At 28.4% G+C, this 288,358-nt stretch overlaps 15 protein-coding genes and 3 long non-coding RNA genes across 43 annotated transcripts; 6 read left to right on the top strand and 12 right to left on the bottom strand.

Moving 5' to 3' along the window:
* Positions 1-3,452: 3,452 nt before the first annotated feature.
* On the bottom strand, positions 3,453-4,333 carry SmF (small ribonucleoprotein particle protein SmF). The gene is made up of 3 exons (XM_015522904.2): positions 4,174-4,333; positions 3,825-4,048; positions 3,453-3,670 (listed from the first exon to the last, which is right to left on the bottom strand). Exons 2-3 carry the CDS (start codon positions 4,019-4,021, stop codon positions 3,598-3,600), a joined length of 270 nt encoding a protein of 89 aa, XP_015378390.1. The 5' UTR covers positions 4,022-4,048; positions 4,174-4,333; the 3' UTR covers positions 3,453-3,597.
* Positions 4,334-7,383: 3,050 nt separating this feature from the next.
* On the top strand, positions 7,384-11,312 carry LOC107172497 (E3 ubiquitin-protein ligase RNF185-like). 5 transcript variants are annotated; one of them, XM_015522786.2, is made up of 6 exons: positions 7,384-7,533; positions 8,186-8,343; positions 9,816-9,947; positions 10,292-10,346; positions 10,414-10,525; positions 10,594-11,312. In XM_015522786.2, the coding sequence occupies exons 1-6, from the start codon at positions 7,531-7,533 to the stop codon at positions 10,689-10,691; spliced, it is 558 nt and encodes a 185-aa protein (XP_015378272.1). In that variant the 5' UTR covers positions 7,384-7,530; the 3' UTR covers positions 10,692-11,312. The 5 variants fall into 5 exon arrangements, with proteins under 5 accessions (XP_015378272.1, XP_015378291.1, XP_015378279.1 ...); XM_015522805.2 differs by lacking the exon at positions 7,384-7,533 and adding an exon at positions 7,584-7,892; XM_015522793.2 differs by lacking the exon at positions 7,384-7,533 and adding an exon at positions 7,584-7,892 and having other exon boundaries at positions 8,078-8,343.
* Positions 11,313-12,360: 1,048 nt separating this feature from the next.
* On the top strand, positions 12,361-16,123 carry LOC107172554 (tRNA (uracil-5-)-methyltransferase homolog B-like). 2 transcript variants are annotated; one of them, XM_015522848.2, is made up of 8 exons: positions 12,361-13,287; positions 13,348-13,578; positions 13,671-13,841; positions 13,907-14,139; positions 15,218-15,429; positions 15,523-15,665; positions 15,729-15,807; positions 15,871-16,123. In XM_015522848.2, exons 1-8 carry the CDS (start codon positions 13,180-13,182, stop codon positions 16,083-16,085), a joined length of 1,392 nt encoding a protein of 463 aa, XP_015378334.1. In that variant the 5' UTR covers positions 12,361-13,179; the 3' UTR covers positions 16,086-16,123. The 2 variants fall into 2 exon arrangements, with proteins under 2 accessions (XP_015378334.1, XP_089076816.1); XM_089220690.1 differs by having other exon boundaries at positions 12,364-13,287; positions 13,355-13,578.
* Positions 16,124-18,563: 2,440 nt separating this feature from the next.
* Positions 18,564-22,100, bottom strand: LOC107172580 (uncharacterized). Its single transcript, XM_015522875.2, has 2 exons — positions 21,951-22,100; positions 18,564-19,597 (listed from the first exon to the last, which is right to left on the bottom strand). Exons 1-2 carry the CDS (start codon positions 22,002-22,004, stop codon positions 18,938-18,940), a joined length of 714 nt encoding a protein of 237 aa, XP_015378361.1. The 5' UTR covers positions 22,005-22,100; the 3' UTR covers positions 18,564-18,937.
* A 7,043-nt stretch (positions 22,101-29,143) lies between these two features.
* LOC107172741 (ribosomal protein S6 kinase beta-2-like) lies at positions 29,144-42,134 on the bottom strand. The gene is made up of 13 exons (XM_015523042.2): positions 41,691-42,134; positions 36,356-36,399; positions 35,368-35,626; positions 35,084-35,217; positions 34,066-34,128; positions 33,049-33,177; positions 32,888-32,978; positions 32,698-32,814; positions 32,348-32,479; positions 32,170-32,283; positions 31,340-31,594; positions 30,885-31,270; positions 29,144-30,825 (listed from the first exon to the last, which is right to left on the bottom strand). The coding sequence occupies exons 1-12, from the start codon at positions 41,799-41,801 to the stop codon at positions 30,893-30,895; spliced, it is 1,827 nt and encodes a 608-aa protein (XP_015378528.1). The 5' UTR covers positions 41,802-42,134; the 3' UTR covers positions 29,144-30,825; positions 30,885-30,892.
* An 8,278-nt stretch (positions 42,135-50,412) lies between these two features.
* LOC107172357 (uncharacterized) lies at positions 50,413-55,840 on the bottom strand. The gene is made up of 10 exons (XM_015522649.2): positions 55,440-55,840; positions 54,576-54,743; positions 54,280-54,507; positions 52,621-52,821; positions 52,380-52,562; positions 52,137-52,316; positions 51,553-51,742; positions 51,310-51,431; positions 51,085-51,235; positions 50,413-50,747 (listed from the first exon to the last, which is right to left on the bottom strand). The coding sequence occupies exons 1-10, from the start codon at positions 55,500-55,502 to the stop codon at positions 50,596-50,598; spliced, it is 1,638 nt and encodes a 545-aa protein (XP_015378135.2). The 5' UTR covers positions 55,503-55,840; the 3' UTR covers positions 50,413-50,595.
* Positions 55,841-58,221: 2,381 nt separating this feature from the next.
* LOC149058853 (uncharacterized) lies at positions 58,222-67,335 on the top strand. 2 transcript variants are annotated; one of them, XR_016190461.1, is made up of 2 exons: positions 58,222-58,495; positions 64,460-65,205. It is a non-coding gene; the product is annotated as an uncharacterized LOC149058853 (long non-coding RNA). The 2 variants fall into 2 exon arrangements; XR_016190460.1 differs by lacking the exon at positions 64,460-65,205 and adding an exon at positions 67,126-67,335 and having other exon boundaries at positions 58,225-58,495.
* Positions 67,336-74,242: 6,907 nt separating this feature from the next.
* LOC107172347 (scoloptoxin SSD14-like) lies at positions 74,243-89,088 on the bottom strand. The gene is made up of 10 exons (XM_089220683.1): positions 88,720-89,088; positions 79,675-79,890; positions 78,899-79,119; positions 76,677-76,872; positions 76,282-76,482; positions 75,901-76,129; positions 75,632-75,822; positions 75,299-75,539; positions 74,895-75,008; positions 74,243-74,810 (listed from the first exon to the last, which is right to left on the bottom strand). Exons 1-10 carry the CDS (start codon positions 88,821-88,823, stop codon positions 74,649-74,651), a joined length of 1,875 nt encoding a protein of 624 aa, XP_089076809.1. The 5' UTR covers positions 88,824-89,088; the 3' UTR covers positions 74,243-74,648.
* A 7,002-nt stretch (positions 89,089-96,090) lies between these two features.
* LOC107172336 (scoloptoxin SSD14-like) lies at positions 96,091-108,228 on the bottom strand. 6 transcript variants are annotated; one of them, XM_089220685.1, is made up of 13 exons: positions 108,019-108,228; positions 103,585-103,656; positions 103,317-103,390; positions 103,202-103,249; positions 102,572-102,775; positions 100,321-100,541; positions 99,894-100,089; positions 99,268-99,468; positions 98,793-99,021; positions 98,516-98,706; positions 98,162-98,402; positions 96,392-96,505; positions 96,091-96,313 (listed from the first exon to the last, which is right to left on the bottom strand). In XM_089220685.1, exons 4-13 carry the CDS (start codon positions 103,213-103,215, stop codon positions 96,161-96,163), a joined length of 1,764 nt encoding a protein of 587 aa, XP_089076811.1. In that variant the 5' UTR covers positions 103,216-103,249; positions 103,317-103,390; positions 103,585-103,656; positions 108,019-108,228; the 3' UTR covers positions 96,091-96,160. The 6 variants fall into 6 exon arrangements, with proteins under 6 accessions (XP_089076811.1, XP_089076813.1, XP_089076814.1 ...); XM_089220687.1 differs by having other exon boundaries at positions 103,585-103,653; XM_089220688.1 differs by lacking the exon at positions 103,317-103,390.
* Positions 108,229-109,135: 907 nt separating this feature from the next.
* Positions 109,136-119,627, bottom strand: LOC107172325 (scoloptoxin SSD14-like). The gene is made up of 11 exons (XM_089221144.1): positions 119,238-119,627; positions 119,032-119,142; positions 117,558-117,755; positions 116,345-116,565; positions 115,203-115,395; positions 114,472-114,672; positions 113,503-113,731; positions 113,238-113,428; positions 111,817-112,057; positions 110,846-110,959; positions 109,136-110,754 (listed from the first exon to the last, which is right to left on the bottom strand). The coding sequence occupies exons 2-11, from the start codon at positions 119,040-119,042 to the stop codon at positions 110,602-110,604; spliced, it is 1,752 nt and encodes a 583-aa protein (XP_089077270.1). The 5' UTR covers positions 119,043-119,142; positions 119,238-119,627; the 3' UTR covers positions 109,136-110,601.
* A 1,409-nt stretch (positions 119,628-121,036) lies between these two features.
* Positions 121,037-133,029, bottom strand: LOC107172651 (glutathione hydrolase 1 proenzyme-like). 2 transcript variants are annotated; one of them, XM_015522947.2, is made up of 11 exons: positions 132,782-133,029; positions 131,863-132,054; positions 131,550-131,759; positions 131,155-131,375; positions 130,232-130,427; positions 128,013-128,213; positions 123,161-123,389; positions 122,435-122,625; positions 122,101-122,341; positions 121,506-121,619; positions 121,037-121,397 (listed from the first exon to the last, which is right to left on the bottom strand). In XM_015522947.2, the coding sequence occupies exons 1-11, from the start codon at positions 132,793-132,795 to the stop codon at positions 121,248-121,250; spliced, it is 1,959 nt and encodes a 652-aa protein (XP_015378433.2). In that variant the 5' UTR covers positions 132,796-133,029; the 3' UTR covers positions 121,037-121,247. The 2 variants fall into 2 exon arrangements, with proteins under 2 accessions (XP_015378433.2, XP_089076426.1); XM_089220300.1 differs by having other exon boundaries at positions 130,232-130,403.
* Positions 133,030-137,757: 4,728 nt separating this feature from the next.
* Positions 137,758-158,901, bottom strand: LOC107172315 (scoloptoxin SSD14-like). Of its 7 annotated transcripts, none has more exons than XM_089220671.1 (12): positions 158,714-158,901; positions 149,745-149,806; positions 149,169-149,359; positions 143,509-143,712; positions 142,856-143,076; positions 142,127-142,322; positions 141,830-142,030; positions 141,174-141,402; positions 140,918-141,108; positions 140,587-140,827; positions 138,663-138,776; positions 137,758-138,571 (listed from the first exon to the last, which is right to left on the bottom strand). In XM_089220671.1, the coding sequence occupies exons 3-12, from the start codon at positions 149,288-149,290 to the stop codon at positions 138,419-138,421; spliced, it is 1,872 nt and encodes a 623-aa protein (XP_089076797.1). In that variant the 5' UTR covers positions 149,291-149,359; positions 149,745-149,806; positions 158,714-158,901; the 3' UTR covers positions 137,758-138,418. The 7 variants fall into 7 exon arrangements, with proteins under 7 accessions (XP_089076797.1, XP_089076799.1, XP_089076796.1 ...); XM_089220673.1 differs by lacking the exon at positions 149,169-149,359 and adding an exon at positions 149,917-149,985 and having other exon boundaries at positions 158,714-158,899; XM_089220670.1 differs by lacking the exon at positions 158,714-158,901 and adding an exon at positions 149,917-149,985.
* LOC149058852 (uncharacterized) lies at positions 158,256-163,304 on the top strand. The gene is made up of 3 exons (XR_016190459.1): positions 158,256-158,412; positions 161,583-161,811; positions 163,285-163,304. It is a non-coding gene; the product is annotated as an uncharacterized LOC149058852 (long non-coding RNA).
* Positions 163,305-163,380: 76 nt separating this feature from the next.
* On the bottom strand, positions 163,381-174,152 carry LOC107172667 (scoloptoxin SSD14-like). 2 transcript variants are annotated; one of them, XM_015522969.2, is made up of 11 exons: positions 173,701-174,152; positions 170,104-170,159; positions 168,377-168,583; positions 167,745-167,965; positions 166,957-167,152; positions 166,422-166,622; positions 165,217-165,445; positions 164,964-165,154; positions 164,640-164,880; positions 163,910-164,023; positions 163,381-163,821 (listed from the first exon to the last, which is right to left on the bottom strand). In XM_015522969.2, exons 1-11 carry the CDS (start codon positions 173,731-173,733, stop codon positions 163,672-163,674), a joined length of 1,839 nt encoding a protein of 612 aa, XP_015378455.1. In that variant the 5' UTR covers positions 173,734-174,152; the 3' UTR covers positions 163,381-163,671. The 2 variants fall into 2 exon arrangements, with proteins under 2 accessions (XP_015378455.1, XP_089076803.1); XM_089220677.1 differs by lacking the exon at positions 173,701-174,152 and adding an exon at positions 170,236-170,377.
* Positions 174,153-174,289: 137 nt separating this feature from the next.
* Positions 174,290-178,341, top strand: LOC107172599 (SREBP regulating gene protein). The gene is made up of 4 exons (XM_015522894.2): positions 174,290-174,689; positions 174,781-174,931; positions 177,170-177,312; positions 177,463-178,341. Exons 1-4 carry the CDS (start codon positions 174,588-174,590, stop codon positions 177,646-177,648), a joined length of 582 nt encoding a protein of 193 aa, XP_015378380.1. The 5' UTR covers positions 174,290-174,587; the 3' UTR covers positions 177,649-178,341.
* Positions 178,342-178,978: 637 nt separating this feature from the next.
* LOC107172425 (metabotropic glutamate receptor 3) lies at positions 178,979-256,756 on the bottom strand. 5 transcript variants are annotated; one of them, XM_089220680.1, is made up of 8 exons: positions 256,472-256,756; positions 228,970-229,074; positions 228,082-228,178; positions 189,106-189,384; positions 187,321-187,665; positions 186,061-186,508; positions 181,560-181,712; positions 178,979-180,944 (listed from the first exon to the last, which is right to left on the bottom strand). In XM_089220680.1, exons 4-8 carry the CDS (start codon positions 189,355-189,357, stop codon positions 180,826-180,828), a joined length of 1,317 nt encoding a protein of 438 aa, XP_089076806.1. In that variant the 5' UTR covers positions 189,358-189,384; positions 228,082-228,178; positions 228,970-229,074; positions 256,472-256,756; the 3' UTR covers positions 178,979-180,825. The 5 variants fall into 5 exon arrangements, with proteins under 5 accessions (XP_089076806.1, XP_089076805.1, XP_089076807.1 ...); XM_089220679.1 differs by having other exon boundaries at positions 228,126-228,178; XM_089220681.1 differs by lacking the exon at positions 228,082-228,178 and adding an exon at positions 217,327-217,416.
* A 10,328-nt stretch (positions 256,757-267,084) lies between these two features.
* LOC107172462 (5-taurinomethyluridine-[tRNA] synthase subunit MTO1, mitochondrial) lies at positions 267,085-271,239 on the top strand. 2 transcript variants are annotated; one of them, XM_015522753.2, is made up of 12 exons: positions 267,085-267,524; positions 267,596-267,714; positions 267,764-267,944; positions 269,094-269,383; positions 269,449-269,594; positions 269,665-269,822; positions 269,873-270,036; positions 270,098-270,269; positions 270,333-270,495; positions 270,710-270,931; positions 271,007-271,067; positions 271,134-271,239. In XM_015522753.2, the coding sequence occupies exons 1-12, from the start codon at positions 267,326-267,328 to the stop codon at positions 271,230-271,232; spliced, it is 1,974 nt and encodes a 657-aa protein (XP_015378239.2). In that variant the 5' UTR covers positions 267,085-267,325; the 3' UTR covers positions 271,233-271,239. The 2 variants fall into 2 exon arrangements, with proteins under 2 accessions (XP_015378239.2, XP_015378245.2); XM_015522759.2 differs by having other exon boundaries at positions 267,384-267,524; positions 267,778-267,944.
* Positions 271,240-272,960: 1,721 nt separating this feature from the next.
* LOC149058851 (uncharacterized) lies at positions 272,961-286,996 on the bottom strand. 2 transcript variants are annotated; one of them, XR_016190274.1, is made up of 5 exons: positions 285,370-286,996; positions 276,341-276,461; positions 276,053-276,232; positions 275,842-275,973; positions 272,961-274,391 (listed from the first exon to the last, which is right to left on the bottom strand). It is a non-coding gene; the product is annotated as an uncharacterized LOC149058851 (long non-coding RNA). The 2 variants fall into 2 exon arrangements; XR_016190275.1 differs by lacking the exon at positions 276,341-276,461 and having other exon boundaries at positions 276,053-276,127; positions 285,324-286,996.
* Positions 286,997-288,358: the final 1,362 nt, after the last annotated feature.

The following is a 288,358-nucleotide window of genomic DNA, read 5'->3' as shown; positions in this document are numbered from 1 at the left end:
ATTATTATTATTTTTTTTTTGTAGTACGGTAATAGTAGTAACTATATAACGACAGTAGCATCTAAACGATCTATCTCAAATCCTTAACTATGAACTATAATAGTTATTATCTATTAAATCATGACTTATAGCTTAATATAAATTTAATAATATGTTCTGTGTCCATACGGTTCATTTATTTAATCTATGATACTTAATTCTTTGACTGTGGTGAAAACTGTAGACAGTTAGCATTCTGATATAGTTTTATTATGGTTTTAATTTATTAATAGTAAGTAATATTTACAAATTGTAGATAATCAATAAATATCGAACTTACAGGCTACGGCTACACATGGCAAAATAAAAAAACATTGTCATAAGGTTACAGTCAAGATTATGAATAGAGATATTACGATTCAAACTATATTGTAAGTGTGTAAGTGTAACTGATTATCTATGATCTATTGGTCTAATTAATTATAACTAGGTACTCTGTACTGTGTTTACTGTAGTGTATTCTGGCACGGCATATCTCATTTTTAAATATGAACTAGATAATATATGGTCTTATGATTTTATTGCATTTCGGTTTGAGGGTTATTCGGTGTTAGAAAATTTACATATTAAACATTATTGATTGGTACATTAAAAATAGAATTAATAATTTATTAATGTCATTTGAAAATCAAAATCAAATTATAGTGGGAGTAACTTTTTGCTCCATGAAACATTGTCCGTCGGAACAAGTGTTTCGTGGAACAATATGTGATGTCCCGCTATATTTTAGCCAAGATCTATAATCTTTATAGATCTTGCAATTATGACGTAGCCATCATGTTTAATGATATGACGTCACGTTTGGGCAAAACAGTTTCGAGTTATTATTAATTTGTTTATTTCTTGTTCATTTTAACATATAATTCAATCATGTGTCATCAGCAGGACTCGAGACTTATAGTATTTATTTATTCTTATGATTTTACATAAAATCTAGCAGATTGAGATGTGTATCGTGTATGTCACATACTCTTATATTAATAGAATATATCATCCCACTATTTGTTTTCGCTCCCCCGGCCAACACAGAACATAGACAAAACGCATTTACACAAAATAATTTTTTCTATGTTTTTAAGTAATCTTGGGATAAAATCACCCTTGACCAAAAATATAGACAAATAATAGTTTTGAGGGAATGACTTATTGACTTATCTAAATATCATATTAAAACCATTTGAAAATCACTTAAATTTACATTTTTTATGTATATAAAAAGTCGAACACAAAATCAATGTCAATAAAATATAATATCGATAATAGTCATTCCCTCAAAAATATGACTCTCTATCTTTTTTGTAATAGTTGATTTTACTTTAAGATTATTTAAAAACATAAAAAAAATTATTCTGTGTAAACGCGTTTTGACTATTTTACGCGTTGGCCAGAGAGAAAACAAATAGTGTGCTAACACTGTTAACATTCTTTTAAGCACATTCTATTATGAAATTTTAAGAATTTTTTTTAGAATATCTCAATTTATATAATGAACTAAGATACATGCTACTGACAATAACCAATGAAAGTCAGATAACATCTGTTGTTGTTTTTTTTTTTTTGTTCAAGAGGTAAATCTAGAACTAAAAATAATTGTTCTCCTTAGGATTATAACTCCTATTCTATTTTTTTTGTTATTTTGATTATAGTAGTTTACATTAAAACTTGAGTTATTTGCTTCTTATCAACTAATCAATTTTATTCAAAATATTTATAAAAAGTATAATAAAGAACATTTTTAAAATTCAAAAAGGCCAAGTTTTTTATTACTTTAAAGATGAGATTTTTTTAAAGTTTTTTAATTTAAAATTTAAATGATTGTATTAATAGTTGTTGTGGAGCTTTTTTTTGTCAATTATTTTAATACTTTTAAATACTAATTTGTGTGCTTATATAAGTTATAATGAAGTATTTAATGACTTATTTTGTGTATTCCAAACCCAGATTATCAGTATATTCATGCAAGGTTTGGGAACAAGATGTAAACCTAAATAATAGTTTTTAAAATATTTTTATGTATTTATATTTTTTTGTTGGGATTTCTTCCCAGTAATTTTTATCTCTTAACAATTTGAAGCTGATCCTATTTGCTAACAGAAACCTCTTTTAATGTTGAAAATCAAAACATTTTCGCAATTATTTTTTATGTATACACACAAAACAAAACATATTAGTTGTGACTGAATAATCATATTATGGTATTCGTTTAGTATGAGACCTACCATTATATTGGATATTTGCTTAGTGTTTTTAGTAAAATTAAAAATTGTAAAACTATGTTGTTTTATTTATTAATAACTAATAACTAATACAAATATAAAATAATACAAGATTATGTCATATTTTGGTAATGTCAAAATCGGTAAAAAAAAATATGAATATTGAATGTAAGGTACACGCCATGCTATTACCTATTATAGCAATATGTCAAGATTATTCAAAAGGTATCATAAAACTTATTTATTATAAAAATATTGTTTAATTTAAAAAAATGTTCAGCAATACACTTTTTGTATTTCACTTAAAAATATTTATTTTAATGTACCTGTTAATAGATTGATACGGCTGTACGTTGTCTGTACATAATACCCATATTATGATAAACAATTACAAAAGTGATACAATGTAGTTCCAAGTTTAATATGATGATTGATGAGCGCAATTTTATTTACCTGAATGAAATAGACAATAGTTATGGAGGGGGCTAAGTCCCCCATTAAATACTCCATGCAACCAATTATGTTCCTACTTCATATGTTGTCTTCGTCTTACAAATGTACATTCAGCCTGTAGTGATATTTATAAAAACACTAAACGATTAACAATACAGCCGAGAACACTTGACTGTGAAATATTGTTTTCATTTTTTTGGTATCCCTTAAACAATAAAGTTCTTATTAGAACTCAAAATCCATTATTTTTTAAACTTGAACAACTTTTATTATAGTTTATATTTTGTTACTCAAAAAAATAAAAATGTTATTTAACTGTCGAACTTAGCCTTTTAAGTGTTAAAAACGTTTCACAGTTATGACCGAAGGCTTTTCAGTTCTTTCCCACCCAATTTAGTTTTTGCTATGTTTTACATTTGTAAGGTGGAATCAGGTCACTAACTATCTAGAATCAATACATTTTTTAAACCAAACAATATAAAAAAAAGGCCAAATCATAATAATATTAGTTTTCAAATACGCAAACGTATACTTTGCGTGATCCATATCAGACCACTGAACAGCACATTTTTTAAAGATTATAAATAAATTATACCGCAAGTCTATAAGTAATTATTTAATGTTGATTGACATGAATAAATCGTTTATGACTGTATTACAGTAACATATGAGGGGCTTTGCCACTGGATATGTACCTAATACCTATATATGTTTATTATTTACACAAATATAAACAGAAAAACATACAAACAAAAGTATTTTATTTTATTTATAATCTAATACTAATGTCTTAGTTTATACAAAAAATTATTTTAATTTTAAATATATATATATTTAAAAATAAAGTTAAATTTATTTTGAAAATTTGGTTGAGTTTTTATTACCTAATTCATTCTTTCATCTCAGTATCAGCCTCTTCATTTTCATCATCAACTGATCTAATGTACAGAACATTATTACACCTAGAATTTAAAAAATGTATTTATTTGCAGTTTATAAAATATACTTTGATACACTATGAATAATTCTTTTTGAATTATTACATATAAAATGAATGGTAAAAAGAATATTTTTATCAGTTTGAAAAAACATAATAATATTTTGCGAATGACTTACCTAATCATAATTTCGCCCAATAGAGCTGGTTCACTACCCTCCACAAATTCTGTAGCACTAGCTAATTGTATATTCATATAATTGTCAGTGGACACCAAAAATCCTTTATATTCGTGACCCCATTTAAGCTTAACGATTATGGTTTTACCCATAAGACCATTAAGGTATGGTTTTGGATTTACTGGCATAGTAGCCATGGTTATGTTTGTTATTTGATTATAGTTCTGTGAACATATTTTGTAATTAAGATACAATTATTGAAATTCAAATACAGGAAGATTTCTAAATAATATTATCTAAATATGAGTTTTACCTAAGGAAATGACTATTCTAATGAAAATATTATTACCTTTTACAATAATTATTGAATTCACGCGCCTGCTTGAAAGTTGAAAAGTTAAGATTATCAAAATCAAACTAATATATAAACAAATAAACAATATATTTTCATTTTTCACGTTCTGCCGGCTGCCATCATCTTTTCTATGCATTCTGCCCTCCGATTGGTCGTAATCATGATTCATAAACGCTTTGAATCACCAGCAGGCAGCAGGCTACATTCTGTGGTTCAATATCACGACGCTAAAATATAGCGGGACATCACATATTGTTCCACGAAATACTTGTTCCGACGGACAATGTTTCATGGAGCAAAAAGTTACTCCCACTATAATTTGATTTTGATTTTCAAATGACATTAATAAATTATTAATTCTATTTTTAATGTACCAATCAATAATGTTTAATATGTTAATTTTCTAACACCGAATAACCCTCAAACCGAAATGCAATAAAATCATAAGACCATATATTATCTAGTTCATATTTAAAAATGAGATATGCCGTGCCAGAATTCACAGTAAACACAGTACAGAGTACCTAGTTATAATTAATTAGACCAATAGATCATAGATAATCAGTTACACTTACACACTTACAATATAGTTTGAATCGTAATATCTCTATTCATAATCTTGACTGTAACCTTATGACAATGTTTTTTTTATTTTGCCATGTGTAGCCGTAGCCTGTAAGTTCGATATTTATTGATTATCTACAATTTGTAAATATTACTTACTATTAATAAATTAAAACCATAATAAAACTATATCAGAATGCTAACTGTCTACAGTTTTCACCACAGTCAAAGAATTAAGTATCATAGATTAAATAAATGAACCGTATGGACACAGAACATATTATTAAATTTATATTAAGCTATAAGTCATGATTTAATAGATAATAACTATTATAGTTCATAGTTAAGGATTTGAGATAGATCGTTTAGATGCTACTGTCGTTATATAGTTACTACTATTACCGTACTACAAAAAAAAAATAATAATAATAATAATGTAGTATATTATTTTCAAATAGGTAGTTACTGGTGTATAGGTATATAGTGAATAGTTATGTTGGATGAAAATATGGAATACATTAAGGACGAGGACAAACATTTCAAGGAGTTTGATATTTTATATAAATTTAATTACAGAATCGAAACTTTCTGGGATTCAATTTTCTGTATACCTAATAACCATAGACATCGTTAGGAAGACGTTTCACCCGCATGTGTTGTCTCCGTCTTACAAGTGCGTAACATTGCAAAAACTGTTTCGCGCGGGAAAGAACCGAGAAAGATACACTTATAACTAAGAAACGAAATGTTCACCACATAAAAAGGGGAATTTTGTCTGTGCAACATCGTTTTTATTTTTTCGATATCACTTATACAAAAAAATTTTTTATTGTTTTATAATACATTAATTTTGTGTTTTTTAAGCATGAATAACTTTTTTGTAGTTCTGATATCGAAAAAATAAAAAATAAATATTGCACCGACAAAATTGAAAATTCTCCTTTTTATGTGGTGAAAATTTCGTTTCTTAGTTATAACTGTATCTTTCTCGGTTCTTTCCCGTGCGAAACAGTTTTTGCAATGTTACGCACTTGTAAGACGGAGACAACACATGCGGGTGAAACGTCCTCTTAAGTTAGGGCCAGTTAAGAGTATTATCAGTTTATCGCAGAATATAATAATATTATGTATAATAAGTACTACTTTTGTCTTTTTTTTATAAGGTTACGTTGTTAGTTGTTACGAAACATGATTAATTTAATTTAATTTAATATGTTACGAAAATGATGACGGTCTGTGCCATCAATTTTTGTACACAGATATACCCGTTAAGGAATCCCGGAATAAAGATTTTAGAAAAAAAATCCAAATATTACATTATATTAGACGATTATTACTCACATAAAAATTAAAAATGATTTATATAAATATTTTTTACAAATTGGTATATTATATTATATTACACTTATCGTTCAAAAAATTAATATATTTAGTACCCTGAAAATGTAGATAGCCATAGGCTAGGAACGTTTTATTATTAATTTAAAAATAAAGTACCCTGAAATAAAATATTACTTTTCTATAATATTTTGATGATTATGTATTTATGTATAATAAAAACTTCAAATGTTCGATATAGGTAATTATTATAGATATTTAACTTCAATTCAATAACTATAAGTATAATTATTATCATGATATCATTATTATTAGGTATTATAAAAATATTTTTATAGGAATACTATTTTTTTAACAATTAAAAATCTACTGTGGATATAGATGTATTATTAATTATTATTACCCACCTATATTTTACAAACATATTGACTCGACTCTAGACTCGATCATTCGAAATATTCATATAAATATATAAGAGGTATATTAAGAATTTATTTGAAATTATTTATAATATTATATAATATATTAATTTTTTGAACAATAAGTATAATGTATAATAAAAATTTAATATTAAAAATTAAAATCATCTTCATGCGATTGTGTGTAATATAATATTTTGGTCAAGGAATTTTTTTTGGATCTTTCGTAGGGAGATTTATTTCGATTACTATAGATACAAATGATTAACTTATTACTATTATTTTCACAGTTATAACTGTGTGTTATTGTGTTGGGTGTTGTTAGCTTGTTATCTATGCATATATTCTGTGTTTAGTGTTTCTGTCATTGAACTATATGTTTATATACCATATAATTACTTATAATCACAGGCGTATATAACTATACACGTCTATGCTTAATACTTATAGCTATATAATTATTATATTTATACAGTTCAATGGTTTCTGACGTAAAATATAAAAACTACATTTCGTATTTTCGTGATAGTGTGAATGTGTGATTATAATTTCAGGCTTTCAACTTCCTGGAATCAAAATTTTATACGTAAAATATCTTATTTTCATTTTGAATAATTTGAAAGATTGAAAGAAATTCTGCCAATTCTGAAACATTATGAACTTTTAACCAACTTTTAACTTACTATAGTTTTGTTAGTTTTAGTAGTTAATAGTTATTACTTATTACTACGGACTAAAATATATTACATATTTTGTTTGCAGTAAATTCTAATTATTTTATTTTACTTTCTATTAAATACATTTTATAGGTAACTAACGCTTGGCTAATATAATATTATGGAAATTAAATAAATTCATTATCATTCAGTGTCCATCACGAATTAAGATATCTTAATTCTTAATTCGTAGTGGCCTTAGTCCATACCACGATTATAGATAAGATATAATCGTGGTCCATACATCCCATCACATATACCTGTAAGATCAGCCTGCTGAAGTGCTGACCCAGTGCCATTTCTTCTGCGCATCTATGGTATTGAAATTTGAAATAGATTATTAGATAATGTTATCTAAAAAGTAAAAACCTTGGGTAGTATGATTGATTATTATGATATAAAATGTAAATGCATTACACTTAAAAAACAAGATTAATAAATAATTATAATACTGTCGATAGGTGGTTTGTCCCCGCGTTCTAATTTTGTGCTATTTTATTTCTATTTCGCTCTAACTTTTGGGTCTGTCGGCCATAAGTCTGTTTCCGAACCTCGAAGTGCATGTCCGACAATCGACATACATCATATTATTATTTTACCCATTGAAACCTGTAACCTAACGGACTTATAAAATGTAAGATCAGTCTGAGCAAATACGTCATACATTCATCTAGTCGTAAGTTTAAAAAACAATGTTACATCATTTTTCGTTAATCACATATGACGGTCATGTGTGTGTAGTAGTTGTTAACGTTTTCATAAGAGATAATCATAACCAAAATTATAAAACTGTTTACATCAATTACAATCAATTACCATACATTTAATATTAATTATTCGAGATCTATTTTTTATTTTCAGGTGTGTGTATGACGTGTTTGTCTACTGTATGAAATATTACATAGGACTAATGCTACAATATTATTAATTATTACATTCCAATATTAAGTCTGTTTTTGAATGTGTTAGAACGCAATGGCAACCACTAGCAACGGGTCAGATTCTTCACGAAAGAACACAGACAAAGATAATGATAACAAAGATGAACAGAATAACATGTTTGAATGTAACATATGCTTGGATTATGCAAAGGATGCGGTTGTCAGTGTTTGTGGCCATTTATTCTGGTTAGTACCAATGATAAATTAAAACTTGAGTACCAATTAAATTTATTAGTATTTGTAAATTGTTCAATTTCTCTTATTGACAAAATATTGAGTGCATTAAAAATAGTGATTGAAATTTAGTTAAGTCCCTACCTACCTAACCCAACACATTTTCATAAATTATGAAATATAATTTCAGGAAAGCTCTGTTTGATAATTTGTTCTAGTAAAATATATATTAATTGAACATAAAGAAAAATTATAGCACTATTTTGTAATATGGTTTCCATCACTCTTTAAACTCTTTTCAAGACTGGTCGATAATTTCTGTGTTCGTAATCTTTGATCAAGCAAGATGTGGCCTACAATTATCATGCAACAGAATTTTAAATTTCTTCAATTAAAAAAAATCATAATCTGGTGTATGTACTCACTACTCCTTAGTTAAAAAATGGTTTTTACCTTTGTAGTATTTAATTTAAATAATAGCTAATAATCAAAACTATAATAACATTGCTGACGTGATAACAATAGAAATCGCAACCAACTTTCATGATATATCTTGTATGCAAAAAGTAATTAAATAATTATAAATTAGAATAGTAATTAATAAATAATAAAGACTAAATTAGGTACTTAATCGTTCTGCCAATAGTGAAACAAACCTAAAATTGACCCACCAACCTACTACTAATAATTAGTAAATAAAACAAGTATAGGTCTGGATTGAAGCGGCGAGCTAATGCGAAAATCTCAGATCTCTAAAAAAAAAAGACTGATTGTTAGTGTTTAGGCAATTATTTTAAAATACAAATTTAAAAACATTTATTTAACTTGATACACTGTGTAAAATCTAGGTCAATTTAGAAATGTTCACTTGAAAATGTTCCTTTTAGGAACGGTTAAAAATCTAAAACTCGGTAGATCAATACCTAGTCTATCTGGCGCTGCACAAAAAGTAACATTAGCATTACTATTACTATTTGTGCCTCCTATTATTATTATTTAGTAATTGTTTTTTGCTTTCATATTGAGTCACCATCCATCCCTTAACATTAAAAAAGAATAAAAAGAAAATGCTTCTCATAGATCATGTTTGATCTGCCATTACATTCTGCTCATTTGCTTGCAAAAAAAATTAGAACTATTCATTTAAAACATTTAATTAATTTCACATTGGTGAGTAATTAGTTATCATTCAGTTTATGGCTTGCAAGTTATAGAGGCTATAATAGTCAAAATATATACTACAGAAAATATGCAAAGAAAAAAATGTATACATTTATTAGGTATTTATTATTATTATTGTACTGTTAGTATATTATTACATTAAACATTGTTTTATTAAATTAATTAAAAATGATTGACAAAAATCTGATTAATTTTTAAACCCACCATTGTATATGATGGATTTTTAAACTGGATCTGAGTTATTACTATTATTCAGTAATTTAATATTAATTTGTTAAAACCTAAAACTTTTAATGTTATAGCTGGCCATGCTTGCATCAATGGTTAGAAACTCGTTCAAGTCGACAAGTATGCCCTGTGTGTAAAGCTGTTATAAGTAAAGATAAAGTAATACCAATCTATGGACGTGGAAATACCAAACAAGAAGATCCCAGGTAAGTTAAAATTGAAGTTTTTTCACCCTTAAATTAATACAACATATTTTATTAAAATACACATGATGAATTGAATGTTTACTTTTAAATTGAATATTTTATTAATTATAATGTAAAATAAATATAAATAATATAAATCTAATATAATATAATAATATATTATCTTAGATTAATAATATTAAAAATGTTTTAAAAAATAAGTTTTATTACTGGAACCTATACCAACGCTCACATTAATACAAACAATTTTAATTCATTATTTATAGTAAAAATTGTACTCATAAGAGTCTATTTAAATATCAGGTTGTTACTTCCTATTTTTAAAATTATTTTTCTGGTTTCAGAAATAAAGTGCCACCTAGGCCTGCTGGTCAAAGAACTGAACCTGATGCTAATACTGTAAGCTATTGATTAGTAAAAATTTTATTTGAAGAATTCTAATTAGAATCGGTTTAAATTTTGTTAGGGTTTCCCTGGTTTTAACTTTGGAGATGGTGGTTTCCATTTGTCATTTGGAATAGGAGCATTTCCTTTTGGATTTTTAACATCTTTTAATTTCTCTGATCGTCCACATGGAGGTAAGTATAAATTAATAATAGTTTCATTTATGAATTCTTACTTTCAATGACGGATTTAATTTAATTAGTTCCAGTTGGTGGTCAATTACCACAAGATGATCATTACTTATCTAAACTTTTCTTATGGATTGCAGTGGTATTTATTATATGGCTATTGTTGGCATGATTTACTTTTACAGTACGTTCTTTTATATTATTATTTTATTATTCATTGAATTACTTAAGTAAGCACTTCACGGTGGCTTCTTTTTTTATGTTATTATTCACTATCTAGTTAAACCTATTGGCATTAAAACTTTTCAAATTGTCTTCAATTTTTATTATCTGGTGCTTAGTCTGAAATCCTTACTGTGATTGTTAGTTTCATTATTTTTTTATGATACAAAAAACTTAGATTATAGTTTAACTATACAATTTTTACAGTTTGAGAAATATTTGACCAGTTTCACTAATAAGAATATTTTTAGAACAGATAATGATTTAGTTCTGTATTAAATATACTTAATTTGCAAAACAAATATTAATTTTTATATTGTATTATGTTTATTATAACTAAAAATATTTATTTTTACTTCTCTGTCTAATTCTGTATTTAATTACTATTTATGAATATTGTTTTACTAATTATTATTATGATGGTTTTGTTTTGAGTTAATTATAATATTTTAATGATTCTTTATTATTTGTTATGTTAAAACGATATTCGTTTTTATTATATTCATCCCATTTATAATTATAAGGTTATTCAACACATAGTCTGTTATTCATTAAACCTATATCTATTTAATTGTGAATATAAATTTTTTTCTTTATTGAATAATTTAATTATTATCTAATTCAATCAACTAGAAAAAAACATTTGAGATTAGATAGCTTACAATAATGTTGTTAAGTATATTTGATAATGAATCTTTCTTTTAGTTAGTAAACTACCACTGAAAACTAAAAAAGGTTGTATACCAAAAGTGTATTAATTGATTAGGTACCAGTCATCAAATTAAGCATTTCTATTTACAAATATCTGTGGTGTGTATATTATAAACTATACTGGAAAGTGCACTGTGTATAACTACTATGTTATGAAAAACAAGCCGACGTATTCAAACGTTTCCTCCACCACTGCAGGGCAACTAAAAGTTATAAATAAGAAATAAGTATTATTACGTTTAAAAATGATTAAACGGAACCAATAAAAACAATTTAATATAAAATATTTTTTAATAACAGAATTATAATTTATAAGGATACTCTTATAAAATAGAAACAGTACATACAAACTACATGTGTATAAATTATAGTCAACATAACTATACATATTATACAAATGTAAATAGGTACTTATTATTTACTTTAAAAATATTAATAACATATATAATATTACATACATTTACATACACTAATATAATATAATACGATCAAAGTATAAATTATACAAAATAATTTTAAAAAACCAAACACTTTCAATTTGTACACTTAATGAGCAGTTCTAAATATTGTTAAATAAAATCAATTTTGTTAATTTTTGCCTTAATGATGAATTATTTTTAAAAACTTGTCTGGAATTTATTTCTTTAGCATGTTCTTATATTTACAAACTTAACTAAGTGCAGTGAGCCAGTGAATAGGCTATACTCATAGCTGGGGCTAGGTAAATTGAGTCCGAGATAAGTTTGGTACATTTTGAAAGCGGTAAATTGAGTCCCGGGGAAAAATAGGAAGTAGGTAAGTTGAGTCCAGGAAAAAATAAGGTAGTAGGTAATTTGAGTTCCAGGGAAAAACAATTTATATGTATTTAAAATTTAAAAATTTTTATAGAGTATATTTTTAAATTTTAAATGCATATAAATTGTTTTTCCCTGGAACTCAAATTACCTTCTACCTTATTTTTTCTGGGACTCAACTTACCTACTACCTATTTTTCCCCGGGACTCAATTTACCGAGTTAGGGTCATTTGGGACTCAATTTACCAACCCCGTCATAGCTTGGGGAACCAATATTGACATTTATAGGGTGTGAAGATAAATATGCAGGTATTGGGTATACAATATCATTTATCAACTATATAATATCATTATCATAATACAAGAGTATCAAAGCATTGGAGTCATTTAAAATCAATGATAAATAATACATGTATTTTCAGAATCAAGCTAAAATAAATATGGTTTTCAAAACATTAACTTTGATCAATAACTAAAAATGTTTTTATATTAACCCAGATTAGTTCATAATTATTAGCATATTATGTAATATTGAATCGCAGACGTTTCGCCCCCGATAAAAAAGCCATTGTAATCACTCTTATCAGACTTATCACTCTTCTAAACTAGTCCATAGGTCCATTGATAATAATTTATGTTATAGATTACAAAGTTTTATTGCTTTTATAGTTAAGTTCAATTTTCAAACTTTCAATTCTGTGGTTCAATCGCGATGTAGAAAACCCTGTTTATTATATCGTTGACAACGTTGACCAGTGACCACCGTTTTTGGCGCCCAATCTATCTAAAAGTGTATCTGTTTTTGTTTTTTTATTATTGAACACTACTTCTGCACCTACCCGCTGTTTTAAAAATTTTAACAGTATACTAGATACCTATATTGGCAACTTTTGAAGACATATAAAAATAATATTATTTTGGTTTTATTTAAAATGTATTCACCTTATTATAATAATAATTTACACAACATTGTAAACATTAAAAGGCCCATATACCTGACGTACTCGTTTATTAATCATTGGATGCAAATTCGTAAAAAGGTATACTAATAATTTTGTTAAATAGTTAATATCACTTTACTATAAATGATTTATTATTAGAGTTCAGTTATTACCAACAAAGTTGAAGTGTCCAATTCGGATATACTTACTGACGAAACCCAATTTCGTGCGTTGGAAAAATCTGTAACTCCATTATGTCGAATGCCTTATGAGAAACAATTGGTTTTGAAACAACAGTGGACAAATACTGTATGCAAAGAAGTTCGCAGTCGACTACACAGTGCAAAAACCTTGATTACACTACCTAAAATCTTCCCCATCTCGTCATCTGTATGTATTTATTATTACAATAATATTGTATATTTTTTGATTACCTACATAGGTACTTTTATAATTTTTATTTTTTCGTGTGTATGTATTAGCCACAAATAAATGAATACCGCAATAAAGATGAATTTAATTTTCGACCTGGTATCGATGGTGACCCTAAAACCCTTGGATTTTTTGTCAACAATCCATCTGAAGGAAATATCTATTGTGTGTCTGCCATGAAATTAATTAATATGAAACAGTCACATAAAGATATTGCTCAGGTAGTTTATATTTTTGTCTTAATCATGTCTACCAGATGTATTGATATAATTTTTTTCATTTTAAGGTTTTTGAAGCTTTTGTTAGAAAATCTGAATTGCCCGCTAGTTATGATCACATGGATGGTGGTTTTTGGCGAGGAATCATTGTGCGTAGTAATTTAAAAGGTGACAAAATGGCCATTGTGGTTGCTAATCCTAGAGGTTATACCAATGAAATTATGTTAGATGAACAGCGTAAATTTAATGACTACTTGAAGAGTATTAATATTGATTTACAATCTTTGTATTTTCATCCCAGGTAATTATTAATACGTTGACTGCCATGTAGCCGCCGGTGGCCTCAAGAATATTTATCATGGATAAGCCAAAGATATTTTTCAGTGTCATTATAAATTTGTATTTGTATACAAGGTGATTCTTTTAAGTGGGTACACTAATTATCTTGAAAAGTATTGACTTTTTTCAAAATATTTTGAAAGTTGTTAAAAAACCAACGTTTTTATTAAAAAATTATATTTTTAAATATTTTTTATCCTTATCATTTTTAAGTTTTTTACTTTTTTAAATGACAACATAGAGTTTTAATTTCATATTCCAAAGCAGAATATTTTTCTAAGTATTTTAATTCATAAAAATCGAATTTAGGGCTAGTAGTTTTTGAGTTATAAGTATTTAAAGTTTAGATTGGCAGAGTGGAGTGGTACGTTGTTACCCCGCAAAATGTTTTTCCACAACTTCGCTTGTCTAAACTTTAAATACATATAACTCATTAACTACTCGTCCTAAACTCGATTTTTATGAATCAAAATACTTAGAAAAATATTCTGGTTTGGAATATGAAATTAAAACTCTATGTTGTCATTCAAAAAAGTAAAAAACTTAAAAAATGATAAGGATAAAAATTATTTAAAAATATAATTTTTTAATAAAAACGTTGGTTTTTTAACAAGTTGAAACCATGTAAAAAAATATTTTGAAAAAAGTAAATACTTTTCGAGATAATTAGTGCACTCACTTAAAAGAATCACCCTGTATATACTATTGAATTTGAAAAAAAAAATGTTAAAATTATGTTTATTACATTTAAAAAATTGCAATTATTCGCACTACGCCACAGCGTATTTTTAAGATCATTATTGTAGTGCCATGGAAAAGTTAACAATATAAATCCAAATTAACTTACTGCAGCCTGCGGCCGTATGGCCTCCTACGAATGCTATGGTGCTGCAGCCAGCAGTCTAAAAATTATCAATACCTAATTATTTTTATACGGATGCTGGCGGCCGCATGGCAGTCAACGTGTTAACTTATTGTTGTATATGATATGTTAATTGAGACATTTTGTATTAAATATAGATTTTGTTCAACTCGTTTAGTTTGCACACTAGAAGTTCAAAAGATTCAACATTCATTCTTGTTGATGGAGATAAATATATTTATGAGGATTTATGCAGTTTTAAGTTTAGAATATCTCCAGACTCATTTTTTCAAATTAACACATTAGCTGCTGAAGTTTTATACAACGAATTGTTCAAATTGATTAATCCAACCAAGACATCTACCCTGCTTGATTTGTGTTCAGGCACTGGTATAATTTCTTAAAAATACAATCATAATAAACAATTAAAGATAAATATTGAATTATTTTTGAGATGTTAAACAAATTAATTTAATTTCATAGGTACAGTAAGTATAATAGGCAGTCAACGTGTACAGTCATGTGTTGGTATTGAATCTGTGGCACAGGCCGTTAATGACGCTAAAGAGACTGCAAAAATAAATAATGTACACAATTGTGATTTTATTGAAGGAAAAGTAGAAGTGGTAATTACACAAGTGTTCCCTTTACTAACAAACTGAAGCAATTCATAATATATTTTTTTAAAGGTATTAAAACAAATTTTGAGTGAATTGAGCATGACCAGTGATTTATGTGCTGTATTAAATCCCGGTCGAGCAGGCGTGCGTAAGTTGATATATATATTATACATAGCATGTTAAATGTTTTATTAATTGTCTATGTTTTTAGATCCAAAAGTCATAAATGCTATTAGAAATAACAGGTTGATCAACAGTCTTGCATATGTGTCATGTAAAGCGGACAGTCCAATAACTATGAAAAACCTTGTGGAATTAGTTGTTAAAAACAAAAAATCTCGTCCTTTTACATTGAATTCCATAAAACCAGTTGATATGTTTCCTCATACAAAACATTGTGAATTAATTTTCTTGTTTAAACGTTAAATTATGATTGAAATAAAAAGATTATAATTATAAATGAATTTACATTTGTTTCTAGTAAATTATTGTTGTACTAAAGATTGAATCACTAAACAAATATTTTAAATATAAATAATAAATATTATATGAGCTGTCTGGTCTAGAAAAAAATGATTTTAGTTTGTCTAAAAGTATATGAGATTTAATTTTTTATATAGGCTTACAAAACTTATGTTGCATGTTATTTAAAGATAATTCCAAAATATTCACCTCAAGACAAAATGCAATAATCCTAATAATATTACCATATTTCAAAAGGTTTTTGAAAGTATTTTGAAGTTGAGATTTTATGTTCTGTTGCAATATTTACTTTTAACTTACTTAACTAAAAAAAAAAATCACATGTGGAATATTTTTATGAGACAAAAATTCATGAACACTGAACAGAGTTGCATATGCTGGCACATTTTTATGATACAGAACCAATTTTTCAGTCACTCTTCTCAGTTATCAATAGTACATTTTCTCTTAAAATTGTATGACAAAACCTAATAAATATTTATATTTATATTCTGTTAATTGTTGGTTATTTTGGAATTTTTTTACACATTTTCACCACAACATCATTCCATAACATGAGTTATCTTCAGTTGACTGCTGACCATCTTTAAAAACATTCATTCAAAAGTCTTTGAACAACATAAAGAATTATCTCCAAAAAAAGTATAGTATAAAAGGTATAAGCTGGAGATTAAAGTCTAATCCGATTTTTGATCATAAAAAATTACTTATACACTAAACAAGTTAGTGGATGAAGAAAAGAAATCCATTTACAAGCCAACTGTCTCTTTCTTTAACGAAAAATACCATGTAAGCAATTGGGAAGTTCATAGCCTATGGTTCTGGGCACGCGAGACTGCATCGCCTCTGCTCAGAGACTTAAAAAAAAAAATGCATTAGAATTAAGAAAACTTAAAGAAATGTGCTTAGTTGTCATGAGAGACACACTTAACATTATTCATAAGCATTTATACTCTTAATATTATACACATCCATATTATAAAACTTTTATTTTACTTATAATCTTATTCACCATGTTTAAAACATAATGATTTCTCATTTATATTCTATGATCACTCCGTAATTTATTGTATGCTTTACTTTTTAAAATTTTTTAACCCCATTTATATACTATTTTTATCCATTTTTTACAGTTACAAATATGTTTGATTTTTACACTGTGTCACTGTGTTTACCTTGTATAGGCAAGGGCAACCTGATAGACGGGCAGTTCACTATGAATAAAGTTGTTTCTCTCTATAATAATATAACGTATATTTATTTATTTTATACAGACTCTGGGTTTTACGCTTGGCGACCCTAGGATAAATGTAAAATATTTTAAAAAAAAATGTTTACTAAAAAATTAACTTAGGCAGCGGTGCTTAACCGGTGTTCCGTGGAACACCGGAGCTTCATAAACTTGGCTAAAGTGTTCCGACAACATTTCGAAATATGCGAAAAAATCATAAAATTATTGGGATAATTTAATTTTTGGTTTAATCGTTTTAAATAATTGTACTTAATACAACACAATACGAGTATATGTATATAATTTTAGTAAAAAAAAAATGAAAAGTACCTATTGTTTTATTTTACGTCTTTACGACCTAGTGCTCTTCAAAAATCTTAAAAAATTATAAGTGTTCCGTGGTTCTAAAAAGGTTAAGAACCACTGCTCTAAGGCTTAATTTATGTACGACGATTTTAGAAGGTACCTATTGTGTAATCATAATAATTGCTTCTAACTTACAAGAAAGTAAAAAGTTGTTATCTTTAGTTCATTGTGCTAGGTAGATATTATTTTTCTATTACCTACTGTTGAGGGCCAAAGGGGATATTTAATATTATGAATCCGAACTTTGGTGTATTATCTGTGATTTTATTTAATATAGTAAATAGCAGCATGTAACGCGTCGAAACGGTGTGTTTGGTTGGATAGCTATGACGCATTGACGCTACTAATGATAGGTATAAGAAATAATATGCGACGAAGTCCCCTGAACGACGTTATATTAATAATATATATATATATATATATATATATAATTAATATATTATATTACGTTATCGCTCGCTTAATTTTACCGGCTCCAACAATATTACTATAGTAGAATACTTTTCCAGTATTTCTGCTGAAGTTATTTTATAAGCTGCAACATCTTTTTCATTTTTTTTCAATATTTAATATTGATAGGCAAGTCGAGGTATTTCTATTATAGTCTGTATAGATATTTATAGTTAACGATAATGTTCCCAAAGTGTATCAGGTATCCCGAGATCCTGTTTCGCCACTGTAGCAACACCCCAAACGTACAAAACTACAAAATATGTACCTTTATGGACTATGTTATAGTTGCAGGGTCGTGTATATAGAAATGTTGAAGTCTCTTGGAACAAAATTCACGACTGTGATCATATGATTTAAAAAAACAAATGGAGTTTAATGTCAATATAATATTTTATTCCATAATAGTTGCACAGGTATTTTATATGATATATGATATTGAAATAATGTACTTACGTAAGTGATGATTACTGTAATAATTAAAAGTTAACAAAATAATATTATATTAGGTATAACATAATATTTGTCGCTGCTCAGATGTATAGGTATATCTAAATAATATAAAGTAATTAATTAGGTATCATAAATCATAATATAATATTATGGTTTGTCACTTACACTCAAATATTTAAAGTACGCGTATTATACACATGCACAAAAATGACATTTTAATTATCATACAGCGTTTACGCGATGATTATATATATTTGATAACTACATATTATATAATAACACGCGCGGAATCGCTCTACTTGAAATTGGACGAGAATGAAATTAGGCCCTTGGACATGTTATTGTTCATTTTCATGGAGCCTAACATGTTGAGCGTCATGTGGATAAAATCGAAATCCTTGATCAAATGTTTAGGGCACCAATCGATTTTGTTCACGATGCCAGTGATCGCGTCCAGATCCCTGATCATGCTGCCGCTGTTGACCATATTAGTGACCTTCTGTACGGCGTTCGAGTCAACGTCCATCCGGATGCTGGACACCGTGTTGTACAACTCGTTGGTAATATCCTCAAAGCCCTGTACGGCAGTCGGGTTGGTGATGATGGAGGTAAACGTGTTGTACAGCTGGATCTTGCGGTCGGCCCGTTTACTGTCAAAAGTCACAGAGGCATACTTCTTCATCAGCCTCACCAGTGATGACCAGAACACATCGTCTCTGAGCACGTTATTCATCGTGTTCCTCAACGCCCTAATTTCCAGCTTGCCGTTCTCGTTGGCCCGGTTGATGTTCTCAATCGTGTCCCAGAACATGTCTTTCACGGCGGTCAAGTTCGGGTACTTTTTGGATGGCGACGGAGACGATTCTGGTGCCTCGTTCACTTCTTCAATGGTCTGCATCATCTGGTCGTCAGATTCATTGGATTGAACTCCATTATAGCGGACTGAAAACGCGTCCTGCAACAACACGATAACGTCCAAGTGTACAGTTATATAACGTCCGAGAAACGAACAAAATTCGCTGATGGACTAGGTAGGTAGTCGTTTGACAAAAAAACACAAACATCCTAATAAAACGATGAAAAGCTGTGTTGGTACTCTGATATAGATTTGATATACATAATTATGAGTCTGGGCATTGGCGAGTTAAAAGTTAAAATTATTAGTTAAAACGTTAAGTAAATTAACTCGTTACTTTTTTATTCAAATTAATTATTCTTAACTTAATAATTTATTTTTTTAAGATTAACGTGTTAATTTCAAATTAATATTATTCAAAAGTATCTAAATTAAGTTCATATTTTTGTCCGAATAACATGTATACCACTTTTCGGATAGATGGAGTCAAGTATGAATTCAGAATTCAGAATTTCATGATTTTTTTTTAGACAAGTAGATTTTTTGATAGATGGTGCTTATTGATGTAGCATTTTAAATTTCTCCAGTAATTTTCTTGAGCGTGGGAAAAGAAAACTGAAAAGCTATCTAATAAACCATTTTATGTGCTTGGATTTTTTTTTTTTTGCAAATTAGAAAATTTTTATAATAAACTGAGTCTAAGTTACTTTTTTTTCAATGTTAACTTTTAAATTAACGAGGTAACGAAAAAATATATGAATAACATTTAACTAAACTTTATTATTTTAGTATAACTTATAACATAACGAGTAAAAAATCTTGAAATTGGGATCTTTGAAATCCCAGCCTTGCACTTATATTTTATATTTGTATGTAGCTATGTCTTAATATAATAAGACTAAAGACTACTAAGACTAATAAGGGAAATATTGAACTAGCAATTAATTTTATACATCTACTATAAATTGGAAAATCCAAATTGTACTTTTTAATTTACATAGTATTATTCATATCCATAATACTATGGTCGGATCAACCGGAGCGGCGGACTAGCAGAGGGCGTACGAGAGGGGTTCTACTGTATCATACTTAGGTATTTAGGCAAATAGAGATATTTAGTTTTTTTGTTTTAGTTAAACGGGTTAAAAAACCTAGTTGCATATTGTAAGAAACAGACTTGACGCAGTGCACTTACGGACGATAATTGATTACCTATAGTACTTACACTGTAATAATTCATGAAATATATTAGAGGACAAAACAAAACATATAGAACAAACAATAAACAATGAGTTAGGATTTTAACATTAGAAAAAAAAAATTGAAATGCAATGTAATTTTATTGTATCTATAAAGTCACATAGAAACCTTGAAATTAAGCTTTTGTATTTGGGTATACTGCTACTGCTGGACGTTGGTCAGATATAACAGTTACGGTATGGAGGTCATTTGGCGTGCGCAGATTTCTTTCGAAAGGTATTCCGGTGTTTTTAAAATGTATACCATAAACCTAACTAAATATACGAAAATAACTTCTCAATACCTATCAATATAAAATAATTCATCTAATAAATAATGTAAATACGAATCTAAATGAAAATATAACAATGAAATCGAATTAATATATTTTGGTTTCTTCTGAATATCCAATATGTTTATAAGAAAAAAAAATTATCAAAATATTCAAGTTCTAATCATGAGCTAAGATGTTATATTACTATGAGTCCATGAAATATCTTAGTAGTTTATGATTCTAATCAAAAAATTTACAAATAAAAACTACGATTATAATAACTCTACGGGAGATGCCATATTGCGATTGCATTCATGCCGGATCCCCCGCGCACGCCTATATTATATAGGTCCTTTTGTATAAACTTTATTTAGAAGGCGTGGCCTGAAGATATCTCATTCAGGTCTATAGGATACGCAACAATGTGTATATAAAAAAAAAGCTCATAGTAATGATAAATGATTTATTGTAAAATACCTCGCGAATATACTTCAACAATCATCTACATAGATTTTGAAGTCGTCTACATAACAAAGGCACAAGAGAAGGTGGATTATATTAATTTACAGTTGTTTGCTTAATTATTTATATGATATTGATATGGGTACCATAAACTTGTGTTTCTAGAAAATAATACTATATAGTTCTATACAAATAAACTTACTACCTACACTATAATATAAAACGTAGGTTTTAGATAACTATAGGTATATTATACACAGACAATCTAAGTATAAGAACTGAATTTTTGAATATAGAACTGATCGACACGATTCCTGAATAATATACAATAGTCAATAAGTCATAATATATGATGAAGGTAAAACCTAGTAGGTACCAAATACTGAAATATCAGCTATATAGGTACTATTATATAGTCTTCACGTTTTATATATTTAGATACCTACCTAATATTGATTTTATTCTATTTGAATTTACCTGTAAGAAGAAAGAGCACAGCACGAACGCCAATATTTGGATGCAAGCCATCATTGAGCTTTTTTGTATAACAATCGCAGGTTAACACAAGTTCTGTATTTTTATACCCGAATACTGTGACTTGTGCTGGTTATTTACGTTAACAATACCCAACACCTGGCACGTTAAATACCGTAATTACTGTTGTGCTGTGGAAATTGTGTGAAAAAATCCGTAGACAGGTAATCCGCATACGTTTGCATTTATATCTACAGGATGTCTCACAGTTCAGGATAACACTCCTGCAGGCGCGTAGCCAGGAATATTCAACGACGGGTGTTTCAATTTAATATCATAATACGATTTGGGGAGAAGGGGCCTGTATACTGTACATTTAACATATTTTTGGATTATACGGCCGAGAGTGGAGTGATTTAACATAAAACAAAATTCTCCCCCCCCCCCTCCCCCAGGGACACTGTGTTTATAGATGTACATCTAAATGTATAATAATATAAATATACGATCATCATCTGTATCAGGGACAGATAATAACTGGCGGCTCATGGTTCTAAAATTCAATTTTTTTTAACAATTATCTTTGAAAATGTGCGAAAAAAAGGTCTTTTGAAGGACGGGTCGTAAGACTAAAATGTTTGAGACTAACCCTTAATTTTGAGTTTACCTTCCCCGCTACAAAGGTTAAACCTCTTTTTTCGTCTAAATTGTATGAGTCTTCTGAATAATAAAGATGATATCTATTCTGTACACCATCTAGAACTATAAGATAATATCATTTCGCTTGTTAGAAATAACTTAATACATCAACTACCTATTTATAAATATTAATTCGCATACAACTATATGATAATATATATACAAGTTGCATATCATCTCAGCATTTTTCAAGATAACGTCTTGAAACTTATTTTTTTATAAATGTTGGAAAACGAAAAATTTCAAAAATTATTATTAACATATGAAATTATAATTACGGTTAACAACGGTTAAGTTTTAATGAATTGTTAATAAATAAAATGAGTGTTGACGAAAACGGTAGACACCCTCTATATACACATCATCGAAAATAATAATAGAGAGAACGCAAAACCCAGTCTATTATGGAAACCATACATTGTATACGCTTACAAATTTGTTCATTATAATTTTTTTTGTTGAATAAATTGTTTTTCGTAGTCATTTATACTCAAATTTACTTAAGGCCGTCATTATTAACGAGCAATTAACACATGCAAAAAAAAATAACAAAACGTTATTTTATTATACATGGCATAATATATAAGTATTAGGTACCTAGCTGTTTATTTAATATTCAAAGGTGAGCGTGATTGTTATGAATATATAATTTTAACCTAATTATTATAGTTAGTTAATTTTATAGTTAATTTAAGAACTTAACTAATTTAATTGGCTGTTGAGATTATTGAAATAGGTAATTCCACTTTTTTCAGTTGAATTGAATCAACTAAGACCAAGTACCTACCTATCACGTCAAAATTTAAATTATTTTTGAAAATGTTGCTTTTAATGGGTCCAATGGTTTAATATATTAATTACCAAACATTTTTTAAGATAAATACGAAGTACCTATATTAGTTATTAAATATTTAAACTAAAAAAGATAACAACTTTAGTTATTTTGTTATATTTCACAAGATATAAATCGCAGGGACTTAAAATATCATAACCATTTGTAATAACATCAGTGCTGTAGTCCAGTAGTCCTAAAAAAATCAGAGGGTATAATATTAAACATTTATACTATCATTAGGTATCACTTTGGTAGAGGGTAAACAACACAACACACATGCATTAATAATTGTACAAATTAAATTCTAAATAAATTTATTGAAAAATATTCTACAGTACATTGTCGTCAATCGCTCAATATATAATATATTTAATTATATACATATATATATATATATATATATATATAAATTATGTCTAATACAAATTGTCTATCTTAAGTGATTCTTAACATTCTTAGTTTTTCTATCAAAAATATTAATTATAATCTAATGACTTTTATCTTTCTATTATTTGGTAATTTCACTACAACAGAGAGTATACGACCTTAATCAGAAGGTATACGGAGTTTATTAGAAATAACCAGAAACTATATACCGCCGTATATACCCTCCACTACATCACTGAATAACATATTATAATTATTTTTTTTAAGCACAGCAATTTTCAAAACGTTAGACACATTATATTTATATAATTATATCATTAACCTATAGGTTATACACTTATACCTACATCATCATATCGGTATCGATTCATAATAATACAGTATAGAAATCGGTTATAATAACGAATTTCAAGGGACAGCTCTTTGTATGCTTGTTGTAACCGATTAAAAACGGGAAATACAAAAATAAAATCGACTTTTTTATTTTACTTATAATCGAGATTATAATACTAAATTTATACACGTATGTACATAGGTACATTATTTATACATTAATACATAAATTTATTAATAATTATTATAATTGGAGATTTAATACTTTATTTATCAATACATTTGTTACTTAAACATTTGAATTTAATTTCTTAAAATAATCTTTGATCGAACTTTGCTTCATGTATTTAGTGTTAATTGATGTTTCTAATAAAAACTAAGCTTTTTTTTCAGCATCTGTACCTTCATATTTTGTGTAATAAAATCTTTCTAGTGTCCTCGATGCAGAATGAGCTTCGGATATTGACGGCACAGTTTCAAGCTCATCTAGGTATATCAGTATCATCTTGCTCAACTTGTTGGCTAGCTATGACATTGTAGACTAAATCTTCATCCATTTGAATTGCTGACGTTATGAGGTCATCATCAATCTATACGTAGTTCTCATTGATGTAATTAATCAACTGCTTATAACAGTGAAGTATTGATTGAAACGTCACAAAAACCTGCATGCCGAAAGCAATTAGCAATACCCGTCGATGTTACATTACGCCAAGCTTTATCCAGCATTATTATGGCATCCAAAACAGTCGTTTTTGATTCCAATTGATTCTCAATATCCTCAATCATTTTCAGTACCAACTGATTCCAGCAATGAGCTTTAATGGTCCTTATAACGTCCTGGTCCATTGGTTGAAACTTGAAGTACAGTATAGTAGTGTATGCGAGCAAAAATACGAGTTTAATACATTTCAAATGCTGGACCTGGTGTGCAGGACAGTTGTCCACCAATAGTAGATTTTTTTTACGGCGTAATTCATCATCCCAATAATTAAGAGTTTTTTCATAAATTGCTGAAGCCATCCAAGCTTTGGTACTATATTCATTAAATACTGGAAGTGAAGAAACTCCTTTAAAACATCGAGGGCTTTTCGACTTTCCAATAATAAGGAGTATTCTATTATCAGTTCCGGACGTTCCGTTCATGTCGGCTACCACTGAAACTATTATTTTGTCTTTGGATAATTTTTCACGCGAGCATTTTTCCCGCTTGAAGCGAAGAGTATTAACGGAAGTTAATTTGGAAAAAAGGCCTGCTTCATCGGCATTATAAATTTCATCATCACAGTAACCAGCTCGAAGGAATGGCCAAATGTCAGCCAGCCAATTAGAACAGATATACTTATAATATGCAGTATTAACTGCAGATGGCTCACCTGAGATCTTTCCGAAACCAATGTTGTGCCGTTATCGAAAACGCTGAATTCAAGATGCAGAACATTTGAAATTTTCTATTTTCATTTTTTGCTTGAAAAATAGGACCACTTATAGACACATTCAATAACCGTTGTTGTTTGAACCATACTAGTACAGCTTCTTCAAGGTCCTTATGGCCTTATATTGTGCAGTGCGCAGTCGTTTTGCAATATAAGTGACGTGGATTGAAACATATTTTTCAAAGTATCCCGATTCTTCCATATGATTGTGCAACACACCTCCTTCGTTTATTAAATCTAAGTGGTTGTCGATATTTATACCAAATCCTATCAAGTTAAGGAGTAGTCCGCGGTTAGCTATTCCTACTACACGAACCGATCTTGAGAACCGGGTAGTTGGATCGATACAAAAAAAGTTTCCTAAGTTATATTTTACAGGTCCTAGGAACTTATGACCTGCGTTTATAGACTAACACAATGGAACACGATATAGTAATGTAAAACGAGATTTATTAAATGATTGAATAATATTAATATTATATGTATAGTACACTATCACCCGAGTTACCCTGTTCTTGAGAGTAGTATATTGAACATTGAAGATCACAGGAGTAGCGGAGTACGAGCTGAACAATTGAAAAAGTGATTTTTTAAAGTAGGCTTGACTGTGTTTTAGACACGTCCGTGGTTTAAACTCGACTGTCTGGCTATATTTTATAATATACATATATGCTCGTACTCTACGTTCCTGTGTTCTGTTAACCTAAGCAAAATTGCCGAGCGTGACATAAATTACAAGTCAGTAATCTGTAAATCGTTACAATTGAAACTGTCGAACGAAAGTGATGCCAAATTCTTATGCGATTACGCTGTTTTTCTCACCATATTCTAAACGCCTGATTATTCCGATTATTTTGTCCAACGTAAACTAACGAAACGACATGGTGGAACGTCTTCACTGAACTTACTAACGAGTAACGTTTACCACTATTTATAATTTTAATCAACTTGAAAACACCAGAATTTGTAGGAATAACGTTTTTTATTAATAAACAATCCATATCAACATAACTAAAGATAATGTACGTCAATGATTAATCGACCTAAATAATAGCCAAGTTCGTTTTATTTTACTCGTTATTATAGCCGATAACGCTTATAATAACGATTATAATAACCATATACTCATTATAGACGTATATTTTAACATACAATCATATGGGCTCGTGCTGGGACCAAACGTTTTGCTTGTTGTACGCAGTATCTCGTTCTAGGCAATGCTTATTATAGTGATACTGTATGTATAGCCGTATAGGTACCTGGTGCCTACTTTAGGAATTAACGAAGGGAAAATTTTAAGCTTTTAAACATTAAGATAGGTGTATGTATAAATGTATTATAGCGCAGAGGGCCGTCGCACTCCGCATAACACGTGCCTACAGGACAGTCTCGGCCGACGCTTCGTCAGTATTGGCCTCAATGCTACCTGCACACCTGCTAGCAACAGAAAGGGCTAGAGTTCGGGTTCGCCTGGACGACCAGACTGACGTCGTCCCGAACACTGTTAAAAACCAAGAGAGAATAATCAGCATTGCAGCTTGGCAAGCTCGGTGGGACCGGTCTGATAAAGGCAGATGGACTAACCGGCTCCTCCCTGACGTTGGGCGCTGGTTAGCAAAGCCACCGCTAACCCTGACTTTCCGACTGACGCAGGTGCTTTCGGGGCACGGGTGCTTCCGGAGCTACCTGAAGAGGTTTAATCGGGCGGACGACAGTTATTGCGTATACTGCGTCAACCCCGACGACACTGCTGAGCACACGGTTTTTACCTGCCCGAGATGGATTGACGACCGCGTTCGAACGACTGAGATTATGAGGCGACCTCCGAACGCGGGGGACGACGTTGAGGAAATCCTGTGTGGTCCCCTGTCACATGACTTGCCAGAAGATGCCCAAGCCCGAAGGAGAATTATCAAACAGTTCGAAACCAATCGCCTGAAGTGCATCCGCATGGTCGAGACGATTCTGTCGACCAAGGAAAAAAATGAACGCGAGGAAGAGGCCTGGCGAAGGGCACAGGGGAATGTGCGACCGCCCTGATGGAGAACGAAACATCCAGAGTGGTGGACTCCAGTCGGCTCGCCAATCGGATGACAGGCACGCGAATTCAAGGGCGGCGGACTCCGGTCGGCCCGAGAAGGACAGGAAGAAGTCAAGTAAAACTTGTAATGCATAAAATTCAGATTGACCTTTGTTAATGTAAAATTTAATTGTTAAAGCAAAACTTTGAAATGCTTGAACGAGGTAAGTCAGGGAGCTGTCCCGTCTGCCTCCCACGTATGTATTAATATTTGATACTGTCAATAAACGATGGCGGCGCCGCGGAAGCAATGCGAAAGCAGATCCCGCGGCTTCGTCGGTTAAAACGAAAAAAAAAAAAAAATAAGGTGCATGTATTATTCACCTACAAGCTACAGGCATTTATGCTGATTAATAGATTAGATATTTGGCAACACTAATTGAAAAAGTGGAATATTTTTTTGCCTTGATATCATGAATTAATGAACTATATAAAGGCTCCAAGTTACCACAAATTCAAAAAAAAACTGCCCATTTTATAGTTACTTTTAATAATATACTAGAAAAAACTATTTTTAAATTTGTTAAGCTTTGAAAACATGAGAGAAATTCAAAATTTTAAAAATAAAACAAATTCTAAGAATTATAGTTTTCACACCTTTAAGAACATATACTTTTGAGGTATCAATATATACCTAACACAATTTGGTTCATCCGCCTGTGAGACAATAGAGCATTTGATTATATGGTATTTGATTAGTACTATGATTTTCTGTCCAAGTCTAATACACGGGCAGCATAGAATTTTAGATGTGTTATTTTATTTTTTATAAATGTAATAATTGATTTAATACGATTTTATAGATAAAATTCTAAGAGAATAAGAATAGATTTGAATTTAATGTCAAGACTATTTAAGATCAACTTTCCCAAATGTTTGATATTATCCTCCAAATTCTTGAATTTTTCTTGTGGGATAGTCAATTCCAAGTAGACGGTATAAAAAATCGAGATAATTTTGAGAACTTTATCGCTTAACCATATCAATTGGTTCGTTAGTCAAATAATATGGCTAAAATCCTGTCGTATGTGTTAGACTCAATCAGAAAATCTGGTATCGATTACCCTTAATGCAATTATGCTCTGTGAATCTGTGAATCAAAACACAACACACATAGAAGTCAAGACATTTTAAATCAGTGTCTTCGATTTGGAAGTTTTATTTAATACTTCAATATTCCTTGAACACTGTCACACCAGATACATATTTTTGCTCAGGGGTAAATGTCTTATGACTATCAAATAGCATATAGAAATTATGAAAGTTAACAAGGAACCAGAAGTACAAACATACTAATTAATATAATTATAATTCAGTATTCTGTAATAATTTACATAGTAATTAGTTCAATTTTTAATCTTCAGAATTTGATTTTCTCAAAATATTAAGCAACAGTATATATATCATGTGTAATTTATAGAAATAATTTGTAATAAAAACAATCATTTATTATCAATAATTATACATTAAATCAACACCATTTAACTGGCACTTGATAATAGGCTACAGTACAGCCTTTTAAAGTAACTTTATTATAATCCGCATTATTAATATATGATTCTCTATATTGAACACAGTAGTTTCATTTCAAAATTCATTAAAATATCTGAACACTAAAATTACACAAGTTTTATGCATATGGTTTTTAATGCTGTATTATTGATTATACATCATTTTCACATTCATACATTTGTATTTTATAATATATGATTTAGTAAAAATATTAACATTAATATAAAAATATGGAGTTTGGAAAATCACAAAATTTAAAGTATTACAACTATGAGAGACTGATAATCATCATCTTAAAAACAACAATAACATCAGTTATTGTTGTCAAAATTATCTTTTAACCTTACTTCCCTTCGGTACGGATTTTTAACTTGATATAAATTAGATGAAACTACAATATTATGTTCATTAATTGTTTGCAATTTTTCTTAAACACTTGTATCCAATTTCAAAACTCTAATTAATAATTATATATAAGTTTAGTCCACTAAAACAATATTAATGCCGACACATAGCGTAATAGAAAAAAAAGAAAAATTATTCTAGATTATAAAAGTAGCAACCTAATATTTCATATTAGTACAAAATGTTTGCAATTAATTTATAATGTGTTTAATTAGAGATTAGAAAAATATATATATAAACGTAATATTGCATGACTGTAACAGTATGTATTATTAGTACATAATAATAATAATAATAATAAAATAGATTGTTGATAAATATTTAAAGTCTATTCAAGATATTAAGAACTATGGTTTGGTTTATAGATATATTTTCCTATCAACACAGAAGCTTGGTATTTATAGAAAAATAACTTACCTAACCTAGTTCAAAATTTTATTCTAATATCTGGTTTAAACATTTTTTTGGAGGAAATATTACTAAATAATGAATTAATTTCATACAATTATCTAGTTTTCACTATTTACATTGTAATAGGAGAATAAATCTACTTAAATAAAAATAATAACTAAAATAAAACACTCAATTACTAATTTAGCTAAATAACAATAACCTTAACATAATAAGATAATTAAACCAAATAAACAGAATATATTTCTATTACAATAGAAATAAAATGGTCACATTAATATCATAGTAATATTTAAAAAGAGAACTATTTCCTTGTCTGCCAGAAAAAAATATCAAAATATTGTCACCCCAACCACACACTTTTTAAATTGAATGTTGTCCAAGATCAGATAAACCTTGGCTAATAATAATTTACAATTAATACATATAATATAATATATTAGAAATTAAAAAATTTCAAAAACTTATTGGAAAAAAACATAAACATTCAATTTAAATTGTAGTATAACTTAATTATAAAGTTAGAAAATTTCCTTCATTATTGGGAATTTAGACATTTATAACAACTATTGTAAATAACCTTAAATACTATAAAATTTGTAAAAATTATCACTTTAAATCAAGCCAATGAATTAACATAAAAAATTTGTTTTTATAAAATTAGCTGATCTTTAAGGCCACAAGTTAAAAGTAGCCAAGATCTACTAGAAATAGCATTATAACCAACAAGGTAACTATGATTGGTTTGGAAACAGGTCTCTTCTAAACACATTGATTAGCCTATAATAAAAATGTCAAGTGTCAATAATCAGTGAAAATAAAATTAAGCCTTCACTAACCTAATTAATTAAATTTGAGCCGGTATACTAGACGAGGAAGCAACTTCCATCATCTCATCTTGATTCTGATTCAGGAAATTACTACTGTTGACTGTAGTCAACACATGAGGTCTATATGGTTTCCTAGCAGAGTGATTGTTGAATGGTCGAGCACATGCATCAAACAACCTCGATTGGTCTATTTCCCTGTGATTTGTGGTGCTAGCTTGCACAATTCGGGGTTGATCTACTGGTACTGGATTGGATCTCGCTACATTTGGATACCTTGATGGTGAAGATGATTTATCAGTTTCCATTTCTTCATCAATTCGGGTAGCAGAAAGCTGAGCACATGTTGATGCTATTGGTTCAAAATCACTGAATGGATTAAGATTCCGTGGAACATGCTGATTTCACAAAAAAACAATGTATGAACATTTTTGTTTAGACATGATTTGTTAAACATAAATAAGTACCCCTCTTTGAAATTGGTCAACCGGTCTTCTAGATTCACATATACCAGCTTGAACCACAGGTGTGGGTGCCGATTTTTGTATTCTCATTTCGAGTTTTGGTTTCTTTGGCATTACGTTCTTATGGAAAACATCTTCGTCATCCATTTGCTTTTCCATTTCATCTGTTCTACAATTTTGATGAGCATTTAATGCTTGTTCTCGACTCGTACTTGTGCCAAGGGTGTCTAATAATGATGGAGCTATATAAGTAAAACCCTAAAAATAAAAATAAAATGTATGATGAAGTAGAAGATAAATATACTAATTACTAAGTTTACACTTAAAATAAATAGTGACACATTATTAAATATTAATAATGCACAATTCTTATACCTCGTTGAGCGATCAGATTTTTATTTATTTTTTTATTAGAAAGAGGTATACTTCTTACAAGGCGTGTTGAACTTTACAAAATTATAATTTTTGTTTTACGTAATGTAATCAAAAATATAAGTTCAATGCCTTGTAATAGGATTTCCTCTTTCTAAAAAAATTTTTGTTATCAAAACTTAACAATTCTACAGGCCTGAGAAATATTCTTGAGAAGTCATTTTTTTTAAATAATAGTATCAACTACCTGCCAAATAATTATCAAGCAGTAAATTAGCAGAAAAGTATTATAATTAGGGTGACAACTAAAATATAATTTTAAAATTTTATGGAATAGCGAAAAATTTGAAAAACTGAGAATAGGCCTTTTAATGTAAATGATAAATGTTACGTTATAATTTATACTGAATAATATCAATACCACAATAAATTAATATAAAAACAAAACAGTCAGTATTTACATCAAATTTAAATTCATCATTATCATGTGGCATAAATGAATCTTCTACAGGTGAATCAACTGGAAGCTGATTGGTAAATCTGGAATCAAATTGTGTTGTATCGTCTGCACCGTTCTAAATAATAATACCTCAATAAATAAACGATAAAATCAAAAAAATTAATATAAATTTTATTTACTAATTTCGGTTTATATGGAGCTTCACAAGAACGGTTTATTATGTCTTTCCAGACAATTTTTTGGAAAAAACGATGATTTTTTATATCTTCTCCTTGATTAACACCAGATCCCAGTCTATGGCTAACTTGTCTCTGTCAATTTAAAAACAATGTTTACTTAATTGCAATCAATTTAAATAATTATAAGCAATGTATAACAAAATATATCTATTATTTATGACATATTTTTTTTTTCAAGATTACTTTTCAATATTTTTATTTATATAGCATTTAAAATAGAAGTAGATACAAACATATATTATATAATGAGTTTAAAAAATTAAATCATAACAAATTTGCTTTTTACTTACTTTAAGTAATTTTCTCATAAGATCTTTAGCTTCAGGCGATACATATGGTGGCATAATAAGTTTTCCTCTAAGTATTTTTTCAATAGTTTTTTTTCTATTATCAGCACTAAAAGGGGGCTTGAAGGTAAACACAAATGTCATGACGTTCAAATTGCAATACTCATAATAATTAATTAACAACATTACTCACAGTTCCTGTTAACATGTCAAACATAAGAGCTCCAAGTGACCACCAATCAACTGGTTTTCCATGACCGCTTCTAGTTAAAATTTCTGGTGCCCTGATATCATAGATTAATGTTTTTTTAGCTAAATTATCATTTAATTTGATAAATGCTTGAAATTTCTTACATGTATTCAATAGTACCGCAAAATGTATGAGTAACACTAACCCCATGAACATGTTCTTTACATAAACCAAAATCGGTCAGTTTTAAATGACCGTCTTGGTCTAGTAATACATTTTCTGGTTTTAAATCTCTAAATACACAAATACAGGAAAATCAATTTAAGTCATAGCTTATATATTTAAACAATATTAGTATACAAGAATACTTTGTAATCCTTAGTTATAAAAAAATGTATTAATTACTATAAATATTGTATTAAATATCACATTACTTAAAGTTAACATTTAGGACATTCATAAATAAAAATCATAATAAATTTTTTTTTTTTATTGATGTTGAGGCATCAACAGCAAGCATCATTAGCCTGTGGGTTAGAACTATTGGTTGAAACATTTGGATGTTTGGCAGAATTTAGAATGGGCATCCGTAGGTTTCTAGCATACCCAGGGGGTGGGCGGCCTCTCTTTTCAGACCGTGAACTGCCCGGAAAGCGATGCCGACAATGACAGGGATTCAAATTGGCGACGGTGTGCATCTGAACCGACGCCTTAATCCGCCCAGCAACTACACCCCCCTATTTTATTTTTATTTGAGACAGAATTTTTTTTTTTAACTATCAAATAATATTTAAAAAGATCATGATTCAACAGAATATGAAAATGGTATAAAATAACAAGTCTTTCCCGCCATTTATCATTTGTTGGTTTCCATTTATTAGCCAAATACTTTTAAAGGCTTAGGGATGTATTGTTTTATAGTGAAATAAAACAAGTACATGTGCAAAAATATCAAAATCCTAATAATAATTTGTTATTATAATTTTTCAATAAAAATAATAAATATCCAAATACTTTTAATGGCATTATGCCTCAATACTGTATGTATTATGTATGTAAAACATTTTTCATACTTGAAATATTTGAAAATTTAAAAATAATTTATAATAGGTATATTAAATAAATATAATAAATAAATATACTTAAGAATGTTAATGAGATATTTTTAGATAAATTAATACCTGTAAACTATGCCTTGACTGTGTAAATGCTGTATTGCAATAATAATTTCTGCCAGATAAAAGCTGTAATATTAAAATTATAATAGTGTCAATACATAATAAGAAAATTATATTGGTTTATCTTAAACCAACTTTTAGTTTAATTAAATCAGTAGTTAACTGTGAAACCTAAAAAAAAGTGCAAGAAATATTGTATTTATATTTTAGAATGTATGTTATAATAAAAGTTAAAACTCAATTTGTACAAAAAATAATAAAAAAAATGTTATATTTTATAACTTCTTTTTAACCATTATTAATATTTAATACAAATCTAAACAGAAATTACTAACTATTCAATTTTAGAATCTGAACGGAGCAAGGAATGTATCGGTTTTACAATGATGTTTATTTCTTTTTTTAGTATATTTCTGCAGTAATCATTATGTATTCAAACATTACACACACAACCAGATACTTCAAGATATGCTTTGGAAGTATTGTATTTAGGAGTGCACCCACCTACCTTCCAACCCAATCACATAATAGAAGTTATGATAAAAATAACTTTTAACTGATAATAAAAATAATTTTAAACTCAATTAAATTATTGAAAATTAAAATTATACATTATGGACAGTAAATGGTCAACATACCATCTAGTTCACAATATATTGGTGGTTAAATTGACTCTGGATACTATTAATAGAATTGTATAAAATATAAAAATGCAGCTCAAGGTTGAGTTACTTTAGTAGGCCAATTTAGCATGGAATGACCTATTTCTTCCATTCATGATAAAATGTAATATTATAATTTATTACAACACATTTAGTGTTTACACTTGTCATAGTATGAACCATATTGCATACTATTACAATAAAATATAATATCATGAAATAAATCTTTTATCAATAATAAAAATAACAGTTAAATACTCTGTATTACTTTTGTGTAGAGATTTGGGTTCCACAGTCATTACTACCCAATTCATATATGATAACAATTAATAACAAAAATAAAAAACAATTTATAATACCATGCTGTGTCTTCTAGAAATATTCCTTCTCGTTCTAAATGCATGAATAGTTCACCACCACTTAAATATTCTAAAATAAGATAAAGTTTTCCATTTGTTTGAAATGCATAGAACAAACTGACTATAAAGGGATGCTAAAAATATAAAAATATAAAAACATATTAATTATATCCATATTTAAACTCAAAACTTGAAAATAAAATATCCAAGTATTGAGTATTTTGTAAATTTATTTGTGTACAGCTCTAAATAATCATATTGTATAAACAAAATTGAACTTGAACCTTTACAGCCTCGAGTATATTACGTTCTGCTTTAGTATGAGCCATATCCTTGGAATTCCTGACAATTGTGGCCTTACGTAAGACTTTCATGGCAAAAACTTTATTGGTATCATTACCAGTTTTTTTGCGAACCTGAAATACTTTTCCATAACCTCCTTTTCCTAATACTTTTAATATCTCAAAACAATCTGGAGTTAATTTTTCCTTGGTAAGGTTTACAGTTCTGTCTGATAATTTTAATGTTTCTACATCACTGGATCTATAATATAAAAATATATTTTTAGTACCAATTTTAATTAAAATAGGCTCTATTACTTATAAATAAGGCCAGAAACTTGATGCATTTGCACCTTTTTTTCTAATGCTCACATTCAATGCTTTTCTATACAGAAATATTTGATTCATGAAAATTAGAATTTAATAGTACAATTTTTATTCTGCATTTTTAAGGAATTTTTTGCTTAATAGCCATTTTTTAGTATTTTTGGTGTATGTTTTTCATTTTTACACTTTTTTTTACACATATTTACATTTTTTTTTTTGAAAGTTACACATGCAGATTCCATTAGTTTTGTGGATTATCAACATTTACTATCTTTTTTTTGCAACAGAAAATTTTACTAAAAGAAGTATTTTGTAATACCTATATAGTTTTATTTAGTTGAATAAATATAATTTTAATAATAAATAATAATAATTTTAATATTTTTTTTGTATCAAAACTATATTTATCAATTTTTACAGTAAAATATTTTTCATGTATTTTAAAAATATTTTTAGGTCATCAAGTTCCAGGCCCTACTTATGAAGTATATGTATTATAAAATTTGGCTGATAATTTTTTTATTTGAAAGTTCAATGAACTATGAATTATCTTTCCCTATGAATAATAAATAAAAATAATTTATTTTGAATATACAAGTTAGGTATAATAGCATACTACATGCACTTAATAAATTTAAAGACAAATACAAACAAATCATCTTACTTTTCATCATAATCATAAATGTTGGGTTCTTGAGCATAACATGCCTAAAAAAAAACAAAAATTAAAATTATCTCCATTATTTATTATCTATATAATTTTCATATGTTTAATGAGTATATATTTTTCATTTTTCAGGTATTTCTGTTATACCCTGTATAGTGTATATGTATTTTAACTATTAAGAAGTGCCTAAAGTTAAACTCAGTGGCATGGTCATACACTCAACCACTTAATTGTGGAAACACTCGGAGTGTACTTACTGGCCATAGTTGCTAGCTCCCAGATGGGTGACCACTTAGATTTTTAGCAACAAATCTTTGCCACATATACAATACATGTTTCAAACCAACCATTTTCTTCTACAAAAACAACTAATGGCCATAGTTGCCAGTCTTGTGATCAATAAACAAAACTAATTTTTTTTTTACAATTAAGAGCTTTGGAAACTACCTTATTGAAAAATTTGAGATACCATTATTAAGTTTAAAATATTAGTTGTGGGTAGTGGTGTACTTAAAGAGATTTTGATTGGAGGATCAAAATTAGTAGTTTGGTCCTGTCTGAAAATTGATCCAAGACCACTTTTTTACTTTTTTGTTAGAATTTTCAATCATTAGGATATTTATATTTTAAATTTTAATTAATTAAATAAAAGAAAAATGCAAGTTATATTATTATATATGAAAAAAATACCGATTAACATTTAATTATAAAAAATGTGGTCAAGTGGTATTGTTCTGCTATACATACAGGTTTTTAAATGGGTTACATGATAGGGTATGTACTGTATTGGATGTGTAAAATATGAATTCAACTAAATAAAATCATTATGAACAAAACATGATTTTGAGCAAAGAAAGTTTGTCAGTCTATATTACTAAATATATTTCACTATATCATTTCCATTAAAATAATTTATTTTGTTATTAGTAGTAATACAGTAAATTGAATTAATTTTTTTTAGAAATCATTGCATTTAAAAACATTTATGTGTGTATGAAATAAAATTTATATTAAAAACTTCAAGTATTCATATTTTAAAACTACAACAAAATAACTTAAGTTGTTAATCTTTGTTTTAATTTCTTTTGTCCAAATTTGAACTGTTTTTTATGAGAAATCTTGTTTAAAATTTTCATTTTTAGCCATAAAAATCAAACATTTAGTAATTTTTAACTACAAAATAATTTGCATATTTTTGTAATTTTAATGAACTTAGTCAAATTTGAACTCAATTGCTTATAAAAACTGATTTATTTCCAATATTTTTTATAGGAGTATGAATAATCTTGTATGAAAAATGGTCATATAAATATTTGGTGAAAGTACTCATCCATGGTTATTTGTTTTTGAATTACTACAAAAAAAAAAACAATAATTGATTTTGTTAAAAACCAGTTTTGCATAAAAATTCATGGTTTTTGGTTTTTCTTAATTTTTCTATTTTAGTCCTTAAATATAGTAAATTAATTACATAGGGCATATCAAGAGAATTATGGTTGGCTAGTACCTACCTATTTATTTTACTAACATTGGGATTGATAATCCTACTCACCCATAACTTTTAATCAACTTCAGTATCATAAATATTTTAAAATTAAATGGTCATTATGTATAGTTAACCAGTTTTTCATGAATGACCAATAGAAAAACAAATGAAACAAATTTTTTTTGTAGGGGAAGGTATGATGACTACCTTACCAATAACACCCACCAAGTTTACCTTGGCTATATGAAATTATTGATATTGTTATAAATAATTGCTTATATTTGAGATAAATATTAGAAGCTCTTTCTAAAATGTTTACATACAAAATCGGGTACAAAATACTTGTTATAATATATTATGCACAAATGTAATGTTTTCTTTTAATAATAATCTAGTCTTACAATAGTAAAATAAATATTTTACTAACCATTTAAATTATATAAAATTAATTAACATTTAAATAATTGAGTCATAATAGTAAGTAGAATGTTCAATTGTTTTTGTTAAATTATCTTGAAATTATAATTATTATTATGGGCAATCAACATTCAATGTGCATGTGAATAAAAACAATTACCTACATATTTTTAAAAATAAAATGTTGCACAAATAAAAAAATATTGATAAATTAATATTATATTAACTTTAAATAGTAACAACTAACAATATTGTTACAACTAAAATATACTTCTAAAAAATTTACCTACCAAATAAAAATTATTGAAAAACTCAAGTTAATGATTTGTTTATAGGTATCTAGTAGATTATGATGTCAAGTAATTAATCATAAAAAATTTGATATTTCTTATAACACCTACCTAATAATTATTTATTTATACCAATATAAGTCAAACATAGATATATAATCCTACATGAGTAATAATTATATTATTGGTAAATTGGATGAAAATGTCCCTACCATATTAGTTAATTTTTAATATAAAAAAGATAATGTTATCAACTAACTGTAAAATCTACTAATTTAGGTTTTTAAATAAAAGGAAAAATTGAATGATTTTATTATCATTAAAAAATGTAACTAAAATATTTTTAAAGTATTTTATAAGTAAAACCTACATACAGGTATTTATTTAATTTCAAAATCTGAGTTTTAATGAAACTAATGTGTTTTTAAATGAATTCTTTGATTTTATAGAAGTTCAATAAATATATTGGTCAACCAATATCTTCCATTATTTTATTAACAAATTTCAGTTGCTAAACAGAAGATGTAAAAATACAGAAAGGCCACTCTGTTTCTTTTTAATAACATATCATAAATAGAAAAACAAAATTTAACAAAATAGGTATTAAGCACATAATATTCTAAACTAAAAGTATTCAAATAGTTGAAATACTGATTTACTATTTTACTATTCATATTTTATTACAGTGTATATTAGAATAGATATTACATATTGTATTTTATTTAATAATTATAAGTTTTAAGTACCTACCTAATATAACAAGGTACAAATGTACGATATGTAGAGAAGTAAAAAAAATGTCAACAGTACCTAATAGGTAATTGTTATTAACAACATTCAAGGTCAATAAGGTTATAATTCATATTGATAGTGTTTTTAATTTTGAAAGTTTTAATAATTGGTAACTTATCAGTAATCCATTCTCAAATTATTTAATACTAATACCATCTAAGTGCAAAACAGATAGGGCGCTTATACTACAATATTTTGTTCAACAATCTTATCTTATATATTTAGAAGCTTGTACCATTGTAGTATATAGTACCAACATAATATTTAAGTATACCTACTTAAAAAATGTATATTACAACTGTATTTGACTTTGTTATCTATTCAATGTACTAGGAAAATTCAAATGGCTATGAAATAAAGAAGTAATAACAGGGATAATAACTTTAATATTGAATGATATTATGATAAAAGTGAAGACCTAAATATTTTATAAAAAAAAGTAGTATACCTAGGTACCTACTTAGTTGAGTTATAAATTTAAGGATGTAAGATTAAGAAGTAGTATCCCCAACAAATATGCACAAATAATATTTATGATATAAATAATAATTTAAGAAGAAAAATCTTGTTAATATGATATAGAATTTTGTTGTAGCAGCTAGTACGTATAAATTAGAGTACAGAATACCTTATATCATTTATTTTAGTTTATACAAGATACCTAAAAAAAACCAATTGATAATTTTAAATTTTTTTAAATGGAATTAAGGTATAAAAACTTTTTCATTTAATTTTAACTCATTTAATTTTTCTATTAACGAAATGTACTTTATTTTTAAAATTTCATTACCAAAGTCATAATAAATTATTGATTAACTTATATCTAATGGTTTTTGAAATGTTGGGAAACAATAAAACTAAATAGGTACACACATTGAATAAAATTCATAAATGATATAGGTAGGTTGGCACTTACTTTGCTTAGGTTAATTAAGACTTAACATACAGCTGATATAGAAATCTTGAATAATTATAAATGTAATAAAAATATTTTTTTAATATTATTAAAATGTATTAGTTATACCTAGGTACCTAGATAAAATAAGAATTTACCAAAATAGTTAAAAAAAATTTTAAAGTCAATATTTACTGATATTTAATAAAAATCATTTTATTGAATTGTAAAAATGTATAAGAACATATAAGTATCATTTTAAATATATAGGTAGGTATGCACAATTTTATTCTAGAAGTCACAAGTGAAATAATTCTGGCAACATCTTAACACTTATATGAACACAAAAATATTTATTGAATGCTATGAAATAAATACTACAAATAATTTGTATTGTACTGTACTGTAATACTATTTTGGAGGTAGGTACAATAAATTACAGTAACATATATACATAGCAGAAAAAAAGAACCAATATTATTTTAGACTAAGTACATTTTATTCTATATATACCTTACTACCCACTTAACTACTAGTAAGCTGAAAGGTCAATTTTTCTGATTCAAACAAAATTATATGTAACATGCATATATGTACCAAGTGTAAATTACATACTAAATAATAAATAAATTAAGCTAAAGAATTTAAAGTTGATTTTAATAAGTAGCAAGGTACTTATCAATTTGATAAATTCGCAACATATTTAAGATAGTAGGTAATCTTTAAAGATCAATATTTGCAAAAATAAACACGTTTTATCAAATCTTTCAAACAACAAATAATGTGTCTTAAAAGAAGGTACCTACTTAGGTTATTTTATTTTTTTAATTATCCTCAAAATTAAGTTGAAAGTGCAGAATATGTGTTTAGAGTTAAAATTGCAATACAATAGCTAAGTACTGAGAATACATACACCTATTAATATTATATTCAAATAAAGGCCTAATAATAGCATATAATATATTTAATTAATTAATTTTTGTTTCTAATTGATGTAGGTATCATAAGACAATACTACACAAAATGAAACAATACACATGTTAAACACATGTAAGTGATCCTAAGTGATGGTCATGTGGCAAGTACTTAAGTATGGATAAGCATAAGCATAAGGAAATTGAAATATCACGGTATACAAACCAAGTGTGCATATAAGAGTTAGTAGGTTACTAGTTAATCCACAAGTGGGAAACTGTGAGACCCAGTAATTATTGATTTCTGAACAAGTGACAAGGAGAAAAATAAATGGATCCAAAAAGTTGTATACCTATGATCCTAAGCACAACATACACAATTAGGCTAACAGATGAGTGTTTGTCAATCAATGCAGCACAGACATCAACAAAATCGTAACACGAAATTGGTACCTAAATATAATTATTACACCTCACCTTTTCGATTTCGAATAATTCCGAAACAGTTACCTCTCTAAATATAATCATTACGTCTCACCTCTTCAATTTCGAGTACTTCGTCGTCGGAATCGCTGTTGTTCTTCGGCCCGTTGCCGTGATTAGCCTCATTGTTTTGTAATTCCAAGTCGAAAACTACGACCTCGGCCATGGCTTTGGTACGGAAGTGCGATTTCGTTCAATTAAATATTATTTTTTTACGTTTTATACGATTAGATTGTCTTCTACGCGTATTCCGTGGCGGCGCAGGCGACGAGGGTGCTAATAATAATGTGCCGTATATCAAATGCGCGGCGCTTGTAAAACGGACGGCATTATACAATAAATAATATTATTATAGCTCCGTTGGAGCGGGCAAAAAGGAAAATAGGACGAAACGCGAAATCGAAACGAACGACAATATTTTTAGGTATATAAATCGTCTAATAAAACATGTCCGATCGTGGCATAATCGTCATACACTACACTGAGACACACAGCCTTGTAGGTATTTATTTAAATAATAATTTGATATATTTTTATTTTTTACAACAATAATAGTAATAGTAATATTATTATTATTATTATTATTATTATTATTACAGACGACGACGATGATACCGTTTTACGATCAGATCATTCAATCAACGTAGTCACTGGACGGCGAGCGCGCACACGTAGAATGTTCCCGTCGTTCCTGATGAAGATGAACGGATCGCGAGTAGAACGTGTGACGTGGGTGGGGTGGTATAGGTGGTGGTTCCGACGAATTTAATAATTCTATAGTAAAAGTCGTGTATAATATAGTCCATAGTCGTAGTATCACAGATTCACAGCACATGGGCGGTGTAGTTATAATAGTAAATCTGCAGTCGTGGTGGTGGTAGTAATTGTAGTTGGCAATAGTGCACCATGCGATAATAATATTTATCATTATTGCAAAACCCCGGCTGACGGCCATATTAGTGGGAGATGGGTGGAGGGGAACTGGCGTTCAGGGGTCTGCGATAGTGGCAATCGGATCGGAATGCGCCGCGGAATGCAGCCCGCGTACCGCGTACGTCCTGCTTAGAATGTAGAACGACGCGACACGTGAGGTTAGCGAGTGGTTACTGATTGGTTACCGAACGCTGTTATGTAAGTATCCATAATAATAATATATCGCGATGGCGGCCACTATCGAGTACCGACCAATAACAGCACGCTTAACCCTCGATTATATCGACTTTTTGCGCAGTAGATAATATAATCAACATAATAAATTTTATTCGATACTTCGATAGTTGTTGTGATCCGTACAATCGAATGTTCCGGTTATCGTGATCAAAATTTTGACTTTCCGAATTCCGAGTTCGATCTTGTTTGGCAGGCCGAGGTTACTGTAAGAAGTAAGAACGTTTCGTCAGCCTATATATCTTCCAAAATTATTATATTATATTTATATTTGTAGGTAGTTGGTACTGTATAAGTGAATTTATTTTTCCACGAGTAATGGCTCAATTTGTTTAAGCGAATCTCTGATTCTCGTCATGGGCATCTTTTTTTTTCTTGTTAAAAAGTGAATCTAGCTAGTATTTTTGAGAGGTTGTCACTAATAATTTAAAATTCTTAGAAATTTTTGAAAGCGTCTTGAAAAATAAATAAGTGAAAATATTAAATTGTATGCAAAAACATTTCTTGAATAAATCGATTTTATGTAACTAAAAATTAAAATACTATATAATAACCGTAATCATTTTAAATTTTCACTAAATTCTTACAGTAGCATTTTCCATAATATATTACCACATTTCCCAAAACTGTTGATTAATTTTGAACTATTTTTAGCCTTGAGAAATTTTTCGAATTTTGTAAAAAAAATTGAAATTATTCTGGATAAAAACTTTTTCTTCAAGTAAAAACACTTGAAAATTTAAAGCAAGGTTTTTTCATAATTTTTTTAATGGAATTTCATAAATATTAAAGCTAAGTATAGGCTCTATTATTTTTTATATGCATTTAAAGTTCAAACTTTAATAAAACTCATCAATTATCAAACATTTTCGAATTATTTTTCAGTTAGAAATTTTTTGAATTTTTTTCCCTATATTTAACATTAAATATTTTAGTGGAAGATTTTTCATAACATTTTTTTCCTTTAACAAAAATAAATAAAAAATAATGCAAATAATTTTTTACACATCTTAGTTCAGATTTGGACGAAATTTAATAGGTATTAAAACGAAAAAATAACGATCTTAAATTTTTGCACAGTTATATATTAATAATACAGGTACCTCCACATGACTTATTAATTTATTATAGTATTTTAAATTAAAAACTTAGAAACTCTAGGGTCTGAAACAGACGAATTTTAAAGATAAATTCTAGAATCGCGAAGATTCAAGAACAGTGACTGTAGTGAGTATGTGGTGGGCTATAACGTCAATATATTCTTAAAGCCATTAGTCGAGTAAGAAGAAGATTATTAATACTTAACAACCGCGTCCATTATGTTATATTCTTGTTCACCAATATTGGATTTTAAAATATTATTTTCCAAATTTAGGAGGTAACTAGTAGTGACACAAGTTTTATTATCTCAAAATAAAAAAATTATAAAAAACAGGATGATTGAGACATTTTGATGACGAGTTGCGGGACTTGGGACAACAGGATAAACATTTTAAATATATTAATTAATAGGTATTGTAATAAAATTATGAATTCGACGTGCAATACAAGTGGCAAAAGTGCGACCACTTGTGGTCATGTAATGACGAAAACAAGCTTGCAAGCTCGAAGAATTAAAATAGTACTATCATACTAAGGGTTGGGCCTAAGACAAGGAGATTCCCTATCACTAATATTGTTCAACCTAATATTAGAGAAGGTAATTTGAGAAACAAATTATTACAACGGAATAGTATTGGGAAACTTGAACATAAATATCTTAGCATACTTTGACGATATAGCGATACTTAGGCGATATTTAAGAAACGGTTAGGTTAATTATGTAGGAAACTCATCATGATGCCTAGTAAGGTTGGATTGGAAATAAACGATGAAAAGACAGAGTACATAGTATTACCTAAGTCTCCAGGACAGAGATTATCAACGAGGACAATGTATGAATGTTAAGAGGCATATATTTAAAAGAGTCACGCATTTGAAATATTTAGGGCACTTGCTAACACAAGATAATTACCTATAAAGATTAAATATAGAAATCAGCTCTAGGATACAAAAAGGCAACAATAGTTTTTTTGGCCTGGGAAGAGTACTGAACTTAAGAACCTTATTAACAAACCTGAAAATACAAATGTATATGACCCATAGTACTGTATGCCACGGAAACATGACCAGAAAAGTAGAAGAAACAGGACTAAAAGTATTTGAAAGGAGAATCTTACGAAAAATCTATGACGCATGCATCGACATTCGACACACACACACAGGTGAATGGTGTAAACGTCATAATGAAGAACTAGAGGAATTATTCCTAAGACCGAACATTGCGAATGCAATTAAACAAAAAAGGTTGTTTTGGGCAGGATTGCATGGCGTAGAGTGGGATCTATAGTCAGAACAACCATTGAGGAGAACCCGGTTGGTAAGAGATCCTTAGGAAGATCACGCTTACGTTGAGAAGACTGCGCAAAAAAGGACGTAGAAACGTCAAACCAAAGATGTCATGGAGAGTTAGTAGTGGCAGTGAATAGAGACGGGTGGAGAGAAATTTGGCGTCATAGTCTCAATGATCGAATACCGAAAAAAAAAAATCGTAATTCATGCTTGACAGTAAGAGAAAGAAACGATGAAATGTGTGCTAAATGTTTGTTATCACTCCCTATGTCGAGGGGGTGACCGCTGTTTTGGTCGAAAAGTAGATTAGATGGTTTTTAAATTAACTCACGCATCACCAATCCGCACTCTCTCACCAACTGTTCGCCTGCCCCACAGAATTATTATTTATTATAATTGACGGGAACGATGTGCTCGTTGACTATAATGTGGCTATATATACTATAATTATTACAACGCTATTTAGTTGTTTACTTTACTTTACAAAAAAAAAAATATATTAATATTAGTAAAGATAATATTTACAATATATAAATGACAAAAATAAAGTGGTATACCTACTTTATAAATTATAATCATATAATATCTACTAATAAAATTAATTGTGATCCTAGTCTAAGATTTTCCTATATATAGTTATTTAGTTACCACTTATATTACTAAGTCTAAATGTCTGTAGTCTATGAGAGTATGAATCAATTATATGTATTTTCGTTACACAACATTTTCAAATAGTTTTACAATATTCATAATGAACCTTATATCTATCATTTTCTTCCTAGTATAACTTTCTAGATTAACCAGATTCTAAATTTCGGAAAATAGCTTTTATATTATAGTCATTGAGAAGGATTCACCGTAACAAGCATGGTTAATTTTTAAAACAAACAGCAAAATAAAAAATGTATGTGACTTAGCTACACTCAATTTGTCGACAAAAAAAAATAGTTTTTAATGGTTTTGCACAAATTTCAAATTCACCGACAACATTTTTTTAAGGTTCACTGAAGCATAAAAATGTATCACGAGACACATATTAAGCTATTTTTTGAAACCTAATATTAATAAATTAATATAAGCACGATTTTATTTTCATAAGCTTTTCAACGTAAAATTCAGATAAAATCACGAATATCTGTAAATTATTTTGTTGTTAAAATTTTATAAAATAACATTTTATTAGGCTTGAAAAACGAATACAAGGTTACTATTAAAGTTATAACAATTTTAATACAAATGTACATCGTAGATGAAAATTTATAGTGATATACTGATAAATTTACTATAGTTAAATATTTAAATAACCATTTTTATAATTAATGCATTCTTTATAACAATTATAATATGATATCAATGATATAATGTAATTACATAATATCTACTATACACGAGACTATGAGAATTGAGAGTTTGAATTATTTGAACTCAATAATCTAAGCTTTTATTTTACACAATAATCGTTTTTTTTTTGTTTATTATAATGACAATTTATTATGAACAGTTAATATCAGAAAAAAACTTATAATATCGTAGTTTAACTCAATGGTTACTTTTAAGTACTTTAGCTATTGCAGTGAATAGTTGTATCATTCAATTATAAATTAGTTGTTATAGTATTTCAAGTTGATACATATTTTGTATAGTTCAGATTAGGTACACCGCAGTATTCAGTACCTATACATGACCTGCAGAATTCCATCGTGTGTTTTTTTGTATATCTTGGATATTAACTTAGACTTATGTTTTAGTCATTATTTCTAGAACTTGACATTTATTTAAAAAAATTGTATTTCTAAAAGTTTTATTTACATAATTGATTAATGAAAGTAAGATTGTATTTCATTTTCTATGCATTAAATATTTGTCGCACTGTAGCTGAGATCCAGCCTTCATGCAGACCATAATTTAATATCTAAATATCTAATCACTTTTTATTTACATATTTCAAATTTGGGTTTTATTGTATCCTCTTCAACTTAAGGGGTTAATTATGTAACTTCAGTAATCATTTTTAAATAATCAATCGTTCTAATCTTTATTCTATTAGTATATAAATTAATTTTTTTTTAGTTTATTTCTATACATTTTTATAAAACTTTTCGATATAAGGTTCTTCAAAAGCTGTTTCAATAGCAATTTAAAAATATTGAAGATAAGTATATTTTTTTTAAAATTAATTCGATTATCATGAATTAGGCATTTAAAGGGGGGGAGGGGGAGGGTTAGAGACAGAGCGCTCACGAAATGCTATATTGAAATATAATGAGTCTTCAACTCTCTTAATATATTTGATCATCCTATTCCGATGAACCTACATTAAATATGTAATTTTTCTGCATCATGGTATTTATATAATTATACCTACATAATATGTTACCTAGTATCTACTCATATTCCTTTTTTAAAAAATAAAAATAATAGAGAGTATTGTATGTGCAATTTTGTTCTTTGCATCTGTAATGCATACAATTATTTAATTTCTTACAAATATCATTATAGACACTTTTTACCAACGTTTTCATGTTCGTTAGAAAAAATAGCAAATTTATGCTCAGCAGATCACGTTTAACTTTGTTTTATTTTTTTAAATTTGTGTGAATTGACTTTTATGAAACTTAATTATAACAACATTTAATATCTGTGTTTGTGTGGGGTTTTCACGATAATTCAGTTTTTTAGTAAGTTATGAACATTTTTGATTTACGTTATACTATTATAATATACACAAAACTTGCTAAAAAATTTAACTATCGTAAAAAAATAACCGATATACAAATTGTATAATACAATCACAATTCACAGATTAATATTCTCATTATCAAGATTCATAATAGGTCGATTCTATCAAAATTTTAAACTAATGTAACTAAATGTGATCTGCTGAACAAAAATTTGTTGTTTTATGCACTTGTAAGATAAAAACAACAAATGCTTGTGTAGCATCCTCTTAAGATTATTTTTTTTTTATGATTTAGTGAACGAGTAGAGTGAAAAAAAGGATTTTTAAATTAAACTATTAAAATAATAAAAATTCTTATGAGTATATTAATACTTAAAAATATTACCTGGTCTATACAATATTCTCGAAACAACTATTTATGAGTTAATGTATTCGTTTACAAACAAGTTATGCTACAAGTACAAAGTACAAAATAAATGTTCTAAATAAAATAAAAACACATCATGTGAACTAAATAGTATGTTTTAATTAATAAGTGAAAGTAAATTTACTTACTATTGTGTATAGTATAGTGTATATAAATATTTTATTAAATTAATTAATTTTGTTATTATAAGTTACATAAGTCATGAAAATACTTCATATTATATTACCTAACTTGATATTTTACAGCAATTTATTTATTTATTGTGATGTAGAAATATTTTGAAGCAATCCCAACACGTGAAATTTAAAACTCTGTTCAAAATTCTGCTTTTATTGGAATATTTATCATTGCTTTCAAATTTAAAATATTAATACACCACTGAACTGGGTGAAAGCAAAACGTGTGCTCAACGCACTTTCATGAAAGAACTTTCAATTTTTTCTTTTAAGATCTGCATATAGTTCAAGGTTAATCGGAAGTATTAGTTGCACCATACATACAAATTTAGATAAGACTTTTTTTTTTATTATAAAAGTGTAATATTAAATATTATGTTGAAATCATTGTACAAATAATTCAATTGATTTCCAATATGAGTATTATATTTATATAATATATATATATTTATATATTTATATACCGGCATATCAATAGAATGTTACACTTGTTAAACCAAATTTAATCTACCATTTACCTTTTTCAGCTTACTTATTTTCACTACCTAATATCCATTACTTACTTATATCTACTTTACTGTATTTTTAATCAAACGCTCCTCAGGCGTATAATTATCAAATAAATAAAATAAATATTTATTTATTTCCAATTCAAACAAGTTTAAGTAATATTTTTTAGGTACCTATGTAGGTAAATATCGTATATGTTTGTATGGTAAGCATATTGTAACATTTTATATATGTAGCCATTTAGGACGTTTAGTATATGATTTCGTTAATATGGATTAAATCTAAAAACAATAAATAAACCTATTTACTGAAAATTAAATACATTTAGTAGGTGGTATTTTAAAATAAAATAATTTTGATTTTAATATAATCAGTGCTTAAAATATAATAAAAAGCTAAATTTTAGTATAAGCCACTTTCAAATGTTATGTAAAAAATCAAATTTCTGAATCAATCTCGGCTGTTAAACATTTTTAAAAATGTTTTATATATTTTATCTAGTTACTTGACTTAATTAAACTAGAAATTAGCCAAAAATTAGACTATTTGTAAATATTTATTTTATATATAATAAAAAATAAAAAATATGTTTACGAATAGCTTGTACTTTTGATAGTATATGAATTATAATGTATACATTTAATGAATTTGAGCGTGAAAAGTAAATTTTGTTACATAAATTAGTTATGATAATTTTATACTAACTGTTTGGTTTTAAATGGATAATATAACATGTATTACTTTTTACATAATTGTAATATGATGAACTAATGAGGCATAATTTAGATTCAGAGTGGAACCATCAATGTATTAATTTTACGATTATGTGGGATTTTGTGTCTTTACACGAAAATCAGAAGAAAAATGCATCAATTTCAAATTTTGAGAGTATTTTTGTCTAGATCTAGATGTTACTCGTAACAGATTAAAATTGAAAACTTCCAAATACTTTTCAAAATAATTGGGTGGGTGTGGGGGGGAGGGGGTAAATAAAGAAAATCGATAATTTTTGTCTGAAACTAGATTTTGGTAACATACTAGTTTTTTAGGCGTACCTAACTAAAAAAAGAAAATAAATCAAGTTACTTGAAAATATTCACCAAATGTTTAAATTAGCATCCCCATACATACTAAGTAAAACCCTTCTTATGCTATTTATACAATTAGGAATTTTTTTCTAATGTTGTCGTTAAAAATATATCCCTCAATCAAAAAGCTTAAAAATTAAATTCAAGGTTCCATATAAATGTTACTATAGCAATTTAAAATATTAAAGATATATAAGCACAATATTCTTCCATTAGCATTTGAAGTTCAAATGTTGGTGTATTACCCACTTGCTCACCTTTTTTAATATTAATTATTAGGACGTGTTATTATGTAAGATGCCCCTTGGTTTTACAATATACCTCACAAATAACTCGAATGTATGCATATAGTCTCATTGATAGGCTATTGATAGACTATTGTATTCTATTTATTTATTGAAATTGATACTTAATACATTACTTTAAACTTATGAAATAATTTTGAACACAGAAAAATGTAAGAAGTTGTAAACATTGTGATGTTGTATTGAAAATCAACACAATTAATTTTACATAATTACTTAAGTGGTTTTAATCAGAGTTAATAATTTATAAAGTGAATTATTTGGTGACAAATCTTGAAGCCACCTGTCTAACAACGCAAAATCAGCGTTTTCCACCTCATTACAGGGATCTTGGGCTTTACTCAATGGTTGCGGAACAAAACGATATCCTGTAAAAATTTTTTTCATAATTATTAAATTAACTAATCAAATATTTTATGTTGACATTATACTACAATCTTGAATATAAATACATAATAAGAAACTTATTACTTATGTTTATTATGGTTTAATTTATTGCAATACGAAGGAAAATATTTTGAACAAAAGAATTTATATTATTTAACTAACATTTTTTTTAAAATTAAATGTACACGTACCTATTTTATAATTATAAAACAAAAACAAATAATACAAAATTAATCAAAATGTTAGTTATAAAAATTTGAATAATTTGAAAGACAAATTACGCATAAAATATTCATAAAAATAAATAAATATATTTACCTAATAGACGTTCTGTCACGCCACACAAACCACACCACTCACGATATGTCAGAATTTGACCACTTGACCATTCAATCATCTGATGTAAATCTGTAGCTTCCTGGTTAGAAAATTGTCTACCCATCACTTCACCTAATGCAGATATGAGTTTCTATAAAAAGTATAACATTGATTAGAATAATTAGTATAAGTAACATTCGCCATAATGAAAATATTATCATATACATTTTCATGAATCGTTCTCGTCTCTGAGTTTGTCTTATATTTTTCAAAAACTCTCGAGTATAGGATTAGACAACTCCCAATGATACTTGTGTTACTTTTCAAATAATCTAACGGTTTCATATCTGAAATATGCATGAGCGCATATCACATATTTTAATAGAAGACCTAGGCGTACTATCATAGCATTAAATATATATTAAACTATTAAATAATTGTAATTAGCTTAAACTAAAATATTATAACCTTTTAAGCTTTTCCTGTCTAATGGTAATTCGAACCTTATGTTCTTTCTAGAAAATGTTCTTGGTAAACCTGGTAAAATTACTTCAGCGTTCATTCCTAATTTACGTTTTAATGTCTCTAACTCATTATTTACTTCTTGATTGATTAATATTGGTTGCATTTTGTATGCTTCTTGTAATGCCATGTGTTTCTAAAAAATAATTAAAATCAATTAATAATATCTAAATAATTTTAATATTAATTTTATACATTTTTGTATCATAAAATTATCACTAAGTTTTTGAATTTAATATTCAATAATATAAATTTAATTGTGTGATTTATATTTTGTAATAACTAATAGATATATCATGATAGGTTTTCTGAATTATCTTAGGAATAAAATGTAATTTCAACTAAAGAATATTATATAGTAAATATACATATAATGAGATGTAAGACTGATTGCCTTAATTTTATTGTATGTATGTATTTTTAAGTATCCGACATTTTAATTGAAAAAATTATTATTCAATTAAAAATAAATTTGCCGAGGTTTAAAAGTTTGTCAGTTATATTTAATTATATTAGAATTATATTGTAACCTTCACATCAAATTCATTTTCGACGTCAAGTAAGTGTAATTCTCTTTGAAGCTCTTTTAAAATATCCATGTCTATAAACGAACTTGTTTTTGGTTCATCGTTAGTTTCTTCTTCAATTTGTTGAGCATCATTTTCAGCAATTATACTACCATTCAATGAATTTTGATTTATGGTAGACACCTATTAATTGAACCAAAAAAATTATAAAATTGTATAAAATGTATCCTTGTTAGAAATTATGACTTGAGTTTCTAATTGGTCTTGAACTCCTTTAAATTCTTTATTATGTTGCCCAGATTTCTTTTTTTCTGATTTTTTTTTATTTTGTTTTCCTGGTTTAATAGGTTTTCCTCTTCTCCAAGTTACTTCTTTGTTTTCTTCTGTATCTTTTTGTACATCATAAGCACCAGGTAAATCTAAATGCCGCTAAGAAAAAAATTAAATTTTTTACAGTGGTTTTTGCTTATTAATAATAATCACTTACCAAATTAACGGCGATGTTGTCTGCTTGTTTTTCTGTAATAGTGATTTGATGTCGAGGTCTTCTTTTTATTACATTTTTCTTAACTTGTACTTTTCGAGCTGAAATACGGGTTGTATAATTTGGACGACAATAATGTGGTATATGAAGTACAGAACCATGACATAAAGATAACGCTTCGCAAAACTCTTGACCTACAACACCCTAAAATCAGTGTTACATCTGTTACCTATATTACAATATAATGTTTTATTAAATAAAAATATTAATAGTACCTTACGTTACACCATATACATTAGACAGTAAAACGTAAAATACGCCATGAATAAACAATAATTATAATTAATTAAACATATTATAATGTGGAGTGATGCGTGACATAACATCTAAATTTTAAATTATATTCTTAGATAAAAATACAACGACTTTAAATTAATTCATTACAAAAGTATTGTACTGCAAAATACGCTTAAATTGATTATTATTTTCGAATCATAAAAAGATTTTTTTTTCTATTCATAAAAATGTCATTGTATTTAATAAGATTATAAATACTTATTATAAATTCAATTATTTTCATATATTCTGATCATTGATCAATAATGATATTTGTATGTTTCAAACATCACATTTAAAAGTTAAGACTTTGAAGATAGTTCTGGAGAACACTGGAGGGTCAAGATGTAAAAATACTCAGTACTTCTCAAAATAGTCAGAGAAAACAAAAACAAAAAAAATAACTGATAACGTGAAAGAAACCACTTTTGTTTTTAATATTGACAGAATTTTTACAAACATTTTTACCAAATGCTTATAATATTATTATAATTTCTTATACCTAATACTATTTAAAATATATTTTGGCTCTTTTTGTTCTATTGGCATAATTCTAAAAATTTGAAATTTTAGATTTATAATTCTAAAATTTTTGTTTGTGAATTAAAATGCTTGAAAATGTACTGCAATAGTACATAGGTCCATCGTGAGTTTTCTTACAGTAATTAAAAATTATCAAAAATAAATGATCAACATTTTTTAAAAGCTATTTGAAATTTTAATTTTAATTTTGACATATTTCGTTAAAATCACAAAAAATATTATCCTTATTTTGTATTTAAAAATCCATAATTTTTATAAAAGTTGTGGGTAATATCTTACATTTGAAAATGTAATTCAAGTTTTCTCATAAGTTGTTCTTGTAGAAATTTAAATATTTCGATGTATTTGTTAAAAATAAATTCTATTTACTAATAATTTATACTATTTTGTTTTCGTATTAATAGAAAAATAAATAAATAACTACCTAATAATTAAAAAGCTTATAATAAGCTTAGAAATATTAATAGATGCCATCTCTGAACTGTTTTTTGTATGCAATGATATTCCATTAAATTTAAATTTTAAATTGACCTCTTTTATTAAAGTGATGACAGTCACTGAATGATTTATACTAGTCAAATTCAGTAAGTAGTAATAAGAAATTCGAGTAATCGAGTGTACATAGTCAGGTACATTTGAAACGCTATATTATATACCTAGCAGTAGAGTGACTTCTGTAGATTCTTATTTTAAAACGTCACAAAAGATTTGGTTTACGGTTTTTTTTTCATTAAAAAAAATTAATATTTATTTAATATTGCCTCACTCAGCTGTGTGTCTAACCGAAAATTTTATCGATGACTGTTGACTTCTACTTCGATTTAAGTCCAATACAAGTCGAGATTTGTCGATTGCTAATTCAGCTGGTGTTTTTTTTTGCACTACTGTTGTAGGCATAGGACTGGTAGCTCTGGAGTCTGTTTCTGTGTATTTCCTGAATAGCTCCTCTGGTACGATAATATTAATTGCATCGACATCGGGATAGCGATGTGGTGACTTAGGGTCCAATGCCTAAAAAGTAAACAAAAATAGAATGGTTTTCCTAACCTATTTTATAATTTATTATATATTAATTATACCAAAGCGTCCTTAGCCTTTTTTACAAGATCCTTAATTTCACTATCCAGTGGATGATTGCACAATACTGAACAACCATATGGATATGGATTGTACAACGATGCCAATGGTTTCAATACAATTGGCGCTGGATTACACGATACTCCGCTAATATCAATCGTTTCATCTTTCTACATTTTAACAATTTAACAAAACTATGAATTAATCATGGATGATTGTTTAATTATATAAAATAATCAAAGTTTTGGTAAAGCAGTTATTTGAATGATTTAAATGCTTTTTTTGTTTTAATAACATACGTGAAATGTGTTAAAAGTTACAGCAGCTTATTAAAAATATTGTGATTGATGTTTGTACAAATATGAAAAACCGGGGATTTGTATAGGCAATTTAGTTACTTTTATGAATATCCAACTGTAATTTTATTATCTTGTATAGGAATTTTAAATTAGACAGTATAATTTAGGAGTTAAAATTAAGATAGGTATTAGATTAGGTATAAGTTAACACGTATAATATACACGATATGGTAATAAATAGTAGAAAAAAAATAAAGAGAGTATATTATGCAACTATTTGCTAAAAAATGAACTCAAATAGTTTTATTTTATAGCCATTGTTGTAAATTTTAAATTATTTATCCAAACGAATAACGTTACATTCAATCGTTAATAGTTACAAAAAAAGGACATTGTAACATAAATTATTATAATATTATTTAAACATACATTTTCAGTTAAACACTTAAATGTATTGGCACATCAGTTTCGAAATATTTTACAGCTACTACAATAATCCACTATACTGAGTCGATAAGTGGAGTGCATTAACCGAGTAATTTGTGTAAGTAATAATTATAACTCTACCTGATTTATATCTTTGAAATCATCCTTCACCACGCTGGCATAAAGCCCAGTCCTACTTACCATGGTTATTATATATAATTTTGGTCTGTAATGAGTGTTATAATAATTGTTATTAATAGGTAAAAAAAAAAAAAAATAGTACGACCGATAGTTTTTGCTTTAGCCGCTTGCTTTGTTTTTATTTACATTACAATATTACGTTACGGTTATATAATACTTAGCTATAGCGAGTTATACCACGTCATATCTCTGATCGGGTGGTGTTTTATATATTATAAGACATCGTGCTTTGAACCAACGCCGTAACCTCGGCAACTCTATGGTTTTATCATTATGATAAGAATATTTTTTTTTCAATCGTTTACGATTTGCTTGAAATAGAAACTCATGTTAAAACAGTTCATTGTTGTCATACATTTTTAATGAATACGAAAACTTAATGATTGCACATTACGACTGAAACATTTATTTTATTATTCGTACAATTATGTATAGGGAATCATAATCGATCTTGTAGACTACCTATATATGTTACTCAACAAAAATAAAGAAATCGATAACAATAATTTATAACACGTTACTTAACCATAATACTATATATATACCTATATATATATAACCGTACAAATTGTATAAGGTGTAAACAGCACCGATTGTATCGAAATTTTGTTACAAAATTCTCAATATAGGCAATATAATTATACCATTTATACCGACATTCCTCACCGAGTATTTTTATTTTGAATATTCTCTTTTTTTTAAATAGTATTCCAAAATTGACTAAAAATAAAAATCATCTGCTGGTTTTATAATCTTAGTTACGTATTAACAAATGTTAACTACGTAGGTAGTTGTTACGCGTCACGCGTATATCTATAATTTGTTAAGACTAATTTCTTTGACTCTTAAAGTATTTTGGTTGTTGTCGTTTTCTTACACGTATATAATATATACTAAAATAAGAAAGCATTTTCGGCTTGTATATTTGTATTTTTTTCATACTAATATTAAGTTATGCTTAATAAAATAAGTATGAAAAAGAAAGCATGTGATATTCAAAAACATTAAAATAATATTATTATTTACATCAGTGTTTGATGTTTCTAAACCTTTTTTAAACGACGACGTCCTACTTTTGATCCATAAAAATGACAATTTACTTAATTGATTAAAAATAGATGGCCCATTTTCATCCAATTCATAATGATAATTTGATAGATTTTGTAAGAACATAATATAAAATTTAAATACTGAATAAACAGTAATGCTTAACCGTTAAAATTTATATTTAAGAAACTTATTAATTTTTTAATAAGTACATATTTTTCTTGTCATTTTTGTCGTAGAACAAGAGTCTAGACGTTTCATAAAAAAAATTTTTTTATTGCCTTTGTCAGAAGATCTTAATAATATAATAATCGAACAGATTTGTAAAATATTCAAAGTTCAAGCGGTATTGAAGTTTCAGAGTTCGAGACCGTCCTCATTTTTCACTACATTTAGGAACAAAATAATAGTGTCGTACTAATTGTCATGATACTGTTTTATTTAATCATATAATATTTAGATGGATAATTATTATTATTGCAAAATAATACTCTAAAGAAATATATCAATTCATGACATTTTGTTGAATTATACATTATACAGGGTGTAACAGAAACATATGACAGATTTGTGTAAGATTTACATGTAAATCTGTCATATCTTTCTGTTACACCCTGTATAGTATTAAACCATAATATGCTTGGTTATATACATTTATAGACTAAAAGGGCCGGTACTGCTCTTTTTTTCTATTTAACATATAGTTTATAATTAAGTATGCAAGAAAATGTGTACGTATGTATATTGTATAACGATAATATTCTGTAGAAAAAATGTTCGTCTATTTAGTTTTGAAATAATTTTACCCGGTAGATAAATTCGATAACATTTGTTAGTAAATCGAAAAAAAGTTTATTTAATTAGTTAGATTTATTACTAATACATCACGAACTGCGTTCAATATGTAATATAGTAGATATATAAAACAGAGGTTCTTATTTTTTAATGATCATTAAAGTTATGTATTAAAATGTATTCAATTAAAAAAAATAGCTATCAACATGTAAACAAGGTACCTAAAAACACATTAATCATTGTTACCTTATTTGATTAATAAACTGGTTATCAAGATTTCTAATACGCTTGCATGATGTGTTATTGTCAAGATGATAGTATGCAACTGGAGTAGTATTTTATTCAGAAATATCATATTATAATATAATTGAATGCATTATTATGTATAATATGTTTTTGACACGTTATAATAGCAGTAAAACAATAATATTATTATTGTTAAAACAAAATTAATCATATCTATATCAATCACATAAATGGGACTTCTTGTTTTTACTTTTACATATCATTGGGCTAACCATAAATATGTGGTTGTATATTTCTGTTTTAATAATAAATAAATAACGTAAAATATTATAATCGTTGCAGTACGCTCGAGTAAAAACAATAATTATTCTAAGTAGGTAACATAATATTACCAATGATATATTGCTGCTGATTAATAATGATATTAATTATAAACGATAAAAAAAATAACTCTCAATTTAGCAATGTTTTTCATTATTCAGATCGAGAGTATTACACAACTATTAAGCATTTTGTTCGAGTTGTCCACTGAAACATCGTTAGCAAGTGAAAACCGCGTAGTGCTGAGTGTGTTGGTTATAAGGGCGGTGGGAGATGGTGGGTCAGACGGAGTGCATCTGTACCATCGATATACATTTCATAACAATATAAGAACCGGTGTTTTGAGGTCGCCGCGTGTAGTTCGCAATTATCATTTGTCGAGCGCACTTCGGCCTAGACTCGGGTTTACTTGTTTGATTTTACACTGAATACAGGCTGAATAAATCATCCGAAATGATGAACGAGAGGAGTAGCTTGACAAAAATAGCTGGCAAGACCAAGGGAGTTTTTAAAAACATTAAGTCGTACGGATCGACTAACGACCAGATAAAAGTCATCGACACCAAACAGAAATACCAGAAATTAAAGTAAGTCTTGTGCGGTATTGCTTGAGTTTTGTTTATGCCGTTTTTGACGCTTTTTATGTTGCTTTGTATACACACGTGTTTGTTTGGGCTAATATATACTAATATAGTAGTATAATTGTAAAATAATGGACATTTATTTTTATTTTTTATTAACAACTTTATCTTGCGTCGGGAAAAAGCGATCACGTTAGGAAACAATTCAAAATACTAATCGTAATAGTAAAAAAATTTTAAAATCATCCAACAATTTTTTTTAAATTTCATTAATTTTACATAATATATAGTTATTATAGTAAACAATATCCTGTACAGTGGTTTGTCGATTAATACATTTTAAAATATACTAATAGATATTGAGGATTAATATAAGTATATAATTTATAAGAAATAAGGTTTTCTTTTGAGTATCAATCAAATAAGTATTTCTAATTTTTATATTAATTTATATTTTCATATTTTATTTTAAATGTTGATTACTTTCTTTATTTTAGCATTTGAGGCGAATTTTCTTTTTTAATTATTTTCTTTTTCGTCCAAATATCTATGTGTATTTTTTCAGTTTACAGTTTTTCGGATTTGAAAATCTCAAAGTTTATATTATTATACAGCACTTTTGATAGAGAAATAAACACGTTTTGTAATAAATAAACTTAAAAAAAACATATTTTTTATTACTACATATCTTAGATAAATCATTTAAACAAACTTCTACTTAAAAAAAAATGTACAATATACATGATGTGTTGTATTATAGCAACCTGTATTGTTAGGCCCTATCATTTAAGTTTAAAATGTAATTTGCTCCCTTAGATGACCTTAAATAGTTTAAGCACAGAATACAGATTGAGAGTATACCTATGAAGAACAATTAAAAAAAAATTGTTATGTAACACCTAATCACAAAATGAATCACCTAATACACACTGCACAACGCTAGAAATTGTTTTGAACTAATTTTGTCTTAAGATTCGTTGTTTTATCTAAGTGACTTTAAAAAAAGACAGCGCATATTGGTATATAATGTTTTCCTATATAATTTTACATAATTATATAATATAACACTGTCATGAATGACACATTTAAATAAGACTAAATTATATTTTCTCGCGTTGAATATTTACATATTACCTACATTAAATCGAATTTATATGTACTTTATAATGTATTTTAAATTCTGAAGATCTGTTTCTGAATGATCTTCATGTGTTTCATGTAATCAAATTATTGAATTTTCTATATTCTATGTAACTATGTTACTTGTTGTATATAGTTATGTAAAAGAGGTTGTAACAATATATATTATAATACAAACAAACATATTAATGTATTAAAATAATAGTGAAGAATTATCTAAGAAATAGTTAATAGTGAGACCTAAAAGTAAAAAGGAAAATTATATGTTGTATTTATAAAATAATATAACGTTTTGAAAAATATTTTGTTGTTTTTACATTTATTATAATATAAAACATTTCCGTAAGTGTACTTGGAAAAAAATTATAAAGGTATCTATTATAATGTTTGTCTAATGTTTTTATTGTGTATAAACCGGATGTGAAACGATTGTTAGTTAAATTGTCAACGGACGTAAAATTAGGTTCAATGAACAAAGTTATATTGGTAAAATAATTTATTATTCTGTCTATTAAAAATCGCATCCTTTAACCCACTTTCTGTTAAGATACTTTTAGTATTTTTCTATTCTTTAGGTAGAGTACCAAGTTACGACTAGCAAAGTATATAAAGTTGAGCTTATAAGAGTACAATTTATTTATGGAAAATACTGTGAGATAAATTTTCAGTTTTTACATTGATTAAGTGTACTTAATGTATATTAAATCAATGTTTTTTTTATCTAATTATTTAATATATTATTTCATTTAACACTTTAAAAAAAATCTCAAGAGATAAAAATTATAATAACACGTTGTACCAATATGAGCGTTGTGTAAATGAAATCGATAAATTAACGTATAGGTACCTTATATATTTCAATCGTAAAAGGTTCAATTGCTTAAATTATAAAAATATGGTATATTAATTATATATAATTAACACCTAATATGATATGTACTTGAGTATAACTAAAATACTATGATATATAGATTTATTTGAACATTGTGCGTTGTTATAAATAGTTTTAAAAATGGGTTTTTGTTCTATTTTATAAAAATTATTAGGTATATAAATGATGTTAGAGTTTACTTTGTAGTTATACATAACATGCAAAGTATCTATAAATTATGTTATCAGATATACATATACCATATAATTACTTATTAATTAAAAAAATATGAATTTGTTGTGAATACTTAATTTCTTATTTTTCACTATTATGCTTTGTTTAAAAAATAAATTACATTCGAAAAAAAAAAATATAAAGAACAATTCACAGAAAGTATTGTAATTGTATTGTTTTATTTATTTTACTATCACAAGCTGGTTAATATAGCGATTCATTATTAATCCTATTGTTTTATTTTGTAATAAAAAAGAAACATATACATGATTTGAAAACGGCCTTGAAAATTGTTTTTCTCGTTTTCATTCAAACAAACTTAATATCGAATTTTCTGTTGAGTGCAATTAATTGTATCTAAAACATAACAACGATAAATGATAATGATAATCTTCTGTTATAACGTCATCCTGTTAAAAATATTATATTAAATATTAATTGATTTCATAAAAATTAATAATAAAAAACTATATTTAAATATATAAATAACTATGATATTTTTGCATTTACGAATGTTATGTAATACTAATGTTTTTGTTACTTATATTGTTATTTTCATAAAATATATTTAATCGCCATGTGAATAATAATATTTAGAATATCAGATAGGTAGGTAATTTAATATAAATTTACTTTTATGTTGTTATAAGATTAGGTATAGTAGGCTAAAAACCTGTGTTGTTGAAGCCTTAATAAACTTATATAAAAAAAAAAAGATTTGGTATATCTAAGTTGTTTTAGTATTTTGAATATCCAAAAGGATTCAATTATCATACTATTATATAATATAATATGATATATCTTGTACAGAAAAATGTATTGAATATAAAATAATTTTTTTTTTTTTTTTGAAATTAATTAAATTAAATATAATAATTTATCAGGAATGTGAATATTTTGATTAAACATTTAAACACACAATATTATTTTGGCGTTTCATTGAATTTTAAACTGATGGTTAACGAGTAATGATTAGGGTCAGAATGCTTATGATTTCGCATATTTTTTTTTGGTTATCCTATTGCATGTAATATTATATAAAAATTTGATTTTTTATGTATAGATTCAAATGTCAATATTTTATTTTGTATTTAGCATATTAGTGCATATTTTGGCGATGTAAAACATAAAATAATGTAATGTACAATAATTGTAAATTTTAACTTTTTATACATTTAAAAATTTGTCATTTAAGACATTTCATCTAATGGCCCTGTTATCCAATTTTTATTTAACATTAATAATATGTATATTCAAAGAAAGAAAAACGCTATTAACAAAATCTGAATCTAAGTTTGTGATTTGTTTACATATAACTGTATATTATGATTATGCAAAAATTATCATTTATCACTTATTTGAGTTATTTATGGAAATGAATTCTGAATTGAAATTCGACGATATCGATAGAATGTTTGATAAAGCTTGTAATTAAAATGTTTTTTAAACAACTTTTATGATATTGTCATTAATTAGTTAAATTATAAAAAAAATAATGCATATTTTTAAAATTTATCCGAGCATACTTGACTATTTCTTAGTGCATAAGCATACATATTTATACATATTTATTCATTTTTTAGAGCATAAACATCCTTACCATAGTTTATTGAATATTGTAAGATATGCTATAAATGTAATAAAAATGAAAAATATCTAGTGAAAATTTCTGAAATAATTTTAGGTACCTACTTGTGATACAAACTGATAGTTTAATTTATTATCCTAATCTATTTACATTTTTACTAATTACACCAATCGCGGATAAACTGGTATAAATAGTATAATTATAATTTTCTATGAATTGAATGGGATCAATGTTCAAAAAGGTTTAATCTTGTATTCTCGTTAATACGTTGTACATAATATGTATGATTTCACTATAAAGCCCTATTAGGCGTTTAGATTTTAATATTTTGCTCCCATTAAGGAGTAGCGGAAACGTATCGAAATGAATTTATGTGATTTGATAATTTTTCTTATTATTTGTATTGAGTCTATAATATGTTTTATTTGTTATTTATGTATTATGTTGTATTACTTATGTAGGGACCTAGTATATTTTAGTGATTGCTGATTTAGCTTTGGTATTTATGTCCTGTACATTGTTAAGTAATTGTACCAATTTATTATTTAATACAATGTAATAAAAAATTAACTGTGATGATGAAAAGCTTATACCTGCAACTCGCAGCTAGCGCTTTGCACTAGAACTAACCTGATATCCGTTATATTATTATAATATCCAAAATAATGATGCCATCCAATAATATCTGAAATTAAAAATCCCATACCAAAAATAAATTATGGGTATTTGAACTCTTTTCCCATGCTGGGATTTAAAAACTGTAAATTATTATTTATTCTATATAACAATAAAGAATATATTTTTAATAATTCATAGTCAAAAGAGTGTGGATATGATTAGACGTTTGGTGTAGGTACACAATGTATAATAATTAAGTAGAATGTGTAGATAGGTGATAGGTATATATATTATGTAATTGTTATAGTTACATCTTACATAATTGAACACAAAACATGATAGTTTGGTGATAACAATTTTATCACAATGTTGGTTAACATTCAGCTTAATTTTAAATATAGCAGTATAGATCATAATTTATTTTTGCTATCGACTATAAAAAATCTAAAGGCTTCAATTGATAGGCGACTATTGAAATATCTTATTATATTTTAAGTAGGTACTGAGAAATAAAAGCGAATATTTTTATTTGTTTAATGACAATTGACAATACAATATTTTTGTACACGACTAATGAATTTAATATTTTTCAATTAATCTTCTAGTACCCAATTACTTATTATTGTTTTAAATTTTAATATCGTTAAAAGCATTTTTTATTAACATTTTGTTACAGTGTAATATATATATATATATATATAACATTATTTAAATTTTGAAGTTTTAAGATTTTAATTTGGTGACTAGTTAAGTAGATACTCATCGTATATCTGTATATTAATTATAGATCCATTTCTAAAGCTAAAACTCCCGAATAAGTGTTAATAATTATTAATTAATTATACTGGTTTTTAAATAGGTATACCTACTATTGAATATCGATATTTGACTGACACACTAAATAAAATAACTGGTGCCTATCACTTAGCCACAATCGTCAGTTAAATAAATTAACAGTATGAGAGTTCAATGGTTCCTAATTGACAAATACTAATATAACCGTTAGTTAAAAATATTGCAAAAACATACATTGCTGTGGGCTGCAATGCAAAGATCATAATTAAGACATTTTTTTTAACTAGGTACAACAATTCTATGCTCAATTTTTTTTGAGTAAATATGTACCAAATACGATATAACTTAGATATAGGTACTAGATTTACTTATAATATATCATATTATAATTATACCAATAATGCTGAAGTATTTATTATGCTACAATTTGTTCTATTTTACATTTAGAAACTAAGGAAAGTTGATGATGCCATTGCTATCAATAATACATTAAATAAGCATTTTTTTTTTTTTTTTTGATGAAATATTATTAACCAAACACATTTTTATATAGCTTTGTCAGTGAAAATCATGGATATAAAATACATTCGAATGCACTTATTGCATTGGGAAATTATCACGGATGCAACGAATGACGCATGCCACATGGGCTAAAATAAAATAATTATTTATTGGGATTTTTAGATTTTCATTGTTAGGCTATCGTGTGATTTGTATGTTTCAGTGAAGATGATATGTATTATAATTATGAGGCGGATTTGATGTTAGATTCAGTAAACCATAGGTACAAGAAAATCGTGTTCACAACATATTCCATTGGCATGGCTATGACCATTATTGGATGTTTATTGGTGCTTTGAGTTTAATCTAAAATTCAAATAAAACTGTATACGAACAATATTATAGTATGGCGTCTAAGGAAAATGTTAACATTTAATTTTTTAGCAATGTATCGAAACTATTATAATATAATATGACAATGTGTTTTATATGTATGAAGTAAAGCGAGGCAAGGGAGGTATGTTCGTGATACATGTGCAAAATATCTTATATTACATTCTCGATATTTTAGAAATTATTAGACCTACGTATTCCGTGCATCCATTGAACGTACGTCAATCGATATAGTGGCATCACAAATAATGTTAGGCACTTAACTTAATTTGAGGTTCGTATAAAAGTACCACCTATAAAGAATTATACTAAACATAGTCTTGATCACGAATATGCCTAACTTTAACCATCGCAATTGAATATCTTACGTTATTTAATATGTAACTTTTACATATAAAAATTGCCAAAATAAATTGTCTGATAAAAACATTTTTCTACACTTGTTTCCTTATGTTATTTATACATACCATGTGCCATATTGGTTTTATTATAAAATGTTGTTTCATTCTTTAAATTAAATTTGATTTTTTGTTATTTACGTTTTTATAATAAACTGTATTTATTTTATTTATAATATTTAATAATTTGTTTTTTTTTCTTCTGTTCGTTTCACTAAGTTATATATTGATTAATGGTTATATTTATTTAATATCCATTGCTTTGTCACGCTTAATTCCGCCCGGAAATGAAACAATAACACCTCCATTATTTATGTTAGTATGACGATAGTAGGAAAATATTAGAACTATTAATTACTGATGTAGTTCTTCCAAACAACTAAATTTAAAATAAATTAATACAAATCATCCTAAAATAATGTTATGCCAGTGAAATTGCTCCCTTTGCTACCAACTCCCTTTAGAAGGCACTGATGTTATTTGACAACATCTAATTCTAGTTCTATACATATAATATTATCATAATTATCATGATTATTAATTCAAAAATTGTTTACGATTTTTGTTTATTTATAAACCAAAATCAAAAAATAAGGTTTTAATGTAAACATTATTATAATAATATATGCTTTAATAATTTATTACTAATGACTAAAAAGTAATATCCAACTTCAACAGGTGTAGGTAGGTGTATGCTATGAATTATGATTTGCTGTTTTAAAAATATATTGATATGTAACAGTATATACCTATCTAGGTAATAAGCATTATTTTAAAGATGTAAAAGTTCAAATTATTGAAATACAAATTTATTGTCTTTATAAATCTTGTTTTTATTTTTAAGGTTTCGTAAATTTACTATGATTATTATAAATAGAAATTAAACTGCATCAGACTGCTTTTAAAAAATTAACAAATATAACCATTATACTATTGTCAAATCAAATAAATAATTAACTAACTTTAATTGTCATACTAAAATATGTACCTAATACCTATACGATATTTACTTCGGTTAGTGTAGTCTGTCTTGTAAAACATGAATGCTTGTGGTTAATACGTTATAAAAAAATATCAAATAATCAATACAAGATAAATTGATTTAGAATTTAATGACTTATTATGGACAGTATAATATGTGCAATTTACAAAAAATTTATACATTTTGAGGTTCTTGATACAATATAATATTTTTAGTTACTTTATATTCATGAATTCATTCAACTGTCCCATCGACCATCAATGTCATAATATCAAAACTATAATGTTATCCTTGAACATGAAAATCAAAATACGAACATTTATTAGCCTTGAATTGGACATAGTTACAATGCACCGTAGAAATATTGTGTATTGGATGTATAGGGTATTGATAATAATTAGTGGTGCAGTATATTGTGTGGTTGACCACATTATTCTGTATAATATACCATAATATTTTGTTATTATACGTGTTCAACGTATGGGTTATCTTTAGTTCAAAAGATCATTTTTATAATATCATTATGTAAAAAACATATACTTGTGTATTATGTTTTTACTATTTATAATATCGTAAATTATTATTATTTGTTAAAAACATTAAAACATCTTTTACAGTAGATAAAACTATAAGGTTTCTTCTATTGATACGTCGAAGGCAACAAAATATATGTATTCACTTGCAGCTGTACCTATATTTTGTTATTCCATTGCACTGGATGTAAATAAAGATTAAAAATGAGACTAACATCAAGCTAATACTTTGATATTTGTGGCTCGGGTATTCTTACATGGCTTAAGATTTCATTACGTCTATAGAACAATGTGATCTTTTTGAGTGAGAAAAATCATTCAAGGTTCTTCATTTTGTAGGTATTAACAATGTCTCCGCTAACTATACGTTTAAACTTTTAAATAATTATATTTTTCTGTTTGTTTATGCTTATTTTTATCCATGTGTATCTACTACCTATATATAATTGTATAATATAATATATAATATATGAGCTACTAGATTTTATAATTAATGTGTTTAATATCTATTGATTAAATATGTATAGAGTAGTCAATATTTTATGCAATATATAGATATGCATGATGTTTTATTTGGTTTTAGATTTTTAAAGAAGTTGTGGAGTCGGTGGTTGAATTCAGAAAAGAAAACCAAAGAAGAATTGTTGGAAGACGGTCCAACTATTGAACAGAACAAAGTGACGGTAACCACATACGCACTTTGTTTTATCATGATGCTGGCTGGTCTGTCAGTAAAAATGGATTGATCTCAGATCACCTATTATAAAACCTATTATAAAAATTTACATTTACATTTTTTTTTTTTAATACGGGTACACATATTATTATGCAATGTGTGTGTGAACTCAAAGGCTGATTTTAGCCAGGGGTGCATTTTAGTTATGATAATATTTTGATGCATTTTAAGTGGCCGGGTGACTCGATATTGTTGTTGTGTTGTGTAGTGTCTTACCTACGTAATGAATCAACGAAATTTGAACAACGATAATATTATTATATTATTACGCAATGATTACTATAATTGTTATTTTACATGATAAATTCCCCAAAATTCTTGTTAGACGTTTTTGACTTTAAACTTTAATTGAATCTCGAATTAAATTCGAATTTTGATAAATGCAAAAACATAATTGTGTACTCTAACTAGATATCAAAATCATTTAATTTTGATTAACGCTTGAATACTTGCTCAGTTTTTATAAAACAATGATTCCAATAATGATTTTATCCATCTAAAATAATTTCTCATAGTATTATAATATTAAATAATTAAATATCAATAAAATCTAATATTCCGTCTCATGCAAGACATTTTTTATCTTAAAACTTACCAAGTTTTCCATTTCATTACATAGGTACTATACTCTATACTAGTGTGTTATATATTTTTTGGGATCAAAAACATGATTCGTGTTTTCAAAAGTCACCCTTAAATATTAACTATTAATTTGTACTTAAATAGCTTAATGGAGTAATAAATAAATAGTGGACTATAATATAACTGATCATAATAATTTATGATGGTAATTATTGTTATTATTGTAAATATATTAATTAATACTATATTGAAACTCGTTTAAGAACACTTATTATGGTAAATTATATATTAAGCGTATATTTATTTTTAACTGTTATAATTAGTACACAGATTTACATAACATTACTAAAATAATGAGAAAAGAGATACACTGATATACGATTATAAATTATACCTATAACAGTTAATAAGACATTTATTATTAAATTGTGTGTTATATTATAGGTATTTATATTATTTTTATATTATTTAATTGTTATACTAAATAATCATAAATATAAATTCTTGTAATAATGATTTATATTTAAAAATGTATTTGCTGTTTAATGAATTATCTATAGAAAAAAGATTTTTGTTTAATAGTGAATAATTTTGTTATTTTATACTTTTTTTTGTTTTTAATTTTTATTGATTTTCGTCTACCTATTTGAAATTAAAAAATTGAACTCATATTTTGAATATTAAGGCACATTTTTCGTAGGAATATACTTAATATACTTAAAGGTGATCAAATACAAATTACAAGGTGTTTATGAGGCAAAAACATACAAACAGTTGAAATGTTTTCACAATCTTAAATTAAATTAATTTGGTAAAAGTTTTAAGTAAATGCGGATTTTCGCGTTTGACGCAAAAAAAAAATACATATATAGGTAACTGAAGTTGTTGAAAGCTGGTTTAAAGTAAAAATTCCTGTTTTCTGATTTTTTTTTGTCTTTGACGCTTTTGAAAGTGAAACTATTGAGAAATTAAATGTTGACCTCTCGAATGCATCAGTGACAATTAATTTCCCTCCAAAAAAAATGTTGAAGTTTAACTTGAACCAGTATTTTGACTATCATGTAAATCTGTACATGTCATAAACAAAAACATACAAACATCATTGGATATGTTGTGTTATGTAACCCACGTAAAAATGAAATACAATCACTAATTGAGAATCAATGCAGTTTTTTTAACTGTAAATAATATAATACCGTCTATTGATTATTTTAATTTATAGAATACAATATAAATTTCAGTTTCACTACTACACTTTCACCAGTATATTTTAAACACAGAACGTCATCGAACATAAATCGAAAACAATAAGCATCTATAGGTGGATAGTTTACAAAAATCTCCGGGAAATATAAATACAATATTATGGTTGATTTAATAACAAACGTGGTGACGTGGTAAAATTGAGATGACGCAGATACAAAGGTTCTTTGGTACATACTCTAATGAATCGTGTGAGCTTAGAGTTGTTTAGTAAAATAAAAGTATTAAATGAAAAAATAATGTATATTTTTTTAGAAATTATTCGTGTTTTATATTTTTGACTTGAGAAACAATAAATTACTGTCTATTTTCTTTATCAAAAATCAAATTATATTAAAAATGTAAACATACTATATTTATTATTGGTAGTTACTTCCAGTAGTGTGGAAAGCTATTTTAGTACAAGATTTTTGTCTACCCACCAATTCAATATTTTACAGATCTTATATAAAAAAAAAATGTATAAAACGTATTATATATAAAATAAAATAAACATTAAACACTTTAGCGTCAAATTAAATTATGTATTCATTTATAATTTGTTAAATAACAATTAACGATACATTTTTTAAAACTTTGAAGTTAACGCTAATCTATTGATAGTTTTTTCTAGATACTTAAATCATCATATTTCTAATTATTATTTTATTTATATTGGCGTTTGATTACTTAAAAAGTTATAGTTAGTACATATATGTTAATAAAATAAATATAGCCTATTAATATGTTTTTTTTTTTGTTCTGTGCACCTTTTATTACAGGGAAATTTCATCAATTTCTACATACTCCACTGTGTAATACACAATTGTCGAATTTAAAAAAAAAGAAAGGTTTTTTAAGGTAATAATATTATTCGTTAAATTGTTTAATGTGAAACAAACCATTTCCAGCATATTATCCGGAATAATATACTTTATTTACATCCAGATTAAAAATGTATGGATTATTATCACCAACTATACCTCAAAAGTAAAAAAAATATTTTTTGTCACGCCTGCACCGAAAGTTTGGTTTTCGACAACGGTTGAAGCGTTCGAAAGCGTCCTTTTTCCGTCCAGCGGGCGGTAAAGTGGAAATCCCCAAAGTGCCGGGTGGAAAAGAGGAAATCCCCAAAAGTGCCGGGCGGAAAAGAGGAAATCCCCAAAAGTGCCGGGCGGAAAAGAGGAAATCCCCAAAAGTGCCGGGCGGAAAAGAAGAAATCCCCAAAAATGCCGACCGCCGGGCGCGTATCCCCTGCACAACCAGAAATTAAAATGTATACCTACCACGGTTCTTACAAAACATAAACTTTTGGTTACATCTTAAATGTATAGTATAACCTCCTTGCATGACGCATAAACATTTAAACATATTTAATTTGCACTGTTCCTAGATAAGTGCGTCGAACGATGCGTTAGTAAATGTCTTCCATGAAATTGTTTTTGTAGAATAGTCTATAATTGTTGCATAGATCCCTGCATAACCTTTTCCATGAACGCAGGGGCGTGACAAAAAATAGTATGTGTGGCTCGCGCGGGAAAGCCATTTCAGTCTTGGGCGAAATGCGGCACTCGCCTACGGCTCGTGCCGTACACGACGCCCGCGACTGAAATGGCTCACTTCCCGCCCTTGCCACACAATATAATATATTAGCTGATTGTGGCTTTATATACAGAGAACCGAAAGGATTTTATGTTACATGGTGGAAGCGTGTACAAATGATCGCTGAAATTGATGAAATCTCCTTGTAAAAAAATGTGATCAGAACATACAAGAACATACGATTTACCTACCCACCTATCCAAAATTTGGAGAAAAAGATCCTCTAGACCATCTTCACCTCGCCATGGGTAGTCCTCATTAATTTACTACAACTAATTGTTTGAATTAAATATACACTATACTATTGTACTGTGTGTCTGTGTACAGTGTATAAAGTGATACAATTAATAAATAAGTTTTAAAAAAAATGTATGATATTTATTATATCGAAAATTTCATTTTAAAATAAATTACCTGAATATACACCCAAAGTAACTCCGTATTTCAGATACGAGCTTAGTATATATTATCAACTCTTATTCTATAATTTTCCATAATATGTTATTGAATAATGCTGAAATAAATAAATAAATGTTGATTTGACATCGAGTTTAATAAATAATAATAATATGTTTTATGTAGACTGTAAACTTATTGTTGGACACTGCATAAAATAGTAGGACGAATGGACACGTTAAAATAAACGAAAGCGATGTATACCAAACTGTTATGAAATTGATTATTTATATTGGTATGTGATATGAATAATATTATAAGTTTTATTTTGCGATGAACAAATTACTAAGTCTCGTCTTTACTGAGGTTGTATTATTTTCAATAGTTTTAAGATTGATTATATTTTTACAACGTATATATAATATTATTATAACGTTAATATATTTCTAGCCCTAGTTTTAATGTTTCTATACAAATATACAGTATAACTGTTGGTTAAAATGGTACTTTGAAAAAAAAAAATACTTATCTGTATTCGGAAAACACCAACTAATAATTTATTATTTCTAGAAACATCAATAATTAGGTCAGCTTTATTATTTTATTCATTAGAGTAACGAGTGGCTTTTAATATTAATGGAACTCTTATGTAAAAATATTCGTTACAGCCTGAATAAAAATATGATCGTATATTGAGTACAACTTTTATAGCAACTACCTATATAAAGTAAAACGTAAAAAGTATCAAAATACGTGATCGTAGTTGTATAAGACTTCAGTAACACTACCTTCATCAGTTTAGGTATCATGTATCAGGTACTTTTACATTGTAAGTTATGGGCAATGGAAATTCCTAAGCCTGATATTCATTCATATAATATTTGTTTATGTGATATATATATATATATAATATATGATATAGGTAAGTGTGTTCATTTTGTAACAATATTTGTCTGCATTTAAACCTGAAAGTACACAATATTTAAAAAAATTCATAACAATTGAGTTGTGTTAAATAATTATGTATTATTTGAGAATACGTTATGAAATACTTATTTTTTTTGACCCAATTTTGACCATATAATGATATAGGCAGTAGCTCTAAACAAATTAATAATTAGCGTTCGTATAATGGATATGGGGGGATTTGTAAGTGTTTTATGTGAATATTTTAAATTATTTAATTATTACATTATGCAGACATGTTCCTGTTGTCTATATGACAGGATTTTAAGTGTATGGTTTATAATTGTGTAATATATTATGAACTAAGTTGTAATAACCGGGTTTGGTAAATTGGGTTCCTAATTACCCTTAAACGATAAATTGGGTCCCCGGAAAAAAAGGTGGGAGGTAAGTTGGGTCCCGTGAAAAAAAGATTGTAAGCCCCTGCTATACTAATTAAAACAGTGATATTATTTATAAAATATTATAAATTATATAATTGTTTATTTCCAAATATAAAATAACGATACACTCATTAAAAGTCAATAATTTTGTAATATCGTACCTTTAATTAAATGTGAGGAAGATACGGATAAGTAGTGCTTGTTCGGGTAAAACACGATTGCGTACGTTCGTTATCAGCGATACCTTTTTAAGCTACACGATTCCGTATGATTTTACCTGATTTTTAACTACCTACAGGATTGCGTACGAAGTCTTAGGCGTTGTTTCTAATTTTTATACCGGTATATACCATATATGACCAGGGTTGAGATTTTATAGCATTTACATATTTCTTATGAGATGCTTCAAAAATAGCAGAGTAAGCTAAAAATGTGTTTCATGATACAGAGAATTCAAATTAAACATTTTATTTTGCTTTTTTGGATTTTTTGAGACTTTTTGCATTTTTACCTATTTTTGAATCAAAGTCGGTCTTATTTTATGAAATTAAATTTTTTTTATCAATCGAATTATCAAGTATTTTTAGTACAACAAATGGTCCTGAAAAATTTCATAGGACTTAAAATGGAAAATTTCACACTGCTCATCCTCCAACACATATTGTTATTCAAATATTGAAAGACCAGATCAATTATGCAATTGGTGAATAGAGAGAGTTGGATATGTGGTTGGATATGAGAGTAAAGAAAATGGCAAAAAAGAATTAAACAGAATTCGAATTACAATAAAGGATATTGATGAGTATAAAATCCATAAAAATGTAATTCAATATTTAAAATTAGTAAGCTATAGATGTCAAGAAATTTAAATTCAAGCATCTAAAAAAAATTTTATTACGATAATTTTATTTGTTTACTAATTACTTTTTTATTATTTAGTTAACCTCATTCTATTTATTTTTTTTAATTAATATATATTATATTATATTATTATTTATTTTATATACGATGAAATTAGTAAATTTGACAACGTTGCATAAAGTTTCATATGCAATTGTGTTTATTTATTTTTTCTTAAAGGTACTTTAACCCGCATCTAAATACGCAATCGTGTTGCAAAAAATTTATGTATAGTAATGAAATTTTTGTAATCTTTATTCAATATAAATGTATACAATAATTTAATGTAATATATTATGTAATAATAATAAATTTATTTTTTATCATTTTAATTAGTAGCCGGGATCTAAAATCTTCTTTTCCCGGGACTCAATTTACCGCTTTCAAAATGTATCAAACTTATCTCGCACCCAATTTACCCATTCCCGTAATAACTATGAATGAAAAATCTATATTATTATACATAGATCTTCACCATGTATAAATTATACGAAATCTTTAAATTAATGCCGATAAAATCGTGTAAGAAATTGTATTTGCAACTGCCAACTACTGATAGTAATTTACCCACAGCTATTCATAATACAAGTAGAATAATATTTTTATTTAGATACCTACCTAATATATTTTTATTTTACTTATATTGTTGGCTTTCGAGAAAATTTAAGTGTTTACATATTATTGTCATTTTTTATGAATACTTACATATCATGGTTATATTATTATTATTTTCTAACATTCACAAAGCGACTAACACCCCATGTTCTCTTTAAAAATAAATTTATTAAAATAATAATTTTTGGAATCTCAAGGATATCAAAGGACCATATTTTTAAACGCTTATATATACATAGTAGAAGGTTTGATGCTTATTCAACTAATAATGAAACCAATTTTAGATTTCTAGAATAATTTATTTCTTAAAAAATACACTAGCTTATCAGTTGTTAAATCGTTGGTACAAAAAAAAAATTATGGAAAGGGCTACACATTTACACAAACACGATGCTGTAGTACAAAGCAAAGACCTATAATATAGAAAAGAACCATTCATTGTGATTATAAATATTTACAATACGTCAATACTTATATTTCAATGCATTTGAAATTATCAATTATTATACTATTATAGTGGTTCGCTTAAATATAATATATTACATAGGTACAGATATAAATAACTTATAAAAATAAGTAATGCTATATATTTCAAATTACTTTTTGATCAACATATATTAAATAAGCAAGTAATATTGAGCACACACATAATCACGATCGGTACGATAATTTAATATCTTCGTATTAATATCCAGATGAATTGCCTTTCCGCCGAAAATCAGGCATAACCTCGATCATTCCTGACGAAGACCTGGCAATAGCTGATGCTGCTGAACCACCTGAACCACCATTATCTTTCAATCTAACTACTGTGTGACCGATATCTTTAAGTTTTTGCACTACATCCTGAAAATATAAAAATATGACTTTAATAATAATTTTATATAATTTAAGACGAAGAATATAATATCTATCATAATTATATTCTACCTTAGTCGTTCCGTATTCGTATTGAACTTGCATAGGCATAAGTTGGTGATAAATTCTAGGTTTGTCTATTACTTCTTTCAATGTTTTATTGTACCATAGTTTTAGAGCGGAGGCCTGTAAAAAAAACATTTTTTTTTTGTTGTTGTTGTTACGGTGGTCATATTGAACTAATATCGATTTTTTAATAACAACATATCAAATTAGAAATAATTACTATCAAAATCAATACATTTTCCTAAAACTGCCTGAGCTAATATTTTATGTCTTATTAAAGTATAATGAACAATTATTTTAACAGTAAACCCTATTTTTCTTAAAAGAATCGTGTTGTATAAGATTGCACGCATACATTATAAATATTGAAAACTTTTTAAAACCAAATTAATAAATCAAAAAAATCTTACATAAGAAGTAGCAAGAGTGATTTTCGAACCCCCTGCTGCTCCTGCTGCGAGAACAAAATCACCATTTTTGTCGGTAAATATAGTTGGACACATAGAAGACATTGGTCGTTTTCCTGGTTTTATGAAATTGGACGGTGACGATGGAATTCCGTAATGGTTGGAGACTCCCGGGGTGGAAAAATCGTTCATTTGGTTATTAAAAATAATACCTGTGTTAGGGGACATGAAACCACTGCCGAAACTAAAATAAAATATACAAAATACGACATGTTAATACATTATTTAATTTTTATACGTAATCAATTTCGGGAAATTCAGAAAATCTATACTCACTGTGTGTTGATTGTGTTGGTACATACGACAACGTTTCCCATCGAATCAATTGTGGCTAAGTTGGCGGTTCCATGATTGTCTGGCATAACAAAATCTGCACCATAGTATTTAGGGTCTGGCGAAGTGAAATTATCGGATATTTTTTTTTGTATGCTGTCCATGTAAGTATCCGACTTTACTTTATTGTAAATCTGAAAAATTAAATTTATTCAAATGTATTATATCATAATATTGCACTTTATTCGATGGGACTGCTAGATAAAACACACTTGAGACACGTTTACAAATTTATGATCTCCTAAATGGGTTCTTTCGCCGTATCCAAATTTAAATGCTTCCACCAAACGATGTGCGTCTAAGCCAGTATTGGGTGCAGGTAAAATTCCGTCCAATATACGGAGAATGAATGCTAATATTATGCCAGAACCCGGAGGTGGCCCGGCATGTATTGTATATCCACTCTTCAATTTTACGGAAAAAGATTCTTCGATTTCAACACTGTAAATTATGGAATTTATTTTTATTAGTTTTTTATTTAAGAAATGAGTAAATAGTATTTTTATGTAAAAATAATTAAAAATGTATTGTAATTGTAAATATATGATGACAATAACACTGTACAACATTTTATTTGAATAATATAAACTTACTAATAATTTGCTAAATCTTCTTTTGTGATTATACCATTGACATTTTTCAGATCGTCTACTAATATTGATGTTAATGATCCATTATATATGGCATCTACTCCTTCTTTTGCTACGGTTCTTAACGTTTCTGCTAGCTTTGGTAATTTATAAATTTCTCCAACTTTCTTCGAATGTCCGGTATTTTCATCAAAGAATGTTAGTCTACAAACAAATTATGAATATTTTTTCATCTAATCAAACAATAGGTATTATAGGATACATTGAAATATATCTAAATATTTTTATTTATTTATTTTAATGTATATAATTTAACTCGTATATAAAAAAAAAAACATATAACTTAAGATATAAATTATAAATATATAAATGAATATTCTCGTTATATATTATTATACCTGAGCATTGGATCAGCTTTTATTATTTCTACATCATCTTTCAAACTTATTTCTAGATGTTTACTGATCTTTATGCCATCTTCACATAATTTGATTGTTGGTTCAAAAAGTGATTCCCATGAAACTCCACCACCGTATAATTTATAAATATCTGAATAACCCTTAAATGCCCCTAGAACTCCAACAGCCAAACCTCCTGAAATGTTTTAAGTAAATATAAAAATTAGTGTGTAATTGAATGAATATTTATAATTTGTTTATTTTAGATTCTGAACAATGGTGTATTTTTTTTAAACACTTTTTTTTTGTTTTTGTCATTATGTTTTGGAGTAGAAATAATGCTTTGGTTTTTTACTTAAATCCCTCTTTGAAAAAGAAAATCCATCTTGTTGGTACTTTGGAGGGGATCAAAAATAAAAAATTTTCAGAAGTTTTCAAAAGCGACAGCAAAAACCCTAAAAAAGTAACGAAAAACAGGAATTTTTACGCATAATCAATTTCGACAAGAATGATTTTTTTATTTTTCTGTAACTCAAAAATGAATCATTGTAAATACTTAAAATTTTCACCAAATGTTTATAGTAGCGTTATCTATTTACGATTAAATTTTCAAAATATAATTTTGAGTATAAGTTAGTATAAGTATACTCGTAAGTTAATTTTATTGAAATGTCTATAAAACAAATTTGGCTATCCAAAAAATCTTTAAAATTGAATACAAGGTTTATTATAAGTTGTAATTATGAAGTAGAAAATTCATAAAATCGTTGTGATTTATACCTAAGGTTAAAAAACCTAACACAAGATTATCCATAACTTTTTCTTTAAATAACTGTAAAAAAAAAACTCCAGAGTCAACATAGAAAACATTTTGTGAGCGTATAAAAATTAACTATAATTTAAATATACGTAGGTAATATAATATATATGTTAGATTAACAATTCATCTCCGTTCAGAATTGTTTTTCGTATACAATGATACCTGTCATTGAATTCAAATTTAACACATCCATTATAGTGACCTACTCTTCATCTCTACTATACAACAGAGCGATACCCACTTGTCCACTTTTTAAATTTTTTATAGACATCTTATTTATAAAGAGCAAATAGCTGAAAATCATTGTTCACACATGCTAATTTCCTTTATTGATTTATTGATAAGCTACGAATGTAAGTACATTTTGATAAGCATATCTTAAAACTTTACAGCCGCGAAATTACGGGGGGGGGGGGGATTTGGATATCGTCGTCCCTACCCCTCACAAAATACTATTTTTTAAGCTGCCAAATCATATTGAAGTACTTATTTAACCATAAATAATATTATATTTACATATATTAGGTACTATAATATATTTTGTAGAAATAACAATACATAAAACCCGACTCCTCTTTGCTAGCTGCATGTAACTGAGATAATATTAATTTGTAATAAACACTGTAAATTTCACAATTATATTAAAACGTGATATAATAATGTAGTTGAGATAGGTACCAATCGATTTTTAAAATTTTTGTTTTTTGTTTGTCACTGAAACCTTATCATTCAAATATAGTATATACAATAAACTTATGTTTGAATTTACATTATTAATAGGTTGGTTGTAGATAACCATTAATTAATTTATGATACGAATATTGAATGTCTATAAACACTTAACGACTAATAAACACATTTTATTTTACACACACATATACACATGTACATAGTAATACACTGTAATTTAGTAAGAATTTAAAAAAATTAAAGGTAATTGTGTATAGTATATTAGATAATTTACAGTAATAATTGTATTTGATTTTTTTTAAATTTGTAAAATCGTCTAGTTAATTTGTTTAAGATAGGTATATAGAAACTCTTATATTTATCAAATTAATTCGCTATTAACTATTTCCTTGGAAAATAATCAGGCAATTCTCAATATGCTTTTAATTTTGACTATATTTTATAAAACTATGCAATAAAGAACTTATATTGAAATCAAAACATAATAATATAATGCAATTTGGTATAATATTGTTAATGCAAATGCATAATATGTTGAGTAACAAATAAATAGACTTACAATTATATTAGATAATATCAAATTCAAAATTTCAAAGAATAAACTAGAGGTACTAATTAAACTAAAGCCATCAACCATTACCCCTCCCAATTAAAAAATCTAGTTTATATTGCTTTATGTGAGATTAAAATTTGTATTTTTTGTAATACATACCGTTTATAGAACTCATTGGATCTTTTACAAACATGTTCGTAGTCGCTGCGGCTGGAGCTGTTTCACGTGCATTGATTGACATTACTTTTTTGGTTGTGGCATTGTAAAAACTCATTATAAATCCTCCACCAACACCCATTTGATGAGGACATACGACACCGTCACATAAAATTGTAGCTATTGCGGCATCTATGGCATTTCCACCTTTTGACATCACATCCCTGTTTAAAAAAAACAATCGAAAATGCAGGGATTTATTATTGACAAGCATCTCAAATGTTTGAAATCTTAAAAAAATAATAACGAAATTGTATGATTATTTTTACTCTAGGTTGTGCAGTATGCGACTGACAGCTGAAATATAAAATACTACAATGTCCTAAATTTGTTTTTATAGATGTAATAAACGTGAAAGTTTTGCAAAAAAGGCAAGTTAAAATTTAAAGTAGAAAAAAAATTACATGGTTTTATGGTATTTATTATTAATAAATAAAAACACATTTTTTTAAATAAAAACAAAATTGAAAGTTTATTATTATTCACAATATTTTACTCTATAGATTATTTTGAAAATAAATAGGGAGGTAGATATTCTAAGTAATACACACGATATCGTGATCGCCTGTTTAAAACTATATAGATATGTACATAAATATAAGTAGTTAACATGCAAATACTATCTTCTTTAGGATAATTTAAGCCATCAAAAATCAAAATATTGTATCTGATCAAATTATTATTATGCTTAAAATTAATAATTTATTGATTTGCATTACACTCCGATTTGTGCACATGGTCCACCGTTTGATACGACACCGACATTATGGTACAAGCCCATTGGCATACTTGACGGTGGCAACGGGAATTCCGGGTCAGGGGTTCTGGTGTTGAAGCCAAAGTATTTTGAGTATAATATTATGGATGTAACTGAAACACCGAACAATAGCACCACTCCAACTAGAACTAGAATAACACATCGTTTTGATAGTAATCTGAAAATAAACAATACAGTTCCACAGATTGATTTATCAGGTGTAATACAATTAAAAGTATTTAATAAAAAATAATGTATGATAGAATGAGAAATAATAATTACAATTTGATTTCATTAGAAAAAAATCAATGTAGGTGTACGAAACACAGTTCTGAACGAAAATTTTTTTATATTATATTAATATAAGTATATTTCATGATATTGCTGCTATTAAAATATTTTATTTTAATGTTATTATACGTAAATTGAATTAATTTACTTAAATACTTAAAATATATTTGTGTATTTTGTAGTTTTGTTTGTATGTAGTTAACTAATTATTTACCAGAACTATGTTTTAAATTTACAATCCCTAGCCTTATGAAATTTGTTAAAATTTAAAATTAAAATGCTAATAAAAAAAATAAATAAAAATTGTGTCTATGTATCTGTATCTTTTAATTGTTTTTATAAAAACATATGAGGAACCTTGTGTTAAATTGGTTATTTAGTCAAGCTTTTGTCTAGATAAAAACTTTTCTTCAATACTCATTACTCATAGAAACAAATTAAAATTTTCTCATGCCTATCAATAGCTCAAAAATTGTTAAAATATTTTGAAAATTTGAAGTATTTTTTTTTTGAGTTAAACCAAAAATATTTTGCAAAAATTTTGTTTTTTTTTTGATTCTATTGCTTTTGAAAATTTCTGGGAATGTTTTATTTTTGACTCTCTTTCCCTATCAAAAATAAACAAAATCTAAATTCACTTTCCTACCAAAAAATATATTTAAGTGGAAAATCTAAGCATTTTTACTGCCCTAAAAGGTGATTAATGACAGAAAAAAAACACAAACATCGATGATCTGGAAATTATTCGCAATTATTCGCAAGCCATAAAAATTGCTGACGCCAATGAAAACCGATGAACAAAAATGATAAATTACACTTCTGGTGTTAGGAAAATATTAACAGTTTTTAGTTTTTTTTCTTATCTGCTGGCCGCTATTTGTTGACCCCTTATATAAAAATGGATTTCTGTCTGTGTATTTTTCCTTTATGCATTCCTAAACGGCTGGACCAATTGCTACGAAATTTGGTACAGAGATATATTAGATCTATGGTCAGAAGATAGGCTTAATTAAAAGTGTTAGGCCCAAATATCATTCAATCGAATAATCAGTTTTGACGAAATCAATTTTTTTATCTTGCTTTAACTCAAAAATGAAACATTGTAAATACTTGAAATTTTCGCCAAATGTTGATACGGTCAAATTTGTATATAACGATGACGTATACTCGTATACTATATAACGATATTCCGGGTAAAACGATTCCAAGCAATGTATTTGGTTGGTTTTATATATGATGTGTAGTACTTTTATTGGTTTATAACGACATCGATTATAACAATAATCTGGATATAGCGATGTCATTTTAAAACGAAAATTGGAAAATAACTTAACCTAACCTAACCTAGCCTACATTGTATAGTAAATTTGATTTATCGATAATTCTTAATCTTATCTGTAACAAATAATGTGTCTTGTACGGCCGTATTATATATATACAGCATACGTTAGGTTAGGTTAGGTTATTAGGTTTACCCTACCCGCTCAAGAAACAAATTTTTTTTTCGAGGAAAAGCTACGATAACCGCGAGTTCTATGAAATCTTCGTCATCTGTCAAATTATCATCATCATCTTCGTAATACGACATAGTTATATAGGTACTAATTAATACTTAGTTAAAAATTTATATAATAATAATTTAGGAGTTAAGATTTAAGAACAATATTCTAAACTTCAAAAGCGAAAAACCACAAACGCGAGAACCAATTTCTTATCATAAATTACCTTATCAGGCAAGATTTAACCTTATCAATTGTAGAAAATTATCTATTAACCACAGTTCAACTGAACCGACAAAAACCTGAGATTGTGAAACCGCCGATAACTTAAACTAAGATCAGTTGATGAACCAAGTTTCGCTGAACACGAGTTAAATTAGCTATTGTAAAACGGGCCCTTAGAGCCTGCATTACAATAGTTGAACTCCGGTTAAACGACGGAATTCGGCCGGTAAAATCAGTGGTTCAAGCATAACCGAGGTTTAAACTATGATTGTAAAACGGGTCTTTAGTCGCCGTTTTGATTGGTATCCGTTTAGACACGTTCCGATTAAGTTAAAAATGTCAAATAAAAGAAAACACTGTTTCACTATTGCTGAAAAAGTGAAGATAATTGAACGTTTAGAAAGTGGTGTTTCTAATAAAGATCTTTGCCAAGAGCTAGGAATCAGTCAATCAACACTATCTACCATATGGAAATCAAAAGACCAAATAAAAAGCGTTTTTCAAAAGACGTGACATCTAATAAAAGATTACAATTTAGCCAACATCAAGTCGTCGATCAGGCTCTCTTGGAATGGTTCAAAATACAACGATCTAAAAATATTCCAAATTATAAGCAAACTACTATTATAGATTATTTTTCAAAAAAAATCGTTAACATATATTATATATTATATTATATACTTTTATTAAAATTTATATAAATACCTTGAATGTTAAAACATGTAATCTTAAATAAAATTAAAAAGTAAAAAATGTGTTTGATAAATGAATTTTTAAAAAATTCATGTTACTTGTTTATGATCCGGATATAATGAAGTTCGGTTAAAACTATCAAATTTCCTAAGTCACCAGAAGATCGTTATAAGCGAATTTGACTAAATTAGCGTTATCTGTTTACGATTAAGTTTTTAAAATATTTTGAGTATAAGTTAGTATAAGTGTAAGGTTTTTTTTATTGAAATGCTTATGGAAAAAAATTGGCTATCCAAAAATCTGTAAAATTTAATACAAGGTTTATTATAAGTTGTACTTATTGTAGTAAAAAAAATCAAAATCTTTCTTTACAATTTTTGTTTATAAGCATTTAAAGTTAAAATGTTTACGAAATATGTCAAAATCACGAAAATTTGCATGGAATTATAAAGTTGAAAATTCATAAAATCGTTGTGATACCTAAGTTTAAAAAAACCTAACACAAGGTTCTCCATAACTTGACTTAACTTAAATAACCGTAAACTCCAGAGTTAATATAGAAAATAGTTTGTGAGCGTATAAAAATATATTATAATTTAAATATAGATAATATAATATATCCTAGACTAACAATTCATCTCCGTTCAGAATCGTTTTTCATATACAATGATACCTGTCATTGTATTCAAATTTAATACATCCATTAAGAATTGTTAGTGACCTACTCTCCATCTCTACTATATAACAGAGCGATAGGTACCCACTTATGCACTTTTTTTTAATTTAAACTCTTGTTATAACAATTAATTACAACAATTATTTACAATATATAATTTTATATTTTTGATTTGTGCGCATTCATAAAATCGTGGTTCCAATTTGTAAGTAAGTTCCCTAATAAATCTGTGCTAAAATCAGTATGTACACCAAAAATTATCAGGCTACCTAGTAGGCTACCCTGATAAATTAAATAAAAATTATAATCAATGAACAAAATTAAGTACATAGAAATAAGTTTTGAATAATAATATCGAGTAATTTGGGCGAACATTTATTAAAAAAACGAAATTCAATAATTATTTATTTGAATAATCAATAATTAATGATTTTAAATAATGTCGAATGTGTTACATAATTTTAATTATAGGTCCAATTAGTCTAGTTCAAAAAATAATCGATCATACATGGAGTGGAAATAGAACCATATATTGGTTTTTTTTTCAAATCCATAGGTGGAATAAGTAATCAACAAGTAATCGGGTCAATCGTGCATTTATCAGTATAAACTAAGTGATAAATCCAATTAACATTGAAGAATACATTTTGATATTATGTATATATAATCTAAATCTAAATTTAAAATGTTATATGTATTTACAATTAAAAACCTCTTTCTTAAAAGTCTGAAGTTATAATATAACAATATCATTGAAAGAGGTACGCGTTATTATTAACTTATTAAATAAACGTAAAATATAACATATGGATTAATTATAAAACTATATAAATATTAAATAGGTATTGGATAGTCAAAAAATGAAAAAATTAACTACAGTGCGAGACAGAAATTTAATTTCTTCCTAGGTATAGTAATTCATTAATATTCAATGAACCTAAAAGTATTAAGCTAGGTTGCTAGGTAGTAGTTGTAATGGGATGGGAGAAACCAAATTCAATGTTCATTGTTAAAATTGTATGTTATCTGAATATAATTATGAAATTATTAATAAGCCACAAGAAGATCGATTTAAATTTTCAACGAGTAATATATAGAAATGTATAAAATACATACAGTAACAAATAATAATACAATAATTATAATATTTATCACCATCTAAAGTCTAGAGTATACTTACCTATTATACCTATAATCTATACTAAATAACGAATAAAACATAAACTATAATTTTCAATTAATATATTTATCAATCTGGTAGTACAAATGAAAACGTGGATAAATAATAGTATAAATAATTATATTTACTATCAATATACCTACAATTAATTTTCGTATTTAAATTACTAATTAAGAAGATGTTGTACCCTCATGTGTTGACAGTTGTAGTTGACTCCGTTTTACCAACGCATAATGTAGAACATTTTACGTTCAGAAGAATCCATATTAATCTATAATTTTCAACACTATAGAATGAATTCACCTGATGTGAAACTTACAAGTAAAGGTAAAAATATTATCTGAAGCTTCGCTTAGGTTTTTATTGATATTTAATTTTCAAATAAGTTAAGAGCATTTAAAACTGTCAATTTTATACACAGGTACGACGCGCAACTTTTCTTTAGTCAAGCCGTATAAATTAATTTTCAATAAGTATCTATGAAATATTAAACCAATTTTTTATAATAAACTATAAATATATTGTACAATATACGACTTAGTTATAAGTTATCATTATACATTTAAAAAAAAATTTCTAATTCTACAATTGCTTATACGTACAAAACTGTTGATTTCAAAATAATGCATTATGATGAAGTTTAAAAAACAAATTATTATTATACCTAAGTCATAATTGCAAATATCATAATCAAATAATAGTATATGATGAAATAAACTACCTACAAGAATTATAATAAAAAAGGATATTTAGGTGTTTAAATAATTCATGCGAAATGTATCTTCTTTAAATTCATATAATACAAAAATTGTAATAAAATATGTAACCCATAAAATAAACTTTTATAGTTTTATTATATCTTGTTTAAATTTAATTCAAAATAAAACATTGAGTTATATGAATAAATCAGTTTTTAAATGATATAAATAATTGCTAATAATAGGAATTATTAAAAAAATTCAGAATCAATTTAAGATGTAGATACAACTCATATTGTTGAAACTCGTCTAAAAGAAAAGAAAATAGGGAATTGATTATTTTCGTTAGTATGTGGTGTTATCAATGTATAATTAGAACATTAATATTTCTAATCGATTACAATAATTGCACTTTGTACTTATACGTGTTATATAGTCACGTAATAACATGCCAAACTACAAAAGTATACATATTAATATAAATTACAGCTAAGTAGGTAGTTACTATATTTGTACAATAAATGAATGGACAAATTTTATACAATTTACTTTTTAGTTTTTAATTAGGTTTTTCGTAGAATTGGTGTTTTGTAGTAAAAAAAAAAAACAGATTTAATTGTTATAAAAATAGTCAAATATTACAATTCTGTAATAATTTATTACTAATAAGTATCCAAGTCATTTCATAATCAAATGTACAAAATATCTGTGTACCTGTACCGGCTGTACCAATTTAAACATATTTTATAGTTATGGTGATATTCTGTAGGGGAACACAATAAATAAGATAAAATATTTTGTTAAACAAATCAATCAATCGGGTTATCAATAATTGGTCATTTAATTAGTTGACTACAACATTTGAGTAAGTATAGGTATATTATTTGTAATTTTTACAAGGTAGATCAGGTCCAAGACTGATAAAATGAATCTAAAATATGCCACGTGTATTTTTCACAACATGTAATTTTATCACGTGAATGTTCACATCATTTAAAAAACTCAATGTCTTATAGGTTAATAAAAATGCACGACGGTATAAAACATTAATTATTTAATTATTACCTATTGTTTTGTTTTTAATAAAAATAATATCATGTTAATAACGTCGATTCTTATAAGCGGCCAGTTGTACATTTATTTTTCATAGGTAAATACTGAATTGTTCAAAGCAAATTAAATTAGTTTTGCAATATATACTGTATAGTCTTATGTTGCAGAAACTTCATTAATAAGAACTATATCGAAAATAGAAATTGTTTATTAAAATTACTGTCGAATATCAACTTGCCATATGCCTGTATATAGGTAGTTCCTTAGCTTTGTTGTTTTTATTTGGAATTTTGGACGTAAGCCAACGAGTTTAAATTATAAAATATACCAGGCGTAAACTAATAATGTTTTCATTTTTTCAAGACTATTATAAGTAACATGGTGACAACAATGGCGTTTACACAACATAAGTTTATTTTTATAAATTTAGCAGAAATATGAAATAAATTGTATAACATTTTATAACTACGTACATATATTTGGATTATTATTACTTATAACGATTATTTCTTATGAAAATTATGAATTTATATTATCTAACTATATTATATAAATTGTTTACTCTTAGCGGTTTGTAATTTTGATTTACTTTTGGATTGTTTTTGATATATTTTATTTAATATTCATTATTTACCTAACTATTATATTTTAATGTGAACTAATACTAAAATTATGATTTTTTTTAAAATAATAAATAGTATTAATTTTATACGGCTACTTGATTTTCTTCACTGGCGGAGATCAGTACCGTAACTAGCTTTATGTGCGCCCTTGGCAACCAACCAATGTTATAAATTTATAATGAATTTTTAGTATTTAAATTACATAAAAATTGCGCCCCTAGTGCGATCATTTTAAACTGCGCCCTTGGCCACCGCCCACCTTGCCAATGCCTAGATACGGCACTGGCGGAGATTATATGAACATATTTTTATCTGTTTTTTTTCTGGCGGAGTTGACTTGTGCCCATGTAAAAATATAATACCGATGGGTAGAATTTATTTATGTTCATAAACACTACACAATTTTCTAAACATTTTAAAAGAACGATTGGAGATATAAATATCATACGAAATTATTTGAAACTTGTCAAAGACAAATTAATTTGTGATATTCTGTTAATGTGATGGATGTCTGAAGGAATAATGAAGCATAATGAAATCTTAATTATCTTATTTTATTGCAAATCGTAAAGAATCATAATCACATGAAATTTTTCCCGAATATTAGCATTTTTATGCATTTAATAATTTTTGAAACATATTGTTTTCTCTTTTCAAGCTATTTATAAACATTTGAAATATATAATCTATAATTATCGATAAAAAAATATTCGTTTGGTCGAAATTCTGGAAAATGTAATACAAGATTCCTAACGAGCCAATGTAACCAAATAATCAAAAAATTAAATTAATACGGTTTTTTTTTAAAGACATTTGATAATTATGACAAAATCATAGATATTTAGACGAAGAATAATGAAAAAAATTTTTTTTAGATATTTGATTATAATTTAATAATATTGAATGAAACATTTAAATTGGGTATATCATTATATTTTAAAATCACAATATATTTTTCAAATACGTTTTCTCTTTTCCATACTATATAGTTACATGTCTCTACTTAGTGTAACAACTAACAATGTATCCCTAAATGTATAACTATGTAAAATTTGTAATAACCAATGACTTCAGTCTCCGAAACAGTTATAATCAATCAAATTAAATGCATTAATTTCGGCGAAAATTAATTTAATCTACTGTGTATAAATAGACAATAGAAAAGTAAATTACTTTATAGAAATATTATTATAAAATATATTTAGTAATCATTATAGGTACCAAATTCACTCCCAACTGGTTTTTGGCCAGTAGTTATTTTCCTATAGTTAAATGAGATACCATATTTCTCCACTGTCCACAATTTCCTCGAAAAAATAAAAATAAATTTTGACCGTTTTCCCCATTTTCCATTTTCCTCCAATAAAGAATGTATTAAGAATATAATAATAATATTTGTAAGTCATTTTATAAAAATATAAATAAATTACCTTGATAATTAATTAACAATTAAATTATTTTATAATTATCTAAATTATCTTTTTGTTTGGTAATTTATGTTTGATTCAAATAAAAAACTGAAATAATGACTGAATAGTTTAATATTTGGAGGGACAAGAAGTTAATCTATTTTTAAGAGTAAAACTTTATCGTATTATTAAGGAAAACGGACCCACTCTTTTTTCTTAAGCAATGATTAATCGTTAATTTCAAATTAAACATATCTATAACAGTAGAAAACATGACACCCAAATTTACAGTGGAGCGGTATCCTCGTGCCCGTCTTTTTTTTCTTTCTATATTCGAATGATAAAAAACAAAGTATTTTTGGGCGATTATCAATATAAACAATATACTTTTATGTTAAATTAAAATATATATTCCTGCAAAAGCAAAAAAGCTAGGAACAAACGAAATTACAAGATGTTTTATTAAATAGTATTAAATAATAATATGTAATACGGAGAAACCACAATAATAAATATAAAAAAATTATGATTGAGTTGATAAAATTAACGACGTCAACCAACAATCAAAAAATAACAAACATTTATTTTATCTAAATTTAATGATAACTATTTAAACTCGTTCCAAGCATAAAGTGTATAAAAACGTCTCTGTCAACTCACCTAGAACGGTTGTCATGCGGAGATCCTAATATCGGCGTCTTGTCATTTACGTCGAAGGATGATATATTTACGTCGGAATTGGCATCATAGCGATTTTTATCCATTTGATATTATTTAATGAAAAAATAATTATGATTATGAAGTGTGAAACAAAATAATAATTATCACAAAAATCAAACGGACAGCCAAAACCTGACGACCGTTACTGTGTGGTTTTCACAATCAATTACTTATTAATCATTTAGCTAAGTTCTGCGATAGTGATTATAGTAGTAGACGTCGCAAGTAAAATTATTTTTCATTATTACCCGAATAATTTATTATTATTATTACTATTCATTAGATAAATTCTACTGCCATGTTGCTCGTGGTTGTGCATATTACGCGAATGTATAACATACCTACAACTGATACTAATTAATGCTCAATAATCGAATGTTACCTGATAAGTGATAACCAATGACCATACTACCTATTAAATTTTCGAGCATGATGCTAAGAATATGACCGTTTAATATATAGAAAAATAAAACAATGACAATAAATACAGTATTAGTAAATGAAAGTTATTGTTCATAATGAAATTTAAATATTTAATTGTTTGCTCTATTCTGATGATTTATTCGGAAATTTACTCGGGTGCAACTTATTTATGTAGGCGTACAAAAATAAATTTAATTTTTTTTAGTGTATAATTTCTCAACTATTCTCATTTAATGATTACATATTATCCAAAATCCATTGCTGAATTTTTAATATAGGAATATGAGATCGAGATACACAAATCCCAATAATATCTGATTTCAGATATCTGGGTATTATACTCATAATAAAATAAAACTAACTTAAAGCCCCCACTTTGAACTAAAAAGAAAAACCACTGCTGACTACATTTACTTTATCCTATTTTAAAATCATAGCTTCCAATCCACACTCATCTATATAATTTATTTAATGTAAAGCTAAAATTACAACAATGATAGAAAAAACGATAACCTGAAGGTAAAATAAACTTTTTTGGGGGGGAGGGGAATGTTTTGCACACCTCCTTGAGTTTATGAAATACCTTTAAAACTGAAATCTGAGTTTGTATGCAATGTTGATTCTAATGATACTAATTCGTATAAATTGAGTACCTTGTAAACCAAAATGCTAAGTATTGACAAAAAAAAATTGCTAAAATACAATGGGTTTCCTAATTTTTTAAAACTATTATAAGTTATAACTTTATAAAAATTGTATCTCAAACCTATTAATTTTTGATATGGATGCTGTATATATCTCCGCTAATGCTACCAACACAACCTTTAACGCAATCATATTTTAGATTCTGAGCGGAGCGATGAATGTATTGATTTTACCATGATGTGTTTTTTTTTTTTTTTGTGTCTGTCATCACGTTTTGGGGCAGTAAAAGTGTTCGATTTTTGACTTCAGTTGGTACTTTGGGGTGAAAAAGTGAAAAACGGGAAATTTTACACACACTCATTTTTCGACAAAATCGATTTTGGTTTTTGATATAACTTTAAAACAAATGACCATAGATACATGAAATTTTCACCGAATGTTTATATAAGTATATTATATCTACCATGCAATTTTCAAAAATTTTCGACTTAAGTTGAACTATTCATAGGCATTTGAAATTTTCGATCATTATTAGTTTTTTTAAAATTAATATCGATAAAAATTTATTTGTTAAGCAGAAAAGCTTTAAAATATAATACAAGGCTCTTAACATATTGCTACAATAGCAGTTGAAAAATAAAAGAAATTCATAGTCACAATTTTTTTTTACAAGCATTAAAAGTTTGAATTTTGACAAAATACGTAAAAATCACAAAAATTCGCAAATTATTTTAAGCTAGAAATTCATAAAAAAATTTCTTTTTAAATCTAAAATTTAAAAATTTAATACAAGATTCCTAACAAGTTTTTCAATCTTTATCACAAATAAAAAGTCCACTGGAGATTCAAATTAAATTTTTATGAGCATTTAAATTTAAATTTTTACAACATTGGATTTTCACTTTTAGCAATTTCCTTATTTTGGTGTAACTCTAAAACAAATGACCGCAGATACTTGAAATTTTGACTGATTGTTTATATAGGCATTTTATATATTTTATTGTTTTGAGCTGTTTACTGACATTTTAATTTTTCAACTTTTTTAGTTTTTTTTTTTCTATAAATCTCGATAAAAATGTATGTGTTCGGTAGACAATCTTAAAAATTTAATACAAGGCTTCTAGCACATTGTAACAATAGCAGTTAAAAAATATTAAAAATACATAGGTACGATTTTTTTTTATAAGCATTTAAAGTTCAAATTTTAACTAAATACGTAAAAATCACAAAAATTCGCAAATTGTTTTAAGCTAGAAATTCATAAAAAATTTTCTTTTTAAATCTAAGATTTGAAAATTTAATACAAGGCGCCTAACATATTTTTACAATAGCAGTTGAAAGTTAAAAGAAATACATAGTCACAATTTTTTTTTATAAGCATTTAAAGTTTGAATTTTGACAACATATTATGTAAAAATCACAAAAATTCATAAATTATTTTATGCTAGAAATTATTAAAAATTTTTCTTTTTAAATCTAAGATTTGAAATTTTTTAATAATCTATAATATATCCTAGACAGATAAACCGTCATCTTCGCTCAGAATCGTTTTTCGTATACAATGATATAATATCATTGGATTAAAATTTAATTCCATCCATTACAGTAACCCACTTGTAACCTACTGTACAGCAGAGCGACATTCACGACTTACCCGCCTTTTTTTTAATACTAATAATTATTATAATCTATGTCTACGTAAAATGTACAATATGTAATTTTAATTGAAAGGTCAATGTAATGATACTCCCAACATTTAAAATAATTTTTTTACTAATGTTACACCTATATTTATTTTCTAAATTAATACATCAAAATAACGTATAATGCTATAACACAATATCTATGTGATTATAATATTACTCTAAAATCTAAATTAAAGTGCCCTTGAATTGCCTATCCAAAGCGCCGTCCAAAATATTTATCATGTTATGAATAACGACGATGATAAGTTTGAGATTTAAGTTTTACAAACCACTATATATGTTATAATTTTATATATTGCCAAATTTAAGCACTAGTTCGTAACAATCCCCATTTACTTAGTTTACGATTGAATTATGAATTCTATTATTATCACATACACAAAGGTTAAAAATATATGAGTAATATAGATAAAACTACAGAAGGTAATATCAAATATCATAGAAGTTTAGAAATTATTTTTGATTAAATTTGTCATGACTATAAGTCTTTAATTTGGTTTGATACATTTCATATTATTATGTTGTATATTTCCAATTATTTTTAAAATGTTAAAAATAAAAATACGATTTATAAGAATGTTTCACACAAATTTATCTTATATACCAAGAAAACAATTTCGTAATTTTGTCACAAATAGATGCTGTACATTTGTATTTTTCAACACCAGACTCTAATATTCGAAATAAAGAGTTTAATTAATAACAACCACCAACATAATGCGAGTATAATATTATGAAATCGGTAACAACTAATCAAAAAAATCAAACAAATAAATTCAAAGTTTAAGAAAATTAAAGTGATTTACGTAAACTTCTATGAAACATGAAAAATAAAAAAAGCGGGAAAGTGGGTATCGCTCTGCTGTACATTAGGTGGTGGGGTGGACCTCTGACTAGGGTAGGTTAGATTTGAATGCAATGATAGGTATCATTGTATACCTACGAAAAACGATTCTGAACGGAGATGATTTGTCAGTCTAGGATATATTATATTTAAATATTGTCATATATTCTATTTTGAACTAATATTTTATTTTTCAATTAAGACGCGTTTTGCATAAGGCATGGTTAATCAATTTTTCCAAAAACATTGCATGTAGTTATCATAATTCTTGGGGGCTGGAGGAGAAGTATTGGCAACATAGTTCCTTCTCCGGTCCTCGATACCATAAGGAAAAAAAAAAAAAAAGTTATCATAATTCATAATACTTTATATTATCATAGATATACATATACCTGGTTTGAGAATAAATCGTTATCATTACACGATTTCATAAAAGTTTAAAACTCAAACGCTCAAAACATTTTTCCTATAATGACGCTTCAAATTTTCTTTATAACTATTTAAAGCAAAACTTATGGAAAACTTAGTGTTGAATTTTATAACCTTAGATATAAATACAAACAATATTATGAATTTTGAACTACAAAATAATTTGCAAATATTCATGGTTTTGACGAATTTTTGTCAATATTTGAATATTTGTATTTTTAATCCTTAGTTATAAACACAAAAAATTTTATGATTTTTCAACTTCAAAATTACTTGAAAATTTTCAAGTTTTGATAGATTTCTTAAAAATTTGAACTATTATAAACGCTTATAAAAAAAAGTTGTGACTAACGATTTTTAATTTTTTTTAGCTACAATAAGAACAACTTATAAGGAACCTTGTATTAAATTTTCAAATTTTTTTTGGTCATCCGACATTTTTTTACCAACACTTCAAAAAAAATTCTCAAAAAAATCGAAAATTTCAGAAAATTAAACTGTATATATATATCACTAACATAAACATTTGACGAAAATTTCAAGTATTTATAGTGATTAGTTTTGAATTAAAACCATATAAAAAAATCGATTTGGTCGAAAAATGGTTTTGCGTAAAAATTTCCGGTTTTCTGTCATTTTTAGATTCTGAACGAAGTGATGAATGTCTTGATTTTACAATAATGTGTGTTTTTTTTTTGTGTCTGTGTACATCATAACTAGTCGAAATAATGCTTCAATTCCAAACTTTGGGGGTGGTTTCCGATGTAAAAGTGAATATCCTTGGTGCATTATAAAGGTCAAAAGTAAACATTTTCCAACAGTTTTCAAAAAAATCGAGAAAAACAAAAAAAAAATGACAGAAAAACGGGAATTTTTACGCAAAACCAGTTTTCGACCAAATCGATTTTTTTATATGGTTGTAATTCAAAAACTTATCACTGTAAATACTTGAAATTTTCACCAAATGTGTATGTTAGTGTTATCTATATACAGTTTAATTTTCAAAAATTTTTGATTTTTTTTTGAGTTATATATAGACAACTGAAATTTTCAATTTTTTTGAGAATTTTTTTTTGAAGTTCCGGTAAAAAAATGTTGGACGACCAAAAAACCTTGAAAATTTAATTTAATACAAGGTTCCTTTTGAGTTATTCTTATCGTAGTTAAAAAAAATTAAAAATCGTAAGTCACAATTTTTTTTAATAAGCGTTTACAGTTCAAAATTTTACGAAATCTGTCGAAAACGCGAAAATTTGCAAGTAATTTTGAAGTTGAAAAATCATAAAAATGTTTGCGTTTATAACTAAGGATTAAAAATACAACACTAAGTTTTCTTTCAAGTAGCTATAGAGAAAACTCGAAGCATCCTTATTAGGAAAAATTTTAAGTGCGTTTGAATTTAAAATTTTTATGAAATAGCATTACGATAACGATTTATCCTCAAACGAATTTAAATATTTGTTATTATTCAAAAAGTATAAGTCGCAAATACTTGAAAATTTTATCAGTTATTTAGATTGGCATTTCCTTTACACGATTTAATTTTCAAAATATTTTGACTTTTTTTGAGATATTTATAGACGACTGAAATTTTCAATTTGTCTGAAAAATTTTTTTTGAAGTGTCGATAAAAATATTTTGGCCCTATCAAAATACTTGAAAATTTAATACAAAGTTCCTCATAAGTTATTCTTATAGTGATTAAAAAATTATAAGAATACATAGGCACGATTTTTTTTTATTAGCATTTGAAGTTCAAATATTGACTTAATACGTAAATTACGGCAATTTTCAAATTATTTTAGATCGAAATTCATAAAAGTTTTTCTTTTTAATTCTAAGATTTGAGAATTTAATACAAGGCTCATAATATATTTTTACAATAGCAGTTGAAAAATAAAAGAAATATATAGCCACATTTTTTTTACATGCATTCAAATTTTAATTTTGACAATATACGTAAAAATCACGAAAATTCGTAAATTATTTTATTCTAGAAATTCATAAAAAATTTTCCTTTTATACCTAAGATTTGAAAATTGAATACATTGCTCCTAAAATAGTTTTGCAATAGCAGTTGAAAAATACAAGAAATGTATAGTCACATTTTCTTTTTACAAGCATTTAAATTTAAATTTTTACAACATATGTAAAAATCACGAAAATTTGCAAATTATTATAAGCTAGAAATTCATAAAAAATGTTCTTTTTAAATTTAAGATTTGAAAATTTAATACAAGATTCCTTTCAAATTTTTCAATCTTTAATCACAAAAAAAATTTCCACCGGAAATTCAAATTAAATTTTTATTAGCATTTGAATTTCAAATATTGACAAAAATTTGTCAAAACCATGAATATTTTCAAATTATTTTGTAGTTCAAAATTCATAATATTGTTTGTATTTATATCTAAGGTTATAAAATTTAACTCCAAGTTTTCCACTAGTTTTGCTTCAAATAGCTATAGAGAAAATTTGAAGCATCATTATAGGAAAAATGTTTTGAGCGTTTGAGTTTTAAATTTTTATGAAATCGCGTAATGATAACGATTTATCCTCAAACCAGGTATTCGTATATATAAGGTATTATGAATTATGATAACTACATGATAACTACACTAATTGATTAACCATGCCATATGCAAAATGCGTCTTAATTGAAAAATAAAATATTTGTTTCAAAATAGAATATATGACAATATTTAAATATAATATAATATAATATTATATAATATTATAATATTATATCCTAGACTGACAAATCATCTCCGTTCAGAATCGTTTTTCGTATACAATGATACCTATCATTGCATTCTAATTTAATCCCATCCATTACAGTAACCTACAGTACAGCAGAGCGACATCCACGACTTACCTGCTTTTTTTTGTTGTTTTTCTCGATTTTTTTGAAAACTGTTGGAAAATGTTTACTTTTGACCTCTATAATGCACCAAGGATATTCACTTTTACATCGGAAATCATTCCCTAATGTTTGAAATTGAAGCATTATTTCGACTAGTTATGCTGTACACAGACAAAAAAAAAACACACACACATCATTGTAAACTCAATACATTCATCACTTCGTTCAGAATCTAAAAATAATAATAAATTATTGTCAATATCAGTCTTACTTTTTGAATGTGTTATACTCATAATATAAGATTATATTTATAGTTTTTATTAACTATATTATGTTAGTATTTTTTTGACTTACAAATTATTTATTAGATTTTATTCAATGAAAAAAAATATTTCAAATAGTTAAGTGTTGATATTATTAAAGTTTATTATACAAAAATGTACAAAAATATTCAAAATTCTTAGTATGGTTTTAATATCCAGATGAATTTCCTGGTCGTCGAAAATCTGGCATAGCTTCTATCATTCCGGATGCCGATTTGGCGATAGCTGTTGCTGCTGAAGACCCGATACTCGACAGTCGGATCACTGGATGGCCAATATCTTTAAGTTGTTGTATTACATCCTAAGCAATAAAACAAGGTAGGCAAGTAAATAATATAATCAGTAAAATGTTTTGTAAAATGTAATATTTCAATATTACTCTAGTTGTTCCGTATTCATATTGAACTTGCATAGGTACAAGTTGATGGAAAATTCTTGGTTTGTCTATTACTTCTTTCAACGTTTTGTTATACCATAATTTAAGAGCAATCACCTTAAAATAATAACATCTTATTATTTGAAATCATGTACCATTCAGAATAACATTGTATTTAATTTAATATTTATAATAGAATGATAAACTTGGTTCTTGTATTCGTATATATTTTTAGTTGTTATACACTTATACAATACCAATGCTATAATATTTAAAATTTCTTTTTTTTTTAATATATAATCGAAAAATACATAAATACATACATTATTATTGAGTAACATTTTCGATTATATTTCTCCTTTAAGCAAAGCTTGTTTTGGAGAAAGAGAGTTATTATATAATATATGATACAATTATTAAAATTATAGAATTTAAAAGATATAGAGTATAAGTTCTAAATGCATATAAGCTAAATATACAAATGTAGTTTAGAAATATTATCAAGAAAATGTACATGATAAAGAAAGAAATATAAAATAAACATATTAATCTAAGATACACAAATAAAACCTCATAGATTAATATTTATAAAGCTTAGATATAAAATAAAATTATAGCAACTCATTATTTAACTCAAGAAATAAATATTTATATACCAAGTCTTTACTATTAATCCTTTCATCCCTAAGTATTTTTTTTTAAATTCAAAAGGCATAGAATTGAAAAACGTTGGTCCAAGATAATCTACAAAACATTGACTAAAAGATTTATTTGTATAATTAACAGTCAAATCAAATTTCCTCAATGCTTAACTCTTTATGATATTTATCTAAGTTAAATTTCTTAACCAAGTACATAATAGCAAATTTTTTATACAAAAACCTTATCGGCAATACACCATGTTCTTTATAGTTGGCTTTCGTAGATCCTTCTAGAGTGAATTTATTTAGGCAAATTCTGACTATATTATTTTGATTAACTACTAGTACATTTAACATGTTATCCCGAAGGCCACCCCATACCAATAGACCATATTAGCAATTTGATTGATATAGTTCAAAATATACTATATTTGTCATTGTTTGTTTAGGTACCATGTTTTTGAGTTTGATCAATTTAAATGTAATCATAATTACTTCCATAGGTTTAATATCCATTTTAATTTTTAAGACGACAATATTGAAATCTATAAAATATCATTTAAGATTAAAATAAATGACTTTAAATACATTACAGGAGAACTATAACAAGCGTTACAAAAGAACGTCAATAACATTCGTGATGTAAAAAGAACATTCCATGTGAGTGTAGAATTTAAGATTTTAACACGTCGACATCATGAGTTCAAAAGAACATTTTTAATTTAATCTATAATATTAATGTTTTACAGCCCAATCAATCTCGCAATATTTCAATTAACTTATAATGAAAACCACATCTTAGCTGCACGTGATTATAGTAACATTTTCGTACAAAATATACATTTAATTATATACAAGAAAAAAAATATTTCAAAAGTTGTATAATACGTACAAATATAATCGTATATGTTAATAAAACAATAAAGCTATTAAATTGATAAAGACAATGGTTAGAATTAACCTACGAGTTTAGGACAAAAAATATTGTGAAATGGTATTTGAATGTTATTTTGAGAACAAAAATAGTAAGTACTTAGAGTACGAGGAAATAAAGTTAGGATGGATGTGATGAGTAATACAATAGAAATTTAAAACTAAATTACTATTATGATATAAAGTAACATAATCTTACGTAGGCGGTTGCGAGCGTGATTTTTGATCCTCCCGCTGCTCCTGCTGCGAGAACAAAATCTTGATTTTTGTCTGTAATTATAGTCGGACACATTGAAGACATTGGTCGTTTGCCCGGTTCTATGTAATTGGCCGGCGAAGACGGGATTCCATAATAGTTGATGACTCCTGGAGTAGAAAAATCGTCCATTTCGTTATTCAAAAGAATACCGGTGCTAGGAGACATGAAACCACAACCAAAGCTAAAATAAAAACGAAATCAGTACGTTAGAACGGTCGTGAGTAGTCGTGTAATGTGTAATTTATATCTCATGTTATATTATAAATGCTGTGTAGATCATAGATTGGTGCTCACTATGTGTTTATTGTACTAGTACTTATGACGGCGTTTCCCATCGAATCAATCACGACCATATTGGCGGTTCCATGATTTTCTGGCATATCAAAATCACCTCCATAGTACTTAGGGTCTAACGATGTGAAATTATCGAATATCTGACTGCGTATTTTATCTATGTAGCTATCCGATTTCACTTTGTCGTAAATCTACGAAACAAATTCAAAAATTTGTAAACATTATACGTCAACGGCATATGGTCGTAATGTAGGTAGTTCATCGATAAAATACATACTTGAGACATGTTTATGAATTTGTGATCTCCTAAATGGGTTCGCTCACCGTAACCAAATTTAAATGCCTCCACCAAACGATGTGCATCTAAGCCGGCGCTGGGTGCCGGTAATATACCGTCCAACACTCTGAGTATGTACGCTAAAATTATACCAGAACCAGGCGGTGGCCCAGCGTGTATTGAATGACCACTTTTTAATTCCACAGAAAATGATTCTTTGACTTCAACCCTGAAAATGTTTAATGTTTAGTTTCGTTTGGTTTTTGAACTATTTCGTACATTCTATCAATGGGATCTAATTCGTTCAAGACTGAAATAGCCTCAAACTTTTAATTTTGTTCCAATTAGTCATAAGTAATTAATTTAACTGATAATATTATGTATATTTATATTGACTAATTAAGATAATCAAAAATATTACCAAAAGTTTAAATTAATAATTAGAAAGCATATAAAATCTTATTATCATACTCACTTATAATTGGCTAAATCTTCTTCTGTGATTATTCCATTTATTGTTTTTAAGTCTTCTAATAATTGTTTCGTTAACGAACCATTGTATATAGCATCTCCACCTTCTTTTGCTATGACTTTCATAGTTTCTGCTAATTCTGGTAACGTGTACATTTCTCCAGCTATCTTTACATTTCCAGTATGTTCGTTAAAGAACGATTTTCTAAGAAACCGTTTTTTCAATTATTTGATTTTGCAATTTAGAACATATGTGTTTAATGTCTACTAGTAAATGTATGATAGTAAATGAATGGTTTTCCTCAATAATTATATCAAATTTACTAATGGCTAATTAATAACAATCATCGAATCTGTCAAAAATATAGAAAGCTTGGAATTCAATTGAAAATACGAACCAATGGTATCGGGGCAATAAGCTCTGGCATCTGTAATCTGTATCCTAATTTTTTTTCTGAATCACTTTAATGTTATTTAAATATCTAACAATATTCAATGATTCATTTTAAGACCATAAGTCCAAATACAATTAAATGTTTGTATTAGTTAGTTTGATAGTTGGTTTTGTTAAGAATTAATAGGTATTTACATAGGTAAGCACATAACAAATAGTATTGGCTTTCATTGTACCTGAGCATGGGATCATTTTTGATTAAATCTTCTTCATTCTTTAAACTTGACCCTAAGCGTTCGTTGATTACCATGCCCTCTTCACATAATTTTATAGTTGGTTCAAATAGTGATGACCATGATACTTGGCCACCATATAATTTATAGATGGTCGAATAACCTTTAAGTTCTCCCGGAATTGCAACTGCCAAACCACCTACATATTTTTTAGTTTAAAAATGAATACAATTATCCAAATAAGATGTTTAAAAACTTGCATATTTAATATACATAGTTTTTAGAAACATTAATTTAATTTTAAAATAATGAACACAAATTTGTATGCTTAATATTTATTTTCATATTGATTGATAATATCGGTATTAACATAGATAAAATATAGATTTTTATTTTTTATTCATGTTCATAACTTTTATAAGGTACCTACCGTAAACAGAATTTTTAGGTTCTTTTACAAACATCGACTGAGTTGCCCCTGATGGTGCTGTTTCACGTGCGTCAATTGACATTACTTTTTTGGTTGTAGCATTGTATATACTCATTAAAAATCCTCCACCTAAACCCTTAAATTGAGGACATAGAGCACCGTCACATATCATCGTAGCTATAGCAGCATCAACAGCATTTCCTCCACTAGACATCACATCCCTTTTACAGAACGAACGAAATATTAAAATTTTCATATTAATCGAGGAACTATACATTTTATTTTAAGTAATTAGGTGCTCAAAGTCAAGTAAATCAAGCACATAAATAATATAAAGCTATTTTCTATAGACTATGGTAAATAGGTACCACATAACGTCCTTTTACAAAACAATTCAGAAAACAAATAAAAGCGTTTGCTATTATTTTTAAATGCTATAAGTTTCAGATGGACTTTATGTATGGATATGACGTAATTAATAATTATCTTATGTAAAAACCGTTTTATAGTTAAAATGTTAGATTATGAATAAAGTTTAAAGTTTAAAACCTAAAAGTTCTTTGTGGGCAATGGGCGATTTACAGAATCTTAAAAGTTTAAAATGATAAAAAAATAAAATGTATAAACTATATGAATCGTTAAACATTTAAATGTTATATGGCTGTATAATATTATTTTAATTGCTATAAAAATAATCATATTAATGTTAATATTATTTTATAAGCTGTTACAATATTATTGTTCAATTGAAAGGACTTACGATCAAGTTGGGTCGTTAACAATTTTTAATTATTAAACAATATAATAAATAGTAAAAAAGCGGGTAAGTCGTGTATGTCGCTCTGCTGTACAGTAGGTTACAAGTGGGTTACTGTGATGGATGGAATTAAATTTTAATCCAATGATATTATATCATTGTATACGAAAAACGATTCTGAGCGAAGACGATTTATCTGTCTAGGATATATTATAGATTATTAAAAATTTTCAAATCTTAGATATAAAAGGAAATTTTTTTATGAATTTCTAGCTTAAAATAATTTGTGAATTTTCGTGATTTTTACGTATTTTGTCAAAATTCAAACTTTAAATGCTTATAAAAAAAATTGTGACTATGTATTACTTTTATTTTTCAACTTCTATTGTAAAAATATGTTAGGAGCCTTGTATTAAATTTTCAAATCTTAGAATTAAAAAGGAAAACTTTTATGAATTTCTATCTAAGATAATTTGAATATTGCCGTAATTTTTACGTATTTTGTCAAAATTTGAACTTTAAATGCTTATAAAAAAAAATTGTGCCTATGAATTTTTAATATTTTTTAACTTCTATTGTTACAATGTATTAGAAGCCTTGTATTAAATTTTCAAGCTTTTCTACCGAACAAATACATTTTATCGATATTTATAGAAAAAAAAACTAAAAAAGTTGAAAAATTAAAATGTCAGTAAACAGCTCAAAACAATAGAAAATGCCTATATAAACATTCAGTCAAAATTTCAAGCATCTGCGGTCATTTGTTTTAGAGTTACACCAAAATAAGGAAATCGCTAAAAGTGAAAATCCAATGTTGTAAAAATTTAAATTTCAAATGCTCATAAATTATTAATTAATTTAAAAAAAACTAATAATGATCGAAAATTTCAAATGCCTATGAATATTTCAACTTAAGTCGAAATTTTTTGAAAATTGCATGGTGGATAGAATATACTTATATAAACATTTGGTGAAAATTTCATGTATCTACGATCATTTGTTTTAAAGTTACATCAAAAACCAAAATCGATTTTGTTGAAAAATGAGTGTCCTTAAAATTTCCCATTTTTCCCTTAATTTTTAGTTTGTTTTTCTCGATTATTTAGAAAAGTAATAAGAAGCATTTTTACTGCCCCAAAACGTGATGACAGACACAAAAAAAAAAAAAAAAAAAAAAAAAAAAAACACACATCATGGTAAAATCAATACATTCATCGCTCCGCTCAGAATCTAAAATGTGTTTCATTCAATTATACTAAGGAAGTAAATCAATCACGTATCAATAATATTATAGTAATCACAGTAAATCCACGATTAACGATTGGTATGTTTTTATACATCAATACAAGATAGTGTTTATTAACCACCATTTTCTTCTTTCTGAAATATATATCGCGAAAAATTGATAAAAATTGGTCGTGAGTCCAACAAGGTTGAAGACACTGCGCTAATAAAATAAATCACATTATAGATAATGTCATTGCATATAATTACACTCCGATTTGTGCACAAGGTCCACCGTTTGACACTACTCCGACTTTATTGTACAAGCCCATCGGCATACTCGACGGGGGCAACTCGAATTCCGGGTCAGAGATTTCGTTTTCAACGTCATGTTGCGAGAATACGAACAAAAGTGAAACTATAGCGATCAATATCGCCAGTCCTACAAGAAAGAGAGAACGGTTTGATTGTAATCTGAAATAGAAACAATATTAATAATATTATCCTTCCGCATGAGTGATGAACGTCTATGACTATAATATTATTTAAATTATTCGGTTTTTTTTTTAGCTTGTGAAATTTTAATAATATTATACACTATATACGATTATGTCGTTAGTGAAATGGTTTTATAAAAATATAAAATAATTTTATTATAAATAAAATGAAATAAACCATACAATTAATAACTTCAGTTAAATAAACACTAATTATTTTATCATCATTAGATGAGTGTAATTTTTTATAAGAAATTGTATTTTTTTTTTTTTTTCCAAATAAAATATAGTATTTACATCCGTCTTATAGTATCAACATATACATTTCAAATTATATGGTATCCTTAATAGACAATAATAGCTGGTGAGATAATTAAGTAATACACCAACTTAAATAACGTACCTGCAAATAGCCATGTTTTGGTCTGTCGTCTAAATGTTTTTCATAAAGCTAAAACAAAAATTAATGTTCTTACTTAAATTGTATTACTAAGATCATTCGTCAGACAAATTTTTACCTAATATAAGCGTATTACCATTGGTGCTACCAAATGTCAACTGAATATGTAACTGTCTTTATGATTATGACAAACTAGAAAATACACATTTGTCGTATAAATTCTGTGTATGTGTTGTAATACTTTCAACTTAATTATTCACTTCACACTTGTCTGTGTTTAGCACTTTTACAGGATTTACATTCACTTTTTATGTGATAAGTATTATAAAACGATATAGATAACGAAAATTAAGACTAAGTAATAACTAATAAAGTATTATATGTACCTATACTTAGGAAGACGTCACACTCGCATCCCGTGTGTGTTGTCTCATCCGTCTTTTGTATTTATCAGCCTTCTTGAAATATTGAAAAATATAATATTTTATTTTTTATTTTTTGATATATTTGACAAAATCATCACTAAGTTACGCTGATTTCATAGCTGATTAGTGATTATCGGTTCACGATTATGTTTTTCTTTAATATTTATATATTATAATGATAATTGATGATACTAATATTATATTTATATTCATAATATATCAATATACAAATATGATATTAGCCCTATTATAGGCTGCAAATTATAAATTATAAAAATACTATTATACTTAGGATTTAATAAATGTAAAATTTTAATTTTATTTAAATTTAAACAGGAATACTATAAAAGGTTTTAATTCATAGATCATTATAAAAGGGACTCTGGTTATTTATAACTATATCTAATTAACAATTATAAAATATTAAATAAACATGAATTAAGAAATTTATACAAGTATGTAATTCATGTGTTTTGAAACTTTTTTAAATATGTTTATATGAATCTTTTGTAATTTTTATAATGTAGGTCTAGGTATGTAAAAAAATTAATTTCATGAAATTTTAAAACCCTAGCTATATTATAGCAATTTTTTAATATTAATTATTAATGAAATATTAAAATTTTGTAATAACCAAATTCACAAACTAACGAGACAAAAGCAATAAGGAACAGAGGTTCTCAATATTTATGAACGAAAAAATGTTTACATAAAATACTATAATAATTTTATATTATATATTAAAATATGTATTTTTTTTATAAAATGTTTTTTATTGCAAATAATTTTAAATAAAGTAGTTAAGTAAGTGGATGTCGCTTTGCTGTACAGTGGGAACCTCCAAGTGGGTCACTGTAATGGATGATATTACATTTGAATCCAATGAATAATGAAATAATATAATATCATTGTATACGAAAAACGATTCTGAGTGGAGACGGTTGATCAGTCTAGGATATGTTATACTCTTATACTATATTAATTTATTAGATTATTTAAAAAAAAAAAAATTTAGATACCTATAAAATAAATTCTAAATTAATCAAATCTTATTTATTAATCCCAATAACCCAACTCACTCAGTCATTCATAGTAGGTATATAGAAATTAATATTTATTATAAAGTATTAATATAAGTCATTAACGACATTAGCTATTAATATTAGAATGTAAAGTATACTTTAGAAATTTAAGTGCCCACGAATGATATTTTTAAATTACAACTATCACTAAAATTATTATTCTTTATTATTTAAAATGTGATTTCATCCAAATTTGAACTTAAAATATCTATAAAGAGAACTGTGTTTGAATAGTTTTTCTTTTTTTGCAGCAGCAGCAGCAGCAGAATTAACTACTTACGTGGAACCTTGTTTTAAATTTTCAACCCTTAGCCATAAAATTTAAACGTTTTATAAATTAAAACTGTAGTAAATTTTAAATGCATTAAGTTTTGTCAAAATTAGAAGTTTAAATTGTTATATATATGGAAAAAAAAACATGCCTATGTATTATTAATATTTTTCCACTGCTATTATATCAACTTACGGGGAACCTTGTTTTAAATTTTTAAGTTTTTTTACCCACTGAATATAATTTTATAGATATTTATAATACAAAAAACTAAAAACGGACAATTTCAAATGTCTATAAATAACTTAAAAATTGTTGGAATATTTTTAAAATATTATCAAGTATAGGAATAGATAAAATAAACATATGGTGTAAATTTAAAGTTTTACAGTTATTCGTTTTTGAATAACAAAAAAATAAGAATATCGGGTCAAGAGAAATTGAGTGAATATCCATTGTTGTAATTCAAATGCTCATAAAAATTTAATTTGACTTTCTGGTAGACATTTTTTATTAGATAAAAATATACGAACCTGTGAAGAATCTTGAATTGAATTTCCAAATCTTAGATTTAAAAAGATAAATTTCTATGAATTTCTAACTTGAAATAAATTGCAAATTATCGTGATTTTTACGTTTTTTCTTAAGCCACCCCTATCAATATCAAACTTCTCTTGTATAAAACCTTATTAAAACCCATTTGGACATACGGATTGCAGCTATGGGGAAATGCTAAAAATTCAAACCTGAATAAGATTCAAGCTTTCCAAAATATGACCTTAAGGAAATTATTTAATGCCCCTTCATACATATTCGACCATACCCTACATTTAGATTGTAACTTAAATACTATTATTATATTATTATAATAATTATAATTATTATTATTATTATTATTATTATTATTATTATTATAATTACTATTATAAATACTATATTCATGACGAAGCTAAACGTTTTTATAAAAAATTTCATAACTGTCTATCCTCTCATTTAAATCCACTCATTAAAAACTTATCATCCCTCACAATCCCAGGTAGCTCTCCAAGGCGACTTAAACGTAAATGGTGCAGAGATTTATTACTTTAAATAATAACATATAAGATATAACTAAATTTATAATATAAATACTAACATATAACTAAAACACTAATATGATTAAACCAAGACGAAAGTGTTATCAGTGGGTGGCTTCTTTCCTCAAATTTATGTAAATCACCCTATTGATTGTTTCTCTTATCGCACATATACTTATTATGTCTAAGATATAGATCGTATATTTTCTTCTAAAAAAAAAAATTTTTTACGTTTTTTCTCAATATTCAAACTTTAAATGCTTATTAAAAACAATATGAATGTATTTATTATATTTTTTAACTGTCGTTGTAGAGCCTTGTTTTGAAGCTTTTTTACGAAATGAATACAATTTAAGTGTCATTTATAAAAAAAAAAAATAATGCTATAAAGATCGACAATTTAAAATGTCTATAAATAATTTATAATGTTTTGAAATATTTTGAAAGTTTTATCATATTTAGAAATTGTCAGTATAAACATTCAGTGAAAATTTTATGTGTATTCAATACTTAAAAGTTGCACCAATATCAAAACTAGTTTTTCTCAAAAATTGATTTTGCGTGAAAATTCCCATTTTTCATAAATTTTTTTTCCTGGTGCTTGTAATAACTACTAGGAATTTCAAAATTTCTTTCAACCAAGGTACCGACAAGTTACCATGTACACAGACACACAAAAAAAAACTAAATAAATAACACATATCATTGTAAAATCAATACAAATCTAATAAAATGTAAAATATCTATAAGAAGGTAACTCAAAATGGAAAATTCTTTATTTATAAAAGCTATTTCATGTCCACAATGTGTTATCATAAATATTTGCTTTAAAATTTCAAGAATTATTCAATATTATATCGTTACTAAATTACAACAAATAATTATCGAAAACCAGTTTTTGCTCGAATTGATTATGTTTTTTATTTGGTATAACTCAAAAACGAATAACTGTAGATCCTTGAGATTTTCTCTCAATGTTTATATGATCATTTTCTATACATGATACAGTTTCAAAATATGTTGACACTACTTTGTAATATATACGGTATTCGAAGTGAAGAGGTGGAGTTCCCATTTTCATTTATAGTAATATTATGCGTCCTCTTTCATTTATGCCTCCAAATTTCGGGGGGACGTTATAGAAGAATTTCATAGTAAATCAACGTGGCAGCTAATTTTAATAAGTTTTTAGAGTTATTACTCGGTCACTTGTATAACCCGATACGCGGCAATACCGAAGCACATAAGGTAACGTGTATAGTAAGTTATTAGTATCAAGTAATTTTGTTTTTTGTATAAATAATATTTGATAACGAATATATTCTGTTAATTATCGATTACACTGACACTTTAATATCGTTAAGCATGTGATATTTAAGCAAAATTAGTTTTTATTCGTATTTTTAGCGAAGTATTTAAAACTTAACTTAAAAATTTAAATAAGTTTATTTATAAAAAAATTCAGACATGTATTGCAATTTATTTTTAATCATCAGTGATAATTATATATTATACTATAATAATTAATAGCAACAACATATGTATATGATAACAGGCTTACAAATGATAACGTAGACTAACTCTTAAAATTGTTTTTTGCGATGTATTATTGAATTCAAATTCAACACAATATCTATTATAGTTAACAACACGATGACGAGGTTTGCCTGATTCTTACTAAACAGCTGAATGGTTACCTATTTTTCTCTTTTTTTCAGATTGTATACAGCTCTCTAAATTGTCGTTTTATCTAAGTTACGTTTATTTAGTTTTGTGTTATTGCAAAAATTAATTTTCCATCAACAATTTTATTACATTGCTTGCACCGTTAATTTAAATTTTTTTAAATTATTAGACTAATAATACTCTATGATATTTTTTTTCGAAAACATTCAGAGTTTTAAATGTATGAAAAGGCAAATTTTGTGAAACTATTATGATAAATATAAAAATAATAATATTTTACCTTTGCTGTAGACTACTATTTAATCTGCGACAGTTATATTCTGTGGAATGAAATAGGTATCTATTGTATTTAACATCGTAAAAATGTTGTTTGTAAAGATTCAACTGATAGTCTGTTAAATATTTTGACCTATAGCGTCTAAGAGTTTTCTTTGACAAATATAAATCATCTTGAATACGTTGAAACTGTTGAAAGGTTCATATGAAAGTATGGTGGACGTATACGTCATTTTAAATCTATACTGTACTATAGCATAGGCATAATCTTTGACCCACTGATATGATTGTTATTTGTATTTCATTAGAACAGACTTGAGTAGTTATCATAGACAAATTATTTCGGTGAGATAAAAAAACTAATTATTTTAAATTTATGTTCAAGGTGGACATACATAATTCGATTACAATTATATATTAATATATATGAATAACCGAAGTGACTGATGTAAAACCAATGTGCCAATATGGTAAATAATATTTGTGAAAAATTGTTGGTGAATCAAAACTAGGAAAAAAAAACAAATAAATTGTATTCAATTATGACATGATACCTATATACCTATATAATTTTTTTTTTTATTATTACCTATTTATAATAATAAGACATTCCTAGCCTATAAGGCTATCTACAACTATTTGTATCATGATTTTTTTTTAGTTTTTTTTCCATCAATGTCAATGAATATTTAATTTTTTAAATGTAATACATAATCCTATATACGCTTAATTTTAAAATATTAAAAATATATAGTCACAATTTTCCTATAACGTAATTAATATTATACACTTGTATTATACCAGAGAATTGTGATGTTATATATTAATTTTTCGTCAAATTTCAAGGAATATTCTAGATGATCACTGACAGTTATACCCCATTCGCATAGTTTTATGGTTGGACCAAACAACATTTCCCATCCAACTCCGTTAATATACAAGTTATACGTATATAGTCGAGTAGCCTTTAAGGGCCCCTGGAATTGCGACCACCATTTCTCTTAGATTTTCAAAATTAAAATTGATAAAAATAAATTTTATAAACTACTTAATATATTATTTTATTGGATATTTATTTAATTCAAACTATGACATTTATAATACGGATTTACCACTATTAAATTTAATAATATATGTATTATGTATTATATTGTCAGTATTCATGAGATATTCGAGTACAATTTGTCAAATGTATAATATGTACTTAATTCACTATTTATCTTAAAACATTATCCACATCAACTATTTGATTTTATATAATGTGATATTTCTACTTAAAACTGTTTTAAAAGTTATAGTATTTTATTAAAATATATTAAAGTAGATATTTTTCATTGATGAGATGTAATAATTAAGCTCTCTATTAATAAAAAAATCATTTTCTAATACAATTAATTAAGAATAACAGCACCGTAAGTATGTATGTATCTGTCACAGCATGAAATAGATATTACAATAGTTGTGTAGTTGTGTACCAAGAAATATTTTAATCTAACCTATTCGAGCTTAAAACCGATTTTAAAAAAAAATCTGTTACATTTTACAACCGGTTAAAACCTCCGGCTTTCATAATTTTAATTGTTAACCAATTAATGCGTAACCAAAACTGATTGCCATAGAAATTTAAATAAATTGTATGAAAAACCCAAACGAAAACTAATAAACTCAATATTGGTTTTAACTCTCCATCATTATTGCATTAAATTATTTTAGCCATCTTACGATTTCATGTTTAGTATTTAAGAAAATAAATTGAAAAATGTATAGTTTTTTATGAAACAAACCCAATCTAAATTTAAAGCGGGTCAATTTGTAATTTTGATTTTTTTCTATGGTTTCATCTATGCCTAAATTTAGTCCTCGATTACAAATTCTGGAAAATATGTTTTACATTATTGTACCTTAAGCTTATTAATACAATTCTTGATTTTTAAAGATTATTACTCATAATATAAGTTATTTGCTCTTTTAAATCATTATATTGTTGTTAGTGAAGTTCATTTTCGAACGTGGGTCCGTATTGTTTGATATCTATTGGATTTTTGAGACTATCTAATCTAATGATTCAACGAATTCTAAAAAAATTGAGACTGTGTCAGAGAGAAAAAAACGAATATAATATTGCACTGAAACCCTCTTAAAATCTTAGATTATTAAATTAGTAATTTATTAGACTAATTTTATAGTATCTATTTCAAACTTAGAAATTGAAATGTTTGATATTTTAAGATGTTTTAGACCCGATCGTGGTAGTACAATTTTCTTTATAATAGGTAACCAATTATTTATTATTTAGTTCTGATCCTTTTTTCATTTTAGTTGTATCAAATTATGAAATATACATATAATACATTACGTATATTCAGTGACATAGTCTGTGATGTGTTATTTATAATTATTTCCCATATTAGTATTATTATTACTATCACTTGTTCCAAAGAACAAAACTGGACATTTGAATTGTTTAAAATAGCATTGTAAATACTTTTTTTTATAGCTGAAATATTTAGATTTTAAAATACAGTCAAAGTATTTAAATTAGTATGTATAAAGTAAACATAAAGTTACTAAAATTAAATTTATAAAGTCAATATCCAGATATGTTCCCTTGTTGTCTGAAATCAGACATTGCCGTTATTATTCCTTCAGGTGTCTTGAAAATTCCAGTTACAGCCGATTGATCTTTTTTCATCATTCTTCTCACTTTGTGACCAACATATTTAAGTTTTTCAACAACAGGCTATAAATTAATAATAAGCCGAATGTGTGAGCATATTATTAATTATAATGCATAGACATAAAATTAATTTAATTAATATTTTATAATCGACCTTAAGCACTCCGTATTCGTAATCGACCTGCATAGGGATCAACTGATGGTATAATCTTGGTTCTTCAATCGCTTCTTTCAGTGTTTTGTTATACCATAAGACAAGGGCAGATACCTATTTTAATGCAATAAATCCAAAATTATTTTATGTATATAAAAGCTTATATAATTGCTTATTATGGATATCATATTGGCACTTATAAAACCTATATGGTATATATTATTCATTTAAGAAATCGTTGTACACTTAACATTTTTGAAATTAAAAGGTGAATTTTAGTTACTTATTATATATATACAGGATGATTCACCAAGCATGCTCACCCTTTTTTTCTTTAATAACGAAGTTATTCAAAATCTAATTTTTGGAATTTCTAAATATACTCAAGACCATATTTTCAATTTCTTGAGATTTTTTGTAACACTTAACTTTTGTTTTCCAAATGAGAACTCCAATTTTTTACTATAAATTATATTGATACTTACTAAATAAAATACAATTCACAATATTTCAGACTGGGGACTTATGTGAAATGATCATTTATTGATGGTTTATACAATATTACAACGTTAGTAAAATAATAATTGGAAATTTCTAAGGTATAATTAAGTAAGTATATTATAATACGTACAAACTTTCATAAAAATGTATAGTTAAAAGAAAATATTAAAATATGATAATTCTGTAAATTGTAATGCACAACTATTTAAAATGCAATAAACCTTTAAAATTGTATTGGAACGAAGTTCTGTATTTCAATTAACAATTACAGCTATATAAACAATAAGTATCACGGCAAAAAACTTAAATAATTCGATAACATATTGATACGATCAAAACTGTTATAAATTTATTTTAATTAGTTTATATTTTTTGATATGTTGATGAAATTAAGATACATCTTGACTCTACAATAAAATATTATTGTGGTTGTCTAAAAATAATTAGATAATTATTTGATGTCGACTCACGTATGCTGTAGCGAGTGGGCTTTTTGATCCTCCAGTACCTCCTATAACCAAAACTGTGTTCCCTTTGGAATCAGTTATTACCGTAGGACACATAGACGACATTGGTCGCTTATAAGGTTGAATAAGGTTAGACGGCGATGGTGGAAACCCGTAGAAATTAGTAGAGCCTGAAGTTGAAAAGTCGTTCATTTCATTATTAAAAATAATTCCCGTACTTTCTGATACAAAACCGCTACCAAATCTAAAGATAAAATATTATTTAATTTAACACAATCATTGATTTAATCCGAATCATTATCATATTATTACATATTTATATAACTTTTTAATAACAAATGATAATGATAGCATAGTATACTATTTAAATTATTATGAATGATTTGTTTAAGACGTTTAAGTATGTAATCAAAATGTTTGGACATTAACATTATTTTTAGTTAACTAAAAACTAACTCTTCAAATAATTTTTAAATTATCATCATCATGAAGCTATATTAATAAAAGACAATGATTGTGTGTGTTTATGTATATTCAACAACTATAAGTCTACCACACTTGTGGTTCTAAAATTTGGTATATCATATTGGTACCTTGGAAAGTGCACCAGGAAGCTAATTTTGAAAATTTTGCATTTTAAGGGAATTCAATTTAAGGAAAGCTACACAGGACTTTATTGGCTCACGAAAACCTATCATATTTCATTTATATATTGTTGTCGTCGGATACAAAAAATAAAATAGTTATTATGGAGCAATAACTTTGACTGTATCTTATTTCTGGTCGAAACAACCCAAATAACTCTGTTAAAAAAAAATTTGCTGTTTACATTTTAACGCTGTACAGTTCAGGATTAGATATTAAATAACATTAAAATATTATGAACCTTTAATTATTTAAATTCCAATTCAATTTAATTTAAAAAATGTACTCGATATAATAATGTAAGTAGGAAATTTCTATGAAAAATATTTGTTATTATTTATATTTATTTTGTTGAGATAAAATAATAACACTGCGATGAAATGTGCAAATAATAAAGGTATCGGCAGTTTTTTTTATCCTAAACATACCAATATTTTCTTCTTCATATACCTACTAATCGAAATTGTAATGCAATAAAACTTTGATTTTAATTCGTTATTATGTCTACTTGAGATTGATCAGTCGACTAGAACCAATTTCACCCCCCACTCACTAAGAACAATAAATTTAGTTTAAAATTAACTAAAGTTAGTGCTTCCGCTTATTAAGCCCAAGTTGAAAAAAACTGTTATGTATGTACTTTATGAAATAGCTTAATGCACCAGCTATACATAATAATATTATATAGAAAACAAAATGTTATTGATTATATGAACATTAAATTTAATATAAAGCTACCTATTTATGGTAGGTATGATAATTTGATAACTTAGACTCACTCAGTGTTTATAGTACTGGTGACCGCCACTGCGTTTCCAAATGAATCTAAAACAGCTATGTTTCCTGCTCCGTGGTCTTCAGACCAACTGAAATCGGCTCCGTAGAACTTAGGATCTTTCGATGTATATTCATTAGAAATGCTGTTTTGTACACTATTCATGTACATATCTGAGGTCACTTTTTTCAAAATCTAAAAACGTATGTGAATTACATCATTGTCAAGTCCTTATTAAATAGTAATTATTTTGGGCACGATAGACTAACTTCAGATGTGTCTACAAACATATGGTCGCCCAAATGAATTCTTTCACCATATGCAAATTTGAAAGTTTCTACCAATCGGACAGCGTCCAAATCGGCATTGGGCGTAGGTAACTGTCCGTCTAACGCTCGAAGAATATAAGCTAATATAATACCAGAACCAGCTGGTAAGCCCGAATATAATTTGTAACCATTTTTAAGACTTATTTCAAAACTCTCTTCTACAAGAACACTACATATAACATGAAAACATACATTATGTAACACTATAATAATATAGTATATACGTTATAATTTTATGGTTTTTTTTATATGGTTTTAGATGTAGGTATACATGAATTATTAATTATTTTGTAATTATTACAGCCTAATGAACCCAATTTTTGAAGCCTTGTTAAACCAATAAAAAAAAATGAATTTACTATTAAGTATACTATATAGCAGGGGTCACCAACTAATTTCTATGGGGGTCCGTTTTGAAACTTACCAAACTTTACGCGGTCCAAACAGTTTCAATGACATAATTTATAAATTTGTGATTATATTTATTTATCTATTCACATTGTATTTTACACACATTAATAAATAGGTATATACATTTTAAAATTTGTATTTGTATTTATTTATTTATTTAAATTGAATTTACAAAAAAAAAGATTATGTTTGAAATATTTCATTTTTAATGTGAAAAATTGGTCAAATTCATACGCGTCACTCCGACGACGGCGCGTTTCCCTCGCCGGTTTGGCGCGTATGAACTTAATCAATGTAAAATGAAAACGAGCTCGCGGTCCATAAAAAAAGTGCTCGAGGTCCGTATCCGGACCGCGGTCCGCCAGTTGGTGACCCCTGATATATAGTATACTATACTAAGTACGACTATTGTTTATATAGTATACAAGAAATTTAAATGTCTTGAGGTTGTGTAAAAGATTATTTTTTTAAGTTGTATTATGCTTTTATATAACTCACGAGTAATCGTTGAAGTCTTTTTCTGTTATAATTCCGCCTGCACTCTGTATATCATTGGCCAATTTTTGCGTTAGTGCGCCATCGTATATAGCATTTGCACCCTTGTTTGCTATAACTCGTAAAGTTTGACCCAGTATTGGCATTGTATAAATATCACCTGGCTTCATTAAATTCCCCGTTTTATTATTGAAAAAATATTTCCTGGAAAAAAATTGTATTTCGTTATGTAATGCGGTCAAATTCCTAAATTTAGTTATATTACATGTATGAAAATTATAAGCAAAATAACCTATCATCGAATTTAGGAACATATTTGAATGCATGTCTTTTTTTTTAAACAAAATTATAATTTAGTTACCAAAAGTAAATTTAATATCTAAAACAAATATTTAACAACATGAATTACGCTAGGAGGAAGGTCTACCAGTGCATAAACTCTCTGACTTGATGGTAGAGAAGTTTTTAGTTATCCAATACCGGTTGGGATTCAAGAGATCACGACACTATTGTCTTTTTTATCGAGATAGTTTACTTGGGATGAATTCACTAAAGTTGGATGCTGCTAATGATATAATGTGGAATTTTTTGTATTAATTTTTAGTTGTATTAGAGACTATTTCAATTTTTAGATATTTGCGTAGTGAGATGTTTGAGACGTACCATGGCCATGAAATGTTATAATCTCATTATTTAATGTATTTAAAAAAACCACTGTTTTGAAATAAGCTTACTTCAATCCAGTTTTAAAAATAAGATCCCTCGCTGCATTAATATTGGCCCCTAAACGTTTATTTACAACGATTCCTTCTTCGCATAGCTGTATTGTTGGTTTGATCAGAGAAGCCCAAGAAACTCCTCCTCCGTATAAATTGTATGATACCCAAATGCCTCGGATCATACCGGGGATCGCGATCGCCAATGCTCCTGAATTAATATTATTTTTTTAATACCTTGAAAGAATTGCACCTTCAAGTGTACGTATTCATGTATCATATACTGTAATGATAATATAGCTACTTATAACTATAATAGTAGCATCATCTAATACATATACACTCAGCGCATGTCTATACTATTATATACTATTATATACACAGTCACACATATGTTCGTACGATAATAGACATCAGTGGTCAGATATTGTTATGTCCATTGACCCTATCTAAACAAATTACCCCACCGACTCAAAGGACATCCATCGACCATCGAGCTCTTGGACACAACGACGCTCTCCCAGCGTGTGCCTTTGGTGATGGTCATACGACTCATACGTGGAGAGCTAATGTATATTTAAAGTATCTTTGTGTTACAAAATAATAAAATATGTGTTAACTCAATATCAATAATATATCACTTGCGTTTTTGATTAACATTATATTATAAGTGAATTAACATTACACCTACTTCTTATTCCTGCATTCATTGAACACTTGACAAATCTACGGTCAAAATAGGGTGAGTTAATTTACTATAGTATAAGTATGAGTCCTTATACGTATATGTGTATTTGTGTGCACATAAACATATGAGAGGGTAGTAATTTAGACTGTGTGCGCAATATATATGGATGATAAATCACATAGAAATGAAAATAAAATAAATACAATGATAATAATATATAATATACAATATATATTGCGCAATCACATTCTTTCCGATTTACTACAATACATAATATTATTATTGTATATAATATTTAGAAATTACATACATCAAAATTACCATTATGATACTTTAACAACTGCATAATCCTTATTTATTTACTAAACCACTTACAATATTTGTTTATTATGATTATTTTTTTTTTTTTAGAAAGTACGATAACTGCAGTGTCAATCGCAAGCTTTCAATAGGTATGTATGTATTTCCATACCGGTTAATGATTTCGATGGATCGTTGTCATACATAGTGTAATTGGCGGCACTTGGAGCAGTTTCTAGAGCATTTATAAATAACGATGTGTTTGTAGTCTTGTTGTATATGGTCATTAGGAAACCTCCACCGATGCCCGTTAAATCAGGACATACAACACTGTCACACAACAATGTACCTATTGCTGCGTCTACTGAATTTCCACCGTTTTTCAAAATGTCACTAAAGTAAATATGTATAATATAAAATCGATTGTTTAGTAAGTTTTAAAGTAAGCCGTTGACACAAAAACATTATGCTGTCTAAAATTTGTCGTATTATATTGTTGAAAATATTCATTTTACGTTATGAAATTTACTAGATTATTTACACCTAAATTTGTATTATATCCATCTTACGACTTATAATATTTTTCTTCTTTTACAAAAATAGTTATATACAAGCTGTAGAAAAAATAAAAACAAGTTTAACTAAATATATTATGAAAAATAATTTATTTTAAATGACTACATGAAATACGAAAATATAAATTAATATTTTCTACAGTCTGTAATTCTGTATGATGCTTAACATTTATTTAAATAAGTATTTTAAAATATTTAATCTAAAATACAGACAATCCCTTCATTTATTTTATTCTACATAATATATACGTATACCGACAAAAATGTATACCTATCATATCGTTTAAAAACGATCGATATATCAAACAGAGATATTTTAAACTTAAAAAATCTTTCATTCTGTTTCATTGTGATCAATTAAACAAATAAATAAACCAAAATGTACTAATAATTATACTGAAACACATAAAATGTTCAATAATAATTTTTCACTGGAACAAGGGCCTTATGAAGAAAACATCAAAGCAATTTATAAAATATGCTTCCACAAAATAACCAATCCAATAAATACTATCATTAGCATTAATATGCTATATAAATTGTATGTATTTTTAAGCAATAGTATGCCGATATAACAATTGATATTGAATCTCTAACAAATAATAATAATGAACTAGACTTACAGTTTTAAGTTGAGTATATTTTCGAACTAGTATTTTTCAAATAAATTAACATAAATTGAATTTTACGATTTTTTAAATATTATAAAGTGTTCGTATAGATACTAGTAATTTGTGACGAATATAAAATGTATGAGTTAATTAGTCAGTATGATATATTTTAAATGCTTTAAACCCATATTAATCTTACGTTCCGATTTTTGCACAAGGTTCGCCGTTTGAAACGACAGCCACATTATTATACTGACCCATTGGTATGGCAGATAGTGGCAATGGAGTCATTAAATCAATGGAGACGTCGATCAAAGATAAGTAACGATATGAAAGTATTGCTATAATACAAAACATTACCACACTTTGTATAAGAAACAATTTGATTGATTGAATTCTGAAAATTGTAATTCAAAATATTATAATGTGTGCATGTTTGTACTTTATTTTTTAGTTTATAAAAATTAATTTTAGTCTAATATATTATAATTTATGGGAAAATAAAATAAATTTATCGTTACTATAGGTAATCCATCGGTTTAGTATTAAAGGTTCTATTCGATTTATTAAATAGTTCAGAAAGAGGGTCATCTATGATTTTTATCATATTTTTTGCCGTTCGATGTAATTTGAGTCTTCACACGAATTTTTTCAGTGAGACCCAGTATTCTTAAATTGTTTTACTTAAATAAATAATAATTATAAAAAAATATTAAACAATATACCTACCATAGATGATTCAATTATACATTATACAGGGTAATTTTTTTATCATGAAACACTCATTATTTCAAAAAGTATCAATGTTTTTGAAAATATTTTTTTACAAAGTTTCATGATGTTAAAAAAACAACGTTTTTATTAAAAAATTATGTTTTTAAATATTTTTTATCCTTATAATTTTTTAAGTTTTTACTTTTTTGAATGACAACCTAGAGTTTTAATTCCATATTCCAAAGCAGAATATTTTTCTAAGTATTTTGATACGTAAAAATCGAATTTTGGTAATTGAAAAAATAAAGTTTCGAGGGGGGGGGCAGGTTGGTATCACCCCATCAAACATTATTTTCAAAAAGGTGATAAGAAAAATTAAGTAAATATAATGAAACGCCAACACACAAATGTTAAGAACTGTTGGATTAGAGAATACCTATTTACAGTTTTCATTCAGAAAGTAACTTACTAAATTGTATAAATGTTTAAATTTTTTACTCCTCTCCATATATTAACACTGTAAAATGTAATCAATCAATCAATGAAGTTAGTTTTAAAATCATCGAGGAATATTTTATATTGACACTTGTAGAATAAAATATGTTTAACAATAAGCTGCAGTAGATCTAGAACTTATGTTTGTAATAAACCATATGATATCTAGTAAGGTACTATCTAAAATTCTAAAACACTTGTTCAATTTGATACGTTTTAATAATTATTTTTATTCTTCAATTTAATTGTTAGTCTTATTATTTATTAATTATCACAATTTATATTTTTTTCTTTAAATTTATCATTAATTTAGATATTTTGAGTTCATTCGAAATATTAGCATTTGATTTTAAGGAATTTTTTTTAATTACAGAACCATAATTTTTAAATAGCAGACCGGGTAATTTCTAATTGAGTATAAAGTTTCTATTGTATTCTAAGACTATGAAATAAAATAATCATACCTAAAATGCATTCTGAAAAATATAATATGTGGTATGTACAATATGTATATTGAATAATGAATATACTAAATCATATAGTTTAATTCACGACCAAAAAATTACAATTTCCATCTGAAAAAAAGAAAAATAACCTAAAATAAATTTATAAACTTAATTATTTAATATAAAATTAAAAAAAAAAAACATATTTATAAAAATTAACTCACCAGGTGGTAGGTACTTTCCTAATAATCGTAAATTTGTATATCTTGGTATTATATATTTGAACGATTTATTTTATTATTGGTGGGCGATGGACAATACTGGATATTTTAACACTGTATATTTTAATATTTAAAACTACATTTTAAAAATCGTATACAATCGAAAACTATATTTTATCATAATTTAATTGCCGTTAATTGTTAAACGATACCGATTTTATATCGAAGGTGCGCTAATTTTTCGATTAAAATCCTATCTGATCTCATCTGATTTAAGTCGTTATGTTAAATAAACACACTAGTCGTTTTACGAAACCAAATAATTTAGTCAAACTGAACAATGAAATGTAATAACTTCTTAAGCCGGACATTTTAACTACCTAATGACTTTGTATTCCATTCTGAACTTACATGTTAAGCATTAATAATTTAGTTGAACGAAATGACAGACCACCACTCACCAGTAAATTCAATAGATCTATATTAGAACTAATTCTTATTCAGTAGCAATATGAAAAAACCGTATATTTTTAATAATTATTTATGAAAAAAATAGAAATGCTAGTACCTACGTGATAATTTAAAAAAAAAATTAAAAGCTTTGAATATAAATTTGACACTACTCATTTGAAAGAGAAATTATTTATGAACATTGTACTTATATAATAATTGATACGTTTGAACAATTTTAAAATTCAGCTTAAGTACATAATATTTTATGTATATAGTTTAGAGTATCTGAATCTGATTGAACATAAAATAATATCATACCGATTTCAAAACTATAAAATAGTAAAATATAGATTTTTTTAAGAAAATTTAAATGAACATAATGAATGAAGTCACGCTACTGTACTACTAAGTAAATTCAGAAAATCATAATATAATATCTCAGTACTTTTTTCGATACACATAATATTCTTATACGTGCATAAGTTTATTTGAGATTAATTAAAAAATAAATTTTTTTTTAAAACACACTTTTCTAAAAAAAATAATGGAAAATTTAGTGATGAAAAATTTAAAAGTGTGTGGTTCATCATACTAAACATTAAAAGCCGAGCTAAGTCTCACATACACTTCTTTGTTCAATCCTGTTTATAAGATAGTGACTGGGAGTATATTTCAAGTGTAAGAGCACCACACGCTTTTAAATTTTTCATTATTTTTTTAAATATAATTTTTTTTAAATGTTTTTTTTAGAAAAGTGTGTTTTAAAAAAAAATTTATTTTTTATTTTCTACTTCTTAGTTAAAAGTAAATTTTTTTATTAAACGTTTAAAAAATATTTATGAAAAAAAGCTGTATCACTGCAGAAGCACACAGTGGAAACGGGGTTTTTACGGCGACGTCGTGGGGACAATACGTTGCTATACGGGGATCTGCAGCTTGAGCTGTACAGTCTTATTCTGCTGTACCACTGCAGAATCCGTGTAGGGGGATGTCAGTTCCTCTGCAACACTACCTTTATTTCCTCGGAGATGACTTTGCACACCCGTCATCGCCTACCTGGAGGTCCGTGTCCCAAAACGACAACGGATTATTTTCATCCAAGACCAAGGTCTATACCAATTTTCAGAATTTTTCATCGTCAAAAAGTGCCTCAAATCGAGCGCGCAAGATTTGATTACAGACAAACAAACAGACAAACAGACGTGAAAGCGACCTCAAGAAAAGTGTGTTATAGAAAAATGTTCATATTTTTATAATTTCAATGTTTAGAAATAATTTGTATTATTTTTAGTCTTTTTTATAATGACTAAGAGTATTTATATATTTCATTAAAAACAAAATAGCAGGACTGTATATTATTACTTTGTTTTATTATAATACAGGCTATATATAAAATAACCTAAAATATTATATTATACTATTTGAATACAAAAACAAACTTAATAATGAAAGCACTGAGCAAGATAAAAAGCTTCAAAAAAATAATTGTTAAACTAGCTTACAAAATATACAATAATGTTTTTAAAATAAGATCAATTAATTTAGTCAGAATTTATCGCATTAATATCCACATGAATTTCCTGGTCGACGGAAATCTGGCATAGCTACAATCATTCCTGCTGCTGATTTTTCAATAGCTGTTGCTGCTGAAACGACATTATTTAATCTTATCACAGGATGACCAATATCTTTAAGTTTTTGAACAACGTCCTAAAATAAATAAACAGATAGTTAAAAAATGCCAAAATGTTTTGTTGAATATCGATGTATCGCTATATTATTTAATCTCATTATATTGCATTATATTTCTACAATCACCTTTGTCGTGCCGTCTTCATATAGAATTGTCATAGGAACAAGTTGGTGATAAATTCTAGGCTTGTCTATCGCTTCTTTTAATGTCATATTGTACCACAATTTAAGGGCTAAAACCTGGATAAAATAAAAAGTAAATAAATGTTTTTTCTACTTACACTCAAATATCAAAAATAGCGTAAATAATTATAGCTAGCTTAGTTGTGTGTAAGGTATTAATAAGTCTGATGGTTAAGAATAAATATATTTGAACAAATTTATTGAAAATAAAAGCTGTTAATAATGACCTCAATATTTATGAATTTTAAGATTACTATGCTCATGTAAGTATAATTATTTAAGCAAAAAAACTATTTCACAAAACAGTGTGAAAAATATACGAAGCCAATTATATTAGTACGAAATTTTTGCTGTCTGAATATTGAAATTAAAATATTTAAAACTTGTTGATCATATTTATTAATAGAGTACTGCAGAGTACTTATATTTATAAGACCATTACATTTCTAAAGAGAAAGGTATTGAAAAAGATATCTAAAATTATCTTAAACCCCCAAAACTGGATAATGTTTTAATATAGTAGTAAAATAATTCATACATAGGCAATCGTAATAGTGATTTTTGATCCACCCGATCCTCCAATAGCAAGAACAAGATTGTCATTTTTGTCGGTAATTATAGTCGGGCACATTGAAGACATTGGTCGTTTGCCTGGTGCTATGAAATTGGCTGGTGAAGACGGAATTCCATAGTTGTTTACAACTTCCGGAGAAGAAAAATCATTCATTTGGTTATTAAAAATGATACCAGTGCTGGGAGACATGAATCCACATCCGAAACTAAATCAAACACAAACTCAATACATTACGAGAATTGCGATAGTTTACGCGAACCAATTAAACGGTTTTAGATTATAAATTATTATTCCTCACAATGTGTTTAGTGTACTAGTGCACACGACAGTAGTTCCCGATGAATCCGTTACCACTATGTTAGCAGTCCCGTTATTCTCTGGCATATGAAAGTCAGCGCCGTAATATTTAGGATCTGATGAAGTAAAAGTGTCAGACATTTTACAACGTACACTATCCATGTAACGATCCGATTTGACTTTATCATAAATCTAAAAAAAAAAATCATTACATTCAAATGTAATAAAATATATTTTGTTCATATATGAACTCGTTCATACATGATATTGTGTACCTGTGACGGTTAGTCAAAATATCCCCGACAAAATATAATAACTGTTGCGATTAGAAGTAATAAAATAATCGCACTTAATCTAATATAGTATTATTCCTTTTTTTGATAATGTTATTATAGTGTTTCATTTCATATCATTACCAGCAGTGCGTGTCGTTTACAGCCTTAAATCGAATTACATAACTAACACTTTTTATTTAATTAAAAAATGCTAGAATTCATCAAAAGGCAAGAAACATACCATTTCAATATAATATTTTTTAAAATGTTTTAACTAATTTTTTGTATTATATAAATATATTAATATCATTATGTACCTAACTTGTATAAAAAGGTTTAAATTTTTAATTAATAGTTACGCAGGATATTTTGTCATGGAATACATTTGTGAGGATATTTTGGTTTAGGAATATTTAGTCAGGGATATTTTGACGTGTCAACATATTGTGTACCTGTGACACGTCTACAAATGTTTGATCTCCTAAATAGGTTCTCTCACCGTAACCAAATTTGAAAGCTTCTACCAATCGATGAGCGTCCAAGCCTGCGTTCGGCGCTGGTAAAATGCCATCCAACAGACGGAGTATGTAAGCTAATATTATACCAGAACTAGGTGGTGGTCCTGTGTGTATTGTATGTCCACTTTTCAACTTAACGGGAAAAGATTCTTCTATTTCAACACTGATAACATGGCAATTATTTATTTTTATTGAGTTGCAATGCTTTAATACTTTTTTTTTCTTTTTTAGCTTTTAGTCAGAAACTATTACAGCTCAACAATTATATATCATACATTTATAAATAAAATATTGTACATTATAAATAATAAGAAAGCAATAAGTTAGATAAGGTATATACTATTTAGACAGATAATGAAATAACATTACTATTATGTTATAAGGGAAATTTTTACAGAAATAGCTATGGAGATAAAGAAGTTTTGGGGATTAATGTGTAAAGAACTGAAGAGAAGAGAGTAATTAGAGGACTGATTAGAGAATTGACTCTTCGCTAGATAGGACTGTAGTATGGTATTATAGAGTTAATACCGAGAACTGTGTGAGTTATCATGTGTTTTTAAAATCGATTAAACTCGAGTTGATTGATAAAATCAATTATTGTGTGCATATTAACCCGATCAAATATAATTTAAAGTTGGAGGCCGTATATGCACACAGAGAATTACCTGCCGAGGATAGGGCTTTTAAAACCGTGTCGAGGGAGGTGTATGTTCATAGTGATGTGAGTGCTATGATTGAGGAGGACTTCGCGGCCCTAATGTCTGAGGAGGACAGGTATATGAAAAAAGGGTCGGGCTTCACCCTATCCACTATCGATGGCTTGCTGCTAGATATTTATGAACATACCCCTCTTGGGGGGTCTTCGTATATTCCACTCCCTGAAAACATCATACGGAAAAAGGCCGTCATAAATCCAATGAACATCGATGACGACTGTTTCAAGTGGTCTATTCGAGCCAAACATGTTCCAGTAGGTCACCATAATCATGTAGGGAAAAATTATTATAATGAGGAGCATCGATACGATTTTTCCGAATTATCCTCCCCAACTTCAATATCGGAAATCGATATATTTGAACGACAGAATAAGGTGGTGTCGGTAAATGTATATGGATTGAAACTTGGTAAAGTGGGTAAGGGAGGTAAGATAGTAAGGATGGAAAACTGAGGTAAGGAGGATGTAGTGTATCCAATCAAGGTTATTGAGAACGAGAAGGAAGATCATTTCGACCTTCTCGTGATTGAAGGTTTGGAAAGGATGCACTATACATACATATCTAATTTTTCACGGCTGGTACGGAGTCAGAAAACATCACATGAAAGCCGGCTTTTTATCTGTACGAGGTGGTTCACCTCTTTCGATGAGCGGGTTAAAAAAAATAAATTGCGTGGTAATGAGGCACTCCAACAACACATGAGGTTATGCGGACCGAATAAACCGATTTTACCAGTTATGCCTAAGGAGAGGGAAGTGCTCAAGTTTAACGGGTGGGGTAGCATGCAACATCATCCGTTTGTGATATACGCTGATTTTGAAGCCCTTATTGAAAAACAGACGGAGCGTGTGGGGGCGAGCACTGACGGAATACACACACATCACCCGATGAGCTACGGGTACTTTGTCAAGGCGGCTGAGAACGTGCCTGTAGAATTGTTGGAGAAATACGACATACCGCAGACACCGGTCATATATCGCGGTTCGGAATCGCCCGACGATTTACGATACGTGAACATAACGTGAAGAGTGTGTGTGATATGTGTAAATTACCATTCACCGAGACCAGGTGTAAAGTACCAGACCACTGTCATCTATCGGGACGACTGAGACATACGCTCTGCTCTCAGCTCTCAGTGTAACCTCAAGCTGGTCACACCCAAGTTTTCAACATGCTTTCTACACAATCTCTCGAAATATGACGCGCACTTTATCGTAACCGAACTTGGTTACGATAAGGAGTCGATAACGGTCATTCTCAACAGTGAAGAGAACTACATCTCGTTCTCGAAGCGTGTCATGCCTGACATTAGTGTGAGGTTCTTGGACTCGTGTCGGTTTATCATCTCGAGCTTAGCAGAGTTGGTCGGTAACCTCCTAACGAATCCCGGTGTGTTTGAAAAGTTCCGTGAGACCGCCAAGGTATTCCAACCCGCTAACATGCCACTCGTAACGAGAAAGGGTGTGTTTCCGTACGAGTATACCGACAAATGGTCGAGGCTCGAGGAGACCTCCCTACCGCCGAAACGTGAGTTTTACAGCATGCTAACTGAAAAGCATGTAAGTGATGGGGACTACGTGCACGCGACGGAGGTATGGGAGCATTTCAATTGCAAGACCCTCGGTGACTACAGCGACCTATACCTGAAGGTTGACGTTCTCCTTCTGGCCGACGTGATGGAGAACTTCTGCGACCTCTGCATGTCAACGTACAACCTCGACGCCGTGTATTATTATACAGCTCCAGGGTTTACGTTCGACGCAATGTTGAGGTATACAGGAGTTTCGTTTGGGTTGCTAACCGATTACAACATGGTCTTGTTCGAGGAACAGGGGATCAGGGGAGGGTTAGTCCAGGCCAGTGAACGGTACTGTCAGGCAAACAACCAGCCATGTTCAAAAACACTTGTAAATTTTCTTTTTAAAATAGTGTAAAAATTATTTTAAATAGATAATAAAATGAGAAAAACGACTTGACGGTTAAGTGTTTGTAATAATAAATATTATAGAGTTGATAAAAAACATGATTTTTTTAAAAAAATCAAAAAACTGTTTTAATCGTTTAAAACATGTTTTTTTTTGTTTAAAACATGTTTTTTTAAATGATTTTTTAAACTGTTTTAAACATGATTTCATCGAGTTTAAAACAAAATATGAATTTTGCTAATGAAATTTGCATTTATTTGCTGGATGAATAACTGTCAAAATTATTACAGTAATATTGAAGTCCAGCGCATGTGGAGGTGGTAACTGGTCAGTCATTTTTGAATAATATTCAATGATCATATTATTTTTGTATACTTATAATTAATATTGATATTATATTATTACGCATAAATTACTATTTTATAAGCACTTAACGTGTTAACACCAAATAATATTTTCTTGACAAGCATCGAAATATGAATCACGTGTTCGCATACGTACGTATTGATTGTACATTGTACCAATTGTACCTAATATTGTATTACTGTTTAGTATCATATTTTTTTTATTATTCGTGATACCAAATTTCTCGGAAAAAAATAATTCAAAATCGATAATCGTTGTAGTACTGATAAATAAGAAATAAATTTGAATTTAAACAAACTTTAAAAATTGTTTAAAAATTATTGATTCAACCTTAGTAAAACTTTTGAACACCATATTTTTTCTAAAAATTGGATTTACAAAATAGCTATCTTGATTTTTTTAAGTATCAAATAGCAAATTTTTAATTTTTAATTTTACATACAAAATGTTTTAAAAAAATCGAAAAATATTTTAAATGTAGCGCAGACGACAATTTATATTTAAAAAAAAAAGTAAAAAATGTTAAATAGATCAAATGTTATTGCAATTGTCAGTACATCGTGAAACACCCTGTATAAGTAACAATTAGAAAATTGTATACTTTATTCATTTATTGGTATTTGTCCACTTAAAATATGTCAGTTACCAATAGGCAATAATATAACCTAACACGATGCGACATTCTGATGTCTACTTACATTGGATCTCATTAGAATTAGTACAGCTATAATTTTTATTTTTATTTTTGTTGGAGGACAACTAATTATTGATTATTATGTTATTTATTCTTACCTATGTCATTTTATATTAATTAGAAGATTTGTTATGAAATGTTATTTCAAGTTATATTAATAAATAATAATACAATATATAAGACATAATCTCGGACATAATTGTCAATTTTATTCATCTTTATTTTGTTTAAATTGTTTATTTATTTCCAATTTAAATTATATAAATTATCATGAATTATCAATTATATTTTTCTGTTTTAAACAATTGTTTTTTTTATGATGTTTAAATCATTTGTTTTAAACGTTTTAAATAAAAGTCCGTGTTTGATTAATTTAGATATTTTAAACATGTTTTAAACAAGTGTTTAAAACAAAATGTTTAAAACATCTCAACTCCGTTTTGTATCACTACTGAGTATATTGTAGACACTACTCCGATTTATTTATATCTAAAATATTCTGATGAAAGAGGATTTTTAGGAGGGGGGGGGGTAAGTTATAGGTATAGATGGGATGGGAGGGGGACAGAAGTGAAAGGCATTGATGAGAGGGGAAGGACACGTAAGTGAAAGACATGGATGGGAGGGGGCATGGCCGAGCATGGCCGCGAAAGCATAGATCTATAGGCTGGGTGCGGTAGCCAGATTCTCCAGATTTGCGGGGGGCACAGAACCTACCAAAACATACTACTATTGCGTTTCGAATGTTTTGAGTTAGTAGAATTAAGTGGCGAAACGGGCCACATACTCGGATCCGGAATTTTCTCAAAGACGTAATTATCGCCAACCTTGGCCAAACGAGTCAACTGGCTCATTTGTAGGTCTATAACTACCGATTGTTGACAATAAAATCGTTTAACGAACGTACGACAGAGATAACGGAACGAACTTAGTGCGAAGTACGTGCGTTCATATTGAGCGCTGCGACCGAACTAGAGCTTTAATACTTATTCAAGATTAAAAACTTAATCATTTTGTTAACAAAATTTCTAACAACAAATTAAAAATCTAAGACACCAACGTACTAAATAAGCTATACTCACTTATAATTTGCTAAATCTTCTTTGGTGATTATACTTTCTACTTTTTTTAAATCTTCTAACACTTTAGACGTCAATGAACCATTATAAAATGCATCCACACCTTCTTTCGCTATTGTTTTCAGAGTTTCTGCTAATTTAGGTAACTTGTAAATTTGTCCAAGAGTTTTAACTCTATTAGATTCTTCATCGTAAAATGATTCTCTAAAAACAATATTTCATTTCATTGAATAACTAAAGTGTCTAAACTTTAAAGTTTGGTTACAGGAATTACAAAGTATTAACTAGTGTTAGCAGTGGTACTTTCGTAACAAAATTAAAATGACCTTCATTTTATAAATTTAAAGCAATAATGCAGGTATACAACGAATATCATAATTTTATAAATACTACACAGCTAATCGGATTCAAAAAGCCGCTGGATTTATTTGTAAACAATTATTTTACAAAGCTTTTACGGAATACATTCACAAATTCGTGTAAACTTTACAAAAATACATCTTTTATAAACCAGTTTTGTTCATTTATATTTATTTGCCTACAAGTGTTATTAATTATTATTAACTATTTCACCAGTCAGATTTAACATCTTATAATATTTGACTCTTGATAATTCTCTTGGAAATTACTATTAGATATTTTGTTATAGTGGGAATTTGAACATGCTTTTATCAATAAAATTGCAATAACCATGGTTGTCGGTCACGTGGACGATGATTAACTATATCAATTATTATAGATACACTTAAACGTGATAATAACCAATATTAATTAATTGTTACGCGGTTCTAACTTATAGATGATTGATAAATTTCATATGGCAATAAACTACATTACATACCTAATACTAATTGCTTAGTTAAAAAAAAAAAATAATAAGGTATAGGTACGATCGCATACATTCGCATTTGTACAATTTTTACAGAGTATACGCTAATTCACAAAATAGTAAATAGGTTTACGCCATATACCCACAAGGCCACAACCCACGTATGCCCTACAAAAACACCATCATATTAGTTATTTATCTATATATATATATATATATGTACACTGTACAGTGCATACTATGTTTATACATAATACATACAGCTGTAACATATAAGTGCATATATACATAGATATTAAAGTATAAAACAAAGAAATGTACCTAGCTATCATCTGTATCCCTACTTCTCCATACTAAAATACTTTGGTCTAACTTGAACTCAACATTAAAGCGAAAACAGATTATCCCTAAAAAGTCGGCTACGAAAGCTTAAGCGTGTAATTAGTAACAAAGTCACCCCCATTAATATCAAACTTTTCGTGTACAAAACCTTATCAAAACACATCTGAACATATACGCACTCCAGATATCGTTATCCCAACAGCAACAACCCGTATCTCCAAAAGTACAATTTTACAGGAAGACCAAAAAACTGTTTAATTTTGAAAAGTTTAAAAATGTTAGCAACTTTTGATACTGAATTAAGTTTTAAAGTTATACTTACAAATTTATACATAACAAACACTAATTTGTTATTGTTATTAGATTATTTAGTGTAGATACGAGTTATTAACAACTTATTTTCCCTTGCGTGTAATCGTTACTAGTATCTAAGTGTTGTTGATACATACATTTGAGGTTATAACTGCACGTAACTGAATTGTATTAATTATTTAAATTAATAATTAATTACCTTATTTTGTTGAATAAAATGCATTAAATTTGATTTTCAAGTTAAATATTTCATCAAAAATATATAGCACATTAATAAGAGCTAGAAAAAAATACTAAAATGTCCAATATAAGAAGGATACAAGTTATTAAAAATATAATTTTAAGAAAGTTAATAAATGCTCTTCCACATATACTAAACCATACTCGACAAATAAATTGTAGCTTAAAAATCAAATCTTGACGAAATATTTCTGTGAAAAATTTCATAACCGGCTATCTTCTCATTCAAATCCACTCATCAAGAACTTGTCATACCTTCCAATTCTAGTTAGGTGCCCAAGGGCCAAGATAACTTAAACGTCAATTATGAAGAAATGAATTACGTTGAAACAAAAGAATATGAAATTAAAAATAAACAAAACTGAATAATTAAATAGAAGGTGTCATCATTTGGTGGCCTTTCCTCATATTATATATTATGTTCAATTGTTTTCTTACATTTATTTATTATGCCTAAAATATTGGTTATATATTTTATCCTAAAAAACAAAAAATGTACCTTAGCGCTGGATCATTCTTAATCATATCTTGATTGTTCTTCATGTTTTTCTCTAGACGTTCACTGATATCTATACCATCTTCGCATAATTTTATAGCTGGCTCGAATACAAAATCCCAGGGAACACCACCACCGTATAATTTATATATAGCCGAGTAGCCTTTTAGCGCTCCTGGAACCGCGATTGCCAATCCTCCTTCACATATTTTGTTAGTTAAAAAATTTTTTTGTATGAACAATAAATACATAGATTTTATTTAGTAAAATTTGGTTAGTTCCGAATTCTAAAGCATAAATAATTATTCATGCGTTTATCATCAATATACACGAAATCCATTGTTCTACGACATTACGCATAATTTAAATAATAGATCAAAAATAAAATTTATTTAGCAAATTATTTGTTTTTGTTATGAATTTTTCAACATAACTATAATTACTTTTTCTCACCTAAATATTTAATTTATAGAGGTAATTTTAATAATATACAAATTAATTTAAATGCTTTATAACCTTTTTCCTTATCATCTTCGGCTCTGAGCTTATGAAAACAAATAAGCTCGTAAATAAAATTACATAGATATTAAGCTATTCACTGTTTTTCATTTCTGATTACAAGCCGTAAAATTTTAATTAAGATCGGTCAAGTACAATAAATTTTCCTTTTTACACACATTTAACTTATACTTTCAATATTTACTCAATTAATGAGTTAACAATATTAGCTCAACTTAACCGTATTTAAGGTTTTAGTACCTACGTACCGTAAATAGATTTGTCGGGATATTTAAGTCTAAATTCCTACTGTATTTTCTACAAGACCAAAAAAAGTATAATCAAAGTACACAATTTATTATAATTTCAATAAATCTATCACCTAAGTATTCTTTTTTAAATGTGCCTAAATATTGTAGTGTACTCACCAAGCATTGATTTTTTGGGGTCTTTTACAAACATCGAAGTACTTGCTGCGGCTGGAGCTGTTTCTCGTGCATTGATCGTGATTACTTTTTTGGTAGTTGCATGGTAGATGCTCATTAAAAAACCTCCACCAATTCCCAAGTATTCTGGACATAGAACACTGTCACATAGCATTGTAGCTATCGCGGCATCTACGGCATTTCCTCCCCTTGACATAACATCCCTTTTGTAAAACAATCGGAATCGAGCAAATTAAATGTGATCAATTTATGGTTATTTTTAAAAATTATAACTTTTTAAAGCATAAAAAAGAGCATTAAAGATTAATTTTAATATTAAATTTTAAAGAAAAATCCAAATTTTGGCAATATTTTTGTGATTTTAATAATTTTATTACACTCCGATTTGTGAGCATGGCTCACCGTTGCAAACGATTCCGACTTTATTATACAATCCAGCTGGCATACTTGACTGCAGTGGTACCTGAGGTTCCAGATCATTAATTTTGTGGTCGGTAGTATGTGGTTCTAGATACAAGACTAAGAACGAAACTATGATAATTAGTATTATCAGTGCTACTAGGAACAGGCAACTCTTTGATTTAAATCTGAAGAAAAACAATAAATATCGTTCCAGTGTGAGACTAATTAATAATAATGTCGATCGCAATTTGATTAAAAAAATATGTCATCTATCATTACACTACTTACTGTGTGAATGGTTCGACGTTGGTTACGTTTCCGACCTTGTTGAACGAGACTGATCTCAACATACTTGGCGGTGGAAACTCGAATTTTAGGTTAGAGATTTTGCCGACAGAATTGTTCTCCAAGTATTCCTGGTATACGACTTGGAATGAAATTATGACAGTCAGCATCACCAATCCCACTTGAACAAGGCGACTATGTTTTGATTGTAATCATAAATAAACAATTATATAGACATAAACGCAAAAACTATGACAGCATAACATAACAGCTTAACAGTTCATAGTGGAAATTATCTGCCCCAACATAATAATCTACCAATATTTGAGAACACTCAATATCTTTAAGTAGAGCCTTGCAATTTGAATTCTGTTCCAATAGTTGATTGTTATGATATAAAAATACCCATTTTTATGATCTTTGAATTTGTTTAATTTAATTAAACATGCGCATGCGCAGTGTAACTTTCATTTTCTTGAACGGCAACCACTTATTATTTTTGCCTATTTTTTGTATGGATATTGGTAGTTCAACCAAATTTAAGTGCAAAATTAATAAATTTAAGAATTGCTGCAAACTTTCATGGATTTTTTTGTTATGAAAATTGTACCCGAAGTATAGATGTTAAATTCTAAACAAGCTAGCCAAAGAAAACTTTTCATTTGAAGTATAATTATTATTAATAATATAAGAAAAATTTTATATTACAAACAAGAAATCGCGATAATTATAAGTTATTACAATGAAGGTCATGAACGGACATGAACGGTCGATTAACGTTCAAATAAAATCGTGGGATTCTGGGCTCATATTATGAGTATCATAATACTTAGTATATCACAAAACTAATTAATTATTATTTATTTGGCTAGTGGTAGTATATATTTCTTTAAATTTTATAATAAGAGTAAAATAAACTTACAAAGTCACATGCATTGTGTTTGGCTTTGTATTGTACAAACATAAATTCGATGACAAAAATTTGATAACAATATGAACACTCGAGGGGTAATAATATTTACTACTTCTTATTATTTTAAGCGTATTGGTAGAACAAATATTAAAATTCTTTTAAATTTAAAACAACAGTAATAATAAATAGAAAATTAGAAACAATGCCACTGATCTCTAACATAAAATACTGAGTTTAATCGGGTTATTTATAATTATGAAACTCGTAGTGAAACGAATACTAAACGGCAAGTAAATATTTTTGTTAATAACAAACCAATCGAAAACCTAATCTAAAGACGACTGAAGAGTACAAATATAGGTAATAAATAATATATATTTATGTTGAAATACTTGACATTTACATTGATAATGCTAAATTGAATTATACTAATCGTAATATTATCGTATATTTTCATTATAAATTAAACCGGTTTAAAAAATAACCTAAAGAAGTTTGGCAAGTACAGTGATTAATATAGATAATAAAACTTATTTAAGCATATTATACTAAGACATTTGAAATAGTTGCGTTTTGAACTACAGATTATGTATCTATCATTAATAATTATTTATATGATAATTTAACATTCAGAATAATATAAATAATTATTTATATTTAATATTTACTATAACTACGATTTTACAAAATGCAAATAAAAAAATAAAAAAAGCGGGTAAGTGGGTATCGCTCTGCTTTAATTGGGGGTGGGATGGAACTCTGACTAGGGTAGGTTAAATTTGAATGCAATGATAGGTATCATTGTATACGAAAAACGATTCTGAACGGAGACGGTTTATCTGTCTAGGATATATGTATTATAGATTATTAAACATTTTCAAATCTTAGATTTAAAAAGAAATTTTTTTATGAATTTCTAGGATAAAATAATTTACGAATTTTTGTGATTTTTAGGTATGTTCTCAAAATTAAAATTTGAATGCATGTAAAAAAAAAATTGTGGCTATATATTTATTTTATTTTTCAACTGCTATTGTAAAAATATATTATGAGCCTTGTATTAAATTCTCAAATCTTAGAATTAAAAAGAAAAACTTATGAATTTTCATAAGTTTTGTGTACTTATTATTACTATTAATACTGGGTGTATTAAACATCCAGAAGATAAATAGCAAATTAATATCTGAGAAATCTTGCAATAGCGAAGCACATACCGAACACTGTATAATAATCATGATTATAGTTAAATTTTTGAGACAAAAATGATTCATCTGCACATATTTAAATTCAAGGTTAGGCTATTGACTTATAAAATAAGTACCCATTAAAACATTTCCACTTTAAGCTTTTCTAATTCTAAGATTTATGATTATTATTTTTTTTCTAATGATAAATAAATCGTTTGAAAAATATTTAAATGTTTGTTGATTTACATATAATGATAAGCAAGTTCCTACAATCTGAACATAGGTATTTATTGACTTTTAAACATCAAATGCATTTAGGTTACCCACTTAAAATTTTGGGCCTCTGAACTAAATATTTTTGCAAACTCTAAAAAATTGTATTTAATTGGAAATAAATATTCCTATCAATATTTTAAAATTTCATACATTACAAATTCATTTCAACGTGTCCCTAAAATAGCTTAGCCCCTCTACTCCAAATTTTAATGCGCATCCCTTTTGAGGAGCGCTGTGTGCATTATACATACGAATGATAAGTCAATAATCAGTGCTATTGAATTGGAAAAAAAATAGAAGGGGGATGCAAAAGTATAAAAGATATGTGCGTCCCCGAACATTTAAATGTCTTACTGTTAAGTGGTAGCATATGCCCCCCCCCCCACTACAATGACATTTTATACCATACAACAATAAACAAATATTCATTTTTATTTAAAAATTAAAAATAAAATATTGTAAAATACATAATAATAATTGTTATTTGTTTTATAAATTTAAATATGCCCATAAATGTTTATAGGAATGATCTATGTCATGTTCGTCTCGTTTTGGACATCTTGTTTCTTCTACACTTCTTTTACCCATTTTAATCCAACTTTTTACATAGTGGTCTGGTTTAAACAATTGAACAGGTGGTCCAACACAACTAATAAACACTAATGATGCTATGTGTTCAGAAGTTAGTACGTTTCTTTTAGGCGTTATTATGTTGTTCATGGAACTAAATGATCTTTCACATTCAGATGAAGATACAGCAATAGTTGAAATTGCAACATTATACCTTTATCATACCTATTATATTTTAGCCACAAATCATGATCGTTATTCTTTTTGCACTGATAGGTGATAAGTGATAACAGTGATAAACAACAACATTAAAATAAAATAAAAAATATTTCCATTAATTTAGTACAATTTTTAAAATGATTCCCGTCCCCAGCGTCCCATTAAAAGAAATTAGAAGGGGTACGCTAAAATATTTTTAAAATAGAAGTGGGACTCCATCCCCCCGCGCCCCCCCCCAATTCAACCACTGTCAATAATAAAGTAAGATTTAGGTAAGATTATATAGGTATCCGTGTTTTACGAGTATATCGACTCCATACCACTTATGCAGTTTTTTTAAATAATTTGTGCTATATATTAATTTAATATATTTTACTAAATCTAGTTAGTTTAATATAAAGAAACTTTGTAAACCCCCACATGTTTCATGTGGGTCCCCTCACACATCGGGATACCCGGAAACGAAAAAGCAGACACATCAGCCTATGAAGCCATTACATCTCCACAGTCCATTAAAATCAACTATACGTCCTCATTTGAAATCTTCAGCACAATCCATTGGAAAATAATGGAAGAATGGCAACTTTTTTGGGAAAATATTCCCCTTACCAACAAATTGAGAAATACTAAAATACTCGTCAAGAAATTAAACTATCCTCCCGGCACAAAAAGAAAAGACGAAGTAACAATTACTCGAGCCAAAATAGGCCACTCTTTCTTAACCCATGTACATCTCATAAAAAAAGAACCAGCACCCATATGCGATACTTGCAACGTAACTCTATCAATTGAACATATCATAATCATCTGCCCCAAATTCACTGAAGCACGCAAGATACTCCAAAATCCAGCATCACTCTATCAAGCCTTCAAAGATGAAAACACAGTTGCAATCAGTACATTTTTCCATAATATAAACACTAAATACCCATTGTAAAAAATAACTATAATAATGTAGTAAAATGTATTCCAAAATTTAATGTATACATATATATATTTTCCTTTCTTTTTCTTGTATAAATTTTAACTAAAGTAGGCTAAAAACCTGTGTTGTTGAAGCCTTAATAAACTTTGAAAAAAAAAAAAAAAAAAAAAAACTTTGTAACTATTAATGTAGTAAGAATTTGTTTGTGTTTGTTTACTCCGAATAGTAGTCGAAATGCTTCCATTTTTAACTTCAGTATCTTTTTCAATAGTTAAGTTAATTTAAGCACCGAGGCTACTAACACAAGCCCAGAGATATGTTTCAAATGTATTTCTCCACAACGACTTAAAAATAAGTACTACCACTCAACTAGCCAAAATAATGTACTAACGCTTCCATCAAAATCTAAGAACGCATACCAACACTTTAATATCCCGCATGTCCACCGTCACCCTCCCAAAAAAATAGATTAACTGAACTAAAATGATGTAGAAACCTATTAAATTAGTAAAAGAGATATTACCTATGGGTTTTTCCTCTACACGTTACTCATGTCGTTTTAATCTTAATTGTAAATATCAAAGTTACTTGTTGTAATAATATTGTATACAGATTGGAAATTGTCTTAATAATTTTAAAAAAAGTTTATTTAGTTGATGCATTTGCGTGAGAGATCAAAATTTAAAATCCACAGTAGTTTTCAAAAATGCCAGGGAAAACGAAAAAAAAATAAAAAAATAAAACCGTGAATTTCGATTCGCAAAATTGGTTATCGACATAAATTTTTTTGTTTATCGGTCTAACGCTAAAACAAATGACCGTAGTTATATGAAATTATAATAATAAATAATCATCATTTTCTATACACCATTAAATATTTTGTCTACTGTTAAACTATATTTATACATAGGCATATGAAATTTTCGTGAAATTGAAAAAAGTGAACTGACCGATCTCAAGTAAATACAATTATGAATTCAAATCAGTTTTAAAAGGTATTATATCAAATCATTACGAATTCAATATGTACAAATGTACAATGGACAAAATATTGTTATGTTTTGACTAAACTATCTATCCGCTACCGATCCCTTTAATATATTATTTTTTTTTTATTTGAAATATGAGAATTATTTTGAGATCAGATAAAATCCCATGTTTTAATTTAAATAGTGCTAAAAACAAAATACTATACACTGTTAAAATAACGCATATTTAGCTCTATAATTTTGAAAAACAAGCTTTGATCAGATCTACAAAATGTTCTCTTGTTTTAAATAAAAATAAATTACCAAAGTTCGGATATTCTACATGGCGTGAAGGTATTTCTTGTAAGATATTTATTTTATTTATTTAGGGTAACCCAAGGAAACATAGGCCATTCGGTGTGGAGTGGTACGGTAGAGGTTATTTTTTTGTATATTTGTTTGTAGGTTTATAATTTGATATGGTTATAATACGCATTTATGTATGTGTGGCAACGATATGTTGCTAAAAACCCCGGTTGGTCATCCATCTGAAAGCTAGCAACTTCGGTGGGTACGTACGCTCAGTGTGTTTAAACAGATTGAGCGTACGACCATGCTTCACCAACCCCGTAAGATATGTTTTCGTACTAAATATACACCGACTCCGAAGCCCTTAAGTAATATTATATGTTGAGCTAAATATTTGGGTCTGGCTAATATTGTCACAAATTATATCTCCGTATTTTATAAATTTATAAGTGCAGGTATCTGAAAACCATATATACAAACAGACTGAGGTTACTGCCACATTTCTTCGAACGATAACGTGAAAACATGAAATTATTTTAAATAAAACTCTTATAATATTACATTTCTTAAAACAATATAATGATTTAAAATAAATATTATGTTAACAATAATTACAAAAAATAAACTTATTGGTGTAACATACAATTGTTTTTATAAAGTACAAATAATTAACATCATTAACTAGATTTTATACAGGGGTTTGATCACAATTGAGGAGAACTTAAATTATCAAATTATCTTTTATCTCAATAGTTATTGTATACCAATCCGTCAACATAATTTATGTTACCAACACTTTAACACGATAGTGTTCAATGCTAACATCATTACCAGCTAAACAATAAGCAATTATGTTTAAAGTTGAAATAATATATTATGTTAAGTTAAAATTATTTGAATGATTATACACATTAAATATACCTCATATTTTCATCAAAATAATTACCATAGGTACATAAATATTTATACCTACCTATATACTGTACATTTTATAAGAAAAATTAGAACTTGCGGACAATATTACCTAAAAAAAAGTTATAACACGGTTGTATAATATATTGCACATTAATACATATTATTCACTGCAAGTCGTTCGTAGTAGAACCGTTATAATCGTTTTAGGAACTTACAAGGTACACTTTACAACAACAATTTATTAATCGTAATTTATTATCAACATGATATTTTCCTGTTAATATCCGGATGAATTTCCTGGTCGCCTGAAATCTGGCATGGTTTCGATCATTCCTAAGGGTGATTTGGCAATTGCTGTCGCTGCTGAACCTATGGTATTCTTCAACCTAGTTACTGGATGACCAATATCTTTAAGTTTTTGTACAACAGACTAAAAATCAAAACATGTATATATGATCATTGATAAATGAAAAAAATGTTTTGTCAAATATTATCTTTTATTGCATTGTTTTTATAACAACCTTTAACGTTCCATATTCATATTGAACTTCCATAGGAATAAGTTGATGGTAAATTCTGGGTTTGTCTATCACTTCTTTCAATGTCATACCGTACCATAGTTTAAGGGCTGACACCTGAAAAAAATTGTATTTAAATGTTAATCTATCTGTATCTAGTTTAAAATGGGCGATTGTAAACTCTCCCGATTTTAATGACATGTAAACTCTCCCGATGGTAAACTCTCCCGGGTTTAGTCCAATACTACCTGACGGGAACATGTAAATTCTCCCGGGTCTAGTTCAGTACTACCTGAAGAGAACATGTAAACTCTCCCGAGTACTACTAAGCTAGCTGGGGAGCATGGCGTATTATTCGTTTTACATAGTTAGAATTGGTTGAGCCACTATAGTCGATATCATTTTAAATATTTAAATTAAAAATACTCTAACGGTAATTAAATATTTAAATGACAAATACAGGTTAACACAAGATAAATACAGATTAAATACGGTAATATCATAGACTATAGACATAATAATAAATGGACTGCGCCTCCCACACACCCCGCCTATGTAACCGGGAGACCAACATTGTTAGAAAGAGATCAAAGATATTGTACATGAATGTGAAAGAGATAGAGTATAGTTTAAGAAAATCTTAGAGAAATAATTAAATATCATGGAATAATAAGCAAAATTTTGAGGTGATAACATAATAATTTGTCTATAGATGATAATATAAAGTAATAAACTATTTATTTATAACATTGTTTTTGGTTTTATTTTATTTATAATAATTGCAAAATAAATTATTTTATACTTATTAGTTAGTTCACTACTGTGATATTACAGAAAATATTCAAATGAGCAATACTCAATAGTATAGATGAAACGGATGAATGATATAGGTTCAACAGTGCAATAGGTATAAATGTAAATAATTTGTATTTTGTTTTTGTGACAAAACAAAATAGAACATTTTCAAGAACAAATATTAAATAATATTTATATTATTGTATCATTATAATGTATGTATTGTATACACATTTGACAGGGGCGGCCAAACAGTTATTAAATACGTTTAATATAGTAGGTACCTTATATATTTATTATATTTTAAAAACTCAAATACACAAAATTGAAAAAAAATTTATTGATATTTTTAATTTTTGTTATCTACCTAAAAGGTTTTAAATTGATTACAATGTTTTTAGAATCTGACAAAATAAATCATCTCCGTTCAGAGTCGGTTTTTTACTCCATGCTATGTAATTTATTCTTTTATGATCGTCTTAAGTTGTATGCTATCTCTTTCTAGGTAACAATGTTGGTATACGGACCTCTCTTTCTACGATCAGTCCATTTATTATTAATATGTCTATGGGTAATACATTTCATAATAAAAAGTATAATCACAATCTCTGCAGTGTAGCCAATTCATAGAGACTCGGGAGAGTTTGCACATTTCTTTCAGGTAAACATAATATTGACCCGGGAGAGTTTACACATTTCTTTCAGGTAAACATAATATTTACCCGGGAGAGTTTACCATCGGGAGAGTTTACTAGTTTTAAAAATCGGGAGACTTTACCATACAATCGGGAGAGTTTACCACCGCCCTTTAAAATAACATAAAAATAAGGTTTATTTATATCTAATCCAACTATCTAAGTCATAATATATATTATAACTAATTAAATTATCTAATTCGTTTTTATCATAAATCAATCGGATTTTCAGATTTTCAACATCTACTAACGATAAAAAATACATTTTCCAGATATTGGTATGATTTAAATAAACATAAACACAACATTTAAATAAATATTCGTGCAATTTTAGGTTGCCAAATAAAATCATAAATGTTGGACAACTTAACTATAAAAAATAAGTTTATAATATATATATATATATTATTCAACAATCAATCATAAATCATACGTACGTAGGCAGTTGCAAGCGTGATCTTCGATCCACCTGCTGCTCCTACACCTAGGACAAAGTCTCCTTTTTTATCTGTGATTATAGCTGGGCACATAGACGACATTGGTCGTTTTCCTGGTGCAATGAAATTGGCGGGTGAAGATGGAATTCCGTAATAATTAGTTACTCCGGGAGTAGAAAAGTCGTCCATTTCATTGTTTAAAAGAATACCGGTGCTAGGAGACACGAAACCACAACCAAAGCTGAAAATAAATTTGAATTTAAAACGTTACTGAGTTTATCGGTATTTATTGTTAGCCGACATTTTGATAAATTACAAATTTTCCACTCACTATATATTTAAAGTGCTGGTTCCCACGACAGTATTCCCCAACGAATCGGTGACGACCATGTTAGCAGTCCCGTGGTTCTCTGGCATATCAAAGTCAGCACCATAGTACTTTGGGTCCAACGAAGTAAAACTATCGGTTATTTTGTTTCGAATACTATCGATGTAACTATCTGAATTTATTTTTTCATAAATCTACAAATAATATAGTTTATTCGAACATTAATATGTTAATTTAGTATTAACAGCAAAAAACATACATTGGACACGTTCACGAAATTATGATCACCTAAATGTGTTCTTTCGCCAAATGCAAATTTGAAAGCTTCTACAAATCGATGTGCGTCTAATCCAGGATTTGGTGCTGGTAATAATCCATCCAATATTCGGAGTATGTAGGCTAAGAGTACACCAGAACCAGGTGGTGGCCCCGAATGTATTGTATGTCCACTTTTTAAATTTACGGAAAATGATTCTTCAATTTCTACCCTAAAAAGTGGCGTTAACTATTGTAAATATGTATTGTAGTTTTTTTTTTTTTATTGTTTCCGCATCAACAAGTTTATTAGCTTACAATTAAGGTTTAAATTAAAATTATAATGTAAATATGGCGATTTTTACTATGGTCTAAGAGTTTATTAAGTTGTATAATTCGATCTTTTTTTAAATGTTAATTATTTTTTTAACTGTCAGCATATTATTATTCTATTATTATTATTATTATTATAATATTATTATATTATTGTAGTTTATACACAATTAAAGTTAAAAATGTTTGTCACCAATTTTAAGTATATTATTTATTGTCATTTTACTATGATAATATAATGTACATATGCCTTGACTATCTTTAAACAATATCAATTTAAAATTCTCTTTGGTAATTTGTATAGTTCAAAAGTAGGTAAGTACTAACTCATAATTGGCAAGGTCTTCTTCAGTTATAATACCGTTGACTTTTTTTAAATCTTCTACTAATTGATGTGTTAATGACCCGTTGTATATAGCATCGGCACCTTCATCTGATATGATTTTTAAGGTCTCTGCTAACTTTAGTAACTTGTACTCTTCTCCAACTTGTTTTACATGTCCGGTTTTTTCATCGAATAATGCTCCTCTAAAATACAATATCCCCGTTTAATTATGAAAATTAGTTTCTCGTAAGTTGAAAAAATATTAAAATAAAACAAAGTGATAGATTTTTTCGTCATGCCTGAGAAATGGGTCATTCTTTATCATGTCTTCGTGATTTTGCATGTTTATCTGTAGACGTTTACTGATCTTTATACCATTTTCACATAACTTTATAGTTGGCTCAAATAACGATTTCCATGGAACTTTGCCACCGTACATGTTATAAATTGTTGAATAGCCTTTTAGTTCACCCGGAATAGCAACCGCCAAGCCACCTGATATTTTAAATAGATATAAATTCAAAATTATTGGACGATATTATTGAATTTTCATACATACCAACTGACTACCGTTTTATACGTATCAAACTGATAGCATTATATTATAACATGATAAATGGTTAATAAATTCCCATTTAATTTTTGTAATAGTACCTACCTTCATATCTATGTATAATGTATATAATTAGGTAGGTAATAAGGATATTAGATAATTTATGTTTAACCTCTGATTTACCATATTTTTCGTTTGTAAAAATCCAGAACAGATTATAAAACTACAATATTCATTTGGGATTAGACAGATTTAATTTATGCCTATATCTTAGAATTTATCAAAATCAATTTATCTTACTATAACATAATCGTAGCAAATAATATGAGTGTTGAATATTTAAGTCTAAATTCCTACTGTATTTTCTACAAGACCAAAAAAAGTATAATCAAAGTACACAATTTATTATAATTTCAATAAATCTATCACCTAAGTATTCTTTTTTAAATGTGCCTAAATATTGTAGTGTACTCACCAAGCATTGATTTTTTGGGATCTTTTACAAACATTTCAGGAGTAGCCGCGGCCGGTGCAGTTTCCCGTGCATTGATTGTAATTACTTTTTTGGTTGTTGCGTTGTAGATGCTCATTAAAAATCCTCCACCAACACCCATATACTCAGGACATAGAACACCGTCACATAACATTGTTGCAATAGCGGCATCCACGGCATTGCCTCCCTTACTCATCACATCCCTTTAGCAAAACGATCGAAATATATAAATAAAGAACATTATTTCAAGTAGTTAGGTACCTACTTAAAGTCTCTATGCTAAAGAGCTAGTAGGTACGTAGGTTATGAAAATTCTTGAATTAATGTTTTATTTTTTTATAATAATAATATTCAAATTCACAAAAAATAAAATGTTATAAATATTATAAATGATGTTTAAATTTTTTTGAAACAATATTTAGACAAATCGATAGATATGGCATTCCCTCAAAAATACGATTCTATATCAATTTTGTAACGGGTGATTTTACTCTTGGGTGATTGAAAAATGTAAAAAAAAAATCTGTGTAAATGAGTTTTGTCAATGTTTCACATGGGCCAAAGAGAGAAAACAAACAGTTTACTAACACACTCTTAACATTATTTTGCACGTATTAAATATCTGTAATAATTACACTCCGATCTGTGCGCATGGTCCACCGTTGGACACGACGCCGACGTTGCTGTACAATCCCATTGGCATGCTCGACGGCGGCAAAGCGAATTCCGGGTCTGGAATTTCGTCATTGGGTGCATTTGGCGAGTATACGATTACCAACGAGACGACAGCAACCAATATCACCAATCCTACTAGAACAATGCAACTTTTTGATTGAAATCTGAAAAAATAATATCGTTCCTACGCGTAAGCCATTGTTGACCGTGTTCGTGTTGTAATATATAATTTACGTATAGTCGTGGGCAAACTTTGTCCAACAGGGAGGGGGGGGGTTTGTGTTAAGGACTACGAAATACTATGTATAGAGCATAATTAAATATTAAATTGTAAATTGTACAAAATACTTATTTATTTAATTCAATAGGTATGCAAATATAAAAATAATCTTGTATACCTAGTATAGGTATCAGATATCTACACATTAATTAAAGAAAAAGACAGGGACCGCGGCCTACCTCCCCTCCCATTACTATACGTATAAGCTATTTAATAAGGGCGCTGCACTCTGTACACTTCTGATCACTTTCATATTATTAGGGGAAATTACCACTATAATACTAAGCCAACTCACGGGTGTGATGAACCCATATTCTATAGCAGCATTTCTTAAAATGTGCTCATGAGTGATACACTAAGAAAATTTCCCTTTGTAAAAAAAAAAAATGGAATGAATCATTGTTTCCATTGAATTTTATTCGATTTGCTTGTTTATATTATTTATTTATTTGATCATTCAAAAAAAAAAATTAATACCAGTCTTGTCTCTAGCGGTAACATAATATTACCGGTACAATATTCAAGATTGTGGGTTATCGATTAAGCGATAACCGTTTTAAAAAATCGGTTTTTTTTTTTAATCGGTCCTTATATAACACCTATGTAGTATGATTTAAGAATATTTTTAATAAGTTATTTATCATTAAACTATTAGAGTAACTACAATTTTATCATTATTTATGTAGGTAAAATAAACTAAAAATATTGAAATGTATAAGTAACAGTAGTCGGTAGGTACTTGGTATTAATTAAATATCAGTAATCGATTATTAACTATTCACACAATTTTATGTTATTATTACGTTTTGTGTTACCTAACTGAAAAATCGGTAACCGGTTTCAAATTAAACCCTGAATATCTGTATAGTAATAATAATTGTCAATATTAAATTTCTTTTTATTCATTAAATGGTTAAGGAAAATATTACTATTATCATTTATAAAATATAATTCAAATACCACTTGTCTATAGCCTTATAATGATGAAAGTCACCGACGAAACAAGTGCGTGATGCAAAATGCAAAATAAATAAGTGATAAACATCCTATGGTATTGTAATGATATGCTCACACATCATGATTGTATGTTGTTTAAATATTCAATAAAATAAATAACAGTCAAGTTGTCGCACGCAGATAACAATTAAAATCCAACAAAAAAAAAACACCATTGTCCACTGATGAAAGGAACGATTTGTATTATTTAATCACATGGGAACTTATACGTAGTTGTGACTATCTGGCACAACACGTGTGAGCTATTTCGTGTGCCACCAGAGCAGGGGATGGTCCAATGAGGATCTCTGTTGCCAAAGACAATGCTAAGTCTTTGGAAACGCAGAGGCCTTTGGTGGAGCCAACTACAACCCTGGCTGGCTGGACCACGTCGTCTCCTTCCATCAGTGCATGAGCACCACTCTACAGTGCATGAGCACCACTTTCGAGTGCATGAGCACCACCCAAAACTAAAACAACCTCAAGAGTGCAGGAGCACCTAAAAACTTTTCAACACCAGACATTGCGAGCGACAGCTGGACCGTTTCTTTTTTAAAATCGAAATTTAACAGTGTTGTTTTTCTTTAATCTGAGTGTTCAATAAAAAACCTTTATTTATTTTATTACGTCAACTGCATATCAAAAACAGCTGCGAATAAGGTAAGGTGCATGCGCATCTATATTCATATATTTATATAATTGCATATATTATATTGTATTTATTAAATTTTTATAATTTAATAATTAACATTTTATTACTACGGTGTACTTGATCGTTCTCGAATCACGACCTCGAGAACCCTCCGACGATTAGGAGGAAGGTAATAGCGCAATTTTAATATTTATATCTAGTAATATATAACTATTGGCAGGAGCCTTAGTTATATAACAGTTAATATATTAACTTAAATATTTTAGTTAAATTATTACTTATTTTAGAGTTTTATTTTTATTTATTTGAATTTCTTTTCTTTTATTTTTGCGTTATTACAGTATACTCAATTCGCATAAAAATAATCAGTACTGTAAAAAATTCTGAGATAGTAGGCCAATAACTAGATAGTAAGAAATACGAGATTTACAAAAATAAAAAAATATCTGAAACTGTTTAAAATATATTATCAAATATTCAAGGAGGATGTGTTTTAGTTCAAGTGTAATAGACTATTTTCTTAACATCAGAAATATATCAGATTTATACATACATAATTATACAATATATTATTCATCTATTTTTAAATTTAAACGTCTAGACTTTAATATACAAAGATTATGATTTATTTAATAGAATATAAACTGAAAATATTTAAAAAACATATTCAAAGGTTACAATAGAAATCATGTAAGTAATATTATATAACGTATATATAATATAGATTATGGTATAACTATACCCATCACAATGATAAACTTTCTTTATTATTGTACACTGTATGTCTGTATATAGCATATGCTGTAACCGCAAAGAATCAGAACTTATATAAAACACACCTAGACATAGTAGACATTAAAATATTTCGCAAAACTTTGATTTTTACTTGCGTCCAGTCATCCGTCAAAGAATTATCGAGCTCTATGTTTATTGGATAAATTAAAATCAACGAATGAGTGTTGTACTCGCGCCCTGTATAACATTATAAATTATGATATTATAAAAAATAAAGCCTGCATAGGTACTTGAATGAAAAAATGTCTCTTCATATAAGACATCATTATACCATATACCTATATCGGCTATATCATATTATACATTATATAGCTCATTAATAACATTCTTATGCCATAACGGTGCTATTGGTAGTTAAGATTGATTTTTACTTGCACAGTTTGATAATACCTATTGTATGATATATATTATATTGAAAAGGGGTTTTATAAATAACATACCAGAAAAAGTTTCTTCTTCATTAGTTGTCATTTTTAAAAACAATTATGCATTTTGATACATTATAGTTATATATATAACTTACCTACCTATTCGAGTAATTTTGATAAATTAATTATATTAATTCGATACAGGAAGTTCATTTGATTAAAAAAAAAATTGAATGTGCACAATACACTTTTAAAAACTATTAAGAATTTAATTTAAACGTTTATTTAGGTATAAAAACAAATCTTCGTTACCACGTAAAAAAATAATAAACACATGGCCAAAAAAATTGATTGCTGTTATGGGACACCCGATCGAAACGTAGTTTCTTTGGCAGTTTTATAGGTTACAGATTAATTTCAGGTATGGAACTATTCGAAATGAAAGTAAATAATATTATGTTATCAGTTTTTTTTTATTTAATTCATTGAAATTACGAACATTGAAAAATGCATTGAATTATTATTATTATTGTTCATATTCACTCATCGAAAGCAAATGATACGTTGTCATTAAACGATCGCGAAAACTGAGCAACATTGTCAACACAACACGCACCGCGGAGAAAAGGTCAATGACATCGGAGCCCGATGAGATCAAACAAAACAACTCGAAATAATATAACAGAAAAACCGAATTCGTCAACACAGTCACTAAAGTGATTTTATAATATTTAATGTTATGATCGGTTTCTATTGTAATACTATAATAATTTATTATAACAATAACAATTAGGTAACCTGTAACCTGACCTTTTTTCTTTTATGGGTGTTTTATCGGGGACGACGTGTAAATGTATAATAACAGCGTACCGTAGAGCGAGAGGGACAGGAGTATAGAGAAAGCGGAAAGAGAAATACTTTTATTTTCGTTACACGTGGTTTTTCTGGGCATGGTCCCTCCGCTCACATCGCGCCATAAGAAACTACGTTTCAAAAATAACCTAACGCGATGTGTTTAAACCAAAAACCCGCTATAAGCATTCTTTTATTATACTATACTTATAATTTATTGACTGTTCAGTTTATACTATTGTTTTGAAAAATTTAATACATTTTTATTGGACTTAATATTATCATATGACGTTATCATTAACACCGACGATAATGATGGTTACGTAGGTAAAACGTTACACTATTTTACTGGAATTTTAATTCTATTAATTGTGTATAACCAAAAAATATAAGAGGAAATCGTCTGGATATTACTAACGTACAACACAGCAAGAGAAGAACACATAGAAATTCGCTTAAAATGTTCAATCTCACGATTTAATCATGTCAATGATATAAGTTTAGCTCTATACTGTTCAAAAATTAATAGAAAAAAACAATGAAATAGCTCAGCTGTACAATATAGACATCGAATGCATTTCCGATCAAGTCGATCACTGAATTAATGTTTTAAATGTTAATCCAATGATAAATCTTTTATATTATTATTGTATACGTGAAAAACGATTCTTAGCGAAGATTGTCTGACATCCTATATACCTTATATTTCTAAGGATATTTTATTATATATATAGATATATTTTATCATGTAAATAAATTGGAAAAAACTAAACAATTTCTAACATCAAAAAATACCAAAAAAAATATTTTATTATCTGACTACTCCGTTGGTTATTCATTATGTTTAGAGTAGGTACTTCTGTGTGATACAGCACTACATTGTATATCAAGATTAATGAGTGTTTTCTGGTAATTGTGGTACCTAACATTATTATTTTAAATTTTAATTATTTTATACACATAACACGCGCATGTCATAATCTCAGACACACCAAAGTGTAAACTACAATTATGTAGGTAGGTACAACTCAGCTACCTATCTATATTATTAATAATGATTTATGAATAATGGGTGTAAATGGGTAATGATCTTTTCGTAGAAGATACTAATAGTACATTTTTAAATGCCTATGCAAGTACCTATTATACCTATTATGTTTTTTTAGGGGGGAAGGGTTAGAGGTTATTTCATTACCGTTATTTTAAAATGTTTTCTGTACTATTCGGTATTTTAATTTATAATATTTATCCTTATATGTATATCAAACGACGTAGGTATTGTTATTAAATAGTTACATCATTTTACATATTTTTTTCGTTTTTATGAGATAGCCGGTAAATCGTACGTGGCGTATACCGTACACTTACACATCATAATAATATACACTTCAGCAATAGTGTTGGGTAATGCAATTATAATACTATAATCGATCTATGCAAAACAATAATTTTAGTAATTTATTGAAATCAATTGGTAAAAAAATAGTTGTGAGTCATTGGAAGACTGAAATACTGAAAATTCTAAATTATTGTAATAAATTATTACGTCCAATTGAACCATGATTATAATATAGGTACCTAATAATGTCCGGGAAAATATTTTAGTTTGAAATTCTTACAAGTATGTTCTTATAGATACCTACTCGTGATTTTATTCGAGATTCAAAATGTACAAACCTAGTCAGTACTGTTGACTTATGTCTCTCTTTTGCACTTCCGAGTATCGGTGTGCTTTCGGACATATCTACCGACGCATTCCTTCCCGACGCAGAAACGCCATCGGAACCAACTCTGACCATTTGTGAATTTCACGCACAAAAATAAACTGCAACGGAGCACGAACGCGGACTGCAGTCGCGTAAGTGAAACTGAACAAACCACAGGGCCAGACAATTTTGTGATTAGGAATCATAACAATATTATATTATTATTTTTATTCAACACTTAAAAACCGATAATAATGTAGGTGTACTATGCACATTATAATGTTCCGTGATCGGCATTTGGCATGTAATAGAATAGTATCTGAATTATAATAATCGCGTAGTAACTAATAGTAGTTCCCTGATTCCCTCGGTTGGTAAACTTTTTTTTATCATTATATAATGATATTAAATTATGCTAATATGCTATCATTCCACTCGTGTGTTACAATCTGGCTGATTCGTTACATAATAAAATAATGCACCATTTTAATAACATTATTGTTATACATATACATTATAATAATTAAAATATAAAATTAGAACGCACCTGCACTTAACCATAATGCACGTATCGTGTTCCGATCCTGTCAATGAACAGTTGTATGTAGTCTGTAAAATATAATACAGTAACGATGAATGAAAAATTAATTTGACATCACTTCAATATTAATTATCTATTAAATAAATTAACATTAAATTTTTAACAGGTTTACGTTTACTTTATTGGACGGATTAAATCGAAGACGTTCCCCACACCGCGGACAAAAGTAAACTGAACGGCGAACGTGCTTCAAAATTTAAAATGTGTTTTAAAAAAAAGATTTATGAGTGCATAGTACATAGTATAATGTAATCGTTAATTATATAATATTTTTTGAATACAATTATTACAACACTTCAGATTTGAAGTCGAAGGCTCGAACTATGTGTTAAATACCCGAGTACGGGATAGATTTAAAGAATATATTTATTATATTATGACAATAGACTTAACGAAAGTTAAATTTTACGTAAGAATCTAATCAGTAATCACCACGAATGATTCACCAAATTATGTTATAGGTGTCGCTTTTATTTAAAATACCTACCTATTATTATATCTGACAACCAGTAATTATTAATTATTGATCTTATAGGTAAACTACTTATAAAATCAAAATCAAAACTTAAGAGTAATTAACGACGCGTGACGCTTATTTTGTAACCCACTCTAAAATTTTCATCATAAGTGACGAAATTATACTACAAATAATGATAGGAGATGGCACAATAAAATATTCTCATTGTAATTGGCTCTTGAAAACTTAATTTTACACGTTTAGGTGATATAATTTTAACGTGTTATACGATGTGTCAATGTCGATAAAGGTGACACGAAATATTTCAAACGTATAAACTGAAAGATAACTACCAAAAATCAAAAAATTGTTTTTATAACATATTATACTAATTTAAATAACACAGATCTTAGTAATTGCTTTAATTGAATTCCTATAAAAAAATTATAAGCATTAAACATTATAGTCAATACCTACCCTTAATATTTATAATATAAAATGTAAACGATTCATTTTTACAAACTTTGTAAATATATCTACATATAATAATGGGTAACTTCCTCTTTTCGTCACTCATTCAGTCACGCCTCTCGCAATACTATAACCATTGATTAAATATACTAAATATATTAAGTATATTTAATCAATGCTATAACTATGATATAAATATAATAATTCGTCGTACCTAGCTGCTTATTGTACATATAGGTTTTATTTTCATTTTAGTAACATTTTAAAATGATTGAACCGATTAATTCAAAAGATGTTCATCGTAGGGACTTTTAATAATTACGACGTTACATTTAATATAATTACTTTCTAACAATAGTTAGGTACACCCTATGCTGACTCACAAAAAATCATCACTTTTTAAAAAAAAATTGAAATGTACAACCTAATTTAACTTTATTATTTTTTGTAATTAATTTTTTTTGTTCTTTTCTCTTTCTTGCTTCTCTTAACAATCATGTAAAAAATCCATGTATGTAACCTAATAAATTGTAAGCTAATAACCACGATGTTGATGCTGTACCAATAAAAAGGAATAAAAATAAAAAAAGCGGGTAAGTGGGTATCGCTCTGCTGTACATTGGGGATGGGGTGGACCCCTGACTAGGTTAGGTTAAATTTGAATGCAATGATAGGTATCATTGTATACGAAAAACGATTCTGAATGGAGACAGTTTATCTGTCTAGGATATATAAAATCTTAGATTTAAAAAGAAATTTTTTTATGAATTTCTAGGATAAAATAATTTACGAATTTTCGTGATTTTTAGGTATGTTGTCAAAATTAAAATTTGAATGCATGTAAAAAAAAAATTGTGGCTATATATTTATTTTATTTTTCAACTGCTATTGTAAAAATATATTATGAGCCTTGTATTAAATTCTCAAATCTTAGAATTAAAAAGAAAAACTTTTATGAATTTCTATCTGACATAATTTGAACATTGCCGTAATTGTTATGTATTTGTCAAAATTCAAACTTTGAATGCTTTTAAAAAAAAAATTATTCATATATATTTCTTTTATTTTTCAACTGCTATTGTAAAAATATGATAGGGTCCTTGTATTAAATTTTCAAATCTTAGATTTAAAAAGAAAAACTTTACTTAATGAATTTCTATCTAAGATAATTTGAACATTTCCGTAATTTTTACGTAATTTGTCGAAATTTGAATTTTAAATGCTTATAAAAAAAATTTGTGACTATATATTTATTTTATTTTTCAACTGCTATTGTAAAGATATGTTAGGAGCCTTGTATTAAATTTTCAAATCTTAGATCTAAAAAGAAAAACTTTTATGAATTTCTATCTAAGATAATTTGAAAATTGCCGTAATTATTACGTATTTAAGTCAATATTTGAACTTCAAATGCTAATTAAAAAAAAATTGTGCCTATGTATTCTTATAATTGTTTAATCACTATAAGAATAACAAATGAGAAACTTTTTGTTAAAATTTCGAGTATTTTGATAGGGCCAAAAAAATATTATAGACACTTCAAAAAAAAATTAGCAGTAAAATTGAAAATTTCAGTTGTCTATAAATATCTCAAAAAAAGTCAAAATACTTTGAAAATTAAATCATCATGTAAAGAAAATGCCAATCTAAATAATTGGTAAAATTTTCAAGTATCTACGACTTATACTTTTTGAATAATAACAAATATTTAAATTCGTTTGAGAATAAATCGTTATCGTTACGCTATTTCATAAAAATTTTAAATTCAAACGCACTTAAAATTTTTCCTATAATGATGCTTCGAGTTTTCTCTATAGCTACTTGAAAGAAAACTTATGGAAAACTTAGTTTTGTATTTTTAATCCTTAGTTATAAACACAAAAAAGTTTATGATTTTTCAACTTCAAAATTACTTGCTAATATTCGCGTTTTCGTAAAAATTTGAAATTGAAGCATTATTTCGACTAGTTATGCTGTACATAGACACAAAAAAAAAAAAAAAAAAAACACACATCATTGTAAAATCAACACATTCATCACTTCGTTCAAAATCTAAAATAAAATATAGTTAGGTATATAATATTGGGTCGAAGTATAAGTAGAAATTAATCAAGTATGTAAGAAATTAATGTAAATTAAATATGTAACGCCGGCTAATAACCATGCGGTTGATGCCTCAAACAATTAAAAAAAAAATTTAAAAAAAAATAAATATTACATCGAGTTTCACAATCGTATAATGTTTCTAATGTTTCATAATATTATAAATTACAATATAACATTAATGTATAATATTTGAATGTTTTTGTACTTCGATTTAAATATGGTATTTCTACTCCTTTGTTACACTCTGATGCATCTTAATATACTTTTTGATCATTTTAGTAGTGTTTGTTTAGGTGTTAAAGCGTTTCAGCTTATATTATTATCTTTTAATCCTTCACTGGATGTAATTTGGTAATGTTTGTGCCGAGGTAGGAGATAAAATTATTTCTTATTATTTGAATATGAGAATTGTATTGTTTTTATTGGGATACGAAATCATCAAATGATCATAATTTGTAATTATTTAATTGTATGTATATAGATTATTGGAAAGCACATTTGTAAACATATAACTTAAGTAAATAACACATTTATGCAATTTATGCTTAATTTGTAGAAAATAATATAATCATAATTTAACATCATAAAATTGATTTCGATGACTATGTACTGATATTTATTTATTGGATGCATTGCACAATAATTAAACGAATTTCTAATGCTAGAAAAAAAAAATAGCTTTTTATTTAAATTCTTTAAAAATAGTTTGTTTTCAGTCATGAAATATTTACACAATATGAATTTTTTTATTATTTTACAAGAAACATGCATACTTGAATGTTTCTTGTAAAATAATAAAAAAATGCATAATATAAATGTTAGAGCTGTTTTAAAATACTAATAACTAGTATTATAACTATTTGAACGCGTTGCACATGTGAACACAGCATTTCGAAAGTCTTATCTTCTAACTTAAAAAAATATATTATTTGTGTTCCAAATTTTAAAGTTTCCTCTTTTAATGTAATGTATACTATGATCGCGAAAATATTTTTAACTAAGAAAATTACAAATGAACTATGAAGTCAAGTCATCAAGACAGTTGTCTTGAAAGTCATGCATAATAGTCATGCACGTGGCTCGACGTGGCACGGTTCTGCAATCCGTCATGTACTCTTGCAACGTGATAGAAAACATCAACTCTCGCTGCCACTAATAGTTCTCAGATGGGTGACCACCCGGGATCATAATGACAAAAACCTTGCCACATTTAGTTACACGTGTCGCCGACCAAACGTACCAACCATATTAACCCTTAATGTAACCCTTATAATAACTAATAAACATAGTTCCTGGGCTATAGAACAACAAAAAAAGCGGGTAAGTAATGAATATTCCTCTGCTGTACAGTAGGTTACTGTAATGGATGGAATTAAATTTAAATCCAATGATATTATATCATTGTATACAAAAAATGATTTTGAGCGAAGATGGTTTATCTTTCTAAGATATATTATAGATTATTAAAATTTTTCAAATCTTAGATTTAAAAAGAAAAACTTTTATGAATTTCTGGCATAAAATAATTTACGAATTTTCGTGATTTTTATGTATGTTGTCAAAATTCAAACTTTGAATGCTTATAAAAAAAATTGTGATTATATACTTCTTTTATTTTTCAACTGCTATTGTAACAACGTGTTATGAGCCTTTTATTAAATTTTCAAGCTTTTCTACCAAACAAATAAATTTGTATCGATATTAATTTAAAAACAATTAATAAAAAGGAATATTTTAAGACTATTGTTAATTTAATGACACGCATATTAAAGACATTGTTAAAAAGCAAAAACAAAAAATTATTGAAGACGTTATACAATCATTTTTTATGCAACGAAGACGTATACAACTTTTATTTGATAATTAATATAAATATAATTAATTTGCAACATCTACATTAACATGTATTCAAAAAATATTAATATTGTACTGATTCACTTTCTGATCTAACGAGGTACTAAAGTCAAAAATCGAAGCACTTTTACAGTTTTACTGCCCCAAAACGTGATGACAGACAAAAAAAACACATCATGGTAAAATCAATACATTTCTCGCTCCACTCAGAATCTAAAATAAAACAGTCATGCACATAATTATTTTATGAAACGTAATATTATTAGTTTCCATTACTAATGTTTAAGTATGAAGCTAGTAAGTAATAAATACATACCTAAGTATAGCCATATTATGAGATGGATCACAATACTAATAATTTTTGATATTTCATTGATTACAATCGTATTTCAAAATAAGAGAAAGGTGATCTTACTCGATAATGCAGACTGTAGGACGTAGGTATCACTGACCTACGATTACCAATGTTATTAATGACAAATCAACACTTTAAATTTTCCAAAATGGATTTACTTATCTTATTATATAAAAAATTACATAACACTGCAGTTGTGACAATTAACTATGTGCCTACAATACAAATTGAAAATGTCTTAAAAAATTTAAATATTTAATGTATTAAATGATATGTAGGTAACTATAAAAGTCTTAACAAGCATAAAATAAATACTGAAATATAATTTTTAATTATTCGTTGTAAGGATTGACATTTAAATATACAGGTTGATCCATTCAAGTGGGTACATTAATTATCTCAAAAAGTATAAACATTTTTCAATTTTTTTTTTTAACTTTTAGGTTTATGTATTTCTAAAACCTTATAATATTTTAATTTTTTTCACCTTTATATTTATCGGTGAAACTACTATCAACTTTTGATTTTCAAATGGTAACATATAATAAAAAATATCATGAATTGATAACATTTTTATTCTGAATTTACGCACTAACATTTTTATTTTTCGTTGATTGGTTTGCGAGATAGGTACAGCTCCTCAAAATATTGGTGGTTCTTACTATTTTTCCAATAATTGCAAAGATCAGAATTTAGTGATAAATTCGATATCGTTGAATCCAAGGTAACAAAATAAATAACAATTAATTAAAGATTACTATTATACTTTGAATCCTATTCATTAATTAACTTATCGACTAGGTTAATAGGACATTCAATTAATTAGGTGCAAAATTCAACAGTTATCCTTATTATTAATATTGTTATATTGTGAATGGTATCGAATTTACCAGTTATAACTTCTAAGTTCTAGTTATTACAAATGAAGAAATAATATAAACAATGTCGAATTTACGGACTATAACACCTCCTTCAACCACTAATACTTTGAGGGACTGTATCTCGCAAACCAATTAATGAAAAATAAAAATGTTAATGCGTAAATTCATGGTAAAAATGGTTTTAATAATTCATGATATTTTTATTATATGTTACCATTTGAAAATCAAAATTTGATTGTGGTCACACCAATAAATATAAGGGTGAACAAAATCAAGTATTATACGGTTTTAGAAAAACATAAACATAGAAGTTAAATAAAAATTTTAAAAAGTCAATACTTTTCGATAATTAGTGTACCCACTTAAATGTATCACCCTGTATACATATAAGTACCTAGCTGTCCTAGCTATAGCATTAGGTGCTAGTAAATGAAAAATATATATTGATAATTATAAAATTAATTAATTTTTTTTTAACTGTAGACAAGTGTTCTTATTAATACTTTTATTAATCCGTCATTCGCGTTGAATAATATCGTATCTTTTTAAATTGATAAATATTTTAAAAATCTTAAAATATTGTATAATATTAATTTGTCGATGGCATCATCACGTGTTCATGTAGATAAAAAATTTTTTACAAACAATTATGATATTAAAAATACATTTTTAAAAGGAATTTAATTTTAAATCATGTGACGTTTATAAAATATGTACATGATCGTAGTGAACAAATTATTTCCAAGCATTACAGCGTAAAGTGGTCAGTACTAGAAAAATTTAAAAAATTTAAATTTCTTTATGTATTATCGTGTATTAGAAATAAATAAAAACATATCAATTTAATTCTTCAATATGTACTATTATAAGTACTTAATAATAGTTTAAACAACTGAGAACTCTTAAAGCTGTTCAAGAAACAAATTGTTCACCATAATATGCTCACGTGGTAATTTGGTTAGCGTTTTATGAATGACGTGAAAATTGTATTAATCTAGTCGAACAATTCAGTAGATATACATAAACTTAAAAATTTAATTCAATTTTTAAATTAATAATAATCACTTTATGTCCATTAAAGTTAGCATTTATGTCATAAAATAATGTCAATATCACTGTACAAACTACTAAACTCTCAAATAATTTGTCCAGAACTACTCATCAGCCAAATACCTTTAAATGTTCTTCAAATTAATAATCGCGCGTTTGTCAAAAGCATTTTATGTACCTACTACCCACTTATTGTAATAATTAAAAGTCAATTCGTGCGATCAATAGAACGCTAATATTTCTGGTATCTAACTCAAAATAATTTCGATTTTTTCCATGACAATTTAACCAGGTTTAAATCAATATTTAAATGTTAAACATTACTATTAAGTATTAAATACTCAAATATGTTAAATGGAAAATAGATTTAATATTATAAGATATGCTTATGTTATAATTTATATTATGTTTTATTTTTGTTGTATCTAAAGAAAAATAACTGTTCTGAGCCCTGATTGTCGGGCGTATCGCATATGCTTATAATAAATAAATAAATTACAGGCACGTTCATACTTTTGGATTGCCTAGAATTATTATTATATTTTTTTTTTTTTTTTTTTTTTTTTTAAGAGAACCCGCGGCAACATAGGCCATTGGGTGTATTATATTATGTCATATATAATAGAGCATAAGATTGGTATATATCGTCATAAATGAAAAAGCCTATCAAATAACAAATAAATTTCAAAAAATAAAAAATATGTAGATACTTTATTAGTTCTTACTTCAGCTACGATTAATGGTAAAAAATTAAAAAACCATTAACAGATTGTCAGCTCCATCGTTCTGAACAATAAATCTGTATGGCGTAATTATACTTAACTATTCATCAATTAATAACAAAATATAATATTCAAATTATACACATCCGCAAAAATTTCCAATTCAACACAAATAATAGAGGAAATGTATGGCAGGTACTCAAAACTTTGAGTAGGTATAAGCATAACATAAATGATTTTATGTAAAAAAAAATTATTTTATTATATTTTAAATAGTAGCTAAATTAAATATATAAAATTATTGTATTGCATAGGTAAACTAATATAATAAGCAGTTGATTTTTTTTTTTTTTTTTAACGTAAAAATAATTACCTAGTTGGTTATTTATTTTTTTCAACACAATAGGTACTAATATAAAATAATGTTTTGCAAATATGCAATAAAGAACCTATACAAACACGTTTTACCCATACATTAACTCATTCGGATGACTTAATATTGTGCATTGTACCTACGCATAAAATTTGTTAGTACCTACACTGGCTACACTCTATGACCTATGTTGTATTATATTATAGTTTTTTATTTATTATATTTAACTGCATTGATGAAACTGATGAAACTATAAAACAGTAAAAAGCCTTTTTTGTAAAATAAATAAATTATAAATTATAAATTTATTTATAAATCACGCAACAAACTTAATCGTCATTACAGGTACCGTATATTCGACATAACACATAAATATATATATTTTGTACAAACCTACAAAAAAATGTATTTTAAATTTTTAAAAGCATGTTGCATGTTTAATGTTAAATACCTATATGTCATAATAAATAAGTAAGTAGACAAACGACTGAATCGAAAAATATTTAATAAATTGTATAGTCTTATAGGCTATTGGCTCAATAATATTCAAATTTCAAGTTAGTTTAGAATAAACATTAGTATTATTTAGATGTAAGTATAGCTGTATACTAGGTGTAGGCAATATTTTACATAATATTTTTGGTACCTTTAATTTATGCGTCCAATTCGTTTATTATATTGTATAAAAAAATGTACAAACATAATAAAACATAACACTCACAACATGAAAACAAAATTAATCGAAAAAATATGTATTTTTAGTGAGCCACAACGACAACGAACTGTGCAAGTTGTAATACCATCACATTCTATTTCGTACTGCTGATTAAAATATAACGCGCCAAATAGGTAGGAAACTAGAAACATACGCGCAACTATACACTGGAACGAAGAGAGAGCGCGTCGACAGGTTTGGTTCAGTGATGACCAAAAAGTTATGACAATTAACGTCCTTGAATTATTCAAACATAATAATATGTACGCTTTTATGAGTGAGAATGAGCAACGAATAGATTAGTAGACACTCAAGTACATATTGAGCGTAAGTATATTGCAATTGCACATAATGACATGGTTATACGTATAATTGTCGATGTAGGTTGAACAGATGAAATTCCCGACAAAAAACGTAACAATTTTAACAACTATTCTTGTCAGCATTTATCCGAAATGAATTAGGTATAGGTACAATAAGGATGACGTTTTATACTTACATCTATAGGTAGTAATTAGTAATTATTTAATATGTATTAGATACTACTTAGTACTTACATATTTTATTTTTTAAAGCGAAAATAATTATTGGTTAGGTGCTTATTATGTATCTTATAACCAGTGATGTACTGATGTGCCCAAAAAGATGTACTAATAAAAAATATTTGCGAGTGTTATATTGTTAATAAATTAAACAAAATTTTAAAAATAACCGATACACGCAACCGTGAAGAGTAATATAAGTGAATTTGACACCAAATTTAGAACATTATGATGTAAAATTGCTACAAAGATCAATGTATAAACTATAAATCGAGAGAAAAAAATGTTTTCACGGAGCTTGTTAAAGTGAAAAAGAAAATGTGTAAGAAAACGAGTTATGATTATGACACTAGGGATTTTCGTCACAAGTAGCCAAAATATATGTGGGCAATCGAATTGTTTTTTTGCGCAAATGAGTTGTAAAAAAAGGCAAATATTATGCGCTAACGACTTGTACACCGTGTATGGGGTTTGACTTTAACTTTTATTTCGACAAAACGTTACTATAGCACACCGTTAGTTTTTAAATAATCAATAATTAATCATTTATTATAAAATAAAATATGTCTTATTATAAGGTTTAAGATTCAAATAGTTTTTTTATATATATTTTTTGACAGAATATAAATAAAGTATAATTGCGTACCTATATAAAGATTATTGTATTACGTAAATAGGTACCAATAATGATATGAATCTTGAAAGAATCAATTAAGGATCAATTCAATTTGTAATGCCTACTACCACCGTGTAACTAATTATTATATCTAGATTTTAAAAACAAATAAGAACAATAATTCTTACACAGTTTTGACCTCAATATTATTCGACTATAGTACCTATTATATTATTGAGAATGACAACAATAGTTTATTTATTTATTAGATCCGCAACAACTAAGGTTATTGGCATTTATTTATCTATATAAAGTATGAATAAGCAATATTATTATTTTGAAAATTTTAAATTACATAATATATATTCGAACATTATCACGTAGGTAATTATGGGTTAATTTCCCACCAATATACTAAAGGTGCTTTGGGATGTTTGGGACATTATTCATAACTCATAAATATTATACAGTAAAATGGTGGGTTCCAATAAACAAGAATGGAAACAATTAAAAATTAGAATTTTCCTATTTTAGTTTAATATACTCGTACCGGTGTGAGAGGGTTAATGCTGAGACAATTGGCTTTAGTCTAAAATAGAAAGATAGTGGGCAATTGCATTGCAGTATTGTGTAGGTAGTTGTTTTTTTTTTTTTGTAATGTGTACCTACAGTATTTAGATTAAGATTAAAACAATACCTATTTATAATATTAATTTACATACGCAAGTTAAGTATTTTTATCAATGCAAATGTATAATGATTATTAATAATATAAAAAAGAGAGAAAGTAGGTAACCGCTCTGATATTATTATATCCTAATGTACAATAGGAATTGGGCACTTTAGTATACCTCGTCATCGAGTGGGTCAATATAATCGTGATGGATATATATATGTTGTTTGAATTCAATGATAAACAATCGCAAACGAAAGACAATTCTGAACGGAGACGGACTGTATTCCGGCTACATAGTCTATTATTCATATATAAACACATTGCTATTAATTATTATGGTAATTTACAAGGCTGAGCAAGTTAACTAACTTTTTTAGCTTGTTAAATGTTAAGTCGAGTTAATATGGATGCATCTAAATTACATTTTAAGAATTTCAAATATTTGATTTTTTCCTCATATTTATTGTCAAATGACTGAAGAATTATTATTACAACGGATCGGGCACACACAAATCATTCATAGTCATCTAATGAGTAAAAATGATCCGCCAATATATCCGACATGCGGCACTGATCTTACAATTATTAATCACTTAATGACCGAATGTCGATCATACACCGAACCAAGATTGGCTTCAAATCTTCCAGAACACCTGTCAGAATCACTCGACCACAACAGATCCTCACTCGCAGCCAGCTTCAATTTCATTTCAAAGGCAGAACTCCAAAAATAAAATTTTATAAATATATTCACTAATCCATATAGTAATACCTTTATTAATAAATATTTGATATAAACAATAATCCTTGTATCCCAATGGACAATGACCTACGTCACCGAAACTAAATTTTGTTATTAAAAAAAAAAAATGTATAATAGTAATAATGGCAACAAAAGTTGCCTGGACGAAGTGATGAATGTATTGATTTTACAATGATGTGTTTTTTTTTTGTGTCTGTTTACAGCATAACTAGTCGAAATAATGCTTCAATTTCAAACTTTGGAGGTGGTTTCTGATGTAAAAGTGAATATCCTTGGTGCATTATAGAGGTCAAAAGTAAACATTTTCCAACAGTTAACAAATCGAGAAAAACAAAAAAAAAAATGACTGAAAAACGGGAATTCTTACGTAAAACCTGCAGTTTTCGACCAAATCGATTTTTTTATATGGCTGTAATTCAAGAATTAATCACCGTAAATACTTGAAATTTTCACCAAATGTTTATGTTATTGTTATCTATATATAGTTTAATTTTCAAAAATGTTTGACTTTTTAAGATATTTATAGACAACTGAAATTTTCAATTTTTTTGAAAAAATTTTTTTGAAGTGTCGATAAAATTTTTTTTGGCCCTATCAAAATACTTAAAAATTTATTACAAAGTTCCTCATTAGTTTTTCTTATAGTTATTAAAAAATTATAAGAATACATAGCACAGTTTTTTTTTATAAGCGTTTATAGTTCAAATATTGACAAAAATTCGTCAAAACCATGAATATTTGCAAATTATTTTGTAGTTCAAAATTCATAAAATTGTTTGAATTTATATCTAAAGTTATAAAATTCAACACTAAGTTTTCCATAAATTTTGCTTCAAATAGCTATAGAGAAAATTTGAAGCGTCATTATAGGAAAAATGTTTTGAGCGTTTGAGTTTTAAATTTTTATGAAATCGCGTAACGATAACGATTTATCCTCAAACCAGGTATGTGTATATCTATGATAATATAAGCATAAGGTATTATGAATTAAGATAACTACATGCAATGTTTTTGGAAAAATTGATTAACCATGGCTTATGCAAAATGCGTCCTAATTGAAAAATAAAATATTTGTTTCAAAATAGAGTATAATATGGCAATATTTAAATACAATATATCCTAGACTGACAAATCATCTCTGTTCAGAATCGTTTTCGTATACAATGATACCTATCATTGCATTCAAATCTAACCTACCCTAGTCAGAGGTCCACCCCAACCAGTGGCGTATATAAGGGGGGGGGCCTAGTGGGCTGCAGCCCCTCCCGAAATTACAGTCTTAACTGTTAACTATATTGTAGTCTCTAGGTGCTAGATAATTATTGTTAGTCGCTATATATATTATAGCCCACCCCAAAAATTATTTCTATATACGCTACTGACCCCAACACCTAATGTACAGCAGAGCGACATCCACTTACTCGCTTTTATTGCAACTGAGGCCATGAGCTGTAGGTTGGTTGGCACTGTCGGGTTTTGGGACTGTAGGTTTTTGGAACACTTGTGTGTTTAGCAGAATTTCTAGAGGGCACCCGTAGGTTTCTGCCATGCCTGAGTGGGCCGATGGCAGCGATATTATTAATATTATTTATTGTAGGTATTTGTTATTTTTTAATTAATAGGTTAATATTCCACGCCACATTTTGATATTTATGTTTTCAACCAATTAATTGAATTTACATTATAATTGAATTTCACTGCCACTGCTTTGAGAGATAAATATTACCACTTATAACATTAATTATGTACAATACAAATTTTATAAACTATGAAACATCAAAAAAGTAAGTAATTAGTTTACATAGACTAACGTATATTATATATCTTAATCCATGGTAGTAGGCACATTATGACGTGTCAACGTATAACCATAGTCCATAATAATATCATATGTTCATATTATAGGTATTACCCTCAGATTCCATAGCATAGTAATTAGTAACAAACGCTTCTATTTATTCAACTTCAACATGAGAAATTACTACTTCAAAACACAAACCATCTCTTTTGTTACGTCTTTATTAAAGTAATATATACAAGCATAAAAACTGTACACTTCTGTATATATAAATATTTCATAAAAATAAATAATTGTAAATGGATGTGGAACTTAAGTTTAATCTAAATTGCACAGTAAAAATACGTCAATAAATATTTTTAAATACACAACAAAATTACAAAAAGCCGGATCATAGTACTTTTTTGGTTAGGTATAATAATATTTTAGGAACATACTAGGTGTACTTCATACAACAAATTTAAAATTCAATCAATATAAAACATAATATTGAATTAATTTCCAGATGAATTTCCTGGCCGTCTAAAATCTGGCATGGCTTCAAACATCCCTGAAGAAGTTTTAGCTATTGCTGTAACCGCTGATGCTCCATTATTCAACCTAATGACTGAATGGCCAATATCCATAAGTCTCTTTACTATATCCTAAAAAGATACAATGGAATTATAGTTAAAATTGTACTAGTATTATGATTAATGAATAAAGAAACCAATATTCTATTTTTTCTCATACCTTAGTTGTTCCGTATTCATATTGAACTTCCATAGGTATAAGTTGATGATAAATTCTAGGTTTGTCTATCACTTCTTTCAGTGTTTTATTGTACCATAACTTGAGAGCAGACACCTAAAAGCAGCAAACATTTTTGAAATATTATAAAATTTCATAACATTAGAAGTATTTTCTGAATCCCATGGATTTGTTCAATTTTTAATATAATATCCATATAATTTTAATACCTAATCTGAAGTGTGTTAAAATATATTTATGTACATTAATCAAATAAATGGTACATACAGATAAATGGGTTTTAAAGGCTATTAAGCATGGAGACATTTAATGACAAACCGGTAAAAATGCATTTCAATACAATTATTTGGAATAATAAATTAACTAAACAGTACACACCTAGCTATACATAGGTAAATTTGAAAAAATTACCTTGTAGCAATAGATAAATTTTTAATAATAACTATTATATGTATAAATAATAATAGAAAAGTAGGTAGGTAACCATAATCTATGTAAATTATTTATTCACTTTTTCTACAACTATTTAAATTTAGGAGCTAAATAAGATATAATTCCAAACTTACTAGAATACCCATATTAATAAGTTAGATGACCTTGTATGTCAGAAACACTTTAATTTAATAAAAAAAAAAAAAAAAAAAAAACTAGAATACTTTCAAATCAATTTAAAAAATTTTTACTAATATAGATATATCATAAAAAATCATACATATGCAGTAGCAAGAGTGATTTTTGAACCTCCTGCAGCTCCCACTCCAAGAACAAAATCACCATTTTTATCAGTAAATATAGTTGGACACATTGAAGACATTGGTCGCTTGCCTGGTTCGATGAAATTGGCGGGTGAAGATGGAATACCATAATAGTTGATAACTCCAGGAGTAGAGAAATCATCCATTTCATTATTTAAAAGTATCCCAGTACTAGGAGACATGAAACCACAACCAAAGCTGAAGTAAAAATGAAATTGGTATGTTACTAAATAAAATAATTATATCAATTAAAAATATAAAGAAAATACTTTAATACTTACTAAGTATTTAATGTACTTGTAGCTACAACAGTATTGCCCATTGAATCCGTTACAACAATGTTAGCAGTTCCGTGATTCTCTGGCATATCGTAATCAGCTCCATAATATCTTGGATCTGACGAAGTAAAACTATCAGATATATTATTTTGAATACTATTAATGTAACTATCTGATTTTACTTTATCGTAAATCTAAAAAAGTAAATCTATTCAAGTATTTATACATTAAAAATAGTAGAAATTTAAAATATTACATGAGACACATCAACAAATTTATGATCTCCTAAATGGGTTCTTGCCCCAAACCCAAATTTGAAAGCTTCCACAAATCGATGTGCGTCTAAACCATTATCAGGTGCTGGTAATATCCCATCCAATATTCGGAGTATGTATGCCAATATGATACCAGAACTAGGCGGTGGTCCCACATGTATTGTATGTCCACTTTTTAAGTTTACTGGAAAAGAATCTTTGATTTCAATTCTAAAAACATAACATTTAGTTCTGTAAACATTATAATGAATTTTAAAGTACAATGTGTACACATAATAAATTGATTTAAAAATTACCAAATATTCTATTTGACAGTGGCGTAGATAGAATTTTATCTGGGTAATCACAAAAAAAACAGAATAACTCTACATATATAGGTAAATACAATTTTGCATAAAATATAAATTTAAATATTTTATTTTATTAACTATAAAAAAAAAATCAAATAAATTCCCAAAACTTGGATAATATTATAAAATAGAATAAATAAAAATTTTATTTATTTTAATAAAAAGAAATATATTAAATACAATATTTTTAAAGAGAAAATTCTAATTAATTGTTCTTCATTGAAGCAAGCTCATTAATTACAGCAGCTGAATTGATGCTATACAAAATAGAAATACATACAAACTTGAAGAACAAACTTAATTGAAATCTTAAAAATGTGTAAATGATTTTACAGTTAAAATTTGTAAAATTTTCGATTTTTATTACCAAGAATTGAAAATAGAATACAAGTTATCTCATAAATAGTTTTTTTTTAAATTATTATTATTATTAGCTTTTTATTATACATCTAGCTCAACAATTACAATACGTTAGAATAATCATAAATAGTTATTAATATTATTGTTACCAAAAAATCTAAAAATAAAAATAATATAAACGGCAGTTTTTTTTATAGACATTCGAAGATTAGATTTTGTCGAAATTAGATTTAGATTTAATAATTATTATTAATTATCATAATAATAATTTATTATTATTATTTTAAACAGCCATATTTTTTTTTTTTTAGAATTATACTTTAGCTATTTTGTTTTATTTTAAATCAATTATTTATGGGTTCTCAAAACTTTTAACATTGCTATATTATTATATTTTAAACATACAATGTATTCAGCAAAAATTAATTCAACCCATCATAATACTTATAGTAAAATGCATAAAGTAAATTACTTACGTATAATTGGCTAAATCTTCTTTTGTGATTATTCCATTCACTTCTTTTAAATCTTCTAATAACTTAGATGTTAACGAACCATTATATATGGCATCTACACCTTCTTTTGCTATAATTTTCATTGTTTCTGCTAACTTTGGAAAAGTATACTGTTCCCCAGCAGTTTTTACATGTCCAGTTTTTTCATTAAAAAACGCTTCTCTGCAAAATAATATACAACACTTTTATTAATTTATGTAAATAATATTTATTTTATGACAAGGTATTATATGTATATGTTACATATAATGTCCGGAATTGTACATTTCGCAATTTGTACAATGATTTTTGTACACATCGCGAATTGTATAATGAAACTTGTACAATCTAGTTACTTTGTACAACAACATTGTACAATTCGCGATGTGTACAAAAATCACTGTACAAATTGCGAAATGTACAATTCCGGACATTGTATGTAACATATATACGCACTAAAATAATTATAAAATCTAATCTTGTTTTAATGTTCACTTAAATACTTAATGTTTTATACCTGAGCAACAAGTCATTTTTTATCAAGTCTTCGTGATTATACAAGTTCATTGCTAAACGTTTACTGATTGTCATGCCTTCTTTACACAATTTAATAGTTGGTTCAAACAACGATTCCCACGAAACGCCACCACCATATAAATTATAAATTGTTGAATAGCCTTTGAGTTCCCCTGGAACTGCAGCTGCCATTCCTCCTAGATTTAAAAATTAGTTAACTCATTTTTTATAAAAGTCTTTGAATTTCAATGACTCTCGGTTAATTACACTGTATTGTATACTTTATACTATGATTTGATAAAAGTTAATACTTAAAACTTGAATAGACTGGGTATGATTGGCTTAGATATGATTATTATGATTTATTATTTCTAAGAATAGTATAAGATAAAAAGGTTTTACTTTGTTCTTTAAAACATAAATTAATCAATGCCTACTTGGCATAAACTTAAATTACTAATATTTAACAATTAATAATGACAAGACTATTAATTAAATTTGAAATCAAAATAATTTTTGTAAATAATGCCATATTGTGTCCGCTAGATAATCTTAAATGATTTTTAAAAATCAATATAAATTTTACTCCATTTACGTATATTATACCTAAAATTTACAAAATCAGAAACCAGTTTACAGATAAAATGTTTACTGCCTAAGCCTCATTGAATGGCACTCTAATAGTTGAATTATTTATATATATTTCATAAATAATTCATCTAGCTGTATAGTTGTTGTTTCAATTCCATATTTTTTAAATGTTTTATTGAATATGTACGTAGGAATTACCGTATATAGATTTCAATGGATCTTCAACAAACATTGATGTAGTCGCCGCAGCAGGAGCTATTTCACGCGCGTTGATCGTCATCACTTTTTTGGTCGTCGCGTTGTAAATACTCATTAAAAATCCTCCACCAATACCCATATACTCGGGACACAGAACTCCATCACACAACATTGTAGCTATTGCTGCATCAATGGCATTTCCTCCTTTTGACATCACCTCCCTTCGAAAAACAATAATATTTTTGAATTACTAAAATATTATTATCACTTTGATGTCCGAGAATTTAATGAAATTAATTGATGTTTGTTTTCATTACAAAAGTCACACATTTTTTTTTATAAGAGTTGTATTTATTAATTGTAAAAAAATAATATTAGATAAGGTGTACACTGTACAGGGCAAGGCAGTGGCAGGTAATTGAACAATCAAAGGAAAAAAACTATCTAACTCTCCTACTACGAAATACACAAATGTTTTTGTGATATTTCTTTAAAATGTTGTTCACTTTTTTTTTAATACTTCAAAAATATTTTATAGATATTCTATAACAAAAAAAACTTTACACTGTAGCTAGTAGCTACCCATCAATTTAATGTTCCATCTAAAAGATAAAATATTTATTAATTATTACACTCCGATTTGTGCGCACGGTCCGCCGTTGGATACAACACCGATCTTTGTGTATAAACCCATCGGCATACTCGATGGCGGAATTGGAGATTCTGGATCGGGAATACGGTTGTGGTCGTTGTGGACATGGTGGGACGTAAATACGAAAAAGAACAATACTACAAAGCCTAAAGTTATCAGTCCTGTTAGGTAACGCGTCGATTGTAATCTGAAAAAAAAAATTTTATGTAGGTACTTTTTATGTTGAAGATATAGATGATACTGTATACTGGCATACAACCGGGGGGGGGGGGGTAATAGTATATTTTCACTAGGACCATAGTCCTATAATGGTAAGTTATAACTTATTTCAAATACATAACATAATATAAAAAAGACATATATCGGATTATAGCACTATACACAAATGTGGTATACCTAAAAACAAATAAAATTATCAAGAAGCAATAAATAAACAAGTTTAAAAACAAAACAAAATATTACTTTGTAACCTTTTAGGAAAATATACTATTATTAATTTTTATCTTAGCCCATACTTATAAATACTATTTGGCAATTATTGTTATTTGTGTTTTTACGAATGGCTTATAAAGATGAAACACAAATTACAAACAATTTATCGCGGAATTACCTCGTATCATATTTAAATATTAATTATAAAAGTAATTTAATATGAACTTTTAATTGAACAATCAAACAATGTGCAACGAATAACGATGCTTACGTAATCGATATTTCTTTTAGAATATAAGCAAATAAGTCTTTCATAAATTGCTTTTTTATGTGAAGTAAAATAAAAGACTTGTAGATGTTGAAGTTTTATTTATATTGGCTAAATTAGTTTTGAGAAGTTGGGAGCAACGATGTAGTAAGGAATACCTAAGATAGCATGGTGCTGGCTGCTTGGTTATAACAATTTCTTCAGAAATTACAATTTTAAAATAGTAAAAATATTACTCAAAATATTTATTATTTTAAATTGATCCTCCTTTTCATCGTTATGAAAACATACATAGTGTCTGTTTTTGAAGTGAACTTATTAATACCAAATATTAATCAGCATTTAGCGTGGTATAGTATTAGATCAGAAAAAGCCTATTAATTTATTTATTTTAATAACTTTTAATTATACACTAAAAATAATCTGTAATATAGAATAATATTATAATAGTGATTTATTTAGTTGTAATTAGATTATGTATGTTTTATTAATATTAACTATTATAATTTACATTATATTCCGATAAAAATAATATTATATATTTAAATGTGCTATTGAATAAAATAAATATTACATTATTACTAAGCAGTTATTTAGCACAATTTGTCTATCAATCTTGAAAATTATCAAGCGAAATTGGTCTGTCAATCCAGCAAAAATCAAGCCAGGCGATTGGTTTATTGACCCCGAAAATAGAAGAACATATTTGATACATAAAAAAGACCATTTTAGGCGCAATTGCAGGTTAACTCCTTAAAAATATTTCGAGGATAACATCTCAAACACAGCCTCGAACACAACTGGTTGTGAAAATGGGTTCATTACAGACATTGTTTTTTCCAAGTACCTACAAATTTATACTATCAATCAAACAGTTGGCGTTAACGTAAATCTATTGAACTAGGTTTAATATAATTATTAATGAATAATATAATATAAATATAGTCTTATAGGCTAATAGTAAATATATTATTATCTGATCGTAAATAAAACTAATATAAACATACCTGATATTCATATTGCCAATTCGAATTTTGTTTGATTTGATAAACTGATGTACGATCTAAAAAATAATAGTATAATAAACAAATACTTTATTAGGTGCATATCATGGCGATTTATATAATAATGATACTCACATTGAAACGATCTAAAACAAACTGAATATGATATAAATATTTCGTTATTATAACTAATTCATACTATGCCCAACAAAGAAAAATAATATGTTACATTCAACATTTAATTGTTGAATAATGCCATAAAAATTAAACCGAACATGATCAGTATTAAAAACAGTATGGATCGAAATTAGAAACATTATAATAATCTTATCAGTACAAGTTTTAGAATTAGCCATGATATTATTGTAATTATTGTAACTATTACATTAGATAGTAGCTACAATTATAAATATTATAAATTATTAAAATAATATAAAATTAATATCTAAATGAACCCGTTATTCATCACTTAAAACTATATTATATAATCTCTGAAACTGTATAGAAGGTGTAAACGAAGTTATAATTAACTAATTAAGGACCTCATCGGATAACTTGAATTGACATAATATTTTATACATTGATACACAGATAATATTATATACATTGTAGTGAAACAAATATTGTAGGTCGTAGGACGAATTAATATTTACATTTAATTTATTCATCACAAAATAGTTGAATTATTTTTTGCCATGAAAACAAAATCGATTTAAATGTAATAAATTAACTTAATTTCTTAAAATAAAAACTGAATTTATAAATTTCACTTTAATTTAAGAAAACTACGATAAGTTAGTAGGTGGTTAAACTGACAGAAACCCAAAAGTAACTAGTTAAGTTGAAAAGTTAAAATCAAATTAACTTTTAACTTTTTGACTAGTTAATACCTAGGGGCTAGGATTGGTATTATTAAACAATATTTATGAGGTACTCAAAATTGTTTAAATCCCACCTAAAATGTGTGATTTATGTATTGTGTTCATGTTATTTATTATTGTAGTTTCCCAATGTATCATAATATGGTAAGCATTAAAGTATTATAAGAGCACAGAATTACACCCATACGCTAGTTGAACACTACCTCCTGCTATGTAAATAAATACAAACCCATTAAACAGAAAATATTTTATGAAACAAATTTTGATTTGAGAGTAAATGTCAACAATTTTCCATTACAATTTTTCAATTTACTAATTTATCACCAAATCAAGATCTTTATAAAATTTATACCTATTATAATATTATAACATGCGTATAATTAGTTATTTCATCAATACAATTGTCTGCTGAACATATATTAGTTCAGTGGCGTAATTAAGGGGGGGGGGGGATTTGGGTGTCTTAACCTCCCCCATGACCTTTTTTTTTAAGACTGGTTAACTACATTCACCTATGTACTTCTTTATCTAATAATATTATTATTATTTTTTTTTTTTATGTATATATATTGAAATCAAATACCTCGGCGAATTAATATTATTATAAATAGTCTATGTTTTATACTTTATAGAAATAATATTAAAAAAACAAATCCTATATGCTAGTTGTACATAAATACTTCGTACCTAGTTCGTTTTAAATGCAGCCACGCAAGTTTATAAGTATCACCATTGATTATAAATGCTAGTATTTATAATCAATGGTATCACTATTCAGTGGCATCATTTGGGGAGTGGCAGGGTGGGCATTTGCCCCCCTTATCATTAGCGGGCCGAATATGGGCCCCAGGCCCGCTATAAATTAACATTTCAAATTATTTCTTTAGCTTCACTAATATAGATTTAAATCAAGGTGTTGACATGTTTGGTACCTACTATGAAGACTAGAAGATACCCAGTTAATGTCTAGCATCTTACATTCTAACTATCTAAGTTGCACTTCAAAAACATAAATTAATAATAAATATTTAATAGTTTATTGTAGGTATGTTTTGTTATATTTTTTGTTTAATACATTTATACTTATATTTGACGTAAATAGGAGACATCATTGGCGGTAAACGGTAAATTTCCTTTTAAAAGGTCATCATATAATAGCTAATAGGTAACATATTGGGTTGGTGGCAGTATTGTGATAAACAGTTCCCAACCGTTTTCCTGGTTTTTGAACTGGAAAAAGGTAATATTGGGTATCCCTCTACAATCTACATAGTAAATATTATTATATATGTGTATAATAATATATTAATAATTAATATGTATTATTTAGTGATTGTTATCCCTAAATAAAGTGAATTATTTATGTCTTATCTCAGATAACCGTAATAGTAACCTAACCTAACCAAACTAGTATGTATAAAATTATGTAAAAAGGCTATTCTGTATTGAGATGAAAATGTAATTGTTAGCGAGCGGTTTTAATTTTTTTTTTGTATTATGGGCTGGTCAAAACTTTTGCCCTTCCCTCTCAAAAACTGAAATGACGCCACTGTCACTATTGCAATATGTTTTGTGTATGTTTCATGGATCGACGACGCAATGAGACATTGTCTATCCAAAAATATCAAACAATTTAATTTTAAAAATTAGTTGTTTATTATAATATGATACCTACTATATTATATGTATTTTATTTCTTCATAATTTTATAAATAAAATGTTATTAACACTGATTCGTCTCTAAAGTGTCTGTGTGAGTAACGAGTATGATAAAATATATATAGTATAATTTTATTTATATTTTATCTATACCGTAATCACTCCGTTGTCGCCGTCAAATCGGACGAGACATATTGAATTGTGTCTCACTATTGATGACGGGCGTGTGACAAGGTAAACGGGGGACGTAGTGGGGTATTACCAAAATTATATGTATGGAAGAGACATGTCTCAACGTAATATTTTAATAATTTAGGCACATGTTTAATGTTTATAATTTTTTCTTAATGGAGTAATATACGTTTAAAACTTAATATGTCAGATATTATTGATATTATTTTAAATAAAGGTCTTGGTTCTTTTTCGTATAAAGAAAAATGCTTTAGCTATTGAAAAAAAAATGTTAGGTGAATTATCAAAAGATCCAACATTTATAAACAATGTAATAGATGTGTTCGCAACAAAACAAAATCGGCGAATTGATTTAAATGATATCCAAATATAATTATTTTATGTAATTTACTTTTTTATGATTATCTAATTTTTAAAAAAAATTTTATATAACACCATATCTTTGGTTGTCTTGTAGACTGTAGTCTACCCTATAAAATGGTTCACGCGCCGCCACTGATGATCTAAGATAGGTACATATATCTTAAATCATGGTAAAGAGTGGGTAAATAACTAAACTAGCAACATGGCGGAAACTCTTTTATCGGTTATTCTATAAATACATTTTATCTAGGTATTTACACCTACGAGACATTCGAATAAATGATTTTTAATTATTAAATTGATGTGCCAAACATCACAAAGTATTGTAGTACGTCGCCGGAAAAAATACTATATAGTAGTATAGTATACCTTTGGCCTTTGGGTAAAAGGAATTATTATAGTTATAGGTGTAAATAGATTGAAAATAAATTTCAAATTAAAAATAATATATATATTTCTACTAACTTTTAACATGATCAACTTAATATTATAGGTAGGTACCTACCTGATTTTTGGATAGCTGTATAGGTTCCTCCATAGGCACCAACTCATAAGTTAGGTATGTACACGTTAAAAAAACTTGATCGAATAACAGCTAATTAAAATATTTTCATAGCCAAATAACTTTTTGATGATAGCATTTTTAACGAATCAAATAAATCTTGAAAAAGGAGTAGATCATTAATATTAATTTTAAATCTATAACGATCACGATACTGATGTTGACATTGATATATGTATTATTAAAGATAAACCACGTTCTGCGACTGCAGCACCTCACAAACTCTCAACTGAGTAGTGAGCAACAGAAACTCACAATAATTTAGCGAATAATAATATCGTGTCACCGTGTCAATGTTGTAGACGTTTAGTAAATTCACTATAGAAAAAAAAAAAATGGTTCTGTTGTAATGTCAGTGACTGGTGAATAGTGTGTACGAACCACAGAAATGTCAATTATTGTTTGAATGTGAACCTTTGTAATCTACGATAGTAAATAATGTTATCAATTATTATCAAATTATTCTTATCATTGAGCCGGCCATGTTATCTGATAGAGTTTATGATTGATAACAATTTACAGAAGATTTTCATTTAATAATTCAATATCTTTATTAAAACTATCAATACTCTGAATAGTCTAAATATCTAAGTACCTATATTATGGCTAAGTATTATTAAAACTTATAAATGGCTTTTCAAAGTCAAAACTTTAAACTTCAATTCAACGTAATTTAAAAAAAATAAAGTTTTACTGTAATAAATATTTATTATGTTCGTTTAGACTTAGTTTAAACTGTGATTACAATTTTACTGTAGCGGATTGCAATAGGTAAATTTATTTTTATTTCACATTTAGCCACTGAAAATGCCAGGTTCCAATCGCCTGTCATGTGGAGAGCTTTTTTATTTAGTTTCATTAGACGTAAAATCGTGCTGTCAGTGATTTTTGGCTGCTCATTAACATACTGTATTGTCAGTTTCTTATTGATTGTAAGTATAGTGGCCTGACAATATAAGTTAACATGGTCTTAATCTAGAATCTAAGTCCTGTAAAAAAAACCAAGTTAATCATTTTTTTTAGTCACCCAGACGTACAGACACATGGCGTGTTCCAAGAAAATTAGATCACAGTGCTTTTGTTTGGATGTCAGCCGAAGTCGATTTGAACAACTCATCACTTCAAAGTTGTCGGAATACTGTACAAGGCAAAGAATATATAGCAGATGACAGAGGTAATTATCACTTGAAGTTAAGCATAAATCACATAATAGACTATACTGAATACATTTGATTATATCATGTTCATAAGACGATAATTACTAAAACTATACTATTTTCCATGATTTATTATACTGCAACCTTTGGTTTAACAAAATACAAATCTACCATTTAATGAAATCTAAAAAAATGTTAAGAATATATAATCGTACATAGGTACGCCAGTTGTAGTTATATTTAAGTATTGATGTATTGTATTAATAAATATATATATAATATATAATGTAGGTATATTAAACAATTAAATACTTGTAACATTGTTTTGTAATTTAATTACCATTTTTGCATAATGTTATGCAACTGTAATCATTATAATTTTGATAATATAAAACTTAGCGCTGCTAAATATATTTTAAATATTAAATTAGGACTTAGAAACATTTAAAAATAAAATAATTGCTATAGGTTATCTTATATTTATTTAAAAATAGTTTTTAGTTGAACATGGAATCCTCTGAAAATATAAATAACAAATTTACAAAAGTGTATTTCTTTTAAGTCAAATTTTTGTTAGATAATTTATTTTACTTTGTTATTAATTTTACAAGTAAATAGGTAACATTGTATGATAAGCAAAATATTATTTTATTAACTTACCTTTTGAAGTTATTTATATACTTTCTCTGTTAATCATACACAATTAATTTGAATAAAGCCTTACATTATAATTTTTATTAATATGAAATTAATTTTGTAGCCATTTATACGATTTATTGATAAAATAATGTGCGTACAATAATAGTTGTATAAATTCATATAGTTTATTTAATAATTATAAATCAAAATGATCATACCTTCTAATTATATCTTCTTAAGAGTGTAAGTTAATATTACAATAACCAATTTATAATTATAATTTTTATTTTTTTGATAATTTTTTTAAATTACTAAAAATCCATGTGAAATCTTCAGTGTACTTGCCTACTAACTAATAATCTAAAAAATAATTCTTCTTAAGTAGGTTTAATTAGATGTTAGAATTATTAATTTGTATTGTTATATGTTGTTGTACATATGTTCAAAATACATAGTTAAAATATCTATAGACATATCTTGTAAAAAATTAATGATGTAGGTACCTTAAATGTGAGATAACAAAACCAATTTTAATTACAATATCTGTGTATAACTTGGATTGTAATAATTGATTAATAATTATCATATTATACAAAATTCAAATAAGTTATGTTTCATTATGTTTTATAAATAAATATTAAGTTGTAGGTAATGTAATGCAGGATTAAGATGTATACACCATTTAGGTAATTTAATAATATTCATATGACATAATATAGGTAAACAAAAGTTTTCAATTTTCTTAAAATATTAAAACAAAACTAAATTTAATATTATGTATTGTATGTAGTTGTTTCTGTCTTTATCATTTTCTAGATATTTTAATTTGCTTACCTTACAACTATGTTCGGGAGTGCCTTGACATTTTTTCAACACTGCCAAACTTAAAAAAAAAATTTAATTTTTCATTCACTTTGGATCAATACTTGTTTCATCAATTACACAGATAACTAATTTTTAATAATCTGTTCTTGTTTATATAATATGTAAATACTGTATCCTTAAAAATGTTAACCTTAAACTCCTTGTATGCCAATGGCCATAGACGCCGAGAACTATATTATATTTAAATTAAAAAAATAATAATAAAATCTATCTTGTGTTTTGTCGTTTTGATAAGTTTTTAGTAAAAATTTAATAAATATAAAACGTAGTAATTTGTTGCGTATATATTCTTTTTTTAGTGTATTGGTTTGGTTAGGTACTATTTTGGTAAGGAACATCTGTTATCCAATTTCATATCAATGTGCTAATTCATACTTATTATTACCTCCGTTCAATAAAAATAAAAACTGTTATTGTAATTTATGCGTTTTTCAAGAAAAATTCTAAGTAGGTAATCTAACCCTAATGAAGATCAAGGTTTTAGAAATATTGAATAAGCATCAAAAAATCATTTTATTCTTGCTCAAAAATGCATTATTTCAAAACGGTCGTACAAGACACACGCTCCGCTCTTATTAAAAAAAAAAAATCGTTATTGTTTTCGTACCCACGCATTTTCAATCGACTAGAAACTGTTGTGTGATGATGGATATTTAAAATGACAATGCCAACCATAGCTGCAGCAATCATTGTTGTGTTATAATTAATTATTAAATGTGTTCCGATGACAGGTTACATATGTCGAAGAGACGATCTCCTCGCGAACAACTGCTGCGGAACCACCGAAAAACGTTATGTGTGCGACACGTGCAACGCGGATGGCTGTTGTGTGCTATACGAACAGTGCGTGTCGTGTTGCCTCAATCCGAATAAGGTAAGTGGTAGCTAATTTATTAAAATCACGAACATAATAATACTTATTGTCGATAATCATACCTAACCGACGGCCGACATGTTGATATAAATTTTTTTTTTAACCTTTTAAATAATCTTCGAACTTTGATTTTTGTGCATCCGATCACAGAGGAAATTGTTACAAACCGTGCTGGGCAAGGCTTCGGAGACCTTCCGCGTTCTTTTTTCGGTGATCAACAATCACTTCGAATTGTGCTTGGCCAAGTGTCGAACGAGTTCTCAGAGCGTACAACACGAAAACGCCTACCTAAAACCGAACAAACACTGTTACACTACCGCCGACAAAGTACCCTGACCGCAGCAGCAGTTGGACGACATCACGCCGAATTTTTTATCGACTGCATTCCTATATTATGTGCACGTCATACTAATCGTGCTGGGTAAGTGCAATAAATTAAATCGCAAACTGTTCTTGATCATCCACAGTGATCACGACGTAAAGTTTGACATATCCTCCCCGTGTCCAGCTCATCATCTTGATTGTTTTTTTTTTCTGTGACTCGATTTTGTCAAGACTATATAATATTGTTACATTGGCATATTATGTCGTTGAAAACAAGTTGGTGTATAATGTGCAATTAGGAAATAAAAATTATTTTATTAATTTTAAAACATTTTTAGAAGTTATATTGATGATTATATATTTTATAGTAATAGATTATAATAATTTTAATTGCTGGTGTCATTTATTTGTTCAGCAATGTAAATAGGTACCTAATATACTATAGTTTTGGTACAAACAATTTTTAATTGTTGTAATTATTATTGCAAGATTGGCATTTAAATAATTTCAAAAAAGAATTGTTCAAAATCTAAATATTTTAATTATAATACCAAACGAGACTGGATATCAAAATAAAATGTATCATATAAATTATTATAGATATAATTTGTGTAAAAATTACTCGATTTCCTGTGAAAAAAATATTGGTCATACAAAAATATATACTTATAGTGAATATATACACACTAAGTTGTAACTAACATATTTTGTGTTTTAATTTTATTTTCACTTCATCTTTTTGGAAGAATAGTATTCTTGTCCGTATATTGAAGATCACAAGAATAGCAGAGTACGAGTTGAAAAAATTTAATTATTATGATTCATTTATGAGATAGATCATTAAACCTCAAATAAATTCAAATATTGATGTAACTACAGTCTGTCTTCGTTTGAAATCGTTTTTCGTATACAATAATTATTGGATTCACATCCATTACAGCGACTCTCTAGATACATAAGAAGGTACAGCAGAGCATTACTCATCACTTACCCGCTTTATTTGTCTTGTATGTCAATATATTTTGTTGAACATCTAATAAATATACAATAAGACTATATTTTTATTTTTATCCACTTGTTATAGTTTTAATATTGTAGTCTTATCGCTATTCACAGGTTGAGGTGAACTTGATGATAATATAGTATGATACAATTATGTTATTATATTGTTTATGATACCTATATTAAAAGTGGCCAGACTTTACCTTGCGGGATGAGGCCCATGGATTGATTGGTTTGCAGAAATCTTAAACCTCAAAAATGTCATCTAAATTGCATTGTCGTGTGTTACATCTAGTTTATTAAAAAAAAAAAATGAGTTGATTCATGATTGAAGACGCGGTTCTTTAGACATTGTACTGTTTATTTCATATTGGGTTATTAGTTTATTACCATACAAATACAAAAAATATCTTAATTCTAAGGAATTTAGTGTTCTTAATTGTTAAATGAGCAATAATTTATTCATACAATATTTAATATTACAACAATACACTGTTGAGTATAAAGAAGTTAAATCGTACATCTAAGTAATGCTTAATATCTTTTTAAGCAATAATTTCTTACACTTAAGCAACTCTAAATTTTTGTACGCAATTTTAATGGTAATCGTTACCAAATTATTACTACACAATTACAAGATACAATAGTCATTTAATATTATAACTGGATCGATGTGAAAAATACAAATAAAAATCGATATCTTTTAAGGACAGCAATAGAATTAATAGTAATCCGTTGTAACTATACGATTATGAAAATAAAATGTTTACAATACATTGAACGAATAAACACAATAATATTATGTTATTATATATATAAGTAGTTCCAAAATACATATTTACATTTTGCAGGTTAAAAAAATAATATAGGCCTAATTATAGTTATAAAGGGACGCAATTGTATGGGATTGCGTCTTTTGGCACTGAAGTTGATCTTAAAAATAATTTATTTCTATTTTCATAATCAACAAACAAAAATAAATCAAAACATAAGTAGCTAAATATTGGTTCTACTTAATATTAGGTACACTTTTAGAATATAATATATCTACTATACATCTAGTATAAGCCAAATCTATCCGATGGTATATTTTTAATATTTATACACAAAATAATAATATTAACAATATATATATATGTTATAATAATAAGTAGGTACTTGTTATATTATGTGTTTCTGTCGTGTAATAAGTATATAATATATACATATAGCTTTTACATAGATAACTGCTTACTTATACATAATAATATACTAAACTGAATACATTAGACATACATAGAAATATGTCTATATTATTGTATAGACATATGTTAATTTATTGTATCTAATATAAAGCTAATATATATATATATATACCTAAGAATAGTTATTAAATTTAAAAAATAAAATATTTATAAAAAACACGTATTAAAATTTTTATCCCGAACGAATATCATCATCGTCGCGATTGTAAATGGCATCGAATCTTGTCATCGGAACAGCGACGAGCTAAAGCGCCGGAGCCGTAAGTGTGGGCACACAGCTGGTATAAATGGTATACATATTATCCGAATGGTATCCATGATGCCATGTGGCGTGTATGTGTTTTTATATGGAATTTAACGAATTTCTTTCACGTATTGTTATAAACGTTTGGTACGGTGATCGTATAGTAGTGATAAACGCGATATTACATGAAATCGCTGGTAAAAAAAAAAAAAATCGGTAGATATAGGTGTATTTTTCACTATGACCTGTAGAGGTATATAATATTATGATGATGGGAAGAGGACGAATTAACCTATAATACGCGTGATAACGTCTTGTTCGGAGGATCAATGATTGTAATTGCGAGAGATCATGACACACGTCCGCTCTTGCCGGTCTTGTGAGTATTATAGTGAATAGATATATCATTACAATATATGATAACAATATTATTACTTAAAGATGGTAGGTATATTACTGCAGTTGCGCACGGTATTCTGTGTGGGACGTAGGGCGCTGTATTGTGTATATATATATATTGGTAGTTCTTAACATTCGTTTACGCGACTACTATAAAACATAACCTATGTATATATGTATAATATCTATATGTAGTATTTAAATATTTTATAAACAATAATAATTTTTTAAAAAGAATATAAAATCGGGAGAAAAAAAACATATGGTCAATTTATTATATAGTATTCACTTAAACAATAATCAGTACATCATTCCGGGATGGATACCGGAACGGTGGAAAAACACGTTGGGGTTGTTGGACATGGTCGGCTCCATCGTAGTGTAAATGCTGTTGTCCATTCCCGAAAAGTTGCACATGTCTGCAGAGAAAGAGCGAAAATAATAAACAATTAATTTTTTGGAAAAATTTCACATTGTTATTGAGTGGGGAGATAATATATACCACCCTTAAATAGTTTAAAGTATCTTTTCAAATTATGAAATGATGACTAAAAAAGGATTATCAATTCATGCGTAAATTATGACACTCCTTTAAAAAAAATCCTACTTAAGCCACTACCTACAACACTGCACATGCGTGAAAATACGAGCGAAAACGGTTGGACCGACAACCAGTCAATCAGAGCTATAAAATTTGTTTTGGAATTGGGTAAAAAAAAGTTACAGAACACTTCCCCCCTACCGAGTTATGCGAGCCAATAGACTCATACTACTTGGGTGAAAATTCTGAGGAGCTATAGGAAATAAAAAAAAAACTATTAATTTAAAATAACCCATAAAAAGGGGGCTTATACTAAATCAACATGGGGTATTCTCGTAGTCAGAGAAGGCTAAGCCCCCCCCCCCCCCCCCCGAATCACTCCACTGCGGCGATGGTGGGCATCTACTTGCAGGTATGTACCTAAAGCTACGTCGACAAAACGAAGGTATACGCAGAATAGTTAATCGTATAATATAGAAATATAATAATATACCGGGTGGACATCTCGAATAGATGGGCTGCTGCATGTGACCTCCGTGGTGGCCGCCTCCTCCACCTCCACCGCCGCCGAGTCCGTGGTGCGGATAATAACAGTACGGGTAATAGTGGTGAGCGTACGTCGGCGGGGCAACGAGCGCCACTCGGTCTGTGAAACAAACGAAAACGGTACAGATAAATAATGATAATGTTGTGATTATTGTACTATTATTATGTAGACGAGATAGTTGATGAAATTTAAATTGCCACCGCCTTTACTATACGTCTTACTGCACATCTGCTCGGGCGGGCATACATTATTATGTTATATTATTATATTATAATAATTACGAATAAATATGCTAATAATATTATAATTATACGACGTACGATTTTCACGTACATTATAAATAATATTTATATTTGTTTTCGTGAAATGCTAATTATTGTTAATGCGTAATATCAGATAGGCAGATGCGATGTATTTTTTTTTCGTCTTAGAGAAATCGTTTTCAGGTGTACTCAACTATGTTTTCACTTTTTGTCTTTTATTTAGTTTCATATTCATCTGGCATAGAATTTTGTACATTTGTCATTCGATCTGGACTCTGGATCGAAATCGCGAGCGACGTAGGTAGTGTAGGAAAATATGTGAAAAGAACCATGTTTTAAAGAATGCCTTTAAATGTGTTATTAATTTATACCACTACAATTTATAAAATGGTCGAAAGGTTGTACCTATACACTTGTACGAATTGACGGAGCGATACATCAATTCACGCATAACCACTATTATATAGGTAGGAATACATGTGATACACGGATACACCTATGCCATATACAGGGTGATTCTTTTATCAAACAACACTTATATGGTGTTTGTGTGTAAATGCCACCTAACATACACCTATAACACACAAACACCACCCAACTTTGGGAGGTTATATCTCTTAAACGGATTAACGAAAAATGAAAATTTAAATGTGAAAATTCATTGAAAAAATAGCCTTTTTAGTTTATGAAATTTTAAGTAAAGGTTGTCATTTGAAAATCAAAAGTTGATAATAGTTAACCTGATAAATATAAGGGTGAAAATATTTAAAAAATATATAGTTCTAGAACAAGATGGTTCTAAAATGTTGAAAAAAAAAATAAATAGTTTTTGAAATAATGAGTGATGGTTGATAAAAGAATCGCCCTGTATAATATATTAATATGGATGAAGTATGTTTTTTAATATTGAGGTATAATTTAGTGGTTAGGTATCATTATAATTTGATATTTATAACACGTTTATGTTTATTTGGTGAATGGTAATAGTATGGTGTACTGGTAGTACTAATGGTGTACCCATTTAAAATATTATAATATAACTATGTAAGTAGATGACATCTTCCACCTACACAGTGTAATCGATTATAGCAAAATTAATAAAACGTGTTTTTATTTTATCAAAACGTTAAAATCTAATGGTAAATTAAATATAGGTATGATACCCATACCTAATAGCTTTATATATTATGATTTATATAATAAAATTAATAACTTGGTAGTTGAATATTGTCATATTACACGTTATTTGTTAGGTACCTATAAATCATAAATGTGCACAAATTATAGCTGGCGAATTTATCTTTAGGTACGTCTGTTTGTATACAGTCATACGGAAGATTACACGAGGCGATTATATTATCACAGAAATTCGATATAGGTATTCCTACAACCAGGCACTAACTAGGAGGGAAAGCGGCCAATGGTGCGCGTTCCCAATGCCTTCAATGTTATGGGGCCCTTCAGCTCAATTCCAATGCCATAGAAAATAAATTAAAAAAATATATTAAATATTTAAGTATTTTTTTGCCACGCGGTGTGTACCCGATAATATTTGTTTTCTCTATCAGACTTATGCGCAACATAGATCAAACTCTTTTACCTAAGATTGTTTTTATGATTTTTGAGTAACCTTAAGGTAATCCTTAAGCCTAAGGATCACTTATTACAAAAATGATATAAGATATAATATTTTTAGGGTATGGCAACAGTACATAATATGCAAACATATCAGTTTTATATTTTATTATAATTTGACTTCGCATTAGACTTAGGAATGTCGAGTAAATAATATAATATATATGAATATGTGATATCGAAAAAAATAAATAGATATTGAACCGACTTGACCGAGACCGAGAAGTCGAAATGAACAAATTGTGAAGCCCGGAATACTGGTTTACCAGGTTTAAGCCCCGACACCCTGTATTAAGTGCATGTACTGTTAATATTATGGGTCGTAAATATTGTAATAATTATATGATCGCAGGTGGGTTTTACTATTGTAAGAATACATGCAACAAATTTCACACGTTTGTCGTCGGAATTTATCAAACAGTACCTAACCCAAGTCACATATTGTACGAGCGATAATGATGGTTCGCTCCAATAAATCGTAAATATACCGAACCGGTTGGTATGCGCGATTTAATGATTCCGGAACAAACTCATTCGTTTGACAAACGTCGTGACACCACACGTCATACGCGTTAAATAAATAATTATTATTGTTTTTGTCTCTTGGTCCCCTTTCCGTGTTCCCGATTACCCCCTCCACGCAGTAGACGTGGATAATAATTATATTACATATTATATCACGTTGAAACATCAAAATAGCAAAGTCGATGATGTATTATAATTCTATACTGCGTTTTGCACTTTTGTTAATATAATATTAGAGGTACCTACATAGTTTGACATCGATACATCGTCGTCGATACGACATAAAATGATTTAATATTCCGTTTGCCTCTCACATGCACTGAATAAACTCGGGTTTATTCCATTGTAATACCTAAGTACAGACGTGCGAAAACCGTTAGCCGGAAAACAATATTCTTCACTTTGTTTCCAACACTGTTAAGACTAATTGTTGTACACTTGTACCTATATAATATCTATCTAAGTATTTAGGTATTGATTTAAACAAATAGTTATTATAAACGTTAATCACAATGTTAATTTTTTAACTCAACAATATTATCATTTTTATACTCATTTGCAGGTATAATTTGATTAGTATTAACTAAATGTATTTTACTCTCTTCAAACAAAATTCGTTCTCTTCTTAATATCGTAATCAGTTATATTTTGTACGGCGCGTCAGAATAATTAGCCTTAATTATCCTAATTCCCAACATTCATTTCCCAATTAACAATTTTTTATAAGGAAAATATTTTGTTTAGGAACGTCTTTCAAACGTAAAAATTATTGAAAACCTTCAATTGATATGATACACGTTGCACAAAATATACTTAAACAACACATTATGATATTATCAAAATATTGTTTAAGTGATTTAAGGAACAAATAACAACGCATTATAGTTAAACTATTTAAGCGTGAATTAAAAGCGTTTGAATCTATCTAAAAAATAAATACACAAAAATATACAATAATTCAACTGCAGGGTGGCGTTTAACCTTATTTTTTATACTTGTGATCAAAGGTGGGGCGGAATTTTAGGGACGGGATGCAAAACGCATAACATAAATACATAATAATATGATCTAGCGATCATATACTATTTGTATTATTATAAAAATGTATATACAATGCGCGTATGGATGGTCTATTCACATTACGCATAACACAGAGATCGTCGTGAGTTTTAAGATATTAGCCTGCCTACGAATATTATATTTATATTATTATCATGTCGTTGAAATATGTACCACGTATACGGTTATTTTTTGTTAGCTTTAAGTGTTTCCATTGGTATATTATTATTATTAAATAAATAAATTATGTACATATAATAAACTACGTTAAGCCCGACGGAATGCGGTACATTACACGTTACCATACGAACAATAAACGACGTACGGAATCGTTAAAAATAGATTAGAGAAAAAAGTATCGTCTCGAGTTTGACTGGATCATATTATAGTGCATATGTCATAATGCAGCAGCAGCCAAACAAACGTTTATAATATAGTCACTGACGTCGATGGTGTGTCGGTGTGGACGAATGGGAGAGTTTAGGAAAATAAATATGAAATGGTCCACCAGAAACGCTCTCGGATCGCCAAAACATCTCTGCTACAAGTGTTTCCACGAATAATACGCTTTATATACCCACGGTTTTTTAACACATATTTTATAGCAGCACTTCGAGACCGTATAAATCTATGGTGATTGCATAAACGTAAATATACGTTTAAGAAATAAAAGTTAAGCAAGATAATATTTTATGGATGAGCTCTCTTTTTTTGAAATTTATCACCTTAATAATATTATGATCCTTACAAAATCTATAAGCTAATATTTTAGATTTACGAATATGTGGGCAATGTTTTTTTAGCGTTTTAGTTTTTATATTTTCAATGGCTGCTTAAATATTCTGTAGGTTAACCAAAGTTAAATGTTTCACACCTTTGATCAAAATATAATTTTTTTAGGGGCCCACGTGCCCTAACCTAACCGGGTACTTCTAAATTGTTATTACTCCCATGGCGGGGCTTACCTCCGAACGTGTTGATCGTCGACGTGTGCTTCATTGGCGTCATGAACGGCTTGAAGTGGAAAAACGACGGAGACGCGGGCCTGCTGAGCGTGCTGAGTTTGTCCTCGTCGTACAGGCCGTCCCGGCCCATGGCGGCCAGCTGCCGGCCCTTGGGCATGAACATGACGAGTAGCACTAGCGCAGCCGTGGCGCCCAGGCCCAACGCCAGACATCCGTCCTGGTCGCCTGGCTGAGTGGCCCACAGCCCAGCTACGGCCCAGCCAACGCACAGCGGCGCGGTGCAGCCGACGGCCAGCCCGATGTACATCGCTTCGCGGTAGTTGTCCCGTATATGTCGCGACTTGATGGCCAACACGGTGACGGCCAACAGCAGGCCTGCCGCGTACACCAGCGAGCCCAGCATATGCTGGTACTTGGTGTCACAACTGTTGTCCAGGCTGCTCGTCCACTGCAACAAGCACGGTATGATTGCAAATTGTTATAGCACACAATTACAATTTTTATATTCACCAATACATATTTCATTTTCATTATGATTTTATCCTTCGATATTTTTACAATAGCAAGTTTTTTTTTTAAAACATTGAACACATTTTTTAGATGGTATGATTTTTACATTTAGGAATTTCCACTTTTTAGGCGTTTTTATACATAATATATATATATTAAAATTTCTTTGTTAATTCATTTGAATATTGAATATACTGCCAATCATACTCAATTAAAGATATAATATTCACACTTTTCCGCAAGTTCTAAATGATTGTTGCGATGATTAAGAACGTTATTAGAAATAATTTATAATAAATTAAGGTTGGTGACTTTTGCATTTTTTTCTTCAGCCCTATAAAATGCTATTTCAGATAAAAATTTGTTTCATGCACCTTTGATATTGACTACCTATACAATCTTATATTGTAATTACGGTTTTGCATTTATAGCTATGAATGTATTTTTATTTTTACATAATTGTTTTATGAATGGAATATTTTTTTGTAGTTTGTATACAATGCGAAGCATTTTTCTTAAAATTTAGATTTATGGGTTTTTGTTGTATTAAACTTAAAATTTAAATGTTTAATAGTGTTTATTAATTTTACAACACGTTATAATCATTATTTTTAAATTAAATTAAATTTTCACTTATTTGAGTAGATTTTCTTCGGTCATATTTTAAGTTGTTTTTTTTAGCATCATCCATCCCATATTAAATGATAAACATATAAGTAAGCAATTACAATTAACAATATATTGACTTACCTGGGACGATAGAAGCTGCGGGGGTGTGTAGATGAGCCATTGGACGCCGATGGCCAGCTGTATGGCCACCGCGAAGAACAGCAATAGCGCCTGGTACGGTGCAGGCAAGTAGACGCCGCCGTTGAGACTGATGAGGAACACGCACTTGACTAGCAACGTGCCAAACACCATCGAGTACCCGAGCCCAGTGCACAGCCTGACGGTGGCGCACGTCAGCACGGTCGGCTGTGTGCACATGAGCCCGCTGACAGCCGCGCACACGAACAGCCCGCCCAGCAGAGCCTGTCCTAGGAACAGGTGTCTCCTGCTGGGCTCCGTTTTTCTCGTTTTGCACAGCACGAACACCTGCAGATATACAACGACAGTCATGTCAGTTTGGTGCATTTTCGTCACTTTATTTATTATATAATATATATATTATGTTGTATACCGATTACCGTACTAAGATATTCGGTCAAAGTCATAAACATCGTAACTCCATTACTTTTTTCGATTTTGGGGTTGTGGAGAGGAAAAAACGTATCGAGTGATTAAGTCATAACTCTGATTTTATAATTATTTATCCTACATGAAATCGATGAGTAATGATAAATCGTCGTAATTCCGATGTAATAATTTTAAGACTTAGAAAAAGTCGCATATCCATATAATCTCATAGTAATAATTAATGGAGATGCAACTTTTGTGAGTTAGAGAACTAAACTGATGAGATGTTTGAAACGTTTTTATCCTCTCCTGTAATATTTACTATTTTGTACTTACGGCTTTTATGACTTAGACCGTCATTATTGTACATTATTGTCATTATCGTTATTATTGTACCGACATTGCATAACAATAACAACAATATTATTGAAATAAAATTATAAATATTAAACTTAAGACGTAACATATATCTTCTTTTTTTAAAAATTTTTACCCAACCACATAACTTTGCGATTTCAAGTTCAAGCACTGTGTTCGATTTCATGTATATATATATATATACGTATTGACAGGTATTAAAAATGACTTGATGGAGATTTGAAATGTTTCGAAAGTATTGATTTAATTAACAATATAATATTTTAATATTATGTGTTGATATAAATATACGAGTGTAATAAGTAATAACGAAGTATCGCGAGAGACCAGAGACCTGATGACAATAGTATTTGATTTGTTTACATAGTATTTTCTCATGACATTTCTTCGCATTCAAATAATTTATTACAATGCTGAAGGTTTAAACAAAATCTTATATAGAAGCATAGCATCCCAATATATCCTAATAAATCGAAAACTGGTGCTTTGTCGATCTGGATCTTATTGTAGGTATTATATGGTCGAACAATTTTATTATAAATTATAAGTGGAATTCAATAATCTTGTCATTTCTCTAGATTTGTATTATTTAAGATCATCATGTTTATTATTTGTATTTTAAGGCATTACAATTAAATTATATTTCAGGATGGTATATTTTATAGCGTCGAACGCTCACTTTCGCAGAGCCATCGACTTGGAGATGACAGCCAGGTTATATACTATAGCTTCCAACTGACCTATGACATAGTATTTAATATTATGTTTTTTGTCCAAAAATCCAATAAATCCGAACTGGCAATAATCGAGAAACATTTTTCACTAGAGATTTTACAGCCACGACATTCTCTGACCACGACCAGGTTAGGTATATACCTAAATAACCTAACTGCAGACCTGCACCGCGGTATCGTGCGATAATGTTCAATGATAATTATTATACCTATAGGTATAAGCACAGGAATAATAATGAATGTATACCTCGAAAGTCATTATCAGCGTCATGGTGAGCACCGAAAGTATGAGCACCGGAAGCACCCAGGCGTCGCGCCGCAACAAGGTGAGCGTGGCCGCGGCGTACTGGTGGACACCGGTGTTCGGTGGACCAGTCGTGACGATCACACCCGGCGGCGACGTGAACGGCCCGTAGGACGGCAACAGGAACATGTCCGTGTTCATCCCCACCCGTCCGCCGCCTCCAGTCATCTGTACCACGCTGGCTGCCGCCTCCATGTCATCGCTGCCTGGTCATCATCGCACCTGTTGACAATACTCGAATTTAATATTTAGGAATTATTTTCTCGACAACGGTTTGTGGTAAATAAAAGTTTGTAATTATTAAGTGATACCTGCAATACTACCAATATTGCTCTTAAAAATCTTAAATGTCAATAATATACATAATTAAAAACCAAAATTCAAAATATAACTTTGTTGGAAAAATATATTGGCACTTAATATTATTCCCATACGGATTATATATATTACATACCCAACGCGACACGACCTCACATAAAATTACAAATTTGTCGCTTAAACTTGGGTGGTAGGTATACTTGGTATAGGTTTGCGGTAACCTATACAGTACAATAATCTCATTGCCTCGCGTCATTATAGGTACGTTTTTTTTTTTATTATAATTATTAATTATGAAATACTGCAGCTGCAGTCGAGTGAGCAGCATTTTCTCCGATACGTGTTATTTTTATAGTATATTATAATATAATACTCTCTAATGCAAAACAGATTATATTATATTGACGGATGCGCGCATGAACAGAGTAATTATTTATGTATATACCTACGTCTGTTGTGTCGTATATCGTCTATATGGATTTATCGTTTTATACATCTCGTCGGTATAAAAACTTATATATATATATGTATTATCATACATATCTAGAAGTGAAGCGCCGTTAGGGTCGCGATCGGTCGGATTGTTATAAATTAAATTAATATATTATTATTGTATATGAATTCAATCGTACATCGATAATGGACGTTTAATGGACTATTTAATGCTCAAGCCGCCGATTCATTTCCTACAGACGATAATATTACGTATATATACATATATTACATAATTATTAAACGTGTGAGTGTTTTTTTTATCATCGATCGCCACTCGCATATTTTTACAATATTATAATATCATTGCCATACCACCCATAACTAAATAATACTCCGCGGGACATGTATACGCGAGTGCCAGAATCATACAGAACACGGTTGACCTAACCGAAATTAATATCAAGGAAATTTCAAAGAATTGGGAATCGTAAAATCCTTCCAGATCGTAAATTAAAATGATATAAAAAAGTGCAAATAAATGTTTATTTCGATGTTTATACAAAAGCAACGCAATTGAAGCACTGCGGGGAAATAATTATAAAATAGTAAAAGTACATAATCCTATCTATCTCAAATATTAATTTTCTTCAATCTTTCAATAAACTTACGGTTATTAGCTAAAGCGTCATATGGTACGTTAGCAACAAAACTCTTCACAACGACCTAAAAATTCCTGCTCTCTCTGTACTTGCATCCACGGACTATAAAAAATTCCACTTCAACACATTAATTCACCCAAACCCTCTAATATCTAATTTACCTTTTCTTACTATCCCAGATAATCCTGCCCGTTCCTCAAAACGTAATTGGCCACGTGACTTCCTAAATCCTTGACTAAGAGAGAAATAAAACTCATTCTGAAGTAGTATTACTGGACGCTCCATTCAATCACGCCGTCAATCCTTGTAATTATTTTATATAAATTACTACTTATAATATTTAAAAAACAATTTAAAATCAAATACGTGAATTTGAAATCTAAATCTTCACGACCAACCGTAATTTATACTTCGAAGACCGTTCTTTTTATTTCATTATACACAATACGTTTTTAAAGTAGGCGTCTAAACTTATTTCAATAAAAAACATGCAAATTAAAAAAATACAATAATAATAATAATTAGTGTTTATTCTTTAGAATTTTTGAATCCACATTTTTACGCTTCACAAGTGCATAACTGCTTTCGTTTTTAGAGCCTTAAAATTATATGCAAGTTTATTATTATTATCGTCGCAATAGTGCAATACCCTATGATATTATCGACGATTTTTTATTGCGATAAGTATTAACATTCGATAAGTGAACGACCCCCCGGACGGCGAACCAAACAGGGCAATATAATAATAATAATCGTCGCTTTATAAATAGTGAAATAGCTGAATATTATAACATGGTTAAATAATAATTCCGCGCAGTAACCTGGTATCCTTACTCACTACTCGTATTATAGGTATAGGTGTATGGTAATAATAATATCATTGCAAATTGCTATAATAAAACTTACCTACACAATCGTTCGTATATATGTACCTAATAATATTCTCGACGCGATATCATTGCGCGCCGAGAGTGTGTGTACACAGAGGTAAGTACTTCACTATGCATACGACTCGCTTTTTTATGTATTATATATAACATGATATTATATCATAATGTGTGTACGACGTGTACGTATTAGTGTTAGTTATTAATTATTATATAAATGCGATACACGCGATGATATGAGTCAAGGAATCGTTCGTATAAAATTTAAGCCAACAATAATTATAGCACGCGACCAGTCAGCCGCACACATGAACGCAACGCTTTATGCATATAATGTAATGTCCGACATAGAGATGGAAAGTTTAGTTCAACTAAAGTTAACAGATCAAATTTACTATTCACGAGTTCACATAGTTCACTTGTTTTATTCATCGATGATCATACTATATTGCATTCGAGCATAAACTAATTCGTTTGATCACTATTGTACACAGACACACAGCTGTTTTCAGGATTTTGAATTTTCGGACTACAAACAACGAAGCGCATACGGTATATTAAGAATTTAAAACACCAATCACAAATGTTCAAAAGACGTTCACGAACAATTAACAGAAATACACAACGCTACCCTCTACTTATTGTTTTTTTTTATTTCTTTTTGAAGTTACAGTAAGTCTTTTTAGCTTTAAATGCGACATGTTATACATTAGGTACTGCATTATTTTTTTAGTATAACAAGCCAACAAAAAATACGGAGACCGTTCTCTTTACACCTAATAATAATTTCTATATTTATTATGGATAGTAGGTACATAAAATATTATTATATTATTATAATATCATCGTCAATTACATGTCTGGTTATACTAAACATATAGGTAGTCAGGTAGATACACTTGCTATAACTTTTGTGTTATATTACCATAGCATAATATTATGTCTCATCACTGGGAAACTTACTGCTCATTAGTCATTAGGATTTCGATTTAGGCATACATAAAAATTTATGTACAAAAAATCCAAGTACTATAGAAAATACAGTTTTTTTTTCTTAAAAATTTTTAAATAGGAATTTAAATAAATGTATAATAATTGAAGGATAAAATTGGAGTGAGCACGCTCGGTAAACCACCCTGTACATAGTATAAATATACGGTATCGATATTCGCGCGCAAGTAGGTAAACTTACCGTAATTGTAGCGGCATAGACACTTCATGATGGGTTGACCACATTCGACGCGGCGACCGATCACGAACATCAGTCGCCGCGACGTGTCGCGCCTTGGAGACCGTACCTTTAACCGGTCGTAACTACAATCGTATATCATTATATATCCCACATGACCATATAAATATAAAACTATATTGAATTTAAGTCAGCTCAGCAGAGAGCGATCACATGGGAAAAGAATTCGTTTTGAGAACAGATTGCATCGAGGAGGATGAGAAAAAAATTGATGCAAAAAAAAAAATGGACAGTGGGAAATCCACATTTTTATTTGAAATGCATCACGCACGCGCCCGCGTGGGAGTCAGTCGTATATAATAGTCCACGTGCGCTTAATGGAAAGACCTATACGCGGCTCCTCATCTGTTGGGTACCTTTCTATATATAGTCGTTTCGCCCTCCAGTCGATTGTTCTTTGTCGTTATCTCTTTCTTCTCTTTTCACTTTTCGGACATATTCAAGGCCGACGGGAAACGTATGTTGTAATTATACTTTTTATAATTCTAGCGCGCATATTTTTCAACAATTTTCTAAAATATTCCAGAATGATTTATCGTTCCAGACATGAGAACGAAATTCAATTTCCCATAAATATTATTATATCAAAACGTTAACCACACCACGCCGCGCCACATACGAGGAACATATAATAATATATAATACATGCTCTATAAGGTTAAACGAGGCTGTTAAATGATGTATTTTATTCGATCATTGAAATATCATTCTATTATTATTAATTATTATTAATGCAGCAGTGTGAATGTACAACGTACCTACTCACGATAATAAATAATACAATGAAATTATTTTATACTCTATTATATTATTGGAAAAACAAAATAACAATATTATACCTACACTATCGTTTTAATTGCGTTATCTCGACCGGGCAGATTCCGAGTGAAGAGGAATAATTCGAATTTCTAACGCGGAAATAATAATATTTTCTAGTCAAAAAATGTAAACACAATTATTATTATTACTATTACCATGTCTAGCTTCACAGTCTGTGGTTGGTTCGTCGGGCCTATACGTCAATGATTCATTTTTAAACGATGTTTTCGATAGTTACTTAATGGCTTAATGCATTTAACATTTTAATGGTTCAGAATAGGCGTTTTAACTTTTGATGGTGTCTGCAATAAATATTACTATGCGCGCACGAGAATGGGTATTTAATTTTCATTTTGTAAAGGATTCACACGAGAAACAAAAATACATGTTAGTCTGAAACACTGGCTGATTGACGGATCGAGTTTAACTCGCCAATAATATTATAATATTAAGTACAGGATTTCTCATATTATGTATGTAAATTAAAATCTTCATTAACGTTTTGTCGTAAATAAAATTACTATCACACTTCATCCCTGTAATTGTACTTATATATGTTTATGTATATACTTTAGCTATGTATAGTATAATCGGGTTTTGTGAAATATAATATATTTTATAGGTACACAATATTATGTTCTAGTGTTCTACTCCCGACCACTCGTGTACCTGTATATTTATTTCATTATTTGTAATAAGTCAGTAGCTCAGTATATATCTATAAAAAAAAACTCAAGCGAAGGTAAATAATTTAAACAACTGTTTTTTTTATGATCGAATGCCGTGTTAATTTCAAAGTATAAGCAAAGTTATAGTATACAAATATATTTGATACCTACTTTTGAGATTTGTCCTAAAATAAACACACATCATATGATGCTTATAAAACATTTAAATTAGATTTCTTGCGAATCATCACGAGGAATTGTAGCATTATGAAAATAATTGATTGACAAAATGATATTATGAAGATAGAAGCAGGAAATTTATCGTTTTTATGTTTTCGCGAAAACTGATATAATATGATATGTGTCACGAACACGTATTTTGTTTTTTTTACTAAAGAAAGTGTATACAATACAACGTTTGTACCTACTTGTAAGTATTACATATCTATCGAACATATTTGCAAGCTGACCCTGTTTCTTTCTTTCACTAATTTAATGAAAATTACCGATTTCGTGGTGTGAAATCGAAATACAATACATAACGAAAGCCCAATGAAATCGATTCCTGTTAAATATATTATTGTATTGTGTTGAAAAATTAAACGGTCTGACTACCTAATCGGAAACACAGTCTTAAATTTGTTATTGTTATTACCTATTATAATTATCGTATACTAACCTACATTTTCTTAAAATACGTACGTAATTATAATTACCATCTAGGAATCGTGCGTACCTATTTGGCTATTTATCTACATATATTATCTATTATAATTTAAAATCGTTACCCATTCATTGTAAATTTAAATTTCACAATAGTTATGCCAAACCAATAACTATACTATCGTTTTGGACTAAAATATTTTGATTTCGGTTTTCAACGACCGAGTTTTCGGATGATATATAGATATATTGTATTCAACAGGAATGATTTTTGTAAATCGATTTTCAATAAATATTCACGTAGGTATATGTAACTAACGAAGTTATATAGTTTCTTCACTTCTGTCATCTAGAACTTCTGATAAAATGCGTAGACCACATTATATGACATACCTGCAGGCTGCAACTGCTTGCTGTCGAAAATGATAACATAATATTATATGACATTGGCTGATGGGCGTAAGAGATTTGTCGACTAGGCCGTAAGAATGTTTAAAACAGGGCCGTACTATGTGAAACAGAAAAGAAAACTTACAGGGGCAATTTCAGTATCGTGTTAAGATTTTTGGCGCCCAGGGCACTGATATAAGTTGAGGATTCACCAAGAGCGGTTTTTCAAGCTCGAGGCCCCTTGATTTTACCAAGCTGAGGTGCATGTGGGCAAATTCCCCTCTTCGTCCCTCCCCCTTAACACGGTCATAGCATAAGAAAAATGAACATTTTTACACTAGCGGGCTACAGCTATCACGTATACGATCTACCCAACCAGCTCGTATCATAGGCGCGATTAGGGGGAATTATAGTTAGAGGGGCTTATCCCCCCAGTTTTTTGATTACATTTTAATTAAAAATATCAAGATCTGTGCTGCTGCAACCTGCAACAGAAAAGTTTTCCTAGTTGCCGCCTATGGCTCGTATGTATTTATGTCGGAAAAGCAACTATTATATCGAGCCTCAGCCGTCAGTCCACCGCGTTCACAAGACACATCATTTTCGTTCAGCTGACACGATCGCCTGAGTGCGACTGATTGTGTCACCCGATGGCGGCGACTCATACCTATACACCATCAATTCGATATTATATTAATCAACTCGGCAGCGACCTCGTGCCATATTTTTTTACCTGCGCGCAGCAAACAATATTATAATATTATAAAATAAATATTACGCACGTACGCGGATATTTTCTCCGTACAAGCGCGAATTACCCGGTTTTGCGTAACATTACGTCCGAGTCTATGTTGATATGTTATTATATATTTAATATTATAATCGCATACATATTAATGTACATAATGCAAAATTAGACGAAAATTGTATCATTGCAATGGCCGTTCAACTGACGACAAGTGACGTAATCGGGTGGGTATAAGAGATATGTATGATGTATTATAATAATATAACTATAGCGAGCTCAAAATAATATAATATACGTCATGTTCATAATGTGTGTATACTACGCGTCACACGTATAGGTATATTATGTTTTAAAGTATGTTGAAAACCAGAAAGGTCGACGCACCGTCTGAATTTTTGGCGACAATAATAATAATTAGCGACGAGAAAAATCGTAATTATAATCATTCGTTATTACGCTGTATGGGCAAGCAAGAATATAGGTATATCTCATATAATTATAAAAATAATCATTATTATTATTGGTGATATGACCGTGAACAATGACCAACACTTCCCCCACTGATGCTGGGACTTCCGTGTTCTTAATAATATCAGATATAGGTGGTGTATAGAGTATACAAATACTAATCGAGACTGGACAATTTGATAAATTATTTCGGTTCATTAAATAAAATATCAAATCAAATAAGTTTAAATACCTAGTGATGAGCAGTCGATTACGTTTAAATTTTTAAAATAACTCATAAAAGCTAACTACTAATAGTCTATAATAGATAATATCAATAATAATGACGAGGTTGATTTTTTACAGTCGATAGAAATAAAAATTATCAATTTTGAGTAGACAGTGCAGGTATGACAAAACTTTTGGAAGACAAATATTTTCCAGGGGTGTATGCCATTTTTTTTTGGGTGGGGGGGGGGGGGGGTTAGAGACCCCCAATTTTTGTATAGATTGATTGTCTTATTTAGTGAATCAATGATACAGGGACGGGTGGCAGTATTGTGCTGAACAATTCCCACTCGTTCCTGGTTTTGAACAGGAAAAAAAAAGGGGAGTGTATGCCATAATAAGGTAGATTAATCAACAGCCTATAGTATAATATTTGAATAAACTAAACCATAGGATTTTTCAATTCAAAGCAAGCAACTATAGTCATGTTGAAATACGCGCTTGACAACTTACAATACTTATAGTAACTGTATAACACCAAATACTATATTATACGATAATACAAGACACGCAGTACTAAATTAGAGGTGAACAAATTGTTATCATTGCCTCCCGAGATTCCTATTAAATTATCCAATTTTACTCCTTAAAATATGATTATAATACCCACCATCATTTTCAAGTATCATTATTCAATATACGTAAATATTATTTACATACCTCATCGTACGTAATATTATATTCATATTATTAAAGTAGGTACTTATATGGCTATGTTACAATATAACATTAACATTAAGTATATTTTACGTCTACTGTTAATTTGTTATCAATTAACAGAGCTCGTAACTTCATAAGTTAGCATTGTAGGCGTAGTTATTATACTTGCTAACTCTATACTTGTATGTTATAATTTAACATTTTAACTTTTGTTGTATAAATATTATGAAAAAGTACATAATATACCTACTACCTATAAAACGTACATAATTATAACATTATATTGTCTATCGTATTTGCTAAAAGGATTTATGAACAAATTGAAATTTGAAATACATATGAGCAAATATAAAAATCTATATAATCTAAAGTCTAAATAATTTAATATTTCTAATTAAAAATTAGACAACAATATTAATCGGTGTCAAGTTAGGTATATAGATGGGTGTTACAAATTAATTTGTTTTCATAAACATTTCAAGCGAGTAAAATATGCAACTACCTTAACTATCTCGGGAGGCAATGATAAGACATAATTTGTCAGTTTTTATATGCCAGTGTGCTGCATTATCATAAAATATAGTATTTGATAACACCCAAGTCCTTGAGCTCAACATGGATACCGTATTTACCTACTGCAGGGTATAACAGAAAGAAGTGAAAAATTTAATTGGTAACTAATATAACTTTTACTTTTCAGTTTCATTTTTCTTTAAATTCAAATATTATGATAATGCCTACCTAATTGTAACAACAATATAATTGTAATAATAACTGTAAGTACAAAAGTTATTCTATATAGTTAGTTGAATTCATTTGTCAGTTATTTCTGACTGCTTACGTCCAATATAAGTCATATCATATATTTATATATCAATTACTATCACTATACCTAAGTCATACCCGCGTATATATAATAATATAATAAAATTCGTCACGTATACAACATGATGCATAGATACACATATATAGATATTCTATATTGTGTAATATACTTAATAATTTTTATTTGAATAGTCGAGCTAGTGTATAATATTTATGATGAACGAGTGTCGAGTAATCCACAGAAAGAAACGTGTTACGCGTGGTGTATACATCGTGTAAACCGATGATCTCTCTCTCTTTATAATATAAATAATAATATGTAGGTAAGTAAACGGAATATAAATCTCGAAAAATAACGCCGTAAGTCGTATATATTATACTAGGTATATGATTGATGAACGGTTATGATGGACAACTGTGTAATGTGGATCATATCATATATACGCTCGTACAATATCATCCAAGTACATAATAATATGAATACCGATAATAGTACGCGACGATCCGAAAGGGTAGAAAGATTATTATTATTATTATTATTATCATTGTTATATTATGCTCGTGACCACTCGGCAATGTGACGTGGGCATAAACGGACTATATAATATATATATATATATATATAGGTGGCGGAGGCGGCTTGAAGATTATTATTACATAATATATATATATACATCACGTAGGTTGGTATATGCATACCAAATACACATAATATAATATTATGTGCCACGAATCTCAGCAGCGTCTCCTCTGGTGAAATGAGATATTATCGTTCTCCCTGCAATATCCCGAGACAAACGCCGTTGTTTTTCTCATTCTTCCTCGTATTTATTTCATTATTATTTTTTATTATTTTAATCTTTCTCTTCCCCGCGATGCCGCCGTAACGGACGTCACTTAAATTACCATAAATAACTCAAAACGCGCACACATTCGGAAGAAACATCCTATATGGTAAGTATTTCTAATATAACACGCGCGCGCCAGCATGAGCTGCAGTTTCTATATTATAATATTATTAGTCTATTACTATAGCTTTGTAAAATATATTTTATAATAATAATAGTAATACGCCTCTTCCGTTACACGCCGCTCATCGTATATGGAAGAGACGAAAAAAATAATAATAATAACGACGGCCATCAACAACAAACCCAAGTTCACGCCGTCGTCAACGTCGCTATCCGGAATATTCATCGGGTACCTATATACACAGTTGGTTCGAATGCACGCGGCTTTTATATTATATAAATATTGTTGTATTAGGCATTCACGTCACACACGCACTCGGTATACTATACATACATAATATAATACATGTATAATATGAAGACAGAGCTGCAGCCTGCAGTATATACATACGACAATACCGCTTCGGCATTATTTGTATGTTATATTATACCCGGTGTAAATATATATATACATACTATACATAAACATTATGCGTGTATTATACGTTTTTATTGTGCGTCTGCGCTTTAGAAGGTCAATCGGTGCAGGATAGAACGCGATGTCTCGTATCGATATATGTCTACCTATATGTGTGTGTATAATAATATATACTAAGTAGAAATATATATAACGATATTATGTAAATACGCGTAGTGTATGTACGAATAATGATTTTTCTTATTTTTATTTAAGTCGTCAAAACACCAGCCATAAATTACCCATTTATAAAATATAAATTATTTATCATAATACCTATATAACGAAAATAACAGTATTTATTCAATTATCATAATGATGTATCTATTTACAGTGCGTGAAGGGATTTGACGGATTTTTTTTATGCATCGAATTATCATTGTTTTTAATTGATTTTATCTGATATTGTACATGAGATATTATGAGTGTGCAAATACGTATCATATTAGATTTGTTTGTAATTTGTAATTTTAATTTTATATGATTGAAAATCCGTATGAAAATTTGACAAATCAACACACTGCAGCCCTACTATTATATCATTCAGCCAACACGGCTTTGTTCGATTGCATCAATTTTATAATATATATTATACAATATACATATAATATAATATACATGTACATACATAATACATATATTAAATAACGCGCGCGAGCACTTATAAATCAAAATTGTCTCGGATTATTATTTTTATCATTCTTATTGCATTAATAAATAATATAGTGTTCCAAGATTAATGGATGGAAAATATGCTTTCTAATGTGATATAATATTATAATGTCCATAATTTATAATTAATACGATTTTCATGGGATATAAATAATATCTAAACGTAAATTAATAAGTAACACGAGTCGTACTTACATATTATACACACCATTGGCGTCTGTGTAAGACGACTAAGACCATCACTTTAACCATATTATACCATGTTATGAATACGTAGGTATGTCGTATGTGTACAGAAGCCTATGTATAACCATACGTAACCACTAACCACATATGTATATACGACGCCAGTGCGTTATTATTTATAGTCTCATAAAGTTATAACTATATATCCTATATAGCCTATAATATAGTATAGACGTATTATAATAACCATATAGGTGTATAGCAATATAATAGACCGACATCGGATACTCGTCATTTTTGTCAACATTTTCCATTACAATGTGATTTATTTCAAAAGACCCTGTGCATCGTAAGCCGAAGGTCGTCGCTGTCATTAGTTTCTAAATAAAAAAGATCAAATATAATGGTCATTCTCGGACCTCGACCGTGACCCATGCCTTTGGGTCGTATACGCCTAATATATAATGTGTTACAAAGTTCGTGATAGATTATTGATTACATATGAATTATGATTAAAACTAAATTTTATAGTAAATTTTGGATCCGGTTTTATTCACAGCGTGTTTTATCACAGACAGGATGAATCAAATATTGAAATAAAATAATATATTATAACATTATTATTGTAACAGAACAAATAATTAAATGTTGCTAGAACTTTAAAAGTTCATTTTAAGCAATATAAATTTTTTATTTAATCTCAAAAATTCAAAAGTTGATTAAAACCACAATTATCATATAATGATATAACCATAACAGCATTATAGGTACAAGCACACATTGTAATATAATATTAGTTTAAAGTTTGGGTACCTACTCAAATACCGTATACGGTATTATGCGATGCGTATTGGTGAAAAGGCTGCTTAAGAGTAAAAATTTAATACCTCACAACCTATTTATAATAATTAAGTATGTTATAATAATAATATTATCTTAAACGACTTCAACTGATTCTAAAAATAGGTACAAATTGTATACGTATATCGTGTGTGTTGATGTCGTGGATACATCAATATTATATTGAAATTACTGTTCAACTTCTGTATGCTTTGAGTAAACAGCGTGCTAATTTGTATCGAGTAGGTTATAAGATTTTTTTATCCATATATATTTCTTACCACTGTGTTTGTTTGTTATTTGTTATATTAAGTAATCTAATTAAATCACATGTCTGTACTGTTACTCCTTACACCACCACAAGCGTAGCTTAAAGGTGTAGATATTTTTTATTATTTATTTTAATACTTTGTAATATGTTATTCAAATAACAGATAAATCTCTTAATTCAAAATTCAAAATACCTACCTAAAAATGTGTAGTCCGAGAAAATCACGCACGTCAAGAAGTGTGTTAGGTTACTGTATTGAAATAATATAGGCAATGTCGGAATTTTATCGATGAAAAAATATCATTCCTAAAAAATAGACGACATTATGCATGATTAATTAAATAAATAAAATAATTAGTGCGCTTTTTCGCCTATGTTAGTATGAAAATTTAAGTGCTTTTTTAATATGATTAATTTGGTGATCTTAATATAAGCGTTTTGAGTTCAAACCTTGCAGATGATAGCTAATATATGAAATAATATTATATTCGAACACGATGATCAATTCGCGAAACACGTCTGATTTAACCAGACAGTTTTCACGAGTTGTTGTATATTGAAATAAATCAATGTATACTCAAAATGATAAAACATATAATTACCTAGGTGTATATAATATAATAGTTATTATTATTATATAAGTGGACAAATAAAGTGGTTATCATTTGATACTTTGGTATAATATACAGCTGCAAGACAGATCTAACACGATGTCACTGCGGAGGAGTTTCTGTATATGACGGCCCTATAAACGAGCAGACCTTTTGCGCGACGACGACGACTTTATCGCGGCAGGACCACTGAGCGTTTATAATGGCTACATGTACCTGCGTAAGGTTAGAGCCAGACTTAAATAATATATATGTTTGACTTCACAATACGTACACGACTCTTTTGTCCCTGAACGCACTCCAGGTATACCTGAACGAGTATAATATAATAATAATATGTAATAAGTATATAATAAGGTGCGCACGTCTATATTATTTATACATAAATAGGCAGTATATATAGGTATATAGCCGCCCACACGGTCAATCACTAAACATATACACATACAGTCTGCTGTTTTCTACTTGACACACACACATGCGCGCGCGCACCTATGTGATGCCGACAACAATGATGCGGACCCCTCCCCGCAATAACCCTCCCCCACGCCTACGATGGGGTACGTGTAAAAAGAATGGAATTTAAAAAAAAAAATCATGGTCTACACATAATAATATTTATACCTACGTCCTACATAGATACGTGTGTACATAATAAAACGTATATATTATATATGTATCACATTATTATGTGCGCGCGCGCTCGATGATAATAATATATAATATATAATGAAGAAATGTAAAAAAAAATCATGTGCGTTAACGGCCGTATGTCATACATCGGCGTACGATAAAAACGACCCCCTTCCGGGTTAACGAACCTGTCTCATTGTCTTTGTTTATTGTTTTTTTTTGTTAATTTTTTGATTTTTTTTTTCCACAAGCTGATTTTCTCGCCCGACCGACGCGTAATAATTATAAGAAAAAAAATACCGAGCACCACAACAATGTTTTATATTACGACATGTTAATAGTGCCCTGGCCGTATAGTCGATGATGGTCGGTGTAGAGCTTTTGTGTGGTTCCGACTGCCGAGACATACGCGGACCTACAGCTATATCATCGGACTGCCATGATGATGACAATGGCATCAGAGAGCTCGGGACAGACTGCCGATGGGGTTTAATTAAGATCGATGGTATGACCGCGATCGCCATGAATGTGAATATAAAAAAAAAAAAATATGATAATAATTATAATAATTATAAGATACCTATATGGATGGCGGTTTGTCCGTACGGACATACAGCCGAAACACAGTCGACTCGCGAACCTTTGCCTGCCGCCTGCGGTATTGCTTCCTATAGTGGCGTCAATGAGTTCAGATCAAATATTATTATAATGTACACGCGTGATTGGAGTGACCTATAATTTCGATACGCCAACCCACCACGCGTAAATGGAGTTAAGTGTGCTAATATTACGAATTTAATTCCGACCGGATATCTATCGCAGCTAGACAACATTATGTATACTGTATTAATGTAATATTATAACTTGATATAACTCCATCATCATGGACATAGGCGTAACTTGGCGGGGGGAAATGGGGGCAACTGCCCCCACAGCCTAAAATTGGTGGGGGCATTGCCCCCATAAACTGAACTATAATATTAGTTAATTTCAGGCTGTTCTGAGGCCTATAATAAATAATAATACCTAAAATGACGTATATAATAGCAGCTGGTATGTAAAGGTTCTTTGGCTACAATCACATATACTATATAATAATATAGTCTATAATAGTTTAGTGGTATATACTTAATATGTGGTTACACTATGATGTTCACTATCTTATCAGTTATTCACATTATCATTGCACATTTGCACATGTCATAGAGTAATATTACTCTATGGCACATGTAAGAATTTTAAAGCGATAACTGATAACGGTCGTATAGAGTATGTCATAGGTTCGGTTCGGTTATTCGTATAGAATATATAGAACTATGATAGAGGTTTTTACAACTTTTTTTTAACTTCTGAAATGAAAATGTGTAGAGGTTTGCAAAAATTGTTTTTGCCCCCACGTGAAAAGAGCCCAAGTTACGCCTATGATCATGGAATTGATAAATATACTTTTGTAACGTCTTATTTCCACCGATAGCGAGCAACACAACCCTTGCACCCGCATGGAATCTATATTCAGGGCGCCGTCGTTTTATCCCTGCATTATTAATCTATATTATTTTATGTTTATTTCTTGCCAGCATTATATTATTGTAACATACTCAGCACTCAATATTACACGACGTGACACATGGGCTAAATACCATTCATATATTAATAAATTTCTGATAAATCAGGGGGAAGGGTGTACGGGAAATCGTCTAATTAGACACACGTCATCGTCATTCCAAGGCGGTTGACTATCCGAGTCTGGTCGAACGCGTGTAATATAGTATGTAAAGACAATTATTATTTATGTGATAGTATTGTCCACGTACGTAAGTTCGATTATTGTTTATCGATTTTTTTTTCATTAAACACACAAAAGGCGAATACCTATTAACTTCCCATTTACAAAGTATATGGGTATATAATCTATCTGCAAACAATGCACCAAGGTTGAGAGTTTTGTTTTTTCCTCGTCTTTATATATTATAGCCTATAACTTGGAGCCCTGTCCTTCGATCATACGGCAGATTCGTGTTATTAATCCAATAGACATCGAGCAGCACCGCACTCGAAATTTTATTGCCAATTTAAGTAGTCGAGTGTTTACTGTTATGATAATATATAGTTATAGGTACCTTTAAGGTGATCCACGTTGGTCCACCTATAAGTATACTTATTTATATACTTAAAATATTAAACTAGTCTAATATATTGACTGATGAACTTATGATAGTAGCTAATTTACTTATATTTTTTTATGTATCTTAAGTATCAATATTCGATAATAAAGTTAGTTTATTGCCATTTACCGATACTTGAATAGTTATATCTTATATTCACATATGTGTATTGTACCTAGGTACTCTAGGTATGTATTATATGTGAATTATAGTAATAAATGATAATACTAGTAAGTATAGTATGTAATAGATAGGTACTATATCTATTAAATTGCAGAAAAAAATATCATTTTTCTCAGAAATAACCATCGATATTTGAAATGCTTTAAAATATATACATACGTAATTATTTAGCTTTCATTAATGTGTGATTGTTTGAAAACATTTGTAAAAAATATTTGTCTCATAAAACAGAATTTGTATATGAAATATATAGCTAGGTTGACAACTCGGCGATTTTATAATAAAATCTGACAGTGATTAAACGATTTAGTATACCGTAAATAAAATTTAAAACAAAAAACAAAAAAAGTAAAATAAACATTCTGCATTTTTAAACCGGTAAACGCTTTAATTTTATCGAGTAAATTTACATTAAAAAGTTAAACTTGGCACGAATAAATTATAAACATACACAGAGAAACGGGTTTCGACATAAAGCGTTATAATTTTTCTTCCTCAGACCACGCAATACACGCAACGATCTCGAATCGTAAAACGGACACGTTTTAATATAATAATAATAATAGTAATAATTGCACGGAAATATTCGACTCGTCGGAGCAGCGAATTTCAACGCGAGCTGGTATGGCCGTATGGGAGGATGAGGACTGCAGTGTGTGAACCTGTTTCGGAAAACATAATACATATCGACGAGAATTCAAAATAAAATACATAGCTATTATAATCAACGTACCTATAATACCTATATACGATGATGCGTGTTCTGTCGGTGAATTATATTATTTGTCTATCTTTCTACAACGGATCTAAGCGGATTTCTCAATATAAAATAAAAGTCCATATAGATATAATATCGACACATCGTAACAACCAATATTACGAATTACGATATCAACTCTAATCAATTTGTATCGTATATTTTCGGTTCGTGTTTTTGCTAGGTACCTATTATAAGGCAAGTATTAGAGAACGCCGAACACGTTTACAGTTTACACGTGTCATATGAATATTTAAAAACAAACAATATCAACTGTGCGTTAATAGATTTTTCTCAAGTTGACTTTATTATAATGATGATGGCTTCCGGGGGCTAGTGAGTGGTGAGGGGGAGGGGTGTAATTAAAATATACGCGAGTCGTGGCGTCATCCTTACGCGGAGGTAACGTAACATAGACACATAGTACGCCATCGTGTGTATCGCAGCGATAATTAAACACGCTGTGCAAAACTTATGTACATAATATAATATAAAGCATTACAGAGCATGGACACAATATATGTATAATAATAGTACGAGATATAATATATTATGGTACATTATATTATATACATACAGCAAACGATGAAAACGTATATTATAACGGTAAATAATACGGTGCGCTTCGTCGTGCACGGGTACTCGTTTTGCCGTAAATTTCGATAAAAACTTTTTAAGACAGTAAATTAGTATTACAGGCGCGAACAATATTATTATACTACCACCCTCCATGCATAATATAGAATATGTTTGTGTGTCCTATACGCAAGTGAAATAATTAATATCATATCCTCAAGCAACCCTGGATTGGGTCTTCTTGAGCAGCGGCTTTCAACCTTTTTAAAATTACGTTTCCAGACTCCAAAGTTAGATTTTAAATGTTTTCATAAATATTTCTAATACATCCATGCATTCCATGCATGTTGAATCACTGCTCTAGAGGCCAAAGACCTTGATCGTCCTCTGCATCAATTTATTAAGAAATTATTACGTTACCTATTGTTTTTATCAAAGGTTTAATTAAGATAATATTATAAGCAAATAAGTTATAAGTTTATAATATCGGCGTACCCTAAACTTTTTACTTTAAAAACCAGCTATAATGATGATAAGCAATATATTATACTAGGTATACCACAGTTGAATTTAGTAATGCTTAAAAGAAGATTAAATTAAATTAAAGGATACACCTTTTTACTTAAAATTATAGGAAAGACCCAGCTCTATATAAATATAAAATGTAAAATGTAAAATATAAAAAGAATATATTATATGAGATTAGTATATTTTTAAGAAAAATATATGGAGAAGTCGCCAGACTTTGATAAGTCAAACAAATGAATGGGGAAAATTGCATAATTATGAACTCTAAATACAGTTTCAGTGACCTGATTAGTTAAGGAAATCCCAAAAAAAGATTCATTTGTGGGGGGGGGGGGTCATGCCTGGCGTAAGCAAAGATCTCTAGTTAGACAGCTAATAGAGGAGGATCCTTTAGGGAAAAGACATCTAGAGAGACCCAGGTTGAGATGAAACATTGAGTGAAAAAGGATATAAAAACGATAGGACCAGGAATTAGATGAAGAGAAGCTGCAAAGAACAGGGCAGATAGCTAGATTTGTATTTAGCGTCATGGTCTAAGACTTAGAGGACGAAACTAAAAAAATAAAAAAATAAGTACGCAATATTCGTAAGTTGCGGGACACGAAACGTTTTTCGCTTATTTTCAGACATCGACGGCGAGACGCGAGTGATATATAGTATTATATGATAAAATATTAATATATTTATTATGATTTATTTATAACACATCGGTCACGGCGTCTCCTCCGTCTCGTCGCGAGTACACCGACAGAAGTTTCTTAGAAAATTATACTTACCTATAAACAATATTGAAAACCCTTCTGTAACTATATAGCCGTATATTATATACGTATATTCGTATACATAATATGTGAACATAATGTAAAAACACGAAATGCCGTAACTCATAACGGCTGTAAAATAAAAGACAAAAACGTGTAATAAAAGTATTTCTCGCACAATAGCATATTGTGTGGCAAGGGCGGGAAGTCAGCTATTTCAGTCGCGGGCAACGTGTACGGCACGGGCCGCAGACGAAGGCCACACTTCACGCAAGACTGAAATTGCCTTTCCGCACAAGCCACACGTACTATTTTTTGTCACGCCTCTGCGTTCATCGATCATGGCAAAGGTAATGCAGGGATCTATGCAACAATCAAACAGTTCTACAAAAACAATTTCATGGAAGAAATGTGATTTCCTTTTGGTATGACAATCATGATAAGTTAGGTATAAACGGGTTGAAAAAACTCATTATGGGTAACGTTCGACGCACTTGTGCGCGGAAACGCAGCGAAAATGTATAAAATAACAAATTTGATTGAAATGATTACGAGTCATGCAAAGATTAGCTTATAAAATGTAACCAAAAGTTTATGTTCTGTTAGGGCCATGGTATAGATTTCAGTGTTTGCAGCTTGTTGTGACCGCTCATTGGACGGTAAAAGGTCGCTTCTCAACGCTTCAACCGTCATCGAAAACTAAACTTTCAGTGTTCAAAAGTGTTTAACACGCGCAATAATATATATACACGAAAGCGAATGAAATGTATTCATATATACCTACGATTACGTAACGTGTGATGGCAGGACAACAACGTATTTAATATGTCGCTCTAAACGGGTGTAAATAAATTGTTTCGCGTTAATGTCACACCACTAATATAGTATATAGCACGTAGATACTTACAAAGAATTCGTGTCTTTTTTTATTGTTTTTTTTCCAATAGATTTGTATCTCATCTCTACCACAGGACAAACGCTCACCTCTATATAACCGCTTAAATCACAGACGGTATGTACCTATATGTATAATTTACATGATATGGGTTATTCGATACAGTCGTTTCTGATCGTATTTCAACCAAACAGTTTAACAAAATAATATTCTGTTATGAACACTGCAATGTTGTTACATGCACGAGTATACAGTCTGCACGCGAATATGGCATTGCTCGAGAAACGTTCATCTATTATAATATGCACCGCAATGTTATAATAATGTGTTAAAATGTTAAATTATAATATCGTATCGCTGCAGTATTATATATTAATTATTATGCACTATAGGTGGACACGCACGAAAAAAATCGACTCTTTTAAAGCAGTTTTAGTGTCAGGCAATAAATAATAAATAAATAATAACATATTATGACGTTAAAACCGTATAATATGTATATATCATAATGTATGCAGAGTATCGCCGAAAAACGATGAGACAAGTTATGTTTGTAATATTATATTGTGCGGGCGTGTCAGCTGCGGCATCGCGGAAATGCGTCGTCGCAGTAATATATAGAAAACCAAAATACATGCACCATCATCTACACATGGGTATATAAATATATATATATATATTACTAAATTAGGCCATTTAAAGTACAATTTGTCCAGTTTTGGCGCAATTTTATGTAATTGGAGGGCACATCAGAGTTGTTTAATGTCATGCATATCAAGCCCTACAAACATCACATTATAATACATTCGCGTACATCATAATTTGTTTAAAAAATAAAAGTCGGATGGTGGTATCGTATTATACAAAAATATTACAATATTATATCTACAGTTGCGGAATAATAGCTCATATTATTATGCATAGACAAAAAATAACAATAATAAAACATGTGTATGATGATTTCCGCAGAGATTTGCGTGTTATTATCATTTATCTTTACTGCAGAGTGCAGTTATACCTAATAAAAATCATATATACCTCTATAGAGCCAACAAATATATAGGTACCGCACGGGCGTGCCAGTTACGATGGCGGGGTTGTGGTGGCATATATGCAATAAGTCTAAGGAGAGGGGTACAAAAAACGAAAGTTCGCCAAGTATTTTCCTGCAACGCGTACAACACAATAATAATAGTAATAATAATGGTATATTAATGATAATATACAGACGGTGACGGTGACGCCAAACCGATGTGCAAACTTCGATATTGAAAACGCAAATTGGCACCGGACACAAACCCTGAAATATGGCTGCTATACCTAGCATTATAATATATATACGATGTATAATATGTTTGTATTTCAGTTACACGCACACATGCATTATTGCACAAATATATATTATACGCTCGTCGTGGCGTTCATAAAAGTGTATTTTATTTTTATTTGTTTTTAATCGTGCCGCCGACGTGTGCGCGCAAAACAACGGGTGAAAGTCTGAGGGCGTGGGGTGTAAGTTGACTAATAGACTTACGTGTTATATACATATATAATACCGGCACTGTGGTATAAATTATAATATTATTATCATGTCGGAAGGTGATATGCTTATATAAAAAGGTCAATCGACCGGGTTACTACGTATAATAATATAATTCGATCGTTGACGTGTACCGTTGTTTTTTTTTTTTTACTTAATACGACGCGCGAGAGATCACGAAAAATAATTATCTATGCGCTTGTACAATGTACACACACACACATATGTATAATGTATACATACCATTATTGTAACGTAGACTCACGTCACATCGGTGCGACTGCACGCCGCCGCCGACCGATCGAGTTGTCGGGAGGGGTGCCAATTACATATTATACATACACGTATGGGCAATGTAATAATAATATGTGCAGTGTGTTTAAATGTCACACTGGAGATCCCCCCGTGAGTTGACCCACAACCGCGTGCGACAATCCATATGTACGAGACGTAGGCGCCTAGAGTCACGTGGCCACGATAGATACCTTAAAGACAATATTACATTACGTATGATAATAAGTAAGTACCTACTGCAATATTGTAAATTATATTATTCTGGTAACGAAATCCTTCATCGAGTCTATCGTACTACTGCGTTGCTAGCGGGTAGATTCGCGGATAAAGCAGTCAAAAACGTATTCGGAAGAATCTACGGACCACGTACCCAATAATAACAATATTATTATATAAGCTCTCACAAATTTTTTGTACTCGCTGCGGAACGCACTACTATAAAATAATATCTACAGACTACATACCTACAACATGCAGGACGTTCATGATTATTATAACATTATAGGTACGAATATGCAGACGGATCGGAAGGGCTGCAATCATTGAAGAAATAAAATTCTATATAGTGCACCGTTGAGCATCGTTGAGTCCGAGAAGAGTTGAATTACGAATGCGAAGGGAGTATATATAACAGATTCGAGCATTAGGAATCAAGGCCTGTATGAGAATTTAAAGCTCTTCATTATTTTCGTGACGTATATATGCGTGGAAATTTGTCAAAAGTCGAATCTATGTTACGGTGGCAGCGATTATTATTGTATAGATTATAAAAATTACATATAGTTAATGAAAACGTTTGGTTCGATGATGGACGAGGGTATATTATTCAACAAGTTTAAGGGAAAATCTGCTATATGCGTCGCATTATTATTTCTGTTTTTCTTTGGGAAAAAAACTTCACGTTTAAATCTGTGGTTATATTTGATTCCTGTCACTTTCATATAATTGTATTCCTTAATTTTTTATCGAATACGTTTTTGCGATACCAAGACACTTTGGGGCGAGGCGAGGGTCAAAATCTTACTGGCGCGACTGCGGTTTTTCGTACACACAGAATAACCAACGAAACATCTCTTTATTATAGCAGCAAACACGCAAAAAGAATTCTCTTTAGTCCCGATAACAATATAATATTGTGTAGATTATATTATACTCTAGAATATACTATTATAATATAGAGACTTAAACGTCAACCGCGTTTGTGGTATAATACTGTTCGCGAAGTGTAACCGGCTTTCGCTATAATACCTATATAAACGCAATAATACAATAATCAATGTACACAGAATACGATATCGTAGTTTGGTTTTTTTAACACACTAAACTATATTTTATTACTATTACAACGTTATATATTATTATACACACATATAATATATTAATATATATATATAATCCACATCATTTCTCGTGGTGTTTTTGGAGCGTCCCATTTAGGATTTCACTTTTTCAATTTTTTGCAATGTTATTATTTTATTTTACAGTAAACGTGTGACTTGTGTATATTATATGATTATAATTATTATACATTATATTAAGTGAATATACATTTATGAGCGCATGTACCTACGGAAACCACTGTTTAACGATCAACGACGTCAAACAATCGACTTTTAAATGCAAACGTCCACAGATCTGTGCAGGACGTAAGAAAGGTATATAAATAGGGAGTCGTAATATTACTCTATACCAAAAAATTTTCAAATCCTTTTGTTTCATGATCCGACAACCTAGATAATGTTTTAAGCGGTAACGGTTTAGCGGTTTAGCAATCGAACTGCAGCATATTCTATTATTGTTTTTGTTATGATTATTATAACTCGACCTATTAAACGCGATAACGTCATTGCTGGGCAATTTACGACTCTGGTCGACGCCTACATTTAACATAAAGTTTATTATGATTAAGCGCATATGCCTCGGTCAATGTTGATACTCGGCGCCTAAAATTTCTCGAATTCTGTACTGAACATACTGCAGGTATAACTAAAATATATGACACACATTGTATAAGAGTATAAAGTATATTTTATTTGCTACCATAAAATTTGGTCGAGCAATTATTGTACATTTCCAAATGTCCTAAATTATTCCAGAAAACCACTTTGACCATTGTTGTTAAACAATGTTGTTACCAGTGTTACCATTAGTGGTCGCCGTCAATAATCTGATGAACGTTTGTTTTTTATAATATGTCAGTTCAACATTATACAAGATGTGATCCAAATTATACAGATTGCGTATCAGCCGTATCAGTGAATATGATATATTATGTGATGACGGTTTCCAAAACATGATAATCCAAATAATATTGTTTTCTGACAAATTAAAATTATGTAAAAAAAAATATTCTAAAAATGTAAATAGTTTTTGTCATAATGTGTATCTTACGTTACATGGATCACCCAGTATTTACTTATAGAGAATGTCAAGTAATAAAATATGTTTATCTAACAACATCCTTAAAAATAATAAATATACTCCGTACAGGTCCATAACAGACCATACGAATTAAAAAAATCGAACACTTTTTATAGAAAATAAAATTCCCGATCGTTCGATATATTATTAACTTGCGTTTTATTAGCATGTACCACGGTAATCTACCTATAACCATCTATAAACTATTTTATAAGTTAATAGGTAAAATGTTTAGCTGAATTGATCCTTTCTATAAAGAATATTATGTTCTTAAAAAGATTAAATACTCTATTAACTGTTATAATAAAAATATATATAATTATCAAAATTTTCGATAACAATACTTACTCTCGCCCATATCATATAATTTAACGTACTATATATTTTATAAGCAAATTCTATTAAAAATCATTCGTGCATAGCGACTGTTATTCGAATTAATTATTTGCGCAATAGTCGTTACCGGCATGACAGCTAGATTGGATGATGTACTAGGTATTTTATGTAGTGCACTAGTGCTTTATATTAAACCATAACTAAAGTATTTGTAATTAAAAATTTAAAAAATCCATATTATTTGACACCGCATTTGAATATTTAGTACAATGATGACTAAGGAAAACATCAGTTATTTTGCTTCTGTGGCGGTGGAACTATGGATGTAGGATGTGCACATTTTGCAAAGATCAACGAATAACTGCGAAACCGTCACTATGATATCATACAGAGTGGTAACAAAAACAAAATATGTATATGACGCCGAATCTCGTAGCGTTCAAATGTATAAGTTGTAAGAAAGTAAACTCCGGTATAACATAAATCGTATTATCTTTATAATCGATGATTAAACATTTAAACTTCGGACTTATACATCCTCAAACGGATGTTCCACATATAACAGCGTACGAACTTAAAACCTTTTCAATTTTTATATACCATCGTATCGATATAGAATACAACTATATATTAACTGCGGTAAATTATCATCGAGGACATAAAAATATACACGCCTGTGACGAAACAAAATAATATTGTAATAATTATATATACTGCAATCATAACAAGATTTTCAAGTAAACTTAATTTATATTATTTTATATATTTGTTACGAAATGAAAACGGAATGCAAAACAGAAAATAAATATCACGTATATACCTATTATAAATTATAATAAGAATAAAAACTTTAACAATACTAATATTTTATTTTATAAATATATATAAATACAACTTGCATTTTTGTAGTACAATTTATTTTGTGATTTTTGGTGCAATTATACAATTTTATTATGCAATATTTTTGAATGTGTTTAATGCAATAAAATCCGGTCTTTAATTATAATAATATTCCAAATTCCAACCTTTGTGTGTGTGTGTGTGTGTGTGTACACGTCATTAGTTCGGAATCTATCGATGAGTCGATAATTATTCGCGGAATGAGAAAAACACTACTCTAGTATAATATTATATACCAATACAGACTACAGTTATACATTATTTTATCATTTATTATAAATTTTAATAATATTGTACATTATAATAATATATAATATCATGTGACTTGGTATAAGATGAAATGACCTCTGATTCTCAGATTCTGTGTGGACAAAAAATTTCCGATATTTTGTCATAGCGTTATTCCATTATTTAATGTGCATATAGTACTTTTTCCAGATATTACGGTCATTGCGTTCGTAATAGTTATTTATTAGTGGTTAGTAATCACACCATCAGACTGAATGCAAAAGGTTTACTATATATACTTACTATGATTATTCATACACATTTATTAAAATATATTGTATTATTATTTGCACAGTTTTATTCGACTTTTAAGAAAGACGATTTTAAACTAAAGCAACTAACCATTAAGGGTACAATTAATTTAAATATCATATAACATAATAATACGAAATTCAATGAAATATTATTACAATTGAAAAATATTTATAAAGTAGTTGGAAAGTAGGTATATAGGTATTATACTTACATAATTCGTTTATTTAAATAGGTATAGAGAAAAAACGGTATCGAAAAAAATTAGATACACTCCGTGTCTAATCCCAATATATTGCTATCCAAAATTAACATGATAAATTAATAATCTAAAAAATGCAAATTATCCAATGTATGTCAATCACCAACACCTATTATCATTCGTAATATAATATTGTTTACTTTTAAAATTAAATAACTTTAGTATATATCTTGTGTATCTACTAATCGAAAAAATATAGGTAAACACGACCATTAGGTACTTACCTACTACGTTTATTTGAATATTTCTAGTTTTTCTTTTCAATTCAATATATTTCTAAATAGTTTGAATATAAATTTAAAAAAAAACATAATATCAACTATTTAACAGAAACTAATGATTATTAAACACATATTATATATTAAATGTAATTTAACTGTACGATTAATTACACTAAAAACATTATACGTATAATATAATGGTATGTGTGTACATCATAAATTTATGGTAAAGTATAGATATTAATACTATATATCTTATTCAGTTTTTCTTAATCGATTTATAATCATGTCTTATGAAATCCCTAGCTATACCACAGTTACTTGATGATTCAATATTTATTATATATGACCTTGCGTCAAATAGTTCATAAATTGCAGATTTTTAGACATTGAAGTCTTATAGTCAACGAATTCCTAATTATTTAAACCTTGAAAACTTAAGCTGATCATGAATAAATGCACAGAGTTAATAAGCGTATACATTTTTAAATAAATCTTATTTAAAAAAAATAAACTGATACTGATTTTACAAATCTTAATGCTCGAAAATTAATAAAATTATAATTTGTTTTATGCAGGTATTAGGTACCAATACGTCATATGCCTCACTCGGTTGGGTCATATAATACAAAATATTTTGCTCTTTGTAATATTAACATGTGATTAAAAGTACCGATTAACAATCGATGGTAAAGGGATTGCACTTATTGTCGATATTATGATCTTACTGTACAATGGGATGAGCATCGAATTAAGATGAAAATTATACTAAAAATTAAAAACAGAAAACTATTTTGTCGTATGTATAATAGAATAAAAAAACACAATATACATATACACCTCCTAATATCTTTCTATATTTATCATTCGTGCCCGTCAAATAAACTCAGCGTACACAACTCACACACATACATTACGCCAAAACACATGTGGCGAGAGGTGTAAGGTTATTCTTCGGGTCATCTCCTCTAGTCACTATGGGAGTTAATTCATGTATATGATATATTTTCGTTTCGTGTCCATATTGCATGTACTGCGACAGTATAATGGTATTATTATATGATAAGAAATACGAGGCTTTTCCTTCTGTCGTTCAAAAACCCATAAACAGAAACATTTAGTCAAAAGTTACATTAGTAAAAACAAATCTACGTGCAAACACGCTCAGTTTAGACAAATAGGTACCACGTGTATAATAAATTCGTTTGTCTATCCATCAGCAGCGTGCGTTAAACTTCTCAGAAACATTACCAATGATTTACGCAAGCACATCTGTTAATGTTTTTTTGTCACTACATAAAGATTCGTTGATTGACTATATATACATGCAGGGGTTTTTTTACTCTATAAAATCGGTTGTATAAGTTAGGTAACAAATAAACATGCTGTATATACCTTTATCAAAACGAGTCTCACTAATCAACCCCCTTTTACACTATATATTATGTTGTATTTGTATCAAGGAAATAATAATAATAATACAAAATATGTGTTCTCGAAATGTTTCAAACTATCGAGTAAAGTATAATAAATAATAAAAATAATGGTACCTCTGTAATAGTTTAAAACTAAAAGTTATTAAATATATCTCCACCACACACCTCAGGTTTATCATTTGCATCTCAACTTGTATGTGTGTATAATATAAATTCATTTTTGACCCGTGAAATAATTTATGTTACATAATTAGATACACGTACGATGAAAACACCAGTAGTAACTACATAGTAATAATACGCGTTGCTTCTCACGATTAAATCGAAATACATTTTACGGATCATTATTATTGTTAAATGTGCTTGAAACACAAGATGTTAATGTGAGCGTATATTTTTTATAGTACCTATATATTACTGTGTATATATATCCAGCAACTCCAGCCACGGATATCAACTTCATTGTAACCGAGTTGATGGAAAAAAAAAACAATTATTTAAAAACACAAACCGAAGCCACAAATCAAATTTAATAAAACAATAATTAAATATCTATAGAAGAGGATTTGTCGGGAAAAAAATGTAACAGACTGATGTAAACTATGTATACTGCACAACGCCGACGTTTGTATACGCCGCAGGCTACGCCTACCTGTACGAACACCGCCAGCTAATTACCCATCACTTATTCGACGTTGAGCGACAGTTTCAGAAATAATACATAACAACATGTCCACCGTACCTAAAAACAACCAAGCGATTGAGCGAGTATTCAAATAATATTATATTACGTAATACACAATGGTGTAGGAATTGTACCGTATATATTCGGTTTATATTGCATATTATTTAAGTTTAAAATTACATTAATTTTGGATTTGCGTAAAAATATAAATAAAAAACAAAAAATTATTTGTGATATATAATGATGATATAACATACATCGGCGTATCGGTGTTATGCGACTTATATACAAATAATGGAAAAAAGCGATTATTTTGTAACAGCGATGTATTTTTCGCTAAATGTGAAAGTCATTGTGAACAGAAAATCGTCAAGTAAAACTCTAAAAACTTTCAGAGACCGTTCCGAAATGCGCTGTGTTTAATAATATTCTAGCGGACACGCGAATCGCCTGTGGGAACCAACCCGCGACTCGATGTGTGTGTACGAGACGCGTCGAATTTTCTCTCGCAATTAGCATGGAATAACATAATACAATAACATGGAACACACATTGGCATAACTATTTCGTATATCGTATATGATGATACATAATACTGTATTATCGTAGGTATTGTTGGCAAAATAATAATATTAGGTATATGTGTTCACTTTCACGAGTCTTCACTCTTCTATACTGTGTACATAACATAATACAATAATATTATAATAATGAAATATTGTGTCCGTATATATATATACGAGTACGATACTATTTCGACGGGGTGTGAACCGAATTATAGTCCTTGACTGCAGTTTTTTACATATTATTTTGTTGTACGTGTGCTAGCCCCACGCGGAAGAGACAACCTGCAAAATCACTGACGAAATGATATCGGCAAACTGTCTAGTAACACGTACTTAGTGGTAGTAGTATAGTATAAGTAATAATAGTATTATGGCGTCCATGTGTTATGTGTAACATACTATTATGACACTGTATATGCCGTATATTATAAACTAGACATATATGATACGTATAGTACCTATATATTATATGAAATTCACGACGGTTTTGTGCAGTGAAAACTACTCTGCGTATAACTACATATCCTTGATGGATAAAGGAGTGTCCTTGTCGAGTGCCGCGCGTACAACGGCTCGTTTTGATGGGGTATTGTTGTTGTTGTTGTTATTATTATTACTATTATTATTGTTATTATTGTTATTAACGAACATGTGTCAATATGATATTTTGTGGACAGTTGCTGTAGTATTGATAATAATGATAATCATAATAATATTATTACCTATGTATTATGAATTGAGCATTTGCAGACACGCGGAAACCAGGTGCCATTGTGATTGTATTTTATACAATATTATAATACATATATGCACATGATGTGCGCGTGCAACGTATATATAGTGCAGTGGAAAACGATCGATTTTAATTTCCACGTTTTTCATTTTTATATTAAAGATGGTACCTACATAAGTAGGTACTCCTAGTAAACAACATCAGGCATTATATCTACATTATATTGTATTTTACCCACTATTTTGAAAAACCGGACTACGGAAGGAAGGTAGGTAGGTACAACGAAATGTAATGTGGCTATAATATAATATATTTACCTAGTTATATTTTTATGCAATTTAATATAATTGTAAATCCTAAACATATATTATAAGTACTTTAATATAGAGTATAGACATACAAGCATTGAAGCATACAACGTGTATTAATGTAATATGCATACACGGGATAGAGTCTGTATCTGAATATTAAAATCTAATATGAAATGACCATGCAAAACGTTATTCGAACAATCCTTGATTTTTTATATGTATTTCGATACAATATATTATTTTGACGAATTTGGAATTGTAAGCTGCCACAATTGTGTCAGAAATAATTACGACGACTACATGCGTACCTATTATAGGCAATATCAATATTATGAATTACAATACACTGATTACAGTGCTAAATGTTGAAATAATATAGCGTATTTGATGGTAAGTGATATATATATAATATATTAGTACACTATACTGTCTATGCTATTAACAATTGGTCATTATTGTTATTATTATTTTTTCAAATGAATAAGTGTAAATGTATTATGTAGTATAATACCTAACTGTGCAAATTGTCTTTTATGACTGCGCAACGTGACAAAAAGTGAAATCCCCGAATATTTTGTAATACAATTTTCGTTCTCGTGCGATTAAACGCAGCATAAATATTGTTAAATTGTTTTTCTTTCATATACCTAAACGCATTCCAAATCAATCGAATAACTACAGTACCTACACTTTTACAATGAAACAATAAATAACAAGATATACGTTATTGTATTGAAAATAATGTTTATAATTTTTTCCCCGTTTTTACATATTACTTTTTAGTATAGATAATAGATATATGAATTCAAATTGTCAATAAAAAGAAAGTCCAATCCCGTCAAAAAAAATAAATATGAAACTGAATACAAATATACTATACATTATTGACGTATACAGATATTTATGTACTCATATTGTCGATACAAGAAAATTTGGTTATTTTTATCACATAATTAAATATAATTTTATAAATAATATATTCTTCTATCGAAAATAATGTTTGATTGTCAACCATCTTCGTGACAATCGAACTACCAACTAAAATAGTACAAGCCTGTAATCGTATTTTTCCTATATTAGGCACTTTTATGAAATCCATTTTAATGTGAATTTTACGTAATTATACTTCCAAATCAGTCTGATTTCGAAACAACTAAAAATGCGTTTTGACGGGAAAATAATATCGTAATATCGTCAGAGAAGCCTGTGACCTCAGATAATATATCAGAAATTGTCTTACTACTATGTTAAAATATAAATTGAGTTATTATTTATGTAAGCAGCGACAGCACAAATAAGTAGGTTGCTTAAAATAGTATATATATATATATAGGATATAGTATAGAAAGCAATTTCTTAGAAGTTTCTCGAAAAATCTTGTAAACCCATGCACTCTATAAAATCTAAAATGATTTTATAACAGACCGTTGGCACCATAAAATAAACATAAACATATATAGATGTATATAATAACAATCAACTGTGATCTTCAATTTGAAACGTACCTACTCCTATATGAGCAACATTTTTATTATTAAATTGTATTTACATAATCGATTATTCGCACATGAAATCGTTTTTGAAATATTATGCTTATGCCATCATATTCAATATTGGTATAACATTATTGCTTTTACAACAATCGTCCATGGACGGTCTCATACACATAAAAATATTTTATTATGCGGATCATAATATTATAGGTATCTATGGAATATGAAGAAACCATTTTTAGTTTTGCACTATTATTGTTATCCACTATTTTAGAATAATAATTAGTTTATTTACACAAACCTATAACAGATGTGTTACCTAAAACGTTCTAGTTTTAAGGATAAAATAGAATCCTACAAGTAGGTACTTTGTACAGTGTACTCTCCAGAATAATAATTTAGTAATCTTATTCAACCAATTAAATTGTAAAAAGTTTACATTAAAAGAGACCCGGGCAGAATAAATAATTGTCGAGTACCAATTAAAAGTTAAAACCTAAATACAATAATTATTGCAAACGGTCAATATTTTGCTAAAAATGGTTAAATCATATAGTTTTCTCAATATATATAACTGAGAAATATTTTCTAAACTTCATATAACTAGCTATACTCGTAAATATAATAAAGTAGAAAAAAATCAAAAGTTCATTAAAAAAAAAATGTGATTAGCGAAGTAAAAAATGTACACACGTAGTTGTATAAATTATGTATAAATATAGTCCTATAAAATATAAGTAAATAATAATCATACTAGGTTTTACATTTAAATAACCACCGAATAGAACGAAATAAATGTCTGCGGTTCTATTCGCGATATGAGACTATAATAGTTGTTTGTAGACGTACATAAAAAATATCTATAAGGTAAGTCTAATAGCTAGATACGTTTAATGGTGTTTAATCAATGTTTTTACAATCAAGGTATAATCGGGAGACTTTGAAAGTTTCAATCAAATACAATAATCGGAGATCGTGATAAAAAATAATATTCCATGTCGTCAGTGTATCAATTGTTACGAAACTTATAATAACCAACTAGCAAATATAATGATTTGTGACAATAATGGATTGAAATTGTACCACACTGCACAACGTAGGCATAGGTGCAAGTACTCTGTACTCACACATTATATCACATTGCGAGAAAATTGCCAAATATTACGGCTATAAGATAGTTTTGCAAGTTTTTATTCTGGATGTGTGTATACAATATAAAAAATTATTATAATCTTGTTTATATAATATTAATGTTCACACATTACACAGTACACTGCAGTAACACTGCGCCGCGGTAACTTTTGGACCAAACCCCTCCCTTTGAGCTTATAATAATATATCAAATTAGTCTAAGTACATAAAAAATCTAAATTCTATTTGAGTTTTATTGTAATTGCATAACATTGTATATTACTTTTTTTAATTTGATTGAATGAACTATGTTTTCAACTTTTAAATCAATAAACAGAAATAGTTTAAACTATTCGATATTTGTACTAAATTCAAGATCAATTTTTAAATCATAAATACATCATCATGTATGCTATGCATTAAATGTAACGAATGTATCTATAACTATAGAAAAGTATAGCGCAGCGCTTCTCAACCAGGGTGTCGCGTAGGTCAAAAATAATAAAACGCTGATTTAAAATTGATATTAATATTAATAGGAAGGATATTAAATATATTAACATTTTTTAGTGTTAAAATTTTTACCTATTATAGATTGGGGGGGGGGGGGGTATCGTGAAGTGATCGACCTATTTTTAGGTCGATATATTTTATATAACTATTTTTATTTTGGGGGTCGCGACACCTAAAAAGGTAGAGAAACGATGGTATAGCGATATGGTACTAAAATGTGTAAGATATTTTTTTTATAGTACTTATGTTACTGATATTTATTTTGTTGTAAGCTAATAACTTAGTATAGATGATACTGAACCATAAAAAAAATTTATAAAAAATGTGCTTGACGTGTTAAAAGAGCACCTAACACCTAACATCTCTTGAACAAATCCCTGCTTTACCACTGCAATGCGTTTATATTTGTGTGTAGACTGTAGGTAACTCGGCGGATACACATAATAATATTTATTATCTATAGGTACTGCGTGTGGACTGTGTTGTACATGAGGTTCTTTGCGCCTTACGTAAAGACTGTGCGCCGACGATGACGATGTGTTTATTCGGATGATCGCGAGAACACGGGAAATGACACGATCATTTATTATCTTGACAAGACGTTTAGACGACATGCAATTATTATTATCGTGCACTCGAATAGTATGTAATAGCGGTTTTTTTTTTAATTCACGCATTATATGTAATACAGGTAGCGAGGTAGCTGTACAATATACATACACTTCCATGCAGCAGTGTAGCACGTCATCGCTTTTGGCGTTTCCGTCGCGATTACTATCTACCATTGAGTATTAAACCATTCGTTTTGCATATAGATGGCTGACGAATTATACCTGATTTTAAATATATTTATATTTTCACCTGCGTCATGATAATATTATAGCGACTGATCATAATATATTATGAGATTGAGATAAATATATTAATTCGTATTTAGATGGTACATATAGATCGATTAGAGTTAGGCTAGGACGTTGGCTGTTTGTCAGTCGAATAATATTTTTATCCGTGGCGTGACCAGGACAGACTGAGAGCTTTTTAAGAGCATGCTATACCCACATGTGTTGTCTTCGTCTTACAACGTGCAACATAGCAAAAACTATTTTGCTTGAGACAACTTTACACTCCCTGTATTTATAGTATAATTACCAAAATTCTACAACGCGCAATGAAGAACTTTGTCTAGACAGTGTCTTTTTTTTGATACTACAAATCAATAATTTGTAATAATTAAATGAAAAAAAACAACTTATGTTCTTAAACTGACAAATTTAATTGCATTGATATTATTAAAAAATAAAGACGATGTAGCCCAAATAAAGCTCTTCCCTATGCGTTATAAAATTTTGGTAATTTTACTATAAATACAGGAGTAAAGTTGTCCCAAGCAAAACAGTTTTTGTTATATCCTATGTGATTGTAAAACGGAAACAACACTGCAAGTGTGTCATCCTCTAAAGTACAAAACCTTCGCCTTGAACACGTATAATACTTCGTGACTAATATAAATAGTTTATTTTTCAATATTTTATTCCTTTTTAGTTTTTAAACAAGAATTTTTGTTTAGTAAAAAAATTGTGTCGCTAGCCAAAATTTATCACACCAAAGAAAATTTAAAGTGTTTTCGGTTTTTTTTTCACGTCAATCAAATGTTTTAAAATTGTAGTTTTTGATTTTGTTTGATTTCTCTTCAAATAGTAAACAATCGTATACAGCATGTGTTTATAAATTATATTCTCATCCTTCTTAAAATATATTGCTTGTGTGGGAACCGTTTTCCTTTCAACATTTTGATTATATAAGTACTTATATGTGTGAGAATGAAAAAAAGGAAAATGTTTTGTAAATATTCCCCAAATTAGGTGAAAAACATTCTACTCTCACTCTTTCTCTACACGTGCTAATTATAGATGACACGTGATTTGAACACAATTAAGTATAACGTACTGTTTTCAGTCCAAATACGTATAACACATTTACATTTCGCATAACTTAGAAGTTACCAGCTAAGGTCGTAAAATGTATGATAATACAATTATGAATTTATTAAAATTATTAATTATTAATAAATACAGTTAATACTGTTAATAGGTTCCTAGATATTTTTTTCTCCCTTTTTTAATTAAATTGTCTAGCTGTTGTTAATTAATATTAACGATATTAAAAAAAGAAAAAATACATAGATCATGGATGAGATCATTTATCATTAAAAAAAATCTGCTATATATTTCAAATAATTTGAATATATACATAAATGCATCATTTTAACTACAGTTATATTCTGATTCAATTGTTATGAATTAAAATTAATCAAATTTAAATATTTTATCATACAGTTACTCGATTTACGGTTATACTTTTTAAGAGTAATAATTTAGAATAATTGTACCTGTGACCTGTATATAACAATTGTAGACACTAAAATTAATAATCACATTTATAACTATGAGAAAGTATAATATGTATATGAATGCCATATGGAAATGACATGTAAAGATATTATATTTTAAATCGAAATCAAAACTGTTTTAGATTTAAAATAATACCTAGTCTATAGGTACTCTTATCAGTAAAAAATGATTAAAGTTTGTTAAAAATTCGGCAAATATATTGATAACAAATCTCATCAATCGAATCTGTTGTTTATAATTTAACTGTAGATAAGATTTTAGTAAGATGATATTGGTGGTTATATGTCTCGATGTTATGGAGATAAAAAAAAAACGTTTATATGATTTTAGTAATTTACGGCCTTAAATTTATCAGATAAACAAATATTTGCGAAAAATAAAATTAAACGAATAATAAAAATGATTTATATTGGATGCGGTCTGAATATGATGTTTCTAAAAAAACTACACAAAACAATATTAGGTAGCATATTATGAGCATGTCATATTGTACGCATGTTGCATATCTCATTCAATCTGGAAAATCTGTTAGAAAAGTGAGGTCTCTCTGATATGACCTCGTATTTGACACCATTAGATATAGGAAAATACAAAACTCTTCGTTTCCGGTTGTATTATTAAAAGTTGACGGAAATGGTTATACCGAATGATTAAAAAAATGATATTAATATAATACAAAACTGGGTTTCGACAAATAATATAGGTAGGTATTTTATTGTGTATATTTTGTATGTTAAGTTATTATTAGATTCAACATAACATATTCCTGAATAGTATTCAATATAATATTATACACAAAAAAAAATTGATTACAACATTTATGGTCATATTCCTGATTGTTGTATTGGTTTCGTTTCAACAGCGGTTTAAAATAGAGTATTCCGTTATAATTTTATTTTTGTTATTATAATATAATATAATTTATTCAAATACTTCAATAATCTGTATAAAGAACGAGTAAAACATAACAGCCGTGGCTGAATTACGTTATACTTACCCATACTAAACTGTTACTATACACACACGACGGTATACGGGGACACGGGGCATTATAAATATTACTGTTGTATGGGTATAAGGTATCATATTATTAATTAATCGTGTGTTGAAAAATAAAATTAATGTTAAAAGAATAAAAAGCAGGCGTAAAAAAATGAAAATTCTACACATGTTAGCGTGGTGCTCGTATATAAAATATAAAAACTGTCTGTGCCTATACATATATAGTGATGTATAAATATACATATAAGCTAAGCTATATTAACTATATTATATACTAGGTATATAACATACGCAGGTACGAATAGGTAATATCTATATATACGTCTACACATCAATTGGTCGCGCTATTGGTTACATGCGTGTTACAGCTCGTTATCGATTTGTTTCAAGACTTTCAAGATCATTATTTCCTTATTGGTATATAGAACACACTGACAATATCATAAAATCATAACATATCACATAAAAATGGTTTAGTGTTTTTTTTTCTTTTGTGTAATTTTCCCTATCGTGTTTTTCATATATGTATAAAACCAAAAATCTTGTACACATTATTATATTACATATATCTATATCTACATATAATATATACATCATAGTTCTATGATAGTCATCGTACGTATCGCGTCTTTTTTATATACCACCTATAAGTTATATGTGCACATATGTCAATTTATTAGACTTTAATTTGTAACGACCTCATATAACGGAACTGTGCAATTTATATATTTCCTCGATTAAAATTTAACCAAATATGCCTACTGGTGAAAATGTGTCACTTTTATTTCGGTAAGTTCAATTTTTTACATAACAAACTAGAATATACAGATTTTTAATATTTTTATCATCAACGTCGTCATTACTTAATTAATAAAATAATAAAAAACATCCAAATTCCAATAAACCAATACCGCCAAATTTAAATTTTAAATAATCATATACTTTACTTTTCCGTAATGGACCAACAACCTCATGAGCTATAAAATAATATATGTAATGTCACGAACAGGAATAATATGACAGGACACAGAAGACCTTGACGTAGAACAGTAGTATATTTTTGATAGTAACCCTATTGTTTTTTTAAATGTTAAACATTCATACGTGGAAACTATTATAAGATAAACTCATTTTTTTTTTAACTACTCCTCGGAAATTAGTAAAAATATTGAGCATATTGGGTAAGCTTTTCTTATAGGTACGGACGTCTGTTTGAAACCCATGTGCTAAATGAAAATATTATACCTTAAAAAACCACCACTTTAAAAACAATAATTCACAGATGAGTAATGTATTTAATATATTATTCAAATGTCATTGTGAGAGTCTTACGTAAAACCAATCCCCAGTCTGGCAGACTCCAGATAATGTTTAATGAATTTTTATACAAAACATACATTTTTAATTATATGAATCAAACTCGAGCGATTAATGAAGGTTTTTGAAATGATTATTTACGTGCATTTAAATATTATTTTTTTATCAAATATATAAAGTCGCATCAACCGTTGCACCACTGCACAGCAAGTCGACTGTTTAATACGATATAGCTAGTTCCATCAATAACAATTTCATGTTTATAAGTTATAACGATAAAACAATTATTATATTTAAAAAAATAATAATAATAACATTTGAGACGCCGTTTTTACACCGTTGTTATATACACATTGGTACCTATATAGTGTATATATATATTATATATATGTGTGTGTGTGTGTATACTACATTATAGTAATAATAACAATGATTAATAATAATAATAATAAATAGAACGGTGCGCGTTGGACGTGATATCATTATGATCTGTGTGAGGACCATTACCTCACCGCGCTGAGGCCAGCCAGACAATCACAGACCTTACGCCATCCACACGATTGACACGGAAACGGTCAGTGTTAAGTGTTAACCACAGACAGAAAATAAAATAATTTTATCATCTATCCATGGGATTTGACTCAACGATATAGATTATTATAGGTATAGCTATCAATTATCCATTATGTAATCGTATGTATAGGTCATATAAAATATTATGCTGTTTAGTATAGCTACTAGGTACCACCGTCGTTGTGACTTTTATAAGTTAAAAATAGATAGGTTTAACTTTTAATATTAACTTAAATTTGTCAACATTAATTTAATTAAAAAGTTTAAAAAAATAATAGTTAACTTTAACAGCCTTACTATTTATAGTAATATTGAGGAGACTTTTGATGTTTTTACTTGATCACAAGTGTCGATCATCAAGCCCAGTAATAATTTTACCCACATATAATTACTTGTCTAATAAAGTGATAACTATGAGAGATCAGACTTATAATAATTAATGTTTCTCTCCTCAGACACGAGCCACTACTAAATTGTTCTATCCGACCGGTAAACATAATTAGTTTGGTTGTGAACGACGGTGAATGGTATAGGTATTCCACAATTAGTTATTCAGTATAGAAACATAGAATTATTAGTAATAGTATAGTAAGTTGTAATACGAGAAGTATAGAGTTGTAGCAGTATAGCTGTAGTAATAAGAGTAACACTGCACTACAGTACCTAACGTACCTATATAAGTAGCAGGATCAAACCAAACATGTAATCCAAATTACCTTCATCTTGACTCGGTTCGTATTATTAAGTTTTGAATTATACAGTTGTAAACCTATATAATATATACATATAATTAGTAATTCATAAGAGCAACGATGACTGATAAAAATTACATTTAGATATTACTTCTAAGGTGTTATATAAAACAAATAATACTAAATAATATATTATGTAGGTACCTAATACCTATATATTCTATGTATTATAATATAATTTCGAATAAAAATTGTCGTAACCTGTACAAAATGTAACACAAACGAATGAATAACGGTGATTATAGTTTATAGTGGGATTTTTTTAAATATTCAAATACACGTGGAATATTTGCTAGATAATAAAATATTTTCACTTAAAGATATCATATAGATAGCATGGCCATAATAGGCTATAGGCATAATACAACATTATAGTGATAGGTTTTGTTATCCGATTATTGAGCCGTTAAATGATTGCATATGTAATATATTATGTTGTAGAAATCGATTTGAAATAAACAAATTAATTTACAACATTATAAAATTCATGAATAATAAAAATAAAATAATATACAAATAGTATACATAATATCATAATAATAGTACGTAACAGTGTAATAAGTCTATATGATAAATAATTGTGAGCGAATGTGTCAGAATTTTAATTAGATGTACAGTGTACATTATATTAAATCGCATCGCTTTCTATACCTAGTATATTATAATATTATTAATGCATATATTCAACAATACCACGACCAAGGCAATTGAAAGTTATTACGCGCGTTTATGACTAGTAAAGTTGTACAAAGATAAATTGATAATATATCTTTTTTTACTCAACATTGAATAATAAAATTTTACTCACTCGTAAGACAGTCTTGGCAGTGATTTTTTCGTAACGACAAAATTATTGGTTACTGCCGATTGCGATTACACTCCAAAAAATGGATTTCTAACTTCGCGAAACACACTGTAACACGAAAAAACACACCGTACATGTTAGTTTATTATATTAATGTGTAGGTACTTGCATTACTAAAATATTATTATGTAACTTATAGTGTAGGTACATAAATTATTTCATTATTACACGCACTGCAGTATAATATGTAAAATCGAGGGCAACGTCTCTTTCTGGTCCGCAAAGAGTTCGACCGCCACACACAAAGCGCGTATGAACACAATAAAAAACACCAATAATAATAACAATATAATTAACATGTGTCAGCTGAGACCACGCGCGAATATGCTAATATACTATATGTATACGACAAAAAAATCATTACCCGACGTGTGTGTGGACACTTTATTAAAGCTTATCGTCATTATATTACACACAGGTATAATATATACATAAATTCTTATATATCACCATGTATATATATATAATTACGAATTCTTATAGTTCACACGTGTTAGGCACACCAGTAACTACAGTGACCAGTTCCTGTACCTCCCAACCCCTGCACGCATTTTCTGAAGTTAAGGCTATTCCAATAACGTACTCGTCTTGTACATAATGACCCTCGATGTTTATATCGTACTTACATATGGTAATATTTGCGAATAATAATAATAATAATCGCGTGTAAAAATATATACCAAAACAAATTATCGTGTGTACAGCATATCCGCGGCTATAACACTATATGGGTTGTACGCGGATAGTGGTTATATGTTCTTCGGAATCATTATTTAATTTTTTTTTTTTTTTATAACGCTCAGAGTGTGAAACACGTACTTACATAGATCTACATATAATAGACATAGGAAGTCGTATATCATATTAAAATTTTCTTCGCGTGGCCATAAAAAAAGTTGATTAAAAGTACAAAATATAATTATAGTAGACTACGTATTGTAAAAATAAAATACAATGGAAAATGTATGCATTTTTTTATCCATTACATTTGTAAGACAACAATATTTTTCTAACTGTGAAACCATTTTCTATATTTATTATAAGATAGAAAACTTCAAATTATTTATAAGTTATATGTATACAGGTACAAAACGTTTATTAGATAAAGTTATTTTATTTAACATTTCAAGTCAAAAAATTAATGAATTAATCATCTGGTTAAGTTTGAAATTTGAAAGAACCGTTATAATATTAACCAATGTTATTATGTATACGTATATAGGTTACCTACCTATATACTCATATATTATTTTTGAGATAATATGTTGATCTTATAATAATAATTATATGATTTAAGATACGTAAAAAAAGTACGTATAGTTTCTTATAGAGCAGTCAAACAATTTTATTTAGAACACAATTTTAATAAGACGCCAAAATGTTCGATATTATATTATCCAAAAAGTGAATTGAATTTGACTTGGCCATGAATAAAAATCGTAGTGTAGGTGCTGGCAGCAGAAGCAATATAGCTGATGTTACCCGAATGATTAGAAAAATGTTTAGCTATCATGATGAGCCAGAAAGTTGTAACTTATTTTTCGCTTGACCGCCACTAATTACTACTACTAAACTATCCGAGAACCAGTTTGTTGCTAAGTAAAAAAAAATGAGAGACGGACAGAAAAGTAATTGATTAGGATTGTAATAATTGCCGACAGAAACCCGTTAACGATCGGTCGGAGCACACTGAACTAGATTTTTTCCGTCTTATACCCCATCGAGTTTTTTTGTCAGTATTATATTATAATTTATAAGTTTATAACATATACAAGGAATTTCATAAAATATGACTGTCTTGAATAATGACAATAATATTATTAAGTGATTTTACAAACTTATAATTTTTGAATCGATAGATTCATTTATGCAGTGTGGACAAAATAATCGACTAGTTCCATCGCCTAACTCAGTGATTTCCAAAGGGTGTGCCGTGAAATTTGAAAAATGTGTCACGACAACTTGAACTTTTTTTATTAAAAAAGTATTATAAAAAGATTATATCTGTTATTTTTAAATCATTCACCAATCTAATTGATGTTCTATTATCGTATATAGAATTAAATTAATCTGTAATTGTTGAACAGTAATAATTATACTGGAAGTTCTCAATAAAAAAAAAAAAAGATCATAATATGTATTTATATTGAGATAATATTTATTCAAAGTGTGCCATGACTGGCGTAACTTATAATAACTAATAATAATATGCAGCGATGGAAAAAAGTTTGGAAACCATTGACTTACTTACTAAGCAGTGGTGTACCTGTAAAACATTTTTTATGTTTGGGGGCATAACTATGTTATGGAAGGGTCTAAATTATTTACACAATTTTTTATGGTTATAAATTATAATATAATCTGAAACCGTATTATAAATTATAGTTAAATACTTTAAAACATGAATCATATAACAAAAACTAAATTTCTTTTTTTACTGTCAAATATACAACTTTTAATATCAAACACGATTATAATCAATGAAAATTAAAAATATTTATTACATTATTTGAGCTGGACAATGAATTTGCATTATGACATCAATAAACTTCTCGGGGGGAATGCCCCTGTTGCCCCCTCACCCCACAGGTACGCCACTGCTACAAAGTATCATGTTGTATCTCCTAACCAAAAGTAATAATTTTATAATTATACAAACATAATATTATATCACTGATATTGATATACTAGCAACAAGCCACTACCTATAGGTGAGACATTTCAAAATGAGATTTTGGTAATCTTGATTTATTGTTACATTATCGCATAAAACTACATATTTTAACAGAATAGCCCGTAAAAATTCTTGCTTAAACAAATAATTATGTAATGTCTAAAAAAAAGCGAGAAAGTGGGTATCGCTCTGCTGTACATTAGGTGGTGGGGTGGACCTCTGACTAGGGTAGGTTAGATTTGAATGCAATGATAATTGATAGGTATCATTGTATACCTACGAAAAACGATTCTGAACGGAGATGATTTGTCAGTCTAGGATATATTATATTTAAATATTGTCATATATTCTATTTTGAAACAAGTATTTTATTTTTCAATTTAGACGCATTTTGCATAAGGCATGGTTAATCAATTTTTCCAAAAACATTGCATGTAGTTATCATAATTCGTAATACCTTATATTATCATAGATATTAGATATATATATATACCTGGTTTGGGGATAAATCGTTATCATTACGCGATTTCATAAAAATTTAAAATTTAAAACTCAAACGCTCAAAACATTTTTTCTATAATGACGTTTCAAATTTTTTCTATAGCTATTTGAAGCAAAACTAATGGAAAACTTAGTGTTGAATTTTATAACCTTAGATATAAATATAAACAGTATTATGAATTTTGATTATTTTGAACTACAAAATAATTTGCAAATATTCATGGTGTTGACGAATTTTTGTCAATATTTGAACTTCAAATGCTAATAAAAAAAAATTGTGCCTATGTATTCTTATAATTGTTTAATCACTATAAGAATAACTTATGAGAAACTTTGTATTAAATTTTTAAGTATTTTAATTGGGCCAAACAAATTTTATTCGAGCTGTAATACTTATTGTGAAAGCTAATAAAAATAAAATAAAAAAAAAAAAACAAATTTTATTGACACTTCAAAAAAATTTCAGAAAAATTGAAAATTTCAGTTGTCTATAAATATCTCGAAAAAAGTCAAAATAGTTTGAAAATTAAATCATGTAAAGAAAATGCCAATCTAAATAACTGGTAAAATGTTCAAGTATCTACGACTTATACTTTTTGAATAATCACAAATATTTAAAATCGTTTGAGGATAAATCGTTATCGTTACGCTATTTCGTAAAAATTTAAAATTCAAACACACTTAAATTTTTTGTATTATGATGCTTCGAGTTTTCTCTATAGTTACTTAAAGGAATACTTATGGAAAACTTAGTGTTATATTTTTAATCCTTAGTTATAAACACAAAAAATTTTATGATTTTTCAACATTAAAATGACTTGCAAATTTTCGCGTTTTCGATAGATTTCGTAAAAATTTGAACTATAAACGCATATAAAAAAATCGTGACTAACGATTTTTAATTTTTTTTTAGCTACAATAATAACAACTCATAAGGAACCTTGTATTAAATTTTCAAGTTTTTTTGGTCATCTAAAATTTTTTTACCAACACATCAAAAAAAATTCTCATAAAAGTCGAAAATTTCAGTGGTCTATAAATATCTCAAAAAAAGTCAAAACATTTTGAAAATTAAACTGTATATAGATAACACTAACAAACATTTGGTGAAAATTTTAAGTATTTACAGTGATTAGTTTTTGAATTACAACCATATAAAAAAATCGATTTGGTCGATAACTGGTTTTGCGTAAAAATTCCTGCTTTTCTGTCATTTTTTTTTTTTTGTTTTTCTCGATTTTTTATGAAAACTGTTGGAAAATGTTTACTTGTGACCTTTATAATGCACCAAGGATATTCACTTTTACATCGGAAACCACCCCCAAAGTTTGAAATTGAAGCATTATTTCGACTAGTTATGCTGTACACAGACATAAAAACAAAAAAAAAACACACATCATTGTAAAATCAATACATTCATCACTTCGTTCAGAATCTAAAATCTAAAATAGGATCGGTTTATGTAGAAGGATAAAAACACATACGGAAAATGAACATTGTGACTTGTGAATTTGTAATGCTAAAATATGTGAATTTTCCAATAATCATAAAATTTCTAGAATGCTTGAATTAATTATTATACCTGATAAATACTATAATCTGAAATAATAATGTACTTTCAAATACTTAGTGCGTTTTTGTGGAGGTACAAAGAGTAAACAGTTTACTAAAAATCGTTTTGCCGATATTTTTATGCAAAACTGCTTACTGTTTAATATTTACTTTAATTGTTATTGCTCTTATCTCCCAACAAATTTTTCAATAGTGTAATGCTTCTGATACCCTTGGATAATAAATATTCGTTCTGGCGATGAAAAAATGTCAATATGTATCAGTAAACATTCAGCAAATCGTTTGCTTTCCTTACCTCCGCGGGAGTACGCCTAATGGTCTATTAAAAAATAATAGGCCTAATGGCCTATTTTTATACAAGAAATAAACAGATTGTATATTAATTACATCTTGCATATATTATTATCCGTTTGATAATAAGATAGATAACATAGAAATAACACGAATCATATCTTTAAATAAGTAGTAATGTGTATTAAAATAAGTAGTAACAATAATATAATAATGTTCAAGGATAGGGCAATTATTGATAAATGATCATAATATATAAACGAATATGACCTTAACTTCTTCGTGACCAAAATTGGACTTTAAAATATCTTCAATTAGAAACTGGATATTGAATTTTTTTTATTACACATATTATGTCCAAATTGGGTACATTATTATTAAATACAGTCACGGTATTTTGGTTGTTACCGAATAGAAAATTGTTCTCTAACAGTTTAACCAATAAATCATGTTTATGTCATTCACTATCAAAATCTAATCTTAAAATAGCACTGCTCACTGCAGTATACAAGATGTAATAAGTATTTAGATTTTTCACGAAAAAAATCAAAAAGCTATTATAAACTCGCATAATGTTATTTTTTCAAACAAAAATTTTTTTGTCATATTTTTAATAATTACCTACTTAACAATTGTTTTAATAGATGAATATTCTAAAACTCATGATTATATATATTTTTTCAATAAATAGGTAACACCGAATAATAATGAAATATTGACAAATTTCACTATAATGTGATTATTATATAATGTTTTACCAAGTATAATTAATAATTATATATTATTATATTTGTATTACACAGTCATAAAAGCACTTAATAGTGTTATACACTATATACTTAACATCGTTCAAATTGTTATAGTCGTCATAGATTCCTACGAAATAGTTATATTTGAGTTCGAAATTTAAGTTATAAGAATACCTAATTTTTTCCTGGTAATGCGTTTTTAAAATTGTGACCACGATGTCATATAAATATAAAAGTATATGTAAGAAAAATATCACTGTTAGGAGGGATTTCGCAATAATATTATCCCAGTATTGGAAGATCTACAATTTAGCTATGTAACCTATAACTTCACAAATTGTGTACCTATTGCACCAGTCAGAATAAATAAAATACAATGTTATCACTTATCATCAAAAGACTGAACAAGTACTAATGCGATTTCAGAACCTACTCATTATATCTACATCTATCATAAGTATAGACCTAATACTATTAGACAAATAATGAGTGCATGAAAAACGTAACAATATAGAGGGCACTTTTTGTGTACCGTTTTTATCAAAGGGTAAGATATATAGATATATAGATTATTGTATCTTGTCGTCAAGACAGCTAGACAGGCTATATCACTATTTTTTCGTCAATATAGCCTATACATCATTACGAGTTGTTGTTATGCCCATAGACTTTCTATACTCAGACCGGCCTATCCGATACTAACTATATTGATATTCGATAGTCGCATGCCGACATGGCGCAGTGATTCAGCCCGTTTATATATATGTATATTATACCATATCAGAATAAATCAGTTACCGAAAAGCGCCACCGACCACCTATCTTGACACGGTGAAAATGTAAAAAGGGCCGGTCTATTAGTAAAAAGTCTAGGGTTAGGTCGCGGGCTGCTCGCAATGCTGTTGTCATCATAAACTTATTAGTTATTTATATATGGACTGCTCGTCCCCCATACCCAACGTCTTTACTATAGACTCCCATACAGTGCCAAGTGCCAACACTATCAGAAAGAGATAGTTTATGCCTGTGTAATAGAATAGGACCTAACTACCTAAGGAGTATGCTATATTTTTATATTTTGTTGAACTATTCTTTCTCTCCCTTTCTATTAATAGATTTAAATGGTACCTAAGTTGTATGCTGTCTTTGTATCTACAATGTTAGCCCCTGGACCAGCTCTATTATCAGTCCATTTCTGTATACGGTGTCTAGTCTATGGTTGTGATACACAGTTCTTGTCTAGTAATATAACTGGTATAACTACTTAGTATAAGATCTATGATTATAATACATAAATACCTGTAGTAGTATGGTAAAAAGTAGATTAATCAGCGACAGTGCGAATCGCGTGTTCGTTTTTCGACGTCGGTAGAAATTGTTGAGATATAAATTATTTTATCGTGTTTCGCTTCGACGCTTAAAAATATTGCATCCAAGTTCGAACTGAGTAATAGTAAGCATAATGTACATTATATTATCATAATATATGTATTATAGTACTGAAGATAAGTTTATTTCGATTGTTGGCCGTTATAACGTTATACCAGCTTAAACGTAGTTATTATTACATTATAATACGATAGTGTTTGCTAGCTGGAATAAGTAGCCGTGCAAAATAATCATATTGATCTCGGCACATTTCAGCGGGGTACAGCCGTACAGGCGCACAACGAGCGAGTTATCAAAAACTATCTATATAGTATATTATAAAGTCTTTGAATAAAAAATAGTGTTTAATATGCTAAATAATGTTATAGGCGAGCGGTAACCGGAGTGCGGTATAGACAACAATCGAAGAGTCAACGCGCGGGTATATAATTATAATTATTAACGTTATTTATACAGCTGCTGCAGTTCTACCATAAAATGCATAGCAGCGTAAGTTGTACACGACAGCAAACCAGCGAATCAGATAAGTAAACACAATTTTTTCGTGTGTATTATTATTAAATTATTTATCGGCATCCGTTGGCTGTTACGGTAATAAGGGCCCTAAATAAAGTATCATCGTATAATAATATTAGCTGCTACGGTCCTGGTTTACCTACTACCTAGGTATATTGATAATATTTTATTCCATGTCGTAAACCATAAGCCCCGGAACGAGCGCGTCATCGTTATCTATCCCGTTTTAGTGCGTGCGCTTAAAATGCACATTTTCGATCCGATAAAGATCTGTACACGACCCGAACAAGGGCGGTGAACACGATTTTTACATAATATTATCATCTGAGCTACACACTTTACACGCGCGCGCATCGGGAATAAATGCTTCGGTCACACGACTCGGAAACTATTTGTGTTTCAAGTTTGATTTTAATTTATACACAGAATGCAATCGACGTCGCCGTCGCCACCGCAGTTTGCGTGCGCTCACAATAATAATATGTAATATAATAGTAATATCGCATCTGATATTCTGGTCGTATGTAATATGTATATTATTATATTATTATTAACGCAAAACGATTTCACATGAACATATAATATTATACGTATTATATATATTATACGGGACGGGTACACCGAACGACGACGTATTTCTTTTCTTTCATACTTGGTGCAATAATCAATTACCACTTGACATTTTATTAGCTTGTGCTGCACACGTTTTAACACTACATTATACGCAAATCAGTATAATACATTTTTTTCCAAACAACGATAAAAGTTGGGAAGATTACAAGAAGCAATTTCATCCATAAAAATCGTTTTTATATTCGCATATAATATATCAATTCATTCTTCTACCCAATTTTTCAATATCACCACCATCCTACATTAATAATTCCATAACAATATATTATTATACTATTTTTTTTAAAAATTACTTTTAATGTTTTATATTATTTGTATTACCTAAGAAGTAAGAACTTTAAACAAAATTATTTTACTTTGGTTATTCTATTTTATTTTATTATTTAAAATGTATTGAAAGATCGATTGTCACGATCACATATTATTTAATCATTAGCAATACTGCAGGTACTCGATAAAATGGTCAAAAATTTAATTTAGTTAAGATATACCTTTTTTTCCCCATTCAAAAACCAGGAATGGGTGAGGACTGTTCATCACATTACTGCCACCTTGTGCCACCCTAATTAAGATATGCCTACAATAATAATTAAACAACAATACCTATAATAAAACAAATCGAAAAAATCCCGGATATCATAGTTTAACAACGTAATAATATAGTCTAAATATACTTAATATTAAATGTTTTTTTATTCGATATTTAATTTTTTTAATGAAACGTTAAAAATCATGTATAAATAAATTTTACAAGTTTAAAATTCAACAATAAAGTGTCATCATTCGGTGACTTCTTTGCTAAATGTTTGTATATTTATATCATCTATCCTTTATCATATTATATGCCTACTTATAATATCTATTGATATAAATTGTATATTTTGACTAAAAATAAAAATAAAATTTAAATTGATATTTTACGATTATACATGCGCTATATATTATTTTTAGTAGGTATAGGTGCTATTCCAACATCGGTTTACCGTTTTATTATACACTTGTTTATCTATATATGCGTATAATCACACTTCACACGTGTTGTTTATATTTTTATTTTTATTAAGTAATAATAGGTGTGTAACATCCATTTTACCGCTGTACCGAAATTCGTGAACGTGTACCACATAAAGCTGTATGAAATAGTCGTATGGTTTGTAAACGCATAAAATCAAATCGGGGTCGACACGCAGAATTTAATAATCGACGTGATTTTAATAATAAAAAACAACAAACAACAAGAAAACATAATATATAATACATATGTATGTATATGTACCTAACCTATAGAACTATAGCGATGACATAGTTTGGATACGACACATCTCGAGGACTAGAGCTACAGAGTGGGTCAATTAAACGACCTGCAGATGACATTCGTCCGAATAATGACTATATAGTAGTATAGTAAGCCGGACTTCTTTAGCGACCACTTTTATTACTATACTTACAACGGAAGTCGATACGCATCGCTTTTTTTGTTTTGCTGAACGGCGGTAAAATTAAATCAAAATTAATTGAGTTACTGGTGTATGTAGGCCTTTAATAGGAAGAGATGATATTGTGGGAATTGGTCTCCCTAACTTCCATCACCTTTCAAAACGAAAAATTCTAAATATGCTTTTAATTATGTCAAATAATTATTTGATTCATAAATGGATAGAAACTTATATGTAGGTACGTTATAACATCATCAATAAATATTTTTAATTTATTTTGTTTAACTTTTTTATGTATTTCAATTCGTACTAGAAATAAGGTATATCTTAGAAGTGTGTCAACATTTTAATTGTACCATACACATGCGACGAACGTTTCAAGAAACAGAGCTCAGCGTCACTACGCTAAAAGAATGTTATGATTTATGACGTTGAAGCGTTCGAATCAAGACACGCGCGTATTCTACCACATAGATTTACGTGAATTAGGTTCCGAAAAAAAAAATGGACCCGTTGTTCACGGTTGAATGGACGGACGGACGGAAGAAAAACAAAAACCTATAAATAATAATACAATATAGTATGTATAGCAAAATATACATAGACGAAAATTCTATAACATGATGTAATTACGCATGCAAACAGCGCGCGCGCCACCGGATCGGAGGAGGAAAAGAAATGGCACGAAAAGAACCGATGATGACTCAATTTGCCAGTTTTAACAGAAATCGAAAGATTTACACCGTTGGCCGTACACAGGTACGATATAACATTATTATAATTTATATAATATTATATAATAATATAAACAATCTTCCTTCTCTTTCTCACTCCTTCTCTCCTTCTCTCTCGCACGCGCATGTGTGTGTACATGATTAATTTCCGTTTGCTCGGTGTTATCTCACGTAATGCTGTAGGGCTTTCTCAGACGAGTACGGCCCGGTCTTCCTTGACCTTCCTATACGCCACAGTCGCGCGGACACGTGCTCCGCCACCGACAACTCATCGTTTTTCTGTAGAATTTCACGAATCGTTTAATAAGTGCATCGTACACATGCACGTAGGTGCGCAATGGTATCGCAATGTGCCGATGGTAAACCTCTCTGCGCGGGCGGCCGACAACTACACATACACGACAATATCATTATCTAAAAACCATTTTAAAATCGTCTATATTATTAAACCTATAATCGAATTGGTAAAAAAACAATTCTACGATGGCGACTGACTTGTGCGATCGCGGTGGCCGACGAAACAAAACACCACCGCAGCGATTTTAGCGTTGCGCATTCCGGACGATTGTTTCCCGATGGCTACTGATTGTCCTATAGTCGTCTATAAGGACGCGTATGTAAGTCTACAGCGACGAGTCTCCCTGCAACGACGACAATCTATCGCACGTCATCGTGTCGACGACCTGTTCTGGTAACATCCTCCACAAACATCTCGTCCGAACCGAGAGTCCTCCGAACATAATAATATATTAATATATTATACATCGCACGTAATATCGATTGATCGGAAAATAGAACTGTTCAGTGTTTGGTATAATATTATTTGTATAATAACAATAGTATAATATATTTTACAAGCGCCTACTGTGCAGTAATGAATCCAGTATTGATTTCTCGAGAACTCGTATAATATAGCGATATGTAATAGTATAATATATGATTTTATACCCGTTAGTCATACGCGTAATATATGGATATTTCTAGCTAAACACTCGTGACGAAGGAAAAGACCCATCAAGAAAGATATTTTATACGCGTAGAGAGCCGGTGAGACCGACGTTTAAATACCGATTTCGAAAAACGAAGTAACTAGTAAATACAATATTCTTGCTGTTAATGGGTGGTTATTTAAACCAAAGTAATCCATTGCAAGAATATTGTAGTAGTTTTAAAACATTTAACGTAAAGCTATAATAAAGCAATTAAAAATAAATATAGTATGATCGTTTAGCCGAGTATAATAGTAAGTATAATAAATAATAATATTATATTTTATCGACGTTTCCACTTTGGTAAATCGATATTATAGCAATATTCGTGCGTATTCGATTTCAAAATTTTATTTTAATATAGGTACGAGGTGGGATCTCGCTCTCTGTTTATCCGCAGAAAAACGTCGCAATGACATTTAAATCTCTTCCTGGAAAGCTTTGCTGCGGCACAGACGAAACAACTCTGTCAGATTATTTCAATAATAACTACGAACTAAAAACACGCGCGCCGAGTGTGCGCAGTACTTACATATTATTATTTATTAACATCGCGTAGTGTTATTTTGTAATTATTATTGACAGCCGCGGGTCGGATTTATCGGATGTTCAGCCAAATCGCAGCGAATCCGAAGCGTGTAGGGATCGTAGCCGCCTCAACCATAGTCCACTGCTTCGCGAGCTGGCACCCTCCCCGCGTGTCGAGGTAATAATAATATTATTATTATTATAAGACGGATTATCAGCCGCCGCGGGATTAAAAAAAACGTAGCAGAGCAGAAATACGCGTATATAATATACGATAATAATGCATGTGGAGTTTGAAAATCAGGTTTTCAACAATGTTATAAGCAGCAGCTAGCGGCTGCGCTGCATTCGCGATTTGTCGTAGCCGGGTACATGTATATAGGTACGCGCGCGCGACCGACCCGAACAAAGACAAGTAAATAAATAAACGAGCCGAATGCACGCCGCCGCCGCAGCATCACACGACACAAAGGTCAATGTGTTTTGTATATATTATGTGTGTGTGTGTGTTTTGTGTAAAACGATATAGGCACGTCCGTGATGTAAGGGGCTTAAAATATTATCCTCCACCTCACAATATAGCGGGGGCGAGGGAATATAATATGAATAAAAAAAAACCTTCTCGAATGATACCATAACTGCAACACTAGCGGCAGTCTGCGACATCATCGTACATACACAATATAATATCTAAAGGTATAATATATAATACACTGCAGCTCCGAGACGAATACCTACTTTAAGTCTATGAACGCGACGGGGACGGAATTCTATATATTTATTAATATATATTGTTAGATTATGTCGTCCTATATATAATTATATAATGATACGAGTGAGGCGTGCGATGAACTCATGAATGAACGAACGGATATATTATAACGCCATTATATATATTATGCTGTGGTATATACTCTCGGTTTCGCGCAAAAGATGTCGCCATATATTATTTACAGCGGGACTTCGATGACGATCGTCTCGTACTCAACAATAATATTATTATCATCCTGGTGGGAAGTCGAAAAAACGAATGGAAAAAAAAACAGATAATGGCGCCTATTATATATTACTATTATTATGGGCGGCGGCGAGAGTGTACACGTCATAATATTATTCTCGACGATGGAGGTCCGCGGCGGTGTAATGAACTAGAACAGCAGCGTTGATGTCGAATTATAGCAATCGTCTACAGTCGTTTATCAGACCGTGGAAACCCAGTTGCGCCGGACGCGTCTCGGGATTAAAAATCAGGATGTTTCCGACCGAATCATCGTCATCATCATCATCATCACCGCCGTCGGCGCAATACTTTTTATATGGACTCAGTATATTATAAAGATGTATCGCGCTGGGAATGAAATGTGATAATAGTTTTCAGGGTTACTGCCAAATAGTATTATACGATTAAAACAAAAATAAACTTATATTTTTAATCGATAAGTTTATAGTTCATAATATTATGTTGAACGTCTTTCGTTTTTTTTTCACTGTTTACGCTTTAAAAATATGTTCTCGCGAAGTTATATATCTATATGGTAATTTATTTCAGAAATTCAATACCTTTCAAATTTCAATTATTTGCGTTCCGAGAAATTAAATATATAAATTCCTGTATGCATATTATATTATATAAATACTGCAATATAGGTATGTTATATCGAAACAATGGATGCATAAAATAGTGGTTTCAACGAAGACGTCGAATAGTCAACGAAATAATGTTATCGTCTTTGTAAAATACCTATATAAATAAATATTAAAGATATATATATATTTTTTTAAATTAAGAATAGGACAATCTATAAACTGCTTTTTACAAGCACAAATGATATTAAGGTTAATATAAAATAAGATCTAATAAAATAATTAGCTAATCTAACATCATTTGTAGTTTGCCGGGTGAACTCCTTTGCAGAAGGCGTATTTTTCTGAGAGATTTTTAGATTTTGTGAGAGATATGGACGTGTGAATTTAACACATATGGGAAGACATTCATTGCAAGTTCGTGTGTGGACATATATGTTTGGAAATGTTGACACTGTACGGCAATTTTCGTCTCTTGTAGGTGGTCTTCTACTTTGATTTTGATGAGCGAAATATAGAGTTAATGGAGAAAAAGTTTATTTACAAACATAACGAGCGTACGTCCGCAATAAATACATTTCAATTGATAAATATATTACTATATATAACACTATTGCGGACACCTTCTAAGCGTTAGCTTATATTATAAATTACCTATACCTTCAGCTCATATTATAACACCAGTAATCATATAATATAACCAATGATTATATTATTAATGATAAATCATAATTTATGAAAATTATTTTTACTATATCAATGACAATAGTCAAGTTCAGAGAGACAAATTGCGACACTCCGCAATCGACGAGCTGGTTGTGTTGCGCGTTTCTTGTCTCGTAATAACAGTAGCGTCTATAGAGTCAGCCACCCTGTGCGTATATTATGTAGTATAATATTATTATTTATTGTATAAGAACAACACGGACATTTGTGGACGATGACGCATTATATATAGTTATTGTAACTATACGCAATAACGGTATATACTTTGATATTGCCACGCGCAGAGCCTAAGCACACTACAGCGTTATAATAATGCATAATACACGACGATAGTATAACTCTATATACGTACCTCCCTATTGTAATATTCACAGCCAACAATACCGTTTGCATGTATAATATCGTCGTTCGTAAAAGATATTGAAATGAAAATATTTAATAATAAAGACAAAGATATTTACGTAGGGGGCCTGGGGGGGGGATACGTGAGAATTTTATAATTAGAGATAATAATAATTGCACAAAACATTAAGTTAGAATAGTATTATAATAAAACCTACAAAACGCGCGGCATTGGAAAAAATCTCAAATACCTTCAATTTATAAATGTATGACGTGTAGGTAGGTACTATATATTATAAAAGGTAACCTAAACGAATTGTAAATTATTTTACAATGTTAACTCCGAATGCTCGCGTTTATGACTAATATATAGCTGATAAAATCATTTAGAATATTTCAACTCGAAAAACAATTATGGGAATAGGTATACATAATATTAAAATGTACTGCTGCAGTATAGTATTAAAAGCGTTCTATTACACGATTTACGCAAGTAGACAAACTTGAAGAGCATAATACGTCGTTTCAAAAGGTGTAAACGTGTCGAAAGCGTAAAATAAATTAGCATAATATTCATTGGCGTATAGCAGTATACCACATAATCGGTATGCAAATGAGCAACAGTGGCAATTAACCAGCGTTGAAATGGCGGTGGCAAAGCGTTTTCAGGCGCTCGCGCTCGTCAGTGGTTTTCGTTCACCGCGCTTCGTAATAATTATCATTACTGTGAGGGGAATGACCAAATAGTACTATTATTTTATTTCACTACCATCACTAATACTACACACGCACACACACGTTTCTCTCTATCTAATTAATACAAATTAACAGCGGGAGGTATGGGTATATATATGTATAATGTATAGGTATAGTACAATCGTATGCGTTTTCCGACACCTCTTCTCAGCCTGAACGACAACCGGTTGCGCGCATTGACATCGTCCTCTTCCTACTACTCTCATCACCCCCACATAATCACTATCAGTTATCCTCTGCAAGGAATTTGGTTTCAATCAGACAGGGTGTTTTTTATCAACGTCTCGCTAAAACTTAAACGTCATATTTTGTTTGATTTCGTAGTTTTTCAGAAGTCCCAAACAATGATTACCTCATCACTCGTATTGACTCAATACAGTACAAAACGTAGATTTTCTTGAATATTATATAGGTAATGGCGTGGTAACTGCAGAACCTACATTTTTTGTAAGAAAACTTCACATTAATTTGTTTTGAGCTTTAATTTTCGTGCCATTAAATTATTTTAATTACCTACTTAAGTGTTCGCTGATTAACGCCATAATTGAATCATCCGGCGAGTATAATAATATATTATAATATTTATAGGACACTACCTCTGTTCCCATATAGAACATACTTGCAGCACATGCGCATCGCGCTTATATTTCCATGGCTATGCTGCGAATCCTTCGTCATGGCATCCGAATTCTTAAACATTATATTATTATACTGTATGAACGATACGATATAAATATATTGGTGCACAGTATTTAATGTACATTATTTCTGAATTTTCATAAGAAAGTTGGTAAAATGTATGCGCACACACTTCACACTACCACGGCCTCTTTAATAAATTATACTGTTGTGATCAAATTTTTTTCGTTTTTTTTTTTTTAAACGCCCCCGTCGCACCAGAGTTCATATTTTCTACACTCGTTATCGCGATCGAAACATTTCTATACATTGCGTTCAGCAAAAGAATAGAAAGATAGAAAGAACTACGTGTAAAATGTACACACAAATATTATAATATAGGCACAGCAACTAATAACTCATAGACACTTACTACACGTATATATATATGTAAGGTATAGGAGTAAATTATATGATATATATAATATATATTTATGACTTCAGTGTCAAGGCTGCGCGGGGGACGGGTACACGTCGGTTATGATAATAATGTATAAACGAGGGACATGTTATTATTATTATATAATTGTAAAATAATAATATATTGTTCGAGGCGCGTGCGACACCTACGACGACGGTAAACGTACGATAATATGGTTGTATATTATTATTTTTATTATACGAGTACTGTATGGGGCGAGTATGCTTCAGAGAAAGCGTATTTTTTATCATATATATACCGTCAATAAGTCGCATTGTAACAATATGGAATATCGTAATAATACGGAGATTATTATTACTATTATTATTGTTATTGTTATTATTTAAATGAAATATAATATTATTATTATATACGCGCCACAGAGATGTTTACGCACGTACTCTCCATTGTCTCGAGACAATTTTTTTTTTGTCGTTATTTCTAGGTATTTATTATTTTTTTTTTTTGCGTTAAGTGGATTATAAATTATAACAACGTCCCCGAGAGTATATCGCACGCGGACAACCACTGCAGCGTGTTGTGAAACGATCGACGGCAGACGAGGGAGATAAAATCCCCAGACGACATTTTTTTTTTTATATAATGTGTACAGTACGAATATAATAATAATAATGTATGGTACATTGGTATCTACACCTATATAATAATATGATCGGCCGACAGCCATAATGACTGCGTACACAGCCGCAGACGAGACAGTTAGCCATAATACACAACACACACACACACACTCCTGCAGAACGAAATTACAATATAAAAGTCATTGGGCCATTTGACGATGCGATAATTTACAACACAAGTCACGATAACACGTTATACAGCTAGATCGGATACCTAATCGGCACTCGTTACGATGTGGATCGCGTGAACTGCAGCACCGTTAAAATGGTAATATTCGAACGGCTGCGATGGTGGCAGAGGTGTGTAGAAACGAAAAATTTTAAGACCTTGGATGTATATACGAAATAGAAAAGTTAATCGGTAGGTATAATAGGGACCGAAAGAAAAAGCGGAAATATAAACGACTTTATAACGATATTATACAACTTTCCTTTAGGATTAGCCGCCGGGCATCAGACAAAATAAATTCCAGTCGACTTGAAAATTTGCATGTATATACAACATTATAATAACATGCATATGTATATCATAGATATTATCAAGTCAATTACTCTATCAAGAAAGATTCCTTGAAAAATCGTACAAAAAATAACCAATTTGTTTGTTTAAAACTTGATTTTAAGTCGCATCAACATTAATAGGCATGTTTTTGTCAGGACTATACAAGAGATAAATTGATAAATCTCAAATATGTATGATAAACAAAACTATTACCTATACTGCAGAGAAACAATATTCCGACTATTGCTGCTTATGAATTATTCATGGATTTTTACTTTCGTGGTTTTCGAAAATTGAATTACATTATTAGACGTGATGTATGTAGACATGAATTATAGTGTAGAAAATGAGAAGTATAAAGGAAATATAAATTAAATTAAAATTCTTCCATTTTCCTGCGGTATACTCAACATTGTAAAGTGAAATGGTTTTAAAATGGGATACGTATATAGATATTTAAATAATTCTTGCCCAAGTCCCCGAGGCAATATAACATATTATACTCGTATTAATCGTATTATAGATGCCTTTCATAAATTTAACGTGGATAGTAAATTTAAATTGGATAATGGAAAATAATTATTTATTGACCATATTTATACATAATATATAATACCTATTTTATAAGTCATTGTAGTTGCGGGAAAAATATTCTTATACCTGATGATTTTTGCTTCCGGTAGCTGTAAAACGCTGCAGAGCTACACATAAGCAGTTTCCATATTCTCATGAAAACTAAATATATAATAAAGTGAATATTGTCGATAACACAATTTGTCATTTTAACCCAATGTCCCATGTCACAAAGGATATTTTTCGTTTAATAAAAAAAAAAAAATTGTCATTTTAATCAATAACAATGTTTATAGGTATCTACTATAATTTGTTGATTAATTTTTACTTTCCGCATATTGTGAATGTATAAATAATTTATACACACGCCGCTTTATTTCATTTTTTCGAGCAGATTAAAATAATAAAATCGCCGGCGTATATTATATAACCACACGCTGTGGTAGTGTTGAATCGATTAAAAAAACTTAATCTACTCAAAAACTTTAATTAACTATTTTTATAACTACAAAATATTATATCCTCTTAGAAACCTTGGACACCTCTAATCTTCGTTTTTATAATATTATATTATACGCTTTGAATTCAGTCATATATGGGTAACCTATGTATATGCATTGTAGCATTATATTTGAATATATTACTATCATACTAATAAGTGTGTGGGGATTTAATTCTCGAAAAACGTTTCGTTTGACCATACACTATAAATTATTAAAACAGCGTTTACGTGTGTTTACAAAACTGCAGCGATGATATTATCCGTAGTATTACGATAGATTACGATTTTATCACGACGACTCGCCGGACGTCAAATTATTAATCTCCAGTGTTTTACCACGAAATCATCACACACTATATAGCTACTACCGGTGCAGCCGCGGGCCGCCGCCCATCCCCGGCTATGCCCATTCGACCGGGTGTGCACTTGAGTGGTGGCCATTCATATATTACCTTAGGTGTACACACACATATTGGGATTACCATGGGAAATGAGTATGTTGCAAGGTCACCGAGGACCAGATGTTGTGTAACGATATTTTCGGCTATTAACCCGATTCCAAATTAACAAATAAGCCACGCGAACACCCATATACTTCATAATAATATATAATATTTTTCTTTACACATCCTTTCCTATATGGCTATATATATATAAATATATAGCCACTGACCGTCACCCGAAGCCCACTTCCCGAGCACTATATATATAAAAATAATACGGTCTTTTTCTTTTCTTTTCGTGTTATTTATTTATAGTAGGTATACGAGTACATAATAAATATATACGAGCCCGGTAAACACTTTCGGCCGCGTACATAATCGATTTGACTCGGAATGACCACCGACCGTATCTTAGACGCTCTATACCGTGCAGGACAAATATTATAGTAGCTGCAGGTAGTACATCGTCGCCGTCTTCATATTGTTAATAATGGTAGTTATAATCACATGCGATATAAACTGAACCGCGCTTGAAATATTGACGGGGAACAACGGGCTCGAAGAAAGGGGGGTGGGGAGGAGGCAAGATTTATTGTCATCACAAGTCCATTATACTCCTTCTGTGCGCGCCCCAATCGTCTCGGAGTGAACTCAGACGGCGAGTATATAATATGTAGAGTGATCATTGTCCTCGAAATATATGTATCGATTAGGTTTATTTTATTAGCCCGTAACATTATAATATAATATTATGAATGTCCGTACCTACATAGGTATGTTGTGGCTGAGCGCGACTGTGCATATTATTATGGACAACTAATAAATACAATATTAGCACCGAAACTTTCTATAATCTGTTAGCTTCTTTTATGTACAAAAATCACATCAACACATTAATATATAGTCACAATAATTATTAACGCAAACGTTTAATTATTATACGATATAAGACTTGTATAAATCATCTCCGTCAAAAGATAATTGTATATAGAAGAACAATGAACATCCGTGTGTTTTAATATTTTTACTATTATAAGGTGCATAATGTGACAGCACATTATCACAAGTATTAAGTATTAAGTATATTGATGTACATCATAGGCGCAACTAGAGACCAAACACTGGGGGTGCTAAAATTATGTAGATGGAACAGACCCGTGGGGGCTACGCCCCAACGCCCCCTCACCCCAAGTACCATGCTTCAATTTTATAATTACTATAACCGGTCTTAAAGGCATTATAAAAACATAAACACACTAATATTTACCTCATAAATGCATATTACCTATATTATTATTTAGGTGATTCAAATGACCTAGTATATCCAGATAAATAATATTTTATTTTTAATAACTGATGTCAAAATAGTTATACAATTTACATTTTTAGCAGTCACTTACATGAGGCACAATCATCTCAAAGGTTAGGAAATATTACTATGTTTACATAATATATAATATACTATTTTACAATAATACTATTTTTCTTTTATATTAGTGGAATTGGAATATATTTCCAATATTTCTGAAGAAATAATTTTATTAACAACATCTCTTTCAATATTTAAACAACCTAACGAAAACCAAAAAAAACTTTTTCATCTAATTTTTCAATTTTTGGTGTTTTTGATCTAAGCACCCCGAAGCAACCCCCTAGTTGCGCCTATGATGTACATAATGTACGATAAATAAGAAACGAAAATTAACGAAAAATCCACTACGACGAGGATAAACAAAATAATTCCACCTGATATAATAAACTATTATGATCACTTAGTTTTAATTATCATCCGCGATAAGCATTACGTATTATTGTCGTGAAATAATTCTGCAATAAGATAACGTAAGCGTATAGTATTACGTTTTAAGCTCTGTTAGAATATTTTCGTTTCAATACGGCGCGAATTGGTGTTTGTGTCCGAATTTTAATTCGTGCTTGTGTGAACAACCTCAGGTCAAAATATAATATGCCGATCCATTAATCCATTTAAATTAAACGTACACACAGAAAAAATGATGTACAATCAATTTTCTATTCTTATTTAATGATTATATACAGATAACAAAAAAAAAACCATATTTTGATATTATGTAAAGTATATACCATAACCTATGCTACCAATGCACAAAATTGAACTGTATAATATGTATGGAACAGATCGATGACTATAGCGGAACTTTATCTAAAAAATATTTTCAATGCTATAGAAAAATAGGTCATAAACTAAAAATAACACGAGCTAGCACAGCAAATTATATTATATGAATTAAAACTCCAAAACATATATATTAATGTCTGCAGATAAATTGTATACCTATTATTTTATACATTAAATACATCGAATCTCAGTACAAAATAAAACAGTTTAATAAAAACAATGTACATTTATATATATATATATATATATATATATATATATATATATATATATATATATGTAATGTATAGTGGCGGTGGTTAGGCCACACTTCAAATGCGTATAAGTTTATTGACCCGGGTCATAGTCATAGATCCTTTAAATATATATTGTACCTAACTGATATAAAATGTCTATTAGGTGGTGTGATCCTGCAGATGGTATCACAACGGCAGCACCGCGACTTTATTTTTTCACCCTCCGCTCCTCCTCGTCTGCAACTTTATGCGGAGTGGTGATAATAAACTGCAGTATAAGGGAACCCGTATAATAATATATATAAAATAATGGACGGTGAGCGGGTTTTCAACTTTAGAATTCGTGCGCTACTCGGAGCATAATTAAAAAGCCGGAGATGGAGATCGTGAGTGGAGAAACCGCCGGCAAGGGGACTACATCTTACTACTTAGTATAATCGTCAAAGACCATATAGGTAGGCACATAATATTATGGACGGTATTATATATTATTATTATGTTACGTATATATCTGAGATGTGTGTGCCCGGTGTCAATGACTGATAATACACACACACACGCACACACTAATACTACACGGTACCTTTGAAATATTAAAAGAAATAGAAGAAGAAAAACAAATTCTCTGGACCCGAAAAGCCGTTTTGAAGAAACCGACGGGAGATTTGTATTATATGTTTTTTGTTTTGCATGTATAACACGTATTGTATAACATAAGGGAGTACTCTACATAACTCTTTTCATTGAATCCGATTTCATTGTTTCGTAAGAGAAGAAAAAAATGTTTATTGTCGCCATTAAACGCAACAAGTAATTACTTTTCGTGCCTTGGGCCGTTTTTCATCGAACAAAAAAAAAATGAGTATAGTATCTACATGTGAGAGTATCCAACCAATATATAGGTACAGCTTCCTCCGAGAATAAAAAAAAATAATATACATTAAACACAAATACGGTACCGTCGGTACCAATATGTGTTATACGCCTGAACAATAAATTTGATTCCACTGCCAAGCATTTCAAGAGCTACTCTCAAATACTGTGAGAGAATTATAAATTTAAAAAAAAAACTTTACATTGATAAATTGAAATGATAAATAAAAGCAATCCAGTAATGTATACATAGATCAAGTTGGACACTTCCGGCGTAACAGAAAACGTTTGCACCCAGGCGACTGCATAGACGCATAAACGTCAAAATATTTTATTGTCAATGATAAAATATGATACTGAAATGTTAATTTAATTGTTGTGTTTTGTTGTTCTTTGAAGTTCAAACATGTTGTATATTACGAAACAAATTATTTTTGTGTTAACTATAATAAGTAGTGTAAGTAACGACGAATGCCGAATGGTGACTATATAATGTATTTATATTACATTTAATGTTGAAAATCAAATTAAATTTTAAATTATGTTATTCAATGAGCACATACCTACCAATGTCCCATTAAAGCATCAGTAAAATTGTTTATTTATTTTTAATGATTTTTCTGTTTGATATATTTTTGGAGTATTGTAGCACGGTACGGTTAAATAATAATGATATAATATTGTGTTTAGTGATGTGCGTGTGCACATAATAACAAACTCAAATGTATTAAAATATTAATAAAACAAAATGTCGTCATACTGAGGATAATTAAATTGCAATAAGCATTAACCTTTCGCAGTTCATTTCCTGCGTGTAGACTGTATACAATAAATTAATATAAGCGTCTCAACAATAAACAATAAATGCTTGTAAAAAAATAAAACAAAACTCATATAGAATGGTACAAACATAATAAACAATAAACTGACATTAAATTTTAAAAAAAGTTAGTAAATTGCAAATGTTTAATGATAATTTTGTTCTTGGAAACATTCAAATATGTACACCTATTAACTTACAAATATCTACAAAATGAATGTCATTATACATAATTGGAATTTAAATTAGTATTGTAAACAATTACTCCATGCCTATATTATTATTAAATTCATTATTTTATAGAAATTTTATTACTTTTTTACGTAAATAATAGTTGTTTTATTTTTATTGGATATAGATATTTGTTAAAAATTACTTCAAACAATTTAATAAATACAACGTTTTACTCTATAAATTATTTTAAAAATCCACTATATGCGATATACACAAAAAATATATTAATTGAACAACAAACAGGTTTTAGATTTAGATAATCGCAAAAAGAAATTATATACATACTAAGTATTTTGAATACATAATACATTGTTAGTAGGGACAGTAGGGTGGCTCGTATACATACAAATGATCAGCAAAGAACTGTCCGATGTTCATACCGAGAAAATGGCAATATTCACCAAGATCTATTGAAATTATTATTATTTTTATATTTTCAACCCACTTGAATTTGATTTTTTTCCAGATACTATATTGTGTTGTTAACCCAAGTATCCGGAAATGACATTGTAAAATTTCACGAAAAATAATAATTTACAATAGTAATTGTTCAAGGGTTATTGGTGGTACATTATGGTTCTCGTATTGTTGTACGGGAAAAAATAAGGACGAGGATATAAAATCTGAGAACAAAAAATAACAACATAATGTCTCCAGAGCACATATCGATTCGTGAGTTCATTTATCCCCCGACCTACAGCGAGAACAATGTCCAGACCGTATTTCTCTCCCCTCGCCCTCGCCTCCCCTCCCCCTCCACCACCACCACCAGCCGTTTGATATTATATTATCTATTCGTAAAATCTCTTAGTGGACCTGCTTCTTCTCGGTGCCATCATGAATGTCTCTTGATTTATGGGACGACCTCCGGCCAATGCGAGTATTGTCATGAACATTATACACATACCTTTTGCACATACGAACACACACGTACACATTACAAACACGCTGGTAGTTGTCAAGTTAAAAAAAAAGTGCTCGATAAACCATATTGAACTGAATCAACGATTACTATTAGGTACCCACCCATTAACTAAATACGTAATACTTATAATTAAACTCGTGATTCGTATATTATAATATAATATTATGTATGATTATATATACATTTTACGTATAAATAGTTATAATTTCTTGATCTACGAATTTATTATAATTATACTATTTACCTATACTAAATCGTACTACAACTAAACTAGGTAATCATTTTGACTATTCTTATGCGTTTCAAAATATCGGTAATATTTATAATTTATACCAGCGGTCCTCACTAGGATTGTAGAATGGGCCAAATGTAATTTTTGAAAGTTATTTGCGGGCCGCATACATTTTTAATTATTTTTTTAATAATTAAAAAAACATAAAAATTATATATATATATATATTCAATATTGTTAGGAAAGGGTATTGTAGGAAAAAGTACGTGAATGACATAAATGTTTTTCTTGGATTTATAATTACAATTTTAAATTTCAATTCATAGTTTATTTTATACAAAATACAAATTATTCATATTACCTATTATATTAGTTTATTAAATTTATATATTTTTTAAATTATTAGATTAATACTGATAGTTATATAATTAAAATTAATTAATTTGATTTAATGTTGTTTTGATGTTGATGGACGGTACCTTTCTGTTTCTTTTATAATTTTATTTATGTCTACGGTTGTATTTGATGTTGACAACCGCAGCGAATCGTCCAAATGCACATCACTCAAACGATTTCTGTATTTGTTTTTTATAAATGTTACCTAACTAAAAGCAGCCTTACATAAATATGTCGATCCAAAAATTGTTAGAATACCTTTTACGTTTGATAAAAGGGAAGGATATTGATGTTCCTCAAGTGTATTCCAAAATCCCACTGTATTATTTTTACCATTAAAAATAAATTACAATTAAAATTTTGGATTTTAGAATGAACAATTTAATTTTAGTGCGGGCCGCACTAAAGTTACTAAAGGGCCGCATGTGGCCCGCGGGCCGCGTAGTGGGGACCGTTGATTTATACCATAAAATATCCAATATAACAATATACTTTGACCTTCATTTGTCAAAATGTACTTAGCTATAATAGCTATGTATATTTGGGTCGCTTTACCGAATTATATTAGTTACCAAATGTAATTTAACTTTGTAATGCTTAAGGGACTGGCAAATCAATTCGGTGCACAATTCAATTTTAATACATATTATATTCAATACAACGTACTATAGGCAAGTAATCCGTTCATACATAAATGTAACCCCGGGAGAGACTTAAACGCAGTGACAATACACGGAGAAGGTTGACGACCGGTACCTACTAAAGAATATATATTATTTTTTTTAATAGAAAAAAGTCATAAATATACAATTTAATGAATTAAATAATTCAAAAAGAAAATAGTATATCATATCATTCCTACCGATTTACTAAGTCAGTAAATAAAGTAACAGTATAAAATATAAAGTACCTACTGAAAACGATAGACGAAAATGAAATGTAGCGAATATATGTGTCTAATAAACTCTTGGCATAAAAAAAAAATATGATTAGGTATTTTACCTTTAAGGTAATTAGAATTTATCACGTTATTATCATTATTAAAATATCTTTAGTTGAGATACTATTTTTCTAAAAACTGGATTTCATAATAAATATGTAGTTATTATGATATAATTGAACACCTACACCTAGTGTTCAATCAAATTTATTAAAAATCACAATAATATGTTGTTTAAAGATAATTTCATTCTATACACATTGTTATAATATTATACACCAAAAGTGTAAATTTATATTTCAAAAACAACGTACTTCATTATAAAATTATGAATCACTGTAAATTGCGTCAAATTTTTAATTTGTTGTGTAAATTGTGGAACATGTATGTTTTGTATATATGCGTAAATATTTTTTATTCGAACGCGTAAATCACGTCCGTAGCTTTTCCTTGCAAAATCGCAAAATCAATATTTTACAACCCATCCCAAAAAAGTGTATGATTAAAAATGTATAATTAAAGATGATATGTAAATATGAAACCGGTAAAAATCAATAAGGAAATTCCCGCAAAATATAGTCCAAGTAATTCTTTTTTTTAAGTTCATACATTATGTTATGTAGTTAATTCAATGTTTCTTGTCCAGTCATTTTTTTGAATTTTATTGGCTGACTTTTCGGTAGAAAATATACGTATCACATCGCATGATTTTTAAAACGCCAATGAAATAATTATGAAATTACGTTTGGGTGTGATGCATTGTTTAATTTTAGGATAATAATTCCGAATTTGGCCGAATTCAAATAATATGGTAAAAAACCTACGTCATTATTGTTAAATACGTTTTAAAATTTTAAATATGTATAGTAATTAGTCAGTAAATTGTATTACACTACTATATTATAACTGCATTTTTGTATTTAAGACATACCTTCGAATCCTCAAATTGTGAGGTAATTTGTATAAGTCAGTTAAATTAGTTAACTTCATTTAAAATTCACAAAATAATGAATAGAAATAAACAAAGTAGTACGTTATAATTATATAAAGATTTATTTTGAATTTTCGACCGTGAAAATAAAGTATTTTTTAAAAGAAAGAGTCACCATCAGCTAATCGCCACCCAACACAAGGTGCTCGGTCACGCTCTAATTTTGCCGGTAAAACGTGTACAAAACTACAAAAGTAAATTTCAATAACAAAAAAAAATTCAAATAACGAACGAAATAATTATTGACTAATAAAACTATACATGTACTTTTAACAATGACAGAGTTTCATCGACACAATTATTATTTTTAATTCGAATTAATTGAATAAAAATATTAATTACCTACTTATAGATCAACTTTGAAATTGAACAACTCGGTAGTTGTTCATGATTCAGCATTCATTAGTTATTGATATAATTAAAATGTTATAAAAATAGTAATATGGTTTCTGAAACTTACGATCAAATATGTAATAAATTGTCTGAAGTAGATAATACTATTATGTTTCGTCAATCGACAACTTGACCTCTTGTCCTGCGTTTTTTTATTCATATGTTTGAAGAAAAAAATGTTAAATAAAAAACTCATAAACCAGTGACACAAAAAATTACGACTATACAAAAATAAAAATAAAATTATTGAACACGATTCGGCGAAGCACGTGCAATTGGTGTACACTCGGTGGTGGTTGACACGCGGCGCGCGTGTGAGTGGGCCGGCGCGCAAGAAGATACTGAATACCCGAGTACCCGACTGCTCACGCGCTGCGTCAGTTATCCTTAGTTGTGGCTTACCACGAATTCCCCGGTGACTCCCGAGACACGAGACGTGTACTCGTTTTCATTGGACGGTCGTTTTGGTAAAAAAAAAAAAAAAACGTGATATGACATATAGGTAGTCTTAAAAAAATATTTTATTTATTTCTGTACTTACATCAGACCCTTTCACAACAGAAACATTTTTATGGTTTTAATTGAACGTTTAATCTTAGTTTTGTACTTACGGGTTACGACGATACCGCTTGCTGACCGTATACAATATGTTTGGGTATTTCTCGCATTTCCGTTATTAATAATATTTAAGATTATATTTTTCCCGGTTTTGGGTTTAATATTATACAATAATAATTGAATAATATAAAACCCAAAACCTAGAATTATTCCATTCGTTTAGATATTTTAAATCATAAAGTCTATATTCATGTTTCGTGTTTATGTTTAACACATAAATAACACATTTTTTTTCTTATATTTTTATTTTTTATTTTTATACACGATCTAAGTATAATACATTATTTTCTGGAATAATAAGTATAATTTTGTATTAATATTTTTAACTGCAAAATACTATTTTACTAATAAACAAATTAAATTACAGATACCTATTTCTATAATCATTTTAACTAATTTAGTTTATTTATTGATAATATAAACAATTTTGTCCATCAAAAATCACCAATCAATTTCAATATTTTTTCTCCGAACGCAGCGCTTATGCCGGTATACAACTTCCTAGGTACTACTTACCTTTTTTCAAAAACATAATGCACATCGTGATTTGACATCTTTCCTACCCATATTTTCATTATAATAAAGAAAAATCAGATAATATAAACTACCCTAAGAAATTTAATCCATTCTTAAATCAACATTCTTTATAATGTGTATTTACCCAAACGTGTCTTAGAATTGAATCGAAATAATGTCCTGAACAAAATAAAGCCCATATAACTATTGACAATAAAATATTATTTGAAAAGGACACAATATGATGAATAACATTATTATATCTAATCGAACTTAATCTAAGCAAAACTTATATCGTAAACAATATGTTAATACAATAATGTAAACTAATGGCCTGTAGTAGCCAATGTTATTAGGATCAATAAAAAAAAAAACAATAGTTTTAAATTCAAATTTATAAATTATATTCCGATATGAAACATTTTATTATAACACACACAACATAACATAATACTGATATATATGATCTATCGTAAAATATTAGCATTGGTTGCCTTGTCGTATGCCAGACTCCGAGTCGAAATCAAAACTTCAAAATGTTTGATAAATAGCAACCGAACATTAGCATTATAGTATACAAATTTTAGATTTTTTAAGAAATCTAATAGTTTCAATAAAAAAAAATAAATATTGATTTTTTTTAAATTTGTATTAGCTTCAACCAAAAGTTATTATAGCTCAACAATTAGTTGAACAACAAGATAAGGATGTGGCATTAATATGAATCAATCTTATAATTTATAATTACAATATTAATAATAAGAAAATCATAAACTCAACTCCTTAATATAAAAATTAGATATGTTAATAATATGATATGTATGTACTGAAGGTATGATTTGTGTGTGTGTTGTGGAATAGCAGTGGTGGGGAGTGGGATTTTATTTAACAAGGATAACTGTACAATTAGAAGAGAGTTAAGAATTGATTTTCATTGTCGAGGGATTTAGGGATGATGGAAAGGGGTTGCTCGGGTCTCGGGTGTAGGCGTGTGAAATGTAATTTCGGCGTATGAAGATTTTTCTATTAGATTTGAACTGTTGAATAAAAATGATTGATTTTGATTGTTTTACTATCTTTAGGTTTTGTGTGGCTTAATATAATTAAAAATAATTATAATTTGTTTAGTCTTATAGGACATAGTTAATATTTTTAGTTTTAAAAATTAAACATCATAAAACCTTGAATGCAATAATGCGTTTAATGCATTTGCCTTACAATATATTGTCTATAGTTCTATAGTAATGGAAGTATGACTTGTAAGTTGTAGCTAATCATCTATGCATGAATGTCTATATGTTAATCTATAGAAAACGCCGTATTAGTAAAGATTTCATAAATTTGTAATATCTCCATCAGTATTGTGATTAGTTGGCTACATCCGAATTGCCAAAAAAAAAGCGATGTGGTTGACAACCGATCGAAATACCGTATTTTTCGAAACAGGTTCGAATTTCGTGCGTGTATTTTCGGTGATAGATTGGAATTGCACGCGTACAAGTTTTAATAGCCGATCATTTGAGTTTATACTGTAGTAAATATAATATAGTAATATTTAGTTAAGTAGAGTAAATTCGATAATATTATGGATTTTCTCCGAGGAATGAGATTAGATTAGTGAATAGCGATTAGAAATGATCATAATTTGATAAGTATGTAACAATATAAATACGATTTGTAATTTTCGACAATCAGTTAATACAATTAAGTTGGCAATTAGACCAATTTAACGACAAAAAAAAAGATGGAAATTATTATTATATGTTTAGCGAAAAAAAAAAACTATATTTAATTGATGGCTATAAATTTAATTTTAATAAATATTTAAAGTCATGTAAGATTTTACACTGAGAATTACACGAAGGAGATATAAGTAGTCTAACTAATACAGACACAATGCGTATAAGAAAAAATATTCACTATACACGTTCAAGTATGATCACAAAGTTGCCTACAAATTTAAATGAACTAAATTTGGCTTTAACAAATTTAGGTATAATCAAAACATATCGAGATGAATTATTTTTGTTAATTAATAATTCAGAAAAAATACAATAGCATTTTCAACACAAACTAATTTGAAATATTTAACTGAATGTGCCGTTTTATATATTGATGGTACCTAGGTATGTTTAAAAGTTGTACTAAACCATTTTATCAATTATTTATTATTCATGGAGCAAAAATTCAAATTATACTCCGCTAGTAATTTTTTATTAACAAGTAAGACTACAAAAATATATAAAAATTTTCTGATTTGTTTGAAAAAATTGGTGAATTAAATTTGACTTTTACACCACGTATAATTTACACTGATTTCGAACAAGCTAACCTGCACAACCTAAATTAAACTTTAAACTTATTCTTTCTAAATGATTCTAAGTTCTTTACTTTAAAAAACTTGGCTTATAAACCAAACAAATATTTTATTTTTCATATTTTGCACAAAATAATGTTATTACAACATTATAATATCATGTAATTAAGGTAAGGAAATGAGCTATAATACCTATTGTTATGCCACAAAAAAACTAATAAAAAAAAAAGTAAGTAAATATTTCAATTCAAAATATTATGACGATAAAAAAGATAATTACTGTAACGTTAATATATAGGCATCTACTAATTTCTATAAATGTTACAAGAACAATAAATAAAAATGTATCTTATATACATTAATTTCATTATGAATAAATATTTTACGTTTTCCTCAGCAAACTTTCAATTATTTACTGTGTTGAGGAAAAAATAAACTACCAGTTAGTAGCAAACATGTTAAGTAATTACCTCACTTTAAAATAATTATCTCATAGATAATTAGTAATTATTAGAAAATCATAACTTAATTAAAACCATATCGACTATTCTATAATATTTATATAAAACAAAATGCCAAACACTGACTCTTAAATCACTTCACACGTAACTACTTTAAAACAAATAATGATTGCTCTGAAATTGAATTTGATAAGACATCAACTCAAAATAAAATATATTTTCATAATTTTATTATGAACTACTAGGAAAAAATTATCTATATTTGTTAATTCAATTAAAATTCAATTTGAAAAATATTATGATAAATTAAATTAATATATTGCATGAATAAAAAATTATACAAACTTTTTTGTTTCCTTTAAAATTACTTCATTCTAAAATTACAACGGAAAATGAAAAAAATTATTAAAACATTAATATTTTATTACTTTATTTTATAATACTTAATTAAGTACCTATTGTAAATATTTATATTTTAAAGTTTATAATATGATACATTAAAAATGATTTATACTCTATGTTATGATTTTATTAATTACCAGTTCACGCAATATATATATATATATATATGTGTGTGTGTGTATTTAAAAAAAGAAAAATTAACATATTTTATTGTCTTAATAAATAATTATATTGCGTTCCACGTTCTCGATCGTTTCGAAATTCTAGTAGAGAAATATACGAGTATAATATAATATATAATTGGTCCCTCATTAATTTCATTTAATAACTAGGTATTCGAATTTTTTTCACACGTTCTCACGTAAGAAATTTCACTTATGTTCATTAAATTATAACAAATATAATGTTTCCCTAGATTAGGTGATTATAATATAGTACATATTATATTATAGACCGTCATCAATAAAGACTAAACGATTTATGGGATAGGTTTTAAACCCACATTTACAGTTAGCCCATTGTATGCATTTTATACACGTAAACGCTCATATAGGTAAGACTACCGATAATCGTGCAGCTAACGGTAGGTATAAAGGTAGGTGGATAATATTTATTTATATCTAGGGCAGGGTAATATGTCTCACCCCGATTAAATAGGAAGTTATTCCTATTTTGTATATACTTTACCGAAAATTCATTCCTATAATCACCTCGGTCATATACATAATATTTATTAAACAGTTTAAAGAAAACACAATAAGTGTAATAATTTTGGGAGGTTTAAAAGCGTTAACGGGAAAACAAAAATGTGGCCGTATACGACACAACGTATCTGGGTTACATACCTAATTATTTAACCTTAACATATTTTTCGAGGATTAAAAACATCGTTGTGTAACGAATGCTCAAATAAATACGAGCATTCGTTTATAATTGTAGTATATTGCCGGTATGTACATTCTATTCAACGTGATACCAAACCGTAGAATTATTCAAAAAGTTTTTGAATTTTTTATCCACGTTAATAATTTACAATTTATATAATACTTATGATATTTTTGTTGGATTCGTGTATTGTGTAAGTTTGAAATGTAATGTTGAAATGAGAATACGTGAAATAATTAAAAATATACAAGGAAGAACAAAAAAATAATATTATTAAAAAAAAACCATATAATATGTAATCTTAATAATTATTTTGTGTTGCAATGTAAATTGTAAGTTCGAAAGATAGAAGTTATGTTATAATTAGGTCAAAGCTAGGTATATTCATTCTAGTGGCGAAATCACTAGGACTGAAGGATCTGCAACACCCTCAAGTTTTCAAGAAAATTTAAAATTTTCTTCAGTCTACTGTAGTGGCTGTAACCATGAATTAAAATTGTATTTCAGATGAAGGTTTCTATGTATAGTCTAAAACAATATAGACCCACAGCGTTAGCATATCAATTTACCAAACTTATGAAGGAATGAAAGATCCTAATTAAATCTCTCCTAGATAAAAAAATTATCACCCCCAACCAAAAAATCTTTGCTAACCTCTAAGAAAGTTACAAGAATCTGATTAATTATAATACTATAGATGTACTGAAACTGAATTTACGGGCTGAATCAAAAAGATTTGACAAAAAAAAATTATGCTAATTCAACGTATGACAAGTAATATATAGTAGTATATAGTAGTATATATGATAAGTAAATAATTTAAAAAATATACTCATGTCAGCAAATTCTCAAAAATCCTATTTTTAAAAAAGTTATTAGGTTCAACATTAATTTAACCAAAAAATATTTAATTTTAAAAAAATTCTAAAAAATCAACTACTTGACTTAGATAAATCTTTTTAACATCAAAATTATTCTTATAACCAGACTCATAAATAAGCTTTTTTGAATTTATCCAAAAAATTTTTATTAAATTAATTTTTTTTTTCAGTACTAAAAATAAATAAATAAAAAATATTAATTTGAACAAAAGTTATTCCAAAAGTCATTTCTATCTGTTATGCCTTGTATATGTAGTATAAAATATAATACGTTCGTATATAATCTATATACATCTGGCTGATCTCTGCTCTCAGGTGGACACGGATCCCTGGGGAAGACCATACAGACTCGTCATGAAAAAGTTCGGCATCCGCAACCCAGAAACGGACTCCAGGGGCAGAGAAGCCCTGATAGCAGACTCCCGTTCCCTGTGACCGCTGTCACCGACTGGAACTTGGCACCCTCGGCTGCTGTAAATAACATATTCCAGGCATTCGACCCGGAGCGCAATGTACTGGAGTTCCAGAGGGATGGCCACTGACGTTCCACATATCACAGGCGCTAAGGGGACACCGCTGTTTCCAGTCATATATCTACAGGAGAGCCAGGGCCGCCAGTCCACACGGTGGAGCATACTCTATTTGAGTGCTACTACTGGAACACCCTCCGTGACCCTCTGTCCACCCAACTGGATTGCAGACCGTGTACTGCAGGACGCCATTTGACGAGCTTCCAGCAGACCCGGATGGCCGGATGAAAGGTCAGCTGTATTAAGGAACATGGAGGAGTCATTTCGGCTGTTCTATGGGATGGTCGAACGCATCTTCTCACTCAAGGAAGAAGAGGAGCGAGTCCACCAGGCCGCGGAGGTGCGGTGGTGAGATCCTGACGCAGAATCCGGACATCAAACTAGTTAAGCAATTTATCGTAGCCGAAGGCCCTTAGGGAGGCAGAGCCTCCCAGTATTGTACCCATAACTGTAAAATTTTGTTGTAATATTAGTGAGTGGGGGATTGTCCCACCGCTAATAATTAGTGATATAATTGTAATCAATAAACGATGGGAATCAGAGAAGTATATAATGCTAACGCGGTTCCTTCTCTGGCTCTCGATATAAAAGAAAAAAAAAAGAATCTATATACATCTAGCATCTATAGGCCATAGGCGATACTAGACAACTGGGGTGCTATATACTATTAAAAACATAAAATTGATGTTATTTCATTATAATTATACATAATAGTTAGATCTAAAATATCAAGAGGTGCTAAATTAGAACTTGGGGGTGCTAAAGACCCTTTTGCACCCCCCAAGTTGCGCCAATGCTATAGGCTATAGCTATAGATTATTATAATTTTATCTGCCGTCACCCGTCATAATATACCTAATTAAATTAATATGCTCTGGATTATAAACTTTTATTTATAAATAAATAACAAATTTGATTTAGTTTAAAATTTACTACCTAGAATAGATTGACTGAACTTCGATTATAAGTATTAAACAATAATGATTAAATCAAATTGAAATGTGTAAAATAAGATCACTATTCACTACTATAATAAGTGAACGCATATAACAACCCATTCATGTACGACACGTACGTACTATACGTGTATAATGTATTCAATATGTTGCCATGTTGGTATAATTAATTTAATACTGCTATCTTTTTCCCATTAAACATTTCAAACTCACTTTTCTCTTTTCTTCCATTGTGGTTTTATCCCAGCAATAATTGTCGTTAATTTCATATTTTTCAAAAATATATTTTAATACTATAGTATTATGGTTTAGGGGTCATATAGATACAAACATTTAGTATAGACATGATTTCAGGTACCTGTAGTATCGTTTAAAAATTAATAATAATATTCCGACAGATTTGATCGAAACCAACAACTGTAAAGTACCACGATATTTTATATTTAGATAATCTGATAATACGGTATTAAAATTGAAAAATATCCGTCTTCATTATTCTCAATTATGTAATCCGTCAATTATGAAAGAACTCAAAAATATTACGATACTTATTAAAAGTTTTACGATATTTTTGAACAACAATAGTTCAGTACGAAGGAAAAAATAATAAATGATAAAATATAATATAATATTTTGGTAAACTATCGAATTTATGTTATAAAATTAACAAACTTACCGCCATCAATATCATAATAACTAGGTACAAAAAAATATTGTTAAGCGGAGATTTACATAAGATGTCAAAAAAAAAATCAACAATTATATTATAGGTATAGCGCCGTATAGGTATCTCGAGGGCATTGAACTTTTTGACAAAACAGCGATGGAAAAAAATGAACAATAAGTCAACTCGTACCTATATTGCCAATAATTGAAATAATAATCGTAGTCATAAATTAAGAAAATCACGTGCTATCTTTTTACACTTTATTTAAGTTGATCTCTGTTTGAGATTCTATGTGTATTGTAATTTCTTTACGTAGTATTTTAATATAGGTACAGCGATTAAATATTGACAGCATGCTGCAACTATACACTACTGTCTACTACTATACGTCCACATACAATTGGTCTAAGAGCATGTACTTGACTTATAGACATTTGTGTTCTTACAATTGTATGACTCAAGTCGTTGATCACTGATCTCAACAGCGTTCGGCATATTTGGTATCTGACTCACTAAGTGCAGCTGGCACTGGTAAATGCGGCTTTGGATAGTGATAGAATACGCGAGTGGGTGAATTAAACAATACAATGTACCTATACATTTCCATAAATGTTACTATAAAGTGGATGAGAGATTTTTCCCTTCGTTCTGCATCTAACACATTTATATATTTATGATACATGTGTAGTATAATAAATCAACATTTATCGATTCATATCAAACTGGGGTTTGAACTTTAATATAAAATTAAAAATAAGAAGATATCTCCTAAAGGTATGGTATGATTGGAAATCCATACAATATTCTTCCTCGATGCCCCTTATTTAAATCACACGAACTAATAAATTATCTATTCACTTGACTTCAATTGATATCGCTCTACAACTTAGGGCCGTAGCCAGGAATTTTTTCTATACACCTCTTTCATACTGCCTCTTAAAAAAATTTCCAGGTAACCACATATTAAAATGCATTTAATGATTGGAAATAATTTGTCTCTAGGTATCTTGTTTTATTGTTTAAACTCTTATCAATCATTACAATGCACTACAGGCCTATCAATACACCTTGGGCACTATACTATAAATTTAATATAATATTATATTAAGTATTTAATTAGTTTTAAAAAATAAACATTTAAAATTTTACAATATGCTAGACATGTTTACATTTTCTACTTTATTAAAGGAGGGGGTTTGAACTCTCTAAACCCTCCCCGTAGCTACGGCCCTGCAGCACAACTAAATGTGGTACTTAAACATTAAGTAACAAATATACATAGCAATATGAGATAGATATCAGTAATAAATATAAAAAATAAATAACAACTATATTACCTAATTTTTAAATTATATGAATTAAATTGGATTGATCGAGTCAGAGAAGACCTAAAACTACCGGGAATAAAACATGGAGTATTGAAGTACAACTGGGTAAATGCACCAGTAAAGAACAAGACGTACGTCTTACCTTTTTAGAAAACACAATTCAAGTTAACACCAAACGTTCATAATTGCCACATAATGTATATTTGTTATAGTGTAATTATTTTATTCATGAATAATAAATTGTATTCCTTAAATTTAATTAAATACAATTTATTTATTACGAACATTATCGATTTTATCGTACTAAAACCTAAACTTACTGTAAATGGTAAAATTACTGGTTATTTGTATAATACACTAATACAGAGTGGTGTATCTACCTATAGACGTTTTTTATGGGGTCAACGACCCGAATAGATCGTAAATTCATTTAAATGTAGTGTATTACGGTTAGTTACGAAACAAATTTCAATAGATACATATCACATTGTATATAGGTACCTACCTATGTGTATAATAATGAATATTCCCGACCTGGGGCCTAGTTAATCGAATTGCGGCGGCGAATCGGCAATCCCATATAAATTATATTAGAATTTCGACTGGTCCCACTGTGCACGTTGCGGCCTAGAGCTGTTACTGGTAAACATGAATGATAACAGGAAAACTTAGTTGACTAGATACCTACTATAATAATAATAATAATAATAATAATAATAAGTACCTTTATAACAACCGATCCGTCTTTTTTGTATGACATTGTTACAACTGCCATTGTAATATTGTATTACAACCGATATGTCCGTGCAATAATATGTAGAGGGTATTGGGTAATACAAAAGGTACAGTATAATAATAAATGCTACTGGCTATATACATACAATTTAAAAGAATTATTATAATATTATGAAATACTACAAAGTCAATGCATTGTAATTTGTAATGACTAGGTATGAAAATGTTTTAAACGCATAATTGTATGAAAGATGAAACAGTTGGCGCGTTCTCTCGCTGGACAGAGTATAGATAATGAATATAACAAAAAATAGAACGACCAGCTGCTGCAGCTGTTATCATTTTATCTTTATTCTTTGTTATCAGTTCTTCAATTCTGATTACAATGCTCGTTTCCGGTGGTAGACAAATGACAAAATTTATTTAACTATTACGAAAAGTGAAAATATAGAGATTCAAGTTCCATATTTTATAAGACGTTAACTGACTATAGTAAAAAATTATAAAATTCCATATCATTACATTAATATTTTGGCCAATTTACTATGGTTCAATATAGTTTTTTATTCTTGTCAATTACTCAAATAGCTAAGATGTAATTTAAAGAGATTTAAAATCATCAAAAATGTTTATTATGTCTTTTAAACATGTTAGTCAGTTATTACCTTTTCGTAAATTTGGTATAATAAAATACTATTGTCATTCCTCAAAACAATACGATGTGGTCGTTGTTGGTGGTGGACATGCCGGATCTGAGGCATGTTCTGCTGCCGCTAGAATGGGAGCATCTACTTTGTTGGTGACTCACAAAAAATCATCAATAGGTACGTTTATAAATTAAATTATAACAATTTTCATTCACAGATGATAAATCCTAATTTTTATTTGTTTTCAGGTGAGATGTCATGTAATCCCTCATTTGGTGGCATTGGCAAGGGACATCTGATGAGAGAAATTGATGCATTAGATGGACTTTGTGCAAGAATCTGTGATCTTTCAGGCATTCACTACAAAGTAATGTGATTCAATGCAAATAGAATATCTTCTTTAAAGTTAATTATAGGTTTTAAATCGCAGGAAAGGGCCAGCTGTATGGGGTCTAAGGGCACAAGTTGACAGAAAACTTTATAAAATGCATATGCAAGCAGAGCTTTTTGAAAATACTCCTAATCTTGATATTATTGAAGGATCTGTAGACAACATTTTACTTGACAATAATAATCAATGTACAGGAGTGTTATTAGGTAGTATAATGTATATATGTATATATATATATACCTAATATTATGTTATTTTAAAACTACACAACATTAGTAAACATTAGCAACATTAGTTTATTATTTAGTAAAATCAATTTCCTACATAACAATAAAAAAAAATCATAAATTATACTCATACCTATACTATAGTTGTCCATACTTAAGAAATTGTATGTTGTTTAATTTGCTCATATATTTCAATAATTTAATTTTAATTCAATATTTCTAATATGAAACTAGTGAAAGTTATACCTACTTTTTAAAATTTTAAAAAGATTTTTTCATTATTAATATTTTTTCTTAATTTGTATGCGTTTATACTTATTGGACCTGAATAAAAAATGTAGACAGATTGTTCAATGACTATTTTTTGTTAATATTGTTTCATTGTTAACAAAGTAGTTTGTTTTATATTATTATGTTTGTTGAAAACATTTATTTATTTTTATATATTACTTTAAGTCTAAATTGTTAAGTTAGTTTCTATAATCATAATTTTAAGTTTATCTTATTGAACATAATCAAAACATCAATTTTCTATTTACGTTTTTTTATTCAAAAAAACAGCATTATAATGATTATGCATCATAATAATTAGTTTATACTGTTTTTCTTATAATATTCTATATTTTTAAAACTATACTGAAATTAGTGATGTTTCAGTATTTTATACTTTTATAATATACCTAAAATAATGTAATAGAATATATTAGTATTAAAATATTGAAAAATATACAGTTATTCTGTTATTCATGTGTATTAGTTTGAATTTATACGAAAAAAGTATTTTTTGACATTATTTCTTTTGATTTTAAAAATAGAATATATGAATTAAATTTATATAAACACATATATTTTTGGTAAGAGCATAATGTTATTTTTTTCAATGAAAAGCATCCTCAAGTATATATTTTAAGATTTGAGTTAGAACATTGAAAAAGTTAACTAAAAAAATTAGGACCCTCTTAATAGCTTATGTATATTCATAGTATTAGTTGAACAATATTTTTGTTAAAAACGCAAAAACAAAATTAAAAATGTCTTTTAAGTCACTTAATTAATATTTGGACAATTGTTTTTCTTGTACACAATAATAATTATATTTTTATGCAATATTGATTTTTTAATTTCTAGAAAATGAAACATTAATAAGAACTAAATGTGTTATATTGACTACTGGAACATTTTTAAATGGTGAAATGTATAGTGGAATGACTGTGAAGCCAGGCGGTAGAATAAATTCTAAGCCATCTATTGGCTTAGCCAACACTTTAAAGAGATTAGGATTTAATACAGGAAGAATGAAGACTGGTACACCACCTCGAATTGAAAAGCAATCTATTAATTTTACTAATTTGAGCTATCAGCCTGGAGATGATTTACCAACACCGTTTTCATTTATGAACAATTCAGTTTGGCTGAAAGTAAATAATTATGTTTTCACCCTGTTTATTATAATATATTTTTTTGTTTTGTTAATTTTTTTTAGCCTGAAGACCAAATAAAAAGTTATCTTACATATACAAACAGTAAAGTTCACCAGATTGTAATTGATAATTTAAGTGTAAATCGACATATCAAAGAAGAAGTAAAGGGTCCTCGATATTGTCCATCACTTGAATCTAAATCTCTTAAGTACATATTTATAATATATTTTATTAGTGTACAATGCAATTGTTAGTTCAAATATAAATAATATTTTTAGATTTCGTGATAGAAATCATCAGATATGGCTCGAAGTAGAAGGCTTTGACAGTAATGTAGTTTACCCTAATGGCCTATCCTGTACGCTGCCTGAAGATTTGCAAATTAAAATGATAAGAAGTATAAATGGACTAGAAAACGCTAACATCATCCAGTATGGTAAGGTGCAGTTATTTTAGCTTAAAAATAAACTAACAAGACATTTTCAGGGTATGGAGTTGAATACGACTATGTGGATCCACGAGAGCTTTATCCTACATTAGAAACAAAAAAAATTGGTCGATTGTTCTTTGCTGGTCAAATAAATGGAACAACAGGCTATGAAGAAGCAGCTGCTCAAGGAATATTGGCTGGAATAAATGCTGGTGCTAGTGTGAGTATTAAAAATAATATTTTTGTTTGTTTAAACTTTAAAATGTTCTTAATTTTTTCAGGCCCTGAACAAAAATAGTCTTACCCTAAGTAGAACTGAAGCATATATTGGCGTACTTGTTGATGATTTAACCACACAAGGCACAGATGAACCATATCGCATGTTCACTGGTCGAGCTGAATTTCGTTTGCATCTGAGACCTGATAATGCAGATATCAGACTGACACAGAAAGGTTCTTTTCTAACAATAGAATAATTAAAAGATATAATTAGACATAACTTATAACATATTTTAGGTTATGACATCGGTTGTGTCACTAAGAAACGTTATGATCAAACACTAAGTATACTTTCCAGTTTGGAAGAAGGAACCAAACTATTAAAATCAGTCTCTCAAACCATGTATAGGTGGAAAAAATCATTAGGCTTAAAAACATCTCGAAATCCAGAAACCAAAACGTGTGTTTACAGTGTTTACACTTAAAAACTCTGTTCCCTGAGAGAATGTGGTTGCGCAAAAACAAAACCTGTCATTTACCACCTCAAAAACCAACTTCCCACTCCTTTCTAGCAGTCTTATGCTCAAAGTTAGAGCACATTCTTTCATTGAACGGAGTATAGTTTAAATAAATATACACAAACATGTTTTGTAATTATTATAATGATGCCATAGGGCATTTGAAATATTGGGTCTATCTACAGAGGGAATCACATTACGACAATTGGAAATGATACTTCCTGATAAATTTGGTGGAAAATTTAAAGACAATCGAATTGATGAACGTTTGAAAATTGAAGCTTTGTATCAAGCATCTATTTACGATCAACAAGAGGATATTGAACGTGTAGAACTCGATCAATGTTTACTTGTACCTAAGGACATAGATTATACACAGTAATATATTAGTATTTTATTGTCAACATGAACAAATGCTTATTAATGTCTATATTATTATTCTTTTATTTACAGTTCATCTCTTAGTATATCAAAAGAAGAAATTGAAAAGTTATCCTACATTCGACCACAAACAGTATGGAACAAATAACATAATTAAGTATTTTTGATGATTCATTGATTCATTAATTTTTGTTTTCAGATTGGAGCTGCTGGTCGAATACCAGGTATTAAACCCAGCACTGTATTGCGACTATTGTATTACATTAAAAGTCAAAAGATAAATATACCAATCAATTAAGTATGCATACCTTGTGTAATCATTTATTTTATTTAAAAACTTGGCCGTAATTTATTATTACATTCATCATTAATTTAAAAACTAGCCGACTACATGGAAGTGGCCAAAAAAAATGTAGTTGTAATCATATATGTCTTAAATATGTGTGATATATCATATGTGTGTATTATCTACAAGTTCTACTCTATTTATTTATTTTTATGGTCTACATAGTTTATAATAATTATACTATAAACGCTACCTACAACTCCAATGTAATCAGTGACAAAGATTTTATGAATGACATAAGTCTGATATATTAGTGGATAGGCACCCTTAACCCCCTGTTCAGAATTCCCCTATCCATAAAATACCCCAGAATTTTTAATTATTGTAACATTTAAATATATTGGTTAATTTGCATTATTTGCAGTTGAAAAATATTAGAAATACATTGGCGCGATTTTTTTATAGTCATTTAAAGTCCGCATTTTTTAAATGTTTAACTTATATAGCTAAGGATTAAAAATGTAAAATAAGGTTATACCGTAAGTAATTAATTGTGTAAACAAAAAATTTAAAAAAATATGTTTAAAACATTTTTTTTCATTATTATTTTACATTAAAATTTGGTTAGTTTGGTTAGTTTTTTGTTGTAATTGAATATTTGTGGGAACTTGAAACTTTTGAATTATATTAATTATATACAAATATCATAATATTCAAATAATATTAATCAACTTACCGGTTACTGTAGTTATAATCACAATATGTATATAATATAAAATATCATAGGCCGACAAATTTTCTTGGCTCCGAACAGTTTTTCATATACTATGATTTTATATCATTGAATTTAAATTTAACACCACCCACTAAAGTGACCCACTTGTAATCTACTGTACACATAATAGGTAAGCTAGCCTACCAAAAATCAAATTAAGTTTTCTTGGAAACTGTTAGATTACAAATTGTTTGATGTCGATTACTATAAGTTACTAAAAATTACTCAATTTTAGTATAGGTTAGGTTGAATCTAGGACAAAATATCCAAATTTATCCGTTTTTATGTCAATTAATAGATTACACATTACTTTCTAATAAAATTAACTCAAACATCAAATTATTTAATTATAAAAATATACCTAACATATAATAATTATATAAATTTAATTAATATATTATATAATTAATATATATTAATATATAATTTTTAAATTTTTAGAAAATAGTGTAGGTAGTCATTTTTTAGCAAATTATTCCTGTATTAATAAAAAAAATTAAAAAGGAAAAATTAATACTTAATTTAATTAAGAAATAATTTTAATATATAATTATATTTTATTAGTATGATTAATTATTTTGATTGTTTTATATTTATTTATATACATATTATAATTATTATCATTGAATTTTGAAGAATTTTTAGATAAAGTTGGTCATAATATCAGAACAAGGCCTAGATAAACATTAAAATTATTGAATTTTTTTTTAATATAATATTATATAGGACTTATTTTTATCTCCGACTTTTTGTTAAATACCTATATTATATTTCATATGACGATGTAAATACTTAATTTAATTAAGAAATAATTTTAAAATATAATTATATTTTATTTGTATGATTAATTATTTTGATAGTTTTATATTTATTTATATATTATAATTATTATCATTGATTTTTTTTTTTTGATAATATAATATTATTAGTACCGGACTTTTTTATCTCGGACTTTTTAGGCTTAGGACTTTTCTACAGCGGACTTTTTATGCCTCGGACTTTTATTCCTAGGACTTTTTTACTTCGGACTTTTTTCCGCGATTCATTATTATTAATCAATAACATAAAAACGATTAAAATAATCAATGTTGAACATTTTATAATAGGTAGGTAGGTAATTGTAAAATATATTGTCGAAACAATATTTAATAACTAACAAATAATAATAAAAAAAAACAATAGTTAACTTAATTAAGAAAAAAAAATGATAGTTGTTATTCTGTCATAAGACACTTGACAAACATTTTTTAAAAAGACATTATCACTATGCATAACAATCTAAGTTTTTATTATTATTAAAAAATTATATTAAAGCCTTTAAAGGAAGTATAACAAATCATCTACCTGCTACAATGTTGTGCTAACGTCTGAGACTATGCCCAATTAAATATGTCAAGTTATGGGCCAATTGACATGAAGCAGGAACCCGAATTGTACCCTAAGAGTGATTTAAACAAAATTCATGGGTGTAAGCATCAGGCAATAAATAAAATAGTTCACAAAAAGATATACTAACCGACAAATTATAATATAGGTATATGAGTAGGACCGTGGTAAGATTTTGACACCCAGGGGCACTAATATCAGTTGAGGATTCACCAACAACGGTTTCTCAAGTTCGAGGCGCCCCCTTGGGCCTTGATCTTACTAAGTTATGGCTGCCGAAGGAAAATGCCCCTTTTGCCTCCCCTCCTTAACACGGCCCTGCATATGAGTTGACTTGAATGAAATTCTTTGCATTATATCAGGAGGAAGTCTAAGTGTAAGTACCTTCTATTACTTGAGAATTTGTACGAGCTAGTAGTTACCGAATTACCCCGTGTTACATGTCGTGAAACCAAAAAGAAATAGTACCTATAACAATACATTTAAAGCATTACATTTTTTTTTTCGGTTGTTTTTCTTTTACCGCAGCCATACTGAATGATAAACAAAAGTATAATATTAAAAATAACTACGAAATATGGATATAATAGGAAGCCACATATTTTAACCTTTTTTGAGCTAAATTATACGTTTGGCATTTTGATTTTTTTTTTTCCTTTGTCTAATGTTGATAAAAAATTATTCGCTTGGTAAAATTTCTTGAAAATTAAAAACAAGGTTATTCAAGCCTCTTACGGAACGATTTCAACAAATATGCTTTAACACAGCGATTACAATAGTAATGATATTTAAAAGTCAATCTCGTGATTTAAATTGGGTTTCCACTAGACGCGTTCACGTAAATCCTTTGCTGTGATTGGTTGGTTAGGTAAGGTTACCACACGATTAACCATATTGCCGTGTTGTTGGGCATGCTGAACATTTTACTTGTACACGGCACACGGGCGTACAGCGGAAACCCGCCTTTGCCGACATTTGGATTTCGCCACGTGCAGGGAAATAGGAAGTTCCTACACGACAGCAGCAGGTAAATATAATTACTTTGTCTATAGATTATATCATTGTCGTATATTAGAGAATATACTTAAGAGGACGTTATACCAACATGTGTTGTCTTCGTCTTACAAGTGCGTGGCATGGCAAATGGCAAAAACTGTTTCTCGCGGGAAAAAACAGTGAAGTCTACAGTTATAACTAAGAATTAAGAAACCAAATTTTCACCATGAAAAAAGTAGAATTTTCTCTGTGCAATATAGTTTTTATTTTTTCGATATCAGAACTACAAAAAAAGTTCTTAAGGTAACATGGGTTATCGATGATGTGATCGGTTTTTTATCGGAAAATTTTTAAGACGTACAAACAATTTACAATTTTAAAATACTAATAATTCGCTTTAAATTAAAATATAATAAAAAGCCTATGAGAAGCCCTCGGTAATAATTTTACTTTTAATTTTTATAAGAGGTCAACTCACTAAATTTTAAGCTCACGGATCTAAACGTGATCTGCCCGAGTTGGGTCCCAAATTTAAAATTGCTACACTAGTTGGGTCCCGAATTATTTAAGGTACTACACTAGTTTGGTCCCTGATTTTTATAGTTACTACACTAGTTGGGTCCTGAACTATTTTAGCTACAACAGTTAGTTCTTGAATATTTTTTGGTAAGTACTACACAATACTAACATTTTCCTTCCCATTTTAACAGACTTGGGACTGTCTATAATCTATTTTGACCACAGGTATGGTTAAAAATGTTTTTACCTTTTTTTTTTTTGTTTCTCTTCCATTAAAATATAAGTTATTAGAATTTTATGAAAAATAAATCACTTTTGTGTTGGTAAAAATATTAAAAATGTTAAAAACCAAGTATAAAAATACATACTATATAATATAAATATAGCCATATAGGTGTAAGTGAAAAAATATTAAAAATGTTAAAATGATTATATGATATAAATACAAATAAAATAATATTTTTTGAAAAATCACATGTGTGTTGGTAAAAATTTCTACGACATTAATGTTACAAAGTTTATAGATGACAATATGAATAAAAAAATTGCAGGTATCAATCGATTTGATTTTGTAAAATTAATGTCGTATACATTTTTACCAACACACATGTGATTTTTCAAAAAAATATTATTTTATTTGTATTTATATCATATAATTATTTTAACATTTTTAATATTTTTTTATGTTGTAGCTAAAATAATTCAGGACCCAACTAGTGTAGTAACTATAAAAATCAGGGACCGAACTAATGTAGTACTACTAGTACTTATAAAAATCCGGGACCGAACTAGTGTAGTACCTGCGATTAGCCCCTAGTACTCGGGACCCAAATCGGATGCGTCGGATCTGCCGTGCGTAAAATGTGTGATATCACTTGTAGACGGAGACTACACGTGCGGGTTAAACGTTTAACCCTTTTAATATATTTAAGGATATGATATTACCTTTGCGTCTTTCCTGTCTCGACCAAAACCCTCACAGCTACTGCTTTTTGAACAAAATATTATAATTGATTGTTCTCAACGAGGTCTGCAGGTTCTGTTATTCGCGGGACGCCATCGAAGTGGTGTCACACACTAAAAACGCCAAAAACGGTAAACATAATTATGTGTACCTAATAATATTATATTTTTACAAATTATAAATCCATCGTACCGTACATATATTATATTAATGTCTGTATAGGTAGGTACTCGAGCTGTATATGGAATTTTGGCATTCTTCTATTACCTATACCATAAAATAAGACATTTTTCATCCTTGATAATCGAGCCGGGTAGAGATATTTCAACACTTTCCTGACATTTTTTAAATTTGTTAAATTTTATTCTAATACTGAAATTAATCAATTAAACCCACATTTAACAGTTAGCATTTTTTAAATAATATGTATTGAATCCATATAACATGATATTAAAAATAAAAACAGGTGATGAGTTTAACCTTTTTCCCGCTTGAATAACAAATATTGACTGCAGAATCGTCACAACGTTTACCCAATCAATATTTTGCCGAATATGCATGTATCTCCCTTACTCTTATATTCTTAAATACGGCTCTGGCTCTACAAAAATATGTATACATTATTGCTTAAGTTGAAGCTTCCCAACTCTCTTAATTTAGATACCTAATATTGTATTATATATTCGAATCTCCTTCATTATTATCCCTCTTTTATACAAGTATCCATTCACCATTGTGTAGGTATGTATTTTTTTTAAATAACTGTATTTGATCGTTATTACTAAATAAGATTGTTTACAAAATATGTCTACATTTTGTTAAAGGGTTAAGCCCGTAAATAAAATAAGTATGAATGAATATTGAATAGATTAGTTTACATTTTGTATAATTTTATAATATTATAATATTATTAACTTTATGACTGCAGTGACCGGCACTGTGGTATATGATTAAACTAGTATTGGACATTGGGACACTTTTTGAATTTATAATAATGGACGGTTATCAGTTTATCACATTACTCCAGGGCAACATGAATAGAAGCAATCATATCTCTAACTAAAGTTTCAATGCTTATGTCAAAATCCCCTACCTTATCCTTATCCAATTTAATCAAAGCATTAAGTAGGGGATCATTCTCCACATTAGATTGAGTCCATAAGTTATCTGTGTTAAGAGCAAGTCTTAAAAACTAAGGGACTACCTCTGGAGATCTAATTATTGTACTAGACATATCAAATAAATTCTTAATATTAGTAACCACATTATTTTCCTTTTTATCTCAGCATGTACCTACTCTAGCTCGCTTATATCGATTCTGGTCAACTTGATTAACACCCGTCATACTCGATCAATATAGGTAATTGAAAAAATTAACCAAAATTAAAAGCAAACCTACAGTAGCTAATAAGAAAACTCAAAGTAATAGTAATTTGTATAGACAACTATATAATCATATATTATACCATAGTATAATAAAAAACAAACAATGGAATTAAAAACATCTAAAGAACCCACAACTTTCAACCTCCGTAAACCACGCTCTGCTACCAAATGTAATATCAAGGCAACAACCATTTATAGGATTGCGATTGCCTTGATATAACAGGCAGTTACTGAGGATCGAATATCTCACACTTCACTCATCACTGTTTTCAAGTACAGTCACAAACAATGAAGCGTCTTAAACCATCTCACTGAAATCAAAAAAGCGCTTGGAGAGACCAATACTTTTAAAATCTTCAATTGTTTTTTGATGCCACTATTCACTAAACTATCCAACTTATTATAAACGATTATTTTAAATACTCTCTAATATACATAAATAACATAATATACTTCTAAGCTACTACATTATTCATAATTTAACCTATGTTAAACTTTGCAGGCTAATGACCTCTGTTTTTCAAGCTTGCTTTATTTTGAATAAAAAATAAAATAATATGCAGTATGCACTCTTCGCATACGTCACGCCACATAGGTATTAGGTACACATCACAGACTACGTTGCACTTGCATGAGCACAGGTGTCATCAATAACCTATAGAAATTATAACTAATAAGTATAGGTATACGTATACCTGTATGATGCTAATATTATAATATTATTAATGTATGCAACAACTGTGCAAGTGTATTAGATTGGTAGATTACCTACACCGTGTACCTACAGCTGTATTACATATTATGCGAGTTAACTCAACTGCACAGTCTGTATACTTAATGGGAAACTGGATAGGGGATAGGTACGTATATAGGTACGTAATCGATAGTGTATACAATGTACATATGGACCATGGAGCCGTACGTATCTATCTATATTTGTATAATTTGTGGCAAAACATTAAACAATTTTTTAAAATATAATTTGCACCATTTCCATTTTTCACCTAGTCTAAATTGTAACTAACACCACTTGAAAATAATTATTAATAATGTTATTTAAATTTATCAATAATATGTAAGTATTTTATTTGTCAATCAAGTTCATTTCAAGAAAAATATTAAAATCTAGATACTATATAGGTAATTAGGTATGTGTAAATAAAGTAAAATAAAAAGTGTAAGATTAATTTTGTTAAATATATAGAGATTAAGAATATTTTAATTCGTTATCCAATTAATAAAGCCCGTGTTATATTTATTCCCGTTTCATATGCTATAATACTGATGTGAGCACGGAAAATGTATCAGGTAAATTCCAATAATAATTTAAATTTAAATTCTAGCACTCAAATCAGTAAAATTAATATTTAAGAGTGACTCAAAATATACATTTCATATTTTGGTAAATATTTCAAACGCACCTATTGGTGGTGCAAATTATAAATAGGCGGTATTAAAATGCTTAGATTTTAAACTTTTGTGGTGGTTTATTGATTTCTGGTAGTAAAATGGATATCTATTTGATGCTTTCAGGGGTTTCAAACGTAAAAATTCCCAGTACTTTTCAATATAACCGGAAAAATCAAAAATAAATTAAAGAAAAACGGGAGTTTTTACGGAAAACCTCCTATATTTGACAAAATCCTTTAAAACTTTAAAAGTTAACATTTTGATGAAATTCGTGAATATTTTTTGTGAGCGTTTTAAGTTCACATTTTTATGACACTGAATATTTCGTTATTTATTTATTACTCGTAATCTATTAATTTCACCATCATTATCGATTTTATCATTTTATTGTAATTCATGAACAAATCATCCTAAATACCTACTTGAAATTGTTACCAAATTTTTATAAGTATAATTAGAACTTTCCATATACGATGTAGTTTTAAAAATATTTTGAACTATTATTTATAGACATTAGATTTTATTCATAGAAATATCCATAAAACGTTTTCTGTTAATTCAAAAAGTTTGAAAAGTGAACACAACCCACACAAGGCATCTTATATATATTTAATTAAAAATGAATATAGTGTTCATTTTAAGTTGTAATGTATGGGTATTGTATTTATTGTATTAATATTTTTATTTTAAGGTGAAGCAACCATAATCAGTTATATGTTAAGTATGTGTATATATTAGCGTTTTATTAAACATTAATAAATGATGGCAGCAGAGGAGTAGTAGTGTTCACACAGATCCTCCTCTGCTGTCGGTTAAACGAAAAAAAAAAAAGTTGTAGTGTATGCATGTTGCAATTCAACAATAGCTAAGGATTAAAAATTAATTAAAATAAAGTTACTCGTAAACTAAAAAGCTAAAAAATATTTGAACTTGATTTGTTTATAGGCATTTGAAATTCAAATTTGGATAAAATTAGATATTTAAACAAAGAACTATTACTTGAAGTAAATCGGTATAGTTCTTAAATGCAGAACAAGCATAATTAATTCATATTATTTGTATAGGTACCTTATCTAAGTATGTTTAGAAAACATTTAGGACGAGATTAACGAAAACTATTATAATGAAAAATGTTTACCTCTATTCAATTTAAACTTTTGAAGTGTAAAGAATTTTTGAATTAAACCTTTAACCATCAAGTATTATAGGTACTTCTTAGATAATATATTTTCTATGGACCATTAAGATTACTCCAAAATTAGAAATACCGTAAGCTTAAAAGTAAAAGATATGAGTGTTTGTCGTGTATACAAATTATAAGCTCCTCGCCCACCAAATAAAAATAATTTATTTTCAGTGTGACACCTCGCTACCCTCTTAAATAAGATTCAGATCCTTAAAAGGATATAATTATTATTAATTAATATTAACTGTTAAAGATTTTACCTACACCTATCACTGCAATGTTTCTATAGATTATAATATTATACTAGTCAAGAAGTTATAAATAGTCATAGTCATGCATATAACTAATGTAAATGTATTCGTAGGCTAATATGACCCAGTTGTTGAAGCCATTATTCTCAATAAAATTTATTTATAAAAATGTACTTTCACACATACGAGATACGACCACAATGCGCCGTGAGTCGTCGTTACTCGTTACGTATTTAATTTATTTAGTTACATATATGTATATAATATTTAAATTTTAATATGGGCTCAAATAGTTTGTTGTATTATTTATTTGAAAAATTACTATCTGAAAAAAAATTAATAACTAATAGCCAAAATCATTATAATAGTATAATCATTCAATATATTATATATATTATTCTCGTCAGTCGTCACCTATATTATCAATTAATAACATTTGATTAATTGTATTTTCTTCTTATTGTTTCTTGGTCACAGATTATATTTATTTATGAGAACATATAGCCGTATTGTAAAAAAAAAAACGTGACAAATATTCATGGTAAGCACATTTAGTCTATATTAGGCTTATCGATTGTTATCCTATGGATGATATTATAATATTATTATAGTTTTTATATAAAATGTCTTAAGAGCTAAGAATGTATATGACTATTTTCCGATTTTAATGCAGTTAACAATATTCAATATCCAAGGCAGTTGTATACACAGAGAGGGTTAGGGCGTTTCAAAATCTGTTAGCCTTTTGGTATTTCATACTGTAGGTACCTATATATTTATAGAATAATAATTGCAATAATAATTTATAAGTTTAATGATAGTATACATGATAATTGTATAATTACATATATGATATATAAAGTAACAGTAGTAACACCTAATTTTAAATTTTTATCAGTCTTGATAAGCGTTGCTCTCATTGGTCAACCGCATCATGTGGTCTAAAGGATTATTTCTGCCGTAATTGGGAGTGTAATTGATCATGTGACTTCTACATGGTGTCCAGTGGTGCGAGAAGAAACATTAAAATTGACCAACGAAAGAAGGAGAGAGCATCGATACAACCTTCCAATCATTTTTTCAAAAACTTTACGATGGTGTTAACTCTCCTGTATGCCAGTGAGATGAGACCAAATTCCTAACCGAAGTTTTTGAAGCTTTACAACAGATATATTATTATCGTTTCACTATGACAGTATAGCAGTACGTTCAGTAAGATATACCAGTTATACCTATATATTGTATACCTTTATAGAATAAACGCTTTTTTTGGTATAGTTGACACAAACAAGTGTTATATTATTCTTACTCGCGTAATACCTTACGTACTTTAGTATTTATAACCAATGGTAATACGATGACATACAATCGCAGTTGATCTAATTAAGTACTTATTTTATTCGCGGTAGTGCAATAATGATTGAAAAAAAATGTTTTATAGTCTGTTTTAGCTTTATTACAGCAGTAGACATCTCTATTTTTTAAGGACTGGCATATGTATATATAACAATATTATGTAATATACTTAGGCAGGTCGATTTCTTAACATTAAACACTCATTACATCAAAGTATTTTTTAAATTACTTCTCTTTATATACCTAATTTTATGGTTTTTTTAAATTATGTAAATTTTTTTAATGTTATAATATTTTAGTATTTTGCTCAATTCAAATAACATGTATTTTTATTTCATAATGCTAAGCAGAAAATTATTGTGTAAATTTCAATGTATAAAAATAGAATTTCTTACAAGAAGTTAAAGTGTTTAATGTGTTGAATGTTGATGAGCAGCATTATTAAAGTGGATCAACATCCATGTGCCAATTTACGATTCACCCATTTAAACTTTAAATACTAGTGAATTCTCGAAAAAAACTTCTATGTAATATGGAATTTAAAAAAAATATATCGGTTATCAATGTCATCATTAAAAAAAATTTAATTAAAAAAGTTAAGCCAATGATTTTAGATGTATTGATTTTACAATGATGTTTTTATTTATATATTATATATATTTTTTTTTTCTTGTGGCCATGTAAACGATAAGTTTTCGAAATAATACTTCAATTTTCAACATCAGTAGTTTTTAGTTTTTTTTCTAAATGTCAATACAATCTCAAAAGTTTGGTAAAAAAATTTCAAAATTTAACACAAGGCTCCTAATATATTGTTACAATGGTAGTTAAAATATATTAAAAATACTGTCAGAATTTTTTTTTAGAATTTTGACAAAATACGTAAAAATCACGAACATTTACTAGAAAGTCATTAAAATGCATTTATTTAAATTTAAGATTTAAAAATTCAATATAAGAATTTTTATAAGTGTTTCTACTTTTATAAAGTAAAAAATATCTACCGCAAAGTCAAATTAAACTTGATTTCTCTTGTAGCGATATTTTTATTTTGTTGTTCTTCAGAAACGAATAACTGTAAAAACTTGAAATTTATATCATATATTAATTCCTATACTTAATAACATTTTCAAAATACTTAAACTTTTTTAAAGTTATTTATAGACATTTGAAATTTTTTAAGTTTTTAATTTCATAATGTCAGTAAAATTTTATTCGTTGGGTCAAAAAGCTTGAAAATTTAAAATTTAAGACAAGGTTTTCCATTAGTTGATATAATAGTGTTGGAAAATATTTAAAAAACATAGGTACGTTTTTTTTTTATAACCGTTTAAAGTTAAAATTTTGAAAAAATTGATGAAATTGAAAATTTACAAATTAATTAATTGTTAAAAATGTATAAAACATTTGACTTTTATAGCTTAGGATTGGAAATTTATAACAAGGTTTCAAGTAAATAGTTAATTCTGCAAAAAAAATCTAAAAACTTTACAGTTTTTTTTTTTTATAGTTATTTTAATTTTAAATTTGGTTGAAATGACATATTAAATATTAAATAACCAAGAATAACAATTTTAGTTATAATATATTATTGTAATTTGAAAATATTATTCGTGGGTACTTAAAATTTTTAGAGTAGGTATACTTTATATTCTAATTGTAATAAATAATGTCGTTACTCGTTAATGACTTATATTAATACTTTTAAGTATATAATTGCAGGGGTGGCCAACTTGCGATTCACATCATAGTTGTAAATGGTTCTCGTTTTATTTAAAAAAACACCAATATTTACTCACCTATCAACGATAAAATTATAATAATTATAAAATGTATTTATAAACATTTTGGCTCTTGGTATCATTATATTTATCGATATCACTCGTTGACGTATTCATGTTGGCCACTCTTGGTATATAATTATATAATTATATATACCTACTATGAATAACCGAATGGGTCGGGTACATAATGAATCTGATTTGATTAATTTAGAATTTATGTTATAGATATTATATCATTGAATTCAAATTTAATACCACCTATTACAGTAGCGGAACACGACATCCACTTACCCGATTTTTTTTTTTAATGTTAAAAAAAAAAATTTCAAAAACGTTAACATATACTTTTTTAGATATTGAATGATTACTTACAGAATCACCCTACAATATTGCAGCTAAATAATATTTTCCCATTCACGTAAATTAAAATACTTGTCAGACTAAGGTGTTACTGGGGAAAAATTGTATTTTACAGTCTTGTGAAAAAAACAAGTAGGTAATAACAAATATAGGTTATAAACTTATAATTAATAAATAGAAATAAAATTTAATTGGGTGATATGATCGGGATCGGCCAACATAACGGTCAGTCGACTTTGAACATATTAACGTAATAATATAAGTTTCTGCATGTTGTACAGTTGTGTGTTTATTACATTATTAAACATAAGCATAAGGCGTACCTAATAGGATTTATGAATATTATGGGGCATGATTATATATATCACGTGACTAGTATGCACCGTATCGTTTGGTAGGTTTATACAGACATAGACATTCGTTTAGTAGGTGATCTACCGATGCTTTCTAAGTTGTATTATGTATATAATAACCTGATTTTTGTTCAATTTTAAGCAAACAAATAAATAATTAATAAAAGTATCGATAATAGATTCGTTACATATTATAATATAATAGTATAACATTGATTTCAGTCATTTCAAATTACACGGATGATGTCTTTTGGAGCATACAGTTTAGTATATAATTAATTAATATTAACAAAACGCACAGATATTATTGCTTTATACTTTTTGCAATTTTTACTAGTGATGCTGTACACAGTTTTCGAACGAAGTTTTTCGTAAACATTTTCAGATGGGGTCGACGTTATTTCAATCATGAAAACCGATAATATATCATGTTATGTTAGTATACTGTTTGTTTGTGTGCCTATACTGCCTGCCTAACTACAATAATAATTAATAATATACCCAAGTCCCATGCGTTATTACATCATAATATTATATTAACTATTATTCCATGGTAGGTACATTATACATAACATTTTAAATTAAAAACAACGTGGCCCGCACGTGATTATTCGGTGCTATTCCTATAACATTCTCGGTTGCGGTTATAGGTATTCAATGGTCATCGTTTATACCGTTTATGGGACTTAAAAAGCCTAGAATCCATTTGCACGTATATATTAACATATTGGAAAAAAATCATCTATTAGACTCACACACCGATTAATGGGGTCATTTTGAACCGAAGAAGGGAAAATCCAATCAACTGTGGATGGAATTTTATCAAGAATTAATTATAGGTAGGTAGGTACTTAGCATACATTATACAAGCAATATTTTACTAGTTTATTTTTTATTGAACAATATTTTTTCCTATTAAATGTCCATACATTATTTTTAGTCATTATAAATTAGATTAAATAATAGCTGAAATATCGATAAAAAATGTTAAATAAATAAGTTTGTGTTTAATTTATTTTTTTTTGATACTTTTCGTTTTATTGACTCATTCGGTTAATGGTATCAAATTGCCTGATTTCAAAGCGAGTCTATAATAAGCGGTAACCACTGTATAATTGGAATGGAATCGATAAAAAGTTGAATTTTGAAAAACAAAATAATATAGATAAATTGTAATTTATAATGCAAATCGAAGCGTTTGCCGTATAAATCTATCACATTTTGTTTGGAATAAAAAATAACGATTATAAACCAATACCGACTGTCAAATAGACAGGTTGGTAAGTCGTACCTAAATTAGTATTAAATATTAATACATGCATGTCTAGGATTAATATTTTACAGTGCTTTATAGGTACTTAACATAGGTATACTAACCTGTAATAACTATTGTATATAGCATTAATGTGAGACGTGAGTATACCTGCATGACGTAGGTAGATATGTTTAGCCGTTTAGGTGCCCAGTAATAAATGTTTAATTCATGGTTTTCATTCAATAATAGCACATCATAGTGCATTGTAGCAAATTATATTATATGAAGAAAAATGTATGTTGCCGATTCATGAAAATTTATATTGCTGATTCATTTAATATCCGAACTATTACTATAAAAACAACACAACAATAGAATACATCACAAAGAAGATTTATTCCATAAAATCGTTTCAAAAATATAAAACTAAATAATAAAATATAGTAGGAAGTGTCACGGTCACCGCTATTTGGCTTCTTTTAACAATTAATTTCACCGTCTTATTCAATTTTAACATGATATTCACTAAAGTCTAGCAGTTGTATAGAGAATGATTCACTAATCGTGCTCAAAATCTGATTTTTGAAATTTTCAAATAGGTAATTTAAATATCATATTTTCATATTCTTGAAAAGTTTTCACTGTTTAAGAACTGTTCTTTACTCCTATGTAGATACAAGCCCAGATGAGAATTTCACTTTTCTACTGTAAATCATTAAGTGGAAAATTTCAACGAATAGTTTTTGAGTTTTAAATATAATTTTAACAATATTGAACTTTGTATACTTTGAGGTTCTTAATGTTGGAATTGGAAAATATGGAGGATACGATGTTTTGAAAATTTTAGGTGATACTATAGCTGGTTATTATAATATTAATCTATCAACATAAATAGGTAATTTCTAAAAATGGTCCAAGTATAATAAATATACTAAATCAAATATAAAATATTACACATTTACTTTACATTTTTGTAAAACCATTTATAAAAACTATTATCCTTAGTATAAGCATTTTAATAGTTGAGTAACTCTTTGAAATTTTAACTACAAAGTTACAAAAAAATATTCACTATTCAATTTTTAGTAAAATAGGGAGTTCTCATCTGAAAAACTGAACTTTGTATCACAGCAAGGTACTCCTTAAGTATAGTGCAAAACAATTTAAGAGTTTGAAAATATGATCTTTGAGTATTATATATTCAAAACATACAAAAATCGAAATTTCAGTAAGTTAAAAAAAAAAGAATAAATAATAATATATACCTAATGAAAATAATAAATAATAAAAATAATAACAATAATAATAAGTAATAATAAATAAATATTTATACAAAATAAATGTAATAAAAACGAGACTTAGCATGCTAGGTGAATCACCCTTTCCATATCTTTTAAAAAAAAAGATAAAAAGAATGTTAATACCTATAATAATACTGTCATTATCATACTAGACATATTAACAAAAGTAATATGTGCATAATTAATTCATTTTTTTTTTATTGTATCAATCATCAATGTACTATTATATTACTATATTACTTTATTAGGTACTTATTAAAATATATAATATATAATATATTTATTAATGATTATCATGGCTATTATTTAGCTGTTAAAACGCTAAACGTCACAATTATCGACAAGTAGGTAATCATATTATTGTATTAATAGATAAATAATTTAATCTTACTTTGAATATTTCTGTAATATTGCAAAAATCGTGTTTCAACTATAAATTACTATTATTGTATTATAATCGAATTAATAATTAGTTTACTATAGTCTATAATCTCAAACTGATGTGGAATATATATTATTCAGATAAGTTATTCTAAATCTTCATATATATACCTATTATTAATATTGATAAGTTATAGTTATAAGTTAACAACTTATAGTAGGTGATGGTAATTATTATTATTATTATTATTATATTGTATTATTATATTATATTTTTATTATATTGTTATTATTATCTCTATACTCAAAAATAACATAAGGATAAAACAAAATATATAGGTACCTACGATATAGTACCTAAGTAAACACTAAACGTGTAATTATTTTTGGACTATTCCAATTTCGGCATAAATAATAATCGTAGGTACCTATATATTTTGTTTTATCCTTATGTTATTTTTGAGTATAGAGATAGGTACATATACGCAGTGGCCAATATAGGTATTTAAGAACTAAACTGTAAACATAATATGTTTGAATTTAGTAAACAACGAATATGTGCATTGTATAGGTAGGTATATAATATTGATTAATTAATGTCTAAATCCTGTGTGTAAATGAGCAACAAAAATAATAATTAATAATTGACGCAAAACATTAAAGACGATTTAATTGATTTTCATCCAGTGTTTTCCATTTATAAAATATAATAATTTAATAATATAGGTACGATAAGTCAAAAATCAAAACTATAAAATTAAAAATAAATACCTATATCACTCTCAACAGTGTACTAAATGCATTTTCATATTTTCGATCAGATTGAAGTAAACCCAGATTAGGGGGACCGAGGGCTATGGATCTGGGCTCACAACGGATATCGAACAATAATATGGATCCTTGACAGGTATTGCGTTTCCTTTAATACACGGATAATACCATAATGGATATATTAATATCATGATTATTATTTGGCATATGGCCCAAAATTATCTTAATTTGGGCTTGAATAGTTGGTGTCTCATATTTTTAATGTATACGGTTTATATAGAATTTTAAGTTAATAGTTATATGGAAACCTGCAATAAATTAACTTATTAAATTATGTTAAAGGAGGGATTCGATACCCCCTCCCACGGCTCCCACCGTGAACACGCCCTTGACCTATATCATACATATAAGTATTTATTTCTTTAAACATGTAATATTACATGTTAAATAATTATTAAAATATTCCCTTAGTCCGCGGTATTATATGGTATTCGATATGTATTTAATGAAATAATTTTTATTGTACAATTCTGGTTGTTGAAACAAGAATTAGATTAAATTAAATTTTGAATTTACTATTTAATAAATTTGATTATGCTACATGACGCATCACCAATAATAATTTTATTAAATGTATTATTCAGTTATTTATAAATTAACGTAATTTGGATATGATTAAAAGTAACTATTGTTCTTTACTGTTT

Source organism: Diuraphis noxia, unplaced genomic scaffold, assembly GCF_037042655.1.
Source record: "Diuraphis noxia isolate RWA-SAM2 unplaced genomic scaffold, SU_Dnox_SAM2 contig0002, whole genome shotgun sequence".
NCBI classification, from domain to species: Eukaryota; Metazoa; Arthropoda; class Insecta; order Hemiptera; family Aphididae; genus Diuraphis; species Diuraphis noxia.
The sequence above is the reverse complement of the archived record's forward strand: the minus strand, read 5'-3'. Positions and strand labels throughout refer to the sequence as shown.

Bases quoted from the DNA above. Each gene is read 5' to 3' on its own strand.
- SmF (XM_015522904.2), bottom strand. From the start codon at position 4,021: ATGGCTACTATGCCAGTAAATCCAAAACCATACCTTAATGGTCTTATG. The intron at 3,671-3,824 runs GTAAGTCATTCG...TTTAAATTCTAG, and splicing joins TTGGGCGAAATTATGATTAG to GTGTAATAATGTTCTGTACA.
- LOC107172497 (XM_015522786.2), top strand. The intron at 9,948-10,291 runs GTAAGTTAAAAT...TTCTGGTTTCAG, and splicing joins ACCAAACAAGAAGATCCCAG to AAATAAAGTGCCACCTAGGC. The intron at 10,526-10,593 runs GTAAGTATAAAT...TAATTTAATTAG, and splicing joins CTCTGATCGTCCACATGGAG to TTCCAGTTGGTGGTCAATTA.
- LOC107172554 (XM_015522848.2), top strand. From the start codon at position 13,180: ATGTATTCACCTTATTATAATAATAATTTACACAACATTGTAAACATT. The intron at 13,842-13,906 runs GTAGTTTATATT...TTTCATTTTAAG, and splicing joins CACATAAAGATATTGCTCAG to GTTTTTGAAGCTTTTGTTAG. The intron at 15,430-15,522 runs GTATAATTTCTT...TTAATTTCATAG, and splicing joins TGATTTGTGTTCAGGCACTG to GTACAGTAAGTATAATAGGC.
- LOC107172580 (XM_015522875.2), bottom strand. From the start codon at position 22,004: ATGATGGCTTGCATCCAAATATTGGCGTTCGTGCTGTGCTCTTTCTTC. The intron at 19,598-21,950 runs GTAAATTCAAAT...GTGTTGTTGCAG, and splicing joins TGTGCTCTTTCTTCTTACAG to GACGCGTTTTCAGTCCGCTA.
- LOC107172741 (XM_015523042.2), bottom strand. From the start codon at position 41,801: ATGGCCGAGGTCGTAGTTTTCGACTTGGAATTACAAAACAATGAGGCT. The intron at 32,815-32,887 runs GTGAGTAATGTT...TTTACCTTCAAG, and splicing joins TTGACATGTTAACAGGAACT to CCCCCTTTTAGTGCTGATAA. The intron at 31,271-31,339 runs GTACTTATTTAT...TTGTGAAATCAG, and splicing joins TTGACCAATTTCAAAGAGGG to CATGTTCCACGGAATCTTAA.
- LOC107172357 (XM_015522649.2), bottom strand. From the start codon at position 55,502: ATGGTAAGTAGGACTGGGCTTTATGCCAGCGTGGTGAAGGATGATTTC. The intron at 51,432-51,552 runs GTTATAATATTT...TGCATATTTCAG, and splicing joins AGACAGGAAAAGCTTAAAAG to ATATGAAACCGTTAGATTAT. The intron at 51,236-51,309 runs GTATATGATAAT...TACTTTTTATAG, and splicing joins CGAGAACGATTCATGAAAAT to AAACTCATATCTGCATTAGG.
- LOC107172347 (XM_089220683.1), bottom strand. From the start codon at position 88,823: ATGGATAAAAATCGCTATGATGCCAATTCCGACGTAAATATATCATCC. The intron at 79,891-88,719 runs GTGAGTTGACAG...GTTTATTTTCAG, and splicing joins CCGCATGACAACCGTTCTAG to ATTACTATCAAAACGATGTG. The intron at 74,811-74,894 runs GTAGAATATAAT...TTATATTTTCAG, and splicing joins ACGAATACGGAACGACTAAG to GATGTAGTGCAAAAACTTAA.
- LOC107172336 (XM_089220685.1), bottom strand. The intron at 98,707-98,792 runs GTATGTATTTTA...TTTGTTTCGTAG, and splicing joins AATTCATAAACATGTCTCAA to ATTTACGACAAAGTGAAATC. The intron at 98,403-98,515 runs GTGAGCACCAAT...TTTTTATTTTAG, and splicing joins ACTAGTACAATAAACACATA to CTTTGGTTGTGGTTTCATGT.
- LOC107172325 (XM_089221144.1), bottom strand. The intron at 116,566-117,557 runs GTAAGATTAATA...TATTTACTTTAG, and splicing joins CCTTGTGCAAAAATCGGAAC to TGACATTTTGAAAAACGGTG. The intron at 115,396-116,344 runs GTATGGAAATAC...ATATTAATTCAG, and splicing joins TCCATCGAAATCATTAACCG to GAGCATTGGCGATCGCGATC.
- LOC107172651 (XM_015522947.2), bottom strand. The intron at 131,376-131,549 runs GTAATAAAATTA...GTTTTACAAAAG, and splicing joins CCATGCTCACAAATCGGAGT to GGATGTTATGTCAAGGGGAG. The intron at 123,390-128,012 runs GTGAGTATAGCT...CCATGTTATCAG, and splicing joins GAAGATTTAGCAAATTATAA to TGTTGAAATAGAAGAATCTT.
- LOC107172315 (XM_089220671.1), bottom strand. From the start codon at position 149,290: ATGGTCAGAGTTGGTTCCGATGGCGTTTCTGCGTCGGGAAGGAATGCG. The intron at 140,828-140,917 runs GTGAGTGGAAAA...ATTTATTTTCAG, and splicing joins ACCAGCACTTTAAATATATA to CTTTGGTTGTGGTTTCGTGT. The intron at 138,777-140,586 runs GTACGTATGATT...AATTTTTTTCAG, and splicing joins TCACGCTTGCAACTGCCTAC to GTGTCAGCCCTTAAACTATG.
- LOC107172667 (XM_015522969.2), bottom strand. From the start codon at position 173,733: ATGGAGGAACCTATACAGCTATCCAAAAATCAG. The intron at 165,446-166,421 runs GTAAGTAATTTA...TTATGTTTTTAG, and splicing joins GAAGATTTAGCCAATTATAC to AATTGAAATCAAAGATTCTT. The intron at 163,822-163,909 runs GTATGAGAAAAA...GTATCTTTTTAG, and splicing joins ATGAATACGGAACAACTAAG to GATATAGTAAAGAGACTTAT.
- LOC107172599 (XM_015522894.2), top strand. From the start codon at position 174,588: ATGTGGAGAGCTTTTTTATTTAGTTTCATTAGACGTAAAATCGTGCTG. The intron at 174,690-174,780 runs GTAAGTATAGTG...CATTTTTTTTAG, and splicing joins TTGTCAGTTTCTTATTGATT to TCACCCAGACGTACAGACAC. The intron at 177,313-177,462 runs GTAAGTGGTAGC...ATCCGATCACAG, and splicing joins GTTGCCTCAATCCGAATAAG to AGGAAATTGTTACAAACCGT.
- LOC107172425 (XM_089220680.1), bottom strand. From the start codon at position 189,357: ATGGAGGCGGCAGCCAGCGTGGTACAGATGACTGGAGGCGGCGGACGG. The intron at 186,509-187,320 runs GTAAGTCAATAT...TGCTTGTTGCAG, and splicing joins CGCAGCTTCTATCGTCCCAG to TGGACGAGCAGCCTGGACAA. The intron at 180,945-181,559 runs GTATATTATTAT...CTTTCTCTGCAG, and splicing joins CTATTCGAGATGTCCACCCG to ACATGTGCAACTTTTCGGGA.
- LOC107172462 (XM_015522753.2), top strand. From the start codon at position 267,326: ATGTTTATTATGTCTTTTAAACATGTTAGTCAGTTATTACCTTTTCGT. The intron at 269,384-269,448 runs GTAAATAATTAT...AATTTTTTTTAG, and splicing joins ACAATTCAGTTTGGCTGAAA to CCTGAAGACCAAATAAAAAG. The intron at 270,037-270,097 runs GTGAGTATTAAA...TAATTTTTTCAG, and splicing joins GAATAAATGCTGGTGCTAGT to GCCCTGAACAAAAATAGTCT.